Genomic DNA, 288,358 nt, shown 5'->3' with positions numbered 1-288,358 from the left:
TTGTCACAGGCACAAAATATGTGTGACTCATAACTAAAAACAGGAACTGGGCAGGCAAGGTCCTATTCTACTATAGCCTTAAGGTTAGAATTCCATTGGAGATTTTTTTTGTTTTTAAATATGTATTTTTATTTATGTGTATTCGTTTGTGTCTGTGCGTGGGTTTGTGCACATGACTACAGCACCTGTAGAGGCGGAGCTTAGAGGCGGTTGTTAGCAGCCAGACAAGGGAACTGCTGGGAACCGAACTCGCATCTCTCCAGACTTCCCTAACCTGGCTTTTTGATTTTTATTTATTTATTTCTTTTAGGCAGGGTCTCAGCTATATGCCCTGGTGGGCCTGGAACTTACTATGTAGACCAAGCTGGCCTGCAACTCGGACTGACTCTGTTTCCTGTGTGCTGGGATTAAAGGCAAGAGTCACTGCACCTGACATCTCCAATTTCTCTTTAAAGAAAAAAAGTTTTTGAACTGGGCATGGTGGCACATGCTTTTAATTCCAGCAGTCAGGAGGCAGAGGCAGGTGTGTGAGTTAGGAACCAGCCTAACCTATATGGTGAGTTCTAGGCCAGACAAAGGGCTACATAATGAGACCCTGTTTCAAAAAACAAAACTTCTATTTTTATATTTGCCTATTTTGTTGGTGTGTACGTGGGGGGGGGGGCACAATACCTGAAGGTTAGAGGGCAATTTATCGGAGTCCGCACTCTCTTCCCACCATGTAGGTGCCCAGGGACTACACTGTCTTTTTTCAGGCTTGGCAGCAAGCACCTTTACCCACCGATTCATTCTACCAGCCCTCATGGGGGAGTCTAAGAGTTTAGCCAAAGAAGATTATTATTGGCACCTGCTTTGGTGTACAAGGCCTCGCCGAAATATTAACCTCCGACTTTGCCCAAGCACGTCACCGCTGGGCTGGTTCATTGCTATTCAAATTCCAAGCCCAGGGTGTACGCCGGAATCACCTGGTGAGTATTTTACGGATTACAGGTCGCTGCCCCGAAACTCCTGAATCAGAATTCGGAATGATAAATGTACCCTTCCAAGCGGCGCCCCCGCGGCTTTCAGAGTCAGCAAGGTTGGGAGTCCCAGGTCCACAGACCACTCAAAGAGCAGGCGCGCCACACGGAAAAACTTCTCAGCGTTTTTTGATAAAAAAAAGAGAGAGAGAGAGAGAGAGAGAGAGAGAGAGAGAGAGAGAGAGAGAGAGAGAGAGAGAGAGAGAGAGAGAGAGAGAGGGAGAGAGAGAGAGGGAGAGAGAGAGGGAGAGAGAGGGAGAGAGAGAGAGAGAGAGAGGTAGCGTTCTCAGTAGTGCTTTCTCCGTGGTCTGCGAGGGGATAAACTACTCCAAACAACGGGCGAGAACAGGAGCAGCCCGCACCAGCCTTCCCGCCTGCCCTTTGCTTCCTGCAGTATTTTCCCAGGTCCTACTGCGACAATTTAAATGCTAATATGGAGTTAAGCACAGCTATCTGAGAGAATGATGTTTATGTGAGCCTTATTCGTCCTAGCTTTCTCTAGTTTAGCGGGGTCATATGTTTAAATTCTTTGACCTTCCAAACTTAAAAAAAAAATCTCATTTTGTTGTTTTCTCAGCAGATTTTGTAAAAAGGGGAGGAAGGCTCCCACCCCTGAACCTGAAGCCTGCGATTTCGATGTGCTGAGTCAGAGCCCGCTCAGGGTCAGACACTTTCACCCCGGAAGAGCCCTGCGGAGTACCACGGCGGGGGGGGGGGGGGGGGGGGGGGGGGGCGGCAGCGGCTGGTCTGGTGCTATCTGAATATGGATGAGAAGATCCAGAGGAGACAGGGTATATCTATGCGCTAATGTAGTTCTACGTTTAAGCTAGCGTTTAGTGACTTCTAGCTGAGCAGGAATCGGTCGGGTTGGTGAGTGTTGGTCAACAGTGTTCCTTCCTGGGGCTGGAGATGGTTCAGCGCTTAAGAGCACCTGGGTTCAATTCCTAGCACCCACCCAAACTCACAACCGTAGCTCCAGTTCCAGGGGACTGGGCGAAGTCTTCTGGCCTGTGCTGGCGCTAGGCATGCTTGTGGTACACAGACAGACATGCAGGCAAAACGCCCATACATCCCTAGAAAATGAAAATAATATGAATGCCAAAGCACCGGCTTGTGGTGTGTAGAGGGGAGACAATCTCTACTGTTATTTAAAAGATTCAGTTAAGATTCTCAATTTAGTTTAAAAAAGCTAGTAAGAAAAAAAAAACATATAAGGATAAACCAAGCCCTGAATCAGCTCAAGTTTTAGGAAGTCAGTTTTTCTATTTTGAACATGTCCTTGAGTGGACTGGAGACGTTAGGGCTGTATTAATGGAGGAAGTGTTGAATGGACTGGAGACATTACTACTGTATGGGCGCAGGGCAGCAGCAGGGTGGGGGTGGGGAGATAGAGCAGGAAGCTACAGTTTCCTTAGAATCAGGTTCTTAGGAATTGTTGAGAGGTAGAGAGCATAGATAAGAGCGCAGAATTGAGCAATCTGGCTGGGAGGGGAGGCTCATTCCTTTCTTTAATCTTAGCACTTGGAGGTAGAGGCAGGCGGCTCTCTTGAGTTTGAGGCTAGTCTGACCTCCAAAGTGAGTTCCAGGACGTCCAGGACTACACAGAGAACCTGTGTCTCGAGAAGAAACAAACAAACAAAGACTGGGCAATTTATATCTAAAATGGCTGTATTATTTTTATAACAGAAGTGTTTTGTTTTCTCCCTAAGCCTTTGGGGTCCCCCAGGAGGAAGCCAGGGAGCTCAGTTAACACTGTGCCTTCCACAAGTTGGAAGGGCAGCAGCCCTTCCTGAATTCAGCCTGCTTTGAGAGTCTGGGAACGATTGATCTCTCCCTGCACTGCTTACTGAGAACTGTAGTCTTTGGTCCGACCAGTGCCTGTGACCAATGATGGGTGTCTACATCCTGTGTGCCAGCAAACCGCTGGGCGCATTGTGTCCCCTCCATCCTTACTGTGCCCCGTCATGGAGGAACTGTTGTTCTTCAGGATCTCCGAGCAGCTCTTGGAGTTGGCGAAGAGTGGGAATCTGAGTGGGGACGAGCCCCTTGTGACTAAGCGCTCTGGAGGCTGCCTCCACACTCGTAAAAGAGACTAGTCACCGGCAAGTCATGCTAAGTACAGGAAGAGTGTCACTGGCTGAAGTTCTTGCTTACCCTGTGAACAATGAAGGGGAAAGAGTTGGGGTAGGGTGGGAAGAGAGGGCAGAAAAGCTGCGTGCGTGCGTGTGTGCGTGTCTGTCTGGTCTGTCTGTCTGTCTGGCACAGAGAGACTCAGAAAGATTTCAAATAGTTCCCTGTGAGTAATACCTACATATGAAGATGAAAGGACTTAGCCATCCAAGATCCATCATGGTCTTTACCTAGTTATATTGATGGATATCAAAGAGTTGGACTTTTAAAAGAAAACAAAGGCAGGGCCAGTAAGATGGCTCAGCAGGTAGAGGCACCTACTGCCCGGCCTGATTACTCTGTCTGTCCCTGGAGCCCACACAGTGGGAAAAGAGAACTGATTCCTGCTGTCTGCTGATGTCCACACCTTGCTATGAAAACACCCCACATCCCCTTCACTAATAAACAAGTGTAAAAGAAAAAAAAAAAAGAAAAAAGAAAACTAAAGACAAACTCCAGCCCCCTAAACTAACTTCTATTTGTTATTCTACCTGTGACTAGACCTGGAAGGGGCCCCTTGTGCTCAGAAGAGAACAGGGACTTTCCTGAGGCCGGACAGGGATCAGAGCTACCCAGCAGGGAGGCACAGCACACCTGAGCTGTAGTCCTAGCCTGCAGAGTGAATTTTCTGTTTCCACTTCCCAAGAGGCTGAGCAGTGGGGAGACACCATGCAGGGGATGGGGATGCTCTGGGACCTGGGGCCAAAAAGCTGGGGAGAAACCCAGACTTCAGCAGCCCTGGGAAGTGACTGAGGGATGCAGCCCCAGGAAGAGGAGACTAGGAAGATACTGCCTCTGGCAAAGCCTAGGAAGGGCAGAAGTGTTGAGCTGAGTGAGTGAGGTGGAAAGAAGGTGAGGCCCGAGAGGTTGCGGGTCAGGCTGGTTAGTGACTGGTTTCCTGTGCTATGGCCAGAACCAGGAATTATACATGCTGAGCAAGGGCTCTGTCCCTGAACTGCCCCCTGCCCCACTGGTTAGCACCATTTTAGGGACTTGGTATTTTTTAAAAACTTTAATAGCGTTTATGAAGGGCTAGAGAGATGGCTCAGTGGTTAAGGGCATTTGTTGTTCTTGTAGGGCACCTGAGTTCAGCTCCCAGGACCCACAAGGTGGCTCATGACCTCCATAATTCCAGATCCAGGCCATCCAATGGGACAAATAATTGAGGTGTCTATTTAACCTATCAGAGTGGACCTGGCCATCAGGTTCTCCCAGAATCCCTTAATCTCTAACCTTTTACAGGGTATGACTGGCATACACCACCCATCACCAACTCTCCAGCCCAAAGGCTGGGCTGCCCTCATATAATCCAGCCATTTTGGTTATCTTCCCCCGTCCCGTCCTGTACTCCCCTCCCCTGCTTTTTTTTACCTTTTGCTCTCTTGGCTGCTATACCTGGTTCCTGTCTCTCCCCTCTCTCTTCCCCTCCCCTCTCTCTCTCCTCACATGGTTCAGGGTCATGTTTACCCCGAACTCCCCCACCCCACTTCCATGTCCCTATGTCCCTGCCTCTGCCCACGCTTTCCCTTTTACCTACAATAAACCTTCTCCTCTACCATACCTAGGAGCAGCCGTGTTCTTCCCTTTCATTTCCTTTCTTCGTTCAGTTACTGTGAGAAGTAATTGGACCCCAGGCATGCATGAGGTACAAAGGTATATATGCAAGCAAAGCAGCTTTTACCTACATACAATAAATGAATATTTAAAAACCCATGTGTGCGTGGGAGGGGGCGTGCACATCTGTGCCTCCGCATGCTTGTGGACTCAGAGGACCGCCTGCAGGAGTCAGTCCCTTCTGTCCATCTCCCCCGAACACGCTGGGAGGACACAATGTGACAGAGGTCAAACTGGGTGTGGGGACTTGTCTCAGTGGGTAGGAGTGTTTGTCTCATGACATGGGGTCCTGAGTTCAAATCCCTATACACACGTGCAAAGCTGGGCAGAGCTGTGTGTACTGTAACCCCAGTGCTGGGGGACAGAGAGGGGTGAATGGGGGTGGTGGGTGTGCAGGTGCTTGCTGGCCATCTGTTTACAAAATGCCAAGCTTCAGGTTCAGATAGAGACGCCTTCTAAGAGTGCTGGAGGATGTCACCTGATGGCCTCCTATGTTCTCCTCTGGCCTCTGGAGGCACATGCACGGGTAGCCTCGCCCCCACATGCATGCTCTCTCGCACTCTCCCTCTGCTCTGATTACTGTGAGAAGCCAGGCATAGTAGCTCATCCCTAGTATGCGTAAACCCGAGATGCTGAGGCAGGAGGATTGTTAATGAACTCCAGGCCACCCTAGGCTACAGAGTGAAACCCTATTTAATTTTTTAAAAAAAGGTTTATTTATTGTTGTTTTATGTGTGTGAATGATTTGCCTGCATATGTGTCTGTGTGTGCTTAGTTCCCATGGAGGCTAGAGGAGGGTGTCAGATCTCCTAGAATTGGAGTTACGGTCGGTTGTGAGCCACCATCAGGGTGCTGGGAATGGAACCCAGGTCCTCTGAAAGAGCAGCCAGTGCTCTTAACTGCTGAGCCATCTCTCCAGCCACTGAGACCTTATTTAAAACAAACTAAACTGAAACAACCATCCTCCCCCCAACACCGCCACCAAAAGAAAACAAGAAAATGAGACACTGTAGAAATCTAAAAAGGTGCCGGCTTCTGCCAGGGCTCCTGACAACGTAGGGCAGATTCTGGGCCTGAAGTCGGAACTCACAGGTGTGTTATCCTTGGCCGGTGTGGAACTGGGAGGAAAGGAGAAATCAAGACCTGACTCTAGTTCTGGCTTTAAGCATTTGGTTCGGGAAGAACGCCGAGAGTTCAGGCCCACCTGTATCCACTCAGTATCCATGGAGACGAGCGAGTGGAGAGGGAGGCCTGATGTGGTGACTCATGTCGGAAACCACCAGCACGTAAATAATTAGAGCCTGAGACAGAGATGATAGAGGGAGTCCTCACTGAGTGATAAGAGCCGTCAAGGGACCGAGCTCTGAGGCACACCAGTGCGCCATGTTCTAGAAGAGGAGGGGTCGGTAGACCGTCTGGAGGCACGGCATCCGACATCCATTTTGGGGGATTTCACCAGGCTGCTAAACGGTGGGGGAAGAATCTAGGTGACTAAAGGAATGAATGAAAAGATCCAGAGCTAGGGAGGAGAGAGGAGGTGCAGGGAGTTGAGGAGGGGAGAGTAGGGTGTGGCTGGAGGTGACTCTCCCCTGATTGCCTACAGTTTACTGATATCTTCGCTTTGACATTTCCTGGCTAGCTCCTCTGCAAGACGGGCCACATAATGCCGTTCAGTGAGTGTGTGCTGTGCGAAGGAAAGGCTTGCTGAGGTCTTTAACTTACTGCCTGCTCACACTGCGTATATTATCTGTCTTTACACATGATGCTCTAAGAAGTACATGGTTGAGGGGGCTGGGGAGATGGCTCAGCAGGTATAGGGGATGGGGGCCTAGCTCAGCAGGTAGTACGTGTTGTGTCCTGAGGACAGACATAAAGAGGGGCACGTTGGTTCGTAATCCGGGTGTTTAGTGGAGACAGAAGAATCTCTGGAGTAGATCCTCCAAATATTGATGCCGGTATAAGAAGGTGACTGGAGATGAGGGACGCTCAACATGTCTTTTTCCAATTCAGGCAGCTGTTGCTTTCAACCCATTGGGAGGGATGGTGTTGTAGAGCCGTGGGAAGGCTGTGACCTGCGAAGGAATTGAAAGTGCATCTGACATTGTTATAGCTATGATGCTTCCATTCCTTCCTGTGTTCTTTAGGGGAGAGCTCCTCAGTGCTGTCTGTAAGTGAAATTTCTGACACAGTTATACCAAATGGTATTCTAATAATCTCTCCAGAGATGCATCCACTTACCATAAAAAAAATGTGCCGAGTTCAGGTTAGCTCATTAAAGAATGCATTTTGCAGGTGGTGGTGGCACATACCTCACCTTTCATCCCAGCACTTGGGAGGCAGAGGCCTGTGAATCTCCATGAGTTTGAAGCTAACCTGGTCTACAGAGAGAGTTCTAAGACAGCCCAGGCTATGTTTCAACCTGTGACAGCCAGGTTTGGAGAAACCCTGTCTCAAAAAAACCAACAAAGGAAGGAAGGAAGGAAGGAAGGAAGGAAGGAAGGAAGGAAGGAAGGAAGGAAGGAAGGAAGGAAGGAAGGAGAGAAAAGAGAAAGATCGACAGCTAGGGACTGGCTCAGTCTGTGACAGTACTTGCTGTGCAAACCTGGTGACCTGAGTTCAGTCCCCAGAACCTATATAGAGATGGAAGGAAGAACTAACTCTTGAGATTATTCTCTGACCTCCATCCTCCACATGTATGCCAAATCACACAAGCACCCCTCATACGCAACATGCACAAATATACAATAAAAAATAACTTTAAAAAGATTTCTCATTTGGGAGGCAAAAGCAGACAGACCTAAGTTCAAAGCCAGCTTAGTATATAGACCAGATAGTAAGTGAGTTCCGGGAGAGCCAGGGCTACATAGAACCTGTCTCAAACAAACAAAAAAACAAATGAGCATCTCTCAATAAACTTTCATACCTCTTTCTAAACACACACACACACATACACACATACACACACATGTATGTATGTATGTATGTATGTATGTGTGAGTGTGTGGGTGCTTACTTTGATGTCAAGGATGAAACCCAGGGCTTTGTGCATGCTGGGATAGCTTGATAGCTCCGAGTCGTACTCCCAGCAGAATTTGTAATATGTTTTTGAGGCTTTGATCAATTGTGAAAATGCTAATAGTGGGGATTTTACTATCAACCAAACATTTTTCTGTATATTTAGGGTTATGGTTACTAGATTTATTGATTTTATATGTGTATAAACGTTTTGCCCACATTTGCATGTATTGCACCACAGTTGTGCCTGTTTGAACCCCTGGAACGGGGGTTATGGATGGTTGCACGCCACCATGTGGGTGCTGGGAATTGAACCCGTGTCCTCTGCAAGAGCGGCCAGTGTTTAATTACTAAGCCATCTCTCTAGCCCTGAATCCATCTTTTAAATTTAATTTTCATTCTTTAATTTTATGTGTATAGGTGTATGTCTGTGAACCATGTGTGTGCCTGGTGCCCTTGGAGGCCAGAAGAAGGTGACAGATCCCCTGGAACTCAGGAGGTTGTGAGTCACCATGTGGTTGTTGGGAACTTGATTTGTCCTCTGGAAGAGCAGCCAGTGCTCTCAACCGCTGGGCCATCTCTCAGCCCCCATTTCCCTGTGTCTGTCTTTTGACATAGGGTCTTACTCTGCAGCTTAGAGCAGCCTGGAACTCACTAGGTAACCCAGAGTGGCCTTGAACTCATGGTGAGCCTCCCGCTTCAACCTCCTGAGTGCTGGAATTTCTGGAAACAGCTCTGCACCCAGATTTTATTTTAAAATTTAATTCATGTTGGAAGTTGGTAGTTTCAGTTTAGTTACAGTTTTGGTTTTAGCGTCTTGCCATATAGCTCAGGCTGATGGTTAAGTATCTCTCTATCCTCCTGTCCCTATTTCATGAATGCTAAGATGACATGCACCGCCACATCCAACCATGGACAATATCAGTGGAAAGATTAACCATGAAATACCTTTTGTGAAATTTAGATTTTTAATTTATCATTAGTGTGTATGTGTTTGTGAGTGTGAACACACACTTGTCACGACATGGGTGGAAGTCAGAGGACAACTTCAGGAGCTGGTTTTCTTTCTGTCGTACAGAGAGACACAGGGTCCCGCTTGTTTCCGCCGTGCAAACTCCAGGCTAGCAGGACAGTTCTGTCTACTCTGCCATCCCTCCCCAGGAGCACCGAGATGCCTGGTGCATACTAGTACATCTGGCTTGTTTGTTTTGTTTGTTTTTTCTTCAAGACAGGGTTTCTCTGTGTAGCCCTGCCTGTCCTGGAATTCACTCTATAGACCAGGCTGGCATTGAACTCAGAGATCAGCCTGTCCCTGCCTCCGAGTGCTGTAACTGCATGTGTGTGCTACATGGCTGACTGTTATCTATCTGTCTGACTGTCTGTCAATCTGACTTTTGAGACAAAGTCTCCTGTAGCCAAGCTAGCCTGTAATTCACTATGTATCTGAAGGTGACCTTGAATTTCTGAACCTCCTCTCTCCACCCTCATGTACTGGGAATACAGGTGTGCACCACCGTACCTGGTTTATGAGATACTGGGGACTTAATTCAGGGCTTTATGCGTGCTAGACATCCACCTCACTAAGTTATTCCTCCAGCCCCCAACAATATATAGATTAGAGACAGGGTCTCACTAGATAGGCCTGGCTGGCCTGGAACTCACTATGTAGGTTAGGATACCTTTAAACCCAGAAATCCTCCCGCCTGTCTTTGTCTCTTCCTCCTGAGTACCGGATTAAATCCCAATAAAACCAAACCACTCACCCATCTCAGGAACAGGACAAAAAGATCCTGACTGGGGGCCACTGTCTTAAGCAGGTAGAAGGTAAAGAAAAAAAGAGCAGGTAGTTTGGGAACTCCAGGAAGTGGTCTCACGGGAGTCGTTACTACCCCAACCATGGTGTCAACGTGTTTGTAGCTCACAGGTGAAGAAGCCGGTGCAGGGAGCGAAGGTGGAGGGAAAATGCCCATTTCCACAGTGAGCAAAGTGTCTTGTCCAGCTCCGCCTCGGGGAAGCTCAGGGACACCTTTCCCCCTCCTTTCCCACAGAACTTTGGCCTTCTGTTCCGGCAAGCTGGGGATTTTACGCCGCGGTTCTGTAGGAATTTGACAGGAATGTCTCATACAGGCAATGAGCCACTAGTTTCCGACACACAGTTTCCAAAACTGCTTATTTCTACATAGCTCTTTTCTTTTTTTTCTTTCTTTCTTTTTTTTTAATGTTGCAGATGTTTCAACCTCAGACAGGATGGGCTGAGGGTGGGCCAACAACTTGCTCAACATTCTTTTGAGTCTGACTGGCTGGTGCAGTGTGAGCGGGGCTCCTGAATTGCTTGGGAAGGACTGAGGAAGCGCTTTTAAGGTAAAATATTCTTCCCAGGCGTTTATTCTTGAGGATGATGCTGGAAGTCGTGAGCCAATCCGCTTCACATCTGACGTGGGGCAGACAGTGGACGGAGGAGCTGCCTCTTTCTGGCCGCAGCGGAGTGGAGATGGGTCCGAGCATGCGCACAATTGCTGGGTTCAGGCAGAGCCGGTCCAGTGTGCCCTGGAGGGAACTGGCCCTGGAAGGACCTGGGAAAACTGCAGTGAGCAAGGTTCTTTCTCCAGCTTGCTCCGATTTGTGTCTTTATTTTTACAAACTTATGAAATGCTATCGACCAGAACTGAAGCAATGAAAAGAGCAGAAAGGAAGTATTTGGTAATATGGAGAGAGCCCCGTGGCTGGGCTGAAACATCTTGCGTTAGTCGGCGCTGCGGTGGGAAACTGTGAAAAGATAACTTTTTACATTTCTTACGTCTTTAGAGATGTACACCTCCCTTTTCAAGATCCCATTGCACATGGCAAGGGAGTTGTTAGGGAACAGACTCTTTCCTCTGAATGTCCCCAGTGTGTGTATTTCTGGTTACGTTTTTATTTTTTTATTTATTATTATTATTATTATTATTATTATTAGTTTTTCGAGACAGGGTTTCTCTGTAGCTTTGGTGCCTGTCCTGGAACTAGCTCTTGTAGACCAGGCTGGCCTCGAACTCACAGAGATCCGCCTGCCTCTGCCTCCTGAGTGCTGGGATTAAAGGCGTGCGCCACCACCGCCCGGCCTGGTTACGTTTTTATGCTAAAGCTTTGAGGAACTAAGTATGTTATCATTCATGTAGCCAGCGAGGGCTGTGGTTCTAAATAGATATGTTTGAAGATCCACCATCATCAATGAGCCGTTTTCCTAGATCTGTTTTGGTGTGAGTCCTCCAAAGAAGAAAGTCTTTTTCTTTTCTTTTTTTTAGTATTTTGAGACAGGGTTTCTCTGTGTAGTCCTGGCTGTCCTGGAACTCACTCTGCAGACCAGGCTGGCCTCGAACTCACAATGATCCGCCTGCCTCTGCCTCCTAAGTACTGGGATTAAAGGCGTGCGCCACCACGGCTTGGCTATAGTAGGCCTTTCTTACCTGCATATTTCATACTCAGATTCAGCCAACAAGCTTTAAAAATATAGCCAAGCTCACATACTTAGCGTGTAGAGATTTTTCTCCTCTTTATAACACAAATAATAGGGGACAGCTATGTGGAGACCTTTACACTGTATGAGATATTATAAGTAAACTAGATATGACCTCAAGTGTAAAAAGGATGGGTGCCGATTTGAGTAAAATACTGTGTCGTTTTATACAAGGGATTTGAGCTTCCGTTGACTTGGCTTCCTTGGGGTCCTGGACCAGTCCCATACAGATGCCCTGGACCTGTCCCATACAGATGCCCTGAACATCTGCAGTGTTTTAAGTCCTTCCCAGTAAACATAAAGACAAATGGGCCCAGTCCCCATAAACAGCTGCCCCCCTCCAGGTTTCTGCAGAACGTTGTCTTTGGTTGAATGTCTGGGATCCTGTGGACACAGGAAGGAAAAGGTTATATTTTCTTTGACCTCTAACTGCAGCACAATATAAACTTCATTCATGAATGGTGGCGAACCTTAGGGTTATTAGCGATACCCACAACTGCCACCAGGAAAGGGTCAAGCATATTTCCAAATTATATTACAGGAGCTTTATCTGCTCGACCGTCTCCCAGGCCTCCCCTTATTTGTTATAAATAACAAATGTATTTATTATAAAATCATATACTTTGAAAAGGAAAAGCATCAACTCTGCTTTTCGTACTACAAAATGTATAAAAGGTGTGGGGATTTTTTTGTTCGTTTTGTTTTGTTTTTGTTGTTTTTCCCTCTCAAGACGGGGCTACACTGTGTAGCCCTGGCTGTCCTGGAACTAGCTCTGTAGACCAGGCTAGAGAGATCCACCTGCCTCTACCCCTATGCTAGGACTAAAGGCAGGAGCCACCTCCCTCAGCAAGGGGTGAGATTTTTAATGCTTATCAAGGGGAGTAGGAATGACAAATCGCTGAGAAGCGCTGCTCCGCACGTCCCTGGAGTGCTCTCCAGCGCAGCATACTCTTATCGGCAGAGCTAAATTTGAACACAATCGAGAATATTTTGGACCTGGAAGAAGGCTGGGCATCAAAATAACCACTGCAGCTGAGCAAGCCTTTGAAACCACAGACTGCAGGGAAGACGGCCTGGTTATGCATTCCGAAGGCATTCGTGTGTCTTCTGTTTTCCTGACACCGCCGCACTTGGCAGAGAAGGCACAAACGTATTTTCCATGTTGCGAAAATAGGAAATGAGGTGTAAGGAGTCTGGGAGAATTATTACTCAAGATCACAGTGAGTCAGAGGCTTCGGGAGCACCACAGAAGGCCCGACCCTGATCGTGACCCCGGATCGGCTGTGTGCGGGCCTTGCGGTCTCAGAGAAGAATGCGATCGTTTCACTTTCGCTTTCGCACGTGTTCGGGCAATTGTACAATCCTCAGTTTGCATGAATAAGGAAGAGTTCTTTTTTTTTTTCCTCTCACTCTTCTCCCCCCACTCCCGTTCTTTTGAGACAAAGTTTCACTCTGTAGCCCTGGTTAGTCTGGAACTCTCTATATAAACCAGGCTGGACTTGAACTCACAAAAATCCACCTGCCTCTGCCTCATGAATCCTGAGACTAGAGGCGTCTGTCATCATGCCATGTTTTTATCGTTGTTAGTATTTGAGACAGGACCTCCTGCAGCACCAGCTGACCTCTAGCTAGCTGTGTGACCCTGAACTGATCCTCTTGCTCCAGACACTAGTGTGTATGAGTGTGTGTGTTTGTGTGCGTGTGTGGGAGTGTCTGTGAGTGTGTGTGTCTGTGAGTGTGTATGTGTGTGTGAGAAAGAGTGTATGGGAGTGTGTGTGAGTGTCTGTGAGTGTGTGTGAGTGTGTCTGTGAGTGTGTCTGTGAGTGTGTGTGTGTGTGTGTGTAAGAACACTGCCAACTGAGCTCCATTGAAAGAAGTAGTTTTCTTTCTGTTTTTTTTTTCTTTTTAGGAATTTCTTTTGGGGAAGTATTGTTGATGATTCAGTTGAATCTAATTAATGCCGGTTTTGTGCAAGTCTCTTTTCTAGTCACGGAGGAGACACTGAGTTGATTAACCCCAAGGTTACTGTGGAGGATGGGACTAAAGGACCAAACTAAATTAAGTTTTTCAAGCTCACGGGAGTTCGGAGGCCCTGGTAAGTTATTGCCTTTTCTCCAGGAAAGAAAAAAAAAAGAAGTGCTTCTGTAAGTATAACAGGTAGGCGTTTGCAGAGTTGAGCCTGCTTAGGATCCACACCCCCAGTTGAGTTACCAGACCGACCCAGGCAGAGTGTTTTTGGCATGGAATGAAACAGTAATCCTTGAAGGAAACACAAAGCTGCAGCCATTGAGTAGCAAGAGATCGGAGATTAGATCCAAGCAGGTCAGGGGAGCCGGTGTCTGGCTGGTCTGCCAGTGTCCCTAGGCACAGGCCCGGGGAGTTGGCTGAGTATCGATCTCTGGAATGCAGCATCACAGGCAGAGAGAAAAGTCAGGGCAGGGCAGGGGGCACGGCAAACAGGAAAAGGCCACTGAACCTGAGGCCAGTTCCGCTGGACACAGAGTTGAGGAAGAAGGATTATCAGAAACCCCGCTTCCAGAGACAGGGCCTGGCTCTACGGCTACCCAGTGAGGGAGTAGTCTTTAAAAAAATTCTCCCAGAACAGTATTCTGCAAACCAGCCAGGGGTAGTAGCTCACGCCTTTAAGCCCAACACTCAGGAGACAGAGGCAAGCAGACCTCTATGACTTTGAGGCCAGCTTGGTCTACAAATAGAGTTCCAGGACAGCTAGGACTACAGAGAGAAACCCTGTCTTGAACCCTGCTCCCCCAAACATTCTGCAATTCCATTTATTGATTTGCTTTTTAACGGAAGCCTTCAGGTTTGGTTTTATATCATCTGAGACTACAAACACCTGCCGGGGATCAACACCTTTATATCTGTCCCCCAGCTCTGCCTCCCCAACTCCGCTTTTAAATAAATCCCAAGGGTTTGCTGCGATGCCACTAATTTCCCTATGCCCGATTTTTTTTGTTTTGTTTTGTTTTGTTTTGTTTTTCGAGACAGGGTTTCTCTGTGGTTTTGGAGCCTGTCCTGGAACTAGCTCTTGTAGACCAGGCTGGACTTGAACTCACAGAGATTCGCCTGCCTCTGCCTCCCGAGTGCTGGGATTAAAGGCGTGCACCACCAATGCCTGGCCCCTATGCCCGATTTTAACAGTTTTCTTAACTTTTAGAAATTTCTTTCTGGGGTTGGCGAGCTGACTCGGTGGTTAGGAGTGCATACTGCTCTTACAAGGGACCCTAGGTAGATTCCCAGAACCCATATCAAGTGGCTCACAACTGCCTGTAACTTCAGCTCCAGGGGGACCCAAAACCTTGGTCTCCGTCAGCACCCCTGCTCACAGCCGTACCCCACTGCCACATATACACAATTTAAAAAATTAAAATAAATAGTAAATTTTGCTTTTGTTTTTCAAGACAGGGTTTCTCTGTGTAATAACTCTGACTGCCCTGGAACTCACTTTGTAGACCAGGCTGGCCTCGAACTCACAGAGAGCTGCTTTTCTTTGTCTCTACCCAAGTAATGGAATTAAAGACATAGGCTACCACTGCCTGGCAATATTAAGTTTTAAAAAATAGCTTATTTAAATTTATTTTATGGGGCTGGAGAGATGGCTCAGCAGTTAAGAGCATTGCCTGCTCTTCCAAAGGTCCTGAGTTCAATTCCCGGCAACCACATGGTGGCTCACAACCATCTGGAATGAGGTCTGGTGCCCTCTTCTGGCCTGCAGACATACACACAGACAGAATATTGTATACATAATAAATAAATAAATATTTAAAAAAAAATAAATAAATTTATTTTATGGCTAAGGAGTGGTGGCACATGCCTTTAATCTCAGTACTTGGGAGGCAAAGGTAGGAGGATCTCAGTGAGTTCGAGGCCAGGACTGTTACACAGAGAAACTCTGTCTCAAAAAACCAAAAATAAATAAATTTATTTTATGTGCATTGGTATGAAGGTGTCAGACTCCCAGGAACTGAAGTTATAGACACTTGTGAGCTGCCATGTGGGTGCTGGGAATTGAACCTGGGTCCCCTGGAAGAGCAGCCAGTGCTCTTAACCGTTGAGCCATCTCTCCAGCCCCAGTATTAAAACTGTTTAAAGGTTCATTTTCTCAGAGTAGACATATGGAAATGTAGTTATTGGGTCAATGCATATAAATTTAGAAGACAGAATAGTTAGACAGAAGCTGCTTTTGCGGCTGAATTACTTGTGTTGTGTATTATTTTCCTGACATTAGGCCCTGTGGTCTCCTTGGCTTGTTTCTTATGTATAGGAACTCCCCCAATCGACCCTCTTTTGAGCCTTTGCTCAACGAAAATAAAACCGCATGCCCTTGGGAAGCCAACCCAGGAGGTCAGGGCTAGCTTGGACTATATAGCGAGACCCTGTCTCCACCCTTGCCTTACATACAAGGTGCATGTGCCCAGTGCCATGTTTCATGTTATTAAATATCATTTTATGATAACTAGATGTAACATTATGTGACTGCTTGTCACATAATGATTTCCTTCTTCGTTTTACGGATGTGGAAACTCAGGATGTTACTGTCCCAAAGGCACAGCCCAGGAGCTTTTGATGAGTGATTCTAGGGTTATTAACTCTAATTTGTCTTTCTCTCCCATTACCCAGCATATGGTTTTGTGTGAGGTTTCCATGAATGACCTTGTGGTGATTTGAATAGGAATGGTCCCCATAGGCTCATGTGTTTGAATGTTTGGCCCATAGGGAGTGGCACTATTAGAAGTTATGGCCTTGTTGGAGGAAGTGTGCCATTGTGGAGGTGGGCTTTGAGGGCTGATATATACCTAAGCCACACCCGATGTGGCAGTTTTCCTTCTGCTGCCTGCAGTTCAAGATGTAGGCCTCTCAGCTCCTTCTCCTGCACCATGTCTGCCTGCATGCTTCCATGTCTCATAATGATGATAATAGACTAAACCTCTGAACTGTAAGCCAGACCCAATTATATACTTTTCTTTATAAGAGTTGCCATGGTCATGGGGTCTCTTCCCAGCATTGGAAACCATAAGACAGACTTGGTATTTGAAAACTTAGCTGTTGACTGACATCCAAACCGACTCCTTCAGGACTTAGCCTTTGCAACCAACCTTTCACTTACCTCCCCAGCCTCCTACCCAGCTTCATTAACTTATTTCTATTTTGAGACAGGTTCTCGCTGTGTAGCTCTAGCTGACTTGGATTTGTAGTGTAGACCAGACAGGAATCAAACTCACAACGATCTATCTGCCTCTGCTTCCCAAGTGCTGGGATTAAATGCCTGTGTCACACATGCCCAGCCTTCCTTCCCAGCTTTCTATTTTCAGCAAATATCACACAGGACTCTGAAGGTATAAGTCACAAACAATCCCACACCAGTTTGGAATTATGATTAATAGAATGGTTATTTATTTAAAGGGGAAAAATTTACAAATCACCATCCCAGACAACAGCCCACAAAGGTCAGAAGAGGTCATTGGATCCCCAGAACTGGAGTTGCAGGTGGTTGTGAGCCACTCTGTGGATGCTGAGAATCAAACCCAGGTCTTTGCCAGTTTTTACAAATGCCCTTGCCTGTTAAGCTATCTCAGGTTGTTGATTGAGTGGGAAGACCCACCCTGAAGGAGGGCAGCACCATTCCTTAGCCTGGGTCCCGAACTGTGTGTAAATGAGTGAAGGAAACTGAGCTTAGGCAAGCAAGGGTGTGTATATTCTCTTTGTTCTTGATTTTGGATGTGATGGGACTGGTTGCTTGAATTCTTGACTTAATTTCCCCAAAATGATGGACTGTAACCCAGAATGGTAAGCCATATAAACCCTTTCTTCTTTAAGCTGCTTTTGCCAGGGTAGCAACAGGAATGAAACCAGAACAGCTTCCAAGCTAAAATTCAAGTTTCTTGTGTCAGGAAGACGGCTCGGTAGGTAAGGACGCTTGTGGCCCAGCATGACCGTGTGAGCTTGAGCCTTGGGAGTCTTGCACAGTGGAAAGAGAGATTTATTTATTTGTTTGTTTGTTTGTTTATTTATTTATTATGTATACAATATTCTGTCTGTGTGTATGCCTGCATGCCAGAAGAGGGCACCAGACCCCGTTACAGATGGTTGTGAGCCACCATGTGGTTGCTGGGAATTGAACTCAGAACCTTTGGAAGAGCAGGCAATGCTCTTAACCTCTGAGCCAGCTCTCCAGCCCAGGAAAGAAAGATTTAATTCCTGCAGGTCATTCTCTGACTTCCACATGTGTCCTGTGACATGGATGTATGCACACACACCCTCACCACACACACTAAATAAAGAAAATGTAATAAAGTTAGTTCCTTGGTCTGGCCTCTGAGTATATTCTGACTGCGGTCACTCTCTGCTCTTCCCCAAGTGCCCTCAACTTGCTCTTAGGAAGGACTTGACTTTATTCTTCCTTTCTCCTTTACCCTGGTGCCATCTACCCACCTCTCTCTCTCTCTCTCTCTCTCTCTCTCTCTCTCTCTCTCTCTAATTTGGGGTCTCACTGTATGGTCCTGGCTAGCTCTTCTGGAACTCCATTTGTAGAACAGGCTGGTCTTGAATTCACAGAGATCTGCCTTCCTCTGCCTCTTGAGTGATGGCATTAAATGACTGTGCCACTGTGACCGGTCCACCCCCTTCTCTTGACCACCTGCTATTATCTTTCAGGCTTAGCTCCCTTTCCTTCCCTCCAGCATGACCCACTCTGTCGTAAGAGTTATCAGATCCTGTGTCAGTCGGTTCATTACTTCTGTGCTTTTCCCTCTCCCTGACTTGAGGATTTGAAGAGCAGAGCTTCAGCCATTTCACCCACTGTAAGCCTGCAAACTAAGATGGCTCCGGGCTTACAATGCATGCCCAGCCACATGCTGAATGAGCCACAGTGTCTCCCAGGCCCAGGGTACAGTCGTTGCCTTGTCTGTCACAGCCTGAATGAATTGAAGACTCTTGCGGATTAAATCACCAAGAATGTGTTATATTCTTGTTTCCTGGTTGTCTGCATTTATTTTTATTTAGCAAAACCTAACAACTGATCGGTCTGGAAAACTATCCCGCAGTAAAGATGATAGGAAGGGTTTGGAGTTTACATTTTAAAAGTTGCTAAAAGGGGTTGGATCTCACTTTATCACAAAGCCTGGCTTCAGACTCACGAACATCCTGCCTCAGTTTCCCAAATGCTGGGGTTCCAGGTGGGCCATTATACCTGGTTTAAGAATTAACTTCAAGGCCGGGTGGTGGTGGCACGCCTTTAATCCCAGCACTTGGGAGGCAGAGGCAGGCGGATCTCTGTGAGTTCGAGACCAGCCTGGTCTACAAGAGCTAGTTCCAGGACAGGCTCCAAAACCACAGAGAAACCCTGTCTCGAAAAACCAAAAAAAAAAAAAAAAAAAAGAATTAACTTCAACAGGCAGTAGTGGTGTACACCTTTAATCCCAGCATTTGGGACGCAGAGGCAGGTGGATGTCTGTGAGTTTGAGGCCAACCTGGTCTACAGAGTGAGTTCTAGGACAGCCAGGGCTACACAGAAAAACCCTGTCTCAAAAAAGCAAAACGAAACAAAAAAGAAATAACTTCAAGCTAGGTGTGGTGGTTTGCCTCTATTAATCCGAGCACTTGTGAGACAGAGGCAGGAGGATTTCTGTAAATTCAAGGCCAACCTGGTCCACAGAGTGAATTCCAGGCCTGCCAAGGAGAGAACCTGTTTCAAAATGATGATGATGACTTTAAGTAGTATTCCACCTGTAAAGCTAATATCCCATTTTAAAAAGTTTTTCCTGGTAATGATTATTTCTTCTAACCCTAATATTTAATATTTTGTTTATTGTTTATTTGAGATGGGGTCTCATGTAACTAAGGCTGGCCTCAAATAAGTTATACAATTGAAGAGAATCTTGAATTTATGATTTCCCTTCTTCTGCTCCCAGTATTAGGATTCCACATCTGTGCCACCATGTCTGTTTTATGCTGAGGATCAGGTGCAGGACTGTGTAGGTAAGATACTCTACCAACTAGACGGCATCCACGCCTCTACCGCTCCTCCAACTGTGTGTGTGTGTGTGTTCATGTAGTTGGAAATTCCTTTGGGCTGCCAACCAGCTGCCAAATAAAGGAATGGAGACTTTATATGAATTATGAATGCTACCCTTAGCTGGGTGGTGGGCCCTCCAAAGAGCCAAAGAGTAAAAAAAAAAAAAAAAAAAAAAAATCAACCAACTACATTATGTAGCCCTGGCTAGCCTAGAATTTGCTATATAGACTAGGTTGGACGTCTTGCAGCAATTCTCCTCCCTCATTCTCCAGGGTACTAGAACAGCCATTCACTCCCACCCCCAGCTGTAAGAACTTTTCTAGTTCCTTTCTTGGTTAATACTTCTCTGTGCTGCACAGGTGTATGTGCAAGTCCTCGGTTGCTCTGCTGGAATCTGATTGGTAACTCTTTTTTTTTTTTTTTTTTTTTTTTGGTTTTTCGAGACAGGGTTTCTCTGTAGCTTTGGAACCTTTCCTGGAACTAGCTCTGTAGACCAGGCTGGTCTCGAACTCACAGAGATCCGCCTGCCTCTGCCTCCCAAGTGCTGGGATTAAAGGCGTGCGCCACCACCGCCCGGCCTGACTGGTAACTCTTAAAGTAGCTAGAAAACCTTAATTTCCTGGAGATTCCTGCGGTGATTCGAACTTAGCTTTTGCTAGCAGGTTAGATTGGCATTTATGGAGATGCTCAGTCATTTTCCAGTACAAACTCTTTTTTTTTTTTAATATTTATTTATTATTACACAGTGTTCAGTCTGCATGCCAGAAGAGGGAGCCAGATCAAATTACAGATGGTTGTGAGCCACCATGTGGTTGCTGGGAATTGAACTCAGGACCTTTGGAAGAGCAGCCAGTGCTCTTAACCTCTGAGCCATCTCTCCAGCCCCAGCACAAACTCTTCCATCTGCTATCAATATTCCCTATATTGTGTGTTCTTTCTTAGATCACTGTGAAGTTCTCATTGTATGTCATTTGTCAAATGCATATCTTATCTTTAGTGTAACAAACGTTTCTCTTTCCCTACACTTCCTACTCACGTGGTCTTCATCATATAGTAAAAGAGCTTTCGTTCAAAAGTTCTACCCAGATCCATGGCTGGGGTAGAGCTCAGTGGTAGAACGCTTGTCAAGCATACGCAGGGCATTGCCTTTGATTCCTACCGCTAAAAACAAAAACAAAACTCAATAACAACATTTATATTCATTTGACTTATTTTCTCCCTTGCAATTCTGCGTATTTCACGTGGTTACTTTTGAAAACCTAAATACTGCATTCTCTGAAGGCCTCTGTAAATCTGCCCTGCCTTGATTATTTTTCCCCTTTGTGTAACTAAGAACCTACAATACTGGTTATTAATATATAACGGAATGCCAGCATTTGTTTGTTTCTTTGTTTATTTGCAGAGCTAGGGATAGAAGCCAGGGCCTTTTATATACCAGGCAAGTGCTCTACCACTGAGCTATACTCCCAGCCCCTAGGTTCTGGCTTTTAAATTTTAAGCTAAAATTGTAGTAAAAGGCAGCTTGTTCATTTCCCAACCACCAAGACTCCTGAAATAACCACACAAAACTGTATTAATTAAATCATTGCTTGGCCTATTAGCTCTAGCTTCTTATTGGCTAGCTCTTACGTGCTGTAGAAAGTCTTACAGCCAGTGGTATCCCTGGGGCTGGAGTTGTAGGTGGTTGGAGCTGCATGAGGCTGGTGCTGGAATCTGAAATCAGGTCCTCTGCAGGAACAAGTGCCCTTGACAACTGAGCCATCTTTTCAGCCACTCTGAAGTCAGGTCCTCTGCAAGAGCTAGGGTTCATAAGGACAGCTATGTCTCCAGCCACCCCCACACCATATCCAACTGTAAACAAGAATATAGGGACACTGGAATCTAAGATACTTTGTTCTGCTTTTCATTTTCAAATGAAAATCTTATCCCAAGATTATAAGGCAGCACTGTAGACCAGACGGCCGGGCTCAGTGGTGGCTGTTTTGTTTTGTTTGGGGGTCGAGTGGACTCTGCAGCCTCAGTTCCCCTCCAGCAAAGCTCATGTTATGGAATTCAGATTAGCTACACTAGTGATTGAACATGGAAGGGGACCACTGGGCAGGCAGAATGGGGAACCATGCTAACCTCTTACTTTTGTGAGTGCTGACATATTGCAGGTTAAGGACAGGCAAGCAGTATTGTTTCCGCTCACCCACCAAACCTGTGTGTCACAGGGGGAGTTGATAATCTCAGCACTTGCGAAGCTAAGGCAGGAAGACTCTTGTGAATTTGAAGGTGGCCTAAACAGCATGGTGAGACCCTGTCAGAAGAAGAGGAGGAGGTTGGCGAGCCTGGAGTGATGCCTTGTGTCTTTACTTGGGAAGCAGAGGCAGGTGGATCTCTATGGATCTGAGGGCCATCGGGTCTATGTAGTGTGTTCTAGGCCAGTCAGGGCTCTTAGTGAGACCCTGTCTCGAAAATAAAACAAAAATAAGAGGAAGGAGGAGGAGGAAGAGGAAAAAAAGGAAGAAGTCACCTTGTTTTCCATCAAACTGTGTGCTAGACACTTGGGTGAGCACCACAGCCCTTTGGCGACATTCTCCACACAGTTCTGATTATTGTCCTTACTTCCTGTCTGTGAGCCTGAGGCTCTGAGTGGTCGAGCAGAGTGAAGATTCAGACCTGGACTCCTGAATCTTATTTACTTAGTCTCCTTCCCAGCCACCCCACGACCCGGGCTTGGAGACAGAACCTAGATTTCTCCCTTGGCTTCTGCTGTCACAAGCTGTGAGCGGAGATCGTACCCACAGGGTATCTAGTGAGTCAGATGTGGCTGAGGTCACAGAGAAGAGAGCAGAACTCTTGCCTCTGATGCGGCCTCTCTGAGCCTGTCACTTTCCTGTTCATTTTCTCTTTCCAAACAGTCAGTCTCCAGCTATCTTGTTTGTGATCAGTTCTCCTGTTTAGAACTCGAGCTTCCTAAGGGCAGGGCCTGAAGGAGTCTCTTCCTGGCTGTGGCATCAGCGTAGTTCCCAGCACTCAGCAGACGTTCTAGTGACATTTCCTCCTGGGCAAACCTCCTGTCTTTTTCTAAGTAGGGTTTGGCTCAGGGGTCAGAGGTGACTACCACCTATTCTTATAAAGGTTGTGAGCTAAGTATACATTTTATACTTTTCATTGGTTTGACACAAGGTCTCATATTACAGCCCAAGCTGGCCTGGAATTTACATCAGTCCTGCTTGAACTTCCTAAGTGCTGGGCTTACAAATGCAAACCCCCAGGCCCAGTTGGCTCTTAGATAAGAAAGAAAGGAAGAAAGGAAGGAAGAAAGAAAGAAAGAAAAAAAGAAAGAAAAAAAGAAAGAAAAAAGAAAGGAAGAAAGAAAGGAAGGAAGAAAAATATATAATTAGGTTCTTATATTTTTAAATGGTTAGAAAAACCCATATCATATGAGAATCATTCAAACTTGGAATCTCTCTATATATATTATATTATATCATATCTGTATATATATATATTTCTGCATATGTGTGTATATATACAGTTTTACTGGGCTGTAACCATGCCCAATCATTGACATATTCTGTATGGTTGTTTTCATTCTACAGAGCTGGTTAGCCACAGCCGACCGTATGGTCTGTACCTTAGACCTATCCTATCTCTCAGGGTGAGCAGAAATCACTTGAATATTTAGTCCCCAGTGCCTTTTTCATCTCAATTATTCATGGGTGTACTTAATTCTTCATTCACACCTTTATTTATTCAACAAATACTTGCTGAGCATATACCTTTTAAAACAAAAGGTTTAGCCCCATTTGTCTCCATGGCTAGGGAAGTGAGTTCAGTGGCATTAGCTCCCAGCCTTCCATGGCTGTAAGAAGAGACCACATACCTCCTGAGTGGAGAACCCACATCTTCGGGTGCTTAGGACTGACATGGAGACTCTGGAAGGGAGCTTGAGTCCCTAGACTGGATGTGTCTCTTCTTTTGTACACTCAAGAGCTTTGATCTTTGCATCTACCAGTCTGACTTCACTTCACATTGTAAATTACATCCGCAGGCGCCTTCTTCCTCTTCTACCCAAGGTTTCCATTTCCTCTGTCCTCTGTCCCAGCTGTTAGAGCTGTATTAACTAAGGATGGGGGCCAGAGGCATGAGAAATGGCCGCACTTGGTGCTTAGCACGTGGCCTGGAGAGCGTCCCGAGGGCTTCCCCTCCAGGGCCGCTTGATTCTGCTCCTGGAAAGCCTGTCTTTCAAAGGTAGGTACCTTTTATTCTGTCTCAGAAACGAAAAGCGTGAAGCTCGGAGAGGTGAGACAATTTGCCCAAGCTCTGTCGAGCAGAGGACACGGGATTCTGAACCAAGACTGCGACTCCAAAACGCAGAATCCTTGTCCCGTTGGTCAGGTGCCAGGCCAGGGAATCGGCATCTCCTGTAAAGCCCGGGAAAGGTGTGGGCGGGGAGCAAGTCTGACTCACTCCTCCTCTCTGGGAAACTGGGAGAGACAGGCCCAGTGTTTTGCATCACTGTAGACTGAGATTGTTCCTCCAAGGGATATAAATTCTACCAGGTCAGAAACCAGATGAGAGACAAAATCGGGGCTAGCGGTGTAGGTCGGTGACAGAGAAAGCTGAGCACGCCTGAGGCCCAATCCTCTGGATCAAAACAAAAGGCCTTCTTGACTTCTGACTACTCCTGATGTAATCAAAGGATAATTACCCACAATACCTGGGGCTGTGAATTGAGCGGAACTGACCGGACTAGCTAGGCCTGAGGTACAGGTGGAATGTTAATCACAATACCAGAACAAAAAGGAGTGGCGCTAAGTTTGGGGCCTGCTGAGTGAAAGCCAGGTAAGAGCTGGGCCTTAGGGATTCCTGAGGGAGGTTCTGTGCGGTGCACAGCCTGGCCTAGCCCCCTGTCCCTGTTAGCAAGCACCCCCGAGGAGGAATGTTCCTAGGACCTCAGTTTGGGAATGTGGCTTCAGGCCTTGCGTTTCCTCTTTGTTTTAGTGAGTCATACCCAAACTTTTGTGTGAGCGCTGCCTTGTGTCTCTGCCGCTTGTGCCCTGAAGAGGGACGGGGGTCAGCACCACGTCCTGCAAACTCTGTTAGGAAAAGATTCAGAGATTGATAAGACAAGATCATACTGGAGTTTTTTGAGGGCCTGGTTGCTCAACAAGATGGGTCTCAGTAAAAATCCATGTCTGCCGACATCATATCAGCCTTCCTCAGTGACTAAGGGTTCATGTATTTTAGTTTGTCAAATCCTTCCTTAAGTGGTTCAAAACACTGAGAACGCTAACAAAGCTTTCTTCTCAATGACACAGGAGGCACTGGTCTCGGAGCCTGTGGCCCTGGGCTCCAGAGCAAAGTAAGCGTGGGAATGCATGGAATTTATTTGTCGTTTGCAGGAAATAAAGTGTTATTGTTAGAGCAGTTTCCTGTCATAAAAAAAATCTTTAATTTGGTTTTAAAATAGCAGCCTTAGATGTTGTTCTTGACCCAGGAACTTATAGGAAACCCAAAATTATGTGTTTTTCTCTGCCTTTTGAATTTGTGGTGTAAGAATTCGCCGTATTTCTCACAGATAAGATGTGAGATGTTTCTAGTTTCCTGGCGGTGCGTGTGTAGAGGTGCATGGATTTACCACGCTCGAGTGTGTGTAGGTGGCTCTACGTTATAGATAGGGAGGTTCTAGAGAGTTCTATGATGCATTAGAGATGAAAAGCTAGCCTCCTGAGGCGGGGGTGTAGCTCTGTGGCACGGGGCTTATCTAGCATGCACAAGATCCGCTTTCACCCCCAGTACAGAAAGAGCAAAGAAAACATTAATAACACGAGAATCCCCAGTTAGGGAGAAAACAGCAAGCAAACACAAAGGAGGGGGAGATGTAAATGTTTGATTGGAAGTGAGACCCCAGCCCCCTGACACCCTTATATCCAAGGAGTCTGGGATGTTTGGTTGGAAGGGCCACCTCAGCCCCTGGTATCCATTTCAAGCCCCCTCTCCTGAGAGTTGCCTTAGTTTGGACTCCACCTCCTGAAAAGCCCGCCAAGGGTGACCCCTCCCCAGGGAGGATCAGGACCACTCCCACAGGCTATTTAGGCTGCCCCCCCCCACCATGAACACGTGGTCTCTGGGTTTTGCGTGGTCTCCCCTTTCTCCTCCCCTAGCCATGCTTTCCCGGTGTCAACCAGGAACACTGCATCAAACATGGGCATCTTTTATTAGGTCGAATTTGGTCCGATTGGAATTATTTGCTTTGGTGGAGAGGCTCGTCCTAAGAAATATTCCTAACAGTAAATATAGTATTTTTGTATGAAATTCTCAAAAAAAGTTTTAAATTAAAAAGCAGAAAGAAAGCCTGGAGGCAGAGGCAGGAGGATCTCTGTGAGTTCTAGGCCAGCCTGGTCTACAGAGAGAGTTTCAGGACAGCTAGAGCTACACAGAGAAACCCTGTCTCAATAAAAAAACAAAAACAAAACAAGCAAAGAGAAAACAGAAAGCAAAGCAAGGTGGAGATAAAACTGCCTGTGTGGCCACTGTGACTCCGTCCTCTCCTGTCCACTTCTTCTGGCTCATGATTATGGCCTCAAACTCCCTAGTTGCAAAGATGACTTTGATCTCGGATTTTCCTGCCTTCACCTCCCAAACACCAGTCTTAGGGGCCTGCTAAGGATGGATGGAGCCCAGAACTTTGTGTATGCAGGGCGAGCGCCCATCCCAATGAGCTACATTCCTAGCCCCACTCCTGCCTGCTGTTCTGAGCCTGCTGTGGGCGGGTTGTGTGCACATCCAACCATAGAAAGATTTCCTAGAAGACAGGCTCCTGCAGGGCTGAGGACAGACTATGGTGCTGTTGATTCTGCAGAGTAGCTGGTGAGATACGAAGTCTGAGCTGCCCTTTTGTGAGATGGGGCAGCGAAGAAGAAGAAAATCTGGTAGGGAGGGGGCAGGTTGCCAAGCCCAAGCTGGTTTAACTTCACTCTGTAAAGCCAACAAGAAAAAACAAAACAAAAACCAGGCTGCACTCAAGAACATTGGAGCTTATCAACAAAGAGGAAGAGCCAAGACAGAAGAAGATAGGAACGAAAGCGCCAGGGGCCGGAATGCCGGCTCTGGCTCCTCGCTGCAGGAGAGCTGTGGGAAGACTCAAAGGCCCGGCTGTGGAAAGAGGACTGTTTATCCTGAGGTGTGAGTCGGGCAGAGGGGATGGTGATCTACAGCAATCAGCTTCCGGACAGTGTTCCCAGGTATCTGAGCATTTTCAGGGCTGGTTCAGGAGGTGGAGGCTCTTGCTGCCAAGCCTGGCGGTAGAGGAGTGCAATGAAAAGTTGTCCTCTGACCTCCACGCGTGTGCTCCCCGATAAAGTAAATAAATAAATGTAACGATTTTTTTCAAAAGAAAATACAAATTTAAAACCACTTTGCATTTATAAAGTAATAAAAAAAACAAAAAAAGAAAAAAAAACAAAAGCAAAAACCAAAAACCACTTTGCAGATCTAACATGCACATGTTTTTCTCTGGTTAAGTACCTCCCACCAGCTTCTGAACGGATTCTGGTCGCCTTCTTTCCTAGACATCTCTTCTGTTCCCTAACACAGTACACATCTTGTCATCTCCTTGAGACTGCAAAGCTCCTCAGAAATTCTAGAATGAAATTCAGTAGCTCAAGTCATAGAGACAGATAGGCCCTGCCTGTTTTTCTGCCTAGACCATTTTCAATACTTCTTTTTACAGATGCTCATCTGCCCCCAGACCCTTTGTAGCCACCAGGTTGGTTTTGAACTTAGCATCCTGAGTTCTGGGACTATATGATGTGAGTCACCATGCCCGGCTTCTGTAAGCATCATAGATTTTGAATATTTGAAAGTGATTTATTTTCCAGGGAGTCATTTTTGAGTGTAGGTTAGGATCACTGGATTAGACCTTTTCTCGTTTCTTTCTCTCGTTCTCTCTTCTTTCTTTTTTTTCCTTTCTTTTCTTTTGTTGTGTATGTGTTTTATTTTGTTTTGGTTTTTTGATAGAATTCCACCTGTCTCTGCTTCCTGAGTGCTGGGATTAAAAAAAACATGCTCCGGCCGGGCGGTGGTGGCACACGACTTTAATCCCAGCACTTGGGAGGCAGAGGCAGGTGGATCTCTGTGAGTTTGAGACCAGCCTGGTCTACAAGAGCTAGCTCCAGGACAGGCTCTAAAACCACAGAGAAACCCTGTCTCGAAAAACCAAAAAAAAAGGGGCTGGAGAGATGGCTCAGTGGTTAAGAGCATTGCCTGCTCTTCCAAAGGTCCTGAGTTCAATTCCCAGCAACCACATGGTGGCTCACAACCATCTGTAAAGAGGTCTGGCGCCCTCTTCTGGCCTTCAGGCATACAGACAGAATATTGTATACATAATAAATCAATAAATATTAAAAAAAAACTTAAAAAAAAAAAGAAAAACAAAAAAAAAAAAACAAAAACAAAAAACATGCTCCAACACATCAGGCTAAAATGTTATATGTATTTAGTTACTTTTAAATCCATTTTCTTCTAAATTTGGCTATTTTCTTCTAAAATCCACTCTATTGGACCATAAAATGCTGCTTATAGTTAGTTTTCAGTTTTGGGTCATCACTGTATATAGCACCAATTCTAATTGTTCTTAATAAAAACCCAGAGTCAGATATTAAGGGGTGAAAGCCGAGAGATCAGAGAAATAGAATTACCAGTCACTAGAGAGACCTTTTACCTCTACTGAATCCTCAGACCCAAAGGGCAATGCTGTCCTCAGACTGCCTCCTCAGACTGCATCCTTCAGGCTGAAGCCTCAGGCTGCATCTGAGCGCCTGCGTTCTCCCGCCTTATATTCCTCTCTCTGCCCAGCCACATCACTTCTGTCTCCACACTCCCTAGTGCCGGGATTAAAGGTGTGGGCCCCCACTGCCTGGCTCTGTTTCTCTTTTAGACTGGATGGCCTTGAACTCACAGAGTTCCACCCGCCTCTGTCTCCTGAGTGCTGGGATTAAAGGTGCCCACCACTGCCTGGCCTCTATGGCTAACTAGTGTTTAGCTCTGCACTCTGATCTTCAAGCATGTGTTTTTGGTAGTTAAGGGAACTGATTTTCCCCAAAATCTGTATGCAAACAATTTGCTCTCTATGTGGTTCAGGGAAACCCCAGGCTAGAGATGTCAGACATGCCATCTGGAATAGGGACAGTGGTGGACACTTGTTTTTGCCTTCCAGCCCGGATTTCCTACTCTGTAACAACAGCGCTCTGCCCTTGTGTTGGCAGGTGCCTCTGGGTACGGTACAATCTTGAGCACAGAGGTGTCATTTGTGCTAACATCTCACCATTTCTGAGGGTAAGAGTTTGGACGGGTGTAGCTCACAATCGCCGGTGGCCTTTGTCGGAGGTTTGCTGGGGAAATAAATACTTCCCGTCTAATGGTGCTATTGGCAGAACTCAGTTCTTCTCAAGTTGCCTCCTTCTCTTGGCTGTGGTCTGGTGGCTGGCCCCACTTCCTCCACTTGGAGGCCACTCAATTCCTTGCTTTAATATGGCTCCCTGCTTTGTCAAGCCAGTAAGAATGGGATGCCACCAGCTAGCAAACTTGGAAGCCTTGAGACACAGAGTTTCACACCTGGTCACCTCTTTTCAATTTACTGGTGAGGAGCTAGCCACAGGGTAAGTTCCTCCTCAAGGCGAGGATGGCATTTCCCTGTCTGCAGCAATTCAAGTGAAGCGGACTCCTGTGGGCTGAGGGAAGCCAGTAACCACACACTCTTTCCTGGCCACAGTGGTTGGGCATGGGGCAAGCGGGGCCCAGGTGACTTAAGTGCTGGATAAGCAGAGCTGTCTCATAGGACAGGGAGGAGGGTCCTGGGAAGGGGAGCCAATCTGCAAAGAATGGAGTAAAGCCCACTGTGACAAACTCTAATTCTGTGTCATGGAGGCAGACAGGGAAGTTCGAAGGGTTTAGGGCAGCCTGGGCACCATCATAAGACCCCATCTCAGACAACAAAAGCAACAAAAGAAATCATGAAAGTATTAATTATATATATTAGTGGGCCTCATTATCAGATTTTATATGTATTCTATTTATTTATTTTGACAGGTCTCTCTGTCATAGCTCAGGTTGGCCTTGAACTTCCTAAGTGCTGGAATTACAGGCACAGGCTATTGTGCTAGGCCACATTTCATTAAGATGGTTTCATACATGCATACAATGTACTTTGATCATATTTATCTCCCCATTCCCTTTTCTTTTTTAAGATTCCACATTGAGAGAAACAGTCTATACATATTTGGTGTTATATTATATACATATATAGTAAATATATATTACATATATTTATATCTATTTCATGTTTCTCAAGCTGTTCTGTGACTCACTGTGTAGTTGAAGGTGACCTTGAACTTCTGACCCTCCTGCCTCTGCTTCCCCATTGCTGGGATTACAGGCACCACCACACCCCGTTTATGTGCTGGGGATCGAACCCACTACTTTGTGTATATACTACTAGGCGAGCATTCCACCAACTGATCCGCATCTTCTGTTGTTCTTATTTTTTGGGACAGGGTCTCATGTAGCCTGGGTTGATCTTAAATCTACTGATCTGGGATGCTGGCCCCTGACCCTCTGTTCCCTCTACTTTCTAAGGACTGTTATACTGGAGTAGACCACCACACCACCCAGCCCGGAGTCAGGCTTGTGCCTTCTAACGGGCTTAGTATTTCTAGATGCTTGTAACTGGAGGAGGCTTATGCTAATTATAAAAGTTTGAAACCGTGAAAGCGATACTAAGACTGAGCAGCCAGTAAGTAGTGAAAAGTATGGACTTCTTATGGACCAAGAACAGAAGAAATGGAGGCAAACTTGAAAAGCCACCTCTTAACTTTTGGGCTTGGGGGGGATTCGGTGTTAAGAGGAAGGACGGCGGAAAAGGGTGAAGAGCTCGTGGCGACATGCACCTCTTTTCTGGGAATTTCCGTGCAGCCTCCTCTTGTTCCCTTTATAGTCCCTTGCAACCATTGCCACGGCGACTGTCCACTGTCATGGTGCTGGAAGGTAGCCATTTAGCCAGGAGATGGATTACAAGGCAGTTAAACCTTGTCTGGGTGTTGCTCTGGTGGCCATCTTAGATCCAGCCAATTTCGGATAAGTACGTTTTCCTGAAGCTTTCTTGGCTCCAACCATCCTGTCCTCTAAAAGCAACATGATGAGAAAGTCAGCCAGGGAAGCCGGGCTGTGCTTGGGGAGACACAGTACCACCTGTCTTCCTGCCACAGGGTCACAGTAAGTCAAGCCCACCTGAGGTATGCCCTTTCCATTTTGAAAGTCACTGCAGATAAAGCACTACCCCATTAGGTTTTTTTTTTCTAAACAATGCTTGGGATGGAAGCCAGCAAGCTCCTCCTATGTTAAGCGAATGCTCTCCCACCCCACCCCTCCAGGCTGTTAATATCTCCACAGTTGCCACTTTGATGTTGCCTAAGGTGCCTGGGCCACACTCAGATAAAGAGGAAGGTCAAACTAGTAAACTTTAAGGTGTTGTGAGATACTTTTTGTTTTTGTGTTTGAATGAGCTAATTACTGGCTTCAGGCTCAGGGCTGGGCACCGAATGAGAGGGGAAAAGAGAGAAGATAAATCAGTTGCTGGCGGTCCACTCAGTCATGCCATTGCAGCGAAGCTTCCACCACCAGGAAAAGGCCTGGGTTCAGAGAGCCAGGGGATGGCTGTCGCTCAAACCCCTGTCCCAACCACGTACTGTTATCTAGATTTTACAGGAAGCCAGCAAACCTGTTTCCTTACTTGAAGCACTGGCAAAACACAAGGAGGGAGAAATCAACAGTGTAGTGGTTTCAATGAAAATGGCCTCCATAGGTCCAAAGAAAGTGGCACTGTTAGGTGGTGTGGACTTGTTTTATTTTGTTTTTGCTTGTTTGTTTTTCGAGACAGACTTTATGTAGCTTTGGAGCCTGTCCTGGAACTCACCTTGTAGACCAGGTTGGCCTCGAACTCACAGAAATTCACCTGCTTCTGCCTCCTGAATGCTGGATTATAGGTGTGCACCACTACCACCAGTGTATTTTAAAATTTTTATGTGTATGAGTTTTGCTTACAGGTATGTGTACCAGTGCATGTAGAGGCCACAAGAGGGCACTAGATCCCCTGGTTGCGATCTGCCACGTGGGTGCTAGGAACTGAATTTTTTTTTTTTTTTTTTTTTTGGTTTTTCGAGACAGGGTTTCTCTGTGGTTTTGGAGCCTGTTAGGAACTGAATTTGAGTCTTCTGGGAGAGCAGCCAGTGCACTTAGCTGCTCCTTGGTTAAGAGTGCTCGTTGTTCTTGCAGAGGATCTGAATTCAGTTCCCGGCGCTCCCATGGTAATGTGTGTTATTTCATTTGTACTTTAATAAATAAAGCTTGCCTGGAGATCAGAGGGTAAAACAGTCCCACTGGTCAGTTTTACAGACCAGGCAGTGGTGACACACACCTTTAATCCCAGTAGCCACACTAGTTTGCCATAGAAACCAGGCAATAGTGGTGCACGCCTTAATCCCAGCCCTATATATAAGATGGGAGGGGACAGCTCTCCCACACAGTCTCATTCTGAGATTCCTGGAGGTAGGATCGCCATTTCGGACTGAGGTAGAGGTAAGAGCCAACGGCTAGCTGTTTTGTTTTTCCCCAATATGGCATCTTACAACCATCTGTAACTCCAGTTCCAGGGGTCTACCAGCCTCATCTGGCCTCCATGGGGTCTGTACATACATGGTTTACATATGTACAATCAGACACAACACTCATACACATAAAATAAAAATCAAATAAATTAGAAAAATTCTCTAACATGCACAGAAAGACCCTTTCCAATGAAGGGTGTCCACACAACAATAATACTTTTTTTTTTTTTTTTTTTTGGTTTTTCGAGACAGGGTTTCTCTGTGACTTTGGAGCCTGTCCTGGAACTAGCTCTGTAGACCAGGCTGGTCTCGAACTCACAGAGATCCGCCTGCCTCTGCCTCCCAAGTGCTGGGATTAAAGGCGTGCGCCACCACCGCCCGGCTAATAATACTTTTTTTTAAATTAACAGTTATACAGGCTGAGCAGTGGTGGTGCATGCCTTTGATCCCAGCACTCAGGAGGCAGAAGTAGGTGGATCTCTGTGAGTTTGAGGCCAGCCTGGTCTACAAGAGCTAGTTCCAGGATAGCTAGAGCTACACTGAGAAACCCTGTCTTGAAAAACCAAAACAAACAAAATTATGCACTGTTTTGCACAATTTTAATTATAAGTTCAATGCAAATAAATTTAATATCAAAAATTGAAAACATAATAAATCCACTATATTGCTTCTTTAAGTGTATGTTCCCTTTCTTACCCTGGGCAATGTGTTAAGATTTTTTTGTTATTGTTGTTTTTTAGTTTGTTGAGACAGGGTTTCTCTGTGTAACAGCTCTGGCTGAACTGAAACTCACTCTGTAGACCAGGCTGGCCTTGAATTCATAGACACCTGCCTACTTCTGCCTCCCAAATGCTGTAATTAAAGGTGTGTGCCACCACTGCCTGGTGTGTGCCACCACTGCCTGGCGTGTGTTGAGATGTGTTTTAGAGGTCACACTACGTACATGCACACATGTATGTATGTGTATGTGTGTTTACATGTGTGCACAGACCAAGGGTGCTGCTGACATCCAGTGACAAGACAGCAAACAGCAAACAGCGGTCCCAAATGTCCACACTGCTGCAGATGAGAAATGTAGTTGAGATGGATGTAGAGGAATATGAATTTCACAGGGATTTTTTTAATATTTATTTATTTATTAAGTATACAATATTCTGTCTGTGTGTATGCCTACAGGCCAGAAGAGGGCACCAGACCCCATTACAGATGGTTGTGAGCTACCATGTGGTTGCTGGGAATTGAACTCAGGACCTTTGGAAGTGCAGGCAGTGCTCTTAACCTCTGAGCCATCTCTCCAGCCCCAGGGATTTTTTTTTTATTCACCAACATCCATTTAAAAATATTAAATCTTGGGAGCTGGAGAGATGGCTCAGTAGCTAAGAGCACTGGTTGCTCTTTCAGAGGATTTGGGTTCAATTCCCAGCACCCACATGACAGTTCAAAACTGTAACTCCAGTTCCTGGGGCTCTGACACCCTCACATAGACATAGATGCAGGCAAAACACCAGTGCACACAAAATAAAAATAAATAAATTTAAAAATACTCAAAACTCTCCTATATTTTTCCCTTTGGAATTGTGTCTCCATTCTCTTTCCCCCATAGACCTTTATGGTAAGGCAGTATGTCCTGGTTGTCCTCAGACATTTGCTGCTATGCAGCTAGCTACATGAGTATCCTGGACTAACTGGGGGTGGGTGGGGAGGTGGGGGGGTGGGGGAGGCTCTAAAAGCCAACGACTTCCTTCCACATTGAGGTATCATCAGAAACTGACCAGAACATTACAGATTTATTGCCTTTGATAGATGAGTTTTAAGCACAGAAGACTTTTGATTGACGCACCTATTTTGGGGATGGACTGGTGAAGAAAATTTGGGTAAGTGGAGGCTCTCACCCTCAGGGTGGGGTAAGAGTTGGGGTTGGAGGGGGTGTTTCGTTTGAAGTAGGCTCGGGAACATCTGTTGTGATTTGGGGTAGAAAGTGTGGATTAGCATATCTTCTCAGGATGATTAATTTTAGGAAAGAAAACATATGGACACCGAGTATTTTGAAATTGATTTCCTTAAAAGTTCCATGCCCACGTACCCTCTGGAAAGTCCTCATGTTCCCAGAGAGGGATTCTTACATCCACTTGATTTAACTTGGTGCAGCTCCCAGTAACTAAGCAACGCTTTCCTTTTAGTGATTCGGAAAGGATTTTGTACATAGCATGCATGCTAAAGAAGGCAGAGCCGTTGTATTTATACTGTGCAAAGCTTCATATGTCAAGCAAGTGAAATTCCTTCCCGGGGGCAGATGGTGATGGAGGCGGCGTAGCATCAATGTCGACTTCTTCTCCAGTCGCAAACAAAATTTGTTCCCATTTTTGAAGCGAATGATTGTCGGTTCTGATTCAGCCTTGTTACCTTTAATCTGAAATTAAAACAGATTCCTCATTAGGATATGAATTTTGGCAAGGTCACACACATCCAGTCCTTCATACAGTGTTCAACATATATCAAGTGCTCGATAAATAGCAGGTGTTAATTTAGGTATTCCAGCGTTTTACCACCGTGGCGAAGCCAAGATGGCGATGGACTAATGATCTCGGTCCTGTCCGATCTGCTAGCTATCGGAGCACAAGTTGTATCTGACCGCCCTGATTTCATGGACAACTCTGGCTCTTTAACAGTCCGTTGAGTTCTGCAAGGCTCACATCATCACATGCTCTCATTTTCTGGTCCACCTCACAAGGACAACGTGTCAGCTGCGCAAGAACCCTTTCTGGAAGGCTGAGACACTGTATGTTAAAGTGTTACGTTGTTGCACAATGTAGATGAACGGCTTGCTATGGGCTCACTCGCACAAAACATATGTAAAGATATGACTTCCCATCATAATACCAAAGCACCTTAATGGGCAGTCGTCTGATTGGGTTACACAGTTTTAATCCCAGAGGAGTTGTCCCTTGACATTAAACTGTCCAAACAGTATTTATATCTGTGGCTGCCCTGCAAGATCATTTACCCCTGCAGAGCCGTTTAAGAGTAGTTAATGACAGAAGCGACATGACTGGCCCTTATGAATGATCGCAGAAGTTCGACCCAGGCTGTCATAGTTTATGGAGGAAGGCAGTTTGTCCGTACCTGGCGTCCACCACAGCAGGTAATTTGAAATGAAACGAGACAGTTTCTACAAGCAGATTGATTTGGGAATCTTGCCTGTTCTTCCCTTTGACCCTTGACAAGTTGACACTACAAAGATTGTGACTTTAAAAAATGATTGGGTGCAAATACATTTAGGTAGATGATTTACCGTGTGCTGAAGCAAGGACAGGGGCTGGAGTGCTGCTGGGAGGGGAGCGACTGGCAACAGTAACAGCTCAGGCTTTATGTTCCTGAGCCTTATTAATTATCCCACCAGGCAAATCTACCGATAACCCTACAGCAAGCAGTTTATATTCTTGACAAGAGACCAGGGAGCCCATTTCCTGGTGAGAGACTGGGCATCCAGTTTCATGTGGTGTTCAAGCTCACCTTTACTGGTAGTGCAGGTTCTGGTCACCATCTTGGTGAGAACTCACAGCCTGCATATGATGGCGGGGCTGCCATTTTGTCTTGTAAAGTCTGTTTCTCTTATTTGCTTGCTTGCTTGCTTGCTTGCTTCCTTCCTTCCCTCCCTCCTTCCTTCCTTCACTCTTTCCTTCCTCCCTTCCTTCCTCCCTCTCTCTCTTTCTCCTTTTCTTTCTTTCTTCCTCCCTCTTTCTCTTTCTCTCACTTCCTCCTTCCCTTCCTTTCTTCCCTTCCTTCCTTTCTTCCTTCCTTTCTTCCTTCCTTCCTTCCTTCCTTCCTTCCTTCCTTCCTTCCCTTTTTAGCATACAGAGGATGAAATACTAAATAATGATTAAAATAATGGTAAGTTTGATATATATATTTTTGGTAAGTTTTATATATATATATATATATATATATATATATATATATATATATATAAATAAATAAAATTAAGGGCTTACCAGGGAAATCTAAAATAAAATCCCACTCTAACTGGAGAGGCTAAGGGCACTTGCTGTCATCCAAGTGGACCCAAACTTTGTTTTCAGCACCCATGTCACATGACCCACAGCTGTCTGTAACTCCAGCTCCAGGAGAACTGATTCCTCCCACTTGCACTCATGTGCATCTATGTACATGCAGATACACATACCTACATGTGATTAAAAATAATACAAATACATTCTTTTAGAATCCTTTGTAATTGCACGGACATTTCTTTGTCCTCTGTAGTGGTGCGGATGAACCACAGGGCCTTGAGAATTGTGAACAAGCACTTTATGTCTGAGCTGCACCAACCCCACATCTATGTTTTCATACCAGATCTACTCAATAAGTGAATACATATTGTCGATAAAGACTCCAGTCAGTCACTTTTCTTAGAAGCAAAACTTTGTCTTGATCTAGAAACATATATAACATGTATGTATGTATGTATGTATGTATGTATGTATGTATCTATCTATCTATCTATCTATCTATCATCTATCGCTATCTAAATCTATATATCTATATATTTATATATCTATATAGATCTACATAGATAGATAGATAGATAGATAGATAGATAGATAGATAGATATAGACAGATTGATAGATATAGATTGAGATAGGGGCTCTCTATGTAGTTCTGGTTGTACTGGAGTTTGATGTGTAGGCCAGGCTGGCCTCAAACTTACAGAGTTCCTCCTGCCTTTGCTTCCCAAGTGCTGGGTTATGATCTATCAAAGTAATTTAAAAATGAATATTCTCTAAAACAAGCACCAGGAAGAGCCTTTTAAAAATGTTACTGCCTCTCAGGTAGTGATGGTGCACGCCTTTGATTCCAGTACTTGGGAGGAAGAGGCAGACACATCTCTGCGAATTTGAAGTCAGCCTGATCTACAGAGCAAGTTCCAGGACAGCTAGGGCTATACAAAGAAACCCTGTTTCAAAAACACAGAAAACAAAACAAAAATGTTATTGCCATGTGTGGTAGCGCATACCTTTAAATCTTGCAGAGGCAAGGGGTTGTCTGTGAGTTCAAGTCCAGCCTGGTCTACATGGCAAGTTCCAGGCCATCCAGGGCTACATGAGACACCCCCCAAATTATCTTCATCCATGACACCTTTTTTTGTTTGTTTGTTTTTGTTTTTTCGAGACAGGGTTTCTCTGTAGCTTTGGAGCCTGTCCTGGAACTCCCTTTGTAGACCAGGCTGACCTCGAACTCACAGAGATCCTCCACGACACCTTTTATGACTAGATTGTGTTAATTTACTTATATAGAGACAGGGCCTAGTGTAGAGCAGGCTGGCCTTGAGCTCCGGCTGCTTTGTCCTGGGCTCACAGGCTGTGCTACTGTGCTTGCTGGCTGGACTATTCTAAATGAACTTTGTGGTGGAGAATTGCTGATGAGGTTACGTTTAGCTTTGGGCTGAGGCACTGTATGCCTCAACACTCTCTAGGGAAAGTAGCCATCCTGCAAGAATGATGGAACTGGTACTGGTCTCTGTAGCTTTTGTTTCTTTTATCTCTTTCTGTTCTACCCACTCTGTTTGAAACATAATTTGAAGATGCTATTTAAAAAAAAAAAACTGGAACGAGTTTCCCATTGGTCTCCGTTTAAATTATTTACTGCCCCTTTGAGCTGTATCTTCATTGAGCTATGTTAAAAGTATTTTGCTGAAATGTTTCTTTATGTTGTCCATCGGGTTTAATAGACACGCCATTTAATAAGCTCTCTACCTGTAAGGATAGACTATTTGACCTCTATGCCCTGCTACTGCCAGACATAGTATAAGATTGCTTTGTGAAATAAAGCTGTCGGTAACATCAACAAAATAAAAAATGATCGCATTGCAATGCTGTCTGCTGAGCACTGTGACAGCCCTGAAATATGGAATAAAATTGAAAGTAGATTAGTTTTCGGTCTTAACTCATGTTTTGACAAGAAATAAGAGAGGAGAACATATCTTTGAACTTTTAGTTTTAAAGTTTTTAATGAAAATATTTATCATTTTGTAAGGTTCCTTCTTTCTTTATCGCATCTAGGCTGTGTAACCTTAAAACAATCCGTTCTCTGATTGTGAGGGACATAAATACTGCTCTATCTTTATATTAAATATAAAGGAGACACGCACGGGGCACAATGGCTTGACACTTGTAAGTTAAGGAGTGTCATGCTAATAAAAGCGCTTATTGAAGAGGCTGGGAAATCAGTTATTAATAAGCTACATATTTCTAGGGTATGTAAACCATGTAAATACTGCAGACAAGCAGGCTGCTTTTGCTGTATTTTTTAACTCACCTTCTGGAATGGGTTGACTCTGAAGAGGAAGAATAAATATGCCAGAGTGGAGGAAGCCTGGCTGGCGATTGCTTCCAACCTAAAAGGAATTCCAGCATTGCCGAGACATGCAGATTGTGGAAGGTCTTTCGCTTCTTTGGTTACATATTAATCAGATGAGATCACGAGGGGTGAGTGGTGTGGCTGGCTGGCTGGCTGGCTGAGTAGGTACCACTCCCCCACCGCCACCCCACCCCAGGCAGCTGCAAACATCCTGGGCCTCCGAATTCGAGCTTGTGGCTTTCTTGAAGGCACCGCGCCTCCCTCCTCTTCGTTTCCTATGCAGAGGGTTCTCAGAGGCAGCCGGAGCAGCTGTGCACCGCGCTGTGTGCTTTTCTGTCACCCTCTTTCCCACCGATTGCAGGGTGACTCCTGTCTTCTTCATTGTGTCCCCTCAAGGGGAGGCTGGACATGGGCTCCATCAGCTATAGCCCCTCAGATGGAGATCTCTACTGACATTCCCTTCCTAAGGACGAATCACTTGTTAGTATAAGACTAAGATGGGCCAGGCTCCATGACAGACTCTTACTGTTTTTAGTCATGAAAACGGCAATCCTGTGTGTGTGTTTTGATTTTTATTGTTTTATTATTATTTTTATTTTTATGGTTCTTGTGTTTGAGCCCAGATAATTGCTTTACCTCTGAACTCCACCTCTTACTTACTTTACAAGATTAATGTTATTGTTTTTATTCGCGTGTCTGTGTCAGTGTGGGAGTGTGTGCAAGTGAGTGTGGGTGCCCTCAGAGGTCAGAAGGCGTGGAATTCCAGGGAACTTGAGTTACACGGGGTTGTGAGCTGCCCAATGAGAGCGCTGGGAACTGAACTTAGGTCCCCTGTAACAGCAGCAAGCTCTCGCAATTGCTCAGCCATCTCTTCACCTCCTTTATTGATTTATAGGCAGAATCTCACTGTGTAGCCCAGCCTGGCTTTGTAGCTGGGGTTGACAATTGAACTCCTGATCTCTCTGCCTCTACCTTCCAAGCGCCCAGAGAAGAGGCACACACTATCTCACCAGACCTTAGCTGAAGACTTTAAGGAAAAGTGTTTGTAAGGCCTCAAACAACCTCCACTTAGATATTTCGCAGCTGTTTCAAGGAAGAAAATTTAAAAACTGGAGCTCTATATATGAGCGGCAACTATTTCCCAGTAGTTGACGTGTATGCCAACACGTGGGGCCCTGTAAAAGAGCCCTTCATCTGTTCCTTACGTAGTTTTAACCTTGACTTTGCTAAATAGTATTTTTAAACAGGACAGTGAATTACTGTGGTCATTAGGTGGGCGTCATTTGTCACCCTTGATGGCAGCTTGGCTCCTGAATACAGGAGGCTGTCGGGTCACTATATAGTTGTCAGTGATCCGGACCAAATTTACATGCATGTTTTAGTCAAATGTCAGACTCTAGAGGGTCCTGAGCCAATGTAGCGGGAGGGTCAGAGAGTGGGGCAGCGTGTCCAATAAACATGCCCGCGGCCCAAAGACAAGCTGGGAAAGGAGGTCACTGTGGAAGAATAGGAGAAGACAATAAAACTGAGAAGGGAGATAAATTCCACTGTTCTAGAAGATAACAGGGAAGAGACATGTGGGGAGAAAAGAAGCAAGGATTGTAACAGGGACAGAGATTTGGGAACTAGTTCGCAATGAAACAGAGAGGGGTAGGCGACACTCTATCACCCTGGGGCTTCTGTGTGGGACTCGTTGGCTACAGTGGTGGCACCTTCAGCAGACCTGACCTCCTCAGTGCCAGAGGGTGCACTTGTTCAGCCAAACAACCCACGGGAGAGGCTTGACTGAGTGGCTGGGGTGTGGCAGCTGCCTGCTGGCCTGGCTACATCCTTTTCTCTCCCTGCCACTCTGAAACAAGGATACCAACTTTCCTTCAGGTCTGATGACTCTGGTGAGGTTCAGTCCATCCTTGTGAAAGGAGTTTCTAGAAGATTCTTACTGTCATTCGAGTTGCTCTAGTCATGTGTTTGAAGAACCCAGAACCAGAACTTTAATGCCAGTTTGATTTGTTTATTTATTGTTTATTAGGGATCAAGCCCAGGGCCTTGCACGTGCTGGGCCGGAGCTCAGCGTTTAAGAGCAGATCCGGCTCTTATAAAAGACCTGAGTTCAATTCCCAGCATCTATGGTGGGTGGCTTACAACCAGTTAAAAACTCAGCTCCAGGGGAATCAGACTCTCTGGCTTCCAGAGGACCCTCATTCACAGGCACAGACAGACAGGCAGGAACACACATAGTCTAAAAAATAATAAACATATAATTTAAAAATGTCTTTCAGAAGTCTCTTATTCAGAAGTCTGCAAAAGCAAAAGTCTGTACTGATGGCATTAATGATTAATTGCTAACCAGAGCAAAGGTGTGGTTGGACTGTCCTGTGAAATGACATCACAGTGACACATATATGTGGATATCATGTTCCAGGCACTGTCCGGTGTGCCTCTATACACATCAGCTCACTTCAATGTAACTAAGGAGCTGCTGTAAGATACATATTATGGTGACCTTTATCTTACAGCTGAAGAAACTTAAGTACAGACCGTTATAAAATGTGTCTGTGGTCGTTCAAGGAGAACTAGATTCAAACCCAGCAAGTCTCAGCCTAGAGTGGGGGCACATGCCTTTAGTTCTAGCAGGTGGGTCTCTGAGTTTGAGGTCAGCTTGGCCTATATAGCAAGTTCTAGGACAGTTAGGGCTATATAAAGACAGAGTGCCTGTCTCATCCTCCCTAAACAACAACAAATCAAAACCAAAACCCCAAAGCAGTCTGGTGTCAGAGTCTATGATTTTGTGTGTGTGTGTGTGTGTGTGGCTGTTTTTTTTTCAAGACAAGGTTTCTCTGTGTAGCCCTGACTGTTCTAGAACTCACTTTATAGATCAAGCTGGTCTCAAACTCAGAAATCTACCTTCCTCTGCCTCTGGAATGCTAGGATTAAAGGCACGAGCCTCCAAGCCTGGTCTCCCCAATTCTTATAAAACCTGGCACAAAGTTCTGTTTGTGAGTCACCCATTTCTTAAATCACTCACTCAACAACCAACTAATCAATAAGTCAACCAGCAAACCAACTAACTTAGGAGGCAACCAGCAAACCACCTGTCACCAACCCACCTACTCAAGCAGCCAAACAATGTATTTATTTGCAATCTATGGTAGCTACTCTGCCAGAGGAGGGACTAGAAAGAGATGGTGTCTTTGTGCAATTCACAGACAGTTGAAGGAAGCAGGCATTAGTGAAATACTAACATAAGCAGTTATAACATCGCAGTGTAAGACAGAGGCAGCAGGCGCTGTGAGAATAATAAGGAATTTGACCTAGCAAGGGTCCTTGAGAAAATGTTGAGTCAGATCTGAAAGTTGAAGTTCACCACCCAATTTGAGCTGAGCCAGTTCTAAGTTCCTGGGACAGGGAACTAGGTGCTGGGGCACTCAGAGGTCACTGAGGTCAGCCGAAGCCTAATGACAGAGGAGGCCAAGCCACACAGGCAGACCCTTGTGGGCTGTGGAAGGGGGTGGGGTCAGGTTTATCTCAGGATCAGTAGAAAGCCCTGAAGTGTTTGCGGCAGAGAGAGGCCACTGTTTCCTCTTGCTACAGTGACAGGCTGGATTTGAAATGGGTCTGAGGTGGATGTGGGGAGCGCGGCTTGGGGCCACTTCAGGGCTCAGGTAAAATACACGGTAAAACTCAAGCCAGAGTATGGCTGCGGCTGGGATGGTGGCGGTGTGCAAACATTCAGGAGATGTTGGGAGGCAAAACTGACAAGGTATGGATGAATTAAAGACAGGGCAGTTGCTCCACAGTCCCTGAGCTTTCCGAGTTTAATGAAGGTGCTGTCTGCAGTGATGGAGAGGCTGGATAAGAGCAGGGTGGGTCTGCCCTGCACACACGGAGTTTGGGGTTGACATTGCAGTTTAATGTTGCAAAGACAAAATGCAAGTCTCTTTACCTGTACTCTTTACAAGAATTGAACGGTAAGAAGAGTTAGAAGTCGGCATGCGCACTGCCCACCGTCCTCTCGTGAAACTGGCTTTCACAGGAGGGCGCTCATTCGTTCCTCGTCCCCTATCCCCTTCTGTCTAGGAGCAGCGCGCACTTAAAGCCATCGTTCGGAACACCACCTTTACTAAAGAGAGGAGCGCTGGGCCGGCAGTGTAATTGTTTCAACACGGTCTCCACGTAGACGGACTCGTGTAAGCCATCATTAATTCTTCGTATAATTAATGCATAAAACGCAGAGTTTCTATTAATGGAAAAGCAAACTCAAGCATCACTCTGGTAATATTAATAACATGCATTTGTAATTACATACTGTAGATAACTGTGAAAGCTACATTTTATTACATTAATAAAACGTAAAACCTCCTGAAGCAACCCAGAAGTGGGGGGTGGGTGGACTACGCTGCAGAGTCCGCTGCTTCGTCTATGTGTGAGGAGTGTGCAGGTGTTAGCTGGTAGGGACACTCGCAGGGTACAAGGGCATCTCTGTTCCCCTCAAAAGGATGGCATTCATATTCCTTTTTTTAAAACTAGTATGAATAACTCACTGTACAAATTAATGGTCTGCATTGTGACATTTTTATATGTGTATCATCTTCTTTGATTATATTTCATCTCCATTACCCATTATTTTAATTAATTTATTTAGTTGTTATTTATTGTTTTTGGTTTTTCGAGACAGCATTTGTCTGTGTAGATCTGACTGTCCTGGAACTCACTCTGTAGACCAGGCTGGCCTCAGACTCATGGAGATCTGCCTGCCTTTGCCAAGTTCTGGGATTAAAGGTGTGCGCCACCATCGTCCGGTTAATCTCACATTCTTAACCCTACCGTCTATTCCTGGTTCTGCTCTTTCCCCAGCCCTTCTCTCATGTATGTGTACGTGTGTGAATGTAAACACACGTACCGGAGTGAGGTAGAATTTCGATGCAGGATTTTTTAAAAAATCTTGAAAAGTTACATGATTTTTATAGACTTTCTAGATTTTTACCTATGAAAGAAGACAGGTGGAACATGTTGTTGGGAATTCACTTTCTCTCAGCTATCATGATGATCTCTGGTCCCATCCATTTTCCTGCCAATGATACAATGTCACCCTCTGTGGCTGACTAGAGCTCCACTGTGTGGGCCTTGCTTCCTTTATCTGTTCCTTTGTGATGGGCACCTGGGTAACTGTGTAGCTAAGCTATTATGAATACTGTTCCCATAAACACTGTCAGCTGCCTCTGTCTGTGACTTAAATGTCCTCATACACTTGTATAGGCTCCCTGGATCGTGTAGTGTTCCATTTTCTTCCTTTTTTTCACGGAATGCCCATATTGACATCCATAACGGCTGTGCCGAGTTGCATCCCCACCACAGCTGTGAATGTGCCCCTCTTTCCTGGCTGCTCTTTGTTGTGATTTGCTTTCTTGAGGTAGAATCCCAATTTTCTGTTTTCCTTTTTAGATAGGGTCTTGTTCTGTAGTCCTGGCTGGTCGGAACCGGTTCTACAGCCCTGGTAGACCTTGGCCGTGAGACCATTCAGTCTTTGCCGGCTGAGTAGTTGACTACACATCTGTACCACTAACTTTACACAATTTGCCCATTTATTGACTGAAAATTTTCGTGGGTGGTTTACTTTTCTTTACATATTCTGGATATCAATCCCTTGGCCAGTAAATAGCTGGCAATATTTTTCTTCCATTTTGTAGCTTGTCTCCTTACTCAGGTAATTGTTTCCATTGAGATGCATAAACATTTTAATTTTATATAATCCCCTTTGCCATTTCTTTTTATTATTAATTACCTTGGTGATGGGAATCCTATTCAAAAAGTCCATTATCATTTTTTTTTTTCCCGAGGCAGGGTTTCTCTTTGTAGCTTTGGAACCTGTCCTGGTACTTGCTCTGTAGCCCATGCTGGCCTTGAACTCACAGAGATCTGCTTCCCAAGTGCTGGGATCAAAGGTGTGCACCACCACCACCCGGCCCATCATCATTATTATTATTATTTTAAATATTTATTTATTTATTTATTATGTATACAATATTCTGTCTGTGTGTATGCCTGCAGGCCACAAGAGGGCACCAGACCCCATTACAGATGGTTGTGAGCCACCATGTGGTTGCTGGGAATTGAACTCAGGACCTTTGGAAGAGCAGAAAATGCTCTTAACCTCTGAGCCATCTCTCCAGCCCCCCCCATTATTATTATTATTATTATTATTATTATTATTATTATTATTATTATTATTATTTGGTTTTTCGAGACAGGGTTTCTCTGTGGCTGTGGAGCCTGTCCTAGAACTAGCTCTGTAGACCAGGCTGGTCTCGAACTCACAGAGATCCACCTGCCTCTGCCTCCCAAGTGCTGGGATTAAAGGCGTGCGCCACCACCGCCCGGCCTATTATTATTATTTTTTGTTTTGTTTTTCGGGACAGGGTTTCTCTGTAGCTTTGGTGCCCGTCCTGGAACTAGCTCTTGTAGACCAGGCTGGCCTCGAACTCCCAGAGATCTGTCTGCCTCTGCCTCCCGAGTGCTGGGATTAAAGGCGTGCGCCACCACCGCCCGGCCCCATTATTATTTTTAATGAGACTTCTTTTCCATGGTGAACTATTTTATGATGATGGAATAACAAGCTATTGTGAATGCGAGTCATGATAGCAAGAGTAAAGATAAAAACCCAACTAAATAAAGCAAAAGAAGCACTTATCTTGACTGAGAGACCAGCTACTATTACTGCATCTTCTTTCTGAAGTATGCATTGGATCTTAGGGGACTCAGGGAGAATGCTAACTGATTTATTTAAAGATTTGTTCTTACCTTTTCTGTATGTAAGTGTTTGCAAATATATATGTCTATGTACCATGTGTGTGTGCTTGGTGACCATGGAGGCAGAAAAAGGCTTAGATCCTGTAGAACTGAGTTAGGGGTGGTTGTGAGCCACCCACCATGGGCACTGGGAACTGAACCAGGGTCCTCTGGAAGAGCAGACGGAGCTTTTAACTGTGGAGCCGTCTCTCCAACCCTACAGAGTACTAATTCATAAAGGAAGACATGAGATGTGTGTAGGGTCGCGGGTGTTGCCAGGTTAATATCTTGGTCACGCTGACAGCTGAAAGGACAGGTGTGTGGGTTGGACCAGACCAGTCAATCCTCACTCCATGCCTGTCACTCTCTCCATGAAGGAGGACCCAGGAGGGTTATTTTGGGCAGTTTCAGATGCTCTAAGGACTCTGAGCAGGTCTCTCTTCCTAGACAGGACGTGGGGGAAATAGCTTCGTTTTGGGAATGGAATAGGGAAGTCTCCAAATATGGAGATCACCGGAGTACATTCGAAACATCGTAGAGGCTGGAGGTATGGCTGGCGGTGCAATGCTTGCCTAGCGCTTACAAGGAAGGTCCTGGGTTCCATCCCCAGCACCCAGGAAAGCAATGCTAGAGACAGGCGATGGCTCTGTGGAAGCTTCCCTGGGTAAAGTCACAGAAACACAGGAGGTACACACGACTGGTTCTTGTGCACTTGCTCCTGTGTGGTCCATATTCCAGTGGGGACTGTCCAAAGCATCTTGTTTCCCATGGGCACACCACCCAGAAGGCCCACAGAGGCATTCCCACTCAATTACCCCAGAAAAGAAGCTGTTTGTGGCTGTGGGACAAGGTTAAATTTGTCCGTCTGTCTGTAGTTAATACTAGATTTGAAGCAAATATATATATATATATATATATATATAATTTAAGGTAAAAAAAGAAAAAAAATTCCAGAATAATCTTGCATTCAAATTGTTGTTCCAGAATGTCCAATCTATCTGTACTAGTTTTTTTTTTTTTTTTTTTTTTTTTTTTTTTTGCCACAGCACCAAAAATGAGGTTGTTTTGCTTAGGTATATGAATGGTCTTTGGGATGTCCAAATAAATTTGTCTACAGAAATATATTGTAGGGGTTAGAGAGGCAGCTCAGTGGTTAAGAATACCTTGTTCTTGCAGTAGCCCCGAGTCAGAATTCCAGGACCCACATATCCGCCTGACCACCGTTCCTAACTCCAGTTCAAGGGGATCCACAACCCTCTTCTGACCTCTGAGAGCACCAGGGATGCATGTGGTGTGCAGACATTTATGTGAGCAGAACACTCATGGGCATAAACTAAATTAAATAAATCTTTTAAAAGACTTTAATTAAAAATATAAAGTGCGGCCAGGCGGTGGTGGAGCACGCCTTTAATCCCAGCATTCGGGAGGCAGAGGCAGGCGGATCTCTGTGAGTTCGAGACCAGCCTGGTCTACAAGAGCTAGTTCCAGGACAGGCTCCAAAACCACAGAGAAACCCTGTCTCGAAAAACCAAAAAAAAAAAAAAAAAAAAAAAAAAAAAAAAAAAAAAAATGCTTTCTTCCCTCTCTGTGTATTTCCTCATATGGCCAACAGGTGGCAGCATAGACATCAGCCTTCAACACCCCCCTGTCACCTCCTACCCCGCCCCGCTTTTCCTGACCTCATATAAATTTGACCCGTAAAATATAATGTTAGGATCCCATTAGCAACCTGGCTGTGGCGCGGATAGACTGTGGACAAAGTGTCTCACCAACCTCCCCCCCCCCCAAATCTCTGTGGAAGAGTAAAGTGAGATTAAACAGCGGAGAGACAGTATTTGGTATGCTTTTGTTAGTGAGAGAAAAAGCACTGGTTGAATCCAAGTCCACACAGACTGGAAAATCGAATGGAATCTCCGGAGCGGCGGTTAGCGCTTTACTACAGAGTATCTAGTTTAAACGGTGTCTGTAGGGAATGATTTGAACAACTTTCTTATTCAACAGGCAAACCGTTTCTTGGAACCAACAGCCCCAAAAGCTCTTTCACTCCCCAGAGACTGAGGCAGAACAGAAAAAGAGGAAGCTGCCTTGCACTTGTGCCCCTGAGAATTTTTAATTTTGACAATCAAGTATCACTTTCCATTTCCGTGAGCTCACGGGAAACCTAGCGGTGGATGTCTGCTACGAATTCTTAACCGTGTATACATTGGGCATTTCTTTTTTTCTGTAAGCCTAACTAGCTAGTTCAAATGTCAGCATTTTAGGCAGAAGGTTCCGGGTCTTCATATGGCTGATGACAACGACATTTCTCAGAATTAACTTATGTGTTTACAGGTATATACTTTGCGGTGCCCGTAATTCTTAGAGATAGAATTAAGGTTTTGTTTAAGTTTAGCCCAGTCCAAGGTCAAATCTCAACAGGACGAGTAGTTGGTGGGTTTGACGAGGTTCGTTCTGCCCATGACTTCCTTTCCTTTGGAAAGTCGCCATAAAATTCTGTTATTCGGGAACAAGGAGCGAATAGATGGACCCTCAGTGCGGCAGGCTGTCCTGCGTGGGAGAAGATGACGGATGGAGGGGCCTAGTGACGGTTGACAAATGTCAGCAGAAGGGATGCAAATGTCGTGGGTAGAAGAGAATTTGAAAACTGTTTGCCAGCCTGTTTGGGTTCATTTTTCACAGTCTGGTTCAACTGTGAGGCTCCCTTGAAATGTAAAATAACCTCCAGACAAAACCCGGAGCCAGGAATTTGCATCTGAGTTCAGCTTCTCGCAATAATTATTACCGTTAGCAGGACCTCAGTGGATCAATCCGCCACCAATCAATTAGTATTTATGGAAATGTGATTTTTGTCTAGTCTTCCATTAAATGTCGTGAGCACCAGGAGACAAATTGAATTCTAATCCCCCAGTTGTTGTTCCTATTGTCTTCGGAGCCTTGGACCTCGCAGGGTGTGGGCGGGAGAGAAAGGGAGCCACAGGGAGCCATGGGGCAGCAGAGAGTCAAAGGCAATTGTTTGATGATGACTATTTATGTATCAATCAAAGCACTGGGGATTGAACCTAGGGCCTCAGACATACTAGACAAGTATTCTGTCTAGTATGTACTCCCAGTGCGCGCTTATTCCGATTATAAAATCTGAGATGAGGCTTCATCCCCAGCCTGGTCTCAAATTTGGCAATCCTCCTGTCTCAGCATCCACCAGGCCTCGCTGCTTAGAAGTGGTTTTAATGTGAGCCTGTGGCTCAGGTGCAATGCTGTTCCTCCGCCAGGGCTCCTCGGATTAGTCCTGGTGCTCAGCATGGAGCTCCTTTATAAAATGTTTGTAGGGGGTAACAGCTCCAGTTTGAAAGCCCCTAGGGTGTGTGTGTGTGTGTGTGTGTGTGTGTGTGTGTGTGTGTGTGAGCGCGCACGCGCGCTGTGACACAGAGGGCCTGATAGGTCTGGACAGGGTGGGTGGTCTTTTCTCCTGACCACCTCAGGGGACCATTCTAAAAGCTCCAGGTGTGTGAGGGGAAAGGAGAAATTGACTCAGTCAGAGTGGAATGCGTTTGGATTTAGTTTTTCCATGAAGGAGAAGGTTATTTTTGGGTTCTTATTCAGGGTTCTTACTGGTTGGCCCTGTGTGTGGTTACTTAACACACACACACACAAAAAAAAAAAACCCTCCCCCCACTCAGCTCCCTCCCCATCCCCCATGGGATTTATAAGATTCACAAATAGCAATTCAGGTGACCTGCCTTGTCAGGTGTGGGACAGGCCTGCCATCCTAACACTGGGAAGGTTGAGGAAGGTCAATTGTCCCTGGGTCTGAGGCCAGACTGGGCTACTTAGTCAATTCTATCACAGCTTTGCCCATCAACTTCTTTAAAATTTCATTTATACTGCATTTTGTTATTACAGGTTAATTGTTTAAGGCATGATCCCATGGAGCTCAGGCTGGCCAAACTCCTGATCTTCCCTCCTCTTCCTCTGGAGTACTCGGGTCCCAGAAGTGTGCTCCGCTCCTGCTCCTGCCTTGTCTCAATGTTTGCCCCATTTGCTAAGCATGGCTGTAATTCCTCCACCTGTTAGATGGCCAGATCACTGCTTCCCAAAGTATAGTCCTAGCTATCATCTCCACAACATGTCCACATTTTAGAAAGGGTTCCGCATAAAAATGAGTGTGTTCCTCACTAAAGCAACTTTCACAAGTGTGTCTTGTTTTGATACAGGGTCTCACGCAGTTCGGGCTGACCTGTTTTTTTTTTTTTTTTGAGAATGACCTTGACCTTCTGATCTCTGGCCAGCACCACTCAAGTGCAGGGATTATAGACCTGTACCACCGCTCCGGGTTTATGCAGTGCTGGGGATCTCATGGGTGCCGGGATAGGGTGGAGCTGCTCAGTGCTAGGCAGGCACTCCTCCAGCTGAGCCCCAGCCCAGCCCTCAGAAGGCTTCTGAGATCTGAAGCTCAGGAGGGGGGGAATGTGTGTGGCTCTAAAATGCCTTGAGGACTTAGGAGACACCTGCTTATACATTCATTTATAATTAAAAAGACCATCACAAAAGAAGACAGAAACTGCCAGGCAGTGGTGGCGCATGCCTTTGATCCCCGCACTTGGGAGGCAGAGGCAGGTGGATCTCTATGAGTCCAAGGCCAGCCTGGTCTGCAGAGCGAGTTCCTGGAAACAGAGAAGCCCTGTCTTGAAACGCTAAAAATGACAGACAAGAACGTTGAAGGTGAGTTACTGAATGATATGGTATATCATTTTGGAATAAAAAAAAAAAGAATGAATTATTTTATATTTCTTTCTTTTGCTGTAGGGTCTCATGTTGGGGACACTGACCTGAACCCTGATCTTACCTGCCATCACCTCCCAATATGCATATCATCACACGCGACTCCTTTTATTATTATTATTATTATTATTATTATTATTTTTTTTTTTTTTTTTTTTTTTTTTGGTTTTTCGAGACAGGGTTTCTCTGTGGTTTTGGAGCCTGAACTGGAACTAGCTCTTGTAGACCAGGCTGGTCTCGAACTCACAGAGATCCGCCTGCCTCTGCCTCCCGAGTGCTGGGATTAAAGGCGTGTGCCACCACCGCCCGGCTTCCTTTTATTATTTTTAAAATGTGTTTTACACTTATTGATTGATAACAAGGATGTGTGAGTGCACGCAGGCACATGCACCACAGGGCCAGTGCTGGAGGCGGGAGAAAACTAAGGAAATAAACTTAGGTCATCAGGCTTAGCAGGAAGCGCCTTTAGCGGCCGAGCAATCTCACCATTCTGCATTTTAGTTTTTTATGTCACTAAAAAAAGTAATCTAAGACCAAGAAAGGCAGCAGGCAGGTGTAAGACCGTGAATGAGGACATTGTAAGAAAGAGTTTTACCGAATTTTAACAGTACGCTTTAGGACGGCAGGTGCGAAATTATACAGGAGTGTCTCTGATGATACATATTTTGGGGGCACAACTTGAAATACGCATCTTATTAAGATTCATGGTTTGCAATGTCTAAAACAGGCTGGGTACAGCTCGGGCCGTTTATGTATAATTTAAGAATGGAAACCATAACAATATGTAGGTAGGACGAATTTATCTTCTGAATGGAGGAATTAGGTCATGGTCAGGCAGTTTTATCTGCTGGGAATCCCTCTCTGTAGGTACTCACGCGGTGAGCACCAGCGCTGGCCCAGCTCTAGCAGAGCGCTGGAGGCTCAGCAGGATTGCAAAGGAACGCTGCGATGAAAGTTGGGAGCGTTATTTTCAGCGACCATGCGGGGTACACCATTCCCTTCAGTGTCAGTTCTGTGACGGTAAGACTGGCTGCAGCCTGCCTGTCTTTAGTTTGCTGCGCTAGGGCTCCAGCTGCGAGAAAGGGAGGCTAACAAGCTCCCCCCCCCCCCCCAAGTCCACAGAGAGCAACGGCATCAAGGAGACACCGTGTGAATTTTGCCTCTCCAAGGGCTCGGGCCTGTGGTCCCACAGCTCCCTAGGGCACCAGGTGCTGGGAATGACCTTGGCGCCTCTCAGCAAGGCCACCTGAAACGGAAAAGCGAGGTTAGCTTGATGGATTTCCGGAAGAGGGGAACCAGACTTGGACTTTCTATAAAGAGCGGGGAGCCTGAGGAACAGGCTGGGTTACCAAGGACAGCCCTCTGGACTGGTAATAAAAGGCGTCCCAGCGGCGTGCAGATGGATTTGCAGAGCAGACACTATTCTTTGATGCAGGAGCAGGGTTCGCTGCGATTTGTTAGCTGGGGCTGCCCCCGTCCCCCGGGGCTGCTCCCCCCCCCGGGGGGGCTGCCCCCGCCCCGTGGGGAGCCCACTGTATCCAATCCGAACCGCCTGTGTGGTGGCCCGGGATCCCTCCCACAGCGGCCAGGTTCTGTCGAACCGTGGGGCTCAAACCTCTGATGTTTTAGGAGATTTTAGAGGAAGGAAGAGCAAAGGCGCTGAGGCCTCCTCGGATGTCGCTCACCTGGGAAACAGTGCTCTGGATTTTGAGAAAACAATCCAAGATGTTGATTAGCCGCTGGAGCACACAGGGCACTCGTGAATAGGAACTAGAGCTTGGATATAAAGCCTACAGGCTAGGACTTTGTCATTTGCTTAGAAAGCGCATATGCTTTTTGCTTATGAAGGATAATCGTGTCAGCTTTTTAGTATAAAAGAATTCCTTTAGAAAGCTGGAGATTCTTATATTTTTGGTTGTGAGCCTAGCCTTTATCAGCTGAGCTATCTCTCCAAGACACTTAAGGAAATGTTCAACATCCTTAGCCACCAGAGAAGTGCAAATTAAAACAACTCCAAGATTCCATCTTAAACCTGTAAGAATTGCCAAGATAAAAAACACCGATGACAACTTATGCTGGAGAGGATGTGGGATAAAGGGAACACTCCTGCATTGCTGGTGGGAGTGCAAACTGGTACAGTCACTTTGGATATCAGTGTGGAGATTTTTTCAGAAAATTAGGAAACAACCTTCTTCAAGACCCAGCAATACCACTTTTGGGTATATAGCCAAAGGATGCTCAATCGTACCACAAGGACATGTGCTCAACTATGTTCATAGCAGCATTGTTTGTCATCGCCAGAACCTAGAAACAACATACATGCCCCTCAACTGAAGAATAGATAAGGAAAATGTGGTGCATTTACATAATGGAGTACTACACAGCAGAAAAAAACAATGACATCTTGAAATTTGCAGGTAAATGGATGGAGCTAGAAAACATTGAGTGAGGTAACCCAGACCCATAAGACAAATATAATATGTACTCACTCGTGACTTTTAGACATAAAGCAAAGAAAAACCAGGCTACAAACCACAATCCCAGAGAACCTAGACAACAATGAGGACACTAAGAGAGACATACATAGATCTAATCTACATGGGAGGTAGAAAAAGACAAGATCTCCTGAGTAAACTGGAGTGTGGGGGTCATGGGAGAGGGTAGAAGGGGAGGGGAGAGGAAGGAAGGGAAGCAGAGAAAAATATATAGCTCAATAAAAACAACTTTAAAAAATGTTATTATAAGGAAATTTGAAAGAATTTAATGATATTTGATATTTATGCATTAAAACATTTCTGAAGGTAAACAGTAGGTCTAGGGGCAAGGGAATGTGTTGGGGGGACCAAGAGGACTGGAGAGAAGGGAGGCTGTGGTCTGGCTGTATTGCATGAGAGAAGAATAAATAAAGAGAAAAAAAAAACACTTTCAAAAAAGAAAGAAGGAAAGAAAGGAAAGAAAGAAAGAAAGAAAGAAAGAAAGAAAGAAAGAAAGAAAGAAAGAAAGAAAGGCAAGCAAGCCGGAGAAGAACCAGGCGTGGTGGTGCATACCATTAATCCTGAGTTCAAGAACAGCTTGGTCTACAGCGTGAGTTCCAGGACAGTGCGGTGAGGGACACACAGAGAAACCCTGTCTCAAAAAGCAAAAACAAACAAACAGAAAAAAGGTGGGAGAAAGAATGACCAAGAGGAGAAAGGAATCTTTGCTCTATTCCATTTGTTTTTATCCTTTCTATCTATCTGTTTATCTATCAGTATCTCTCTCTATTTCTCTTCCTCCCTCCCTCTCTCCCTCCCTTCCTGTTTTGAGACAAGGTCTCAATTATCTAGCCCTGGCTGTCCAAGAACCCTCTATGATAGACCAGGCTGGCCTTGAACTCACAGAAATCTCCTTGCCTTTGCCTCCCTAGTGCTGGGATTAAAACTGTGTGCCACATGTCCTGCTCCCCAAAGATGTGTACTTCAAAGACAATGATATTTTAAGAAGGAAATAAGGGTAGTCCAGAGGAGGGAGGGTGGTATCATTTAGACTAAAGAGACCAGGATCATCTCCCATAGCCAGCATGGACCTCAGGTGGGTCTTGTTCCGGGGCCTGTTTGCATTAACAGGCGTTTTCACCACCTGGTGAGTAGCTGGCACTGTGTTCCTGGATCCAGGTGAGGCAATGCTTTCCTGTTAGCTAGCTGGCTGCAGAAAGAGTCCTTCTGATCCTCTGCGTGGGTGCTGGGTCTCTCACTTCACGCTGCCAGGGGTAGGGGACGGGGATGGGGCACACACCCGTGAGCCTGCAAGAGCCGGAAGCATCAGCAGCCAGCCTTGGAAAACAGCCTTCCTTCTGGAGCTGCATAACTGACCAGGTATGCAAACCTTAGTCTCTTCCTAAGCCGGCTCTGGAGTCCTCTGTAAGAGGAAAGCGGCTTAGGAAGCCAGGCTGCCGCACCCGTGAGGCTCATGGATGCCCATTGTGAGAACAACAGCCACTCTCTGGAGCTGGTGTCTTAGCCCAAACATCTAGCCGTGTTATCAAACACCTTATCCCAATGAGGAAGGAGGAATCTAGGAAAGAAGCTAGCGGGACTCAAAAACCTTAGGTCTGCCAGCGGGCTGCATGATCCTGGATAAGTCAATCAATGGTGTCTCAGTTTCTTCATGTTTAAAATAGATTATAATAGGGCTGTGTCAGCACAAAGCGTAGCGCTCACCTCAAAGGGAATAACAGATGGTTTATTCTAAATCTAACGGAAAGCCCTCCCCGAGGACATGGATTTAGGTTGCCCCCAATGCCCTGGTCCAAAGTGATGGTAACAGCTTCATGAAGTTTTAAAGTACCAGTTTGCCTCTGTGAAAACACCTGCAAGGTGGGTTACAGCAAAATGGGGGAAATCTCAGTCACAGGCTTCAGATGCTATCTGAGGCTATCTGTATTTTTAACTTCTGAGATGGGGCAAGTTAGCCTGGTGGTCGTTTAATACACCCCAAAAGGCTTCACGCTTAAGGCCTAAGGATGTCAAACACTGAGGTGGGCAATAAACACCTAGTAAAAAGTCTAAAGACAGCTCAGGATCACTTGGTTCTGAAGATCTGCAACATTCCAACTCTTCACAAGTACATGGTTTTAACCAGGCAACCAGTGTTGCAGAACCTCTAACGTGTGTTTTTCTGGGAACGTGAGTTCACAGTTTTGAGGCGCTGATAGGAAGCACTTTCTAGGGACATGTTCTTATTGTAGAGCCATTGCCTGGTGTGGGGTGTGGGGCATTCTGGTAGTCCAGAGGCCAGAGCTGAGGCTGGAGGATCACCTGAGCCCAGGAGTCATGTTGTCCATGGAGATGGACCACCCCTTCTTTTAGTGTTCAGACAGGGTCTCACTTTGCAGCCCAGGCTACCTCTCACTCAGGATGAGTGTGGTCCCCAAGGGCTATTGGGAACGAGCAGCTTCAGTGGGATAACTGGTAAAGGGTGGGAGGCAGAGAGTGGAGGCTGGCTGTTGGGGGTGAATGGGGTGCCTGGCAGAGTCCTTCCCTAACGCTGGGAGCACATTGGGTTTGTGTGATGGGATAGGGAAGGGATGTGGTGGGTGGATGTTAGTGGAGGCTGTGCAATCGTTTCCTGGCCACCAAGACCCGAATAATCTAATCACACAAAACCCATATTAATTAGAACACTGTTTGGTCAATAGCTTAGGTGTATTCCATGTTGGGAGCTGTGAACCCCCCAGATCCTGAATTTCTGGTAACAGCTTGTAATGCTTGCAGCTGCTCTGAGCACGAGACCCTCAGTAGTTCCTGGTGGCAGGGGGAGTGGTTTCTGGTGGGTTTGGCTGGGGTGTGGCTATCAGTTAAGGATCTTTATATAAGCTGTCCCTGGACTCAATTAAGGGGGCATTCTGGCATCAAGGATGACCTGTGTCTCTGTGTGTCTTTCTGTGTTTAAATCTCCAGTCCCTTGCCCCATTCACAAACTGTGTGGTGGTGCATAGAGTGTAGATGCGCGTGGTGTGCTACAATTCCTAGCTAGCTCTTGCATCTTAAATTAACCCATTTCTATTCATCTGTATATCCCTGTGAGGCTGTGGCCTGTGGGTTAGGTTCTGGAGACTTCCTTCAGCAGCTACATGGCATCTCTCTGACTCCACCTACTTTCTTCCTGCATTCAGTTTAGTCTGTCCCATTCCGTCCGTGTCCATCGTCCCCCCCCCGCCCCCCCCAACTCTATTCTACCTTGCCATAGGCCAAAGCAGCTTTTTATTAACCAATGGTAATAAAACATATTCATAGCACACAGAGTGGAATCCCATACAGGTGGAGACGGGAGTTTTCATTTCATGGGATTTTTCTGTGCCCTGGGAACTGAATTTGACCACAGGAACCAACGTAGAAAGTGTGTCCAGGTTCTAATATGGGCTCACAAAGTCTTTTTTTCTTTTTTCTGAGACAAGGTTCCTCTGTAGCTTTGGAACTGGCTCTTGTAGACCAGGCTGGCCTCGAACTCACAGAGATCCATCTGCGCCTGCTTCCTGAGTGCTGGGATTAAAGGCATGCACCACCACCACCCAGCTAGAAAGTCTTTTTAATCCAGCAAGCATATCCTTGTATGGAAAGCCTGTTAGTTTGCAGGGTATCCCAGCATGCCCCGGGGTGATTGACATGCACTGTTGACACTCTTAGCTGTGGGAAAACTCATGGCAGGTTCCCAGTGGTCATCAAGGAACAGGCCAAATGACCAGTGTGGCTGCTGGAACTCTGTTGGGACACGTCTCCCGTTGCCTGGGGAGATTTCCCTGGAGGGTCCCTGCTTTGTTGTCCATGGCCAGCTACCATTTGAGTTGGCAATGTGAAGAGTGATTCCGTTGCCCTGTGCAGCTTGTACTTGATCTCTTTAGTGGTATAGGTGATAAAGACACAGCAAATAGGATTCTTCTAGCGAAGTTACAGCCAGCAGGTCCTGCAAGACTTGATAACATCTGTTGTTAATGTTAACTCTATTTTATTATTGTTACTTTGTCAGCTGGAGGCTGAGTCCAGGGCCTCTGGCAATGCTATGCATACACACTATCTCTGAGTTACATCCTTAGCCCTCACTGGTAATTCTTTCTTTTTTTCTTTCTTTTTTCCTTTTTTTTTTTTTTTGAGATGAGAGGCTTACTGTGTAGACTAGCCAGCCTCAACCACACAGGCATCCACCTTCCTCTGCCTTCTGAGTGCTGGGATTAAAGATGTGTGCCAACACACCTGGCTATTTCAACCTAAAAACAACAACAAAAGCCCTCTTCTGACCGTGTAAAGCGGCCCAAGAGCCCTGTATTCAGGGCTGTGTGGCTGTCACAACTGAATACAAAATGGCAGTGGACTGGGAAGTGACTACAGAGATTCTTTATTATTTTCCTCTTATTGAAAATGGATTTTTCTAGATGGGCATGGTGGTATATACCTTTGGTCCCAGCCCTTGGGAAACAGGTGGATCTCTGAGTTTGAGACCAACCTGGTCTACAGAGGGGATTCCAGGACAGCCTGGGTTATACAGAGAAACTTTGTCTCAGAAAAAATAAAAGTGTTTTTTTTTCCTCACATAATATATTCTGATTATGATTCCCCTCTCTCTACTCCTCCCAGTTCCTACATACTTTCTCATCTGGATGAGGGGTCCTAGTTAAGGTCAGGGCAGGGCAAATGCTCTACTCGATGGGCTTGAGAGCCAGCTCCCTGGTGGTGCATTTTCTTGATTGATGAGTGATGGGGGAGGGCCCATCTCACTGCAGGCGGGGCCATCCCTGGCCAGGTGGTCCTGGGTTCTATAAGAAAGCAGGCTGAACAAACCATGAGGAGCAAGCCAGAAGCAGCTCCCCTCCATGGCCTCTGCATCAGCTCCTGCCTCCAGGTGCCTGCCCTGACTTCTCTAAGTGTGACTTAGAGCTGAAGGTGAACTCCCACCGTCTTCAGGACCTCCTGCTTGCTAGGGAAATGCCCTTTGCTGCATCTCAGTCCTGGCCTTTCATTTCTTCCGTTATTGTGACCACATGTGGCTGCAGTGTCACACCTGATGCTCATCAGTCAGGTCCTTTGTGTTCTTCCTTTGCTAAGGCTTAATCTCTACTCAAGGGGCTGGAGAGATGGAACAGCAACTAAGAAAACTTGCCGCTCTTAGAGAGGGTGTAAGTTCAATTCCTGTGCCCCCGTGGGGCAACTCATAACTGCCTGTAACCCCAGATCCATGGGCTCTGATTTCCTCCTCTGACCTCCCTGGCACTGCACTCATGGAGCCCACACACACTTAAAATCCAAACCAATCTTTAGTTTTTACTCAGCTCCTGAGGAAGGGATAAAATGCCCCCACCCCCACCTGCATTGCTAGGGATTCAACCCAGGGCCTTGCACAAGCTAGGCCAGCTCCCTACCAGGGAGCTACCTCCCCAGCCCTGCTTTTATTTTATAGATGAAAACAAAGAGATTAAAATCAGTGTGACTTCCTTAAAGCCCCACCGTTAGTGAAGTGCAAGCTATATACTGTCTGCCTGTAAGGTATTTGCAATTTACCTATCTTTATTCTAAAAAAAAAAAAAAAATCATTTATTTGTGTGGATGTGCGTGAGAGAAATGTATGGGGTGGGTGTGTCTGCTCTGATATACACTGGAGGTCAGGGGTCAGTTTTGTGGCATCAATTCTCACCTGCCTTTATGGCTTCTGGGAATTGAACTCAGGCTGTCAGACTTATGCATCAAATGCTCCTGGCCAGCCCAGGCCTTACTTTTAGAATTTATTTTGTTTCTAAGAAATGTGTTCTTGAGTTTCAAAATTGAAATGAAAAACAGCATTAAATTGAAGACAAAACTCTCTGACCTTGGAAGTGACTGCCCTGAGGCTGAAATATAACCTGGGAAAGATTGTAACAATCTTTCCATCTTCCAGTCTTTGTGTGTGTGTTTGTGTGTAAATAAACACAAACATGGGCTCAAATTTCCTCTCTTGAAAAAGAAGGTGTTTTTTTTAATATTAGTCAATCCTCTACTCGGGTTTTTTTTTTTTTTTTTTTTTGGCTTGTCACTCTAATTGGGGGCTCTTTAACTGGTGTGTGGAGGTGCCTGGCTATCGGCCTATTTTAAATTTAGGGTTTATTTATTCTTTGAGATCCTAATGCATACATACATATTTCGACCATACTCACCCTCTTCTCCTGGCTTTCTTCTCCCCACCCCCATTCTGTCACTTACACCCTCACCCCCCACCCCACCCCACATGCCCCTGCTTCATGTCCATCCTTCCTTCTTCCTTCTTCCCGCTGAGACCAGTTAGTGCAGCCCCCATCCTTGGTCATACTCTTCTTCCGGAGTAGGTTAAGAACATTATTCATTTTTAGTGGAAACTAGTTGTTTTGCTCCAAAATGTATAAAAAAAAAATATAACCGAGGTTCTGCCTGAGTTTGTATTTGTGACCTAAAATATGGCAAGACTGCTCTTCCAGAGGACCCAGGTTCAATTCCAGTACCCACACAGCAGCTCACAACTGTCTCTAAAGCCACTTCCAGGCAAGCTGGTGCCCTCTTCTGGCTTCTATAGGTGCTGCAGGGCCACAGCACACAGACAGACATGCAGGCAAAACATTCAAACATACAAATTTTTTTTTGAGACAGGCTTTTTGTGTATGTATGGACCCCTGGCTGTCCTGGAACTCACTCTGTGGACCAAGCTGGCCTCAAACTCATAGAGATCTTGCTGCCTCTGCCTCTTGAATGTTGGGAATAAAAGTCAGGACATTCGATGACAGACTCCATTAATCTTCTGCCAGGGGCACTAGGAAGCCAAGAACAGACGATCTTGGAAATGATCAGAGGTGTGTGTGTGTGTGTGTATGTGTGTGTGTGTGTGTGTGTGTAGTGCACTAGTAGAGTAAAGAATAGATTACAGAGGTCCAGAGAACAGAAGCAGGAAGCTGATGGCTTTGAGGGTAAATACAGGCTGCCAAGCCCGACAACCTGAGTTCGGTCCGCAGAGCCCATGCTCCAGAGCTGTATGCAGTGGTGGCGTCTGTCACCTACAGAGAAACAGGAGACAGAGACTGGAGAATTGCCTAGACACTCACAGGTCAGCTAATCTAGAGCATGCAGCGTGGCAGAAGAAGGCGGAGGAACGAGCTCCTAAGAACCGTTCTCTAACCGGCACTTGCACTCTGTGGCACGTGTGAGTGCTCATTTGTGCAAGCCGATAAACTATCATTAAAAAAAGTATCAAGGAAGATAGATAGTAGCTGCTGAAGCCCAGGTGGCATGGGAAGAGGGTGGGCACATTGGCACCAGCAGGATCTTAGATCCAGGACATAACCACTTTTCATTGATTCTGAAATATGGACCAGTTTCGTGTTTCTATCCGATGGTACTTTTCACTATCGAGAGAGACTTTTCATGAATGCTGCGTGTCTCATAGCCAGGAGCCTCCTAGATCAGATGAGGGGTTGCTTAGGAGCTAAAAGCTGTTGAACTTGGTGCCGTGGCCGTGTAGTTCACAGGACTGGGCATGAAGCTCCCGAGCAGCCAAGTGTGGGTTCCAGCAGGGAAGAGGCCCTACAGGAACAGCTGTCTTCTGCAGCCGTGTGGCAAAGTCCAAACTGTGGCACATATTAGTTAATGTGTGCCAGGGACTGGCTACCCATTTTAATGTTGGAGTGGGGCATCTAGTCTCTCTTTCTTTTTAAAAAACAGAGTCTTTTACATAGCCCTGGCTGGCCTGGAATTTTTCTATGTAGACCAGGCTGGTGTTGAAGTCACAGAGTCTGCCTACCTCCATTTCTGCCTTCTGGGATTAAAAGCATGTTCAGCCACATCCAGTGTTTATTATTTCCAAACCAGATGTTACCATGGTGCTCAGGCTACTCCTAATCTAGAGATCTCCCTGGTTTAGAGCTCTGGGATTACAAACATGCATCAATTTCATGATAGCCAAGCTTTAGTTGTATCATTGAACAGTCTTTTAAAATTAATTTTAATAACTGCTGTTTTTATCAGTTATTGATATTCTGATTTTGTTTTTTTTTTTTTTTTGATATTCTGATTTTGTGTAGATGAACCGCTTTCCCGCTTTATCTCTCGGTTCACATGTGTGTAGATCTCCCCATCCACAGGCATGTAGATCTCTTCATCCACGTGTATAGATCTCTGTCCGTACGTGCAGATCTCGTCATCCACACATGTAGATCTCTTTGTCCGCATGTGTAGATCTCTCTGTCTACACACATGTAGATCTCTCTGTCCACACACGTGTAGATCTCTCTGTCCACACACATGTAGATCTCTCTGTCCACACACATGTAGATCTCTCCGTTCATACATGTGTAGATGAGCCCCTTTCCTGCTTGATCACTCGGTCCACACAGCTCTCCCTTTGAGGGAGTATTGGTCACCACCTCTGCTGTGTTCTCTGGTGTTTGAAATTAATAATGTTAGTTTTTGTATGACTGTATCATGATATCAAGTATTATATTGGTATCTTTCTGGCTCAAACATTCTGGAATTTCTTTCTTGTGGAAAGTTCCTGCTATGTCTAAAGGAGGAGGAGTCACATGGGTAAATACTGGTACTGAGATTTGGTTCTTTTATGAAAGCCTTTTTTCTTTTTTTCCCTTCCTTCCTTCCTTCCTTCCTCCCTCCCTCCCTCCCTCCCTCCCTCCCTCCCTCCCTCCCTCCCTCCCTCCCTTCCTTCCTTCCTCTCTCTCTCTCTTTCTCTCTCTCTCTCTTTCTGTCTGTCTGTCTTTCCTTTTTGAGACAGGATCTATATAGCCTTGGGTGTCTTGGAGTTTGCCACGTAGACCAGGCTGGCTTTTAAACTCACAGAGATCCTCGTTCCTCTGCCTCCTGAGTACTGGGATTAAAGGTGTGCACCACCTCAACTGGCTGAGGAAACTTTTGAAGTCAAGAGTTCTGGCTTGTGAACAGTAGTTCTTAGTAACCTGAGTGTGGGGGTCTGGAAACCCTAAAGGCCCTGTCCTAGACTTGCTGTGGCAGGGTGCACTTCTCTGCCACACGCTGAGGGCTGAGTGTTTGTGTCCCCATGGTTTATGTGTGGAAGCTCTAATCCTCACTGAATGGGGCGTTCTGGTCTTTGGTGGTCATTTTGGCATGAGAGTTGTACCTTCATGAAAGACATGATCGTGATGTCCTACGGACAGGATTGAGAAAGCCATTGTCCCTGCATGCTATTCTCTGTGGGAATACAGCAGGAAGTGAACATCCGCAGCCAGGAAGAGGGGCCTCGTCATCCGCCCCACCATGATGGCACCCTGTGTCTTGTCTCCCTTTCTTCCCCTGCTTAGGAGGTGGAGCCTTAGAACAGATTAGAATGAAGGGACCTTGGAGGAAATGGCTCAGTGTGAAGGCTGCACCGTTATGTCACTGGCTGAAGAAGTAGCTGGTCCAGGACTATGGGAGAGACTGTCTGGGGAGCAGAGAGACCAGAAGTGTCTCAGTAATCAGCCTTGGCTGTCCTGGAACTAGCTCCTATGTAGACCAGGCTGGCCTCAAACTCACAGAGATCTGCCTGCCTCTACCTCCCAAGTGCTGGGATTAAAGGCGTGCGCCACCACTGCCTGGCTGATTTTTATTATTATAAGTTTTATTATTAAGTAACAAAACACAAATATTTTATAATAACAAATAAATTGTTTTAATTATTTAGAAGGTGTTTATAGCTTCAGTATGCAAAGATTAATGCTTTGTATGGTGTCCTGGTAAGGGGAAAATAGTCACTAGGAGAGGTGCCAGGGTCCCCCTTTATTCCTATTGGAAGTTTCTTGGTACCTCTTATTAGAATGATGTTGTCATCACCAGTGGCTACCCTTTGGCTCCATTCATCATAACAAAATGGCTAGATACCTTCAGTGGATAAGTGAGGGCTTTGCTAGTATAGAGATGTGGAAGTGAGAAATTCCATGTAAGCCAGACTGGAAAGGGCTGGCTAGGCCTATCCTTCAAACATGGCGCCTTTGAGTGATGGGGCAAAGGCACCATCCCCCTCTGGGTGCACCCCTCTCAGGCACAGGTGTGTTGCACTTGGTGCTGATGAGAATCCCTTCGGGCTGGCCCAGCTCCCTTGAGCCCACCCAGCAAGTACACTGTTGACACTTCTGTGCATTCCAGTGTCGCCGTCTCTGCCCAGTCGTACTTTGAAGCCTTAGCCACACTGGCTTCCAGCTGGACTTTTTCACAGGTATTGTGGCTGCTCACAGTGAGTTGGTGGGGCAGAAGGGCACAAGGGCAGGTGTGCAAGTTTGCCATGAGGCATGCTCATGGCTGCGATGGCCTCTGGTTAAATGGCTTCTCTCACAGCAGGTGGGAATCCAGAAGGAAATTTCCAAACCTCTGTACAGTGCTCAAAACCACAGGGCAGACATTAGTGGTGTCCAATGTTGTTCTAAAGGGGACAGCAAGGTTTAGTGTATGTACTTTAGGTCTTAATTTTGCCTAAATTGCTAAGCTTGGCATTAGATTTTCTCCTTTACATTGGTTTTATTATACTAGCTTCCCCCATGACTCCCTCACTCATTGTTCCATGGTCCCACAAATGTACAACCTAAGCTTGCTTAAAACATCTCTTTACAGCCAGGCAGTGGTGGCGCATACCTTTAATCCCAGCACTCGGGAAGCAGAGACAGGGGATCTCTGAGTTCCAGGCCAGCCTGATCTACAGAACAAATAGTTCCAGGTCAGCCAGAACTGTTACACAGAGAAACCATGTCACAGAACCAAAACCAAACACAATGCAACAAACCCCACATCACTTTATATCCAAACGCTGCAAGCTGTGCCCTGTGTCCGCATCTCGTGTTGTCCGTTCTCCGTGCACAGTGTGCCGCTTCCTTTACCCCTCCAGTCTCTCTGTATCCGCACAGCATCCTGCTCTAATTCTGATGGTGTGTGTCTTATTGTTATGGTCTGATGGTGATGGGGTCTTGCCATGTAGCCCTGGCAGATCTAGAACTTGTTATGTAGACCAGGCTGGTCCAGTGCTTAAGGCAATCCTTCCACCTGTCTTACCACCCCCAGCCCAGTGCTGAAATAACAGACTTGAGCCCCCTGGCCCTGCTTTCTCCAGCCTTGTATGTGGTCCTCTGGTGTCCACAGTGCTGAATTTTTAAATGTAGTTCATTATGATGAATGACTCCACTGGGTTTATTTGTTTAGGGGTTAGATGGGGGTGATTTACTTTTTTGCAGATCTCTGTGAGCTCGAGGCCAGCTTGGTCTATAGTGAGTTCCCCAGGCTCCAAAGTTACAAAGAAACCTTGTCTTGAAAAAAAAAAGGTTTTGAAACAATGTAAAACCATGTGTCCTACCGACAAGAGATTTGTTACTGAACTGCTCTTTCTGTGTTGGTATCAAAGTCCTTATCTTGGACATACAAAGTGAGTGCTCCTCTGTTTTTATGTCAGAGGGTCTGACTGTATTCCTCACGGTGGCCTTGAACTCTTGATTCTTCTGTGCCAGCCTCCACTGTCCTGGGTATGTGCCACCATGCCTGGTAGCTTCAGAAATATCAAAACAAAATTTTCCACTTATTTCTTATGTATTTGTGTGTGTGTGTGTGTGTGTGGTCGTGTCAAGTATGGAAATCAGAGGACGCTCACAGTAAACTCCCACCATACATGTTTCTGGGATTGGACTCGGGTTACCAGGCTTGGTGATAAAGCACCTTCAACACCAAGCCATCTGACTGGCTACAGAAACCTCTAGAAAAATAGCACACAAATGTCCATCGGTGGGTGATTGCAGAGACAAATTGTGAGCCATTATACAATGGACTATTATTTAGCCGTAAGAAGGAATGAAAGATGGATACAAGTTACATGAACCTTGAAAACACACAGAAAGAAGCCAGGCACGAGTAGCCGGACGGTGTGTGATTCCATCATGAAACATCCAGACCACAGAAGAATGCAGGTTGGTGTTACCAGCTAGAGGGGGAGGGGGGTGGAGAGAAATGAAAGGACCACTTAACGAGTTTGGGTTGTTTTTTTTTTTTTTTTTTTCGGGATAATGGAAATGTAACTAGACAGAGCTACATTTTTGTATACAATGTTGTGCATGTTCTAAACACTGTGGCATCATTTACTTTGAGCAATTAATTTGTTGTTTGCATTTTACTGTAATTATAACAAATAAAACACAACCCAATGATGGCTCTTTGTGAAAGGTCACACTTCTCAGCCTGCCAATCTCTGGGAACCTGGCTCCAAGTTCTTTGCAGGTTCCCTGGACCCATCTTGTCTCCACCGGCTCTCCTCCCTCTCTGTTCTGTCGCCCCCTAGTGGCTCTGAGGCAAGTCCTACCACCAAGGCTAAAGCCATCTTCAGAGTCCTTTTTTGGTGGGAATCATCAAGGGATGCAGAACACAGAGAACTAAGGGAAACCTGGAAGTTTGGGAGTGAAAAGTGACTGGATTCAGTTTCCTGATGTTCTACTTAGCTGTGCAATATAGAGCAAGTTAAGTGTTCCACAGCCCTGGAGGCTGAAGGAGGTTCCCCATCATAGACCTGTCTCCTGACCTGCTGGACAGCTGCATAGGTAGGAAGCACAGAGCCGTGAGGTGAGAATGGGATACATTCACACAAAACTGTGACAATACTCTGTAGCACGATAAATAAAAACCCAGAGACAGAAATTGGGGTCACAAGAGCAAAACAGGGGGCTGGAGAGATGGCTCAGAGGTTAAGAGCACTGGCTATTCTTCCAGAGGACCTGAGTTCAATGCCCAGCATCCACATGGTGGTTCACAACCATCTGTAATAAGATCTGGCGCCCTCTTCTGGCCTGTAAGCACACATGCAGACAGAACACTACATAATAAAGCTTTAAAAATACTTAAAAAATATTTTAAAAATATTTTTTTAAAAAGTCAATTTAAAAAAAAACCAGCAGTTTTAAAAAAAAAGAAGAGCAAAACAGCCTCAATTCAAATTGGTGATCCTACCTCCAGGAATCTCAGAATGAGACTGTGTCTGAGAGCTCTCTCCTCCCATTTTATCTTCCTCTCTAGTTCTGAGATGAAAACGTGCACCACTATCATCCGGTTTCTATGGCAAACTAGTGTGGCTACTGGGATTAAAGGTGTGTGCTACCACTGCCTGGTCTGTAAGGCTGGCCAGTGTGGCTGTTTTACTCTCTGATCTTCAGACAAGCTTTATTTATTAAAACACAAATGAAATATCTCTACATTAGTCACACACAACTGTGACAGTACTGGGCATGCAGTAGCTACAGGAAGCAGTGACTCTTGGGAAGCCCTTGGTTTCTGTCTGTCCTTTAGGGTCCCATCAAGTGCTATTTAGAATCAAACTCAATTACCAGTTCCTTGACTTGCTCTTCTGGGGATGAACCTAGGACCTCGTGCATATTAGGAAATGGCTCTGCCTCTGAACCTGGTGTCTCATTCACTTTTGTTGTGAGGTTTCTTGGTGATGGAGAACTTTTTAAGGTGCAGGTTCCCCACCATCTGCGAGATGACCTAAGCTTGCATGCCTCCATCTTTCAAATTCTGTTCCGTCTTTGCTGGGCTGTCCTCCACAGAGCTCAAGCTGGCGTGCATGCCGTATGACAGCGGGGGAAGGTCTGTCAATTCAGGGTTAGGGTGCTTTCTGTGGCTTTGCCGTGTGTGTCACTAGGAAAGGCACAAGCATCTGAGTTGGCACACACACTCAGTTCACTGAGTTTAAAACTTCTGCATGTGGCCAACCTTCTGTTTAGACTTTGGATCCTGGGGGTGAAAATGATACCAATAGTTGGTTCTTGTCCCCTTGCTGCAGTCTCATGGCCTGGTACTCAGTCCTAGATACCAAAATCTGCATCATTATGGTTTTGGGGGTCTTTCCTTATAGCTCTGAGGTCACTGTATAGGCTGTAGTGTGTGTGTGTGTGGTGTGTGTGTGTGTGTGCTCACTATAGTGTATGTGTGGTGTGTGCATGTGTGTATATGTACTGTAGTGTGTGCGCGCTGTAGTGTGTGGTTGTGTGTGCTGTAGTGTATGTATATATGTGCATGTGTTCTGTGTGTGTATTGTGTGTTCATGTATGTGCTATAGTGTGTAAGTGCTGTAGTGTGTATGTGTGGCATGTGTGTGCTGTATGTGGTGTGGTATGCGTGTAGCGTGTGTATATGTATGTGTGTGGTGTGTATGTGTGTGTATAGTATATATGATGTGTATGCAGTGCGTGTATGTGTAGTGTATGTGTATATGTGGTGTGTGTATATATGGGGTGTGTATGTAGTGTATGTGTATGTGGTGGGTATGTGTATAGTATGTGTGATGTGTATGTACATATATGGTGTTTGTGTGTAGTATGTTAAGTGTCCTACTGAACCATATCCCCAGCCCTCTTTTTTGCTTTTTGTTTTGAGATAAAGTTTCACTGAGCTGTGCAAGCTGGCCTTGAACTTGTGATCCTCTTGCCTCAACTTCCTGTGTCCATGAGTTTACAGTCCTGTACCTTCTGGCCTGGCTCATGGGTTTGTGAAGAGAAAGGGCAGTGGCAGGGAAGGAGCCCTGTGCAGTCGAGGATCCCTAGCAGAAATCTGCTCATGTTCTGGAACATTCAGACACACCCTCTCTGTGCCAGGAGTGCCACTGATGATTGCTTCCTGCTTGACAAACCTTCCTGATGCCACCCCCTCTCTCCTCAGGCCTCCCTCTCTCTGAACGGGGTGCACCCAAAATTCAACCCTGAGTCATGTTGTTGCTGGAAACGCTACCACCTTCCACAAAAGCTCTATAAATTTGTTAGACTTTTAGGGCTTCTTGGAGCACTGATTTAAGACTGTTTTTGTTAGGTAGCATATCAACCTTCAGTGTGCTCAGAATCCATCGATGAAACTGTAGATTGAAAGTCCTGTAATGCTTTTGTAACTTTCCTGGTCAGTTCCCATGCTGTGCAGAGAATGTGTCCTTGGGTCCTTAATGTGGGTTAAGTCACAGGAACAGCAGGAAGGGCTCTGCAGCCAGGCAGCCAGGCATGGGTGCAGGACTGAGCAAGACTGGCTGTCCTGCAGTTTCCGGTCAGTGTGGAAGTGTCACCTCCCAGGTTCTCCTTCCTCAGTGACAGGGATGAAACCGGCGACTGCACGTGCTAGGCGACTGATCTGCTGCTTTGTTACATCTCAACCCTGAGCTGTTGTGAGTTTGTTGGCCCTGGGATCACCCTTTCCCTAATATGTTCTAAACTATTTGAAAATGCTGGAATTATTTATTTTCTTTTCTACTGGTGATTTTTCTTTGGTGATTTGTTATTGTTTTCCCTTGGTGGTGGTGGTTGTTGTTGTATTTTGAGACAGTCTTCCTGTATAGCCCTGGCTAGTCTGAAATTCACTATCCAGACCAAGCAGGCATTGAATTTACAGAGATATTCCTACCTCTACCTCTCAAGTGTTGAAATAAAATGTTTGTGCAACTATGTAGAGCTGTTTCTATTTTGAGTCAAGTTCTTGATATGTAGCCCAGGCTACCTCCAAACTTCAGATCCTTCTGCCTCAATCTTTGCCCCAACCCACCCCCCAAATGCTGGGACTGTATTATGAGATCATGCCTGGCCTGGTATTTTATTTTGTTGTATGGGTATGGGTGTTTTCCCTGCATATGTCTGTGAACCACTTGTGTGCCTGGTACCTGCAGAAGCCAGAAACGGGCATCAAATCCCCTGGAACTGGAGTTTCACATGGTTTTGAACCACTCCAATGGGTGTTTGGGATCGAACCCAAGTCCTCTGGAAGAACAGCCAGTACTGAGCCGTCTCTCCAGCTCCTGGTGTTTATTTTTATTTTTTTAAGTTTTTCGAGACAGGGTTTCTCTGTGGTTTTGGAGCCTGTCCTGGAACTAGCTCTTGTAGACCAGGCTGGTCTCGAACTCACAGAGATCCACCTGCCTCTGCCTCCCAAGTGCTGGGATTAAAGGCGTGCGCCACCACCGCCCGGCTCCTGGTGTTTATTTTTAAGTGTGTTAACTTCCCGTCTGGTTTGAAAAGTCCCTGAACAGCATGCTAGTGATGGACACAGTCACCCAGAGCGGAACTGCCCACGTGCCCTGGGTGTCACTGCAGTGCTGGGCAGTGTCTAAACCAGCAGAGTGGGTCTGCCAGCGGTAGCTCCACTGGAAGAGCAATGATGCATCATGGGAAAATGAGGGAAGGCCAAGTGTCTAACACAGTCAAAACACAGGAGCATTCCTGGAGTGCTGTTCTATACGAGTCAGCGCTCCTTAGGGGTTCGCGTTCCTTTACCGCAGCATGTGTGAAGCGGTTAAAGAAGAACCCAAGCACAACTTAGATGCTTGTCGGCGTGCAAACCTTACCTGTTGAAAGGGTGCTTTAGATCTGAACCTCCCATGCTTTTCCTTGAGAGAGAGTCTGAGGGAAAGCCGCAGGGTGTGACTGTCAGTTCCTCATTCTTTGCCTTCTGCAGTGCTCTACCAGGGTACTTTGTTTACCGCCTGCTGGGGATCAGGCCCAGAGCTTCCTGCTTGCTAGGTAAGCATTGTACCAACTGAGATACATCCTCGGGGCCTTGAAAAATGCCCTCCTTCCCTCCTACCCTCCCTCCCACTTCCCTCCTCTCCCCCCCCCTTTTTTTTTTTGCTGTGCTGGGAATCTAACCTAGGGCCTTGTGCATGGTGAGCAAACACTCTGTCGGGCCCTCATTCCCAGCCCCACGACATTCCTTCTCTTACATGAGAAAAGTAAACCCCATAGATGTGGATTGTGAATCCCGCTTCATTAAGCCTAGTCTCTTGCCCATAGAGGGGTTTGTGTACTCTTTTGTTTAATGGATTCAGCCATCCTGGAGATCTGTGTGGAGAGGTCAGTCCCCTATGCCGTAGGTCTCAGACAGTTGCTGGGGGTGCAGAGAGATAAGGACACAAAAGAAAACCAAAGCCGCCGCCACCACCACCAACAAAAAAAACCAACCAAAGACTAAAGCAGACAAGAAAAATTTAACAAAGCCAAAACCTTCATGATAAAAATGTTCACTATAAAACCAGAGCATGGTAATTCTATCACTGATTTTTAGAAAAATGTATAGGCCACAAACATGCAACTAAATAGGGATTGGATTGTAACATGGATTAAAGACATGCCAGACAGGAGATTTTGAGAAAAATATGTATGGGTGGGGAGAGCAATACTCAAGTCAGCAAAATAAACACTAAACACCCTGCAATAGCTATCTATGGGTGGGAATGGAGAACAGACATGGGGAAGGAGATTAAGAAAGAATTTTAAAAATGGCCTGCAGAGTAGCAGGCTCCTCACACCCTTCCATAGGCTGACTCTACATACACACACACACACACACACACACACACGCACACACGCATGCACGCACGCCATTTCCCTGCTCCCTATTCCTGCCTAAACCCTATGATCCCCATCTATTCTGTTGCCCCCTTCTCTCTTTTCTCCTCTTTTGTGGCCCTTTTTAAATGTGCTCATCCACACACAGATGACCACATGGGAAATTGGAAGCTACACAAGGGCCTGTCCTAAGATGGAGCAGCCAGAGAGCTTATGAAGAGCACATCAGCATCTGCCTATGGTACATCTAAGATACATCTCCGGCCTTAGCAGCCACTTCTCCATGGAGCTTAGGACAGTGGTTCTCAACCTGTAGGCCGAGACCCCCTTTGCAAACCTCTGTCTCCCAAACTATTTACCTTATGAGTCATAACAGTAGCAGATTACAGTCATGAAATAGCAACAAAAATAATTGTCTGGTTGGGGGTCACCACAGCACGAGGAACTATATTAAAGGGTCGCAGTGTTAGGAAGGTTGAGAACCAGTGGTGGAGAGGGAGGGCTGATGTGGTGAGTGAGTCCTGGGGAGTCAGTAACAAAGTTCCTGCTAAGGCTGGGTGAGCATCCTTTCTGCTTCAGATCACAGACTTCCCAGCCCTGCCTCAGGCAGCATCGCTGGTGATGGCCAGAGGAAGCAGGAGCCCTTGGGCACCCCTGCTCCTGCAAACCTGGGAGATTACAGCAAGCATTAGCAGTTAGTTAATTAGTTCCCTTAAATAGTGGCTTTGGGCTTTTGGAATGAAAATGAACTGATGGTCTGAAAGAACACTGTGCAGTTTTTATGACATGGCATCTTTCCCCTTGGGGTTCATCTAAATGTCCTTCCGCCCTGTATTTTCCATTAGCTGAGAGCAGAAGCTCTGGTTCTTTGTCACCTACCCACAGATGTGCTGCACTGTCTCAGGGTGCAAACCCGGTCCTGTACATGCAGAGGGTTGGGAATGTAGCAGGACTCACACACAGCCATAGAGCGGTTTTGGTCTTAATGGCAGGACCTGGCCTGTCCGATGCCAACCATCCTTTTCAGGAGCCTTTGGGTGGTGAGAGAATGCTTCGGGCCGTTGCCATCCCTCTGCTGGAAGGATGGGCGTCGTTATAGTTAGCGAGCTGTTAGCATTTCCATTAAGAGATTCTTAAAGGGTTGATAATTTGGAAAAAACAATAACTTGCTTCAGGTGGCAACGCAGTAACAGGTATAGATAGCCAGTCATTGTCTTCATCCTCTCTAATAGGTGGGGGAGCTGGTTCCGCCCTGCGTTTCTGGAATACAAAAGAGAACACATTCTGGAGTTAGAAAGAGTTCTAGTGCCTCTTGTAATCCCCATTGCTAACCACCTTGCTCGGTATAGGATGTTCTAAGATTTTATTTTTATTTATGTGTATGTGCATGTCTGTATGCATGTGTGCAGACATGAGCGCAGTTGCCTGTGAGGCCAGAAGAGGGTGTTTGTTGAATTTGCTGGAGCTGGAGTTATGGGTGATGGTGAACTGTCTGTCATCGGTTCTGGGAACTGGACTCTGGTCCTCCAAGAGGACAGCGAGAGCTCTTAACTGCTGAGCACCTCTCCTGCCCCAGGGTAGTGAAAATTCTTGATGGGCTCAGGAATAAAGGCCTGCACAGTTCAGGGTGAGAGGCTGCTTGCCAGCAGAAGTGACCATGTGACCCTCTGGTGGAAACTTACTGGGTCCCCGCTTATACTCCCCCACCTCCTGATCATCCAGGGTGGGGAAGGGCCCAAAGTTGAGTTGCTCACGAATGTCCAATGGTGTGATCAGTCACCGTCACACAATCACATCTCCACTGACCCCTAAAAGGACAGGGTTTGAGAAGCTTTTGGGATGCCCAACAGGAGACAAAGATTCCAGATGGTGGCACTTGCAGATAGAGTGGGGGAACTCTTACATCCTTCCCATTTTACCTTTCCTGATACATCACTTCACCTGCCGGCTCTCTGTACCCTTTGTACTAGCTACTGTAGTAATTGGGTAAATGTAACCAAGTGTTCTCTGGAATTCTTCTGTCTGAGTAAATTAAACCATGCTAAGGAGGGAGTAGTGAGAACCCTTTGTGTGAAGCTGCAGAATAGCTACAATGTAACTGCTGTGTAACTACAGAAGAGCATTTGACAGCTCGCTGGTTGTGATTGGTGCGTGTGTTAACTTCTCATCATAGTGTCTGAATACTTGAGATGACTTGGATGGAAGAAGATTGACTTTGGCTCTTGGTTCCAGTCGCTCCATGATTGCTTGGCCAATTGCTTTGGACTCGTGGCCAGATTGGATGTCATGCTATCAAGCGAAGCTGCTCACGCCATGGCTGTCAGCAAACGAAGAGAAGGACAGGGAGGGGCTCCCCGTATATATCCTCAAGAGCACTCCCACCACCACGTCATTTTCTTCCACTAGCTCCTAGCTCCTGAGGGTTCCACTGCCTCCCAACAGCGCCATCAGCTGGCGGCCAGGTGTCAACGGGTGGGCTTGAGGGATAGTTAAACTCCGGATCACAGCAGCATCTGAAATGGGGACAGTCCTGTGAGACTGGCCCTTGGCTTACCAGTGCTGCTTTTAATTCCAGATCATTAGTGTTAGAGAGGGAACTGCAGAACTCCCAGTCGGTAGTCTCCAGGGAGTTGTGTGGTGTGTGGGAAAACCCTGTCAGAAGTCAGCTCTTCTGCGTTGAGCCTGTAAGAATAGGGAAAAGAGTTTGATTTAAAATGAAAATAGTTTAAAAGAAAAAACAAGTCTTTTACACAGAATGAGCTTTTGCCTTAGGAGATGTGGAGCATCCTTGTCGGAGTAGGAGCCTGGTTTCAGGCAGCCAGGGAGTGGAGGAACCATTCTGGACGAGACCCATTCTGAAAGTAAGGGCTAATCCTGGATGAAGAAGAGGACCTGAGGGCTCAGTTGTGGACAAGGGCTTTGGAGAGATTGATATGTGGGACCCTGTTCACTTAGTCCTCCTCATCTCTGTTAGTTACTTTCCTTGTTATAGTGACATAGCCTGGGGCAGAGGGACAGAGGGAGGAGAGATTTCATCTCTCAGTCAGGGGATAAAGTCTTTCAATGGCAAAAAAGGCATGGTAGCTGGGGGGGAGGAGGGATTTAGTCCATGGTAGTGGGTGGGAGGGCTAGAGCTGGAAGCAGGTCTCTGCCGAAATCCTCAGAGCTACACTCCCGGTGACTCACCTGACTGGGTGCCACAGCTTCCCAGGGGAGTGCTTCCATCTGGGACCAAATGTTCCAACACATGGAAGACATTTCTCATTCCAAGCTCGGCAGGCAGGCTCCTGGCCATCGAGACAAGCTGCTTCTGAAAACAGTTCTGCAAAGCAGACCTGGAAAACCTCCAACTTGACGAAGAGGTTTTCACTCAGGCATGGTGGTAAGTGCCTGTAAACACGGCACTTGGGCGGCTGGGGCAGGATGACAGACAGTTTGAAGCCAGCCTAGGCTACAGGGCATAACTGTTTTAAAAATAAAAAAATGGGATTGGCAAGATGGCTCAGAGGGTAAAGGTGCTTGCTGACAAGCTGAGCTAAATAGGACCCTTGAGACCCACACAGTGGAAGGAGGGTACCCACTCTTATAAGCTGTCATGTGACCCTCACATGTGTGCTGTGACATGTCTATCCAAACACACACACATAAATAAATGCTGTAACAGAACAAATAGGCTTCAAATTTTAAATCCGAGTCTTCAACGGCTCCGTACATGAAAAGAAGCACCGTGATATAGAAAGAACTGGGCAGGGGCCGTAGCTCAGTAGAATGTTGACTTGCTTAGTATGCCTGTGACCCTGAGTTTGAGGCCCAACACCACCAACCTGCTAAGTGGGAGACATTGAAATAAAATATGAACCAGGCTGTGGTGGCTCCCAGTGTTTGGGAGGCAGAGGCAGACAAATCTCTGTGAGTTCGAGGACAGCCTGGTCTACAGATTAAGTTCTAAGGCGGGCTCCAAAGCTACAGAGAAACCCTGTCTCAAAATAATAAAAAAAACAAAACCCAAAAAACAAAACAACAACAACACCAAAAAAGGAGAAAAAAGAAAAGGAATAAAACATGAAGCGAGAGTGGGGGCCATATGGGTAGCTGGGGATGGGGCTCTTCAGAGACAGACGTGTGTCCAGTTTGTCTACAGGTCAGCCAGGAGGTCAGTGTGGCTGGAATGGAGTGAGGGAAGATTCTGTGGAAAGGTACAAAGTCAAAGCAGTTGTGGGAAGGGAATTTTTGGATCCTGGGACCTGTTGGCCGTGGAAGGGTTCTGAGTGAAGCTCAGAGAAATGTCACGGTGTGTTCTACCATGGGGAAGGCTACCATGTGCTGAGGTTTGGGTGGCTGGGGTTGCAAAGAGTAGGAGGTTGCTGCAAGAATCCAGTTGAGAGGCCATGTGGATTGGGTCAGATGATTAATTAGGTCATAGGGTCACAGGACCACAGGGCCAGAGGAGCAAAGGGGTCTCTGATGCTGAAATTCTGACTCCGTAATCCTACTTACTTCCAAAGTCGTGGTACTGCTGGAAGGCAGAGCGGCTCTCACAGGACTCAACATCACAGCACATCCATTCCAAAGAGGAAAATTGTTTACTATTGATCAGGGAAGCATCCTGATAGCCGACACTTGGGTTCTTACCATTGAGGGCTTCTGTAGCCAGCAGCCTAGTCTTGACAGGTCTTGATGGCTTTAGATTACAGGTGTGACTGCCCTGTGCCTTCAGACAAGAGGGGCAAGTGAGTGTCGTCACTTGTCAGTTTGGTAGCACAAGTTAGGAGCTGCTTCACGGGAGGCGGGGGTGTTGCTCATAAGTCATGAGATTTATAATTTAACTTTTGTTAAATATGTTGCTTATTTAAGCTGACGTTCTTAGAGACTCCTGACTCGGTGGCACTGGGAGAGACTCATCCTAAGACTCAACTGTGATTTTCTATACTGTAGATGTATTATACTGTTCGTGAGGTCCAGAAACTGTTTCTTTAGATCCCCAGTTATAGATGTGCCAACATCATGTTCTTGCTAATGTTAATTTTTTTTTGTTTTGTTTTGTTTTTTGAGACAGGGTTTCTCAGTGTAGCTTTGGAGCCTGTCCTTGTACAAGGAGACTGCTTGTTTATTTCCAGACTGCTCAGATCCAAATAATCACACAGAAACTATATTAATTACAACACTGCTTGGCCAATGACTTAAGCATATTTTTAGCTAGCTCTTACATCTTAAATTAACCCATTTCTATTAGTCTATTAATCTGTGTATTGCCAGGAGGTTGTGGCTTACCAGTAAAGGTTCTGGCGGCATCTGTCTCCTTAGGCAGCTACATGGCATCTCCCTGACTCCACCTACTCTCCCTGTTTCCTCTTTCATCCTGGCTATATTCTGCCCTGCCATAGGCCAAAGCTGCTTTATTCATCAACCAATAAAAGCAACACCTATAGAGAAGGACATCCCACATCATGCCCTAGAACTAGTTTTTGTAGGCTGGCCTCGAACTCACAGAGATCCCCCTGCCTCTGCCTCTCGAGTGCTGGGATTAAAGGCGTGTGTCACCACTGTTTGGCTTGCTATTATCAAATTTATTGAGTTTTGTATATGTGACTAATAGCTCATCCTTCCTTTTTAAATATTTGCTTACTTTGGGCACCAAAGCTGTTTCAGACTTTCAAAATCAGTTAGTGCTGGGGATCAGAAAAGGGGTATGTGTCAACATTCCCAGCATCTGGGAGGCTTAGGCAGGAGGATTTGAAATTCAAGGCTAGATCCTATCTTAAAATGAACAAGGAGCCTGAGGAGAAAAAATTAAACCAGTAAGTATCTGTACAAACCACAGAATGAAATGTTCCCCTTGCTTATAAAGGGTTTGGTTCACCCTCAAGTGTTAAATCCCATTTGAGGTTATTTGCGACACGCAAGGGTTCATGCTATGTGTGCATTTCGTTTTGAGAGCTTCATTTCAGTGGCATGTCTGACAGTAAATTATGCACGAGTTGGTTACCAAAATTAAAGGTAGAAAGTGGTGATTGCAATGGCTAAGATGGAAGGTGAGTCTTCCAGATTCATCAAGTCTCTTTGCCTGTTTAACATCCGTGCGCATTCCTTCCGGCTTCCTATTGGGAAGACAGAACACCCACTCCTTGCCCACCCTCCCTTCTCTGAAGCTTGCAGAGGAAATGATATTTATGGGGAATTGCCTGAAGTATTTGTTGTCCATCCATTTTTTAGATAAGTCATCACCAACCTGTTGTCTCACGAACCCCGCAGGAGAACATGGAGTTATGGCAAGGTTAGCCGAGCACCCTCTATTGAAGGTGTTATCATTTCTGTCATAGGTATCTCTAAGGGCACAGTGACGGCATTGCCTAGTTTAAAGAAACACATCTTTTTACATCCATGCCTTTACTTAAAAGAAGAAAATCATTTGATAAGTGTAATCCATGTTGGGAGGCAGAGCTGCCATCTTCAGGCTTGGAACTTATCTTTTCAGTTCCTCTTTAGCACCATAGAGTCATGGAAGCTTTGTGTTGGCCTTGGGGACTTCAGTTTGTCAGCTGAGATGTTATCAGTACTGTGGGCATGATGTACTTAGTACTGTACTCTGTGAGCACTACCCAATGTTAGCATGGTGTACTGTGAGCATGGTATACTGTGAGGCTGGTGCACTGTGAGCACTGTACACTGTGAGCACTGTACACTGTGAGCACTGTACGCTGTGAGCACTGTACACTGCGAGCACTGTACGCTGTGAGCATTGTACGCTGTGAGCACTGTACGCTGTGAGCACTGTACGCTGTGAGCACTGTACATTGTGAGCACTGTACGCTGTGAGCACTGTACACTGTGAGCACTGTACGCTGTGAGCATTGTACACTGTGAGGCTGGTGCACTGTGAGCACTGTACGCCGTGAGCACTGTACACCGTGAGCACTATACATTCTGAGCATTGTATGGTGTGAGTGCTATACACTGTGAGCACTGTACACTGTGAGCACTGTACACTGTGAGCACTGTATGCTGTGAGCACTGTATGCTGTGAGCACTGTACACTGTGAGCATTGTATGGTGTGAGTGCTGTACACTGTGAGCACTGTACACTGTGAGCCTGGTGCACTGTGAGCACTGTATGCTATGAGCACTGTACACTGTGAGCCTGGTGTACTGTGAGCACTGTATGCTATGAGCACTGTACACTGTGAGCCTGGTGCACTGTGAGCACTGTATGCTATGAGCACTGTACACTGTGAGCCTGGTGTACTGTGAGCACTGTATGCTATGAGCACTGTACACTGTGAGCCTGGTGTACTGTGAGCCTGGTGCACTGTGAGCACTGTATGCTATGAACACTGTACACTGTGAGCCTGGTGCACTGTGAGCACTGTACGTTGTGAGCGCTGTACGCTGTGAGTGCTGTACACTGTGAGCACTGTATGCTGTGAACAGTACAGTTGGTCTTGGGAGAGTTAGGCGTTCACCACCTGGATTGTACATTTTCTCTGATGGTCAGGTTTCTGTTTTGATTAAGAACATTCAAGTTCCAAAACCATCTACTCTGTTTATTTATTGTTTACTGTTACATTTGTATGGGTTTGTGTGTGTACATGTGGTATGTGTGCATGTATTTATGCATGTGTGTCTCTGTGTATGGCTAGAGAAGAACCCGTATAAGTAAATTCCTCCCTGCTATCACCCAAGTCCTGGGTTTGAACTCATGTCTTCAGGCTTGGCAGCAAGCACCTTTACCTGCTGAGCTGTCTCACCGGTCCCACCTCTGCGTTAAGGATCTATTCTGACAATGCTGTAATGGAAGCATTTTATAAAAATTTCCTTCTTTTAAACAGAACTGTGAGAGTAGCAGCTTCAAAGCATTTTCTCAGTGACTGAGTGTTCAGGGGAGCCCATTCCTGACTCTAACCCCAGAGCTGGAGTGTGCAGGGGTTCATGTGGTCACATGCCGCTGCATTTGTGTGCCCAATGGGACTGGGCACGGAAGGAGGGGAGCTGAAGGAGCAGTTTGGGAAAAGGGCATAAAAATGGCAGTGATTGTGCCTCTTCCCTCCAGATCCTCCTCGTCAAGCCTGCGAGCTGCGCTCATCTGATCTGAATTCTGATGTGGCCACACCGCCTCTGCTTCTAGCAAAGCCGGTGGTCAAAAGAGGCAAGAGTGTGGTGATCATAGCCAATCCACCTCTTCATTTGCGGAGAATTAGAGCTATTCACTTGGGCAATGCAGACGTGCTTGCAAGTCTAACGTGAAGCTGCTCCTTAAAACCTTGTTAGTTAGGGCTGACAGGATGACTCTGGACAAAGGCACCGCTGCCAAGCCTGATGATCTGAGTGTCTTCTTCATCTGACCTCGTCAAGTAGTAGCTGTGTGACCTTAAGCATTTTGCTTAATTTCTCTGTGCCTCAGCTTTTCTATAAAGGGATGACAATGATGATTGTTAAATTTAGGCGCCGTACCTGAAACATGAGCTATGTTCATAGTCACCTTCAAATCTCATAGATGCCTGTGGATGTGCATGTGGTGTTTGTGCCATCCTGGTCTGCGGATAGGAACACGGGAATGCCAGTGCTTGTGTTGATTTGAGGGTTGGCCATAAACTGGAACCAAAAGGACTGTGGCAAAGGTCATGCATCTTACTTGCTACTTACACCCGGCCTGACACCCCCCCCCCACCCCCGCAGCTCTGTGCACCATAATAGTTTGCTTGCAAGATAATGGCTAGTGGCACAATGGGGTATGTGTGTGTAACAACCAGGGTGAGTGATGACCAGTGTGAACAGTGATCAGGGTGAGCGATGACCAGTGCAAACACTGACCAGTGTGAGCGATGACCAGTGTGTATAAGCACCGGTGTGAGTAGAAGAGGGCTTCCGGGTTGTATGGAAGTGCTGATGGATTTTAGAGGCCGTCCTGGAAGCGGCGATGGCAATGCTGCAATTTGAACAATGAGAAAACCAGAAGTAAGGTGTCTGCTACCAGTGTGTGATATGCTGAATTTCACTGTTTTCAGAAAAAGTGCAAGCACATGCATGAGAGAGAGAGAGAGAGAGAGAGAGAGAGAGAGAGAGAGAGAGAGAGAGAGAGAGATTTCTTTTGTAGAAATAGTCTTAGAATTAGCAGCCTTTGAGAACTATAAGGCAAAAGATTTGGACAAAAACGGCAGGAACTATGGCTTCTGAACATGCTCTGATTTTAAAATTAACATGTTAAAAATGAGCCCATATAGTGTAAATGTATTTGCATACAGTAAACAGGAAGAAGTCATCCGGCATTAGTGGGTACTTTTAGATGCCTTTCAACCTTGAGTTTCATTCAGCAGCCATTCTGGGACACCTCCAGTGTACTAGGGGACTGAGGACAAAACGGTGAGTGGGCCAGACACAGGCCTGGCCTTCGTGTGCGGGTGGGAATTTGCTGAGGACTCCAGACAGTGGAGGCTCAGCTCCGATGTCCCTGGAACTGGTTAGTAAAGAATAGCCAGAGAAGGGAAATGTTTCTGGGGCATGTGTAAAATCCTGAAGATGGCCAGGCAGTGATGGCGCTTGCCTTTAATCCCAGCACTCGGGAGGCAGAGGCAGAGGCAGAGGCTAGATCTCTGAATTTGAGGTAAGCCCGATCACAGGGCAATTTCTCTCTCTCTCTCTCTCTCTCTCTCTCTCTCTCTCTCTCTCCCTCCCTCCCTCCCTCCCTCCCTCCTTCCTTCCTTCCTTCATTTTTTTTTTGTTGTTGTTTTTTTTTTCTTTTTTTCTTTTTTTTTTTTGAGTCAGGGTTTCTCTGTGTAACAGCCCTTGCTGTCTAGAAACTTGCTCTGTAGACCAGGCTGGCCTTAAACTCACAGATCTCCCTGCCTCTGCCTCCTGAGTGCTAGAATTAAAGGCATGTGCCACCGCCACCCAGAAACCACATCTCAATCAATCAACAACAAAAGGATAAGTTCAAACCATGTTGATAAAAATTTTCCCTTAAGTCTCTTTCTTAAGATGCATTCACAGCTCTTTTCTCTTTTTTCTGCATCCTTCCCCCTGCCAGCCTGCTTCCTTCTGCGCTGTCTCCAGGCATTCTAGAAGGCCTCTTTCACATGCATTTCCACGGCAAATAAATCCCAGCTGTTCCTCACCGCTGTGCCTGCTGCAGGGTTGCTGCAGTGAGCAGCATCTCAATTATAAACCAATTTCAGGGGTGGCTCTTATTTGTGACTTTGAATTCTGGGATTACATAGGATACCGTTGTTTGTTTTCTCTATTCTCAATGACTTCATAATTGTAGCGTGTCTCGCGAGGCTGGCAGTTGGCTCTGGCTCCTCATTTTACCTTTGACGCAATCGCTCTGGGGCGTGACTGGCTGTGATAGCTGAGATTACTCTTCAGCAAACATTTCCCCCTTGCCCTTTCCACTCTAGGCCTTGAGACTTCTTTGTCCCTAAACCCATTTTTTTTCTTTGTCTTTTTTTTCTTTTTTTAAGACAGGGTAGTCTTGGCTGAACTCAAACTCACAAAGATTAGCCTGCCTCTGCCTCCCAAATGCTAGGATTAAAAGCATGCACCACCACACCCAACTGAACCCCAGTTTCTTAAACTGTGCCATAACCCACAGGAGTCACTTAACTGTAAGTGGCGGTTGTAAAAACTTGGCAAGAATGAAAAGTTTCTAAATGTACAATAACCGAAATAAATCTGTGATGTTCTGATGGCTCTTGCCCGTGTTGCATTGTGGGACTTCACCGCAGCCTTGAGGCTGAACATACTGCATGTTTGCTTTCCACTGTGCATGTAATAATGTCGGCTAACACTGCCTGAGATACCTCAGCAGATCTTAGGCTATCGTGTGTTACAAAATAATAGTGTTTTTTTTTTTCTGTACATACAAAGTTCTCTGCTATTATAGGAACATGTATAGGTTTAATTAGGAAAGCAAAAGACTTCATTTTTTTTTTTATTTTGTATTTTATGTCTGCCTGCAGGCCAGAAGAGGGCACCAGATCTCATTATAAATGGTTGTGAGCCGCCATGTGGTTGCTGGGAATTGAACTCAGGATCTTTGTAAGAGCAGTCAGTGCTCTTAACCTCTGAGCCATCTCTCCAGCCCTAAACTTTTTTTTTTTTAAATTATTATTCCCCTGCATGCATAAAATTAGGATTTGTGTTGCATTTAAATATTAGATTTTTTTAAAAAATAAGATTTCATTTTATTTTATGGGTCCATGTGTAAGATGTATGTATATAGATTGTATGCATGCACATTTGTGTGTGTGAGCGCAGGTTCACAGATGGCACAGTGCTCATGTGTGGTCAGAGGACATCCTCAAGGGTTGGTCTTCATCCTTTACCTTGTTTGAGATGGGTCTCTGATGTCTGCCCTGTGTGTGCCAGACTAGACAGCCCATGAGCTTCCAGGGAGTTCACAGAACGCATGGTACTGCACCCAGCTCTCATCAGGGCTCTCTTACTTGTCTATCTTTTGAAAGAGGGTCTCTCTATGTAACCCTAGCTGTTCTGGCACTCACTAGACCAGGCTAGCCTCAAAACCACAGAGATCTTCCTGCCTCTGCCTCCTGAGCTGTTTTTTCATCTGTTTGCTTTTTAATTTTAAGTTTATTTACTATGCATGTGTTTCACATGTCTGCCTGTGCATTACATCATTACATGCACACCTGGTACCCTTAGAGGCCAGAAGAGAACACAGGTCCTTTGCAGGAGCAATAAGTGTTCTTACCTAGTAAGCCATCTCTCTAGTTTCAGTTTTATTTTTGTCTATGTCTGTGTGAGTGTGGTGAGTCTGTGCCGTGTGTGTGTGTGTGTGTGTGTGTGTGTGTGTGTAGGGGTGCTCGCAGAGGCCAGCTGGAGTCACAGGCAGTTGTGGCCTACCTGATGTGGGTGTTGGGAACGAAACTTATCTTTTCTGAAGAGCAGCAAGCTGCCAAAAGTGTGGTCATCTCTCGGGTGCTTCGTGTGGGTTCTAAGGGTTAGATCTCAGGTTTTGACACTTGCATGGCAAGTGCTTTGCCCACTGACCCACCTCTGCAACCCTAGAATGTTGGATTCTAACAATTGTTGTCTAGGGCTGAAAGACAGTTCCGTGGTTAAGAGCACTGGCTGCTCTCAGTACCCACGGGGCTGCTCACCATTGTCTGGAACTCCAGCCCCAAGAGACCCAGTGCCCTCTTCTGGCCTCCTAAGACATCAGTGTTGCTACACAGACAGATACTCAGACATAGTATCCATATGAAAATAAACAAATATATAAATAAAAAATTTAAATATAGTTTATAAGGCTTACTTGAGCAGGGAATGGCACATACACCTTTAATCCCAGTACTTGGAGAGGCAGAGGCACAGACCTCTATAAATTTGAGGCATACATAGTGAATTCCAGGCAATCCAGGGCTAGATAGTGAGATCCTGTCTCAAAACCAAAACCCAAACCCAACCCAAATAAACCAAAAAATCCAATAAGATCTTTACTTATATATTTTTTTAAAAAAATTAAATGTATTTTGGCTTGGGTTTAGAACAAGAATGCCCAACAGTTTCTGAAATGACTTAAATATAGCTTTGTTTAGTATCACGTATTTATGTGACGCTGTTCTCAGCACCCACGATCATAAAATAAAAATGCCAAACCAGCTCTTCAAAGTGATAAAGATGCTCCTCATCCTATATTATCCAGCATTCAGCCAGCATTTAATTTTTAATATATAGGAAAGCATATCATTTTATTAGTAGACCAATTTGCTTTCATCTTTAAAGTAAATGATACAATTATATGTGTTCGCTAAAGAATTAAGAACTTTATTGTTTCTTATCAATATTTGATTTGTATTCCTATTTTATGTACCTTTATATATGGGTCACATAAACATGTCTAGGGCAAAAAGGTTAAGAGTAGAAAAGCTTAAGACACACTATCCTAGACTATGCCTGGGAGGAAGTGTGGCACGAGCTGGGCTCTTGGGATTGCCGCACACAAGACAGTGGTCTTTGACTCTAGGAAACTACGCAGAGCTGTGAGTGTCCCGGGCAGCCATTGGTCTGGTGCGGAGCAGAGATGCGTGGAGCAGGCGTCTCTCTAGTTCATATCTTAGCCAGGTCGTGGTCACCTAATGCCCCAGGCAGCCATTGGTCTGGTGAGGAGCAGAGATGCGTGGAGCAGGCGTCTCTCTAGTTCATATCTTAGCCAGGTCGTGGTCACCTAGTGCCCCAGGCAGCCATTGGTCTGGTGAGGAGCAGAGATGCGTGGAGCAGGCGTCTCTCTAGTTCATATCTTAGCCAGGTCGTGGTCACCTAGTGCCCCAGGCAGCCATTGGTCTGGTGCGGAGCAGAGATACGTGGAGCAGGCGTCTCTCTAGTTCATATCTTAGCCAGGTCGTGGTCACCTGCAATAAAGCAACACAGGGTGTAGCCTCAGACTCGGCCAGTGTTTGCACAGAATGCTGAGTTGGGCAGTTTGTTGTGCTGTTCATTGTATAAATGCCAACTCAATCTACCTAAGCTCCTGGGCTCCCTTAAGTGAACTTTGGATGTGGCATAAAAGTACATAGCAGAGCCGGGAGGTGGTGGCGCATGCCTTTAATCCCAGCACTTGGGAGGCAGAGGCAGGCGGATCTCTGTGAGTTCGAGACCAGCCTGGTCTACAGAGCTAGTTCCAGGACAGGCTCCAAAGCCACAGAGAAACCCTGTCTCGAAAAACCAAAAAAAAAAAAAAAAAAGTACATAGCAATGTCACATATGAAAGTAGCCTAGCCATTTTATAAATTATTGTCATATTTACCATTTAGGCCTGTCATCAAGGGTACAAAAGTGGTGGATATTATTAGCTCTTGATCTTGTGGCTAATGTGCACAAGTGTATGGTTACAAACCGAGGTAAAATTCCTTGTACGGAGCCCCATGAGTCTGTTAACAAGGGAGTCTGAGGATTTGCTATGGAAATGTACAGGTCTGGGTTCAGTACTCAAACATGTAAGTGTGTTAAGGCCAATGATAATGACAATCATAAATGTTTTCATTCAATTCCATGCCAGATGTTGCTTGAGAGATTGAAAATTCCGGACTTTTAATTAGGTATAGAAGCACATGCTTGTAATTCCAGCAATTGGGAGACAGAGGCAGGAGGATTGAGAATTCAAGGCCAGTTTGTATGGAGGAGAAGAGGAAAGGGGCGGGAGAGAGACGGAGAAGAGAAAGAGAGAAGAGAGAGAACCAACTGGGAGTGGCATAGGCTTTTAAAACCGCAAAAGCCCACCCTTAGTGACACACTTCCTCCAACGAGAGGCCACACCTCCCAATCCTTCCCAAACAGTTCTACAAACTGGGCACCAAGCATTCAAATATATGAGCCCATGAAGACCATTCTTACTGAGACCACTGAGGGTATTTTACAGCATTTATTTATTTCTGGACACCACATGCTTGTAGTGCCCATGGACGCCACAAGAGGGAATCAGAGGACCTGGACATGGTTTTACAGACAGGTGTGAGCTGACACACGTGTGCTGAGAATCAAATCTGGGTTCTCTGTAAAAGCAGCAAATGCTCTTAACCGCTGAGACGTCTCTCCAGTCCCTGATTATTATTATTTTATATCCAGCTTCTACCTCTTATTTTAAAACGAGCAGTACATAGCTCTTAGCTCATGCATCAGCTGCCAAGTCATCCATTAGTCCATTATGTTATCACAAATGTTTTGAGTGAGAGGCAGGTTAGCTCAGGCTCAGCTCTAGTTCTGGGGATTCAGCAGTGAGCACGGAAGGTGAGGTCCCTGCTAGATAGACAATGATGGAATGTATGATGCCATCTTATGGCAAGGGTGGTGAAGAGACTGGCGTGAGGTACTAGTGACGAGAGACTGCGGTGGGGTCTGGAAAGACTCACTGAGAGCTTCACAGTTTTGGAGTATTCAAAGGGGCCAGGATGCGGCTATGGGGAGGGTGTTAGTGTATTAGCTGTTTTTCGTTAGCCACAGTGAATTAACTGAGCCGAGGGACCTCATAAGAAAGAGAAGTTTATTCTACTCACCGTTCTGGAGTTTCCAGGCTATAAATCTGGCACCCATCTCAGTGAGGAGTCCATGGTGGGTTATCAGACATCGCAATGCCAAATGATGCCTCATGGCTCACTCAGCCTGTTTTCTTACACAACCAAAGACCCCTGCCCAAAGGGTGGCACTGCCCACAATGGACTGACCTCTCCCCGATCAGTCATTAATCAAGAAAATGCTCCACCCACTTGCCTACCCCCCCCCCCCCCCCCGCCTCCTTTGCTATCTTGGCTGAGTAGAATGATGCTCCAGGAGCCCCCTCCATAGACGGCTCTGGGCAGACTGAGGGCAGACCTAGAGAAGGAAGAAAGCAGGACAGAGTGTAGCAAGTCCTGAGTCCCTAGCCCTCAATTCTACCCTGAGACACGGCCTCACAAGCAGACCATTGGTGACGCCACAGAAGCTGTCTCTGTGATGATTCTAATAGCTGAGAGTTCCATGTGGAGAGAGAGCCACACAAAACACTGGCTTGGTTGTCAGACCAAAGACATCCCAAAGTCCCAAAGAGGATGGAAGCTGCTCACGGTCTCCAACCTGCTACGTGTTCCCCTATCGCTTCCCTAGTTCCTCAGATCTCAAAATCACAGGAGGCCCCTGGGTGCTTAGGCTGCAGCTCTTGTGACTACAAAACTGGATTTAAATTTAACTCAGAGCATTGCCTGCCTCGGTCTTCCAAGTGCTGGATTAAATGCGTGTGCTGCCCCCACATCTTCTGGTCAAATTTTAAATTTTAATGAATTTAAATTTACATAAAGTAATGAATAACTTTGGTTGGAGAGCTGGCTCAGCTGTTAAGAGCGCTTGCTGCTTTTTCAGAGGACCTGTTCAGGTCCCAGACCCCACACCACTCCTTACAGCAGGCTGGTGCCCTCTTTTGGCCTCCACAGGTACTGCATACACATGGTGTGCCTACATACACTGAGGCACATACATTAGCAAATAATTCCTTAAAACAAGCCCTGATAATTATTATAAGACTTTTACGTCTGGTTTGAAAAAACTTGAGTTTGTGGATTTACATTTTCAAATTTATTTTATTTATTTATTTATTTTTTTGAGACAGGGTTTCTCTGTAGCTTTGGAGCCTATCCTGGAACTAGCTCTTGTAGATCAGGATGGCCTCGAACTCAGAGATCTGCCTGCCTCTGCCTCCCTAGTGCTTGGATTAAAGGTGTGCACCACCATTGCCTGGCTACATTTTCAAATTTAAATGATACACCTCTCTCTCTCTCTCTCTCTCTCTCTCTCTCTCTCTCTCTCTCTCTCTTCCTCCCTCCCTCCCTCCCTCCCTCCCTCCCTCCTCCCTCCCTCCCTCTCCCTCTCTTTTTGGCAGTGTCTTATGATGTATCCAGTCGGTTTTAAAGTGCTGATCTTCCTGCCTTAGCACCTGAATCCTAGGGTTATAGGTATGTGCTGCCACAATCAACTACTTCTGATGGAAATTATAGTTCAAATTGAGATGGGCCAAGAGTGTAAAATAAATACTACATTTAAAACATAGAATTTATTATTAATACTTTTATATATACTCCCATTTTCCCCAGACAGGGTTTCTCTGTGTATCCCTGGCTGTCTTGGAACCCTCTCTGTAGACCAGGCTGCCTTCAAACTCAGAGCTCCTCCTGCCTCTTCCTCCTGAGTCCTGGGATTAGAGGCATGTACCACCACCGTTCAGCTACATATGTTTAATATTTTTAATTGAAATAGAATTATATCACTTCCCCCTCCCTTTTCTTCCTCCAGCCCCTCCCAATTTCCTATTCTCAAACCCCTCCCATGCCTCCCCCTCAAGCTGATGGCCTCTTTTTCTTTGATTATATTTGTTATATATAAATATATAGAAACAGAACTGGCTGGGTATGTTTTTGTTGTTTGTGTGTACATGGTTTCAAGGCTGACCTCTGCACTGGACAGCCAATAAGGGCATTTATCCTTGGGAGAGGCCAATTCTTTTTCAGGTAGTCATTCATGCTTTTTTGTTTTTGTTTTTCAAGGCAGGGTTTCTTTGTGTAGTTCTGACTGTCCTGGAACTTGCTCTGCAGACCAGGCTGGCCTTGAACTCACAGAAATTCACCTGCCTCTGCCTCCCAAGTGCTGGGATTAAAGGTGCACTACCACCACCCAGCCCATACATTTTTTTTTTTTTTGAGACAGGCTTTCTCTGTGGTTTTGGAGCCTGTCCTGGAACTAGCTCTTGTAGATCAGGCTGGTCTCGAACTCACAGAGATCCGCCTGCCTCTGCCTCCCAAGTGCTGGGATTAAAGGCATGCGCCACCACCGCCCGGCCATACATATTTTTTTTTATTCAATAAATCACAACAGATTTACACTGTTAACATCATTGTAAGAAAATTCAAACCACAGTTGTGTTCAGTATTACACAACATGACTCTGGAATTCAAGACACCATCTTGAGAAGAGGGCTGTTTGTCTTTCTGACTCACATCTGAGAAATGAGACTGTAATGAATCTGACACTTCCTGAAGATTCTGGAACTATTGAGCTTACAGGTGGTCGGTGGGAGGAGCTGAGCAGTAGGGGTGGGGAATAATAGGGATGGGGACAAATGGCCGTGGGGCCTGCTCTCGTGTGGGACATTCTGGCATGCTCAGTGGGTTAGTGGTCAATGATCAGGAAAGCAGGGCCCTGATGGCCTAAGTCACAGAAAATAAATACAAGCCAAAGTGGCATGTACCGGAAGGGGTTCCAGCACGTGAGCATAGTCGGTGCTGTCTGACATCATTCACCACCCTTCTTAGCCTCCCTGGGACTCATCTCATAAAGTAAGAACTGTGAGCGGAGGGGAACCGGCTGTCAGGGCTGAGGGAGAAGCTGTCTACGGTGAGTATTTCTTTATGGAAAGTGCTTTACCTACAATTTAAAACTTTCTTCAGAGAGGATTTCAAGTGAACACCAACCCCCTTGTCCACACACTGCAGCCTTTTGTGCGCCTTCCTTCCTTCTCCGGTGTCTTGTGATAGCAGAGGCGTCCGAGAAAGAGACTGCAGGATTGTACTGACGTGCTAAAGCCATGTCCTTCCCAGAGACGTGACATCTGTGCCAATCCTAGGCTCTCAGAAGAGTTTCAGGTGACCGGAGAGACGGCTCAGGGGTTAAGAGCACTGATTGCTCTTCTAGAGAACCTGGTGTCGTTTCTCAGCACCCACATGGCAGCCCACAACTGTCTGCAGCTCCAGCTCCGGGGGTTCTGGCACTCTTGCACAGACAAACATGCAGGTGAAGCATTAATGCACACAAAAATACTCAATAATTTAAAAAAAGAAGAAAGTTTCAGGCAGGCATAAGATGTAAACTGCACAGCGGATGCTTCTCTATTCATTAATGAACCAGGTATCAATGGAATTCCCTCCTTCTCCCTGTTCCTACTGCTCCCATCCCAGCATGTCCAGCTGCCCTTTGCAGCCTTATTCTAGACCAGCCACTAATAGTTTTCAGAATTGAATGTGTGCTCTGTGGGCATACAAAAGGAACATGCTAGAATTCTGTGTCGTTTTGATTCCTTTTATTTTTTTAAGGATGGTTTAGTGTCCTACAACAGCTGAGCTTACATTTAGACAAAGCTCCGAAAGCTAGTTGTCTGGTAATTCATTTGCTCCCTCAGCCTGCACTCACCCGAGTAGATGTGTGGCCATTAATGACCTTTAATTAAACCAGCAAGTATGAATAAATGCAGTAATCCTTGGTGTCTCTAGATATCATAAAGCATCTCGCTGTGTGCGGCTGGCTCGGCTCTCCCTCCAGGCTGTGCGAGTACTGGGGTGTTGCAGAAATCTGAAAAGTCGAAGGTACATTTGACTCTGAGCATTGGATAAGTGTTGTCCTCGAAGATAATTTGCATAGAAGTAAAGTTGTCGAAGGTGCAGGCCCAGAAGTGTGCTATTGTTTGTTTTTTTTCTGTTGATAAGGTCAAGTAATGAGACTCTCAGCTCACTGGACCAACCTGTGGTGACCAAGAGTAATCTCAGCAGGACCAGAGGTTTCTCTTGTCAGACAGGTCTGGCCGGGCAGCATGTGCAATGATTTCTTGGTGCCTATTGGGTAGCCACCTTTGGTGAAGACAGGCGTGAGCTGTAGACCTATAAATGGAAACCACGAAGGGCTGATTTTTCTTCATCTGAAAAGCCCTGCTAGAACCTGACCAGACATCTCTTAGGATGGGAACTCACCATTTCATTCTACAAGTTGGTATTTTTCTAGCTATATAAAACACTGTGACTGGCTGGGCAGGAGTGGCGCACACCTTTAATCCCAGCACTCGGGAGGCAGAGGTAGGTGGATCTCTGTGAGTTCAAAGTCAGCCTGGTCTACAATTGAGTTCCATCCAGGACAGCCAGGTCTGTTATATAGAGAAACACTTTCTCATTAAAAAAACAAAACAAGAAAAGCCCCAAAAAACTCCCCCCAAACCAAAAAAGCACTGTAACTGTGTTTTTGGCAATTGATTGAAGCACTTATTCAAATTTTGGATGAGACAGAGCATACGCATAGCCACCTGCAAATTGAGACTCAGGTAGCGGTGTCCATGTTTCTAAGACATGATGCAACTGTAAACCCTAGCAAAAGGGACCGAATAATTCAGAATCACCAAGTAGATGGCAGGGCATCTCCCAGCGCTGGCACACATCTCCAGCCGCCTTTAGTTGGCTTTCTCAGGTTTCCTTCTGACTCGTCACAATGTTGACCTTCAAAGGTGCAGTTCTGAAGCGGTTTTCCTAGCCCTTCCACTTGTTTTTCCACTTAGGATGTGAAGGCACAGGAGCCCGAGTCCCCTCTGCTATGGCACTTGGGCATTGCTGTGCCATTTTTGCCACACTGGCAGAATGCCCGGGGCAGCATTGACTCTAGGGTTTTTTTTCTGTCGACTCTGGGGACAATGAGTGTCACTGTGACTCCAGTAAGTAATACCAGTGGTACAGGTAGATGGATCTGACAAGCGTGAGGACTAACAGCATTGCATCCGCCTCCCGCCAATGAAGGCTATCCATCAGAGCCCAGAATCTGTTGGAGCCTGCGAGGGCGACAAGGGACTAACATCCCTTTCTCCTCCATCGACAGGGGTAATAACTCCTCAGTCCCTAGGGACAGATTGTAAAAGCCAATAGCCGGGGGCTCTGAAGCAGGGAGGGTGGAAGGATTGAAAATTAAAGAGGGAGTGGAAATTTTGCGTAAGGCGATACTAAGATGGAATAAACCATCAAACGCCGGTCTTTTAATTGCCTTGTAGTTGATGTGGGTTTGAAAACATTCATTTTGACTGCCTAATTATTTTAAGGTGATTGTTAAAAGTCACGTGCATTAGATACTTGGGGGCTTATGTTTCCTTTTTCTTTTTCTTTTTCCCTTTTTTCTGTTTTTTCTTTTCTCTGAGGACCCTGGACCACGCTGCTAGTAACTTGTCAGGAAGATACACCACAGGTGTTAGCCAGCTTACCCTGTTTAATCTGATGTCTTTATTGCGACTTGCATGCTTTTGTGTTTCTGTGGCCCAACGCGGAGGGATAGAGTTTATACCTATCACAGACAGTATTTTTTAGTGGTTAGTTGGAATTTCTATTTTCAAGTGACCTTCAAAATGACTTAAGTACCCCATCTTCTTCAGGCTTCTAATGGCCACCAGTAATAAACACATAGCTCTCCAAGTCTGCCGTATTAATGAGCGCTTCACGCTGTCCGTGGCGCCACATCAATAAGCGAGTTTTGGGGCCTCGGTGTTGCTCTGAATTAAACGTTGTGCGAAGATTTAACTTTGTAGACAATCGCGCCGTTTGGAAACAGATGCCCGAGGCCACCGCCCGCTTTATAGGAAACACACTTAGGTAGTTTTTAAATTGGAACCGCTGCTTAGTTAGATCTCCGGACTCAGCTCACTGAAGGTGACAGAAGCCCTCACTCGAGCTCGATATGAGAAGTAGAGGCGACAGTAAATTTTTCACGCTGCGACAGGAGCTCTTGTTATAGGAGTCAGAACGGGGGTCAGGGCAGAGCCTGTTGATGATTGAGGAAAAGAGAAGTAAATTCATTCTGCCTCAGGCTCTTTGTCAAGTGCCAGTAGCTTTACCATTGAGAACTAGTCACCCGTTCTAGGCTTACGGCCCTAGAGGTCACTCGTTTGAAATAAATCATGGCACCGCGGAGGCGCCGCAACCTATTGCCACTCGGGATGAAATAAAAAAGAGGGATGCTGCTTGCGGAATGGAAATGACTGCGAATATCCCACCACATGTTGCTGTTTAATGCAATATGCGGGGAGATATTGATCTCCAGAATCAAGTCATTAAAATGTGCAGTTTTTGTTTATTGGAATGAAGCAATTAAATGGCTCAGTTATGCTAGCCTTTACCTTTTCTGATGAAAACTATTGATTTCTTGCCACAGCTTTATAAGCGACAATGTTTTTGATTACTCTTGACAAACCTCCTTGGAGTGTTAATTAAAACGGTACCAGATGAGCAGGTGTGGGAGATCATTAGATGGCCCGATCGCACATCCTCACTTCGTACTCTGCAGCCTTGCATAATGAATAGGGCGCAAGAGGGGGGAAACAATATCTTCATCAGCAGAATTAGCATCTTCACTTTGTAAAAAACTAGATGACACTTCATGGTAGGGCTCGGATGTTGGGGCTCACTGGCTTGCTCCCGTGACTCCGTGACTCCGTTTGACCCAAATTTCCCCTGGATGTTTTGTTTCAGTTGCCTGAGAAGCATGTGGGCTGATGGTTTTGCGTTTCAGATAGCCGATATTTAAGTACACGTTTATACAGGAAATTGAGGCGTCAGATAGGGCATTTCCCAATGTTATGCAGATAAAGTCATGAATATTAATATGATTCCATTTAATACTTAAAACAAATCCTCCTTAGTAGCATTAAAAAAAAAGTCCCTCTAAGTAATATCTCTTCAATGTTATTAAAAAATTTTACTATCTATTTTTGGAACCCAAATAAAATATGATCATTTAGTAATATGCTCTCTTGGAGACTGTTCTCTTGATTTATAATTACACATTTTCTCAGGACTCTTCAAAGATGCCTGCATTTGAAAAATTAGAAATACTCAGTAGTAATTTGTAAACCCAGAGGCAAATAGCATTCAAATTTTTGCAAAAGTGGTAATCTTTACACAGATAGTATTATGAAATATTATTGAATTAGAACTTCATTAATACAGGCATCAAAGCAGGCCCTTTCATTTTTGTATCAAGCATGGAATTTAAATAAATGAAACGAGATGTTTGAGTCCTCTGTGATCTGGTGTCTGCCAGTAGCGGGGCAGCCTGCATTCTACAGATTCACAGACCCTGGAAGAACTTTAAGGGGTCATCTAATCCAGTCCCCTGCTGCCAAAGTAGCTGTTTAAAAATGCACTATTTTTCATTAGCCTGGAATTTTAAAAAGGATTAATGAATTTATAAATGTATTATTTACAATGTTCCGAGCATGTCTCTAACCGAAGCTAACTGCTAGACTTTGAAATGATAAGTTTGTGCGTCCGCATTAGAACCCGAACTTCTCTTAGGGTGATTGACAAGTCACAAACTGTTTTTCCATTTGCAGTCTTTCATTTGATCAATAACTGCGTTTTATGTCCTGGGACATGTCTTATAATTTTAAAAAATAAATCTCTGGCTGAGTTTACTCGGTTGGTATCATTATATTAGTAGGGCTAATGTTTTGAAGTCACATTGTCATCTTACAGAATCTTCATTGTATCTAGCTTCTAGAAACCGAAATTGTTCATTGTTTTTGTAGATGACAGCAGAGCCTCCACCATGTGTTTTAGAGCTGAAATCACCTATAACTTGTAAGTGCTACAAGTAGCAGCTGTGCCTACGAACCATTTAAGATTATTAGCATACACAGTCCCTCGAAGACTGCTGAAACTAATGTTAGAAACTCTATCTGCTATCTACTCTGCAAAACTATGGTCTATAATAAATGCCTGGTGATTTTTCAGTTTGATTAGGGCTCGTCTCTGTCCCATGTGGCATCACCGGGAGCGAAGGATGAACACTGAAAGACCGGTGTGCAGGGTGGACACTCCGATGGTTGGCGACTTTATACAGTGTGATTAGGAACTCCAGCAGAGCTATGAACCTTGTGCCGTCCATATGAAACCTCACACAGGCAGCATGGGTCACCCGCAGGCTGATGGCTGGGCTCTCACGGGAAACACGCTGCATGAGGGAGCAGACGTACACGGCATGAACACCTCTAGCCTCGAAAGTCATATTGATACTGCACCGTTGGCAGAAGCGGTGTAAGCAGTGTGGGTTCAAGGGAAAGAGCCATGTACCTAGTCTCCTGAATGGAGAATCACCAAGCTTGAAGGATGGAAGATGCTGTGGTTGTCTTTGGGTACAACATACCATACACAAGACTTGCTCAAACCCATCATACGACATATATTATTTGGCTACAGCTTAGTTTGATAGAGGTGGGAGTAAATGGAAAAATACAATTCTAGGAATTCATTACAGTTATTCCTTCAGACAATATGCTTTAAATTGTGTTTTAGAAAGTGGAGAAAGATGGGCTATTTTAATGAAATAATGAATATAAAAGCACATATGCCCTCATCTATCATGTAAGGTACAATGAGAACTGAGGATGATGGATTAAACAATAGAAACCAGTTGCCAGTGCCCTGGCTCGGTGGGTAAAGCTGCTTGCTGCCAAGCCTGATGACCTGAATTTGATCCCTGGGACCCACCTGGTAAAAGGAGAGATCAGAGAACTGAGCGTTAGCTTCTGACCTCTGCAGAGGAGTACAGAGTGGTGTGTGTGTGTGTGTGTGTGTGTGAGCGCGTGTGCGTGTGCGCATGCCCCGCCCTCCTGATACATAAATAAATGACAAAAGGCTTTAAACAGCAATGATTTAGTCCAATTTACTTCAGCGTCCTCTGAAATCTGTTAAGTTCTGATGAAAGGGATCCTCATTAAAAAAACAAAACAGCAGCAACCACTGTCTGCTGTCTGTTGTTTATTGCTTGGTTGGACTCAGGTGTAATTTCTGGGACAATTGTATTTGATGCTTTCTGAGATTCAGAATTACAGTCATGGAGTTCTCTGCCTGGGATCCTTTAAGAGGTCATTTATCCATTCAGAGAAGATTTACTGTTGTTTCTGTGAAGGGCCAACTGCTGTTCTGTTCTGGGCACTTTAGTGGTCATCTCAGAACAGTTCCTTCAGGTACACGGTGATGCACATAGAGTTCATTCAATATCAGATACAAGAAAGAACGCGTTTCTAGTGATTTCCTTTGCATTTTTGTCTTTTGAACTGTGAATGGGGTTTCTTTAATTCTGTAGCCATAAAAAAATGAAGCAATGAAGGCACATGGTAGAAGCTGTTGGGAAGTTTATTTTGCTTTCACGTTAACTAAGCCACATTGCACTTAGACTCTCTGGTAGAATTTGTTCAATAGAGCATACAGATTTCTCTTCTAAAGTAAATCCCCCCCCCCGCCCCCGCACTGAATCTGGGACCTCAAGCATGCTAGGCAAGTACTTGGTCACTGAAATTTACCCCCAGCCAAATTATCGTGTTTTAAAACTATACTGTTGTAAGTTCTTATTTGCTAGTAAGTATAACAGGCTCAAGTGATGAGGATTTCAGTTACAGCTCGCAGCCGGCACGTGTTGACCTATGAATAGGCTGGACCAGTCACTTCTCCGGAGAAGTCTAAGAGGATTGTAGCTCCACCTCTGAGGTGAGCATCTTTCTCCCCTGGCTTGGTCTCTGCTGTAGGCTCTTCTTTACCTGTCTCATGCATACAGACAGAAGGAAAGTGAGGGCACAGGGGAGGTGCTGGTGCCCAGTGTTACAGAGATTTCCCTTACGCAGGATTTCTGCCTTTTGCTTCTGCTGTCCATGGAGATTTGGCAGGGCTCCAGATATGGAGGGCTCGTTATGCCTCCGCTTGGAGCACCAAGCTAAGATCAAGTTGTTTCACGTTCATTAGCTAGTTGTTACATCTTCTGTAGGAAAGTGAAATTCTGTTTACTCAACCATTTTTAAAATGACGTCACAAAACACAGAAACAAAACACCAGGGCTGTGTTTGCATCTCCAGCACCCCTTGCTCTCTGACGGCCTTTCTGCGGGAAGACTCACCCATAGCCAGGCAGCAGCGACACTCGTGGGCGGGAGGAGCCCAGAAGCACATTGTTAAGCAGGCCACAGATGTTCCAGCAACAGCCAAACCAGCTGTGGAGAGCCCCTGGGCAGATTTCTAAGCCCTTTCATTCCGTGTAGGGTACCAACTCGGCTTGGGTAATCTTTCTACATAGGAGCTTTCATCTAGTTGGCGCTCTCTTTTTGTAGCGGCGTTTCGAGTAAGTCTGAGGCATGCCCCGTCAGGATGAGCAGCGAGGCCACTTTGCATGAGAAAGCGGACGGGGCATGTGCACAGGGCACCGTGCAGTGGCCGCGCAGGTGAGGGTGCATCGTCAGGACTAATCTTTTCTGAGAACCAGCTGCCTCCTGCTTGTGGCGAGGCTTTCTGCAGTGGTGTTTTAACGGCTTGTTTGTCAGTCACGCTGCCCGTTAAACAAGCACAGCCTGAATCCTCCTAGGATCCTAGGAGTTCTTTATTCATTCCTCCATATTGAAACTCATTCCTGTCAGCTGGAGCTCTGCAGGCTGCCTGGAAGAACTTTGGCATAGTTTCCCTAACCTTTCAAACACTCAAAGCAAAACTCTCCTTTGATAAAGGAAAAAAAAAAGGCCAGAGGACTTTGGCGCGCAGCCATTAAGGATGCAGGCGACTCGGCGATCTGACAGAATATTCCACAAAACACTGAAAAGTTCCCTTTAAGGTCCCCAGAGTGGACCGAGGCACTTTGCTTGTACTTAACATATATCAACTGTCACCCGGCGGCACTGAGTGTTGACTGAACACAATGGGACATCCAGATGGCCTAAACAAAGGGGACAAATGTTCGCTGCTATTAAAAGCTGTTTACATCAGCTTCCAGGATTTCATGGAGCGAAGTTTATATTGTGTCACCGCTGAGGTGCTCGACTCTCCCCCTAGCCAAGACCGGCCCTTTATAAACTCCTGTTGCACGGGACTCAGGCACTTAGCACTGGAGGAAAACGGAGACCAAGAAGTCAGGAAAGTGATGAAGGGTGTTGACCAGTTTCGCAGCTCGCCATGTGTTAAGCGCCTTGCTCACGTTCTGTCTTATTGACCGTTTGCTCCACACCCAATAAACCCAAAGCAGACCCTCTTCCCTGATGGGGGTGTGCCATGGATGAACGGATGGGACCCGCTATCTCCTTGTGCAGACAGAGCCTCCGAGTCTCCTTGGCTCCTCTCTGGGGATGTTTATGTGGTCGTGGTTTTGTTTTCTTCCTCCGAGGCACCGGGATATCAGGTCCTGTCTATTCAGGATTAATAGACATAAGTGAGAACCCTACACTTTGCCACCTTCTTCCTTTGTCCTCACTATGGCTTGACCTTATACATTCCAGATGCCCAGAGCGTATTGTTAAGGGGTTGTTTTTGCCACTGATAACAGTACTAAGATGAAGGGTCTCCATACTCCAGCGAACCAAAGAAGAATCTAGAAACCTGTCCTGGGATTCACTTGTTGCTTACTACACTTTCTTCTACCTGAACAAATCAGATATTAATAGCATACTACTTATTAATTTATCTTAAAATTCATGGTCTGGTAAAAACATAGCGGATTCTCCCAAGTGCAAGTCTAACAATTATTTTCTGTGTAAGTACATTATTGAGACACCATTTTATGTCACATTAGGCTTAATTTTATGCTTTTAAAGTAATTATTCAGCATTTGTTGTGCCATTATGAAATTACCGTACTTCAGGTTTTTAATAAAGCTTTTGGGGAAAAAAGTTATCTAGTAATGACTAAATTCAAACGCTTAAGAAAACATGATCTGTTGACCTTGTTTTCTGCAGAAATAGCCTTTGTTTCGGGGTGAGACTGTGATGGGACTGAGCGACGTCATATGGCATGACACAGAGCTGAGTTCTCTGACGTGTACCGTCCTCAGTGAGAGATTAGCGTGAGCATGTCACTCCAGACTCCTCGCTACTGCCCTGGGAAATATTTTATCATCACAATAGATCTGAAAAATGGGGCCACTTTGATAAACTTGTTAAGAGCAGCTTCTGACTTCCTGTGTTTTACAGAGATATTGATTGACCTTCCTTGTGTTAACATATGAGATTCAAAGTTTTTGCTCCCGTATTTAAGTTTAAAGAAAAATACATTGTCCTAGAAAGGTGGTGTGGACCCCTGCAAACAGCAATGCTCTACACAAGGCCCGCGACAGCCTTCCCTGGAACAAACTATCCTGTTAAGAGTTTTGCCTTGACAACGATTCTTTTTTTTTTTTTTAATGCCACCCAGGAGGCAGAATGCAAGCAGCAAGAATATCATTTACACTTCTGTTATTTGGACTAAGAAGTTAATTTTGTGGATTTTTTTGTGTATGGTATTTTTTCATAGTTGTCTCAGAGGGCTTTAGATTTTGAGGACAGGGATGGCCCAGATGTGAAAATAAAATGTAACAAACATGAGCTCCTGCCTCTGCCAAGGGTTAAACAGGGTGCCCACTTCAGAGGAGCCATTTCAAGCCCGTCTGTCAGTTCCCGCGCAAGCTGCTGGGTTTCCTGTTTATGCCTGCGCAGAGCCCCACATCCTGCGAGCTTGCTTCAGCCACAGGTTTTTCCGCACACCCCGGGAGATCTCTTCCTCAAGCTGGCTCACTATTTATCATTTTAGTAAGCGATTGGAATTTTGTTAATTCCTGTTTGACTTTGAGAATGCAACTTGCTATCACCATCAGAGGGAAGATAATGTCACTTATATATGCGTCTTGGAGTCCAGTTAAACAGCCTGCGTGAAACAAACCGGTCACCCAGACGGGTGGATGACAACTTCATTGCCGTACAGGGTCTGGGGTATAAAAACTCAGATCAAGCCGGGCGGTGGTGGCGCACGCCTTTAATCTCAGCACTCGGGAGGCAGAGGCAGGCGGATCTCTGTGAGTTCGAGACCAGCCTGGTCTACAAGAGCTAGTTCCAGGACAGGCTCCAAAACCACAGAGAAACCCTGTCTTGAAAAAGCAAAACAAAACAAAACAAAACAAAAACTCAGATCAACCACCATTTCTAACCTGAATACTTATTCAAAGAAATTGTAATGCTTTTTTTTTCCTAAATAGCTCAGAATATAGGAATTGACTTGGTTGTGGGCAAATATGGAATTAGTGATGGTTGAGTGGCATCCTTGGCTATCGTTTTATATTCTGCTACTTCATCGGCCTGTGGGGCTTTCATAATTTCTCTGCCCCTTATAACACTTTCTGAGATTACAAGCTTGTTCATCACTGAATATGAACCACACATTACTACATGGCCATTTTACCTAGGACTGTTTGTGTATTGAGATAACAGCATATGCTGAGAAAAAAAGGTTCTGAACTGAAAGCTTTGGTTTTCTGGACAGAAGTTTCTGGGAGCAAGCAGAATTTTCTGGAAGCACCTGTGATCATGTCAGCGAAAAGGCGGGTTCCTTGGAGCCAGACCTGAATGGTCTTGTTTGTGTGCTCAATAGTTGATGTGGTCCCTTCTATCAAAACATCAAATCTAGATGTTTTAAGTCAGACTCTGCAGTGGGAATCTGGTTCTATTCTGTCTCAGCAGAAGGGTGTCTAGTTTTCCCCTTCTTCTAATTATGCCAAAAAACCCACAACCAAACAAAAACTAATCTTTTCAACCAATTTGAAATTATGTGAGATCATTTTTGTGAACCCTGAATTTTCTTTTAGATTCTCTTGATGCCTTTGGGTAAAAAAAACCCAAAAAACGCCTCTTAACAAAAAAGAATATAAGCTTCCATCTCAGTTTCTCACTTCCTCCCTCCCTCCTGGGAGCTGGCTGTGTCCTGGGCACCACGTGCCACTCACATGTTTGGATGGCAAACGTATAGATTATATAAAACGAATTCTTGCAGGCTGATTTGAAAACACAGACAGAAGTGAATAGCCTGATTGAAGATGGTTGCTTCTGAGTAATTTTGATTCTATAGTTTTGATTTCACGCTTTTAAATGCTCATTTGCGGGTTATGTTGTAATTATCACTCTTGGGCGATGTTTGTGCCTCATGGGGAGGGGAGAGAGTCTCTTTCAGCACATTGCATTCTGATTTATAAAAGAGCCCAAGATTAAAGCTGGGAAGATTGTATTAATCTGACACTAGGTCTCCTGTAACATACTTGATATATGGTGTGATCACAGTAACATGTAATAAAAAGTCAAGGAGTAAAGTACATCCGATATAAATGGGGGGGAACCCAAAGACTCAGTGACTCTGGACATGTGCAGTGTAACTCCTGCCTGTTTGATTAGGACAGAAAGCACCTTTGCTAACACGAGCCCTGTCACACTTCGCCATTGTTTTCCCAGGAAGAAATGTATTTAGGATCAAAATTTTAGATTTGTAAAACGTATCTGTTAGTTCTAACATTGGAGGATTCGGCTGCGTTCCCAGCGTGTTTCCTCTCCAGTTTTGGATGTCTACACAGCTCTTTCCTCATTATTGCAAGTTTTCCCCCTTATCAGCAGCTCGGAACTATTTATGTTTAGAGAACTAGAGAACTTTATTCTTCCTACGTCTCTCTCCTGAGTGGGGCTCTTCGTGAGTCGTTCTGATTCTGTGCTCTATGAGTAACTGATTATAAAGTAGTGAAAACCCCGTATCTCTGCAAGTACTCCCCAATCAGCCATATTTATAAACAGAGCTTCATCAGAAAGGGAATGATTCTGTGCTGGCCGCAGAAGGACTAAACACTTAAACCCGTGGAGAATCGCGCTCACATTGTGTGACGCATCGGTACACATGTTTTATCTATCATCAAGGAAAGCATCCCATTTAAGGCTTTTCCCCATGACAATCAAGGTCAAAGGCAGAGAAAAATTGTATTCCCTTCAGGGGGCACATCAAGATAAGCTGAGCGGTCTGAGAAGAGCGGCCTACTGGGCCAGTTCCTTTCTAGGATAATAATGCTGTAACTAAATTTGACTTTCCCAATTCACTGCCAAGACATTTGTTGACTCTTTTCTTGAGAAAGCCTTGACTTCTAGTAACTCTTGTCTAGGAGAGTGGGCTTGCTGCCTCTTCTCAGTGTACTTTATCTTTCTCCCAATCTCTTATCTTAAAGATCATGATTAGGGTTTACCAGGTTTGCTGATCACAGACTCAGGAGATTTCTTTATTTTAGCAATTTTAAAATAATTTTATTATTTTTGTTTGTTTTTCGAGACAGGGTTTCTCTGTGTAGTCCTGGCTGTCCTGGAACTCACTCTGTAGACCAGACTGGCCTCAAACTCACAGAGATCTGCCTGTCTCTGCCTTCTGAGTGTTAGGATTAAAGGCACGTGCCGCCACCACCGCCCAGCTCGTTTTATTAACTTTGTACATGTTTGAAGCTGTAAGTAGCTTCTAGTATTCCCAGGTCAATCCTTAGGTATAATCAGCTCTAACTTTTAGTGCCTGGGAAGATCTAGGGATGAGGCAACGCTTGGCTGAGTCTTAGAGTAGACAGACAGGCAAATGTGCCAAAGGTAGGGTAAGAACTGCGGAAGGAGGGCAGGGTTTGTGCAGGAAGAGGCGGGGTTTAGGGTACTGTCCTGTTCAGAGGAAGGGAGGGGCGAGTCAGCAAGTAAGGTGAGGCTTGTGAAGCCTCTGTGGGCAAAATGAGAGCGCCCTTGGGGAATTTTTAAAAGGCAAAGGATATTTATGATCTGAAGAGAAGCCAGAGGTGATTAGAAGGGCAATTTGATAGTTGAGGATAGTGTCATGCGGCTTCAGATCCTGTTTCTGGCTCTTACCTAAATTCTTCCATTTTTCTGTTGCCATATTTAGAAAACTCCAGCCATATATATAGTAAGCCATTTCTCCAGCCCCTTCTTGTTTCTTCTTAATGCTCTGATCCTCAGCCAGGCATAGAATGTTTAAGTTGATCAACTCTGTTGGGCTTTTCAGCTTTTCTGTTTCACCATCAGGAAGGTCACCACCTAAGGTCAAAGGGGAGGCAGACACTATTGACCAAAAAAAAAAAAAAAAAAGAAAAGAAAAGAAAAAAGAAAAAGAAAAGAAAAGAAAGAAAGAATGGGCTGTGGACTTCAAAATCTGTCTTAAAAAATAATGTTTGTTTTTTTTTATTTTTAAATTATGTGAATGTGAAGGGGGGCATGTGCATGGCATCTGCAGGGGACACAGACGCTGGCTCTCGCTGGAGTTACAAGCTGTGGTGAGCTGCATGACATAGGTTCTGAGTGTGAGTGAGGAGAACCAAACTCTAGTCCCTGAAAGAGCAATGAGAGGACCTTACTGCTAAGCCGTCTCTTCAGCCCTCTGTCTTTGAAAAGCATATTTTAAAAAGAACAAATTCAGGTTGTCAGACCTTAATTCAAGAGAGTTTGTTGTTGTTGCTGTTTTTAAAGAATCTTTGACTCAACTCCTTTTGTTGGGCACACATGACCTAGCTCGCACAGAGTGCTTTGGAAATGGTAATAGGCTGAAGAACAGAAGAGGGTTTGGTTCCTCATCTTAGTCCACTTTTCTGTTGTTGTAGCTCAATACCTGTTGTCGGGTGATTTAGGAAGAATAGAAGCTCATTGGCTCACAGTTCTAGATGCTGGAAAACCAGAAGCATGGAGCCAGCATCTGGTAAGAGGCATCTTGCTCTGTCCTATCCCAGTGGAAGGAATGTGATGAGGAAGACCAAGTGTGTGAGCTTAGGGCTCGTCTCTTACAAAGCCATCAGCGTTGCTGTGGAGACCCTATTCCCATGACCTCATCTCATTGCATGGACCATGCCCCCAGATCCCCACCCTGAAATAGCATTGTATATGAACTTGGAGATTACATCACAGAAGAGCTGGGCTCTGCCTTGCAGGTAGAGGACCCTGATGGAGTCACAGAAGGACCTTAGAGAAATAGAGTCAGCATTCTTTCTGGGCAGAACATTATGGTGTGGACATTGATCATATACATCCGTGAAGGCTGCCAGGACAGTTAGGAAGCTACTTGTGGTTGTCCAGAAGAGGTGTTGAAGGCTCTGAAGGTGAGCTGGACTCATGAGAAGGTGAGAGTGTTCTAGTTAGGCTCTCAGATTTCTGGCCCAAGATACCTGGAGAATAACAATACATGTCACTGAGCTGTCTACAGGGTAAGAAGCAGGGGAGGTGGCCACAAGGTCAAGTTTGTGAAAACTAGGATTTGAAGGGTCCACAGTCAAGTGGAGGTGTCCAGATCTAGAACTCAGGGTGGAGAGGAAGACAGTGCTGGACGTTGTGACTTCAGGCTGGCTAAGGAGCCTTTTCAGTGTTTTTTTCTCTCTCTCTTTCCTCTCCCTCCCTCCCTCCCTCCCTCCCTCCCTCCCTCCCTCCCTCCCTCCCTCCCTCCCTCCTCCCCTCCCTCCCTCCCTCCCTCCCTCCTCCTTCTCTCCCTCCTCCCTCTCTCTTCTCTCTCTGACGTCAGTGTTGGATACTGAACTAGGGCCTTCGCCATACTAGATAAATGTAGTCTCCTCAGTTCTTGAGTTGACTTGAAAATTTCCTTTTAAAGCTTCCTGGACCAAAATCTGTGGACTCTCCTACCTCATGGGCAGGAAGCAGAGAAGGAACCGCAGTGCTGGTCATGACAGAGTCATTTACCATTCCTTTGAAAATGTGAAGCTCCAACAAAGCCCTGGGTAGGAAGGAGTGGGCGAGCAATTTTGGGATGCCAGCCTCTGAGAGGTCTGGGCTCTAGAGTGTGGTGCGTCCCCTGGGCACCAGTACTGTTCCCCTTCTCTCCAGGCACAACTCCTTAGACCTGTCTCCTCAGAGATCAGCTAATCTTCCACAACAGCTTCCTGGGTTTGCCCTGAGAACAGGGGAAAGACAGGCTATGCAAACTTTACTCTGTTGTTTTCCTTCTTAGTTTATTGGTATAATGTTTCAAGTCTTGAAAAGATTTACTAATTAATTCATTGAGACAGGATTTCATTTAGCCCAGGCTGGACTTGAACTTGGTCTTGTTGCCTAGTAAGGTTTTGAATGCCTGGACCTTCCACTTCCAACACCTAGCACTGAGATTCCAGTCATGTGCCATGCACAGCAAAATGCCACATGTTAAAAAAACAAAAACAAAAACAAAGAAACTCCTATGCATTGGACCCCAGCTTAGAAAATGAAGAGAGGACCCTAGCTTGGATTCCCTTAGATTTGGGGATAGAAAGAGTCTCCCTTCTCCCTGACAAGTCAGTGAGGAGCAGCCCTCCCAGACGATGGAATACCACTGATTTTTCATAAGGTTTACTAAGATAACCCAGGTCAGAGACTTTACCAAGTTTGCTGTAATTGTAGTGAGGAGCTGAGCGAGGTGTAACTGGATGGAAATGCAAATGAAGCTTCGAGTGGTGTGGAGGAGTTGGCAGCAATAATGAGAGCAAGGCCCCTCGTCGCCATCTCCATGAAATTTTCCTGAGGAGGTGGCCGAGCCTCCAGCGCCAGTGGCCTTGGGCTCCAGGCATCCGTTATCACTGACGAGGTAGGATGTGGCTTTTTTAAAGATGTGGCTTGAACAGGACAAACCGTTTGCTCTGCGCCCAACTCAGCATTAGGGTTGGCTGTTATGCTGCTTAGAGGCTTATTAATGGGTTGTGTAAATTGCATATTTCTAAGCAACTACTGCTCAGTCCTCATGTGATAGTGCCTAGCTGTAAATTGTCTACATAAATGCAAACACATACTTCTGTGTATGATGTGATTCTTTCTGAAAATATCTGCTTTTTATTTTTCAGAAAGTATCCAAATTTAACATTTAAAAAAATTTCCTTCCTTCCTTCCTTCCTTCCTTCCTTCCTTCCTTCCTTCCTTCCTTCCTTCCTTCCTTCCTTCCTTCCTTCTTCCATCTTTGTGTTGGGGATTGAACCCAGGGCCTTCCACATGCCAGGCAAATGGTCTTCTCCTGAGGAAACCTTCTGCCCCTAAAACCTCTATTTTCTTACATTTGCACTGAAAGTGAAACCAACCCCAGAATCGAGCTCAGTGCAGAATGCTCACTTTGTATGCTTACAACCTGGGGTTCCATCCTGAGCGGCACACACACACACACACGCACACACACACACACACCAAAGCTGGCCCCTTAAAAGACCCTTAGATTGTATCTGTCAATGAGCTAAGAATTTTCATCCTCAATAGTTCATGTCATGCTAATCAATCTTATAATTATTTTAATGTCATAGAGCCTTGTATACAAAGTCATACTTTTTAAAGAAAGTTTTAATTGAAAATATATTCTTTTCTCATACAATACAAATTTCTCTTCCCCTCCACTCCTCCCAGCACCCCCTCATCTCCCCTCTCCTCCAATCCACTTCCTATTCATCTATTTTCCTTTAGAAAAGAGCAGGCCTTCAAGAGATAAAAACCAAACACAACAAAATAAGATACAATAAGACAAGACAAAACCCCTCATATCGAGGCTGGACAAGGCAACTCAACAGGAGGAAAAGAGTTCCAAGAGCAGGCAAAGAGTCAGATACCCCTGCCCTCACTGTTAGGAGACCCACAAAAACACCAAACTAACAACTACACACATATGCAGAAGACCTGGCACAGGCCCTTGCAGGCCCAGTGCTTGCTGCTTCAGTCTCTGTGAGCCCATGTGAGCCCTGCTTATTGATTCAGTAGGGAATCTTCTCCCGAGTCCTCCAGCCCCTCTTACTCCTACAGTCTTTTCTCCGTTCTTCCTCGCAGTCCCTGAGGGGAGGGACCTGATGGAGACCTCTACAGACAGTCCTCTACAGTTTAGACTTTCTCTCCATTATTATTATTATTTCTTCTTCTTCTTCTTCTTCTTCTTCTTCTTCTTCTTCTTCTTCTTCTTCTTCTTCTTCTTCTTCTTCTTCTTCTTCTTCTTCTTCTTCTTCTTCTTCTTCTTCTTCTCCTCCTCCTCCTCCTCCTCCTCCTCCTCCTCCTCCTCCTCCTCCTCCTCCTTCTCCTTCTTCCTCCTTCTTCCTCCTTCTTCCTCTTCCTTCTCCTTCTCCTTTTTTTTTTTCTCTGTAGCTTTGGAGCCTGTCCTGGAACTAGCTCTTGTAGACCAGGCTGGCCTCTAACACACAGAGATCTGCCTGCCTCTGCCTCCTGAGTGTTGTGATTAAAGGTGTGCACCACCACCACCTGACTCCATCATACTTCTTGCCACTGTTTCTGAGGAGGTGCAGAAATCAATTCAGCTTGAGTTTGCTTTATCTCATTGTCAACTGCTACAAAACCTTCCTGTGTGTGTGAAATCTAGGCTATAGTGAGATGATCTTAAAACCTATTCTCTGATAGGCTAAAGAGCAGTGAATCTGTGTTCTAGTTCAACAATCCGGGCTTCAATGGGACTCAGAGGAAAAATAACACAGGCAAAAACATTTTCAAAAACACAGCCTTATAATTTGGTGTGCCAGTAAGTTACAAGGAAATTGTGCAACTGCTATTTAATGGACATTACCTAATTATAGCCCAAGAGTGGAGAGCCTCATCCTGCGGATACGTAATATGATTCCGCTTAGAGAAGTACTGCCATGCTCTTAATAAAATGCCTTCTCAGCTTATCCATCCACCCGTAACTGCTAAACAGTGTCTCAGAGGGAACCAGAGGACCAGAATGCAACCACATGAGCTTGGGACTTTGGACAAAGCTCTTTGAGAAATGGGTTCATGTAACCGAACATTTAGAGCCACCATTCTCTCGTCAGCAAGATTAGAAAACTGCAGCAGCCTCTTTAACCCACTGAGGGGGACAACAGTTTTAATCGCCACGATTTATTGACCCTTTCCTCTTGGCGAAACGCTTCATACCCTTAGCGAATTTAGTCAGTTCACCTCTTGGAGCCCTGGCAATCATGTTGAGATGGTATCATTTCTCTTCTCTCTCTCTATATGTGTGATGCATACGCACGTGTAGGTATGAGGACAGAGGAGTGTGTCCTGTTGTACCGGCCTCCATCTTAGTCCCTCAACACAGGGTCTTTACTGAACCTGGAGCTAAGCTTGGTGGCCAGCAAGGCTGAGTGATCCTCCCATCTCTGTCCCCACCCTATAGACTGGGGCACCTGCCTGTAGCCGTGCCCTGTTTTTGTTTCTGCTTTTTGATATGGCTGTTGGAGATTTGAATTTAGGTCCTTGTCAGGAGCCATGTCCCCCCTAAAATTATTATAGGGATCATTGCCCTGAGAAGTTTGCAGAGGGCTCCACTTCCCAATTGTATTAAGAATTGTTTTATTGACAAAGCCTATCCCACACCCAAATTGTCTGTTAATAGAGAGTTATCTGTTAGCGGAACCCGCCTCACACTCTATCTAGAGAACTAGGTGTGCCAACTTGTGAACTCCTGGCAGAGGAATTGTGACCTGACCGATCGTAACCTCTTGGCCTACATGACCGGCGTGGACCATGTGGCAAGATCCGTGCCCCAGCCCCACAAGCTCCTCATCCAGGGGCTATATAAGCTGTAACCATGACTCTAATAAATGGAGGCTTCGACAAATCTGCCTAGCCTCCTTTCTCTCACCAGCCCATGTCTTTCAGGTGGTACCTCTCCGTGACCCTGGAATAACTGACCAGCCAGGCGGGTTATAGACCCTAGACAGAGTAACTCGCCAAGGCGGTCAACAGGTCCTCATGGTTTTACCCGCTGAGTGTTCTCACCCACTGAGTCATCTCCCTAGCCCTGATTCTTTCATGATAGATCTTAAAAAATAGTACGTAAGGTAGTTGTCTCAGATGACACCGTTGGTGAGCGGAGGAGCCCAGACTCAGAGTCATCTCAGCTGGGATGTCTCACTCAGCTTGGCCTGGGGTGGTTAACTGAGCCATTGTCAGTTCTGAGGCCCAGTGCGACACTTGCTCTCCAGACTAAATCTCTCCGGAAGCAGGAAGGCAGGCTGCCCTGTGAAGGCATAAGGATGATATTTGTTAGCTTGATTAAAGACCTTCCTGGGATGGACAGAGGTTTCCGGTGTGTCTCATGGGTGCTGCTGCAGGTCTTGGAACCAGCATGGGCTCCGAGAAGCCCCGAGGTCTCCTCAGTGGGTGGTACATTTATCCAGAGGCTTGTCTTCCAGAAAGTGCCCAGAGGTACAAGTTTCTGAACTCACTGACTGGTGTAAAATATTCTGATAAAACTTACCTCCATGGCTCTTCTCGTTGAGAACCTTATACTAATCTCCTTCTGAGGTTCCTTTGTGCTCACTTGGGCACACTGAGGGTCTGCATATACTCAGGTATAGACTGAATGTGCCTTCCCCGTGGAGTGACCTCCCCTTTCAACCAGGTCCACACCTCAACCATGAGCTATATAACGTACTCAAGGTCCTTCCAGGTGCCACAGTCCTGCTGTCACCCAGAGAGACTGAGGAGTGTAAAGAGTTTTCTGCTGCCGTGTTAACTGCCACAGCCAGGGATCTTACCGTCCTGTTGCTGTGAAGGACACCAGGGCCAAGGCAACTGCTATGAGAAGGCAGCATTTAACTGATGGCTGGCTGACAGTTCCAGAGGTTTCGTTCATCATCATCATGGTGGGAAGCACAGCGGTGCACAGGCAGACACAGGGCTGGAGAAGTAGTAGCTGAGAGTTCTGCATCTGAACTAACAGGCAGCAGGGAGAAAGAGACACTGGGAGTGGATCGGACTTGGGCTTTTGAAACCCCAAAGCCCACCCCCAGTGACACACTTCCTTCAACAAAGCCACGCCTACTTCAGAAAGGCCATACCTCCTAATCCCTTTCAAGTAATGCCACTCCCTGAGGACCAAGCATTCAAATATATGAGCCCTATGGAGGCCATTCTCATTTAAACCACCCACCAAACAACTTATAGAAGGAAGAGTTTATTTGGTCTTACAGTTACAGAGGGACAGGTGTCTGTCATGGCAGGGAAGCATGGTAACCAGTGACAGGCACGGTGGCTGGAACAAGAAGCTGAGGGGTTCCACCTTGAACATAAGCACAGAGCAGAAAGAGTGACCTGGAAGGGGCAGGAAGTTGTTAATATCCAGGCACACCTCCAGTGACAATATCCTCCAGGAAGGCTGCCGCACCTAAGCATCTGCAGACAGCACCACCAGCTGGTACTGTGTTCCAATACCCGAGACCATGGGCGACCGTTCTCCTCTGAGACACTGCAAGCCCAAAGTGAATAACTGTGCCCTCACTGCACCTTGTCCCCCCAGAGATTCCCTGATCTGATCTTGAAGCATTCTTGAATAATTTCATGATAAATTTTGATCCAAATTTTTCTTTTCTTTTTCTTTCTTTCTTTCTTTTTTTTTTTTTTTAAATATTTATCTATTATGTATTCAGTGTTCTACCTGCGTGTATGCCTGCAGGCCAGAAGAGGGCACCAGATCTCATTACAGAAGGTTGTGAGCCACCATGTGGCTGCTGGGAATTGAACTCAGGACCTTTGGGAGAACAGCCAGTGCTCTTAACCTGTGAGCCATCTCTCTAGCCCTTATTTTTTCCTTTTACTAATAATAGATTTTTTTCTCCCTCACATAATATATATTGATTATGGTTTCCCCTTCCTCTACTCCTCCCAGTTCCTCCCTGCCTCTCCTCTCATCTGAATCCATATACTTCTGTCTCTCATTAGAAAACAGTCTTATAAGGAATAACAACAAAATAAAATAAAACAAAGCAAAAACTGACAGATTGGAATAAGACTAAACAATCAAAAGGAAAAGAGCCTAAGAAAAGGCACAAGAAACAGATTTAGACACAGAGAGCCTTTCATTTGCACGCTCAGGAGTATCATAGTCCCAGAAGGGCAAAAAGAGAGAAAAATGAATAAATAAAAACATAAAATAAAAATAATGGGCTAGAGAGCTTGCTCAGTGGTTTAGAGAGTTGGCTGTTCTTTCAAAGACCCAGGTTCAATTTTCCACCACCCACATAGAAGCTCACAACTCTCTGTGACTCTAGTTCCAGGGGATCTGACACCCTCACACAGACATATATGCAGGCATTGCCATGTAAAATAAAAATAAATTAAAACTAAAAATAAAAAAGATTTTTAAAAAAGCTCTGACATGACATGAGACAAGGAACCACCAAAGGTGTCACTGAGTTCACTTTCTGTTGGCCATCTATGTAGCCTACAGAGTAGTTTGTTTGCCCGTGAGACTCCCTTGGAGAAAACTACATTTTCATTAGCAAGTGGTTATCAATTGGAGATAGCGTCTGTCTTAGGGACGGAGGCATATGCTGCTTCTCCTTTCAGCTCTAGGACCCCATCTGGTGCAGACCCACACAGGCCCTGTGCCCGCTGCCTCAGTCTCTGTGTGTACACATGTAGTTTGATCTTGTTAACTGAGAGGGCTTTGTTCTCCCGGTGTCCTCCATCCCCTATGGGTCTTAGGCTCTTTCTGCCTTCCCTTCTGCAGGGTTCTCTAAGCTTTGCGGGGAGGGATTTGATGGAGACATCCTGTTTAGGGTAGAGTGTTCCAAGGTCTCTCAATTCCTGCATATTGTCCAGCAGTTGACCCAGAGTTTTCTATATCATCCATGCCTTTATTCCATTCCGCACCTACTCAGTGCCACTAAAGCCGCCATCTCTGGGGACACAGCTGATATCCTCATCATCTCCGTCCTTCATTGAAATTCTGAGAGGGAGCACAAGATCCGATGGTAACGTGAGCTGTACACAGAAATCGCGTGCTCAGGTAGTTCCCGAGGCCCCTCTGGGTGACTCTGAGGGCGACACTCAAGACCTGAACCACTGGCAGCATTTGGTCCCCTGAAGACCCAGAGAATGAAATCTTAAGCGGGAAAGAACTGAGACTGTTCAAAGACTAGAGGGAACACGTGGCTGAAGGGAAGCAGGTGAGTGGGCATTGAGCTGTTGTGGTAGGATTAAGTCCTAACTGTTCTCCGTACCTTCTCAGAATGTTTACATTCTGGGGTCACATTCAGCTACTGCATGGAGGTGCACTGAGTGTGTTGTCTTTGTCTAGCACTGTTAGGTGCAGAACGCATCCCCAAATAACCTCACTCTTAGGAGGAAGTTAGAGAAGGAAGCGGCCATTTTCACATCCAGGTGATAAATGTTCTGCTAAGGGGCAGTGCCCTGGACTGCGGGGGGGGGGGGGGGGGGGGGGGGAGGGACAGACGGACAGGACACAGAGGAAAAACATTAACCCTGGTAAAGCTGTGGGCGTTGGGGGCGGGGGCTTCCTGGAGGAAGTGTAGCTTGGTTTGAAACTTGGTTACAAATAGCCCACTCCCCTGCCTGGCCAAAGTGGAGGGAGACTGTTCCAGGGGAGGAGCAAGGGTCAGGACTCTAAGGATGACTGAGCTGTGCAGAGATGGCCTCATGCATTGTGAGCAGGGCACATGGTAAGTGCCCTGGGTTTTGACGAGATGCGCTGATGGTGCTTAGAAAAGTAATATGTGGATGCATTGTTTTCCATAATCATTATGGGAGATTACACACCATCGAGAGATATTAAATTCAAAACATCTGTAGTTTGCACAATACAACCGTTACTCTAGAGAAATTCTTCAATCCAAGGAACAATTTTGTAAGTTCCGATTTTCTCACTAGAACCCGAGGCTGAGCACAGCTTCTTCCTTGTGTTTGCTCCTGGCTCGCACCCCAGGTGAAGCCTGGGCCACTTGTTTTCAGTAACTGAGCTGCGAGTTTGTAAACAAGCTATCTTGGTAACAAAGGCTGTGGCACAGGCAGGAAGGAAGGGCAAGAGGAGACTAGAGCTACCAGGGAAGCTATAAGGGCCGGCTGCATCTTTCTTTTCCTGGGGAGAAGTATTTGGCCTCTGAAGAATGTCACGTGGACATCACTTTGTTCCACCTGATGAATGCACCAGCCGTGAAATTTCGGAAGTGTAGAGTCCCGCTGCTTCTCTCCATGGCACACCGCCGTTGGAAAGTAGAAAAGGAATCTGGTCACTGGATGCGAAGTCAAAATGCTGCATCCTGACCTTGACAGGAAGGGGAGTTTTCATGCGTGTTTTTCCTGTCAAGCGTTCCTGTGTAGTTTTCAATTAGTCAGGGGAGGAAGGCGTGCATTCCATGCGGGGTTTAGAAAAGCTGACTTATTGCGTGAGCGTGCTAGACTGCAAACTCCACATTGCAGCCACTGGCTCACTGGCAGATGGCTTTGCAAGGATGCCATGCAGGAAGGGTGCAGTTTTCAAAGCTTAAAGATGAGTGATTTGGCAGGGAAGGGACTTTTTCTAATATCGTAGAAATTTGATCCTCTCTAAGCTAATGCCTGGTTTGTAGAAATAAGGCAGAATCTTTTTTTTTCCACATGTGAATTTTGGTTTACTGACAGTGATTGTGAATTGGTGTGGACAGAAAGACGCGTGTCCTCAGGAGACTGGCCAGTCATCACGCCTCCTAAAGAAAACTTTAGTGACCTGTCAGCTCCTAACTCCCCTTTGAAACTCAGACTGAAGTTACCAGTTTGTAGTGTGTGTGCTTTAGAGCTAACTATAGATTGCGTGTTCTAGCTGGCTAGTGTTAACTATATTTCTCTATAATGATGCATTAAAATGACACAACAAATTTAAGTTCAGGAAAAAATTACTTAGGTATGGATGAGAAAAGAGGCCAGAAGTTGGGAGATAAACGGACTTGTAAAATAAAATATTTAAAGAACAAGGGCCAGAGCTTCACCTGATGCCACTTCCTTTATCTTTGCCTATACTGACCCAGCCAGTTTGTCCATACAGCTCAGACCCATATAAATCTACACGATGGTGTGGGAACGTCCTCAGTCTTTACGGTGAGTATGGCAATAAAGTCTCTTCTGACTTTGTGGACCCCTTTTATAAAGCAGCTACTTTAGAAAAGGTGCTTCTGCAAGAGCAGCGTGTATGTGTTATGGGCTTTATCTTCTGGCCTAAAGGCTAATCCTCTCACCCCTCCTACTTCTCATCTCGCCCAGAGAAGGCACTTGTGTCCCCATAGGGTGTGTGTATGCGTGTGTGTGTGCAGGTGTGTGCAATGTGGAAACCAGAGGTCAGCTTTCCATGTCATCCCTCAGAAGCTGCCTATCTTCTTTCTTTGAGACAGGGTTTCTTTCTGGTACCAGGGACTCATAATGAGGCTAGACTGACTGGCAGCGAGTCCCATAGACCTGCCATTTTCTGCTTGCTCAGTGCATACCATTATGTTGTGTGTGTGTGTGTGTGTGTGTGTGTGTGCATGCACGTGCATGTGTACTGAAGATGAACTCAGGACATCATGTTTGCATGGAAAGCACTTGACTATCTGACAATCTACCCCAGCCCTCCAAAGTTCTTGAAGTTGAAGCTATTGGATGTAATATAGGAAGGCAATAATAATAAATAATTATAAATTACTAAACATTATGTATTTAAATATTAAAAATTATAAATAATAAAGAGTAAAATAAGTGAAGGGACCGTCAGCTGCAAGGGATCCGAAGTAGAGGAATTAGACCCAGGCTCGGGGAAGGTAAGAAAGCTTCCTGGAGGAGGAGAGGTTTAGCCTGTGGTTTTAAAGAAGCATCATTGGGACCCAGAGCAGAAGATGGGGAGAGTGGCTGCTTTCCATGAAATGACCACCAAGCCCAATAATGAGTTCCTCTGAATGTGTTGCTGAGCTTTTGGGGGCCACTCAGTAATTCCTAGGCCTCTGGGACCTTCGGCACCTTGGGGTTCATTGTGGTGTATAAGCGACCACTCTCTCTCTTTACCTCCAAGATCAAACTGCGAACATCTTTGGCACCTTATTTTCCTCTGGTCCAACCGTATTGGAGCGTCATATTCCCAGTGAGGGTCTTTGCTGTTCTCTGTCTTCGGGGGGAATCTCCCGGACTCTCCCCAGCCCTTTTCTCTCTGTGTGCTGACTGGAGACTAAGCCGATCCTCGATCTTGGGCGCAGGGCGGCCCGGAAGCCGTGTGTGCTGAATCCTGGCTCCTCCCTGCATCTGTTCTCCCGCAACTGGCGCCCTCACAGCCGTCCCTCACCTGATGAAGAGACAGAAAGAATCCAATTCCCAAATCAGGTTGTGGGATGAGAAAAGACTTTCAGGCCCTGAGATGGACCTCAGACGGCCTGACCCCACAGAGTGGGGTAAGAGAGATACAGTGACCATCAAAGTGGGGGTGCTGGGTGGCAGCTCTGCCGCGAGGATGCTGAGCTCTGCAGTTGAACCCACCCTGAGAGACAAGGCATCTCTCAGAGACTCCAGGAACATGCCTGGAAATGGATTACTTTTCTCTAAATGACTGATTCTACACTTATTTTTATTGTATTTATTTATATGCAATATTGGACTGGAACCCTAGGGCTAGACAAGCCCTGTACCACTGAGCTCTATCCCCAGCCCTTGGTTTCCTGAGCCCAGGTTTCTGTGTGTAGTTCAAGCTGCCCTTGGGTTTGGGATTCTCCTGCTTCAGCTTCTGGGGTGCTGATATCATAACTGTAATCAGCACACCCCATTCTTTCTTTGTTTGAAATGGTATCAGGACCCAGGTTGGCCTTGAACTCATGGTCAAGTGCTGTGGAATATTATTTTAAGTAGGCAAAAATGTGTTGTATTTGTTTAAGCTACAGAATGTTACTTTAACTGTGTAAAGGTGTGTTACTTTGGTATATACTGCATTTGTTTAACAAGGTAAGGATGTGTATTAAGTTATGTAAAGACATGTTGCATCTGGTTCACCATACTTGCCTCAGGCATCTGATTGGTCTAATAAGAAGCTAAACAGCCAATAACTAGGCAGGAGAGGGATGGGAGGGGCTGCCAGGAAGAGAATAAATAGGAGAAATCTAGGCTTGGGGAGGAAGAAGGAGAAAAGGAGGAGGGGAGGACAGGGTACCTGCTTAGGGCAAGAAGCCAGGCAGTCATCAGCAAGACAGACATAGAGACAGCAAAAAGGTAAAAAGCCCCAAGGCAAAAGGCAGATAAAGAGAAACAGGTTAATTTAAGTTAAAAGAGCCAGTCAGAAATGAGCCCAAGGTAGGCAGAACATTGAAACTAATAATAAGTCTCTGTGTTATGATTTGGGAGCTGGTTGGTGTCCTAAAAGAAAAACCTCATGATCAATCTGATCAAGACCCTCTTGACTCAGTCTCCCAAGTATGCAGTCACACCTCTCCTCTCTTCTTTGGCAAGGTTTCAGGTACCCCAGGATCTTGACATGAACCTGCTATTCCTATCTCACCTTCTCTGAGATTACAGATTCACATCAGTATACCTGGCTCTGAGTTGTCTTAAGAATCAACTTTTAAAAGTTTAATTCAAAGAGCTGTGGTTATTAGAATCTCAAGGTCTTCATTAAGGAGGCTTGCTTGGGTTAGCTGCTTGACCCCAGTGTCTGGTTTTCTGGGCACACATACATGTACTCATGCATGTACGTGTGTATATTTCTATACTACATACGTGTTTGCTGTTCATACCATTTCTTAGTAGAACCTCACTCTAGTTAAACACTTGAGATTTACCATGAAATATGCTTTAAATTTTTTTATTCATATTAATACTCTATTTATCTGCTGCAGTGCATTCAGTTCTACTACTCTTGTTTCTTGGCCAATTTTTATTGTGCCCAAACTAATGAAAGATCAAGGCTACTAGTTAGAAGAGATCTCTATCTATCTATCTATCTATCTATCTATCTATCTATCTATCTATCTATCTATCTATCTGCTGTGCACCATGCCCCCCCCCCCGCGCTCTATATGCTAGAATCCAGTTCGTGAGCTTTGAGCAAGGGGCTGGAGGTTGAGGAAACACACACAGAGACAGACAGACACACAGACCTCCAATAACTGGTACAAAGCCCCTCTTCTATAGCACCATGGAGGCTTAAATACCCAGCAGTCAATGGCCAACATGTGAAAATCCCATCCTCTGATCCTCTAGGCAAGACACAGCTTTTAGTAACTCCAATTAGAAGGCTCTAGACAGGGAAGAGCAGGTGAAGGCCAGGACTCCAATTGGTCCCAACATAAATACATCTATCTATCTATCTATCTATCTATCTATCTATCTATCTATCTATCTATCTATCTATCTATCATCTATCTATCTATCTATCTATCTATCTATCTATCTATCTATCTATCTATCTCTATCATCTATCTATCTATCTATCTATCTATCTATCTATCTATCTATCTATCTATCTATCTATCTCTTTCTATCCCTTCTATCCATCCATTCATCCACCCACCCACCTACTTATATAAATGAAGACTGCTTGTTTGTTTTCTGGTCACCTAGGCCCAAAAAATCAACCAAAAACTATATTAATTACAACACTGTTTGGCCAATAGCTTAGTCATATTCCTCGCTAGCTCTTACATCTTAAATTAACCCATTTCTATTAATCTGTGTATCACCATGAGGCTGTGGCCTAGAGGCAAGGTTCTAGTGTCTTTCTCCTTCGCCAGCTACATGGTATCTCTCTGACTTTGCCGTCCTTCAACTATCTCTGCTTGGATTTCCTGCCTTGCTATACCCTGCCCTGCCATATGCCAAAGCAGTTTATTTATTAACCAATGGTATTAAAACCTATTCACAGCATACAGAGGGGAATCCCACATCACACCTATCTATTATTTATCCTCTATCTATGCACTTATTGTCTGTCTGTCTGTCTGTCTATCTATCTATCTATCTATCTATCTATCTATCTATGCTTTCCCCTCCTTCTGCATGTGTATGTCCTCACACTTGTATGATCATTGGGAGGAAAATGTAGAGATACTCGCAGATCAGGAAGGTTTTTGCTTTCGTTTTTTTCTGGAACAAGGTCTCACTTTGTTGCTTAGGCAGTAATCCTCCTGCCTCAGCCTTTCAAGTCCTGGGGTTATAGGTGTGAGCAACCATGTCTAGCTTATAAAGTACTGTTGTATAAAAGCAAAACACTGCTAACAGTTTACTGAGGGATACCACCATTTAGGCGGTTTAGGATCCTGTTGAAAGTGTGTTAGAAAAGGCATGGGTACTCAGCAGAAGAGGAAGCCCTTATAGACGTGTAATTGTAGAACTCTGGCAATCTTACCAAATTCTTTGTTCAATAAGGATGTTGTTTTTGTGAGACTGAATGTGCATTTTTCTTTTGTTTATTAACTTAAAGATTTTATTTTTATTTTATATGGATATTTGCTTGTGTGTATGTATGTGGATGCCAGAAGAGGGTGTTGAATTCCCTAGAACTGAAGTATACATGGTTGGTCATCACAGGGGTGCTGGGAACCAAACCTGCAAGGGCAGAAAGTGCTCTTAACTGCTGAGCCATCTCTCCAGCTCATGTTTATTTATTTATTTTTTGATAAAGGGTTTCCCTAAATAGCCCAGGCTACCCTTGATATCATAACAATCTTCCTGCCTCAGACTCTCAAATTCTGAAGTTAGAGACGTGAGTCACCATGCCTGGCTAGATAAGATAGTTTTAAATACATTTTCAAATAGGTATAGATTTGGGTGTTGAGTGAGTAAACAGTGCAGAAGGTCAGCCAAGGAAACAGCCCAGTTCTGCTTATCACCGGGAGCCATGGTCTCAGATTTCCTTTGAACACATACTTTACTGTGGAAACTTAAGAAAAAAAAATCATATTTACTGAGAATAAGTTTAAAAATACAAAACTTATCTTGATCTTTCTAGCTGTTGCTATGGTTTTGAGTAATCCATCATTAAAGCTACGGCACTCCAATGATGTATTAAAGTAATATATCATAACAATGCCATGGCTTTGATGATATATTAATGTAATACATCGTTAAGGCGCCATTGGCCTCATGATGTATTACTCAAAACACTACCAATTGGTTAGATCAACACACAGAGACTTGTGTGTTAGGGACAGGAAAATGGCAAATGATTTCAGACTCAAGCACAATTGAACTTCTCAGAGATGTCTCGCTCGGAAAAGCAGTTCTGGAAGATTGGATGGGCTTCAAAGGTTCACCCAGGCATGGTGGGGTTGAGCTGCATGTGAAGGGCAACGAAGACATCTGCTCTGACTGCCCTGAAACTCGTGCCTGGACCAGGTTTTCATGCGGGAAGGGCATGCCAATGCTGCGCCTACCAGCAAACTATGTGTGATGCCTGTGGGCTTTCTTTTAGTTTCTACAGATGCACAGCCTGGCACCCAGTGAGACTTCAGGAAGCAGGGTGGTGGTGGTGGTGGTGGCGGCGGCAGCAAGCTTGTTGGCCTGACTCTGGAGCTGGGCCAGGCTGATGCATCTGATTTTGTGATCTCTGTTGAGGGAAGCCATGTTTCTTCAGCTATAAAGGGAAAAATTAACAACGACAACAACAAAAACTGGCTTTCTGGATTCCCCTTTATGTTTTCCTCATCCTCCCTTCCCGTTTGTCCAACACCCAGAGGTGACATTTGGGAGATCAGGTCTAGAAAAACATTGGAAGTTTTCTTGTTATTTTAGGGTGCTGCCAAAGGCCAGGACTGTGACAAGGAATATGGCCCTGGAAGGGTGGCTCTGTTGGTGACTAAAAGCTCAACTCAGTCTAAATTCCCCATCAGCATGGGGTCTTCTTCCTAACATCCACTTTCACTATCAGTACAAATAAATCCACATTCTTCCCCATGACCACATGCTGCCTCCACCCTTCCAAAGGCTTCCTTTGTTGTTGTTGTTGTTGTTTTGACAGGGTTTCTCTATAGCTTTGGAGCCTGTCCTGGAACTAGCTCTTGTAGACCAGGCTGGCCTCGAACTCACAGACATTTGCCTGCTTCTGCCTCCCGAGTGCTGGGATTAAAGGCGTGCGCCACCACCACCCGGCTTTCCAAAGGCTTCTTACTGCACTAGGAAGGAAATGCAGTCTCTCTGGCTGGAAGCTCTGACTACAAGGACTGCATGGGTCATTCATCACCTTCTACCATAGATTTTGGCTTCTGTACCAGTTTGATGACTTTGCACAAATCAATGACTTTGGCCATCTCTGGACAGTTGGTTCTTTCTTGTCTCTGTAGTCTCATCTTAAGCGCTGTTCACACCAGCTGCTCACAGGGGCTGCTCACACCTGCTGCTCACACTTGCTGCCGCAGGTCACCCAGTCATTCGTAACCACAGTTCTCCCTAATAGTTGGTTTGTTCTCTACAGAACTCAGGTGGAAAGCCTGGGTCCGATGTCTCTGATGTTCCCTGCCTCATCTGCATGGCCTAGCACAGCTCAGCATATAGGCTGTGCACAATATGATAGCGAAAACCTAAGCCTCAGTGTTTACTGGCTCGCTGTAGTGAAGACAGCCACAGAAGATTCCAAGATGAGGTGGTACTGAACTAAAGAGCAGCACACAGCAACTTAATAGCTTAAAAACAAGACAGTGGACTCCCCAGTAGGAACCAGAAAGCCATCTCTGCGGGAATCAGAGGAGAGTGGACAAGCTGGACTGGAATCCGGGGAGTGCAGGTATACTTGGCCATGCTGAGCCTGTGGAGCCAGGATGTCTATGTCATGTGGTGTTACATGGTCACGTGATCATATCTGTGCAAAACATGGCAAGGCCAGAACCTGTGACCATGTCACTCTTGCCCTTCCACTCACGTGGATGATTATTGAAGCAGCTGGGGTTTGTTCTTGTAACGATCACGAGGGTTGAATGTGAACACAATCATACATGGAGAAACAATAACACCCTCTGACTTGTATTAATGTGTGGACCCCTCAACCTAGAGACTCCCGGTTAAAAGTATGTTTGGAAAAAATAGAATGAGAGAAAGGGCCATGCTTGCACCTTGCTGTCTTGGAAGATTTTATGGTAGAAAAATTCACTTTCAAATAATTTCATTTGCAGTGGAAGAAGAATGATGTTTCAGGGGAGATCTGAGAGTCATCTGACAGTTGATGGAACTGTCTTCCCCTTTAAAACCCACTTCTCTTTTGAGCTCTTGTAAAGCAATGGGCCTTTAATTGTGATGAAATGAATTCATGCAGACTCCATTCATTTGGCGTAGTGCCCTCTCCACGGGCACTTGTAGTTACAGGAGTACTCAGTGACGATGCTGGACTACAGAAAACTTGAGATGTGAAAGATGATTCTTAGGCTCCTTTAGAATATCCCCAAATCAAGGAAGGCTCTGGCTGAACTGACCTTCAGTCAATAAATGAGAAAATTAAGTGACTAGTTTGTTCAACATCTTCCACATGCAGTTGTGGGGGCTGCATTGGTGATCCAGATGAGGTGACCCATTCCACCCCACTAACCAAAGAACGAAAAGATGGGCGATGTAGACTTGATGTGTGTTGTGTGGTTTGGAAGGCAGAGCCCAGGATGAATCTTATTGGCCGCTGACATCAGCCAAGTTTCCTTTTGTGCAGGACACAAGCACAGCCTGGGTGACTCTGTTCACAGGTGGGTGTGAGACACACTTGAATTAAATAATTACTCAGTCAAAACTAGAAGCGAGCAGAGGGTTCCAATAAGCCGGCGACTAGAAGTCTATCCTATGTGAAGGCATCAATAAAGGGTTTCTTCAACAACATTCTCCAACACAGAGCTTAAGGATGAGGATGGAGTTTGGAGAGAGGATGTGGGGTGTGGGATGTGGGGGGGGGCGGGCACTGGAGAGGTGAACCAGCTTGTAGGGCTCGTCTGTGCAAAGGCTCAGAATTGGGATGAGATGAGGCAAGCTCAGATAAGGCAACTTAGTTTGAAGAAAGCTACTAGAACATGAAGGTTCAGGGAGGACATAGAGATTGCTATGGGTTCAGGGAGGACATAGAGATTGCTATGGGTTCAGGCTGGAGGATGGAGGCAGGACCAAAGTGTGAGGCCCTAAGGCTCTGCTTGAGGCCTCGCTTTGGTTTGCTTCCATTGAGAACAAGGGAAGATTTTTGAATCAATGGTAGACATGAACATTAAAAAGGTGTATTATGCTGGACATGGTACGCACCTTTAACCCCAGCATTTAGGAGGCAGTTGCAGGCAGATCCCTGTGACTTCAAGGCCAGCGTAGTCTACATAACTGGTTCCAGGACAGCCAGAGCCACATAGAGATGTCCTGTGTCAAAAACTAAACAAGACAACATTGGCTTCTGTCAGAACATACTGGGACAGAGAGATCATGAGGACACTAATTGGGGCTCAGTGTGCGCTGGGTGAGAGGTGACACTGGCTTGGACTAGATGCTGACACAGACAATCCCTTTAGCTTGCTTTCGCCATATGCCACAAGAGTCACACAGATATTGTGATCTCCAAACAAATCAGCAAGACCTAAAACAATGGTGCCTTTGATATTGTTTTCTTCTCAGGGATTGAGGTTTAGAATATTTTCCCTAGATTGTACAAATGAGGTCACTTAGTCAAGTTTACTGTTGGCAATTTACTGAGACCCTTCTTCCATAGAGCGGCTTACTTTTACACCGTGCTCCCAACTGTCTAGTTGGTCACAGAAACAACATATTCTTTACATAAGTAATAATTTCCTTTTGTTCCCCAGATGGAACCCAGGGCCTTGCAGAAACGCTCTGCCAAGATACGTCTTTCAGGCAGCAAACCTCCATGTGAAGATAGAACCATTATGAAATGACACACAACAGACCATCCCCAAATTCAGTTTCAACAACACTGAAGCCTTTTGACATCAGAGAGCTCCACGCTACTTTCTTGGTGGTGCTGGGGAATAGCTCCTCAACCTCTTGCCTGCTTGCCAAGCACTGTAGCACGGAGCTTCACCCCCAGCTTGTGACAAGGGAGAGTCTTTGGCTCAGGAGCACGGTGGAGGCTGAGGTAAGTTGCCGTTGTGTGCAGTCCTCTGAAAGTTTGACTGGGGGCGGCTCACTCACATGACGCGCTGTGGGCAAGTGGCCTTAGTTCCTTGTCACTTGGTTTGAGTTGTCCTTTGAGTGCCCTCCTAGTGTGACAGCTGAGCATCCTTTGGAATGAATGGGTGAGGAGGAACCAAGGAGCTGCAATGCTGTTATTCTCCAGGTAGCCTTGGGGTTCCGCCCCTTCATCTGTGCCATAGGCTAGTGGTGGTTTAGGTCAGCATGTCCAATATGGGAAGACACTGGGGACTTCCTGGAGTATGAGTGAGGCAAGGGAGAGGGATGGCTATGTTAAAGGCTGGCCCCTGTAACGTGAGAGCCACATTCAGGAAAGATAAATTAGACAAGCTACCTTAAACATTTCCATTAACAATTTGTATCATCTATCTATATCTACCTATCTATCTATTTGAAGCAGTGTCTCTCTACATAGCCCCTGGCTGTCCCAGAACTCTCTATGTAGACCAGGCTGGCCTTGAACTCACAGCAATTTGTTTGTAGAATCTGTTTCCATATCCTAAAAACTTACATCTCTAGTTAAAAAATGAATATAAATTTCTTACAATTCATTATTATATACAATTTGAATTTACTCAGGCAGATTAAATGCATAAGGCAATAGAGACTTATTTTAGGTTATAGATATTGAGGTAAGGAAGAAAATCCCATGGTCCCTAAAAGAAAAAGTCTAAAGTCATGAAAAATAGAAACAGCAGTGCAAGAAATGAAGCAAGTCTACCATGCTGTAAATCATAATGTCCTCCATGGGTTCATGTTTGAACACTGGGTCCCCAGATGGAGGTGCTGTCTGGGGAGGTTATAGAACTTTCTAGACACAATATCTACCTAACAGACATAGGGCCATAGTGGGTAGACTTCTAGAAGGCCTCTGCAGACATAGGGAAGCTGGTTGGATGATATGGATAACAGATCCGATCTCAGTGCTCTCACTGCCGGCAGCCCCTCATGTTAGCACTCACCCTTTGGAAGTAAATACCAAGATTGTTTGACCCCATTTCTCTGTATCCAGAGAGCACATGCCTAGGTAGAGGTGGTGGTGTGTAGGGTGGATTGAAATTGGAAGATCAAACGGGAGAGGGAAGGGGTACAATGTTGCCAGTGGAGCCTGGAGCCGGGGCTTCAGGAGAATGTATTCAGTGCAGAAGAGCTGGAAAAGCAGTCCTCATTAGCCTGATCCTGACTGTAGGCTGAAGGCTTACTTGCCAGTGACTCTTCCTCCAGCTCACCGCTGTCAGTGCCGTGGCTTGCCTTTGCCGGCTGTGTGGGCTTTGGGGTATTGTGCACAGCTGCAAATCCACTGGGCTTTCAGCAAAGCCGGAGAAGGCCTTGTGTCAGTGCCATGCTTGAATGTATCTTCTCCAAGTGCGTACAGAGATGGAACGCTGGGAGGTAGTTATAGGGAGTCGAGCCACACGACCGGGACCAGAGACCTGCTGGAAGAAAGTACAGACTGGGAATAAGGTTTGGTGGCAGTGTTTGCTGAGCATGTGTGAAGCAAGGCCTTGTCTTCCAGCCCAACCACTGCAGGAAGAGAAGGGAGGAAGGAAGAAAGATAGAAAGGAAGGGCAAGAGAAGGGGAGAAGAGGAGATAGGAAGGAAGGAAAGAGAGGGAAGAAGGAAGAAAGATAGAAAGGAAGGGCAAGAGAAGGGGGAGAAGAGAAGATAGGAAGGAAGGAAAGAGAGGGAGGAAGGAAGAGGGAGAGGGAGGAAAGGAAAGGGGAAGGAAGGAAGAAGAGAAAGAGAGGGAGGGAAAGAAGGAGAGGAAGGCAGAGCATTTCCAGTCCTCTTACTTAACCCATGAGGGTGTCAGTCTGAACTCTCACAACCTCACTATATCGGCTTCCACTGCTGTGTCTCATCACCCATGCCCATCATGCTTGCCTATTATCTTTTGAGAAAATACTGAGACCGAATCCAGGTCTTCCTGGTTGCAGCCTTGTATTCAGATGAGTGGCCCAGGCTGTGTGTTTGTTGTGACACCCTGAGTCCACACAGATGTGGAGCTGGAGGAGCAGCTAAGTGTCACACACCAGAGGCCTCTTCTGTTTGGGTTTTGCCTCGCCTCTATTTTGTGGCCTGCCTTTGAGATCGTTGAGACCCCAAAAGTCTAACACTGAAATGCCTCTGCGGGCCCCAGAGTCCCGCCAAACTTGACAGCCAGACACAGGGGCACTGCGCAGAGCCATAGCTGCCACGGGTCACTGCCAGCCTGTCACTCTGTGGAGAAGTGACAGGAGGCATGTTCACAACTAACAGATGGCGTTTCCCTGTGCCCTTTGATCTGGGCAGACCAGCTTGTAAGGTGTCTCGTTATGACTGTCACTTTCCGTGTCGGGCTTGTTGAGCAGGTTTGGGTCTGTGGTAGGTGCGGCAAGGGAGTGAGGCTTCCTCCCAGGGCAGGTGATCCTAAGATTGCCAGATGGCTGGAGGAGCTGGCAATGAATGTGAGGTGCAGAGGGTGGGGTGAAGATGCCGAGGTAGCGACTCCATCCTGAGCTTGCTGAGCTAACAGGGTCCTGACCATTACCAGGCAGGTGGTAGTGACAGGAGAAACATGGCTGCCTCCAAACAGCTTCTGTCTCCTCCTGCCTGCCATGTTCCTGGGTTGGTAGCGTCTGCAAATGAGCGAGAGATTAACTTAAAAAGTAAAAGAAATTTACTTCTGCACTGAGAGTAGAGACTATGGAGCCATGAATGCAGCGGAGTTATGTGCACCTTCGTCACGTGACTTCTGTGGTGTGCTCAGCAGATCACTGAGACTGGTTACTCCATGCCCACCCCTGAAGGAACATTGGAATTTAGAGATCTGGTACTGTGACTGTTTTATATCTATAAGATGCCTATATTATAACTTAGATAAGATACCTATATCATAGCTACTAAAACTAAGACTACATGGGATGAGTGTGTGTGTGTGTGTGTGTGTGTGTGTATGTTTGTGGTGTGCACATGTGTAAGTCTATGCACGTGGACATGTTACCATCTTCCTCAGTTCTCTATCTTAGTTTTTTTTGGGGGGGTGATAGTTTTCACTGAACCTGAAGTCCATCAGTTCCATAGATGTGCAGGCCAATGAGTTCCAGAGATTCATCTGTCTCCGCCCTCTCATGGCTAGGGTTCCCGCACATGTCACTGTACCTGGCTTTTACATGGGTCCCAAGGATACAAAATCAGGTCCTCTTCGTGCAGAGCAGGGAGCTTAAATTTGCCATCTCTTCAGTCCCTACCCCAGTCACCTTTAAGACACTGACACCATACAAAAATACTTACACACTGAGAATCAGAGTAGTAAGTATGGAGTCCCATGTGGTGTTCTACAAGGGTGTCACTGAGGTTCTGTTCTTTCTCGTTCCCTCTGCTGAGCTGGGTGGGAGGGTGAGGATGTGTGGGATTGAAGAACAGAAAGCATTGGGGTAAATGCTGCCGGAGGGTACTGTGGGCATCGCCAGCTGTGGAACAAATTCCCAAGGTGCTCGTGTCTGCTGAGATTCTGTGAGGAAACTGAGAGGGACCCAGCTCCCAGCAGCTCAGGAAAGAGTGAGGATTACAGGCTCATAAAATGGAAGAGTCTTCCACGGACTGCCTGCAGGTGTTCAATGTCCGCCGGACCCTGTCTTTCATCACACAGTCTGCCTCCCTGGGTTTTGCTACATTTTCAGACTACCTAGGCATTGGTGACAATGGACCCATTGGTTCCAGACATTTGCTGGGGCAGCCATGCTCTCAGAGGAGAGTATCTCCGTTGTCCGCAAGCTGCAGCAGATGTTCTGTGGGTGGTGCTCTTCCGCCATCTCTGGGCAGTCTCTCTCTTGGAAACCATCATGACCGTTCTTCAGGGACGATGCTCACTCTCGGAACTGGAGGTCATGGGTGGAGGGAAAGTAGTTACTGAAAGGAGAGCATGACTTCTTGCCAAAAGAAAGGGAAAGGGATGCTTTAAAGGCGAAAAGAGCAGATGAACCACAAAAGGGCTTATGTCTACAGAGCCCTGTACTGTTTCATCCTCAATTCCCATGAAGCCATGGGCCACGCTGGCCTCAAGATTCAGCATATCCTTACATCCAGCCACCTATGGCCATTCTATGACCAAGCCACTCTGTCACTTTTCAAGGCTATTTGTTCCTTTAAAAGTTTTTTTTGCTCTTAAATTTAAGTGACCATAGTACAGAATTTCAGATCAGTTCTAGTCTCCAGTCCCTCACACGGCAGAAGCATAGAGCTGTAGAAAATGGCTCTCTTAACATATACTTCCTCCATCAGATAATATTTTCCTTTTTTACAAATTAATTGTATCATATTATTTATATTATTCTACAGTGTGATTTTCACTTTGTAAGTCTTTGATATTTTTTCCATGCCAACATGCAAAAATGTTTTCTAGAAACCACTTAATAGCTCCTTAAGATGGATGCACCATAATGTGTTAAGTCATTTTCCTGCTCATGGCTCTTTGAACCAGTTTTGTCATGGACAGGCCTGTACACACAACTCAATATCTCTTTGTAAGCATAGCTATTAACTAAATTCCTTGAGGTTCAATATGTTCGTGTTGTAAGAGGAGCGGCGGGCTGCGTCCTGCCCGGCTCCCAGTCACCCAGCTGGCTTAACCCCCGAAATAACCACATGGACATTGTATTCATTTAAAACACTGCCTGGCCCATTATCTCTAGCCTCTTCTTGGCTAACTCTCATATTTTAATTAACCCATTTCTATTAAATCTGTGTATCACCACGTGACTGTGGTTTACCGGAAAGGATCCTAACCTACGTCCGTCTCAGGCCAGAGATTCATGGCATATGCCACACTGCCTTCTTCCTCCTAGAATTCCATTCTCTACCACGCCCATCTAAGGGCTGCCCTATCAAAAGGCCAAAGCGGTTTTCTTTATTCAACCAATGAAAGCAACACATAAAAAGAAGACCTTCCTACATCATGTTCGAGGTTACAGATGGGCATGGTGGCCCATGCCTTTAATCCTAGCAGTGGGGATTAAAGGCAGGTGGATCTCTGTGAATCTGAAGACAGCCTGGTCTGCGGGGTGAGTTCTAGGACAGTTAGGGCTATATTGAGAGACCTTATCTCAAGAAAAATATGCTCAAGATCATATGGATTTTAAGTTTGGAATCCCAGAAGACTGTCAATATCATCTCATTTTCCAAAGCATTTGTGTGTGTGTATGTACATGTTTGTGTTCATGTGTGTATAGACAGGTACTCACATGTGTAGGCATACATACATGTGTATGTGTGTATCTGTGTATATGTGAAGAGGACAACACTGTGGTTTTTTTTTCCCTCAGGCATTATTTACCTTTGAAAAACTGAGACAAGATCACTCACTGGCCTAGAACTCACCAGGTAGGCCCGCCTGACCAGCATGGCCCAGGGGTTCTCCTGTCTCCACCTCCTGGTACCTGTGTCACCACAATTGGCTTTTTTTTCCTTTTAACATGGGTTCCGGCCATTTAACTTAGATCCTTGTGTTTGCAAGGTTGGTGCTTTACAGCTGAGCCATCATCTCCCCAACCCTTCTGCTGATAGCTGGCGTATTTGCACACCTAACCAGCTTTGCACCCAAGCCATCTCTCCAGCCCCTCCGCTGACAGCTGACAGCTGGTTTATTTGCACACCTAACTAGCACTGGGTGTGGCCTGAGCATATATAAAACCTCAAAACCCACCCCCACAGTGACACATTTCTTCTAACAAGGCCACACCTGTAGTAGGAGCTGTAGGCCGCTTCCCGCTACCCAGCTCCCAAGCCACCAGCTAGCTTTACCCAAAATAATTACACAGAAACTGTATTCTTTTAAACACTGCTTGGCCCATTAGCTTCAGCCTCTTACTGGCTAACTCTCACATCTTGATGAACTCATTTCTAGTAATGTGTGTAGCACCACGAGGTGGTGGCTTACCGGAAAGATCCTAACCTGCATCCATCTCGGAGAGGAGAGCTGTGGCGACTGACCTCACTGCCTTCTTCCCAGCATCCTGTTCTGTTTACTCCGCCTACCTAATTTTCTGTCCTATTAAAGGGCCAAGGCAGTTTCTTTATTTAACTAATGAAATCAACACAAAACAGAATACTCTCCCATATCACACACCTACTCCAAGAAAGCCACACCTCCTAATAGTGCCACTCCCTATGAGCTTATGGGGGAGGACAATAACACTCCAACTACCCCAACTCCCTTATTCGCATTTTAAATTCAGACATGATAGATGTAGGAGTATTGCTCAGTGTCAGAGCATGTAGCTAAGGCCTGAAGTTTACTGCCAGTTCTGCTCAAAATAAAGGAAGAAAAGGAGAAAAAGGGAATCGCCCACTAGGTTCAGTGGCTTCCCCTTCACAAGGTCACCTGGAGTTTGAGGCCAGAGTGAGACCCTGTCTCAAAGCAACAAAAACCAAGGATAAAAAATGAAGCTGGGGATTTGTAAATATGTTTAGTTATTTCTATATCATCTCTGTGGATCTGAAACCTCCTCTTTCTTCCTACATTAAAATGTTAGCGGTTGGATAGTTGGATTGTTTTTCTCTCACAGAGTTCACCAATCTATTCAGGCAATACACTTATAGATTTAGCATGTATACAGCATCAGACGCTTAAATCTGGATGGACTTGTGCCACCCTGAGATACATGGTCATTTCTCAGGTGGACAAACTGAGGCCTAAGGAAGCACACTTAATTGACCAAGGTCATACGTAGTGACTAGTCTCATATCAGAGTGCAATTTTCTTGTTTGTTTTATGTGTGGGAGTGTTTTGTCTACATGTATGTTTGTATACCATATACATAACTGGTATTCTTGAAGGCTAGAAGAAGGGGTTAGTTCCCCTGGACCTGGATTTACAGACAGTAGTGAGCTGTCATGTGGGTGCCTGGGAATTGAACCTGGGTCCTCTGAAAGAGCAGCCAGTGCTCTTAACCATTGAGCCATGACTGCTGCCCAGTAGTGTGGCTTATGTCACCTGTGCCATAGAAAAGTGTGAGCCCGTGAGTGCAGCTTGGGCAAGAGCTGCTGCTGGGCCAGCCCTTGCCCCGCCCTGTGGAGAACCGGGAGCTTCCTGCCCACTTAATACCAACTCGGAATAAATGAAGAAAGAAAGTCCAGTAGCCTCTGCAGCCCCTAACGCCATCCCATGTCATTACTTAGATTGTTAAAACAGCATGAAAGAGATACAGGAGCAACAGTTATGGGCTTCGCTATTATCTCTAACCTCCAGTGAACTATGCAAATCCCCATGAAATTAGAGCCCTTTCATTTTGATCTGGTAGTTAGACTTTTATCTTCCTTCTTCTCCTCAAGGAGCTCTTAAATAATTACTACAACCAAGTTTTCGTCATTAGGGGAATTTAAAGATGAGGATTGTCTGTTACACATTAACCCAGGGGATTCTAAGCACTGTCCAAATGCCACAGTTCCTGCTGGTTCATGCTGGCGTTTCCTCCTGGTGCAAAGAGCTCTTTTTAAAAACTCATCCTTTGCCATGCGATTTAGACACACCTCGATCTTCCTGTCCTGTAGCTGACTCTGGAACTGGAAAGCCATTCGATAGCTTTTCCAGGGTGCTCTTGGCATAAGCCCCTGGGAAGCTGAGGCAGGAGGACTGAGTTCAAGATCAGCCTGAGCTACAGAGACAGATTCTGTCCAAAACCATCTTTTCCCCCTCCAGTTGATGAAAAAAGACATAACTTTGAGGAAAAGAATTGAAACAAAAAGGAATGGTAATTAAATGGTTAACCTACGTGTAATTTATATTAAGAAGCAAAAGAAGTAAAGATGAAAAAAAAAGATGGTGAGGTTATAATAAAAACAACCCAGGCATATGCATCTTCTAAACACTGCACTGGACATTGCTTTGTACAGCCGCACAGTTTCCTCGTCTCAGTCAAATATATGCAGCTTTCCACAGTTCAGCTGGGGGCTGGGCTAAGGGCCTGGCTGTGCTGTTTTTTTTCCAAGAGAGAGAGAGTTCTTTTATGTCTCCCCCTTTACATTTCTTAATTATTGGAATGCAGCACATTCTGTCCTGATACAAGAAAGTTCCTGACTTTGTGTCTGCAGAGGACAGCATAATGGATACAGGAAAATTCTCCTAGCCCCATTGGATGGGCCTCTTCAAGTACATCAGTAGGAAACTGTGTTAGAATCAATCAAATTGTACCCTTGATTTCAGCTAAAGGCAATCTGGAAACTGGCTTATTAGGTACTAATATGTGTTCTTGCTTTTAGACATCAGCTTGCTGTGGAACTAATGGAGAGTGTGGGGTAATTTAAATAGAGACCGGGGTGGAGGAGGCCAGGGCTACAGCAGTGCTGGTCCAGGATGTGCCAACCGACCTCTAGCACAGCCTGGAAGGCAAACGACACAGCCTGAAAGGCTGACCTGTCAAACCTTAGGCTGCAGACTAAAGAGTGTGGATTTAACCATTTACCTGCAAGGTTCGTCTGGAGTAGCACACTAGATGCAGGTGAGGTTGTCAGAGGGCTGAGAGCGCCTTAGAGGGTCGTTTGAGGAGAGGAATTAGAAACAGAAACAACTGGGCACATTGGGACGACAGAAGCAGCTGCATAGAAGTGCAAGAAACAATAGGGTAAGGGAGGGTTTGCTTGGATGGTGGGGAAGGGAAACCCACAGATGACTGAGGGCGGGGTGTGCTGACTGTAGTCCTGGGAAGCGGGGAGGAATTGTTGGCCTGGGAGACAGAGAGTAAGTTGATGACTCTGAGAATTCAGGGAGGTATAGAGAGTGAAGTTTCCCCCAGTTAACACAAATGCCAGGCCGTGGTGAATTGATGTGCCTCTTCATTGTCAATAGAAAGTCAAAGATGGACAACATAGCAAATATGTCTAATCCAGCTCTTGAAATATTTGTATATTCCGTATATATGTGTGTATATATACACATACATATGTAGGCAGATGTTTCTTGTCCTGCAGCTGCTCTCAAATAATCACTAAGATGCTTAATATTAATTACAAATGCTCAGACGATAGCTCGGGCTTATTACTAACTAGTTTTTACAGCTTAAGCTAACCCATTTCTACTAATCTATGTAAGCCACATGGCTTGTGGCTTTACCTGTCCTCTAGTGTGTCTTGCTCCCTCTAAATCTTCTAGTGACTTTCTCTCTGACTCCACCCTTCTTCTTCCCATCATTCTCAGTTTGGCTTTTCTGCCTAACTTTATCCTTTTCAGCTATTGACCAGTCAGCTTCTTTATTAAACCAATCACAGTGACAAATCTTCAACGTACAAAAGCATTATTCCACAGCATGCATGCATACATACATACATAATATATACATAATACATACATACACACATATATATTTACCAAGTATTTATACATATGCATATATGTCTACACACACCAAGTATTTGAATCTAGGCAGTCATATATGCTAGGTTAGTGCTCTAATGATGAGCTATATCTCCAGCCCCCTTTAAGACTTTTATTTTGAAATAGTTTACTAAGTTTCCCAGGCTATCCTTGAACTTGTGTTCAAGCATCAGCCTCCTAAGTAGTTGGTGTTACAGAGCCACTAGATATCTGATTTTTGTCATGTTTTCTAGGTCTGCCTGTTATAGTGTGTGTGTGTGTGTGTGTGCCCCAGTGCCATGCAGTTTTGCTGATGCTGGTAGATCTAGTAGCTGAACATATTTAACTAAACTGCATATGATATGTGGCTCTGGACGGTGAATTCATTTCAAATTCCCTTTATTAAAGCAATTGTATCAAATTTGTTCTGCTTAAAAATCAGAAGGTGACTAAATTCCAATCATTAGGCTAATCAAGAAACAACTTTTTGAGGCAGAGTGTAACCCTTGCTGTCCTGGAATTCACTCTGTAGAACAGGATGGCCTTGGACTCAGAGATCCACCAGTCTCTCCCTCCCGAGTGCTAGAATCAAAGGTGTGTGCAACGCCCAAGAAGAAGTGATTTGTATAGTTTTACAGGATGGGACCTATATTGAACTTGGGATCTCTTTATCTGTTTCTTTGGTTTTTGTTTTTTGTTTTTTCCCCCTATTATGTATGGATGTTTTGCCTTCATGTATGTCTTTGTTCTGCTTTTAACCTGGTGCCAATAGAGGTCAGAAAAGAGTGTCAGAACTCTTGGAAATGGAGTTACAAATAGTTATGAGCTGCCAGATGAGTTCTGGGAGTAGAACCCAGGTCGTCTGGCAGAGCTCTTAACCACTGAGACATCTCTCCAGACCCCTGTTGGTTTTTTTTTTGTTTGTTTGTTTGTTTTGTTTGAGACCGAGTCTCACTGAATCTTGAGCTCTCCAGTATTCTAGGGCAGCTGGCCAGCAAACCCAGTGGCTCTGTCTGTCTTTGGCCACTACCCCACCACTGGCATCAAGTTCTCGGTCTGCAACTATTCTTCATGGCCACTCTTCCATTGCTATGCACCGCCTGGGGAGAGATCGACGTGCATTTGCCCCCGATGCTACTCCCTTGCTCATCCCTTCTTCCCCAAGACTCAAAGTCCTCTGCCATGTCTTTCTTTTCCTTGCAGAGGTCTCACTGCCTGGGGTTGTGTGTCAAAGCGGAAGGAGTTTTGTTTGTTTTATTTTGTTTGTCATTAGTATCTTTTTCTCTTAGCTTTTTGACTGCTAGGGTAAGGCCCACTTGCTCATTTTATATAAAGTCAAATTACTGTGGCTGTTTCCCACATCTGCCAAATACCTTCCCAGAAACACTCAGACCAGCATTTCAGTAACTGGGTGCTGACATGAAAGCCCAACTAACACAGTAGGGTCACTGGGGTTGAGGGGAGCTCTGAGACTTGGGGTTTCAGTGGAAGGAGGTGGGGTCAAGTTAATATCCAAGGATTCAAAGACTGTGGCCCTGGAGTGAGGGCCACAGAACCCTAGGAGGAGGACTCCCAAGCTCAGTGAAAACTGAGAGTCTCTGTGGCTGTAGAGAAACAGGTGCCCCCCAGGCTTCCCTCTCTACCCCCACCCCAGGGTTCGCCCTCCACCCTCACCCCAAGCATGTCCAGCTTCACTACTCTGAGATGGGGCTGTCTCCAGGGATCTTCTCTGGCGACAGAGCCTGGTGCCAGGTCATGCTCCCTGTTCTCCTGTAGCTTCCATTGTCCCGGGCCCTCCGAATCGGTTTGTTTCCTCGGAGAGAAGGCTGTGTTTTTATCTGGTTTTCTAAGTCGCTTGTCATCTGTTGCCAGCTGTGGCATGTGACTGAAAGAGGAAATGGCTTTCAGGAGTGTGGGAGCAATGGCTGTGAGCAGGGACTGCCCACCTGTGGGAAAACAAGTTAAAACTCGCCAGCTTTCTGTGGTGGCAGAAATGTATTTATACTTTGGAGAGCACAAACTTGCTTGGAAGGAGCAAAGAGTGGCCCTGTAATTAAAAGCAAAGCGAAGCTATCACACGTAGCTACCAGTAGAGAATTAGAAAGTTGACTCTCCCTGTGGTTTGGAGCCAGTTTCCTGTCTTTTGGCTTCAGGTTTCTCCGCTGTAAAGTGGGGTAAGGCCCCTCCAGCTTGGATCATTCCTGTTTAACACGAGGTGAAATTAACTGGCCAACTAATCAGTTGGAGGAAGATGACCTGCTAGACAAATGGGAGTTGTTATGGCTTACAGTAGTTTTAGTATTGTTATTATTTACACATAATCGGAATGTAATTTCCAAGTCTAATACGGCATTAACAAGCGAGACCAGTACACTCGGGGCAGTTCCAGGTCTGTTCACCCTGAAGGTTGCTAATCGTTGAGTTGAATGTCTGCTTTGCTGATCAGATGGCTTATTTAGACTTCTTTGGATAGCCATTTTTGGATCCATGGATTAAAGTTCAGGTTAGCCCAGCTTTTGCCCTGAGGATCACACTGGTTTCTGACTGAGCCTGGGCCTCGCTGTCCCAGGGTGCTCCTGTCTGCTGCAGGTTGTCTGAGGCATCTTAGCCACTTGCTTACAGTTCATTTTCTTCTCACCTTTGCTTAGTAGTGGCTCTCCAATACTGGGGTCACCCACTGGCTTCTAAGCTAATTTCTAAACATTTTCTTTCTAAAACCATAGTGTGCTAATGTTAGGAGTAGTTTTTAATGAGAAAAATACATTCACATCTGTTAAGTATGGACGCTCATCAAATTTGCATTTGATATTGTTGTAGACACAGGGCATTTCTGCTTATACAAGGGTCATGGGTATACACACCAGCAAATTATGAACAAGGAGTCACTGGGACAGTGAAAATATGGAGCAAAGGACACTCTCTCCATTATCTATTCAATACAGTACTTGAAGTTCTAGCTAGAGCAATAAGACAACAAAAGGAGATCAAGGGGATAAAGTAAAAAAAAAAAAAACAGTAAAACTCTCACTATTTGCTGATGATATGATAGTATATATAAGTACCCCAAAAATTCTACCAAGGAACTCCTAGAACTCATAATCACCTTCAGTAATGTAGCAGAATATAAGATTAACTAAAAAAAAATCAGTAACCCTCCTTTATACGGATGATAAACGGGCTGAGAAAGAAATCAAAGGAATATTGTAATGGTCTGTCCTGTCTCTTTAAGAGACAAACCCCTCCCACTCTCTCGCCCATCCCCTGAGGCAAGCAGATCTTCCTTCTGCTTCCAGCCTGAGCCCTTCCCTTTCCATCTCTCTCCCGAAAAGGCATCTTCTGCCTCTCCCTTCTCCACTTCCCCCACCTCTCTGGTTTTCTTTCTCTCTTTTTGCTCTTCCCCCTTCTCCCCTTTCCTCCTTTCCTTTTCCCACTCCATAACCCACTAAATAAATACCCACTTTCTCTTCATGGCATGCCTAATAGGTCTGTATCTCTCATCCACTGCAGCTCCTTGTGGGACTGGATACCCTGCCAAGGTCTCTCACCCCACAAGGCTCCCTGCCTGGGATCTGCGGGCCCCTTGGGGAATGGTGGTGCCATTTTATTTTTACTATAACATTGGTGCTTGTGACTTGGCAAGGCTCTCCATGTTCCCTCCTGCCCACGAACGGGCCAGCTGAGGACATGTGGAACCCTGGGCTCAGGAACCAGGTTTAGTTACAACAGCTCTACATTGTATCTGCCTAAACGCCTACCTCTGTGCACACCAATAATTTTCCCCTTATAGCCCCCAACCACAGCCTTCATGGGTACTCAAAGGAATGAGATCTGGCAGATGGATATATTCTACTTTACAGAATTTGGAAAATTAAAATATGTACACCACACAATTGACACTTATTCAGGTTTTCAATGAGCAACTGCCTTGAGCTCAGAAAAGGTTGATTCAGCAATCACACATTTTTTTAAATTTTATTATTATTATTATTTTTTTGTTTTGTTTTTCGAGACAGGGTTTCTCTGTGGTTTTGGAGCCTGTCCTGGAACTAGCTCTTGTAGACCAGGCTGGTCTCAAACTCACAGAGATCCGCCTGCCTCTGCCTCCCGAGTGCTGGGATTAAAGGCATGTGCCACCACCGCCCAGCTTAGCAATCACACATTTATTAGAAGTTATGGTCATCATGGGTATAGCTGCACAAATAAAGACAGACAATGGTTCAGCATATGTGTCTAAGAAAATGAAATAGTTTTTTTGATTATCATAATATAAAGCATATTAGAGGTATATCAAACAATCATACAGGTCAGGCACTTATAGAAAGATAAAATCAAACTATAAAGAATATGCTAAATAAACAGAAAGGGATGGAAAATACCCCCCAGAAATAGATTGCTTTATTAACCTTGAATTTTCTTTTTTTTTTTTTTAATTTATTTATTTATTATGTGTACAACATTCTGCTTCCCTCACACCAGAAGAGGGCACCAGATCTCATTACAGATGGTTGTGAGCCATCATGTGGTTGCTGGGAATTGAACTCAGGACCTCTGGAAGAGCAGTCAGTGTTCTTAACCTCTGAGCCATCTCTCCAGCCCCAACCTTGAATTTTCTTATACTGCTAATGAGAAAGGAACAACAGCAGCAGAAAGACATTGGATAATAGAATATTTTTCTTTTAACAACATGCTTGGATTTAGAGAAGGATAGCCATTGTCCAACTTCAAAGTCAGCTCTTATTTTTAAGTAGAGATGTATATGTATCCAAATAATCAAATTTTACCGTGCAGATAATACAACATCATAAGACGGATTTCTCTTTGCTTATTGATTCTTTCTGGATAGCTATCTTTTCATCTTTAGGCATTTAGATGTCCACGGTCTTTCCACTCTTTGAAGATGAATATTTTCCTACAAAGAACAGAACCCTGACCCATTCCTTGTGAGTTTTTTTTTCCACCTGTATGATTGTCACCTCTGTGCATGAGCCATCATTTCTCTTTCTCAAGAGGTTTCTCTTTTTCAAACCGAATCTTTATTGAGTTTGATAGTATCCATAGCTTTTCTTCTCCTGTGGAGACAAGAGAGTAACCCCTTCCCCAATGTAGCACATCTCCTGGTTTTCATTGTAAGGTTAGCACATCCTTGAAATATAATGGCATTCAGTTTCTCCTTGTAGAATTCAATGCCGAACTTGCTAATACCGCAGCCCTGTGAGATTAACTGACCCTTCTTTCCTTGCCCATGCCTGTGTGACTCCAAAGAACTGCCAACCAGCACACAAAGGCTTTAATGAGTGGTGTGGCCCTCCTTCTACTATATTAGTGCTCTTTGCCCGCCCATTTTCGCTTTTAGAGAGATTGTGCTACTTTGAACGGATAAAATACATTCTAAGTTGAAGGCTATTTAAGTCACCAGCCCAAATCCCAAACTTGTAGCTAAAGCCAAACATCAGCCAAACTGTTTCTGCGAAAACTAGCTAGAAGACGGTCTTTACATCAGCACTGGTCTTTTGACGGTGGGCATGGATGAAGCTCCAAGGTTAGTGTGAAGTGTGTCACGAACATTACCAAAACTTTACAAACCAGGAATTTGGAATATGTGCTATAGTTGTCAATGCCTACTCTCAACCAAACCAGCTCTTCCTAGATCAGGAGCCTCTGAGGACAAGAAACTAGCACATTTGTTGCGTACAGAGGCCTATCTGTGGAATATGAAATATAGATACACTTCCTGTCAACTACAGAAACCCAGACACACCTGGGAAGGGGGCATCTCGGGGGAGAGACTACATCTATCAGATTAGCCTGTGGCGTGTTTTCTTAATTACTAACCGATCCAACCTGAACGCTGTGGGTGGATCTATCCCTGAACAGGTGGGCCCGGGCATTTGAGAAAGGTAGCCGAGTAAGCCCGGAACGGAACAGCCTGTAAGCCGTGTTTCTCCACCATTTCTGCCGTGGCTTTCCCGGACGACGGGCTGTGGAAGGTAAGAGGGAATAAACCCTTTCCTCACCCAGTTGCTTTGCGTCATGGTGTTTATCACACCCACAGAAGGCCAGTTAGAGCACACACTGAGGTGAATCCATAAGCAATTTCTTTCTTTGGCGCGGGGGGGGGGCGGGGGGGAGGGATATTCAAGACAGAATTTCCCTGTGTAGCCTTGGCTGTCCTCAGATTTAATCTGTAGACCAGGCTGGTGTTGAACTCACCAAGATCCGCCTGCCTCTGCCTCCCAAGTACTGGGATTAAAGGTGTTCACCGGGCACAATTCTTTATTAAATGTTGTTAATCATGGGTGAAATACTTGGGACAATATGCCTGCCATGGCCCAAGGTTTCAGGGCTCTGGAAAATGAACGTGAAGACCCGTGACCGCGAAGGCGGCACTTTGGCCGCAAAGACTGGTGTATTTTGATTTTAGTCGCTCTCAAGTAAAATCCATTTGCAATGCTACCAAGAAGCACGGTTTTCTGTGATGAAACACAAAGTGATACCCCAAATATTGCTATGTCCCCTCTGCCCAAGACAGACTGTGAGAACCAGAGTTGGGGAGGATGGGGGAGGGGACCATTGCCCTCATGAAGTCAGCCAACCTTTAAGTACCAGGGACGAGGAGCTTGTGAGCCTCCGCCTCTAGCTGAGGAGCTATTGCTGACTGGTGGCTTCTGAGGAAGGGGCAGTCAGTTTTCCTTAAGGAGTGACCCCCCAGTAGGTTAACCATGCTGAGGCTTCCATACGAAGGAAGTCAGGACAGAAACACAAGTAGGGCAGGAATCTGGAGGCAGTAGCTGATACACAGGCCATGGAGGAGTGCTGGTTTGCTCTCTATGGCCTGCTCAGCCTGCTTTCTTTCCTTTTTTTTTTTTTAAATCTTTTTTTTTCTTTATTTTACATTCCAACTACAGTTCTTCCTCCCCTTCTCCTGCCCCCATCTCCTTCCCTCCAGCCCACCCCCACCCACTCCTCCCAATGGGTAAGGACTCCCATGGGGAATCAGCAAAGTCTGGTATACTAAGTTGGGTCAGAACCAAACCCTCCCGCTGAATTATGGCTGAGCATGGCATCCCATAATAGGGAATGGGCTCCAACAAGCTAGCTCATGCACCAGGGGTAGATCCTGCTCCTACTGGGTCCCCTCAGATAGTTCAAGCTTCACCACTGTCTCCCACATATGGAGGGCCTACTTCAGTCCCACAGAGACTCGACAGCTGTTGGTCATGAGTTTCCACGAGCTTGGTTCAGCTGTCACTGTAGATTTCCCCATCATGATCTTGACCTTCCTTGCTCATGTATTCCCTCCTCCCTCTCTTCAATTGGATTCCCGGAGCTCAGCCTGATGCTTAATTGTGGATCTCTGCATCTGGTTCCATCATTTACTGGATAAGGGCTCTATGATGATAGTTGGGGTATTCACCCATCTGTGGAAGGCCAGTTCAGGCAGGGATGATACCACCCACAATGGGCTGGCCCCTCCCACATCAATCACTAAGAAGATGCCGTACAGGCTTTTGTACACCTCAATCGTACAGCATTTTCTTAATTGAGGTTCCCTCCTTTCATATGACTTTAGCTTATGTCAAGTTGACATAATACTATCCAGCATTATATATATATGTGTGTGTGCGTGTGTGTGTATGTATATATGTAGTTATAGGTGCTTGTTAGCTATCTGACATAAGTGCCAAGAACTGAACCCAGGTCCTTGGGAAGAGCAGTAAGCACTCTTAATTGCTGAGTCAGCTTATTAAATTATATATATATATATATATATATATATTATATATATATATATGTGTGTGTGTGTGTGTGTGTGTGTTCAGTCTGCATGCAGGTTTGCATGTGTGGGTGCTGCAGGTTCAAAGATGACATGGTATATATTTATTGATCATTCTGCACTTTATTTATTGAGGCTGGGTCTTTAGCTAAGGATGGAGCTCACTAATTTTAACTAGTCTAGTTAGCCAACTTTCCCCAGGGACCCCCTATGTCTTCCTCCCTCATATTAGATTAATAGATTTTAACATGGTTCTGTGACTCTAAATTTCCATCCACACAGCAAGTGCTCCACTGATTGTGGGATATGAGTTAAAGATGTGATACATTCCTTCATGCTGTGGAATATCTGTTTAACGATGCAAAGATGTGTTGCCTTTTTTATGTTGCATTTATTTAACTCTGTGAAACTGTGTTACTTTGCCTGCCTAAAACACCTATTGGTCTAATACAGAGCTGAATGGCCAATAGCTAAGCAGTAGAAAAGATAGACAGGGCTGGCAGGCAGAGAGAATAAATAGAAGTAGAAAAAGGAGAGAAGGGAAGAAAGGAGAGGATAATATTAGGTTCTAGTCACCCGGCTACACTACCAGCAATGACGTAAGAAAGGAAGGAAGGTATACAGAATAGAGAAAGATAAAAGCCCACAGGAAGATAGGATAATTTAAGAAAAGCTGGCTAGAAACAAGCCAAGCTAAGGCTGGTCATTCACAAGAAAGTCTCCATGTATTTATTTAGGAGCTGGGTATAGGCCCCCAAAGAGCAAAAAGTAAGAGTTAAAAAAGATCTCCCCAGACACACATTACTTCTTTTTAAAAGCATGATCCATCACTAAACCTGGAGCTCACCCCGTTGGCAAGGTTGCTGAGCCAGCGAGCTTCAGGGACCTGTTTAACCTCTGTCCTCCAGTGCCGGAGGCCCATGCTGACACGCCTGGCTTTTAAGTGGTTGCTGGGAGTCCCAGCTCAGGTCCTCGTGGATGGATAGCATTGTTTTCACTGAGCTAGCTCCCTTGTTCTTCCTGAAAGCACAGCAGGTCATATGCTCGCGCGAGTTAGTGGGCCGTGGGGAGGGAAGGAAAGATTGCCACCCCTGGTCAGCAGGGCCAGGACTAGAACCACCGCTGCCTTTACTCTCACCACAGAAAGGCAAAACACCACTTTCTTGTGCCCAAGAGGAGATACAGTCTGAAGCTGCCCAAGCACAGACATCAAGGAGAATCCGCAACCTGGGAACTGCCAAGATGGCAGCTGGTTTGCCGACACAGACACCTGACTTGAGCACTTACCATCACCGCCCATCCTTGTGAGCTTCCCGTGTCTCTGGGTGTGTTAGAAGATACACAGCTGATGGATGTGCCCCTGTGTTGGCAAACTCCCTGCCACTCTTCTTCCCCACCCATGCCAGTGACGTCACGGACCACCCCCGCCCCCAGCACTGATGGGGTGACTAGAGCCATTTTCCATTTGCAGCTATTGAGAAATACCTAGTGGAGAGATAAGGCCTTTCTTTTGTTCTGAGAGTCCAGGAGCAAACAGATGACTTACTTACAGGGAGTGTTTTCTGATTAGAAAATAAACAGGCTTTGGGGCTTCTCGTTCTCACGCATTTGTGTTCAGGCATGAGCATGTGTTAAATATGTACAGTCCCGCCTTTCCTTGAGTACGCCGCAGCTCTCGTGCCAGGTTCCCTCCGGTATCTTTGTGTCTGTGATGAGGCTTTGCCGCATAGCAGACTATATTTGGGGAGGTTTTCTGCAGCGCTGGGAAAACAGGAAATTGCCATCTTTGGGGACCGTGAATCAAAGTGGAGATGGAAAACCCCTTCTTGGGACACTTACAGGACCACTCACCCGAGTTCCTGTTGCACCTGGCAAGAGCAAGCATGGTCGGTCTGTCTGGGAGGCTTCAGTGGGTATACACACATGTGTGCCTACATAGGCATGCTTTAATACACACCTAGGGAGTACACTGTGGGAATGTTGCAAAATGTTCTTATATACATCAAGATGGTTACAGCCTACGCCTCTACGTGATGCAGTCTTATGGGACCACCATTGTAAATTGTCTCATCTCTCAGCAGCTGTTAGCCAGACTTTTCTGCCTGTGGAAATGTTATCCATATTTAAATACTGCCCCTTCTATGAAATCTTTTTTGAATGGTAACAGTTTTGACACAAACCTGCATTCCAGTGTTTGAACCAACCAGCTCCTTTCTTGAGTTCCCTTTACATTAGAGTGTGGTGGTGGTTACTGTTGATCTCAGTACTTGGGGCGGCCCAAGGCAGGCATGTCACTTTGAGTTAGAGGCTAGCCTGGTCTACATAGCAAGTTCCAGAATAGTCAAGGATATATAGTGAGACCTTGTCTTAGAAACAACCCACGCACCCCAGAACACAAACAAAAGCCAACGCAAAACATCAAAGGGAAATCAGCAGACACTGGTGTGTGTAGGGAAACACACAAGGGGGTGTGTATGTGTAGCAAAACACAGGGGTGCCTGTAGGGAAACACACAAGGGCGTGTATGTGTAGCAAAACACAGGGGTGCCTGTAGGGAAACACACAAGGGTGTGCCTGTGTGTGTGTGTAGTAAAACACACAGGGGTGCATATAGGGAAACACACAGGGCTGCGTGTAGTGAGACGCACATGGTGTGCGTGTTTCACACACAGTGAAGCGTACCTAAAGTAATTAATGTTTTCTGCCCTTTGCTTCTGGCATGTCCCAGCTGAGGTTGATTAAGTGGAGACTGGTCCCCAGGTGTCAGGTGATGCGAAAGGAGAGGGAGAAGTTATTGCCTCTGTCATGTATTGTTTCCTTTATTCTGCGTTAACCCAGAATGAAGGGTGTGACTCCCGGCTAGAAGCCTGGGCTGTGTGTTCTGATGAGGTCTGTTTGTCTCCCACCCTGCGCACCCCACCCAGTGTGTGGCCAACTGTGTGACCCTTACTGTGGAAGGCAGTTCCTAATACACACCAGGGGAATGTGTTGTTGGGTCTGTGCTGTGGCTAGAATTGCGCTCACCTTGGAGCGGTGAGAATTACACAGGTGATGGGATGAAAAGAGGGCCCAGTCCTTGTTAATCACCCACACTGCTTTGTTTCTGAGTGGCAACAGGTATGGATGGGGCAGGCGCCGACCCTGTGTTGAGCTTCTGATAAAGTACTGGGTAGCCTCCTCCACCCCCCAACTTTAAGATGTCTTTGAGTGAGATGGAGCAAAGAAGTGAGCATTGATTGTACACTTCATAGGAAGCCTGGCGGGAATCCAGGCCACACAATGGCCACAGAGATATCTGATACTCAATATAAGACCACAATGTGGGAACAGAGGGGAAATAAAACCCGCTATGGCAACACTTGGAGGCACCGCACGTGTTCCCACCTTATTTATAGAAGCTCTTTCCCCTATGTGGCACACATTTCCTCATTGGCCTAACGTATTTTGTGGGTAAAAGCTTTGGAACAGAAACTTTTAACAGGGAGTGCTTTGCTGACTGCCAGTGGCGGAGGGAGGTGAGCCGCGATGACATGTATGTAACCTGTGTTCTCTTCATATGCACTGCTTCTCATCTGCATGTTCCCCAATACTTCATGCGTAGAGGACATTCTCAAAGGAGTCTGTAGGCAAATAAATGGGAAGCCACGATCAAAGTGAGGTAGGAGACAGTTGGTGTTGCTCTTAAATAACCAGGACTCATGTTTGGAGAAAAGATGACCATTTCCTACTGACGTGGTACAAAGGTTCCTGGCTCTGTACCTCATTGTGTAAGACTCAAAGGCTGTGTTGCACACATTCTCAAACCTCTGGGCAACACACTCTGGTTTTATATTTTATCTTGTAACTTTGGGGATCGAACACAGGGCTTTGCACAGATGAGCCAAGTGCTCTGCCACTGAGCGAGAACCCCTGTATAAGGCTGTTTCAGACAGCTATAAGGTTAGAACACTGCCCATTGGAGTTCTTGTTGAAAAATGTTTTGTTTTGATTTTGATGGCATGAATTTTTAAAAAGCCTACCTGTCACCATTGCTTCTTTCCAGCCCTAAAGAAAACTCTCATGAGTGATGGTGGCACAAATCTTTAATCCCAACATTTAGGAGGCAGAAGCAGGCAGATCTCTGTGAGTTTGAGGTCAGCCTGGTTTATGTCCAGGATAGCCAGGGCTACACAGAAAAATCCTGTCTTGAACCAATCCCCACTCCCCTCTGCCCACAAAAAGCCTTTCAGTTGCAGGAGGACAGCAGCTTTCAGAGGGTCTGGTGTGTGCTTTAGGGAAGGCTCTGCCTAGTTAGTGCCCCCACCCGCTCTGCAGTCACAGAGCCCTGGTGCTCCAAGCAGCCTCAGAGCTTAGGCAAATTGCTTAGGCAAAGTGGCCTAAATCATAAGGTTGTGCTAGTGCATACTTGTAATTCCAGCACTTGTGAGGCAGGAGGGGTTGTTTTCAGTCAAGCCAGAGGAACATAGGAAGTTAAAGGATAGCCTGGGCTGAGTGGTAGGTCTGTCTTAAAATATAGAAGATTGCATGCATGTGTATTAGGGCAGTGCATTCATGTGTGTCTGTGTATATGAGGGGGTGCATACATGCATGCTTGTATGTCTGTGGTGTTTGCATGCATGTGTGTGTACATGTATGTATGAGGGAGGTACATGCATGCACATGGGTTGACATATCTTTTTAATTTTTCACCGTATCTCTTGAGGCTGAATCTCTTCACTGAACCTGAAGCTTGTCATTGCAGCTGGATAGGTTGGCTGGTTAGCCTTCAGGATCCACTTATCCCGTGCCCATCGGTGCAGGGGCTCTAGGTGCACATTACCATGCCCAGCTTTCATGTGGGTATGGGGGGGGTCCAAACTCAGCTCTTCATGCTTGAGTAGACATTTTTGACCCTCTCAGACTGGGTGTGAGGAGAGGACCATAAGTATGTGTAGCGGCTGCACTACGGGACAGTATGTAAGCCAGGAACTAAACTGGAGACTTAAAAAACCACAGACAGACAGAACACACGGAGACATGGGTCGTCCTTGATACAAGAGCGCCAAGTTTATTGTGCTCCAGGAAAGCTTATATAGGGATCTTTAACTGATAGCCATGCCCCAGATCTCGGGATCTTTCAGCTGCAGGCCTCACCAGAACCCACTCCCCTGCCATCAAGGTCTCAAGCTCAGAGCAGCTGCAGGCACAGGTATTTTGCTCAGTCCACTCCAGTAGGCAAAGGGTCTGAGGCAGGCAAAGAAAGTCAAGGGGCCAGGGATCTGAAGCCCCCAACAATCTCTCACTACACAGCAGAAATCGGGAAAGTGGGTTTTGCTTACGGTGCTGGGGATCCAACCGAGGGTATCATATGTACCAGGCAAGTCCTCCATCACTGGGCGCCATCTCTAACTCCATGGAGAAGGGTTTTGAAAGCTTAAGTACTTTTCAATGAGTAGACACATTGTCTTTTCCAGCATGCTAATCGTTGCCTGTATGTGGGGTTGAATCAATCTGACCTGTCTCATAGGCATTTGTGGGGTTGAATCGATCTGACCTGTCTCATAGGCATTTGTGGGGTTGAATCGGTCTGACATGTCTCATAGGCTGTGATTTCTCTCCTACATCATAAGTATTGAAATAAGCGTCGCGAATTCATGAGCTAGTTCTCAACTCTCAGGGTAACACCATTCTAGCAAACTTGAAAAGCTCAAGCAGATTGTCCCTGGAATGTGGGTGGGGGGAGAGGGTTCTTCTGAAAGTTTTGGCTAAGCTATTTGTCTGGCCTTATTGGGCACTGTCGGATTTGGAGAGTCAAGTGTTGGCTCAACACAGAGTCACATCCTCTGCGCTGTTACCCAGCCTGGCCTTGAGCGGAGCAGTTTCTGGAAGATTTCGGCTTCCAGCACAGGTGGCCTAAGTCTTGGACCACTTTGATTATTAGCATTTTTTTTTTGTTTTCATCTTTGCATTGTGATATGATCTTTCAAGACAGGTTTCTCCTCTCTGGGGCCACACAGGATAATTCTAGTCCCTCTCATGATTCCTTCTTCAAGTGGCAGGCTCCTTTGTGTAAACAGAATGCCATTTGCACTGCCTAGTTCCTTGGAATAGTGTGCAGGCATGTGTTGGTTAGTGTTTGTGAATTTTCTTTTTTTTTTCCCCAAGACAGGGATTCTCTGTGTAACAGCTGTCCTGGAACTAGCTCTTGTAGACCAGGCCGGCCTCGAACTCACAAAGATCCGCCTCCCTCTGTCCCCCACCCCCGAGTGCTGGGATTAGAGGCATGTGCCACCCCTGCCCAGCCATGATGGCTAGTTTTAATTGTCAGTTTGACACAATCTAGAATCTCTGGGAAGAGAGTTTCAGTGAGGGATGGCTGAGCAAGGTCGACCTGTGGGCATGCCTGTGGAGGTTTGTCACGACTGTCTTCATCGATGGGGGGAAGCCTGCTCTGAAAATGGCCAGCGATATTCCCTGGGCTTTGGCCCTTGCCTAAGTAAGAGTATTCGGCTAAGTGACATGCGTGCATGCATGCATTTGTTTCTCAGCTCTCGACTGTAGATGGAATGTAGTGGGGTCAGCAGCTTCAAGTCCTTGACTCCCCTGCGTGATGGTTTCTCCCATAAGTCGTGTTTTCATTATCACAGCAACAAAAATGGAACTGGGACATGGTTGTATCTCCTACATTGAAATAATTCTCAGCTGGTACCTTTAATCCCAGCACTAGGGAGGTGGAGGCAGGTGGATCTCTGTGAGTTCAAGGCCAGCCTGGTCTACAAGAGCTAGTTCCAGGACAGGCTCCAAAGCTACAGAGAAACCCTGTCTCGAAAAACCAAAAAAAAAGAAAAGAAAAAAGAACTAATTCTCTCTTGGAGAGAGGGAGGAAGGCAGTTTGAAACTTACAAACTTAGAGGACATAAGTTCAGAAAATGACAAACCCTCCTTCCCAATGCAGCTTGGTAGAGCTGACTGCTAATTAGCCAGGGAGCTCCAAGGGTGCAGTTTTTAGAGTGGATTATCTCACAAACTAAAATGGACTTACAAGTGATGTCACTACCTGTGAACCGCCCGTGCTCCTGTAACCCCAGTGAGCCCACTCGTCCACCACTAAGGCAGAACTGTTTCTTTGGTTTGTTTACTCATATCTTCCCAGGAAAAGCCATGCCATTAGGTTAACATCAGTTAACAACAGGAGTGAATTGCCTTTGTGATACTAGGTTTGGGGCATGTGAGCATCTTGGATGGGCACCAGTATTGTTCTACCCTGAGATGCGCACGGTCCTATGTGAAGCCGATGAAGACTGCTGAAGTTGGAATCTTGGATGTCTCCTAAAGATCTACAAGCTAAAATCTTGATCCTTGGGGTAATGGGAATTTTAGGAAGTGGGGCCTTGTGGGAGCTTCCCAGGTAACAGAAGAGAACTATGAGCCCCCGGCTTCTTCCTATCTTGGTTATGCTTCTTGGCCTCGATGGAACAGTTGCCTCATCAAGTGCTTCTGCCATGGGGTGCCATCTCTCCACAGGTGAGAAACAATGGGCTCATTCATCACAGGCTGGAATCTATAAAAGTCTGAGCCACCCACTCCCCTAGTGGAAAACCACGCCTATTTTTTTGTTGTTGTTGTTTTTGTTTTTGTTTTTTGAGACAGGATTTCTGTGTAGCTTTAGTGCCTGTCCTGGAACTAGCTCTCGTAGACCAGGCTGGCCTCAAACTCAGTGATTCGCCTACCTCTGCCTCCCGAGTGCTGGGATTAAAGATATTAAAGATGTGCACCACCACCCGGCCTTTTCTTGTTAGTTATTGCTGGTATTTTAAGTTTTAGAAAACTAGCCCAAGGATTAATGTGGTCTGCAGGTCAGGGAGCTTTCAGTTTTTGTGTGTGAAAATTATAGGATGGATCTATCAATGTCTGCACTGAGCCAGAGGCAATAACAAGTCACTGCGCTTGCCCTGATGGTCCTGTTTACATTTTACTTTTTCGGCGAGGGCAGGGGTCAGATAAGGGAAACAAGCGTGAGACTAGGACCTGTTTCACAGAAGTGTGTGTCTTGGGTAAGTTGCAACGAATGGGGGCAGGGGTCTGTGTCTGGTTGCATTTCACCAGCCTTGGTGAACAGCATACCAGGGAACAGAAGCAGGAAAGGGCAGCCTGCACAAGTAGGGACTGGGGCTGGGGTGAGGCTGGAAAGTCTAGACTCAGAGGCAGGGAGTGGTAAGGGAAGGTTGTATTGGAATGAACCTCTAGGGCTGACTACTGTATGGAGTGAGGTTGGAACTGGATGGACAAACAGCAGGCATCTAGCCGGGAATCTTCTGAATAATTTCGGGCCAGAAATACCAAGGGTCTGATCTGCTGTCAGGGAGGCCAGATGTGGACCGATCTGAGGGAAGCAGGGAAAGGAATGGGTGGGTGGGTTTTAGATATTGAGGCCTTGTGGGAACAAGGGCACTGAAGGAGCACAGGGGATTGTGGGGGAGAAACCTGGCAGGACTTCAGCCCCTGAAGTTGTAGTCTGGCCATAGCTAATTGAGCTGGTCTTAAACCTCAGAGGGATGTCCCAGACCAAAGAGGATGGGGGGGATGGCACTGGCTTATCCTCCAGTGATTGTCTCTCAAGTTGACGTGCTAAGACAACTAAGTAGCTGTCTATACCTTGTTTAGCAATGCAGCCTTTGTTATTTTCAACTAATAGGATCTTAGAACCTGAAACATGACCTGCTGTATGTAGCTGGGAGCTCAACCTGGGAGTGGCCAAAGCTCCTGATGCAGCCTCAGATCTGAGGATGGGGACAGGTAGAGCCCAGTTCTCTGCATCCTACTGGGTTCGCAATAGTTAAGCTTCAAACCCAGCATTTTAGTTCTGATCCTAACGCCCCCTCTGGCACCTTCCCTTTCTTAGCAACTAACATGGAAGGCGCTTCTTCAAACAAAACCACAAGCATAGCCCGACACCACTCACCACGTTATTAATTCCCAACTTAACAGAAAACAAATGGTTACGTGGACCAGTTAGACCTCTCCGAGAGTATTTATTCTGAGTGACTAAACTAGACACTTCCTGTTCAGCGGTGAGGAAAATTGCTCTGTGTTATCCCAGGGAAATGTCAAGATCACTAAGTATTGGCGCTTTCTGACCCGGGTTCTGGGGAACAAAGTCTCCACATGGTTCTCATAAAAATATACATCAGAAATGGCTTCAAACTGAACGTCAAACTTAGTTAAAGGTACAAACCCTCTCAAAGTTAGTTTGAATGTCCAACAGAACAACCAAATGCACATCAGCACAAGGATTTTCCACCCCTTCGGGTGCACTGGGCTGCAGTGGACTTAGCAACTTGGGGTGTGTTATTCTAAGGATGGAAGTCGGGCCCCCTTGGCTCTGTCAGAATGACCTGCCAGCTGCCAATAGACTCTGGAGAAACTCTCCTGCTTTGAAAAAAGAAAAAAATAACATTTAAAACACCCGATGTTCTCACCTCAGCTGATCTGGGTTATAACCCGGCTACACATGTAAAAATGGTGTAAGTCAGTTCAATTAAACGTGAAGATATGTTTGCATTTTTTTGTGACATGCCAAGAATCATTTAGTCCCCCCCCCCCGGGGGGGGGAGTTGACAGAAGAGATGGGATTTGTAGAGCAGTTTAGTTACTTTAAATCTCAGTTCCATGATGTCTATACACACATGTGTATGCATCCCACTGGTAATTTTCTGCGCATCCTATAAAGTCAGAATGCCTGGTGCAGGACCAAGGCATCCTTCTGGCCTCAGCGGGTGGAGGATACAAAGGGAATGGTGGAAAAGGGAGGCTGGCCTTTGATGTTTTATAATGAAGTGGTTCGTGACTCTTGTAGTACTTTATATAAAGTGCATGCTTTATTTCCAAAATGAACTTTTGTAGTTGTTTGAGTTGGCTTTGAATCTCCAAAAGCTGGGTAGTACTGAAGGAGGCCTATTTCTTTAACATCTTTTTTAGACATTTTTAAACTGAGGGAATAAAAGCTCTTAGGGTTCTGAGCTGAGGGTAATGGTCTGTTTACATGTATATGTGATGTGCATGCCTATGTGTTTGCATATGAAGGCCTGAGGTCACCTTGGGAGTTGTCTTTCAGTTTAGCTAGCCATCCTGGCTTGTGAACCCTATCTCCACCCCGCTAGCTGGGGTTACAGATTGGGTGCTTCATCTGCCTTTAACTGGGTTCTGGGTCTTGAACTTTGGTCCTCATATTTGTACAAGTACTTTAGCATAGAGCTATGCCTCTAGCCCCGGTTCTGAGTTGATACATAAGGATGCCATATTTTCTCTATTACTTTTGCCTTTTGATGCCTAGTATCTTTGCTAAGAGAGACATTGGAAAAGCTGTCCGCGTGCTCCTTGAGTCTGATCACCTCTATTCAGCCTGCTCCTACTGGACGGGAGTATTCTGCCGAAGTCCTGACTTCCTTAAGGAAGCCATGGATTCCAGCACTGCTAACTACAAAATGAAACACCATCTTGCTTCTAGTCCTTCTCTGGCCAATATATTGGTTTGTTCAAGGGGCTTTGAAATGAAGCTGTTCTGAGGATCTGAATTGTAAAGGCACTTAGGAGAGTTATTAGGACCCTGTCTGGTAGACAAAGTTAGATTCAGCATTTTGTGCCAACAGTCTCATTTCATGCTGGAACTATGATGCACGGATTGAATGTTCTGTGTCATCTGCAGACATCCGAAGCCTTACACACAAAGTATTCTTGTGAAAGACTTTGGATTCCATTCTTGGACACGTTAACTAGTAGATGTTTTCATATCCAACACAAGGACCACATAAAGGATTTTTAAAAGTTACCAGTTGGGCATATCAATATTTATTGAAATACTAAAAACAAAATCCATATTGAGAAATTCCTGGCAAGAACTGACATGACAATATGTATTTCACTGATACAGGAAGCACACGGCAACGAGAAACCAACTTCACACTCTGAGCACAGCATGAGCTCAAGTCCAAGGCAGCTGCGGGAGAGCCCTAATCCAAAGATTCAGACATTACAGACTTGTCTGCCGAGACCAACGATGGGAAACCCAGCTCAGCTGAAAACCTTCCCAGGTGAGTCCGTCTTTAGTAAGACTGATAAGGCAGTTGGCTACCTTACAAACTGGCTACCAACTGACATCAGACCACTGGCCAGCTCTGAAAGGGCCACTAATACTGGGCAGCATCACCTGCTTAACTGCTTCTGCCCTCAGCATGGACGTGGCCGTTGTGGCCTTTTAACCACTCTCAGGGTAAAAGCTACTAGAGCGGCATTTGACAACTTTAGACTTAATGTTCAGTGGGGAGTACAATGCATTTAAAATAAGGACACATGGATTTTTTTTTTCAATGTTACAAACCCTCCAAATAACCATCCTTCTAGCCTCTGCCCACATAGAGACAGGCTAGAGCTCTCTCCTCAACCACTGACATCACTATTCCTTCCCCGTGTGCCTTTTTAGTTGGGAGGCACAGCCATGCTTGTCTTGGATTTCATGCTTTGGATCTGAGCTCTGATGAATGATTCCATTCTTCTTTGAACCATGAAGATAACACTGAGAGTCAATGCCCAGCACAGCTAATGTGCATCCCTCATGGATATTTAGAGGATTAATAAGTGTAATAAAATAATCTTTGTACACACGGAAGTAATGACTAATATCTTTGGTATACAACTTACAATGTTTGGAAAGGAAAACCAGGTAAGACTCTGTCTTGATAAAATGACTTCAAAATAAGAAAAAGCTACAAGTCATGAGATTTACAATGGCTATTAAATAAACTACAGAAAGATTATGGGAATTTCCAGACATGTGATCAAGTGGATGGTTTTATCATTAAGACCCTTCTATACCACTGAACTGTGGTCCACTAACTTGAAGACATGCTATAGTAAACACATATTTGGTTTCTTCAGTCTTGGCTCTATCTTATACAAAGGGGAACCCAAGGAACAATAAATTAGCATAATTTTCTACAGTTGAAACTATGATATACAATATAAATAAACTGTTCCAAAGCCAGAAACATTTGTGAAAAAAAAATTAAGAACAGGGAGATACTCTTTTTTTAATAGTTTCTACAAGTGATTGTGCTGCTGATCTCGACAAATTAAAGACAAAATGAGAGTCCCATTCTTGATTTTAGTGTCTCACGACATACAGTAATTAAGTCCTGTGAAAAATAACTACTAACCAGAGAAATAACACTAAAGAAATGACCGCTTTTGCTTTCTTGTAATAGCAGAGTCACCCCAACTCCCCCCAGGACCTAAAGAATGTAAACACTTTATTTCTTTTGACTTTAAAGTATTAATACTTTATTTTCAACACATGTTCATCCCCATCTGCAGAGCTCCCTTTTGGGACCAGGAAGTAAGGCAAGGCTTCCATACCGTGGCCATCGTGTGTTAATACTGACAGCATTGGTTCATTGGTTGGACAGAGTTTGCCACTCTGCCCTCCAGCATTTTTTGTTCAACAGCAGACTTTGCTCTATGACTTAGGCCGGTACCGCGTTCTTCCATTGCCTTCGCAGGAGATGTGAATGACTTCACTGTCTTTCCAGGCCGTGAGAATCACTGCTTTTGCACCCCAAGTTTGGGGGTGCTTTACCAACCAACCTTGAGTCAGCTGCCTTCGCAGCTCAATCTACTTTCATTTGGAATTGCTTAACGTGCTTGACTTTTCGGTTCCTTAGACTGTGGCTATTTGACATCCCAGCCAAGGATGTTTAGTGTTTTATTTTTTTAAGTGAACTACAAGCCCTGATGACTACACAGACGGATGTGTACTAACAAGCCTCTTGGCCAAAACCTTATGAAACCCAACCATGCCAAAGCTGTATTTCAGCAAAAATAGCAGAAATAAGATCTAGCTTGCTTGTTGGGAGTATTTGCTTAAATTTGTTTGATTTCCTTTAATATTAAACTAATGCTTATATAGAAGAGGGATACTGCCTGCTTTAGTTAAATTACGAACACACGACAAAACAACTTCAGAACATTTAAAATGGCAAGCTGACATATTTATACATTGCTCTTATTAGTTGCTGTCAGGTCTAAGACAGACATTCAGAACTCATGATTTAGTGGAGCTACTACTGGGTGTGGCTGAACGAAGTCCTTAGGATAGCTTCAGAGCTCACAGGTCAGAAGGTGTGGGGCCTTCTGGGAGGAGGGGGGCTGCCAAGGCACAGCCCGTGTATTCTTTGAGAGTTGTTCGGCTTCACCATGGAGGAATTCTGGACACGTCCAATTAATAACACCGACCAACTGCTGAATTTCTTAACAGATCAGTTTAAATATACAAGGAATGTTCTGTCCGTTTCTATTGTGATGTGGTATTGGACTCTGTGAGTTCAATCCACCCCATAACACCACCCCGTGACAATGTCTTTCATATGCATCCTCGGGGGACGGGAAGCCTTTCATTCACAGTTTGCAGTACAAATACCCTGATAGATTATTTCTTTGCTATTAAGTATTTGATTATTAAGCTTTTTAAATCTCAGTGTCTTTAAACCAAGTTTGTAATTTGCATTGCTTGGAGCAGTTCAGAGTATTATGCTTTCTTCTTCCTCCTCCTCCTCTCCCTCCAGTCTCTGTGTTCCAAGAGCAAACTTCCAGGGGTGGTGACTTAGGCTCTTTTTGCATGCAGCATCTCAATGAGCAGGTTATTGTAGGGGACATCCCCGTTCAGGTGCTTGTAGTAGAGGTACTCTTCAGCCTGCATGCTGATTGCCCGGATTTCTGGCAGCCGAAGAAGTAGCTGTCCGAATTTCTCCGTCTGCTGTGGGTAGTTGCAAATTGTGTAGTCTAGCAGGGCAGCATTCACCTGTTCCTGGACACTTTCCACGAGCTGGAAGTTCTCGAGATTCTTGACGTCTGCGTTTAAAAAACAGAGACAAGATTTCAATGACATGTTTTTGTGTTTTTTCCTTTTAGATTCCCATTTACTAAAGCAATGTTTGGTTCATGGTTGCCTTGTTCTCTTGCTGTAAAGTATGCTTTCCACAATGCTGAGCAGGAAGCCCCGCTCAGCACACTTTCTGGGCAAGGGATCGCAAGAGAACTTTGCAAGCTGGTCTGGTTGAAATTCCGCATATACCTCAAATCAATTAGACACCAATGGATTTTGAGCAAGGTCAACTCTTCTCATATCTTACAAAAGGAAAGACTCGAGGATTCTTAAAGTAGAGGGATCATAATATATTGCCAGCAAATGAGTCCCGAGAGAAAGACCTATCTTAAACCAGTATATTACACAATTCATATAATTCTGTATTAATTTTTCTGACCCAAGGTGAAATCTGTGTCCAGGGTGTGATGCAGTTAATTCTAATAAAAAGTGACAGGGTTCTTGTTTCTGTTTGACATTTTCTAAATGATTCTGAAAGCCTTTGACTTGTCTAGCCTATGCTAATGAACCATCTGGTCCGCTCCAGTGACTGCCAACTGGAGATTCGCTACTGGGAACTCTCTCAAATATATATCTCAGTGACTGATGATCTTTATCAAATGAAAGCCTTGTCCTGCAGGCAGAATACAAGCCAGGACGCCTGGTGCCCTTTAACCCGAATGCAGTTTCATAAGACCGAATCTTTTCATTTTTTCTCCCGGTCCTGGGTCACAGGTATGAAGAAGCTGGACACAGGCAATTCATCCTGCCCAACTCTGGGTGGATCATCCATTTTTAAAACATCTGCCCTGGAGGTCCTTCCATATATTGTGTAAGGAAGAGACACAGTATCACATACAAATGCACACAGATGATGGACGCAGGAAAGATGGAATGTCGGCATTTCACTTCTAGAGTTTATTTATGTTCCCTGGATAACTTTTTTTACGAAGTGTGTATAGAAGCTGCTGGAAAAAAATATACAGATGTGCATGTGTTTACTCTGTGTGAGGAACATGTATAAACAGACACAGCCATCCTTGCCCTTTTTTTCTCTAATTGGAGAAAAATAAACAAGATTCTGAAGTAAACCAAATACTATGTATGAGCAAAATGAGTAAAAGGTTAAATGTGCTAGATGAAAGGTCACTGTTACCATAGTAACTCACAACCAATATGTTAAGCATCGTTAAATGAGCCTGTGCTATGCCCATGTTCCTCTTATCCGTCTCTCGATGAGTCTGCAATAAGGTCACCTTACGAGTGCCACTGCACTGTATTCGGGAGGATCTGCGTGTTTATATTTGAACCGCGGACTCTGTACCAACTAGCAGCTTCTCTATCACCAAGTCTCTGGTCCACATTCAGACCAGCGAGAAATCCGACAAGAAGTAGATACATAATATGGAGCTGGTGACCAAATCCTAGCTCAAAGTGAGAGAGATGGGGGGTACAAAAATACTCACCTGAGTGGGACAACCAGGCACACGCTACACTGAAGCTTTGTACCATTTGTGGTGCCTGGCGCTTGGCACATACGGCAGTTTACAGCCAACCAAATACTTCCAACTTAAAGTGAAATATTTTAAAACTGGGTTCAAATTACTTAGAAATATAGCTATGATCTAGAGTTATGTGTGGTTCAAAAATTACCAAGTATAAACGATCAGAAATCCCTTCAACATGTTCTACTTCAGTAGGAAAGAACTCCACGTGAAGCTACGTTAGGGTGATTTAAAACGAACTACGGATCAACTCACATGCCGGTGAAAGATGCGCAGAGGCAGGAAGGCCAGAACCGTCGGGGACCAGCAGGAGGATGGAGGAATTTGAGCACTATGCATATAAAATAGAAGGTGAGAGGAGTTTTTTTTTTTGGGGGGGGGGGAAGTTGTCTTATGAAACAGATTATTTGTATACCACTATTCTAAACTGAGCACTGAAAAATTTCAGATTATCATTTATTGCTAACTTCTGAGAATACTGGTCCAAATTGGTACTTTCTCCAAAAAGTTCAGAACATTTCCAGCTTTCCATATAGGAGGAAAGCACATAGGTTTCACAAATTTTGACACCCCCCCCCCATTATCAGGGTTGAACACACATGACTAAATTATCTCCGTAAGCTACTTCAATGATTTTAGCATTAACTATATAATAAAATATATGCTATTGTCCCAAAGACTTCTGTCTATGCAGGGGGCAGAGATCCTTATACTTAAACTGTAAGATTTTTTTTTTTTTAAAAAGAAAAGCCAGGCATGGTGGCATACACATGTAATCTCAGCACAGAAGCAGCAGTAGCAGGAGGCCTGAATTCCATGCCAGCCTGGAGCACATAGCCAGAACCCGAGAGGGAGAGAAAGGGAACATGGAGGCAATGCTGATGAGCTGGCTCCTGTTTGCTGGCAAGCAGTGGCTGGATCGCTGTGCTCGTCTGCTTCTAAGCTGTCTCCGTCTAATAAACTGCCCATCTCTCTCCAGAGACTACAAGCTGTTGGGGAGAGGACCACGCATTGGTCGAGGGAGCCTCAGAAAATACACTAATTACTGTTCCTTGACATTGCTGGTGTATTTTCATGATGAGTAACTGGAATTGTGAAATGACCTTTTCCATGATCATGTGAGACAGTCTGCTTTCCTTTTCAACTAGAAACTAATTTTTTGGAAAAAAATTTATATATACAATACGTTTTTCTTTTAAAACTGCAGTAAAGTATTTTAAAGGTCATAGTATTCACAAGTCAAATCACACTGTGGTTAAGCTTGTGGTCCACATAGCAAGACTTGCTCTACGTGCTTTCCCAATGAGAGTTTCAATTCCCTGGTTGAATTCATGCCTGCAGTCCCATGGAAATTGCAGCTTCTCCCTGGGGTTCTGTTTAATCTCTGGAACTGACAGATAAACCTTGGTTTTTTCACCCAATCTGAATGGTCCATAGACAAGAGCTCACAAGAACCTAAACACAAGAGATGGTAAATACCAAAATATTGGTGAAAACACCTCCTCCCAGGAAACTTGGAATTTTCTGATATGGTTTGTGTATATTTCCTCTTTAGGAAAAGTTCAAAAACTTGAGTGCACCCCTCCAATAACCACTGAATTAGTTTTGTAAGTCCATTTCCTTTCATGAACATTTAGAAGTGCAATCAATTTAAATCGGCAAGTGCTGAGACGGGCAGTTCAGTGCCCTCAGTATCCAGTTGTGACACATCTGGAATCCAGCAGCCCCAGCTAGAGTGACGCCCGCCAGAACTACCATCAGCTCTGGGGCGTTTCACACCTGATCTCAGACAGCTTGCGTTTGGCACTCTGCACTCCTTGGAATTTCCCTAACCTTCATTCTCAGACAATCTAAAACCCACTAGTTGTTGATTGCGGATTCAGTGTTGGAGACTGTATGCAGACGGGCGGAGGCACCTCAACCCCTTGTTACAGCCTTTAACGTGTGATGACTGGCCGGAGCATTCGGAGATTCCCTCAAGTATCCATCGCTTCTCTGTTCTGCTTTATGCACTCAGGGACTAATTAACAACTTTTCTATGAAGCACACTATGATAAGCCCACAGTGGGGTGCTCAGGTTTTCTTTCCCATCCTTATTGAGAAGTAAACCCTTAGGCCTTCTGGAATATATTACTGTGCTGACTTCTCTGTCATGTGAAGGATTTGGCTCTCTGAAGATGAACCTTGGCCTCCCTGGTCACTGTCACGGGAGAGCCAGCAACCTTGCTGTTGCACACACTTTCAGAGATGGGCCTTTTGCTGAGCAAGGGGCCTGGTGGGGACCAGGACTAAGAGTTTTTTTTTTTTTCCTGAGACACAGTCCTTTATAAAACAGAACCAAGATTTCCTTGAATCTTTTGGAAAGAATGACGGGATATAAATATATAGGCACTGTCATGTGGTTTACCTGCAGAAGGCCTTTTTCTTTGATATGGAGAAAAGAACTTTCTATGGGGAGTTTAAAAGTATTTTAAGTGGATATATTTGAATAATTTGTATAAATTTATAAAGATTTGGAAGTTGGAGAGAAAGCTAATTCTTGTATTAACAAAATTTACTCAGGGAAAGAAGGGCTGGGGTGATGGCCAGAAATACAAAGGCGGACTAGATCCAGTGGAGAGGCTGGGCTGATGGTCTAGAACCTTGACAGGGGACGTGGAGCTGAAAGTGCTGGTGTCAGTGCGAAGGTTTGGAAAGGCTCTGCTGAGCGACCACTTACCAAGAATTACTTATGAATAGATGAGATACACACGATGGCAACCAGACTTGGAGATATTCAGTGGGGTTTCCAAGATGTCAGGAAGACAGGTTAACACTGATCAATGTGCCTAGTTATTTCCTTAAAAAATAAATCTCATGGAGAGGATATCCACATTCCCATTGACATGTGTGTATACATGAAGTGGAAAGGGCCATGGGCCAAACTCCATGCTCAGAGGTCAGAGGACAACTTTGTGAAGTTGATTCTTTCCTTCCACTTTTATATGGGTTCTGTGGATCAAATTCCTGTCGCCGGGCAAGTGTCTTTACTTGCTAAGCCATCTTACCAGCCAATACTTTCATTTTCAAAACAAAAAGCTCAAGGCTCAGTGATCCAGTCAGGAAAGCAGATTCCCCATTTATGAGCAGGTAGGGCTCACCCCATCAGCCCTCGAGTCCACACCACAGGACTTCCCTTCAGCAGGGCCAGGACCTCAGTCTTGCAAGTTTCTAATCTGCAGACAGGGACATCCTGGCTCAGCAGGTAGTTGAGCTTTGAAAGTGTTGAAGAATGCTCCTCACGGACTGTTAGCATCCATGCAGCTATGGCTCCTGATGACTCAGAATTTACCATCTTAAACGCCACAGATCATTGTGAATGGAACCACAGTTGTGAATGACGACAGTCTAGCATTGAGGGTGCCTTCAGAGACACAGGACATCTCTGAGCAAGGCCTACCTCACCCTTTCCCTCTGGGCTGTGAGGGTGCCAAGAACTTTCTGCGTCCTTGACTTTTTCATGCAGGTTTCAGGGGAAAAAAAGTCTCAATGACCAAGAAAGTTTTTAAGACCATTTGATCCCATGGTCCAAATTGAGTTCAACAAAAACCAATGACAATGGTGGTGTAATGTCATCTTCATAACCGGCCCCATTAACAAGCACTCAACTCCTCAGAGCCAGCTTGCTCACATGCAAAACAGAGTAACTCCCCTGTTTTCAAAGGTCACTTCCAAAGTTAAACAGTCCTTCCTAACTTCCTAAGTGAGTATTGCTTTCCTATCCAGATGACATGTCTTTAGGCTTTCTCAGCATCAGTAAACCTGGCCATTTTTCCTATGGGGAATCTCTGATGGTTCATTTTCTGTAATTACTTAAGGAGTATTTGAAGCTTCATTCCATTCTCAATAAAAATATCATATGGACTGAAGAGATGATTCAGAAGTTAAGAGCATTGGGTGCTGCTCTTCCAGGGGTCCTGAGTTCAATTCCCAGCAACCGCATGGCCTCTCACAACTGTATCTTGGGATCCGATGGCTCTTTTTTGTTGTGCAGGCATACATGCAGGCAAAGTATCCATATGCACAAAATACGGAAATAAATCTTAGTTTTCAGGTAACTACTTTCATTCCCCTGTCCCTTTAGGTCCGAGTCTCAGTGGCCACAAACGTACATGGTGTTTTACATTCTATGTGACATGCTAGGACACAGCGCAAGGAGCACTGACGCATGGAGAATGTCACCTGCAAACATGTTTTCCCTCTGTCTGTTTTACAGCAAAAAATTATACCGTTGGTGAGGTGGCTCAGAGGGTAAAGGGCCTGTTACTTGGGGTGGCTTGAATGAGAAGCGTCTCTCACAGGCTCAGGGATGTGAATACTTACTTGGCTCCCAGTTGGTGGTACTGTTTGGGGAAGTACAGACAAGGCGCAGCTTTGCTGGAGGAAGTATATCACTAGGGGTGGGCTTTGAGAGTTTATAAAATCAATCCATTCTAGTTCACTTTTTCTGCTTTCAATGTTTGGGGTTGGAATGTGACCTCTCTGTTTCCTGCTCGTGCTGCCCCCCCCCCATGATGATATATCCCCCCCATACGCCTAAAGAAACCCTTTCTTCCCGAGTCTATTTGGGTCATGGTGTTTATTTCAGCAGCAAAAAGTAACTAGTACACTTTGGAAAGCCTGATAGCCTGAGTATTCGTCCTGAAGCGGACACACACTGACCGCACAGGCTGTTCTCTGATCATCTCCCAGGGCCTACATATACACGTCACACACACACACACACACAACAATAATAACCTTGATAAAAGAAGCACCCCATTCCCAAGAGGCAGCTGTGCCCCACTGGGAAGGGGGGTTCCTGACTGGCCATGTGTCTTAATTTCTAGTCTTGGGACCTGTCTCTGGAGACATGGACACGCCACTAGGTTGGACCAGAGCTTCTGCATTTGTGAACACTGAGATTTGAACTTAAAAGATCTCCATGGTTACCCACGCCCCTAATATTCTGCTTGATAACGAAAGTAAGACTTGAGGAGCACACACTGACTTCTTGTTTTTGACAACTAAGTATGAGCATAGATCCACATTAGGCCACAGCTCATCGCTTGATTTGTACCTAATATCTGAACATTTCTTCAAATTTCCACAGTAAGTTTTGGTCCAAAGTATGAATTACTAATTTCAGACACTAGTATATAGTTGTGATCTGACGTAACATACCATTCGAAAATGGGAACCAAAGTAATTTGCATTGAAGTCACCTCTTGAGGGAAGAAGGTAGCTTTTCTGGGGATACATTTTGAACTGGCACAAGTTTCTGAACTAGCTCCCTTGTGCACGACAGGCCAGGCTTCTCCTCTGTGAGCAGTGTACAGAACCCTTAGTCCACTATCCCACACAGTTATGAAACCCAAGAGTTCATCTGCCCCAGTCAGCGACCCACATTTTGTCTCTACACACAGCCTGCGTCTGCCCCAGGACTTTTCATCCCTGGTCCTCTCAGCCAGATGACCCTCCCTCTCCCATGCAAGAGTGGCTTCCTCAGTTCATTTGTTAAGGTCATCTCAAAAGAAGACTTTTGGAAGCAATCTTTACAAAGATTTGCATTCTTTAAAACACCCTGCTTCCTCATTTCCCCTTTAAATTATAGCAAAGTAAATTTTATTCAACCGTTATTCATAGCAGCCAAAAGGTGTAGAGGCAACTCAAGTGTATATCCATCAACAGAGGAGAGGAACCAGGGAAAGTAGGGGAAGCCTTTTAAAGAGGGGGCCTTCTGAATGAATGTGTCCAGAGGACTTATGCTGAAAGGCAAAGCTACAGACAAAAAGACGGACTACCTATGAGGCAGCGAGGTGTGTTGACTTAGGAAAAAATGATGTTTTGAAAGCACTGTTTAAAGGATCTAGAATTTTAGTGTTGCAAAATGAAAAGAGTTTTGTGGGCTGGCTGTATAGCAATGAACTTACCACTAGGAAACTTATATTTAATAATAGTTGAAAATGAAGTCAGGTGCTGCGGTCCATGCCTGTAACCCCGGCGCTTCAGGTCTGAGGCAGGAAAAGCATGAGATTGAGGCCAGACTAGTCCACACAGTGAGACCTGTCTCAAAACAACATCTAAACTAAACTGAACAAACAAAAGGAGTGGCTAAATTGAAATTTTATGTCCTGACTTTATATCACACATGGATATTTATAGCTTCTTGGCCCATAATTGTCTGAAGTTAGAAGCAGTCAAGTTGTCTGCTAGTAGGTGATTGGATAAATGAATTCACATAGTTAGAGATCTACTGTCAAAAACCAATGATCCATGGAGTCCCCCAAAAGACACAGGTGACCCCAACTCTGAATTTTAACAAAAGGAGCCAATTGAAAATACAAAATACTCTAAGACATTGACTGACATTCTGGGAAGAAGAGAGCTGTGTGGATGACGAAAGATTGGTGGTTGCCAGGTAGAAGACAAGAGTGAACAGGAGGAGCACATAGGGTTCCCAGGGCTGTGGAGAGATGCTACCAGGCACACTATGGGAACTTGTATTGCTCTCTGTTGGTCTAAACTCAGACTGTTCTCCAGTAGGAGTGAACTCAATGTGAGTTCGGCTTGAGTGCCAACTAGGAGATGCCAATAACAAATGTACCACTCCGGTGGAGGATGCTGGGGATGGGGGAAGCAAGGGACAGGAAAACAAGAAGTCTGCACTTGTCTCAATTTTGCTATGAACCCAAAACTTCTCAAAGAAAAGTACCCCAAATCCTCATAGATAAAGAAAATAACACTTGCATAAAGTTTAAAATATACAGAGAAAATTAAGATAAATTCTATGTATACTTTGCCTTAACTAAAACTTTGTTGGATTGAGGAGATAAACCAGTGGCTGAAGCACTTGCCAAATAAGCATGAGGACCAGAGTCTGAACCCCTCAAACCTATATAAATGCTGGGTGGGAGGCTAGGTTGGTGGTACACAAAGCACTTGGGAGGCTGAGGCAGGTGGATCTCTGTGACTTTGAGGCCATTCTCTTGGTCTATGTAGTGAGTTCTGGGACATCCAGGGATGTGTACAGAGAGTTAATCTCAACAAATAAAACACAAAACAAAGGGAAAAACAAAACAAAAGAGTAAGAATGGTGTCCAGCTTATACTTCCAGCCTCCTAGGGTGGAGATGGCATTCCCAGAGCAAGCTGGTAAGGAAGACTGGCCTTAGGGGTTGACTGAGACCTGCAGCAATGAATGAGGAAGAATAATGACCAACGAAGATCCCCAACATTGACTCTGGACTGACTGAGACCCTGCTGCAATGAATGAGGCAGAGGAATTCCCAACACTGACTCTGGACCTTCACATGCATTAATGTGTGCAGCACTTGTGTGCACACACTCACACATAAGACACATGTGGGGAGGGGGAGTGAGAGAAATGGGAAAAGGAAAAGATGTGGCTGGGACTAGGGCTACGATAGAGTTTGCCTCGCGTCTATGTGACCTGCTTCCATCTCCAGCACTGTGGAAAGTAAGAGGAATTGAATGCAGTGCATAAGCTCTAATAAGCACAGTTCACTGCTTGGGTGAGATGCAGCCCTTGGGTGGTCTGTGTGTTCTTCCCATCAACATCACTGGGGACAGAGAGACAGAGGGACTGCCCAGAATTCGATGCCTGCATTGTTCTACTCTCTTTTCACTCTTGCTGGATTTTGATGGGCTTACATTATGCATACATTTTTCTAGGGTTTTGTTTTTTAATTTTTTAATTTTTTTTTTTTGGTTAGTTTGGATTAAGGCTTTTTAGCCATTTTTTTTAATGAGTACCTAAAGTGAAGGGTATTCCTTAGGTTCTTAAAAGTTGTCTTCCTCACCTTCTAGAAAGGTGGCCCTGAGGGAGAGTACATGGTCCTTGCTGTTGGATCCCAGCACGAGGCAGATGACAACCGAAACAGCTTCCTGATTATTCCAAACTAGCATCTCCCCCACCCTCTTTTTCAAAACTTGACCTGCTGCCCTTATTCCACACTGAATTCACAACAGCCTTTAGTTTTGCGTAGAATTATTTCATAACAGCAAGCAACACACACCCCAATTCCATTATGTAATGTGCTGTCTGGGGAAACAGTCAATTGTGAGTCTTGCCAGGTGTCTGGTGTTCCTGTGTCTCTCACATCCTTTGGACCCTGCCATCCATGTGGGATATCCTTCTCTGCTGTGGCTCAGCATCTTCACCAGCTCTGCCAATGCTCATGCTGGAGGCTGCCAAATAAATCTGGCTTTAGGCACAACTATGCTCTCTCTACCCAGATGGCTGGGGTGCTTTTAAGTTCACAATGTTTTACAACTCGGCCCAATCGCCAGTGTTCTACACCTGAACTTCTCCTGTCTTTCCCGGACCAGAATCCATCCAGTTACAGATGTCTGAGTAGACCACAAGCCTCAGATGCAGACACTCTCACTGTTCCTCTCTGCCAGTTCCCACACCACCACGCCCGTTTGGATCTGCTTCCTAATTGTGTCTCAACTCTATCTCCTACTCTGTCACCCTATAACTTGCCTTTATTGCTTCAGCAGCCTCTTTAACTGTTCTCAATTCTTCCAGTGCTGCCTGCCTCCAATCCATTTTCTTCAGGGCAGTCAGAAGGATGGCTTTAAATGGGAATCTGATTGTGCGCTTGAAATTCTCCAATGGCTTGCTACTGCCCTTGGGCTAAAGATTAAAGACATTCATCTGGCATTTACTTTCCAGCCTGACTTCACCCTGTTACAACTGTTCTTAGACGGGCCTGAGCCTGGACCTGTGCTGGCCCCTCTAACTGCGATTTCCTTTCCTTCACCTTCATTCTGCTAACCGGTCTTGATCCGGGGCATACACCTCTCTCTATGAATGACTCGGTGACACATTCCATTTCCCCCATCAGTGCACTGAGTGTTCCGAGGCCACGTGTCTGTCAGTGGCAGGACAGCAACGTGCTTAGCTCCAGCCTAGAAGGATGTCTGGGCCTTTGTCAAATTAAACAATGTGTTTGCGTATTTATTACATACACACAGACCTTGCTTGTGTCTTGAGATCCTTCTAGACACTGTGGTAACATCTTTCTCGGTAAGCTTATGTCCCCTCCTTTTGATCCACTAGTCCTTAGCTTCTTCTTGTCTCTGTTGCTAGGCACAGTCTTTGGGAAAGGGCAGGCTGCAGCCTGTCCCGTGTTTCTTATCTCACACACAGCACACTCTTACTGATACCCAGTGCCTATACTACCGAACATGAACATGATGTATAGAGAAACTAATGGGATGGCAATTTACCGGGCTTTTTATTTTGTTTTTTTAAATGAGACAGCAGTTCCACTACTAAGTTTACTGCCTTGTCAAATTCAGAACTAATTTCAGGTATAGTGGAACACATCTCGTATAATTTATCTCTAGAAAAAGCATAATTTGTTTGAAAATTGTAGGAGTTCCACAGGCAGTCGAAAAGCATTTGTTTGAAACTGGAAAGTGGTTAGGGACACCATCAGGTAACGCAAAACATTTCCTCCTTTTCTTTGAGATAGGGTCCTATCGTTCAGCCAGTGCTGACCTAGAGTTCATCACCCTTGGTCTCAGCCTCTAAGCTGTGTACCATTATACCTAACAACACTGTAACATCTTCATAACGATTTGTGATTTAATGTCCAAAATCCTTAGGGACAAAATCTGCAGAAGGAAGACCGTGTATGGCACTGAGGTTTTAAGGCCAGCAAACAGATCATGTTGCATACAGGCCAGGTGACAATGACAACGACCCCTAACACAGGGAAATAGGACAGAAATAGGTCCCTGCATGGCAACCAACAGAATACTTTGAAGCAAGAGACAGAAGTTAAAGGGGCATACTAAATATTTTCTTGGTGCCCTTAAACTTCAAATAAAAATGTACGTGAATCAGATTTAAAGACAAGACCTAAAGTTTGATAATTAAAAAAAAAAATAGGTGGACGCCATATTTCATGTGTGAGCATCAGAATTGTAGCCGCCTTGGCTGGTCTTGGGAGTCACAATCCCTGTATTTTTTCATAGAGAACGTCTGTCCCCACAGAGTAGGAGATAGGGCAGCCATATAAATGTAATGGTCTGTTCAAGAGACAAGCCACGCCCACTCCCTCCCTCCCCGTTCTGCCAAGGCAAGCAGATCTTCAGCTTTCAGTCTCAGTCTCCTCTTTTCCCTCCCTCTCTCTCCCCCCTCTCAGCTTCTGTCTCTCTTTTCTCTCTACTTCTCTCTGTCTCTCTCTGCTCTTCTCCCCTTCTCACTTTTCCCCTCCATAACCCACTAAATAAATATCCAACCTCACTCTGCATGGTGCACCTGTCTGTCTCTCTTTGTGGGACTGGCTGCCCCATTGGGATCTATCACCCACCATGCAGCTCGCTGCCCCTTGTGGCCCACTGTAGCAACTTGGGGAACTGTGCCATCCTGCTTGGGACTGGCTCTCGGGACCCACTGCCTGCAGCCAATTCAGGGACCTGCAGACTTGCAGAGTGGTCTCAGGACTTGCTGCAGCCACTCAGGAATCTGTAGTACTTAATCCATTACTATACAAACCCAGCCACATCTCCCTTCCCACAGTCATATTCTGAAGCGGTTTTGAGGCACATTTGCATTTGATTTCCATTCAGGAACTTCGGTGTTTTTTTGCAAAGATTCTTATTTTCTTAGAATAAGATATGAGGCTGGGTTTGTTCAGTGGCAAGTCAAGACTATGAATAAACCAACGTTATCATATGAAAGAGAATTAAACAGGCAGATCCAAGTGGGGATAAATTAAGCCAAATTTAAGCTCCAGTTGTGGAGTTTAGCCTGTACTAGATGTCTGGTTTGCCTCGGGATAAATTCGGCTTTCCAGCTAATCGAATGAGGAAAACTGCCTCAGGTATGATAAAATTTACAAGAGACTGCAGCTGAACAGTTCTTGTTAAAAAATATTAGCTTAAAGGCATTCTTATCGTCTTTGGGATGAAGACAGTATTTGCATTTAATTATCTGACTTCAAACTTTTATGAACTTGGATCAAATATTAGCTCAGCCAATTAAAATATTATTTTGGGTACGCGTGCCTATCAGTCCAATTCCGGTTCACCTTGCTTAGCTCTGGTAGTACTTTTCGAGTAGTATTACCTTACAGTGAGATGAAGGCTAAGAAGAAAAAAGGTAACATTTGAGCACACAATATGGACCAGGCATGTTAGGTTATATGTATTCTCAAGGTACTACATTGAAAATAAATAGTTGGTTTGAACATTTCTCTATATTGTAACAAGTCTAGAAAAGAAGAGTCTTCTAGATAATTCTTCCCACACAATCAATACTCCTTCATAATTTAGAGTTTTATAGAAATCCCTTCCTTTGAAATATAAGTCCATCCACAAGATACCCTGCAGTGAAGACTGCCAGGAGCTGCTTGCTGCTTCTGAACTCTGCTACCTACACAAGGCTGCTCAGAGCCTGTTCTGCAGCCAATTGCTCCCAAGAGAGCAAGGGAGACCATTTCAGGAAGGAAAGAAGCCACTGGAAAAGGAGGAAGGCGTCCAGTGAGACCAAAGAGTACCACAATACTTGCAATGGCAATGACGACTGAAGGTATTCACTACTATACAAAATAACCGAGTTGTGTGCAGCTCCTATTATTACCTGGGCCTCACTGCCTGTGCACAAAGGTCAAAGGGAAACTTACTGCTCAGAGGGCAGGGAGACAGCCGGAGACAGAAGCAGTCTCCCCTGACCTGTGTGCCTGCCCAGCAACAGACCCCAGGGTGATGCAGTCCTGTGACCACACCTTGGCAGTGGTTTGTCTTCCAAGGTACCATGGTGGGTATGGTGTCTCTGAGAGTGGGAGAACCACATTCCCATTCCTTCCTTTCATTTCGGTAGAAATGGGAACCCTAGTATAATAATACACTTGCTATTAAAAAGAATAAATACTTATTGCTTCAGAACAGTGGTTCTCAATGGTCCTAATGCTGCAGCCCTTTAATACTGTTCACATTGTGGTGACCCCAGACCATAAATTATTTCATTATTAATTCATAGCTGTAATTTTGCCACGGTTATAAATTATCATATCTGATATGCACGATATCTGATATTTGACCCCCAAAGGGGCCATGACTCACAGGCTGATAACCCTTGCTTTAGAAAAAAAAAATTGTCAAGTTTAAAAACAACAAAAGGAGTTTGTGGTGGTGTCTGCCTTTAATTCTAGCAGGGCTATTCAAGGCCAGCCTGTCTAAACCGATGAGGTGGGGTGGGTGTGGTGGTGTACACCTTTAATCCTGGCACTGGGGTCTGAGTTCACGTTCAGCGTTGAAGGTTAGCCTGGTCTGAGTCACCCGGTGAAAGCCTGTCTCAAAACTCCCCCAAAACAAAACAAAGTAACAAGAAAAGAAAGCTCAAACATCTATGGCGCTTGGCGACTGGTCACCAGTGAAGAGTGAGCAGTCCGAACCTCACACTTGAGATGCTAGATCTGATGTTTGCTTTCTGGTCTGGGTTCTGAAGAGAAATAAACTCATCTTCAACAGCACAAGGGGAAACATAGGGAATCAAGAGTGCCACTGTGTCTGCTTTTGCATCAGCATTTTATAAAATACTGGCTTTCTGTGAATTAAAATCAGTTTTTCACGTTATTGCCAGGGCCCTCCCATCTTTGATCTAGCTCATGAGCAGCTGAAAAGCATTTGTTTCGCCTGTGTGTACGTCTGGGCACCGTGTGCATTTCAGTGCTCAGAGGCCAGAAGAGGGCATCTGAAAACCTGAAACTGGAATTATACGTTATAGTCGCCATTTGGGTGTGGGGGACCAAACCCTGGTCCTCTTGGAAGAGCAACCATTGCCCTTCACCATTGAGCCATCTCTCCATACCCTCTGCTCTCCTTTGAAGTATGCTAATATAATTGCTTCACATTTACATAGCTCTGGTACCCATTACTTGGAGAAAGCACTGGCTTGAGGTTACTAAAATGACCTTTCTTTCTCTTTCTTTCTTTCTTTCTTTCTTTCTTTCTTTCTTTCTTTCTTTCTTTCTTTCTTTCTTTCTTTCAAATATTTATTTATTATGTATACAATATTCTGTGTGTCTGCCTGCAGGCCAGAAGAGGGCATCAGATCTCATTTCGGATGGTTGTGAGCCACCGTGTGGTTGCTGGGAATTGAACTCAGGACCTTTGGAAGAGCAGGCAATGCTCTTAACCTCTGAGTCATCTCTCCAGCCCCTCTTTCTTTCTTTCTTTCTTTCTTTCTTTTTTTTTTTTTTTTTTTTTGGTTTTTCGAGACAGGGTTTCTCTATGGTTTTGGAGCCTGTCCTGGAACTAGCTCTTGTAGACCAGGCTGGTCTCGAACTCACAGAGATCCGCCTGCCTCTGCCTCCCAAGTGCTGGGATTAAAGGCGTGCGCCACCACCGCCCGGCTCTTTCTTTCTTTCTTTCTTTCTTTCTTTCTTTCTTTCTTTCTTTCTTTCTTTCTTTCTTTCTTCCTTCCTTCCTTCCTTCCTTCCTTCCTTCCTTCCTTCCTTCCTTCCTTCCTTCCCTTTCTCTTTCGTTGTTTTTCAAGACAGGGTTTCTCTGTAGCTTTGGAGCCTGTCCTGGAACTAGTTCTTGTAGACCAGGTTGGCCTCAAACTCAGAGATCTGCCTACCTCTGCCTCTTGAGTGCTGGGATTAAAGGCTGTGCCCTTTAATCAAGACTGCCTGGCTTTAGCCTGGCGGTGGTGGCGCACGCCTTTAATCCCAGCACTCGGGAGGCAGAGGCAGGCGGATCTCTGTGAGTTCGAGGCCAGCCTGGTCTACAAGAGCTAGTTCCAGGACAGGCACCAAAGCTACAGAGAAACCCTGTCTCGAAAAACCAAAAAAAAAAAAAAAAAAAAAAAAAAAAAAAAAAAAAAAAAAAAAATGCCTGGCTTGAAATGGCATTTCTTTGTTACACGAACATTTAGCTATTAGTTGCCACGTTGAAAAAGTCCGCAGTAGTGAGGCTTCTACTTGGGATGCTCTATTCCCATTTCCTCTAAAGAGAAGACAATAGACAATCCATACAACTCTGCATGTGGGGGCCTATGAGAACTCTTATTGCACACGCAGACCTAAGCACCCATTAGACTGAAGCTCAAAGCCACCTTTTAAGAGTTAGATGCACGCTTTGCCTGTTATTACATCATTTCCCCTAGCTTATTAAAATTCTGCTCAGTGAAACAGAGGTTGAAAAGGGGGAAATTATTCAGAAAACCATACGTAGCTTGAATTATTTGGCTTGAAAAAATAAGAGAGGGTCTTCAGGGTGGGGCGCTAAAAGAAGAACAACTGGTTACCTAACAAGATCGTTAGAGTCAGATACTTATCTAGGTTTTGGGCATAACTTAAATTAATAATTCATTCAATTGCTCGTGGATTTGTATTTCTCTGTGAAAGACAGAAAATCTATATGGCCAATCTGTTTCGTATTTGTGTAATCACGTGGCAGGGATCTACCAGAGAGATTAGCCTGAGAACTCCAGTCCAGGGGCCTGCCTGTCTTCTGCTAAGGAAGATTTTAAGAGCGTAAACTGTAGATTTTGCTAAGACAGCAATTATAATAAAATTTAAATCTGAATATCTGATTATTCTGGTTTAAGAAACTACTTTTCCATCATCTTAGTTTCCTTGCCTTCAAGATGAATTTAAAAAAATAAAAAGAAAAACCAAAATAGTAATGGCTACAGTACCTGGCTCAAAAGAACAGCATTAGCCATTTCCTCTCCCTGCAGTGTTGACTGCTGTGAACAACTGCCCCATTAGGTGACCCAATCCTTGTCTTGGTAGCTCACATAAGACTTTTTACCCGCCCACCGGCTTCCAGACACCAGCCCCAAGGGAAGAGGAGCTCTTCTGACCTTCACACTGTCCTTCCCTGGGGCGGGTACAGGTCCCCAGATGCTCGCTCAGCTTAGGCTGCCATTGTAGAACCCTGACTGCCTCATGGGATCTTATGCTTAAGGATAAGACAAACCAATATTCTTCCCATGACTCTCCTAGGGAATCAACAATTATAACCATGCCAGAGTCAGGGTAGCCTCCACCAACTCAATTTTCCCGCTGTAGCTGAAAGATGAATTCTTCTCTCCTTCAATGTAGAAGATTTGAAAGACTATGTAAAATCTGATGTTGCGGTTATCTATAGATTGAAGGCTAACAGAAAATTGAAGATAGGTCCAAGACAGTGAACTGCATCACAAGGAGCAAGCTGTAGGCCATCCTGGCTGTGGTCAAAGGCAGGGCTAACTGCAGAAGGATTTACTTCTCTGCAATGCAATTTCAAGAGAAGACTGAGATGTGACTATTTGCCGGTGAAGGAAGTATCTGTTTACTTTTCTCAACACTGCTCTAACACAAATCCCCAATCATCTAACTCATAAGAAACCAAGAATGCAATCTACTCCAGGTCAAGTCTGAACACAAAGCCCTGCTGGCTGGAGAGAGAGAGCCCATTCGGAGGACTTACAGATCACCGAGCAGGAGTGTCTAAACAGTGTTAGTTTGTGTTGAAAGTTTGGCGCTTAGGATCCACGATGTATTAACTAATACTAATTCAGCGATGCGTATTTAAGTATCTGTGTTGGTATTATCTGATTTCATGCTTAAGATTCAAAGGTGTTGATCTCTTCTAACACTGGTTAATAACCAAGCTCCCACTACAGTCTAAGCTCCACCCTCTATGCCCCCATCTCTACCTTGCCCTTTGTCTCTCTTAAAGACTAAGTTTTTTGATGGGCATGGAGATGAGGTACACTTCCTACCACCGAAACCCGGCCACATCTTGGTACCAAGATCCACAGCTGTTGCGGAAGCCTGGTGTACAACCCTCGGGGGTGGGGGTCCCTGGTGTTGGAGTCGCAGACAATAGTGAGCTGCTGAGACGTGCAAACCTACTGGGACAGCAAAATGAAGCATCTTTTAACACCTCTGAAAGAGGCAGAGAAGCGCACACTTTGGTAGTTACCATACCGAACACTGTGTTATAAATACAGTGTTTCATAATCATCTGCCTCTTCTGGTCACTAACAAGAAATTCGCAAATGCTTGGTTGAAACTTCCAGGAGGCCCCTATGGATGAGATTATCCGTCTACCTTCACGTCGTGGGCACCTGGAGGGCACCAGCGAGAAGTGAACCTTTCTCTTTGTTCCGTGGCGGTGAGCGGGGGCTGCCGGATCCATCCAGCTACTGGTCACTCCCCAGACTGCACGAGGGTCTGCCTGTGGCTGGGCAGGACAGAGTCAGGAGAGGGTGCATGCGCAATCCTGTCCCTTGCCCAAGTGTGTCCCAGGTGAGCACAGGTGCCAGCGTGTGGGAAGGCAGGAAACACCACCAGCTGTGGGGCGGGCCAGCCATTCCCACACCGGGACCCTGGGCTGCGGCTGAAGAGGCTCTACACTGAGGATCTGGAAGACACTTCTGGAGATGCAGGCTCCAAGGTCAAAAGTGCGCTTGTGGGGCAGGGAAGACCTGACGGCGCTTCTTAGCTAATTTACTAAAACAACACTAATTGACGAATTCGGTGAGATCACAGAATGATATTTCTGTGAATATGACTAAAAAAGGTTAACATAAGCCTCTTTTATTTTTTGTTAATTGAGAATAAAATTCAAATCTTATGTGGCCCGTGGAAGAAACCGTAACCACGGCTGCCTTTACTTGAGGCACATTTGACCATCTACAAAGCTCCTTTCCTTCCTTCTTTCTCTATAAATCCATACATCCATTTTTGCCTGATTCTTTTTTCCTTTCCCTTTCTTTTTTAGAAGCAAGGTTTCTCTGTGTAACAGCTCTGTCGGTAGACCAGGCTGGCCTTGAACTTACATAGATCCCCCAGCCTCTACCTCCTGTGCACTGGGATTAAAGGTGTGTGCACCACCACCAACCAACTATTGCCTGATTCTTAATATACTCACAGTTTCTGATTGAGACTCTTCCAGAATATCTATCTTTAAAGCCTGCTAAATAACTAATATATGACCAGCAACCCCTCTGGCAAGGAGCCAGGCAGGTGGGTGGGTGGCATGCCTGCTGTCATTCTGGATTTCCCCACTAGTGTGACCCCACGGAGCTCAGAACAGCCAACTTGGAAAGTCCCTGCTGTCTAAAACATCCTGCCCCTTTCCTGCTGGAGTGGGCACCCTCTGACCTCCCCTCCGGCAAGAGCAAGGGGGATAAGCCAGAGCAAACACCCCCCCTGGGTGGCTGTGGAGAGTGCCCTGGAAGGATCTCTCCCTCTACCAAGCTGGGGCCCGAACCCAGAGGCTTAGGCTGAGCTCAGTCCACAGTCTTAGGATTCCCTTTGGAGTACACAAGCATTTGAAAAGACCACTCTTTATTGAGAGCCTAAGTGTTATCTAGGGGAAATATCAGCTGCAATCACAGGGATTCTGTAATCATCCAAATGTTTACACACCTCCTATTATCGTTAGGATAAACTAAACTGAAAGTAGGTTTATTAAGTGTGTGTGTGGGGGGGTGTTGCTGGAGATGGCTCTCTGGTTAAGATCATTTGTGGCTCTTCGGGTGTTCCCAGCACCCACACAAAGTAGCTCAATGCTGTTTGTACCTCTAATTACAGGGAATCTGATACCCTCTTCTGGCCTCCACAGGAAATCCAACCATATAACATGCATACACAGAGCCAGGCGGTGGTGGCGCATACCTTTAATCCCAGCACTCGGGAGGCAGAGGCAGGCAGATCTCTGTGAGTTCGAGGCTAGCCTGGTCTACAAGAGCTAGTGCCAGGACAGGCTCCAAAGCTACAGAGAAACCCTGTCTCGAAAAACTAAAAACACAAAAAACACAACAACAACAAAAAACAAAACAAAACATGCATACACAGAGAAACACAAACATAAATTATACAATTTTTTTTTTACAGTTCTAACTACTAGACTTATAAGTAATAGGCCAGGTGGAGTGGCGTGCTCCTATAATCTACAGGGGGAAGATAGGAGGGTATGTGTGATGTGTGTGTGTGTATGAGAGAGAGAGAGAGAGAGAGAGAGAGAGAGAGAGAGAGAGAGAGAGAGAGAGAGAGAGAGAGAACACTCATAGAAGATATCAATGGATGGTCAAGTGCTTGCCTAATGTAGTGAGGATACAAGTTCCAAGTCCGGCACTGGAAAGAGGAGGGATAATTTAATCTCGTTGATGTCACTATTAGCTAACCAATTTGGGCAATGCAGAGCCTTTCCCAGAATGGGGTACAGAAGAACGGTTGGCGGCCCTGTTGCTCGCTTCCCAAGATGCTCAGCTGTATCCAGCATGGGCTAATGACAATTAATCCTTGCATACATAATCCGGGCAGCCCCCGGAATACCTGGACATGCATTTTAGTCTCCAGCCATCTTGATTTAGCTGGTAGCTAAATATGATCCCAAACATGATACACATATGTGTCGCTTTTAAATCCCACACCCTTTTCTATTTCCAACAGGCACACTCTGAAAGAATGTAGCTTTGGTTGAGGTTCAGGCAACATCCATCAGCCTCTTACTCTCTTAGGCTCGTTGCTTGTCTGGGTGTGGAGCATGTTAATAGCACCACACCATTACTGTGCTTACTCCTGCAGCCTGGGTGACCCGAAGAAGATTACAGAACAGAACACATGGCAAGCAGGATCTTGGCTCATTTTGGAATGGTTGTTTTCCTTTGATAAGGACTGAACTTCTATCCATACCCTTTCCAGAATTCTATGCTTTCATTTAGAAGACAATCACATATATATGACATATATTATATTTATGACAACCATATTTATAAAAATCCGTATGCTTATAGTTCTCTAAGTTGATTTTTCTCGTTCAGCCTGGAAAGACAGTAGTGTGCAGCCCTCTTCCATCAGCGAGTATGTAACAAGGTATGCTCTTGAAGCATGGGGCTCTTGACTTGATGTACACAGTAATGAAAGCTGGCTATTGATTTTTCTGTAGCTGCTTGTAACTATTATAGTTGATACATCAATAGAAAAGGAAAGCACAATGTTTCACGGGAGGCAGAAAATCACAGAATACATGGTGCTCTGACAGTAAATCATGGCATAATCCTAAGAATTGATAGATGGTTCCTGCTAACTTGAAACCCAGGGCTTTCTCTGAAAAGACCGTCCTATTATCGCCCCATACTTCCTACCAGACTGACTGCCCAGCATGGCGCAGAAGGACGCAAGACAATGTTTCATCTCCTGAAGCCTTTCTCTTTTCCTCGGGGGTGGGGGTGGGGTGGGGGTGGGCTGAGTTGGGACCAGCCTGCTGGTGAGCAGCCATGGGGCCATTTTCCTCTCAATTCCCAGAACTGAGACGCTGCCGACTAATCCCTCCAAGAAAGCTCCCAGGTTAATTTCCAAGAAGAGCCAACAATAGAGAACAGGCAAGAAAACAAACAAACAGGGCTCAGGTTCATCACTAATTCTCAAAGCAGGGGGATAAAACAGAACCAGAACAGAAAGGTTGTGCATTCTCGGCGCATCGAGTACTGCAGCTTTTAATGTAATGAGAGACAGGGAAGGGATGCTTGGGGCACGAGGAAGGGACTAAGGCCTCAATCCTTGACCAAGTCTTTTAATAGCTGAGGCCTCCAAACTGTGTGATAGCTTGTGACCCTCTCTCTCCTACCTCTCACCAAGCTCTACACCAACCACACACCCCCCTTTTTTTGGCCATTGATGCACGTGGGCTTAATGTTAAAACATTCAAAGCTACGGGGTAGCTTTAGTGGTTAAGCCATCTTATGAGCATCTTGTAACCAGCCCATTAATTACTGGGGCTCTGAGCATTGCTCGAAGTTTCCCCCATCACATGTATTAATTATTTAACAAGGAGCCATTTTTTAAGTGGTGCTGATGACCATCCGAGTAGTTTGCCTGTGATAGCATGGGGCATTAAATATGGATGATACTCACTGGACTCTTAGACACTTGTCTTTCTTCTAAACCAGTTGATGCCATAAAAACAAGATGGGGATGCTCTCCCCATTAACTGACTGCTTGGACAGACAGTACAATTGTTTGTTTCCTCCGCCAGGCATCCACCAAGGGAGGCAGGAGAGGGTCTGGCCTCGTATCCTTCAACTTGGCTTGGTTGTTTTCTGTCACCCGTCTCAAGATTGAATAAATTGCAGACAGTGGTAAGATGGTTAACACACCTTTCAGACTGCCCATTATGGCTTTCACTTAATCACTGTTCATTCATGCACCTACCCACCCACTCAACCATCTACAGGCTGTGCGAACTCTACTCTGTGCTCGGTTTGAACACTGCAGACTTCAGACAGGTGACAGAAACATTCATACAATCACTTTGATACAGCACTTGCTGCATGGCGCTAAATGGGGGGAGGGTGGGGGAGATGCATCAAGAGAGCCAAGCAGGTACCTGTGATTGTGCTATTGCCCTGCTGAGAGCTGCCAGGGTGCCGCACTCAAGAGCCTCTCTGCCCTCCTCCACTGTACTTTGGTGTGTGTTGAGGATGAACACACAGGTGTGAACAGCTATTGAGTGCTTTCAAGTTGCCACAAGTCAGTGGCTGACAGACACATGTATTGGGTCACAAGTATAATAAAGAGACTCTTACGTATTTTTATTGTGTATTATATACATATATATTACTTATCTATAATATAAGAACTATATCACAGTCAGAAGACCCCAGAAACCAATTCTGAGGCTACAGCTCATCACTGATCTTTGGGACAGCATTGGGTGAGGGTGAACCCCCTGGCAGCCCATCCATGGTTGCATCCCACCTTGTTTCTTCATAAACCCTCCCAATAAGGGCTGGGAACACATGGTACTAAAAAGCACAGCTAGAGACAAGAAGATGAAGGAGGAAAGGACAGAAAATGCCAAGAGGATGCAGACCCTGTCACTGCATGCACAAAGATTTTCATTTTTGTAGGTTATTCTCTAAGCCAGTGGGCTATACAAGGAAAACAACAGGAATGAACTAGAAGTTCAGGTAGACCTTGTTTCGTTTGTTTTTGACCAGAGTTGCACCACATAGTTCAGGGTGACCTGGAGCTCAAAATCCTCCTGCCACAGCACCCTGAGTACTAGCATCCCAGAGCCTGTCTTGTGTTATAAACATTACCGCCCTTTAAGCTTGCAATTCTGGTTTTTATGCCCCCCCCTCCCCCCCGCATCTCCATTTATTCTTTACAGTCTCATTTCACACTCTTGCCTTTGAGTTTCTTTCTTCTTTGACTAATGTGACTATTAACTACTAGCTACCCAGTTTTGGTTTTGGAGCTGATCAAATCCATATTTATTTGTAACTCAGGTACTTGCTCACCATGTAATAGTTGCTTTACTGACTACAGTTTAAAAATGAAAACTCTGTGTTATTTATCCATCATAAGCTTGCTTTGGAACAAGCAATTTTCTTAGAACAATTTTGAGAAACCTTCTATTGCTATCTCTGTCTCTTTCTCACCCCCACCCCCGTGTGTAGGACTGCAAGAATCTTCTGGCTGACATGTAATAAATTAATCATCTGGTATCTTGTGTGTAGTGATTTTTCATATCTAGTAATCATTTTAACTTTTTACATTTTATTTACTTTGTATGTACACACGAGATGTGGGATGTCCTTCTGTATATGTTGCATTTATTGGTTGATGAATAAAGCCTGTTACAGACCAATGGCTTAGCAGAATAAAGCCAGTTGGGAAATCAGAACGGAGACAGAAAAAGAGAAGGCGGAGTCAAAGAGATACCATGGAGACATCCAAGGAGAAAGATGCCAAAACATTACTGCTAAGCCGCAGACTCATGGTGATACATAGATTAATAGAAATGGGTTAAGAGGTAAGAGCTAGCTAGCTGGCAATACGCCCAAGTCATTGGCCAAACAGTGTTGTAATTAATATAGCTTCTGTGTGATCATTTGGGTCCAGGGTGGCCAGGAAATGAAAGCACAGTCTCGTGCTGTGTGCGTGCGTGTATGTATGTGAGATGTGTGGTATGGGCATGTTAAGTGGAGGTCAGAGGAAAATTTATGAGTTGATTCTCTCCATCTTGTGTGTGTTACAGGTTTTGAACCCATGTCATCAGACTTGGCAGCAAGCACCCTTAACCAGCTGAGCCATTTCAGTCACCAATAAATTTGGGGGGGGGCGGGGGGTTCAAGACAGGGTTTCTCTGTAGCTTTGGAGCCTGTCCTGAAACTAGCTCTTGTAGACCAGGCTGGCCTTGAACTCACAGAAATCCACCTGCCTCAGCCTAAGATTAAAGGCGTGTGCCACCACCGCCCTATGAGTCAGTCACCAATAAATTTTTATAAGCCAACATTTTGAAGTATAAAGTTGTGTTAAGGTCTGGTAACAATGAATAATCTATTTAGTATAGTCTATTTAGTGTAATTACTCTATAAATGTGTCTCTTTTGAAGGTGCCTAGTTGTTTCAAAGCAGAGAAGACATTTGTTTGGCATCTGTGACTGCAGTTTTTTTTCCAGTCCCCTTTGCTGTCTGGGCTACCCAAGCGCTTAGAAAGTTACACATTAGGACTTATCGACAGGTGCCCCCTGTTCAGAAGGGCCTCAGGTCCCCATTTTCTAGACTCTTGGCTTATGTGTCAGGGGATAGCACGTTACACATTTGTGTAGTGTAATATAGTTCTCATGTAGAAGAAAGGAGACTGAAAATATAGGCTTTATTATCCCAAACATTCTGGTTTAATTCTGAGCATTATTAACTAACCTTTCACCCTCAATTGAGGAGCCACAAAATTTAGGAGTAGCTGTTCAGACACCGAATGATGGAGAGTTCTTGGTAGGTTATAAAAATTCAGTTTCTCTCAAAAATATTCAGATTCTGAAACTCTAACCATTGACATTTCCATTGAGTAGGTCCAGGCAAAGCCCCAGGAATCTGGGCTTCTGGTGTCGACTGGATAAGGCCTTGGACGACGGTCTGAGAGACTATCCTGACCATTGTTCTAGTTGTGGCAAACAGGAGTATCATGAGTCATGGGGGTATGAAAGGCAAGATAAGATATTTCCAGAAGGCAGCACAGAAAACGACTCCAAGGGTTAAAGACTTGACAGAAACTCCTCAAATCATTAGGCTTGCTAGGGGCGGAGCCCTGAGATGAGAGGACAGTGCCTGGTGAATTTGAAAAGGCAGACTAGAGTCCATTTCACAGGTCAAATAGGAAGACGGCTTGCTTCGCACAGGCCAAACTTTCTCTGCAGGAACGGCAGGGAGCACAAGAAACAAGCGTGTGGAAAACTGCTGACACACACAAACATGCACTCACTGGACGGAACCAATACTCCCTCTCTGACTTATGTCACAAGATGAGGCATTTGGCTAGGGAAAATGGAAGAAAGTAGGTAGGACCTCCTGGGTGAGGGTTTTCTCCCGGACTTCGATCAAATCTGTAATGATTTCAAAACAAAAACTTGAAAAGAGACTAACGGAACAGAGTATAACCACACAGGGTTTCCAGGGAAGCCACCCACCACAGAAGCACAAGAAATCCCACTACATCAGCTAAGGAGTTGAAACGAAACCAGCGCAGAAGGGGCAATGAGAATTTTAAAAAGACACGCCTTTCTTCATGCAGACAAAGGAGAGTTTAGGAGAGGGTAAAAGGGCAAACAGGAAGAATTGGGAATGGAGAACATGGTGAGGTAGAGTTGCAAGAATCGGAGGTGATGGAGTAGGGGATATGATAAAAAACATTGTGTTTGTGTACAAAAATCTCTAAATAAGAAATAATACGTAGGGCTGAAGAGATGGCTCAGCCATCTTATAAGGGATGTGAGTTCGGTTCCCAGCGCTGACATTAGGCAACTTTAACTGCCTATAAGTCCAGCTGTAGGGGATACTATGCCCGTGTCCTCCACAGGTACCCGCATCCCCACCCCCAATGATCAGAATGATGAAGGTGACTAAAACTTGACACTTGACAAATATATTGTATTACATAAGCCAAACTTCCAAAAATTGACTAAATATCACATTACAAAGGAAGTCTCTGTGACATGTAGCTTATAGTTTACACAGCCAAACTCACATTTGTTTTAGAATTTGAAAGCCCATTTCTAGAGAAACCATTGATTTTTAAAACCACAATAGAAGACAAAAGAAATATAAAATATTTAGAGGCGACTATAGAACCACGAAAGAGGGTCACTCTCAGGTTATGTACCACACAAGGCTCTGACATAAACTCTTACGTGAGTGGCGCCCCCTAGAGTTCCCAGGATGATAAGCATGCCCTTCTAGAATCCCTGAAATCTATGGTTGCTATGGCTGTGCCAAGAGGCAACTTTCTAACCCTGATTCTTTCCAGAAAAACATTAACATATTGCTAGAAACAGATGCAGAGAATGTTCAACTCAAGAAGCTAAAATGAGAACAAACTAATAAAGGGGGAATCTACTGAAATAGAAGGCAAAGAAAGAAAAATAAACCTGCGTATCTTCATGGTCAACAACGTCTTTCCTTCTTTCTTTCCTATATAAGCAAAACTTTTCATAGTGAATTTCTGAGACTTTATAACTATCTTATAAGAGACATGATTGTTATCACAGCTCCAAGTCAACATCATCTAGCCAACAAAATAATATAAGCCATATGGGGAAAGACCAAGTCAGGAGAAAACTCCGGAAAAGTCATTTCACTAATAAGGGAACCTGGTGGTTTATGAGACACTTACCCACCTAAAAATACTCAGCATGTGGGTATTAACCAATGAGAAGATGCCAAAGGAAAAGATTGCACTGTAATAACAAACTCTGTAAAGAGGCTAGACAAGCATGAATTACAAGCAAAGTGTATCTGTGGGTAGCTTCCCTAGGGCTATCAGCATAGTCCCACCAACTGGAGAAGACAAAACCACGTTCAGGAATGAGAAGGACTCAGTTCTGGGAAGTAAAAAACTTTCCCCCAATCAATTTCTAAACATGGCTCAGTTCCAACCAAAATCCTACCTTAGTAATAACCCAAACCTACCATTTATATGGAACAGCAAAAGTCTATAAACAAATAAGACTCTTTAAAATGAGACCAATTAACCATTTATCAGGATTCAATAGAGGAGCCGGGCATAGTGGTGCATACCCAGAATAAAGGAGGGAGAGGCAGGTGGATCTCAGTGAGTTTGAGGTCAGTCTAGTCTCCAGAATGGCCAAGGCTATGTAGAGAGACCCTGTCTCATAAAAACAAAAGGAAAGAAGAGATTGTGAAGATTTCCATAGGGCCGGGCGGTGGTGGCGCACGTCTTTAATCCCAGCACTCGGGAGGCAGAGGCAGGCGGATCTCTGTGAGTTCGAGACCAGCCTGGTCTACAAGAGCTAGTTCCAGGACAGGCTCCAAAACCACAGAGAAACCCTGTCTCGGACCCCCCCCCCCCCAAAAAAAATGATTTCCATAGGAAGGATTAAAACACATATTTGGTTTGAAATAACCAAAATGGTCAATGACATAAGATAAAAATTTCACAGAGATACACACACACACACACTTTGAATATATGGAAGACAGACCATTAAGAATGAGAAAGCAGGCTGGGCAGTGGTGGTGCACGCCTTTAATCCCAGCACTTGGGAGGCAGAGGCAGGTGAATCTCTGTGAGTTCAAGACCAGCCTGGTCTACAAGAGCTAGTTCCAGGACAGGCTCTAAAGCCACGGGGAAACCCTGTCTCGAAAAAAAGAATGAGAAAGCAATTTATTCATAACTAGTATTGGGACAATTAACTACTTTCTAAGAAAAATAAAAACTCATGCATTCTATACAAAAACAATAAAGTCTAAGCATTTTGAAGGTCTAAATATCAAGAGTTATGTTAAGTACTATGGTATTCATCACTCCACAGAAGTAAACTATAGAAAATCCATTTCAAATAATAAGGCGATGCTTAGCTATGTGGTTATTAACTAATTAGAAGATATGGAAAAGGATCACATTGTAATAAATAAGTATTCCTTCTCTCTCTCTCTCTCTCTCTCTCTCTCTCTCTCTCTCTCTCTCACACACACACACACACACACATTGTAAAAATTGAGAAGGATTTCCTAAAGGAAACACAAACACCAACATCACAGAGTAAAACACTGATGAGTATACCCACTTCTGTGAAAGAAAAAGAATCACCCATCCATCTACCCATAGAAGGAGGACGGCCCTGGGACTGAGTAAGGAAAGCGGTTTCCCAGTGAGCTAAAGACATGAGCTGACAGTTTAAAGAAATGGGTAGAAGGATGTTCAACGCCACTGATAATCACAAGTACAATCTAAGAATGGTAACCCATTCTAATGAACCATAAAAAATGATGGTGTTGACTATGATATGGAGTACTAGGAACCCTCATTTACTCTGCATCAGAATGTCATTTAGTACAGCCAAATTGCATAGGAGAATGAGCCAGAAATTTCGAGAAACGATAAGAGTAAGATATGAAGAGGAATGATTTTTTAAATTTTTAAAATATCCTTGAATGGGGGAGCAAATCACTAACTCGTGGTGTTTGCCATTTAATGGAATAATGTGAGTGGTGGCAACAGGTGACCCAGGTCTCCCAAAGAGTCTCAACTCAAAACAGATCTGGAAAATATAACCCAGAGCTCAAATAAGATGTTTAAATGCTAAAAGCTGTATTCTTTTCTAAGACAAGAATAAGCTGCAGCCACCTCATGGACAGAGGAATTTCCTTGAAGTTATAATTAGAACTAATACAGTTACAGTATCCCGGGCCTCCAGCTCTGCTGATAGACGCTGCCCTGGACACTTGCCAGCACATGTGGCTATTCCATTTATCTCGGAATTCCTGTGGCCAACAACAACAGGTTATTTTCTCTTAATTTTAGGAGAAATTGTTAATTACTAAAACTCTTTCCTGGCTTTCTTTTATTTTCTGGTTCTTCAGGTTTTTTGATCATGAGCAATGAATGTCTTGACCCTCATTCATTAGGAAAGCCAGAATCTGTTGTGAATTCGGGCTTCGAGCCTGTGACCACTGATCCTTCTGGTCACCACACAGAGTCATCAGGATGGGAGCCTCATTCCTAGACATTTCTTCATACTGAAAAAAACAATCTTTATAGAGGCAGCCGGCCAGCATAAAACATTCAGCGCCTGTGATTTCTAAAGTGCCTCTGGTTTCCCAGTGATCAAACTAGTGACTCCATTTCCCACTGGAAAACAGAGCAAACACTGAAAGCTGCCAGGCTATAGTGGGACATCGGAAAAGGTAAGTTGTTGGGCCTATACTTGGCTTTCACTTTCAAGGAAAGTCGAGAAGGATTTGACTTCGTCCAACCTCCTGACTGGTCTACTGAGAATGAGTTACCACTGTCTTAATGGACAAACGTGCAGGTTGCCTTGCAGCTTCCATTAATCAATTAGTCCGAAAAGGAGTGCAGAAAACCTGGCCTTTGGTAGCTCAAATGTGCCCAGCTCAGTTCTGTCCCTTGCTACCAGGGTGGTTTTTACAGGTTGCTCGACCTCTCTGCCTAAGGATATCATAGGAACTGTGTCTTAACTTGCTGTGCTACTCACAAACAACGCAGGCAAGCCAGGCTGCTCACACACAACAGTGAGATGGGCAGTCATCAATAAACACGCCAACCAAGCGAGCTTTGCTTTCTCCTATGAATGGCATTCCAGGAATGATGCTCCAAGAACGATGCTAGGTGCTTGAAACCCAGAATGAGAACTGAGTGAGTTCTCCAGAGCTGCGGGACGCACGAAACAATTACAACAGAAAATGATCAATGGAGCCCTCTCAAAGAAGCAACACAAAGTCAGAGGAAGAAATGAATGAAGGATGATTCTTACCCCCACATGGCCTACAGCAGAGGTGCCACGGTCTGAAGTTTGATAGTTTAGGAAGCTATCACTCAGGATGACTCCCAGCATCGCAGGTGAGGATAAATAGCCCCACCTCCCTGTATCGCGGCAGCTCTGCTTCTAGGTGGGAGGACCAAGATCTTGGATTTTGAAGTTCATGTCTTTGACATGAACTTATTTAAAATAAATATTTATTTATTTTATTAATTTAAAAATAAATAAAAGCGTGCACAAATTTATGTGTTGTTTGTTGATTTAATGGTTAGCAGTGCCCCATGTACCCCAGATGCTGGCATTACAGAGATGTGCTAATGGGCCTGGCTTACTCTCTACTCCTTACGCTCTGACTCTACTTGGTCCCTTGAATTTGAGGCTAGCAGTAAGTAAAGGGGAAGCTTCTGAGGTTATCACTGGACAGCATTTCACATAGTGCCGATGGGGCACTAGTCTGGCTGTTTATTTTTATTTATTTATTTGTTTGTTTATTTATTTCTCTTGAACTTTGTTCAAGAACAAAGCTAATTTTTCTAACAGGTTTTTAGTCCTCAAATTGTAACTATTAAAAAAAAAAAAAAAAGATAAATTATCCAGGGCTTTATTTCCTAACAACACGGGCTTCCTAAGTGAAGCCTTCACGTTTTATGTGCTTGAGACCACTGGTTTCTATTAAGTCACTAGTCTGAGAGACTATCCACCAGTAGATCTAGAGAACTGTGGCTGTCATAGGCTACTCAAGGGATCTAAAGAGTGTTTCCATTTATTTGTGTGTGGAAAACTGAGGGGCAAAGCTGAGGAACTGCCTGACCCGCTTCTCTGCCAGCATCATTGCTTAGGCTCTGCACCAAGGTGGGAAGAGCCCTAACTCTGCTCTCTGACTCTGGTTTGTGTTGTGGGTGGATGGTAGATGGACTAAAAGGAAATGGCTAGAGTTTGTGTCATCTGACAAATTTCAGAATGTTAGAAGTTAGAATAATATCTCTGAACAGTGGATAGAATCGGTTAAAGTTGGGGCTTGGAATGAAGTTGACAAACCAGCTATACGTTAAGGCAGTGGTGGTATGTAGCTTTAATCCCAGTGCTAGGGAGGCAGAAGCAGATGGATCTCTGAGTTCAAGGCCAGCCTCATCTACAGAGCGAGTTCCAGGACAGCCAGAACTACACAGAAAAGCCCTATCTTGAAAAACCAAAACAACAATAAAAAACAAATAACAGTTACGTTGGCAGAAGAAAGCCCTTCGTCTATATATCTGTACCCCAAAGACTACCTCTAAAACAAGACATTTCCCAATAAACAGCGTTCACTTAGAGACTTTCACTAGTGGGAATACAGATGTTTTTAGAACTATTTAAGGACACAATCTCCAGACCTTTTGCTAAATTCTTCATAACTAGTATTTAATATTCACGATGCTTTATGCATATCTGGACTGTATGGACATTGAGACAGATCCCCCAAACACAGCAGATAAAGAGTTCAAATTCAAGCTTGCAGATCTTACCACCAAGGCTACCCCACCCCTAGTAAGGACTAGTTAAGAATGCTTCCATTGCTTTTTTTTTTTTTTTTTTTTTTTTTTAATTTTTCGAGACAGGGTTTCTCTGTAGCTTTTTGGTTCCTGTCCTGGAACTAGCTCTTGTAGACCAGGCTGGCCTCGAACTCACAGAGATCGGCCTGCCTCTGCCTCCCGAGTGCTGGGATTAAAGGCATGCGCCACCACCGCCCGGCTTGCTTCCATTTCTTACTGCCTCCTTCAGGCACTATTCTTTCAGGGTCTAATCACATGACTTTTCCAGATGTGGGCCAGAGTGAGGAAGTAGGCCTGGTGTGAGTGACCCAGTCAATGTGTTGTCTTTGGCACAGTAGCTATGCACAGTCTATAAAACAAATGTTATGTGATAGGCAAAGCCCAATGTTAAATGTATAGAATACTTCCTAAATAAAGATGAAAAGAATACATACTTAAAATATATAGTTCTTAGTAATACTAGTCTAAGCATTGTTTCTCTTAGGATGCACATTGGAAAGAAAGGATTATTTCAGATGAGCTAATGCACAGCAAACAGAAGTGGCTCCAGGGACTGGAGGGAAGGGGAGATGGGAATTACACCTTTATGAGCCAAAGTTTCAATTTTGGAAGGAGAGGACAGTAGTGATAGACCCTACAACATCTATGTATCTAATTGCATGCTTAAAATAATATAAAATAGTAAGATTGATAAATAGACTTCATTACAAATTAAAAAATAGAAACAAGTCTGCTAGGTTGTGACTTAAGAGACAGACTGTTGGCCTAGTGTACTCTAGGCTCTCAGCTGTGAGGAACACTCAGAACTTGGTGGCAAATGGGCAAGAAGTTTTCTAGTCAGTTCTCTGAGAATTATAGGTCCTTGACCTGTAATTGAGTCATGCCAAAGCCAGAAATGTACCTCCAAAAGCTGTTACGTATGTTGCTCAAATTTCTCTGGTAAAGGCAAGAAGATCAGGACTTTGGGGACATCCTGGGATATATAAGACTTTGCCTTGAAAAAGAGACACTTCCAAAAAGATTAAATTAACATAAAAAGAACCTATGTGTATACAAAGCACAGGCAGAAAGATGGAATACATAAAATATATAATAGCCAGTATATATAATATATAAATATATAATATATATAATAGCCAGTATATATAATATATAATTATTAGTAATGCTAGTATAAGAATTACTTCTCTTAGGATAAATATTGGAAAAGGATTATTGCCAATGAGCTATCAATGCTTCTACTATAAACAACACAAGACAAGGGTTAGATACATGGCTCAGTGGCTAAGAGCACTGGCTGCTCCTCCAGAGGACTCAAGTTCAATTCCCAGCACCCACATGGCAGTTCACAACTGTCTGTAACTCTGTTCCAGGGGTTCTGAGTGACACCCTGACACCAATGCACATAAAATAAAATTAAATAAATTGTTTTAAAAAAACAACACAGGACAAATGACACACAACTGAAATGCAGTCATTCACTCTTAATTAGGCAGAGCCGGTCGGTGGTGGCGCACGCCTTTAATCCCAGCACTTGGGAGGCAGAGGCAGGCGGATCTCTGTGAGTTCGAGGCCAGCCTGGTCTACAAAGGGAGTTCCAGGACAGGCTCCAAAGCTACAGAGAAACCCTGTCTCGAAAAACCAAACCAAACCAAACCAAAGAAAAAAAAAATTAGGCAGAACTGCCCAGATTGGAACTCAAGTCACACTAGCCTGTGTGTGTGTGTGTGTGTGTGTGTGTGTGTGTGTGTGTGTGTGTGTGTATGGCACACAGTTCCTCATAGCCTCTGCAAAACTGGGAAAATCCAAGTGAGATTGAACACAGGAGAACTAATGTCTTCTAAATAACAAGTGCTCAGACTGTACAGAACCCACAACTGATCCTAATGTAACAAACAGTGTTGTGGCATGTATAGGGACATGCACTCTGTCAATGATGACATTTTTAGATAGCGAACTGTGGCACATGCCCAGCTCCCAATAAATAAAGAAAGTGTAATCTAGGCTCTACACAAGAGCAGCATTCCCCTGACTGCGGAAGTCCATTCTATGGGCCTTTCCTGAGGAGATTCTTCCAATCCTGACTCTACAGAGGCGGGCTCAGGTCACGTAACCTGTTAGTCTCAGTGTCCTTGTTCCGATGTGACTGACAGCATCACAGGTTTGTTGTGTTAGAGTTTCTGAGCTCATGTTCTAGAATTCCACCTTTCCAAACCCGAGACAGAAGACGTTCAAAATCTGTGTGGCTCAGGGATTGGTGAGTTCTCAGTTTCCTCAGTGAGAGCTGACAAGAGGCTCATCACAAACATAGTATATGGTAGGGAGGGCCATGCTTTGGTTCAGTGGGAAAAGCTACCAGAAAAGAGACAAAGGCAGATGAGTGAACAGTGGATTTTGAACTATTTGCTTGGTTAACCATGCTGTATTTGGAAGGATGTCCCCAACAGCTGAAGATCAGGTCTACAGCATGTGAGACTTTCCTTAGAAAAGCCATTTGCTGCCACGTCCTTCGCGGCCTAACACAATAGTCTTGCGGTAGCCGGTGTTCAGCAGTGTTTCAAAATGATGAAATCTCTTCTTTCCTATTCATTCTCGCCTCCTGGGTCATATGGGCGGTTTGGAATTTAACCTCTTAGCCAAACACTGTCAGGACACAAGTTTGGACTCATAGGATCTGATCAGTAAACCAAGAAGAAGCTTTGATAGATAAATGGCTCAGAGGTGAGCCACCGATCTGTCCCGTTCTAGACCCAAGGTGCTGGGGTCTGGGGCTCACTGGTGTGCTGATCTAGGATGACCCTGATGCCAGCTCACTACCGCTGGGCAGGACTATGGTCTACATTTCCTCTGAGGTGTGAGCAGAGCAGCTGGCATGATGAAGCAGGAAGAGATGTTGGGAGCAAAGGGCTTTGTCCCTTTATTTGCCTTTCCGGTTAGGCTCAAGCTCCCATGCCAAGTCTCTGAAAACTCAACTCACTAAATAGCAGTAGTTAGCAAAATGACAGTAATGCATTAATAACTAAAATCTACTAAAGATTTGAGAGCATAATCTACTCAGAAATATGCTGAAATGAATGCTGTTTGGACAATTATATTTCTGTGCCAGCAGATAACAAATGATAATCACCGCTTCAGTGGTGGTAAATACGTATTGATTAAGTTCACACTTAGAACTCCAAAATGAATTATATCTGGTCATGGCTAAACTGCTTTGCTCACTGAGAGGGAAAAAACAAACAAACCCACACACAACACCTATTATACTGCATTTAATTAAGGAAAGCATCAGCTTCATGCACCGTTATTTGCCTCCGCCAAATCTCTATGGCATAAATATTGAACCACGGCATCTCCTGAATGCTAATCAATCCGTTCTGAATTTCAAATGATTACATAAATTTTAGGAAGTGCCTATTTGCTGCAGATACCTCAGCAGGGCCATAGTATGAAGATATGCACGGCCAGTTGACAAGTGTCTAGTGAGTGCTTGGCTAAATGAGAAGATCATAGATTAAAAAAAGGTAAAAACTGAGGCCGCATGTTAATTGTGCAGTGAACCTAGGGATGTTTTCTTTGCTTATCTGACTTCACGAGGAACAATTCAACCAGTGCGTGAGGGGCAAGACGGGAGATGAATACACTGCATCGCTGGACACTGGGGGCCAGTCATCAGTGGCAGCTGTGTTTTGGACTGTGTTAATAGGATTTAGAGGGAGAGCTTCACACAGCAAACAGCATGCCAGCCTGCAAAAGGGTGGCAACCTGCTACAGAATGGGAAGCTTTCAGGAAACACAGAGTTTATCTTAATACTCAGTCACAAACTACAGCGCATAAGTAGATTTTACTAGTTTTCAATTCCTTTGAAAACGTGTGTGTGTGTGTGTGTATGTGTGTGTGTGTACGTGTGTGTATGTATGTGGTGTGGTGTGGTGTGGTGTGTGTGTGTGTGTGTGTGTGTGTGAATCGCTTCTCTCATCTCACCGAGTGGGTCCCGGGGAACTGCACTAGGTCATCAGACTTGGTGGCAGATGCCTTTCCTTTACCTGCTGAGCCATCCAGACAGCCACCCCCTGAACATTCTACCTGGTGCTTCTAGAGCAAATCCTCAACGAAGAATGAGAACAGGAATATTCCTGCCCTTTCTGGATCTGCCTTCCAGCAAATGGTCCCCGTGGTATCCCCCTCCTTAGATTAATAAAGAAAAGAAATTATTCCTTTCGCATTAGGACAGAAACACAACTTAATCAATGGGGTCAAATTCCTCGGTTGGATTTGGCAATCTCTTTCACTGACTGGATTTAGTGTTGTAAAAGAGCAAAAGGGGAAATTTGTTCTTTCCTTTGCTGTTGCTGCTTTCTTTAGTTATGATAGGGACACTTTGCCTGATGACAGACAATAGAGAAACAGTTCCTCCAAAACCTAACACAATGTGGGTTTATAAGGTTCATAAGAGAAGTAACCCATTTGGTATTTCCTTCTCCAACAGCATGCTTAAGATGCGTGGAGGCTGATCCTGATGCTGAGGGAGGCACTGAGGCACCAGGACACCCACTACTCTGACCCTACATGTCCCTCCTGGAACTGGCAACTCAGGAAGATCAGGCACAGCCCAGGCCAGAGCAATGCTTCCTCTTCCAACCAGACAACCCAGAGGGGCCGGTCACCAGGGCCATGATGTGGGATGGCCCTCTGTATGCTATGAGTATGTTTTATTACCATTGGTTAGTAAAGAAGCTGCTTTGGCCTATGGCAGGGCAGACTATAGCTAGGCTGTAAATTCAGAAAGATACAGGGAGAAAGAAGGTATAGTTAGAGAGACCCCAGCAGCTGGTGGAGAAGATGTGACATAATGCCACAGCCATGTGGTAAAACATAGATTAAAATGGGTCAATTTAAATCTAAGAGGTATCTAGTAATAAGCCTGAGCCATCGACCAAACTTTCATAATTAATATTAAGCCTCTGAGTGGTTATTCGGGAACTGGCAGTGGTTCCTCGGGTGGAAAAGGAACCTCCAGATTTACACTCCAGTGCCTTGCTGACATCTGAACCTGTGACATTGCAGTGGAAGCCACCAGTGTGGACCTTCCAGTGCTCAAGACAAGCCCTGTCCTAGGAGGAGCCAGCCACTGAGCAGATAGGATGAAGGCATTGTGGGCAGTGACAAGAGCTGCTGCCAGCCACGGAAGTCATTTCATCGTTTCCCTACTGGCACTAAAAGGGAGTCCTGGCAACAGGACTTGCAAAAGGTACCACAGGCAAGCAAAAAGAAGGTCTGCCTGATGGCCCAAGAAATGACAGGAAGGAACCCTTCAGCGCACACTCCTGTCCGGGAAGGTTGTATGGGATTCTTTGACTCTGACTGGCTTGGGCTCAAAGGCCAGTGCCCGCCGACCGCTCGTCGCTGTGATTCACTGTGTGTAAAAAGCTCTAGCGGTACCCTTCACTGGGCCCTGCCGTCAAGAGGATCATGTTTCATAGAGACAAAGGTAAAATGAGCCAAGCACAAGGTCTTTATCAAAGTGGAAGCATCAGAGGCTGAAACTCAAACAGGGAAAACCAAATACCACACACACATCAGAAACTGCAGACTCCTGGCCATTACCCAAAGGCTAAGTCATACGCACTGTTCAGACAGTAAACATGTGTGATTGTATTTACTAATACAATGTTGACAGCATGCTGCATGATCAGATTTACCACCAAGCTCTTTAGGATAGTCAGAGCCTCTCTCTTGAAGACAGAATTCACAGGTTCAGTCTACCTGTAATAGAGTTTGCAAATTTTTCCAAGTAGGTTCTGGCTGGTCTCCAAGAAAAAGTTTCTCTTCTAGACAACATTTTTTGATTAACTGCCCTATTCTTGTTTTGCCCATCTAAATCTCATCATTACATGGAGGCAGTGATGATGGGTTCCAGTACCTCGGAAGAGGCCAAGTGCGCAGAGCCGAGGAGCAAGCATTCATTGACACTGCGGCTACTGGTCCCAGACCTGACCCAACTAAAACACTGAGTAAATCTACTTTTCTTTCTTTATATAGAAAACTGGAGTGAGGCATTCACTTAGGTCCCTTTAGCATATAAAGAGACATTAAATTACATGGATGTGTTTTTAATTTCAGTACTTGGGAGGCAGAGGTCTAAGTTGAGGCCAGAAGGAGTTGCAGGACAGCCAGAGTTACACAGTAACACCCTATCTTAAAAGACCAAAAATCTTTTATCTCAGCCCTCCAGCAGCAGAGGCAGGCAGATCTCTGAGTTTGAGGCCAGCCTGATCTACAGAGTGAGTTCCAGGACAGTCAGGGCTACGCAGAGAAACCCTGTCTGGGGCTGGGGGAAAAGAATGAAGAAAAAAAAAACCCAGTAACAACAACAAAAACAAAACAAAAGACATTAAATTATGGACTCATGTGAAGATATTTACTGTTAACACCACTGAAGGTGAGTGTTAAAAAACTTTCTTGTGGTATTTCATTTTCCTAGTGCTGTAACGCTGACGATGCCATAAAGGAAAAGACTCTCTATAGTCTCTATCATTTTCATTATAATAACTATATTCGTAATGTAAACACATAGCCTTATGTTTCTACAATAAATCATGCCAAATCCTCTAGCTTTTCTCCATCGGCTTGACTTTCTATGCTATCTTTCCCCAAATCCTGTGCTTCTGCTTTTTTAATTATTATTTTTAACTATTATCTCATTTCCTAAAGCAGTTTTTCAAATGTAGAGATTGAGAGGAAAGGCAATAAATATTTCTTAAAATCGCCTATCTGCCAGGTAGTGTACAAGAAGCAAAATACACGACTTTACAGCACACTGACTGGGTAGATAAGAGTCCAAGCCTCACCATACAGCCCCCTTTGTCTGCTCTAGACAGGGTCTGTTTAAAGGAGCCACAGCAGACAAGGTCAAAAAAATGCTCTGGTCTCCTCACAATGCCTTGGGGTTTGTTTTTTCCTTAGCTCCTTCATCATCTCAAGGTTCATTTTGATCAAGTCCTACCTAATTTATTCTCTGATCCTGTAGAGACCGGATCTGGTGAGTACTCCTTCGAGATAAAGGGGTGGGCTCAGAAGCATCAGAAGAGACCAGGGCTGGAGCAAACCACTCTCTAGCAAACACAGTTCTGGCCTTGGGTCCTCTGTAAGTACCTCCCATCCATGCTCCACAGAGAGGACTCTGGGCGCAGACAGGTGAAGGCAGTTAGGGACTGTAGCCTTTCCACTACACATTCCATCTGCATCATTCCCTGAGACAACCAAACCCATCTTGCCTAGGGTTGTTGCCTCTATAGGGATGACTCTTGGGTTGTGTGTGATGTGTAATCGGGTACCATAGTCAACGTTGGAAATTTGGGATGAAGCAAAGAGCTAGAACGGATGAATAAAGACAGGATGTTCTCATCTGTTGTACTAGATGGAAGACTCCACCGGCACCAGGGAGGAACTACAAGAGATTCCTTCCCTACCGTTTCCTAACCTGGCCTGATTAAGTCGCTACTTGAAACATGTCTACATAGTACCAGATTTTAGTCGTTAATATTCCTTTCTGCAATTTAACTGTGCAAAGAGCTGATCAATAACATCTCAAACTTGGAGAATGGAAGCTGATACAACAGAGTTGAAATTCCAAGGTTTCTGTGATATGCAACCTTCTGGCTAAACTATTAATCATTACAATTACTTTGGCAAAGGCTTTGAGTTTAAAAGAAACTGCGTCTATATTTCATGTATTTTCTCAGTAAACATTTTGTAGCTCCCTACTGGACACTTGGTGATGGACTTAAATTCTGTGTGTATAGAAAACATTAAGAGGGATTTTAACATCGGATTCTACTGTGCAGAAGCAACTGAAAAGCAGGCCCATCCCTTCTGTGGGCTACTCTATACTTAACTGAGGCAGCGGCTAGCCACTGCTTAGATCTGTTTATTTCCCCCTCAAGAGAAACAACAGGAGGTAAATAAATGTCACAAGGCCTTCCAGAACTAGCATCTGATCGGAGAAGAGGACAGTGTACAGGAAACGAGAGGTACTCATTTAGGGATATAAAATACAACAGGTGTCCAGATCTTTCTTTTTTCATCAGGGATATTGCGGCATCACACCATCCAGCCTCCAGGCTAAGAATATCTCCAAGCTGAAGCAGCATCTTAGCTGGAACTTTTCGGTGACTTGCTGCACTTAGCGCTTAAGCCACATTAATATCCCTCCTAACATGGATGACATTACTCAGGATTCATAAAAGGCAACCAAGCACTCTCCAGTTCTGCCCTCATTTTCAGATTACAGGCTGTGGCAACCTTACTTATGTGAACTTCGTCCATAACAGTAGAGAAGAAGTTACCTCTATACTTCAACCTCTGTAACACTGGCTTCTGCATTGACAGCTGACAGTAAGTTTAATCAGCCACTCCTTGCAAGAGAGAAGCGGGGGTATAATTCAGTTAAATAAACCCCAAAACAGATGACTCCCGACATCTCTTTTTAATCAATGGTCACAAAGTACATTATTAGGCAACAAAATGTAATTAATTTGGTAATTTAGCAGATATGTATTTTGAGAGTAGGTCTCATGTATCCCAGAGCTGACTTTGATATGTAGTTGAGAATGACCTTGAACAGCTGAACCTGCCTTCCCAGTGTTTGGATCACAGGTGTGTTTTTATCATAACTAGCTTATGTGGAGCTGGGGATCTAACCACAGGGCCTTGTGCACACAACCCCAATTTGGCAGAACTTAAGGAACACATAACAACTAGCCGTGATAGCTCTTTAGGATCTATTGTAGGTCACACACCAAAGAGATATTGAGAGACTTGTTATTTTTCCTTTTTACTTCCTTTCTTGACCAGCTAGACCAGCTATGTCTAACTTTTAGTCAAGTGAACTTCTTCTTTAAGTCCTGTCATTTAGTGGGTGACTAGTGGGAGGGGAGTGGCTATTCCTGGAAGCGGCTTTGACTAAACTTGTCCATTACTGTTCCTACATATCCTCCTGGGTCACTGCTTCCCAACTCTGTCTGCCACAGCTTGGCAGCTCTCCTTGGTTTGTGTCTCCACTCTCCTTCAGACCCCCAGGAAATAGGAAATTCCATGCTGTCACCACAAAGTCACATGAACACTAGCTGGCTAGCCGGCTTTCACACCACAGCCCCATGCTGTGTTTCTCTGGTGACTAAAACGGTGACTCGTGGCACCTCCTTCTAGTCCATTCTATGCCCAACGCAACCTTGGAATTAGCGGACAGACCAAGGCTGGCCCAGTCCTTTGAGGGTCAGGAGATTGCCTACCTTTCCAGCCTGTCTCCTGCTTCACCCTCTCTCCGTTCCTTCAACTCCTCTTGCCTTTGAACTTCAGCACTGGCTGCTCTTGTGGCTCAAGATGCTGTACCTGCTTGAGATCATATCCCATCTTCTCTCCTTGACTATATCGGGGAAGGACAACGTCATCTCTCATGCGAGAATGAGGATGCAACCACCTCTCAACACAGCCTCCGGCCTTCAGCTACTCTACCGCAGCCTTGGGTTTGTCGGGATGATCAGGGGCAATGCTGGGCAGAGCTGGGATGCCAGTGTTATTTGGTTCAGGTGCAGAAGGCTCAAGGTTTGCTGAGGGTTTGTGACACAGCACCTGGCCTAGGAAACGGACTGGGGCTTCAACGTGGCCCCCTCGTACAACTTCCTTCTCAGGTACAGATGAAACAGGTACTTGGGATCTAAAGTTCATTAGCTAAAAACTCAATAGAGTTGAAAAAAGTAATTATCTATTGTTTCCATGGGGAAAATTAATGAAGAAAGTTTTCCACTCGTAAATTGGAAACCACCTGAATTCTACTGCTAATTACGTTTTTACTACTCCTTTAAAAATGAACTCCTGACCTAAACTTATTATACCTGTGATCAAAAGCCCTTATTTCCCTTTCTTCATCAAGCAGTAGGCGGACAAGTTTTCAGCAGCTAACTTAGGCTGGCTCTTTCTCGGTGCCGTGTGCTTCCCGAGCAGCCACTGAACAAGGAAGTGTGTGGTAGAGGCTCTGATAAATACCATTGTTCAGAAGAGCATTTGTAAGGGTCAAAGGCCGAAGGTGGTTAAGGTCCACCTGCCTCCTCATGACTGGCAGAGAATATAGTAATTTAGAGAACAATGAAGGTGAGATGACAGTGATGAACTCTGGGACTGGAGATGTGGCCCAGTGGCTAAGAGAACTTGTTGCTCTTCCAGAGGACTGGGGTTCAATTCCCAGCCCCCATATCAGAAGAGACCATCTAATGATCCCCCTGAGTACCAGGCATGCACCTGTGCACACACATACATGCAGTCAGAACACTTAAACATGTAAGAAAATGAATAAATGTAAGAAAGCTTCTTTACATCAGGAAAACTAAAGATAATTCATGTTTTCGTTTATTTGAGCCACGTTTCTCTATCTAGCCCCTGGCTGCTCTGTAATTCACTGTATAGATCAGGCTGGCCTTAACCTCACAGAGATCCTCCTGCCTCCACCTCCCAAAGTGCTGAGACTAAAGGCATGCACCACAGTTTCACATGTAGCCTCATGCCACTCACTCAAATGCCACTGGGTCAAGAGCTTAGTATTCTGCCAAGAAGTTGTAAATCACTCACATACGCATGCCCAACTTCCCAGCAGCTGAAAGCACCGAGAGCTTGCCATAAGCCAGAGTGATTTCTGGGGTCACAGCAGCAGGCCTGTGTTATCTTCTGCTGGATGACCCACACACTGTTCTCACATAAGAGACAGAGACTTACTTCCTCAGTCAGAACTTTCCTGTTTGCTGTGTTAATAGAGAAACCACATAGGGCCCTGCTCCCACCACTGGAAGCTTTGAACACTCCATCCTAAGGCACAATGTTGTGTTTTTACATTTACACTGACGTTTCTTTTTGCTGTATTCATCACACTTTCCAAGCTACAGAAAAGCTCTTTTTCTTTTCCACGTTGACTGCACGAATTTGGAGGCTTCACGCTCCTCCTTTATCGGCAACAGCCGTGTGGGGCTATCAGGAGGAACTGGGAAACCAAGCGGCTCAATGGTGGACATCTGTTTCGCTTTGCAGTTTGTGTTATTGTTATATTCCTTCGGATATGAATTCACAACTATCTTACAACTGAAGACTAAAGAAAAAACATATGTTGGTAAATCTGATTTCTGTCATTATTTTCGTCCAAGGGAAGTTGCCTCCCTCAGCCTTCAGCCAATGAGGAATGAACAGACTTGGCAAAAAAGTTTATTTAAGTTGGCTTTGTTAAGCCAACAAAAAAATACAGAAATCAAGTAAGGGACAGGCAGAAAAATCTGTTCCTTTGAAGTCAATAAAAATCCATCTCCTTAATCCTTTTTTTATTCCAAGCAGGGGTGATTTTTCTCAACTGGCTCGCTGAGAACCTTGATTTAGCTAATCTATCTTGCTTAGCTATCTTTCTACTCCAAACTCTTGCGAAGGAAGCATCTTTCCCTTTGACAGCCACTATCCTTTATATGTGCAGAGAACGGGGCATTCTGCTAGAAACATTCTCCAGCGAATCCTGAGAGAAATGTAAAAAGTAGGCTTTTGATTACTACCACCACCCTCCAAGGCTAAATGCAGCAGAGGAGCTGGAAGGCAGAACAGACCACAAAAAAAAAAAGGGTAAAATATTCAAATATGAATGGCAGAAAGATGGGTCCAACTTGGGAAAGTGACTTTTTCCTGTCTCCACTGTCCATTGCTATCTGTCCATTGCTCGCCTGCCCAGCAGGGGGAAACTCCAACTGAACAACAATGCCCAACCCATCTGCTGAAGGGCTAAGACTCGTGTAAGAACACACGTGAAGGCATGGTCAAGTCTAAAGATTTCATTGCCCAGAAGGAAATGCATTATATCTGTAATATCAAGACACCCAGCGTTGGGCACTTGAAAATAATGTTTGGTTGAATGGACTAGGAGGGGGAAAAAAAATCTTTGCTCACCTAAGCTGAACAGCACGAGGAACTTGAGACACACAAACTCTCGATGATCAAACTGGAGGGCGCGAAGTCTCAGGACGAGCTCTTGTGCGTGACTCATGAGGTTGGTGAGTGTGGCTCCGGCTTGGGAGGCGATGCTGGAGAAGTCAACCTGTAACACAGAATCACAGCTGGGACAACCAGCAGGACTGGCAACACAGAGCTCCACAGAGATTACTCGGAACCGTGGGAAGAATTGGGTTGACGTAGAGAGCTGTGACCAGAGGCCACAGGCCAATGCCCTGGAGACAGTTCCTCAACTGAGGCTCCATTTCTTACAGGCAACACAAGCTGACAGCAACGAACCAGTACAACTAGGGAAAGTTTTGCTTCTGAAAGCAGGTGGAGAGACCTCCTGTAAAATGTGTCACAATTATTCTGATAAAAATCCAAAGTGGATGATTTCCATAGGGACGAGTTTTTATTGCCTACATTTTACAAGTACCTACACCTGTTTCTCTGCAGCAAAAATATTTCCATGTAAGGTAATTATTTTCAATTCTGAAGTATGAACTCAAAAGACACGCTACCCACAAAATGAGGCACACAATTATTCTACATGTATGCAGAACATTAACCAATTCATGGGGAAAACAATGGAGGAGGTCCAGCTTCACTAGCACTGGGAAAGATCTTAGAGAATTGTGGTGCTCAGCTGCTTGCTGGCAGGTGATTAAGGTACTGACGTGCGGTGACTAAAAGACCCTTTTAGAAAAAAGAGCCTCACAATGTAGCCAAGCTGGCCTCGAACTCATCATCCTCCTGCTTCAGCCTTCCCAGTGCAGCGTCTCCATGCTGGCCTCTGAACCTATTCATTTGCTTTTTACCGCCCTCCTTAGAAGCCAACACGAAAGCTGTTAGTTTGAGATGCTTACATTAGATTCTATCAAACTGATCACCACCACTCCCCCTGACACATGTCCTAATTTTTATGCAGAATAGTTTCTTGATCTGGAAAACAAACCCCAAAAGTCTTATTTCCATTTTCATTTTGAAAGGCGTGCTGAGAGGCGCCCCTCTTTACTATCCATGGGGATATAAGCAGCTTGGTTTATACTAACAAAGGTGAGGATGGCTATCCTCGGAGATCCTGTCTCTGCTCCGGAATTCGCAGTTTGGGAAGACCCACTTGGTAGCTGGCACTCCCAGCCTTGCTTTTCTGGAGAGCTCTTAAGCAACAGACACTCTTTTAGGTGCATTTAATTTTTGCAGGAGCAGCAAATTTGTCTGGGAGGCAAGTCCTCATCTGCCACTCACCCAGAGCAGTCTGTATTAAATTTTTATATTTATTGACATTTCATTACCATAATTGACTGCACTTGCTTCGCCGGAGAAGGCACGGGGCTGCCTCCGACGCAGGAGAACTAGTCCCTTGGGGAGAATTTGCAATTAAAAACAAGGCAGAATGGATTTTTTTTTTATTGTGTAAATATGATGAGTTGAATTTTCAGTTTTAACTAGAGAATACGGGGTGTAAAGAAATATTTTTCAAGAGTAGGAAAATTATGAGTCAGTGGAAAGAAGAACCCCCGCCTCCCCAAAGGTGTCAATCAGCTTACAGGAGAGTCAAGTGCGCATGAAAACGCCACCACTGATGTGCAGTCCAAGGGGCTTCAAGCCCTGTGCCATCCAATTGCTCTGCATAGACCCTGGGCTGGCATCTACCCATGTAACTGAAATGTCGAACACTCTATGAGCTCCTTCAGGTGGTTTGAAGAATGCCTGGAAGGGTCAGTCTGCAGGCAGCTTGAACCCTGGGGCAGGAAATGAGCAGGGGGAACCATACAGAGCACACACAACAGGGGCACTTCAGGCTTGAAAGTGATATCCAGCCAGCATTTTAAAGGGGAATTTTCTACATGAAGGGGTAGATGTGTTAGCACATACACTGGTAACCCCAACACTCATATCCTAGGACAGGGTTCCATCTAGGAGGGAAGCCAAGGCACGAGTGGAAACAGAGACCTTGGAGGAGGACACTGCCACTGACTCACTCAGTCTGCTTCTATAACCCAGGACCATCTGCTTGGGGGTGGCACTGCCTACAGGGAGCTGGGCTTTTCCACATCAGTTGTTAATCAAGAAAATATTCCAGAGACTCGGCCACAGGCCACTCTGAGAGATGGCTCTAGTTTGGGGCACATTGACAAAAACTAACCTGCCATGATGGGGGCGGCAGAGACAGGAAGACGACTACAACATTTGGGGCCAGCCTGAACTATATAGTGAGTTCTAGGCCAACCAGGCCTACTTGATGAGACAGCAATTTCAACCAACAGTCAAACAAAGGTAAATGTCAGGGTTTGCTGCTGGTATAACACAGGCTGACCATCCTAAATACAAAAGCCCTAGCGAGTATTCAAGTCTGGTGGCTCACACCCTTAAACCTCAAGACTCATCTGAAGGCTGAGGCAGAAGAAACCGTAGTAGCTCAAGACCACTCTGGGTTACATGAGACCCTGGCTCAGCAAAACAAAACAAACAAAAAACCTAGAAACAACCCCTGCCACATGAAATACCCTCAGAGCTAAAACTTTCCAATCACCAGCAGGACAACTCCAAGTGACAGATTCTGTGTTACACGCACTCACCGAAAAGAACCAGACAAAATCCTCTCTGGGCTATGTATGTATGTAAGGTGCACACGAAACAACTGACCTGCACATTTAGAACCGGGTCTATCCCTTGTTCTATATTATGTAACTCTCTGGCACTTAAAATCTGAAGCACTCCAGTCCAAACATTTTCAGATAAGGGGAATTCAGTGTGTAAGAAATTCTATGGGGGCAAATGGGCTAGGTGGATAAATGACAGCAGGAAGGGCCAATGAGATGACAATGATGGAAGAAACTGGAGACAGAGACAGATGACAAGGCCTAAATAATGACTCTTACAAACAAAGACAACTGGGAAAGTCAGACACCAACTCCACCCCTTGGTGTCATCGTCATTAAATACAGTAGGGGGGCTAGCAAAGGTGCCCATCACTTCTGTGGCTATGCGGATGCAATCTGAGTAAGAACAATACGAATTTTCCAGCACTGAAGGTGTGCTGAGGTATGGAAGCTAGGTGTCAACTGAATACAGTGTGGATGCTTCTTAATACACACAAGTACCTGGTAAGAAGAGCCACTGGTCAAGCTCTGATTCAGAAGGCTGTGTTAAAATGAAATGTAAACATAGAGTCTATATGAACTTTCAAACAGGTCTATGTAAGTTTGAATAAGAGAATTTCATATTTAAAAACATAACACACCACATTAAAGGGATCTCAGTTGGCTCCAAGCATTATCTGTTTAGTGAGATTCTTTTAGTAAGATATACCTCACAAAATCAATTGGCATCTCCACCTTTATAGCCGTACATTTATTTACATGCTAATTTGAGAGCTCAAACATGCTTATTAAATGGGGGCTCTGACAACATTTCTTCCAAGGATAATTTATCAAATTGCACACCTCTGAAGGGGAACGAGGATTCATTTCTGATAAATCACAGGCCTGCAACTTCCTTACCTTTTATTGCAAACATAATTATATTTTCATTGTTGGATGCAGGGTTTGTGCTCATTTCAGGAGCAGCTGGCCTTGTCTTTTATGTACTTAGTAAAATTAATTGATTGCTCTCTTACATGTAATCTTTATGCCATTAAATTCAACTGAAGAATGTTCTAAGCCGTGTCCCCTCTGGATAAATTCCACTCATTCCGAAGATGCAGAGATAATTTAAGTTAAATTGCTTTTAGTTCTAATGTCCAAAATTTTGATGACTTGGATATTGTAAGGTTCTTGTCATTTTAATACAGTGCACAATGACAGAGGGTATTAAGTTGACAGTAGACCTTTCCCTCAGGATGATGTTACAGTGACTGTTTATTAGGCACAATATGCAAATACTAAAATCTGACCTCATGTCAGAGTATTCTGTTATTTGATATATACACAGGGATACGTGCATGTGTGTGTGTGTGTATAGCTTTAAAATAACGGATAAAAAAAAGAACTGTCATAAATATAAGGTACTAGTCAAATAGTGTGACAGCACTGAATATTAATGATAATTATGCTTTCCTTTTTGTCCCAGAGTTATATAATCTGCATTTATATCAATGGTGGATGAAAATACACAAGTAGCTAAGGATGGTGGAGCACACCTTTATACCAGCACTCATGAGGCAGAGGCAGGTGGATCTCTGTGAATTCCAGATGAGCCTGGTCTACAGAACAAGTACCAGACATGCCAGAGCTACATAGTGAGACCCTGTATTTAAATCAGACAGGAAGGAAGGGAGGGGGGAGGAGGATTGAAGGAAGGTGGGAAGGAAGACACATAAAACATAACTTTAAAAAGCAAAGTCTTTAAGAAGAGCTAATTTTAAACACCCCCTAGTACTAGCAGCTTGGACATGGAAGGCCCCAGCTCTGCCAATGGTGCCTGGGACAGCTGGCTGTCCCCCAGGCTTGAGGTCAAAGCTGTGCTATCTTATCTGTATCCTCTTCAGGCCTCAAGATGGTTCCCTGGGGACACCACACTTCGCAGCTTTGTGACTTTATGTTCCCCTCTTTCCCTCCTTTTCTTTCTCTTTGTGGTGCTAGGGATTGAACTCAGGGCCTCACATACTTTTAGGCCAATACCTGCCTACCAAGCTGCACCCCCAGAGTACACCTCATTTTTACAACTCAGTATAGGTAGTCTTTTCTTCCTCCTCTGCTGGAGCGGTTCCACAGGTTCACTACAGCACTCCACTGGGCCTTGCATCCCTCAGCTGGCCAGAGTTTGGCCAGCACACATGCGTTTCAGGACAACAGGCAATGACTGTCCAGGGTCTTCTTTGGGTCAAGATTTTATTCATCTTAGTTGGGGCTTCTGTTGCTGTCATAAGAATCCCATGGCCAAGAGCAGCTTGGGGAGGCGAGGGCTTGCTTCAGCTCACATGGCCTGATCACACGTTCTCTTCTGAAGTTCCTACAGTGCACCTGACTGTGCTGGGGGGCTTGCCTGTAGAACTGCACAGTGCAAAGCCCCCAAAGAACAGTTGCTGCCATGATCAAGCAGATGGAGGAAGGGCCTTTCTTATCCCTACGCACCGCACTGCAGGGAGGGGTCTGATAGTTCTCCTCTCGCAGCTATGACTTGTGCTCCGTTCATTAGTCTACCAGAAATACCTTTTACCCAAATGAAAAAGCATCTTCCTCACCTATGGGTGAGTGCCAACCATGACACCTTAGGAGAGTTCTGCATGCTTTATTGGTATCATGTAGCTTAATTTCTTCCCAAACCATCAGCATGACCTTGATCCAATGCATAATGGAACCAAACTTCCATCTTGGTGTGAAAGTCTAGACGCTAGACAATTCATGGGAATGGGCCACTATGTCTCCATGTCAGCGCTGTCTCTGAGACTTACTTTTTTACTGTAGTACTACACAACTACTTCCTGTCATTTCTATTGCTGTTTTCTCGTGTGGGTACCACAATGGTTCCTGCCGAAGAGGGAAGGAAACTGACACTTGAAAGGTAGGGTGACTTTCTCAAGATGGTGTACCTAGTAAAGTCTAAAAAGGGTACACAGGCTGTCCCCACATAGTGAGATTCAAATGCACACATATGTACATATACAGAAATACACATAAATATACAGACACATATTTACATGTGTACTCTTACCATTTCCAAACCAAACTTAAGAAGTCTGTACTAAGAGTCAAAATGCAACCTAGCTGGGTGTGTTGGCACATGCTTGAAATCTGAGCAGCAAGGAGATTGAAAGAGGGGGATCATGAATTTAAGGTCAGCCTGGGCTACACAGTCAACTCTGTTTTAAAAAACCATCTGTCCCCATAGGAAAACACATGCTGTCCCTAAAGTTGTCCCTGCCTTTACTATGCTGTAGACAAAATGAGGAAGGAGGACGCTCTGTTTCCCACCGTGTACTTTAATATATTTGTTTTCCCTAGAATATTGCTGACTCTTAGACTCAATAAATCCCTCCTCTTTTCGTCACTGCATCGACGGCCTCCTTAATGTTGGCATACAGGACACATTACATTAGTCATTGTCGCCCTAGCCCTCTTGTCCCGCCTTTGCTATCTGGGGAATATTCATCATTCTAAGAAAAAGTACTTAGGATTTAGAAAGTGGCCTAAGTAGGAGCTTAGTGACTGGCAGGTCATTGTTGCTAGCCCACACTGATAAGAGGAAGCAGAAAGATGAAGAGGGTGTGGACAAGGCTAGCACCTAGAGCACGGCTAGCTTATTTTACTCAGGTTTTAGGCTGGAGATATAATAGTTCTCATGCACAGTCATCTACTTGGCTAATATATTTAATGTTATAGTAGATGCTAGAAGCAGACACATATCAACTTGATTTCTTTTCAAACCTGGGGGGGGTGCTTCATGGCAGAGCATGTGTGAGGCCCTAAGTTATTATAATCTTTCAATGTATACGTACACACACACACACACACACTTTCTCTCTGGGCTTGAGTCTCAGAACCAACACTCCATCTTCCTCTCCAGTGGCTGTCTCACCCCCTCCTGCCTCCTGATCTTTCTCATGCTGTTGAAAAGTTCACGAGCTCCACAAGTCTTCCTGTGGGCTCTTTGCTTGCCTTCTCTGTAACCGCAGGGGCCTGGGCGTATGCTTCTCTTGCTTGCTCTATGATGGACGGTAAAAGCCTTCTCCCATAGTTACCATAAATGAGAATGCTTGGTAACAAGAGCCATCATCAGGCTGTTGCCACGGGGAAGGCGGAAATGTACTGTACTGCAGGAAAGGTATAAGGAAAAGGCCAGGGAGTTCCCTCCTTCCATTGGCACACACTGTCTGGAGTGGCAGTAATTGACAGCAGGGGTTAACACTGTTTACTCTGTGACTGTGTTTGGTATTACGAATCAGAGAGACACTGAGTGGATGGTGTAGGAGCATGCCTTTAACCCCAGCATTTAGAAGGCAGAGTTTGAGGCCAGCCTGGTCTACAAGTGCTAGTTCCAGAACAGGCTCTAAAGTTACAGTGAAACCCTGTCTCAAAATAGAGTCAGAGAGCCGGGCGGAGGTGGCGCACCCCTTTAATCCCAGCACTCGGGAGGCAGAGGCAGAGGCAGAGGCAGGCGGATCTTTGGGAGTTAGAGGCCAGCCTGGTCTATAAGAGCTAGTTCCAGGACAGGCATCAAAGCTACAGAGAAACCCTGTCTCGAAAAACCAAAAAAAAAAAAAAAAAAAAAAAAAAAAAAAAAAAAAAAAAAAAAAAAAAAAAAAAAAAGAGTCAGAGAGACAATAGGTGTACTCTCAAACAGTAATTACTGTTACTTTAGGTGGCACTCGAGGCAAAATAACCTAAGAGTAAGAAATATTTCTCAAGAACTGGGATGAAATGGCACAACCCCATTTCATTAAAATAAAAAATATATATAGAGATTGAATTCATTCATGAGTTGTGTCTTCTGCTTCTAATGCAGCCTCTAGGTGGGCAAGGGTGGGGACAGTCACAGATATATCCTATGACACAACTCAAAAATGGGCAGGTTCCATCCAAAGACTTTGGTCCCAGGAGGAAAACACCAAATAAGGTTCGGAGAACCAGGAAGTCAAATAGACAGTCCCATCTCAAAAGTTCTCCCCAGAGATGCTGAGAGCAAGGACCAGATAGTGATGGAAACGGTCGAGTTGATCCAGTCGGCCAGAGCTCTGAAATGGTGCTTGCTTTTAATTTGATTGGGAAATGTGATTTATTAATAATACGGCAAATGGTGTGAAGACAGCCTTCCATTTTCAAATATGTACTGCTGTGGTTTCACAGCACATAAACATTTATGACTGGACGTAAAAGATCACAGTGCCTGCATGCTGGAGTCGCCCCGGCTGAACGATGCGATGCTGCCCTGCATAGCGATGGCCAAATGGACTTAAGAACTCACGGTGTACCATGAGTTTATACCACCAATCGATCCAGCATTTGCAGGGAGGAGAGTACAAAACCAGGAGAATTTACCCACACCCTAAAATGTCAGCATTAAGTCCATTTTCCTCCCTTTCCTTATATGGTTACACAGCAGTCTCTGCTTCCCCATGTGTTGCTCAAATGCTACCTTCTCAACAAGGACAAACAACTATCCTATTACCTCTGTAATTCTTAGGCCCTGCCTGAAACACAACTCTGTGAATATGTGTGCACTCCTTTTCCTGCTGGGTCCTATTTCTTCAGCTTCCTTTGCTCCAATATACCACAGGTTAGTGTGTTAGGTTGTTATTCTCAAGCCCACGCCCACGCTACAACACTAAGTTCCAAAGTGCCAAGGAGTATTTTCTGTTTTACTTCCCAATACACACCAGTGCCTCAGAGGAGAGACCAGCACACGCCACAGCACCCAGGAAGTATTTATGAATTCGCCAAATATCAATCTAACTAACTTCAAGTCTAACTTCACAGCATCTTTTCCTTCCTTCTTGAAAAAGGGAACTCCTGTCCCTTCTCATGTGCGTGCCTCGAGGCCAGCTGTTTGACTGCATGTGATATTTAATTTTGACTCCTCCACTGACATCATTCCAAAACAGCAAAGATTCGGGGGCTGCGGGGAGAGCTCAACAACAGTGAACACTCGCCCGACGTGCATGAGTTTTCTCTTTAGCACAATCATCACGACCATAACCATCATCATCACCAACAAAACAAGGACGCTCCGGTTTATAAAGGAATTAAACTGGCTAGCTAGCATACAGATGTGGTAAGTTCATGCAGAAATAGAAGGGGAAAAAAACCCCACCATTCAAAATTCCGAGTCTGATTTAGCCGTAGCTCTGACCCTGTGCAGGACTCCCTATCCTGCAGAAGGCAGCAGAAAGCTGTGGATACTGTTCCTCCCCAACATCGTACCAGAGCAGGAACTGCGTGCCAGGAGTCATCATTTCTCGATTATTTGCAGCCAGTCCCTCCCTTTGAAGCCCAAGAGTGCTTCTGACCTAGTTAGACTCCTGCCACTCCAAATGTGCTTAATAATGAGTTTTTTGTTTTTGTTCTGCTTTGTTTGGGTCTGGATACTCACTTGTTGCCCAGTTATCAGTAAGAGCGACCCTTCCTTCCCATGCACCACTTGCCGGTAAATGTGATCAAGAATCAAGAGCTCGCTCCAGCAGTTCTGAAGCAGCTTCATTTGGTCGTCAACCTGCAATGGGAAAACAAGAGCACGTTACTTGCTACCTTTTTGGTTTTGTCTAATTCACCAGGCAAAAAAAATCAACAAGTAAGGAGGTCCCGTCAGTGACCACTCAGACACATGCTTGGCATCTACACGGCTGCTCCTGAAAAACACAATTTTTATTTAGACAAATACTTCAGAGTATAAACTAAGTATAATCAACGGGCTTCCAGGAGACAGCACGCCATTAGATTGTTCTAGCTGGCATTACAAGAGCTTTTGGAGTTAGTTTGGTTATCAGAGGGACTGGAGCCAGGATGGTCTTGAGCAAACCCTGAAAGGAATGATCCCAAGTAGTCCGTGCTCACAGATGTAAAGGTTACACATCATAGCTTGCTGCCAAACAGAAAGAAAATGAACAGGGTAGCCGGAGGGATCTCTGGAGACAGACGAACAGTGGCCATATTGAGTTTTTAGAGATATTCCTTACTTCTAGGTAAGAATTCCAACTGTGTTTTCAAGGATTTGAACCCAGGACCCTAGGCAAATTCTTTACTACTAAACAAGCCCAAGTGGCTATTTTTGAGTGAATTATTTGGTGAGACTAAGTGTGGGTTTCGGGGATAAAAGGATAAACAAGGTAAGCAGATCCCCTACTGCCTTTATGGAAATCATTTGCTTGGCCCAATACCCAGAAGCGTCCGCTTTCTTCTTTAGAAGCTGTGCCAGAATGCTGTGTGGCAGGGTGAGGGGAAGGGAAGGTAGGTGCAGTAGCTAGATACTTTATCCTCTGTCGAGGGTTGACTGCAGGTGAGGCCCTGTGTCCTGATGACCCAGCAACAGGCATGTCATTGCACCCATAGGGGACTGCAGTTCTCTCTCTGTGTCGGATGCAAAGGGTGATTTCAGAGCAAAGTGCAGGCTGTTCCTTGGGGTTTTATTGCGCCCCCATACGCTATCAGTATCTCATCTCAAATTTATCAGTCTACAATAGCAATTTGGCTCCATTCATTTTAAAAACTGTGATATGAGGCTTTGGTTATTTATTTAGCACTCTTTTCTGGGAAGCCAAAAACACTGTACTTTGAGATCATCTTTCCAATAATAACCACACAGGATAGCACTGTACGGAACTTCCAGGAGGTGGGGTCAGGCAGACCTCCAAAGTCCACGCGTGGGCAGAATGGGGATTCTGGCTTAAGAATCTAATTACACAGCAAGAAAATTTATTACAACAGAGCACACCTTTAATCCCTTGGGAGGCAGAGGGGAGTGGATCTGTGAGCTCAAGCCCAGCGTGGTATGACTTCCAGGTCAGCTGGAGCTCCATAGTGAGATCCCGCACTACCTTCCAGGATTCAGAGAAACTATGTCAGGTGATCTTAACTCCTCTGGCCTCTCTGCTCATCTGCATTCATGTCTACACACAGACATACATACATAATTAAAAATGATAAAAATAAATCTTTTAAATAAAGAAAGAGTAAAGGGAAAGCCGGGCAGTGGTGGCTCACACCTTTAATCTCAGCACTCGGGAGGCAGAAGCAGGCGGATCTCTGTGAGTTCGAGACCAGCCTGGTCTACAAGAGCTAGTTCCAGGACAGGCTCCAAAGCTACAGAGAAACCTGTCTCAAAAAATGGGAAAAAAAAAAAAGTAAAAGGGACTGTCATGGTGATGGAGGAGGGTGAGTGGGCATGAAGAAGCATGTTTCCTAGGTCACACACTCTCTTCATTTTCATCTGATGATAACCTGTTTTGCACATATAACATAGGAGACATGGTTACTGTGACACAGTGCACTGTTACATAGTTACACAGTTACTGTAACAGACTGCACAGTGAAACCTTGGCACAGAACTCTAACCTTCCCTAGTCCTTTAGAATGTTGAGGGTGCATGTTCAAATCTGCTCCGTTCTCTCCGGTCCCCACACCCCATCCCATGCCCACCTCTTTGGAAATTGATGGAATACGTGACAAGAGTCTAATTCTACCTCGAGTGTCATTTTGATTTTCCTTTTGTTTTATATGCAGTGTTGATCGTGGCATCATTTGTTCTCTGTAGAGTCTCCTATAACCTGCCTGATTCACAGTGAATCCTAACTGCTTATCTGCCTGCCCTTCTCTAAGAGACACATGATGTTTTTTAAACGAGGGCACACACGCCTGAATCATTTTCATCTCTGTGGTCCTTCACTTTCGCCCTGTGTATTTCAGATACCAGTCCTGTGGGGTAAGCTAGTGTCTCCTTTGGCCCTTGTAAGATAAACAAAAAGTGTTAGATGCAGTGACCATGTGTGGCCGTCCCTTCTCACATGTGTGTGCAGGTCTGCACTTGAAGCTGGCCTTGGGAAGGACTTCCAGACTGGCGATAATTTCAAAAGCCCTCCTGAGCAATTGAGCCTTTGTTTGAACACCCCACGAAGAGGTTTTTACACCAATATTCTGTTGCATTATTTCCATAATTGATTCTGTGCTCGTTTATGACCTCTTGAAATTGGTAAGAATGCAGCTTCATACTCTTCTGGATAATATCACCTTCATACACACAGGAATGAAAGGGGCTGGGAAAAGGCGACATCATCTTATCTATTGCCAGATAACAAGTGCTGACAGTTTGTAATACATACATACACACACACACACACGTACATATGTATGTATTTATCTCTGTGTATAGAAATATACACATATATATGCATATATTTAATTTTTATGTATAAAATGAACTTTGAAGAGATGAGTACCAAGGAGTCAGAAGGAAAAACCAATTTTTTAATAAGAAAATTCTGCTAGCATTAATGCTGTAATATTTCGGGTGGCATCTGGGGAGCCTAGGAGGAGACCAGTTTAGCTATCAGTCCCATTGTAGAGCAAAATGTCTCACCAGTGAATAGCAGCAGCACTCCCTGTAAGCCTGGGTTATCGGCAGCAATAAAAGCAAGGGCTTATCTCAGAAACAAGTTACTCATCAGAGAAACTCTCTACGCTGATATTCTAGATGAGGGTGCAAAGGGACACAGGGCTCACACTGCAATGAAGCACTGCTTCCCACGCCCCGGCCTGGTCATCATTAGAAGTGTGCACATTCCCCTGCCGAGAGAGGGCCTGGCAGTCAACCTGAAGAAGAAAAATGTGCAGCTCTTTCTCAACTCCACCTTCAAGCTGTCAAGTGTTTGTGTCACACACACCCCAACTTTGAACAGGTGAGAAATGATAATTCACTTTCCCTCTCGCAGAGAGTTTGCCTTATTTTGGTTTTTAGATTTGGCCATATCCTTTCTGCTCCCACATCCTTCCTACCTCCCCACCAAATCAAGTTCATGTACCTTTTACCTTCTCTTTAATTAAAAATAATTATGAATAAATGAATAAAAGCACACCCACCACACCAAAAAAGCCAAGATACCATACCTTAACTATAACAACAAAGCACAGAAAACCCAGAGTTCTCTTAGCTTACTACTAATGAACAGGAGCCTGCCTTGGAGTATGGCTGATGTACCCAGTGTCAATCAACCGGAGAAAACGAATTTACCCTCTCCAAGCCGTTATCAATTGGCAGCTTCTTGGTTAGGGGAGGGACTTTTTCTTTTCCCCTTCTCAGTTGCAGAGGTTTTTCATAAACCATGAGTCATTGCAGTTGAGCTTTAAAAACGTAAGGAAGACATTCTAGTGAAATGGAGAGAGGGGGTAAGTAGGCATAATTCTTGTTTCAGACCATCAACTTCCTGCACAGGACCTGTGTTTAAAATGGGGACAGGTGTTGGATGAGGTGAGGAACAGGATGAATAAAACAAAATCTGTGCTTCTGAGAGAGAATTCACACACCAGCAACAGGAGCAGAGTATCAACCAGATGCCCAAAGGCCCATTCTACTGATCCTCCAGGGTCATAGAAATGTGGGCATAGACAGACTCACCTTGTAGAACTCTATCTATCTATCTATCTATCTATCTATCTATCTATCTATCTATCTATCCATCCATCCATCCATCCATCCATCCATCCATCCATCCATCCATCCATCCATCCTTGACTTTTGGTTTGGGGGATGGCTCTCTCTTTGTAGCCCTAGCTATCCTGGAACTCACTGTGTAGACCAGGTTGGACTTGAACTCAAAGATCTACCTATCTCTGCCACCTGAGAAAAGACATATGCCACCATGCCCAGGACTTGTAGAATGTTTTAAATAAGTCTCTACTCCCCTTATTTATTTTGTTAGAATAACTCCTGAATCCAAATACAGTTTTTAAATGAAAGGAAAACACATTTAAAAAAAAAAAAAAAACAGGGCTGATGAAATAGCCCAGTGGGTTGCAGCACTTGCTGTCAAGCCTGATGACCTGAGTTCAATCCCTGGGAGGCATGGGGCAGAAGAAGAGAGCAGAGGCCTGTCAATTGTCCTCTGACCTTTACCCACTAATCATTCCTGCAAAAGAAATAAATAAATGTGAGCACGAGCGCACACACAGGCGCTACTATTCAAACCCTCTTCGGCATCACTACAAACAATGCCCAGGTACTTTTTTTTTCTTCCTAGTGAAAAGCAAGCAAACAAATCAATCTCTGGAGGTGGGTCGCCACTTCATTTTACAACTGTGGTGACATTTATATACATTTATCCAAAAACAGTGAGAAAAATCAAAACCCAAACCATCCAAAAGTCAACTCGACAAATTTCAATAAGAACCTGCCTCAGGCAATGCAGACGCGTGGCCACCTTAATTGTTTAGTGCTTTCTAATAAGTGCAGATGGCTATCTGAAACCCATATTGTAAACTGCTACAAAGTCCAAGAAAAAAAAATGATTTCACATTAACAATAATTAAACAAGCACTAAAAACAAGACTGAAGCAGAGAGAAGCAAGAGCCAGTAAATGCAAGGCTGATGCAATGCTCCAGAGTGCGTTGTGCAGAGTGCATGAGGAGTGCGGCATGCTTCCAACTGCATTGCTGTTGGTCAAGGACCTATCTGAAAACAACATACTGGGATCTAAGCTATCCTGGTCCTTTCTATATGTCTACAATGGGGTGACAAAGGCCCCCCGACAAGCCTTCCATGGAGGTGAACTCTCCAAACCGAGGAGGGGAGCAGAAGGCAGAGGGCTTTAACTATTGTCTGCCTTTTCCTTTCCATTCCCACAAGCCACAGCGGTGGGGGTGGAGGGTGTCTTCCTCCACTCCTCTTCCATTCAGGTCAAGACCAAGAACTCCCCAGATCCTAGGATTCAGAGACTAAATCCATCATAGAGGTGGATATTATAAGCATCCGGTTTGTATTGTTTGTCTGGACTTGAACTTTTCCCAAGTTCCCCAGACCCTCTTTCATGGTGCTTCAGCACACTGGAGTGCGTGGACAGGTGTACACCAGACAGTTATCAGTGTGTGGCCTGATCTCACAGCCAGGATGACCGCAGTAGCCTGCGCCTCACGAGACTTGCCTGTGATCGCAATAATCGGCTCCATTCATGAGGATGTGCCGCCTTGTATGTGGGTCTAATAACAGTAAGAGGGATTTCCGGTAAACCTCCTTCCTATTCCATGTCATTGTAGCGCCATCAGAAGCATCACCTTTGCTTGCTGTCATTTCCCTGGGAGCAAACTGGGCTAGAGCAACCAATAGGAAACAAGGTGCCAAGCTCTCATCTCGGAAGCTTTCCCTACAAAAGGACTTTACGGACCACATTAACACTTTTGGGGGCTTAGATATTGGATTTAGAATCTCATGCATGGTATATAAGCTTTCTATTGATTGAGCTATACTCCTGATCATTTCTGTTGATTGACTGGTGGGTTAGTTCTGACTGCTTGATTTATTGATTGACACAGGCCCTAAGTTTCCCTGGCATTCCGAAACTCACTCTGTGAGCTCTTACGGCTAGTGAATGTAGTAAGATCCCCCTGCCTCAGCCTCCCAGCAAAGCAGGGACTAGACCTGTGTCATGAGGCCCAGCTATGTTTATACATTTAAAAATAAGCAAATAGAACAAAGCTTGCATCCATGAACCCCCTTTAATCCCCACAACACTTGGTAAGGCAGGCTGAACAAAGCTGATCACCGTTTTGCAAGCACCAAAGTTACACAATTTTATCACAGAACTCTGCTAAACTGAAAAGCCAGGATTTGAAATGCTCATGATTTTAGTGGCCAGGAATATTAATAAATCTCTCCCAAGAATGCGCACAAGTCCCTGAGAAGCCATTAAAAGCTGCTCCTCTGAAACCCTCCCCCACCAGCTCCATCCACGTTGGTCAATCATGTACCCTTCCTTCACAACAACTTCACCTATACATGCTGGTTTCTGCCAAAATCTTAAATTGGGGTTCGGAAACATGTTGGTCTATAGACTTGAAAAACTAAAATATGGGCAATAATCCTTCATGAGAACAGAGTCAAAAACCGAAATTCCTCCTCTCCCACCACCCCGCCTCAGCAACACCATAACCTGGAATAAAGGGGCGTGGCTGACTCAGGATGGCTTGTCCTCTCAGGCTGGCCCAAGCCGTGGTGATGAGGGCCCAGAGTGGAGAAGAGAAGCAGCCCTACAGGCAATGGCATTAAAAAAAAAAAAATGTCTGTGGACAAAAAATAATGAACCCCATCCAGAGCCATTCAGTGGGGCCTACCAGTCCTGCATGCACCTCAGGGCCCCCAGAGAAGCACAGTCAATGTCCAACTGTGGACATTCGCAATCGCAAAGATCCCACAGCAAACTCACCAGGCTTCCAGGAAGGAAGCCGGGGGTTAATGTTTCCTTAGTCCTGTGCGTCCGAAGAGTATTCAGACTGTCTGTGGTTGCCTAATGCCTGCTTTCCGGGGACGTTAATGAAGCACTGCTTTCAGTAAAGCCGTGCTCATGCCAGGGAGTAAATGTGAAGTCCGGAGAGACAACTCAGAGTTTGATTGATAAAGCTGCACGGAGTGTATAAATATTGGATATTGCTACTGAGAAACACATATTCAAATCAGTTATGTTTGGTGAATGCCTGTAATTCCAGCTCTCCAGAGGCTCAGCCCCGAGTTCAGCCTGGCATACATGGAGAGCCTTTCTCAACACCTCTGTGTGAGAGCTGAGCAGAAACCTGAGTGGTTAAGAGCTCTGACCTGGGTTCAGTTCCCAGCACCCACGTGGTGGCTCACAACCATCTGTAACTCCAGTTCGAGAGCTTATGGTGCCCTTTGCTGGCCTCCGTGGGCACCAGGCAAGCAAGTGCTGCACAGGTATACATCCAAGCAAAATGCCTAGACACACATGAAGGGCTGGAGACATGGCTTAGCAATTAAGAGCACTCTGCTCTTCCAGAGGGCACAGTTCAAATCCATGAACCCACAGGACAGCTAAAAACTGCCTGGAATTCCAGCTCCAGGGGATATAACACCCTTAACACAGATATACATGCAGGCAAAACACCAATGCACATAAAATTTAAAAAATGAATCATTTAATAATGCATAAAAACCCTCACTTGTGTGTGTACACACTCTCTTAAAACTCCATTTTCTGCCAAGCCCCTGAATGTATGACAGTGATTCTTATTCTTCCTAATGCTGTGACCCTTTAATCAAGTTCCTCAGGCTGTGGTGACCACCTGCCACAAAATAATTTTGATGCTACTTTATAACTGAATTCTGCTACTGTTATAGACCGCAGGGTAAATATCTGATACACACACACCCCCCCGCCCCAGTGGTCACGACCCACAGGTTGAGAACCACTGTTCAATGGACCTGATATTAAGAATTTTTTAAAAATAGGAACTAATGGGGCTGGAGAGATGGCTCCGTGGTTGAGAATACCAACTGCTCTTCCAGAGGTCCAGGGTTCAATTCCCAGTACCCATCAGTAGCTCACAGCTGTCTATAGTTGTGTACGATCCAATTCCTCTTCTGGTATGAAGACATACATGCAGACAAACACATACATATAAATATTTTTAAAAAGATAGGAACTAATTAACCTAAAACCACTATCATGGCAGATTATAAGTACATTCCTAATCAGTAATAAAACTAAGCAGCATATTCTGGGCACCCTGAAGACTTCATAAATACATGACCCAGTTTGGTCTACAGATTTCACCACCGCCACCAAGAGGGTTGGTTAATCTGTGTAGCCCTGGTTGTCCTGGAACTTCATTTATAGACCAGCTCTGTCTCTGCCTCTCATGCGCTGGAATTAAAGGCATGGGCCACCATGCCCAACCTCAGTGATTGGGTTTTCTTTTTCTTTTTTTTCTTTTTGGTTTTCCATGATAGGGTTTCTCTGTAGCTTTTGGAGCCAGCCTATCCTGGAACTAGCTCTATAGATCAGGCTGGCCTCGAATTCATAGAGATCTACCTGTCTCTGCCTCCCAAGTGCTGGAATTAAAGGAGTACACTAACACCACCAGCTTCTGTGACCAGGTTCTTATGTCAAGAATTTACAGCTGGGGGCTGGAGAGATGGCTCAGTGGTTAAGAGCATTGCCTGCTCTTCCAGAGGTCCTGAGTTCAATTCCCAGCAACCACATGGTGGCTCACAACCATCTGTAATGAGGTCTGGTGCCCTCTTCCTGACTGTAGGCATCCACAGACTGAATATTGTATACATAATAAATAAATAAATATTTAAAAAAAAAAAGAATTTACAGCTGGGCGGTGGTGGTGCACAACTTTAATCCCAGCACTCGGGAGTCAAAGGCAGGAGGATCTCTGTGAGTTCGAGGCCAGAGCACAAAATAGCATGACTCCATGGCCAAGGAGCTATGGTCAGGGCTGCGACTTCTGACAAAGAACTCAACAGAGCTGAACTCTAGCCATGCTTTGTCGATGTCTCCCTCAAAAGAGAGGCATGTAAATCAGGGACAAAAACAGCACAGAAACAGGGCCATCTAAGTCAATGACCGAAAGAAAAAGAATTGAGATGCTAAGCGAAAGACAGCGGTCTATAACAGTAGCAGAATTACAGTTATGAAGTAGCATCAAAATTATTTTATGGCTGGTGGTCACCACAGCCTGAGGAACTTGATTAAAGGAAAGAAGTTCAGATGGTGGGTACAGTAGACGGATGTCAAATGCTTTGTAGAGCTTTTTCTTTCTTGGGCACAGTGGTGTTCGCTGGTGGCTACTACCTATTTTCCTATTCTTCAGTTCTGAAATTTCCTATGTCCTCACCTGTTTGATCTGGAAGATGATATGCAAGCAGCAAATCCCCTTGAAGGAGACTTGCTGTTAGGTTTTATGTCAATTTGATACAAGCTAGAGCCCTTTGGGAGAAAAGGAGTCTCAGCTGAAAAAATGTACCTACTAGACTAACCTGTGAGCAAGCCTGTGGTACATTTTCTTGGGAGAGAGCCCAGCTCACTGTGGGCACTACCACCGCTGGCTGGCAGTAAGAAGGCAGGCTGAGAAAGCCATGAGAAGCAGGCGGGTAGGAGCACACCTCCATAGCCTCTGCTTTAGTTCCTGCCTCCAGGGGTGCTGCCTTGAGTTCCTGCCCTGGCTTCCCTACACAATGGACCAAATGCTGAAAGACGATGATGCAGTTTGTGGTTTGTGGATATGGCTTCATGGCTGAGCACTATGTACTGAATAACCAACCCAAGGGCTCATCCCTAGGAGAGGCTAATTCTGCAAGCATCATTAGTGACCTCTAGTTCTTTGTCTAGGTATGGGATCCCTCCTCCATATTAGCAGGTCCGTTTATACTGCCACTGTTCCAAAACAAAACTGAACACAATGCAGAGATCAACAGATCGTAGGGAGCATAGTCCCAGACAAACCAGTATCACCTAGCCTGCATTTATGGCTCAGGGAACATCTTGGAATGAGGGCCAGAAACATGGGTAAGTGCCAGAGTACCAGATATCACCAAGTCTGCTTTGAAACAATCTTCCCTAGAAATGGCTGCATAAACCGAAGTTGCTATTGGCCATGGCGTTATGTCATAGCAACAGAAATTCCAAGAAGACGGTGCATTTGCTGTTGGCTTTCTATGAAGTCAAGAAAGGATTTGTGACTTGGTGACATCTTCATAATCAGGTAGTGAAGTTATATCTGCAGTTCTCCCTTCCAGTCACCGTCTTAACAAGCATGCCACCAGGGATGTGACAAGGCCATCGTTGAGCATCTTGGATTAAGGCATGAATGGCAGAAGGTTCTGGCTGCCCCATTCTTTGTGAAATAGAGAAATGCAATTGAGGCCCTTGAGATGACAGGGTGGGGGAGGAAGAGACAAGCTGGGCGATAGTCTACAGAGCATCCTCTGCGCCCTCTACAGTCACTAACAATTGTCCTTTCTAGAATGCATTTCGGTCTTTTAAAAAAAAAGTGTTTAGAGGCTTATGTGTCCTTGGTCCCTTTTGGCTGGCTGCTTCAATCAGGCAGTTAGCCAAAAAGAAGAGGAAAAAAAAAAAAAAAACCCCACTCCAGTGGCCTAAATATCTCTCGCCAAACAACTAAAATTAGGACAGAAATGAAGCCACAGTCCCTAGGGAAGATTCGGTGGTGGGAATTCTTTGGGCGGGCACAAAAATTCCTAGGAGAATTTTTCTTTTGGGTTCCCTGGGAGTACACAACAGGATGAACTTGTCCCTTCATGTTATTTAAATGCCTCTTTCAGGTCACCACAATGTCAAATGTATGTTTGCTCTGACCAGAGATGGGGGTCGTCAAAAAAGAGCCGGGCATGGGCTGAGAGCTCCAGGTTGGAAGTCTGATCTCAAGGTGCAGAAAGGTCATTTCTAGGTCAACCAAACAATTTTTATTCATTAAAAAACAGTGCATGTCTGGAAAGTTTTATTCCAGTGCTCTAAATATCATGCACTAATGCCAAACAGTCCCCATGAAAATGCCCTATCACTGGTAGTATGAATGACGTTCCCCAACACTTACCACTCAGGTTGAATGTTGTCTCAAAATCTGTGCTGGGTCACACCCTGGTCCTAGTCCTGTGCTTATAGGTTATACTGGTTATACTTAACTAGTATTTACTTGTCAAGGCAGAAATGTCCCGGTAACTACCTTGTTCCCCAGAGATTCCTGGGATAAAGGTCTGGTTCACAGCTGGTGGCGACACTGATTAGTGACAGGACCTTTGCGGGACGAGACCTAACGGAGGGATGCCAATACCCCTTGAATGGGCTGTTCAGATGGGGCCCCATCATCGTGCGTGAACAGATTCCAATAGTTCTATGCACCATCACCTTACCAAAGGTCCAAAAGTCAACAGGCTTGACCACAATTCTAACCTCTGACACTTGAGTCAAAATAAGTGGTTCTTCCTAATAAGCGCATTATATCAAGCATTTTGTCAGTAATAGAAGGCTGACTTCATCCCAAATTACCTCCTGGAGGGAAATATGTTAACAGTGATAAAATTTCTCCATTTCAAATGAAAAGATATTTATGGCGTAGAAAATAAAGACCTTTGGAAAGTTGCAAAAACAGACACCAAATAACAGAACTTTGCAAGCTCTCTGACCTGGGGAAGACCGTGAGGGCAGCTGAGGGTGGAGGGCTGGTGTCTGCTTAATCCCACGGGGTGGGGGGTCTGGCTTTATGCTCTGAAGGAAGAAGGGAGTTTTCCTTGGAACAACAGAAACTGCCAGAGATAAAGGGTCATGCCGTCTGTTGCTGAACATCCCAAACTTCAGTATGGGATTAAGTAACACGAAAGAGTTACTTGGTTCTTGTCTTGATTCTTAGACAAGTAAGAACTTAATTTGACTGTGGTGTGTTTTTACTAGTAGCTTGAGAGACCAGCACAGGAAAGGGCGGCGCTCCACCAGCAACCCATAAGAAGCACCCGGACCTTGTGGGCCTTGATGATCTACCATGTGAAACCACATTTAGCCCTGTCCCATGGCTTCAGCGAGGCTCCTAGCTTCTTGGTCCCTGTGGTGCCTTGAATAAGAAGGACCCTATAAGCTCCTATCAGATGCTTACCACGGAGCGCCGCAGTGCAGCTACTTGGAAGGATTAGAATGGTTAGTAGGTGTGACCTTGTTGGAGAAAGTATTACTGGGGGTGGTGTGTGAAGTTTTTAAAAGTCCATGCCAGGCCCAGGTGCACGCTCATTCTTGCTCTCTGCCCGCCCTTCTCCTTTCCCTTTTTCTTTCTGCTCAGGATCTCACACTCAGCTACTGCTCCAGTGCCATGCATGACCCCGTGCTCCCTCCTAGGATGATGACAGACTAAACCTGAGGTTGTAAGCCAGTCTCCAGTTAAATGCTCTCTTTTATAAGACCCCTTGGCCATGGCGTCTCTTCAGAGCAATAGAACAGAGACTAAGACAGTCCCCTAGGGAGTCTTCACTGTAAGGACCAAACCTCTCAATTGCAATAGACCTATATATGAGTGGACTTCTAGTGGCTACATCCACAGCCAGTGTCCTTTTAGCTGCACATACTCGGCGTAGTGGTGTATAGACCCTAAACCTCCACTAAAGGGCCTAGACCTAAAGCGGGGTCACTATCATCATGAATTCGCCAAATACAAGTCTCAATCAATTTCTTACTTTGCCAGTTAAAGCCAAATCCTGTACATTCAAGGAAGCAACTTTAGAACCATGCCTAGCTCTTCTGTACTTGGGTGTGAAGAAAGAATGCCTAAGAGCACATTTAACATAATCTCTATTTTCATATTGTTTCAATTACATCTAAAGAGAGTGGATCTCATCCTGTGGGTTGCAGCCCCTAGGGGTTGCATATCAGATATCTTATATATCAGATATTTACATTATGATTCCTAAACAGTATAATTTAAAGATTGGGGGTCACTACAGCATGTAGAACTGTAACAAAGGGTCACAGCATTAGAAGATTGAGAACCACTGGGAAAAAGAAGCTGAACCAGGGAATGGATAAAGGAGTGAAAGTACTCAGTGCCAACCCAGATGATGACCTAAGTTCAACCCCCAAACTCACACAGTGGAAGAAGAGGGCCAGTTCCTTCGTGCTGTCCTCTGACCTCCACACAAGAGCTGTGGAAGGTACATGACCCCTCCCCAAACAAGTCAATAAACATGTAAAAAGAATTTAGCAAATAATTTTAAAAAGAATCTGCAATCTCTATGCTGTCTGCTCCCTTCCCAAACACTCATCCAGTACATACCCATCCATGAGACAAGAGGTTACCCATCCATGAGACAGAGGTGTGCCAACTTGGGCATGTCCCCACGAGGCAAAGAAGGATATTGTAGCTTAACCCAAGCCAGTTCCTTTCACTGTTCATATGTCCAGGCATTCTTTACTCACTCTTTAGTAAAAGTCTAAAACTGTGGTGGTGTCCCCAACACTCAGAATGCAGAGGCAGGTGGATCTCTTTGAGTTACAGGCCAGCCTGGTCTGCAGGGTAAGTTCCAGGAGAGACAGGGAGAAATCCTGTCTCAAGAAAAACAAAGATGATAGATAGATAGATAGATAGATAGATAGATAGATAGATAGATAGATAGATAGATAGATAGATAGATCGAGATGATAGAATAAAATCTACAATTACTGTGTTTGTCATTGAATGCAGTGAAGAAAGAGAACCCAGCAAGATCTAATAATTTACGAATAGCAAATACACTGGTCACTGTATGGGTAGCTGAGTAGAGTACAAGGACTCCCACTTATTCCCATGTAAAAAGGAAATACTGATTGCAATAAAAAAACGGCTTTCTCATAGGAATGGTTAGGGATGGAGTCCTTGCTTCATCTCAAAAAAAGAGGATGGAGAGAGAACAGTATCCCTCCCTCTGGGTTTCGTACAGTAGAAATCTGCTTGATGTATGGCTCCACGAAAACAGGTATGCTATTAATAGGAAAAAATTGTTTACGATTTCCATGTCCATACCCAGTTACTGGAGGGCTAGTGTTCTTCAGGGACAGAGCTGTGAGGTCCCCAGGGGCTTCTCAGGCACATGCCTGTTCATCCGTGCTATGCTCTTCAGTAAATCCCAAGAGGGAGCTGGCAGGCTGCTTAGCCGGAATGTGCTGGCTGATTTATGATACACAAGAAGGTAATTCAGTCAAGTCATGAAGCCGAATAACTAACTAGCCAAGGGCTTTTGCACTGGACAGATATACATACACCTATGGGGAAGTCAACTATGTCACAGCCATCGTCATGCAGTTCTGTTTTCACATACCAGGGGCTGGGGATGTCCCTCAGTGCTGTGTCTACTGTGGGCAAAATGCACCTCCCTTGCCTCATCCCAAATTTTCATACAGCTGCTCATAAATTCTCTATTGTCCAAAAGGGCGAAACAGCCTCGTGGAATAGGTAGGGTTTTGAACACTGGAGTAAGAAACACATATCACATGATCAGAATCTCTTAATAGTCATCTGTGAGAGATCATCTTTGTAATGAGGCCACCACATACAATTTAGAAAGCAAAGGGTCTCTAGATCTAGCACGCAGTACTTGCTATTATGGTCAATTGTTACTCTTCATGGCCAAAAAGTATCTTGAAGTCTTAATGATGATTCAAGACCTTTTCCTACATGATATCCAGTAACAATCATGGCTCCATCACAGGAGAGAGTAACCATGCTCCCAGCCCAAGGCCAGCTGCACCAAGACAGCATTTTTCTACACCAGTTGAGCCTGGCCTGTTGGTACATTTTTCAGCAGCAGCCCAAACCTGGCTACTCAGATCAAGGGCCACAGACATCTTCATATCATTCCAGTGGCTCAGAGGAACTTAGGCAGAGTCTGGCTAAAGAACAAACCACGTCCTCCTCGGTGGGACCCTTTGCCTTCCCAGGACTTGACATCTTAAACAGTGATCTGGGTTTAGTATAACCCTTCCTGTCCTTTCCCCAGCCCCACAGCTTCCCTAAATGAGTAACTCAGTACTCTTTTCTCAAAGTTCTGATGACAAAGGACTAAGGTTGCCTTGCATATTTGACACTGGAAGTGGCATTTCATAGGCATTTTTCAGAAATAAGAAATCTGTCCACAGTAGAAAGGCAACCTATTTTCTGCTAAACCCAAGTTCTTTCTGAACAAGGAGAAGATCCTATGCTAGGAGACAGACAGGCTGCCTAAATGAGGGGGAGAGCATCCTTCCTGATAGAATCCTCAGGCGAAGAGCTATCCGTCTCCATTCACACGCCACCCTAGCAGTTCAAGGAGGGGAGTACCAAGGAGCCCTCAGATCAATATGGTGAAGTATGGAGATTGATCTCATCCTGGAGTGAGTGCATTGATGAGCTCTTCCACATGACCTTTGCTCCCGAGTACAAATTAGACTCTCCCACAGACCACAATCTTGCATGGGGACCTTCAGTGTTTGCCTGCTTTTAATAAAGCACACTGCAGACCGACCTCAAAGATGACTACAGAAAATATATCCTGTCTTTACAAATGAGGAGGCCATGAAGAATATGTTTGTAATTATGATGTCATAAACAAAGTTATTTTAAGAGTGTATTTTTTTCATTCTGTTATTACAAGTACTATATATTTCTTGGCAGGAAAAGTCCTGTTTGACTTTATTCTCTCTTAAAACTTTACGATTCTACCCAGAACCTGGAAACAATCTAAATGTCCCTTGACTGAAGAATGGATAATGAAAATGTGGTAAATTTATACAATGGAGTACTACACAGCAGAAAAAAATGATGTCTTGAAATTTGCGGGCAAATGGCTGGATCTAGAAATCATCATTTTGAGTGAAGTAACCCAGATCCAGAAAGACAAATAGCATATGTACTCGTTCATAAGTGGCTTTTAGACACAAAGCTAAGAAAAACCAGTCAACAATTCACAATCCCAGAGATCTTAGACAACAAAGAGGACCCTAAGAGAGACATACATGGATTTAATCTCATGGGAGGTAGAAAAAGACAAGATCTCCTGAGTAAATTGGGATCATAGGGGACCATGGGAAAAAGTAGTAGGGGAGGGGGAAGAAGATGGGAGGGGGCAGAGAAAAATATATAGCTCAATAAAAACAATAAAAAAAAAAACCTTTATGCTTGTTAGTCGGGCAGTGGTAGCACATGCTTTTAGTCCCAGCACTCAGAAGGCAGAGGCAGGCGGATCTCTGAGTTTGAGGCCAAACTGGTCCACAGAGTTCCAAGGCAGCCAGGGTTACACAAAGAAACTTTGCCTTGAAAAACAAACAAACAAACAAACAATCAAACATCTGTTTTCAGAGCCAATACACCTACAGTCCATCTTGAGACCTCAAGGTGACTCAGTAGAACTCTCAGCCCACAGTGCTGGCGGATGCTGCACCACAGTTTGAGTAAGTATCTGTAGGAAGCCTCAACAGACCTAGATGTGATCATGTGAGCATCGTCTAACATGCTGTTGTGTTCTCACGCTGCCATCTGAGGCACAGGAATGCAGATGGAGGTCATTTGCTCCGACAGCGAGGGTGACTATTGTGGGATCAAATAGTGGATACAAACCCAGGCTCCTCGGGGAGCTAAGAGAATCGGGTGAAGCTGGGCAGACAGCACAGGTCAACCAAGTGAGCCTTTGTTTATTCGCACTTCTGGAAAGTTCTAAGCAATACTGATGCACTGCCCCCCACGTTGTTGTGAGGGCTGATTGAACTAATATGCAAAGAACGCTTGAGACAAAACTTGGGCTCAACAAATAACGGCCGCTATTAGAGTCTATTCCAGGCAAGGTTTTTCTGTAGCTTTGGAGCCTGTCCTGGAACTCCCGCTGGCCTGCCTGTCTCTGCCTCCCTAGTGCTGGGATTAAAGGCGAGCACCACCACCGCCTGGTGCAAAATGCCATCTTAAAACAGTAAATGGAAACTGGGTATAAGGTCAGTGCAGGACATCCCAGCTCTACAAAAAAGAAAACCTAAACTGGAAAGAAATTTCTATTGGGGGTTTGTATTCAGTTGGTATCAAACTTTCTCAGACTTCAGCCCACAGGAAAGAGTAGCTATCAAGAGTGACAGGCAATATTTAAGACAGTAGCTTTCTAAATCTGGTCAAAGAGCACGAGAGGTTAAAACTGTTTTCTCAATTATACCAAGATGTCATTTGCCCTCAACTCGCCTGACCCTCCACCTCTCGGGAGTACCTAGAGGCTGCGGATGTAATGACATCATCACAGTGGTGGCAAAAGGAATGTTTGCTTTGGAGATTCTCTGGTTTTAGCTCTTAATACACTAATTTTGATAGTCATAACTGGCACAGCTGTGTGGTGGAGTTTGGTTGTACAGCAAGTACATGGGACATGGGAGACATGATTTCCATCCCTAGACCCACCGAATGGGTGTTTGCAAGAATGCCAAGCACCCTGATATCAAAAGGTTTGAGGATCCCTATTCATTTTAAATCCATCTCGATCATTTTCATATCATCATAAATGAGTTCTAAAGACAGCTAGGTCCAAAACGGTGCTTGGGATGCGGGACAAAAGGCAATGAGCAAGGTTGGGGACACCGATGTGTGAGCTTGGGGAAAAGGAAATGTTGGCAATGTTGGCCTGGCCTAGAGTCTAGGAGGGGGAACAGCTCTGATGCTCCATTTCAGTTGGCCCGAGAGCGTTGGTCTGGGGGAACGAAGGGCTGGAAGACACGGCCGGTGTGTTGCCTAGCTGGGGTGTTTGATGTTTTTCATAACGTTGAGAACGGTATGAACAAACCACAAAAACAGAGCGAATACGTGGAGTACGGGAACACAGAGATGCTGGACAGCTAACGGAGGTCCTAGCCAACAACCGTGAAGCCTACAGCGGGAGATAAGAGACAGACGCCACTCAATAAGGCCCCTCTGGCTACCTCAGAGACTAAAAATTTTCTTTGTTTTTACGTCCCCGATTTTAACCTAGGTCAGGGTTACAGAAAAAAAAATAAAAATAAAAGACTCAAGTTTGCTGAGATGTGACCCTCTTTACGGGACGTCTATTATTGAATCCACTTGCCATATTGTAAGGTAATTAGTGAGCTTTTCAGTTCTAAAAAAGTTTCCGGAACTCATTCTCTCCCCGCCCTCATACCTTTCCATTAATAATAGACTTAATTATTTGGCATAAATAAGACTTGTTTGGCATACTAATAAAAGAAAGGCTAAACAGCTCCTAACAATAAATGAATCCTATTGTGCTCCGGGCGCTTTTTTCTTTTTCTCCCCCACTTCCAAGCAGGGTTTAGTCCGTTCCACCCCCCTCACACACACACACTGCTGGATAGGTAGGTGGATAGCCACACTGCTCCTAAGTAAAAAACTCCTCTCCCTCCGCCACCTCCCTGTCAGAGGTGACTAGCTTACCTTACATCAGACCCAAGAGGAACAGGCCAGTCACCCATGCACAGTGTCTCAGAATTCTGCTAAACTGTGCACACAAACAAATGTCATGTATGGATGGGATTTTGACTTTACACGCATGCAGTTTCCAAACCAGGAGCCCTCTGCTATAGCAGAAGAGAATCAACCATACCCAGTGCCTTGAGCCAACATTAAGCATTCCTTGAGCAGATCAAATGCACCGGGGCCTTTCAGGCTTGGATAACATTGACGTTGCTTGAATACATACTATCTACCAGGAACTTGATTTGCGTTAAGTCATTTAATCCTCAGTAGGATCTCTGGAAAGAGGTTAACAGCATGTTTTACAGCTGAAGAAACAACCTACGAACAGCTGAGTTAATAACCTGCAGTTAGAAAGGGGCCACTCCCACACCCATGGATACCTCTACCTAGGCAGAGGCCTTTCTTATGGACTGGGGACACTATCTGGGGTCCTCCTGGAGACCTCTCTGAAGGAGCCCTCTGATGGAACTTTCGTCAGTATTGATACCAGACATTCAGCCGCATGGCTGTTTCGTGCCAGGAAACCAGGTCCTCCAGTGTAAGCGAACTTGGTTTCTTCTTCTATCTCGCAGCTCCAGTTAGAGCACACTCTGCCCAGAACTGCATGTTTTACACACTGAAGATGTTTATTGCTCTGGGGTTATCAACTAGATTAATTAGAGAGGTTACTACAAAGAAATGCGTGCCCTGTCAATAAACTTGTATAATATAACTTACTATCTGATAAACAATAGACAATTCTGAGGATTACACAAGACAGAGTTGTCTATGAAAGCTTAGGTAATGGGGAAATATTCTTAGAGTCTATCACCTTTAAATGCATTGGGAAGGGGGCTCCGTGCAGTAAGGTGCTTATCCCCAAGGACGACAATACCAAACTCAGAGCATCTTAGTACGTGCACCATGGCGTAAGTGCCCACAGACACGCACACATGCACAATGAAGAAACATAAAAAGAAAAGGGAAAATTAAAACTACTTCCACTGTCTCCTCTCATATTTCTATCATTTTGTCCTAAGTTCCCTTGAAGTTATAAACTGGGTATTCATAGCTGAGCGTGGTGGTGCACACTGTTAGTCTTGGCACTCGCGAGGCAAAGGCAGGTGACGCAGGTGACCTCTGAGTCCAGGATAGCAAAAGCCACACAGAGAAAACCTGTGTGTTCCAAAAAACAAAATAAACGAGGTGTCTATCACTTAAAAAAAAAAAGGGGGGGGGAGGCTAAGTGAAATGGCTCAGTGAATAAAATGATTGCCTTGAAGGTGTGACATCTTGAGTGTGATCCCTACAGCCAGCATTTAAAATAACATTGCAAAGAAAAGGAGCTGGACGCATTGTAGACATCTGCAATCCCAGCATTCTAGAGCAAGATGGACCAGCTAGCTAACAAGAGTAAGCCTGCCTCAACAAGGTAGGAGCAAGCCAACTCTTGGAACCAGTCCTGTCCTTCACATCCACATCACACATGCATGGGCATGTATGTGCACTCGAGGGCACGCACACATGCATACGTGTGTACACCCACACACACACCACACACACACATGTATGCATGTACACACACACAGGCACACACACAGGTGTGCATATGCACAAACGAAAATTTATTTCCCTCTGAAGCATTATTGTTTTCTTTGACTGTGACCTTCAGAAAACAACCCTAACAGCAGGCACAGTGGCACATGTCTGACATTCCAATACTTGGGAGGTTGGGGTAGAAAAACCAGCCTGGGCTACACTGGCAGACCCTGTTTCCAACAAAGAAATAAACAAGCAAACACACCAATCAACCAAACAAGAATAGAACACTAATTAAAAAAAAAAAAACCCAGAGCATAGGCAGGAAAAGCTTCAACTCCTCAAACATCACAGTGCGGCGTCATAAGGGTCAGCAGAGGAAGCAGACACACCCCCTATCTGAACCCCCTGGTTAGCCTGGTTGCTAACTTAGAAAAGGGTTCAACCCATTAGAGCCGTTATCTGAAAGACGTACAGTCACTGATAGAGATTAAAAGTGTTTCTTCTTCTTCTTCTTCTTCTTCTTCTTCTTCTTCTTCTTCTTCTTCTTCTTCTTCTTCTTCTTCTTCTTCTTCTTCTTCTTCTTCCTTCTCCTCCTCCTCCCTTCTCCTCCTCCCCCCCTCTTCTTCTTCTTCTTCTTCTTCTTCTTCTTCTTCTTCTTCTTCTTCTTCTTCTTCTTCTTCTTCTTCTTCTTCTTCTTCTTCTTCTTCTTCTTCTTTTCTTCTTCTTCTTCTTCTTCCTCTTCCTCTTCCTCTTCCTCTAAGTATTGGGTCTAGGCTTTTCATGTGCAATTAGTTTCCAAGCTCAAAAACATTACCTGGATACACCTGATGCTTGATCTTTATTAAATGAAAAATGGGACCCAAAGAATAAATGGCCACACCAGATACAGTTATGCATGGCTGTACCTCCATCATTAGGAAGGTAGATACAGTTATGCATGGCTGTACCTCCATCATTAGGAAGTTAGAAGCCGAAAGATTGGGCAGGCAAGGCCAGTTTTGGATATGTAGCCAGTCTGAGGCCAGCTTGGATTATGAGACCCCAAAACAAAACAGATTAACAACAAACGAAAAACGAGTATCTGCCAATCCTATGGTTATTAGACTATGACACGGAAGGAAATAAGTACTCATTGCTGCTGTGTGTCTCATGCCCTGTCTTTCCCGATCTAGCAACAATTAGATGCCACTGGAATCCTCAAGATGCATGAAGAATTCTTATTTCATCATTTGAATTGGTGGAAAGTCCGTGGACACTCCGATGTTTAATTTATAGATTACTTCAAGGTGGTCGGGAACGTGGGAAACCTCAAATGAACGATGTACTTGGAATTATCCTTTTAATCCCAGCATTTGGAAGGCAGAGGCAGGTGGATCTTTCTCTGATTTGAGGCCAGCCTGGTGTACATAGTGAGCTCGAGGACAGTCAGGGCTGCAGGGAGTTTTTGTATCAAAAGGAGAGTCACCTGGATAACAAGTGAGAACTGCAATTTATTTTTTCAGGATAAAATGAATTGATTTGAATTTCAAAAATAAATTAAGTTGAACTATGTCTTTTTTTTACTTTATCCATACTGTATTTATAGGTAAATCAACAAAAAGGTGCAATTGTTTCCAAAATGGCACAGAGGTTGAAACAAGTTGTTTGTGAATTATTCGAACTCAATATTGGCTCGTATAAACTATTAGAAATCTGAGTTCTAAGCTTTGCACAGTCGCAGTACCATAGCCAAGGAGGCACAATTATTGCTAATTGGAAAAAAAAAGATATCCGAGTTCTAATAAGCTGAATGTACTAACTGGTACAAAAATTGAGAGCTCTTGTCTTAAAGTGAAAATATGTTATTTTAAAAATCAGTATTCCAAAATTCCAAAATCTTCCAGACTAAAATCCTCAGAGGTAAGTGGTATGGGTTTAATCTTTGCAAGAATATGTTAGAAGGGTCATCCCAGTCCAACAATAAATAAAAAATGGCTCTCAGGCAACGTGCCATGTCTTTAAGATTAAAAACTCGCTAAAAGAGCTGAGTGAACGCCTTTAATCCCAGCACTCAGAAGACAGGGGCAGGCAGATCTCTGAGTTCAGGGTTAGCCTGGCCTACAGAGTGAGTTTCAGGATAGCCAAGGCTACACGGAGTCACTCTGTCTTGGAAAAACAAAAACAAAAACATCACTATAGAAATGGTGAGCTAGCTCATTGCATAAAGGTAAGTGTCATTAAACTGACAACCTGAGTGTTATCCCTGGGGCCTACATGGGGAGGGGGTGGTCCTCCGACCTCCAGGTGCCCACCGTAGCATGAGCTTTACCGTACATTTATTAGTACGTGTAAATATATATATATATATATATATATATATATATATATATATATATATAAAAACTATAAATACATATATAAAGAAGTATAATTTCAAAAAAATTAAGGCCAAAAATAAAACTAATCAGTATTGCAGAGAGCTTACCTTACATATATGAAGCCCTAGGTTCAATCACTAGTACTGCAATAATCTAATTTTTAAAAGCAAAACATAATCCATGAATAATTTAAAAAGGGGCCTTTTTAGGCGCGCAGGCAGGGTTTTGAGGGGTTATGTGGAGAAGATGACAACTAATGACAAAAGCCTGGGCGGACTAATCAATTATTCAGATCAACATTAGATGCCTGTTATACCCAGAAACATGGGAATTGTGTGTCCCTGAAGTAACGGGCTAAAGTCATGAGTGTAAAACACTCCCCAGGAAACTGGGAGGCAAGGCAGCTCACTGTGTCAGGCCCTCCAAACAATGACATCACTCGAATGCACGGCAGACTTTTTGTTTTCAATTTGAGTCCTCTCGTTATGTGGGGATAAGATCTGGAGGGAGACACGGTCTCGGGAAACATCGCGGGGTGAGCCATTGAACTTCTGATCCTCTGTCTCCATCCCCCACGTGTGTGGATCTCAGGAGTGTGCCGCCGTTCATAATTCTCTGCAGCGCTGGGGTTTGAACCCAGGACTCTTGCCAACCACTGCACTACACTTCCAGGCATGTCATAGATCCGTTTAAGACAACATGCTGGCACATAGCACCCAATGTGATCCTCCAACCACCACCAAGAGGAGTCTTTGTCTGTTCTTCAGAGAAGTTTCAGAGTCAGAGACTCATACGGGACAATTGTTAGAATGCAAACACCAATCTTTTCAAAAGTCTGTGTCAGCCAGACATGGCAGAGAAAGCCTTTAATCCCATCACATGGCAGGGGGCACAGAGGGCATGCACATCTCTAGGAGTTTAAAGCTACCTGGTCGAAACAAACAAGTTCCAGGTCAGCCAGGAATGCACAGGGAGACCCAGTCTCATAGGAAGAAAAGCGCCTGTTGCGATTTTTCGCCGAATCCAAGGAATTTTTCCAAACAAATGAAAACAAAAATTTCCTTCTACAAACACATGCTTTGGTGCAGCCTGTCATGTGTGTGCTATTCTTTCCCTCCAATGAGAACTCACTGGAGAGAGAGGGGGGAGGGAGGAGGGAGAAAGCCAATTTTTCAATAGAGTAGAGCCATAGGAAAACCAGTAATAGATGGAACCAGACACCTGCTGACAAACAGTGACAAAACCAACTGACACTGCGGTGACCCCCAGTCAGTCAAGATTTAATTAAGGGGCATAATTAAGTCAGTGGAACAGAACACTAATGAGTGTTTTTTTAATATGGGTAATTACGTGTAAAAATACAAAGTGTGATGGAGACCTAAATATATCATTAACTGAACAGTATAGAAAAACAGACAGAGTGTGAAGCATGCCTAGTCTATTGCCATTAGAGACAGGAAGGCTGACTGGGTCTCGGGGTGAATAAAAATCAGACAAGTTTATGTTGGCTTCATGCTGGGTGCATTTGTTATTCTAATTCTGCGGTAATAAGCGGCTATGTGTCTTAAGAACTCATTTTTCAGTGAAGATGCCATGGGCTTTGCCGTCCTTTTGCATTTAGCATTTTGTCCTGACTGCAAATGAGCAATTAAGAGGCTGTTTGCAACAGTTTGTTTCCTGTGGCTCAGTTTATGGAAGTGTCCATCTGAGCGAGGGACTGACAGATGCAGGGACAGTGGCGTTACTAACGCTCCACGGGCTTCCTTTTTAGCCAGCTATGTGGTTTCTTCTGTTTGATCTCTGCCTGATTTGACCTAGTCCACAGGACTGGACGCTACTGGCAGAAAACACCATTTGGGACAGTGAACATGGCTGAAATGAAATCAGTGAACTTTCAAACAAGCAAAAGAAGCCTTTCTGTCATTAGCCAAGTGCAGACCAACATAACCCTAGGGTGTGCTGGCTGGGAAGGCATGGCTGAGTGTCTGGGAACCTCACTCTCTGGGGTGACAATCTTATCTGTGGCACTTTGAGTTGGTGACGGAAGTGCTTAGCAGCCTCTTATGCACGTATCCCAGCAACAAGTAGCAGCATAGACTCTTGTCTACTGGCACCCCTGGTTCAACTCTATGTAATTTAGCACTAGCAATCTTTCATTTAAGATATATTCCATTTTTGCCCTGAGATACTAAACATGCCTCTCCAGCCTTCCTGCTTCTGAGCTAACCTCTACTTGGCAATATTCCAGAGAAAAAGAAAAGAACATCTCCATTACTAAAAGAAGCCAGTAACCAGATGCTGCCTCCTTGGCTAAGAACAGGACCTGAGTTTTTGTTGTTGTTTAGGTTTGTTTTGGGTTTTGTAGTGCTGAGGATGGAGCCAGGGCTAGAATGTGCTGGGCAAGCTTGCGCCCTCTGAGTTACTCCCATAGCCCTGGTCTTGATTATGCAAATAATGACTGTGATAAAGGTTTCTTATAAAAGATTGATAATTCGATACGCAGAAGTCCCACACATTCCAGAATCAATTAATACTGAGACTCAATATCAGACTAAATCACCTCTTGCAGATAAGGACGGAGGGGTCCAGAATGATAATGCAAAGTGGCAAGTTTTTTTTTCCATGTCAAGAATTCGTTTATGACAAAGCTGTGCAGGATAAAAAAATCTTCTCGAATAGAATTTTGATATCGCACACAGTGGTGGTGGTGTGGGAACTCACCAGACATAAGGGCAGTATAAAACGAAAAGAACTGGAAAGAAAAACCAGCTTTTGTTTAGACAGTGAGTTTATGGACCTCATTTTCCCTTAATGCTGGCCATAAAAATAAGCATTATCTCGGGGAAGGCAAGTATAGCGATCATCAAGCGTTATAAAGTCAAAGGCTTTATACGCACACACCCCAAACCAGGTTAATCAGTAATTTCAAAATACTATAAATTGAAGCCTATTAGAATTCCAAATATTTTCATGAATATTAACCCCGTGAATCCCGGGAGGCTGAGACTTTATTATGACTATTATTATTTTAAGCCTTACATTCTTCTGTAACATGGCTTACATGGGTTAATTCAGGCGACTGTCTCTATTCATCGAGTGACCGGCTCCATTTATTTGTGTAGCATTTCAGCTATTAGACAGATTGAAAGAGAACACTGCGTGGTAGTTGGCTTATTAGGAAAATGAATCATCCTTTCCCAACTGTCCCCTCCTCCTTCCAAAGCACCTCGAAGTGTTTTTTGTTTTTTTTGTTTTTTGTTTTTTTTTTTTTGGTTTTTGAAAACATTTTTATTTTATCTTAAAAAGGGTAAAGCATTGGATGAGCGCTTAGGGGAGATGAGGGACAATATAAAGTCACCTTGACTGGTACCCATCACTAAACAAGCAACTTTTAGAATCTAAAAGGCTGAATTTTCCTCAGAGGCCATCTTGTGAGACCTATCCCCATGCTCAGATCTCCCTCTTCGAGGCCGCCCTCGTCAGGTAGTGTATAAAAGAACAGAACGGTCTGTCTTGCACCGGGTGCTTGCCTCACGTCTCCGAGGGAAGCATCTACTAAAGTAACAACAAAATCCCAACACCCCACCAAGGAGCTTTCGCTTGTCTGCTTCTTAAAGGCAAGGAGAGAGGCTGGAGGGCTCAGCAAAATTTTTATGTAGGGGAGCAGGGCCCAAGGAAAACTCACACGCCATAACCAATTGTGGACAGAGGCTCATCTATCAGGAGACAAACGCAGGGACTCCGGAGTGCCTCTCCTCAAATGAAATAATATATCTTTGAAAGCCAATGCCCGTTTTAGGCCCGAGGCCCATATATCAAGCCTGAGAGGCTTGTGGAATCGCTCCAGGGCTATTAACCTTCCACCTGTTTCCCCTTGTCCTTCAGGATGAGCCCCTGCCCTTGGTTTTACTCCCGTCCCCTGTTCATCTTCCGACAGAGTGGAAATGTAAAGGAGTGGGCCTGGGAAATAACTCAAAGGCAATGGACCAGGGGCATGGTTACAAATCTCTGCCAGTGGCACCGTGACTTATGCAGGCAGTTTGTCACACATGAGCCAGGTGACCTCTGTGACATAACAGAGAAAAATATCGCCCAGGATCAAAGATGGGATTCAGAGCGTTCCTAGGAACCACGCGCCCCACACGCTGAGCAGGTTATCTGGTGTCCAAGGATTTCCCCCTGTGCCAACAACATTCTGCTCCCAGTGAAAGAGGAAAGGTGGGCTAAGGGTTCCCTAATTGAAATCATTTCTGTCAAGTAGAACTGGGGCCTTTCCTGCCACGCCAGGATTAGAATCTCTGCCCTCTTGATGGCTCCTGGCTGTAGCTGCAGAAGCTGGCCCTAAGCAACACAAACCTATCCATTCACCCTCAGGGAGCTGAGACAAGGAAAGAACTACACCAATGAGTTCATAAAGACTTCCTTAGCTTGAGTACTTAAATCCAGTTAGCCCTCAACAGAAACTTTTAGCACAGCTTCTATTTTTGTTAGGTCAAAGAACTGGTGTTGGTTATTCTGAGACTCACACTGTTCACTGAAATCAGCCACAAGTCAGGTTGGGGCACACGCCGGCAATCCCATTACAGGAGAACTGTAATTTCTAGGCTATCCTGGGCTACATAACTACCGCTTCGCTTAAAAAATAGAATTACCTATTTTTATATGTAATGTCTACTATATATCGTGTCTAATAGTATTAAAAGCGATAGTAACTAAAGATGTAATGAAAAGTGTGAAGTCACTTTTAAAAGTCTAGACTGCTCTCCAAATGAGATTAAAGTTTAGGAAAATGTAGAATTGCCTAACACTGACTTTTTACAAACCAGAGTGTTTTAGATAGATAGATAGATAGATAGATAGATAGATAGATAGATAGATAGATAGATAGATTTTGTATATATATATGAAGGAAATCACCAGTATAAATCTTAAATATTAATTTCAGTTTGTATGTATTACTCCAAGTATGAGACTCCCCATCATCTGGTACTAAAGTAATAATGCCTTGTTGGGTCCAGAAAACAAAAAAGCCCTTAGAATTGTCCACCCTAAGGCCCCTGGCTCCATTTTCATTTCCTTCCAGATTAAAAATGGTAACAACACCAGTTAGTTAGAGAGACAGTTCCACAGTCCAGAGGTCAAGCTCATACTGGCCACCCCAGCCACCCACACAGAGCAGTTTACACCTACCTATAACTCCAGCCTCTAGGGATTCGAGCCCTCTACTGGCTGCTGTGGGGACCTGCACACACACGGCATTAACCCACACACAAATGCAAAGGCACATGAAGTTAAAAAAAGAAAGACAGAAATTTTGATATAAGAACAGAAACTGATTACAACACAAGATCTCGACATACACAGACACAAAAATCATATGAACGTATGCCCCAGTCTCAGGGCAACCCTCAAATAAATGTGCAATTACTATGCGTCAACTAAGTACTTTAAAATTACACACAAAAGCTTCCTGGTGTTTGCGCACCCCTTTAATCACGGCACTTGGGAGGCAGAGGCAGATTGATCTCTGAGTTCAAATCCGGCCTGGTATACAGAGAGAGTTTCAGGATAGCCAGGGCTATACAGAGAGAACTTGTTTGGAAAAACCAGAAAGAAAAAAAATTACAAATAGCTAGGCAAGATGGCTCAGTGGCTGGTGTTTTCCATGCAAACCTGACAACCTGAATCCAATCCTGGATCCAAAGGGAGAACCATTTCCTGTGGTTCTCTGGTGCATGTGTTTATACACAATTCTCTCTCTCTCTCTCTCTCTCTCTCTCTCTCTCTCTCTCTCTCTCTCTCTCTCTCTCTCTCTCCCTTCCCCTCTCTCTCTTCCCCCCACTTCTATGTCTCTTTCTCTCTTTTTCTCCCTCACTCCCCCCACTCTCGTTTCTCTCCCTCTCTTTTTCTCCCTCCCCCTCCCCCCCACACTCACACAATAATAAACAACCTTAAAATGGAACCAGGGCTGAGGGCATACCTCAGTGGTAGAGTACTTGCAGAGCAAACATGAGATCCAACGTTCGATCCACGGCACTACCAAGAAAAGAAAGTTCTGGAAAAGTTTAGAGAAATTTGAAATGTCTCCTTAAATCTTTACCAAACAGGAAAGACCAGGCTTTAGTCAGCCACGGGATTCTGTCCCTGTACTTAGTGCCGGTTTCCAAGTGACATTCTATAATCGCATGCAAAATTATTGGTATATGCATTTTTCCTGGGAAAATTAACTTCCACCTGGCATTCAGAGGCATTGGTGATTCCAAGGAATATTAACAATTATTTATCCAGAACAGGATCTGAAACCTTAAAAGATCTTTTTTGTGCTCGAGACAGGGTGTTTATTATGTTACCTTGGCTGTCCTAGACCAGGCTAGACTCAAACCCACTTGGATCTGCCTGCCTCTGCCTAAAACCATTCTAAATTATCAAGATATAATAAAAATTTGTGAGAATAAGGAAGAGTATCCAAGGTACACAGTGCAGTGAGATCTGGCAGATGAGGAAAGAGGAACAGCGAAAACTGCAGCTTCTTCTTGTACACGTGGTATAATAGCCAACCCTTTTCTTGAACTTTATGTCCTTTAAAATAATTTTTCTGTGATGCAGAGACCAAACTGTGAGAAATCTATGTTTTTAAAAAGGATATTAAAGCATTTAAACAATTGTAGCCCCAGGCATGTGTATGTGTGAATCAATGCCCAAAGTCCTTTGTCTGTGGATTAAAATTAGTTTCTATAAAATTAATTTTATGACAGACTTGCCTGAAACTCTCATTAGAAACTCTCATTTCTTCCTGAGAAAACTTGTTTTGAGGCACCCTGTGGCAAGGTGTACCTACTTTTGGGGTCTCTTTGTTGTATCTAGTTTATTGCAGGCATATTTTAAACGTCTCTGTGAATATCTAAATTTCACAGATAAACCCATGTTTCTATTAAAATGATCCAGGGGACACTCCTATAGTACTGGAGAGAACCTGCACCTGACCTCATGGTTGACTGTGTTCCTCTCTGTTCTCACTTCATTAGCACAACTGTTAAGACAGCACATTTAGTGGAAACTCTGCGAGATGTAACTTGAAAAGGTCTGATCTAACATACCGAATCTGAGGAAATGTCAAATGTCATCCAAGCTCTCCAGGAAAAGAAAGACATTTAGTATTTTCAGTAAATTTCTTGAAACAGTCTTTCTTTAAAAAAAAAAAAAGGAAGCTACTTTTGTCTAAAGTTATCTAAGACTGTTTTTTAATCCACCAATGTTCTCTGATCTATGATTTAAACAAATATGGTTAGACTCCAGCAAAAAAAAAAAAAAAAAAAGCGCCTGGGCATGAATCACTGCTTACATTCTTTTCCACCCACAAACAATTTCATTTGGGAAAGCTGCCACATAGTATCGACAGTGACAACAAATGGCATTGTCCCATGAACATCTGTTTCCGACTCCCACACTGATACTGTGGCAGGGCACCTCCGAGTTAGTTGGTCTTCACAAATTGCGGAGCCACAAAGGAACTGGAAATCGCTGGTACAACGAGGTTTTATTATTGGAACACAGGAAAACTTTATCATCATGCTGGGAAGTTCTGTATCTTTTGAAATAGTGGAACGGGGGTTACGTTAGCACAGTCAACCATGCGGAAGACTACTTATGAGGAGAAGGGAGAGGAAAATGCTTCTTGTCTGCTATGTCCTTGGATTGAGGTCCCCATTCAATCTTCATATAACTTTCTCACCCAACCTCAACTTAAAATTGGTTTTCTGTTTAAAGATGTTATTGCAGCTAGTTTCTTGCAAAAATTGAGAACGGAATACCAAAGAACTTTTCTAAGCCAACATAATAAATAAACGCTATTGTGTCTTAGCAAAAAAGAAAAAACAAATCAAATAAATGAGTCAAGACCTTTTAAATGCTCTTTCATTATTCTTCCCCCTAAATTTATACTTCCATACTTACATTTTCTGAAAATCTGGCAACATAAGCCTAATAAAGACACCTGGCCAGCAGGCCCTCAGCCCCCACTGAGTCTTCTGCTTTGGCAGCCCTGTCTGTGTTCGGTGGTGACAATGGGCTAGCCTGTCGTTAGCCATGTGCAGGAGGCAGATTGTTACTGCACTTTTAACAGAGACCACACTGGAAACAAAAGTTGTTCCCAATGGACATTCTGAATGAACACATATCTCAACTATGTTGCTCATTCAAAGGTGATCTGCATGTTGCTTCAGTTGGAACTTCATTGGTTAAAATTTTCTTGGTTAAAATTGGGCTCACATCTTAAGGGAAATGTCAAACGGGGTATGTAACCAACGCATGACAACCATATATACTTTTTAATGTTTCGTTCTACAAAGATGTGTTGGAGCAAATTCCATTCTATATTGTTTTCCTCTTTGGCATGCCTCCCTATAGATAATCATTTATTTGTTTGGGCTCAGTGGCTAAAACATTGGATGTGCCCAGCCAGGCATGGTTGAGCGCACCTTTGATCCCAGTAATCAGGAGGCAGAGGCAGGCAGATCCTTGTGAAATTCTAGGCCAGCCGGGTCTACATGGTGAGTCCCAGGACAAGCAAGGCTATGTAGAGAGACCATGTCTCAAAAACAAGAACAAACAATATCCCACTTGCTGAATAAGCTGGAGGATTGGAGTTCAAATCCTCAGAACCCCAGTAAATGTCAAGGGTCATCACAACCCCCTGTAATTTCAGCACCCAGAAGACAGAATCATGGAGGCCTGAACAAGCTGGCTAGAGAGACTACCTAAAAAGTGAGCTCTGGGTTCGATGAAACACCCTGCCTTGCCTTGCATGGTGGTGCATATCTTTAATACAAGCTCACAGGAGGCAGGGGCAGGCAGATCTCAAGAGTTCAAGGCCAGCTTGGTCTATAGAGCAAGTTCCAGGACAGTCGGGGGCTACACAGATAATTCTTTTTTTTTGTTTGTTTGTTTGTTGTTTTTTTTTTTGGTTTTTCAAGACAGGGTTTCTCTGTGGTTTTGGAGCCTGTCCTGGAACTAGCTTCTTGTAGACCAGGCTGGTTTGGAACTCACAGAGATCCGCTTGCCTCTGCCTCCCAAGTGTTGGGATTAAAGGCATGCGCCACCACCGCCCGGCTTCACAGATAAATTCTTAAGAATAAAAAAATGGAGGGGAGGGAGAGGAAGGAGAGAGGGAGGGAGGGAGGGAGGGAGGGAGGGAGGGAGGGAGGGAGGGAGGGAGGGAGGAAGGAAAACCCTGCCTCAAAGAATAATATGGAGAATGATCAAGAAAACTCCCATTGTCAACCTGAGATCTTCCTAAGCATGTGCACACACCAAAAGCCTCACATATGTGCTCTCTCATCTGTGAACATGTGTACATCCATAACACATGGGGATAAAAACATACACTTGCTGATTAGAACTCTAAATGAAATAAAAACTGAACTGACTGACTGCAGATAGTGACAAGTACCTTCTGCTGAGAAGTAACTATCACTTGTTTTATCTAGAAAATGATCCTCACCAGAGTAAATATACTTTATGAGTAAGTGATATCAGTTTCTATAATTACTATAGAATTTCAATGCTTAAAAACCCACCAATATATTCTTGAGAATGATCAGTCTTTCACTGATACTCATGAAAAATGTATTTGGAAGTTTTTATTCATTTATATTTATTTGATTCTGTTTCATACTGATTTTTTCCCAATCAATATATTTGAATTTTTTGTTGTTTTCACTTTTACCTACAGTATGAAGATTGATTATCAAATAATCAGGGTCATAATTAGCTGTCAAAAAAGAAATTAATTTTAAAAATCAGAAACTAGGGGGCCTAGAGAGATGGCTCAGTGGTTAAGAGCACTGATTGTTCTGCCAGAAGTCCTACATGGCAGCTCACAACTATCTATGATTCTAGTTCCAGGGTACTTAACACCCAAGGCAAAATATCAATGTATGTTAAGTAAAAATATTTTTTAAAAAAATTTAAAATATCAGAAATTAGAATTAAATGTTCTCCTATTTGAATCTTTTCACTATATATAATATATAAAATCTTTTCACTATATATATACATATACACTATATATATTATATATATATATAATGTGGTTTTGGAGCCTGTATATATAATATATTATATATATAATGAGATCAAATAGGGGAGGGGCTGGATAATGGCTCAGCTGTTAATAACATGTACTGCTCTTACACAAGACCCAGGAGGTTAGGTTCCTAACATCCATGTCAGATAATAATACAACCACTTGTAGCTCTAGTTCCAAAAGATCCAACACCTCTGGTCTCCCAGGGCAACAGCTTTTACTTACGTGTACCCATACACAGACATACAAACACATATAACTAAAACTTGAAGTCATTTTTTAAGAGGTTTAAAAGTGGTATGTGTGTTACACGGGATAATACCAGCATAAACTTATATTGTTCGTGGTTTCCAACATGTCATTGATCCGCACAAGACCCTTATAAAGTAAGTAATACAGCAGCAACTTCTGAGACATTCTTTACAAGTCTGTTATCCTGGCCCAGCATGGGCTAGGTGTTTTTATATCTATCTTGTATCCTGACAGCTCAGTTCTGTGTATGGCATATCAGGAAAACAAACAAAAAGATGAGCATGCATCCAGGTGTATATATAAGTGTGGTATTTTTTGGAGGCAGGGTCTCACTACATGGCCCTGGCTATCCTGAAACTGGCTACGTGGAGCAGGCTAGCCTCAACGGAGAGCCACCTGGCTCTGCCTCATGGGTACTGGGATGAAAGGTGTGCCCCACAGCACACAGTACCTATGTTTATAAATATTTTAACCAAGGCCAGGGGGGCTCAGTTGAAATAGGAGAACTGGCCAAGCCTGCCTATTATGTGTACTGCTAAACTGCCAACTGCCCAACATCTGATAACAACCAAATAAGCTAACAGAAAAGTGAGCCACCAGAGCCGGTTTTAGTAAGGAAGTAAAGATAAAATTCTTCATCACACCTTGTGTCACCCAAAGGAAACATCAGCCCGCCAATTTTACAAACAGGCCAGGAAAAGAATTTCCTTGGCAAAGAGACAGCATGGAAATGTCCTTTGCAAGGATCAATTAACCCCCTTAATCCACGGGTTTCTGATGCCGAGGACGGCGAGGCTCGGGGAGAGGTGCTTGCCTTGCTATTTTGGGACATCTTCTTTTGTTCATGCTCGCTAAGAATAGTGGCAGAGCTCGGCTGCTATTTATAGCCCCGAACAGCCCAACTCCGAACACTTTATTCATTTATATTTCCCGTGCTTATTGTTCTCTTGCTTTTTTAGTAATTAAAAGTGTCCATCCAAGATTTTATTTAGCAACAAATCGGTTGTAAATAGCTTTCTTTTAATATAAGAGAGCCTATATTTAGATCAATAAAATATTTCACTCCCACTTCCGGATTAACTCAAAACAGTTTCGGCGGGGTGGGGGTGTTTGGCCATTTCGTGTTTTGCTTCAGAGTCCCACGTGAGGCGGTAAATCCTACTTTCTCAAATTACCCCCATTTTGTCTTATCTTAGACTGTCATTGTAGTCGGCTCATTATGTGTTTGTACACTGAAATATATCTGATTGTTATAAAATGTGGTTATTATGTAACAGTAGATTTAATGTTTCCTCAGAATGCTGTCACCCGGGACTCCCTGTGAGGCTGGAGTGATCTTCTGTGGTACAGAGTACTCAGAATCAGCAAAAGACAAATTTCCCAGATACACCTACCTGGTCCACTTACTGGGTTTTGGTGAGTGACACCTTTCCCCTTTGTGAGGACAGTCACATCAATGCCATCTCTTCACCACATCTAAAACTCCAAAAAAAAAAAAAAATGTACATCCCACCAGCCGGAACCAGCACTCCGTGACCACTGTGCCCTGCTCTGCAGTGCGGACTGCCGCCATCACACGGCCCAACTTGAGGCAGGTTGGATGCATTTTCAAATTTGGTCAACTTTTAAGACCTCTAGGGAAAGAAAGGTACTGTGATAGGCCCTGCTGCTTAGCAGGGGGAAGCCTGAAGAGCACAGGTGGTTTTGAAGCCACGGTCCCAATGGAAAAACCTCTGCTTTTCACTACCTCACCATCCACGAGAACGAACACAAAGGGGGCTTTCATGTAAAGCACTCTAGTGGAGTAATAGTCGGCAGGTAATTAGTGCACCCAGTCTCAAAGGCTCTCTTCTAATAACATTTTCAGCTTCTCTGCTCTAATACTGATCAAGCCAAGCGAATGAGTCAAAATGGGAGCAGTTCTGCAATCATTTTTCCCCCAGTTCTCAATACAAGGTAATTTAACGTTGTATTTGCCCTCACTTGAAAATAACAGACGGGGGGTGGGGGGGGGGGCTGTTGTTTTAAGCACCATTTTAGTATGCTTTTGCCTGATGTTTAATTGTAAAAGAAGTTAAAGGGAAACAAATGCTCCTTAGCTCAGAGAGTCTGTGAAACATCACATCTGTGCACCAAGCCCTTTCTGCCCTCAGCTAATTACTGATATTAGGGCTTCTCCACTCTTCCCAATGTGAAGAGGGGGGATCAGACTCAAAGCTGTGGAAAAAACCTACAGCAAAAACTCATGAGATGTTTTGTGGATATTCTCGTCTCTGAAGGTGATCTGTCTGGTGCATTTGATTTACAAATCAGAGAACATTAAACAAAGCAGTTTAAACACAAATTAATTGACTAATCAAGAATTCTCGCTAGTTTACCATCTGGGTAAAGAATTCGTAATAAAGTCAACTGCTCAAAACCAAATTTCACAAAGGGACACGTGTGAGGAAAAGGCGGATTTGGTAATTCAACTATTTACCCAGACCTTCTGATGCTCTGGGAGAGGGTCTTGGTACACAGACTAATCCCCAGCTCTCGTGACTCTCCTGCCTCCGGCTCCAGGGTTCGAACTCTTAAACTGTTCCTTGGTTTGTCAACACATTATGACGTAACTTACAGTCTCTTTCAGAATTCTCCTCTTTATTTAAGAGCCACCCACACAAACCGACACCCTTCTATGTATCCAGGTAGAGATAATCGCATACTCAGACATTCAGTAGATTTCTGAGCAGAGTTTGAATCTGGTGAAGACTCCTGGTGACCATTTGAAAATAATAGGCAGGTTCTGATGACTATCTCAAAATCAAAATCATCAGACCCTTCAAAAAGACTGGCTTAGCTGGGTATGATGGCTCACAGCATTCAGGGAGAAGGCCATGGCAGATCTTTGCGGTTTCAAGGCAAGCCTGGTTTATACAGGAAGTTTCTGACCAGTTAGGGCTACACAGTGAGACCCTATCTCAAAACAAAACATACGCCGGGCGGTGGTGGCGCACGCCTTTAATCCCAGCACTCGGGAGGCAGAGGTAGGCGGATCTCTGTGAGTTCGAGACCAGCCTGGTCTACAAGAGCTAGTTCCAGGACAGGCTCCAAAACCACAGAGAAACCCTGTCTCGAAAAACCAAAAAAAAAAAAAAAAAAAAAAACCATACACATAAGCTCATAGAATTTTTTTAGGCTGTGATCTGTCTTGTATTTATTTGGGGAGAGGTGTTGAGACAGGGTTTCTCTGTGTAACCCTGACCTCACACCCAGAGATCTGCCTGCCTCAGCCTCCTGAGTGCTGGGATTACAGGTGTATGCCAGCACTGCCCGGTAGCTGCTGTCTCTCTTTAAGAGAATGAACTCCTCAAAACCGAAGACCAAAAAAATTCTAAGTCCACAACAAATGCAGGAGACTTCAGCCACGTTGTCTTTCAACTCATGTGTACCCACAGTATATCAAGAACAGGAAAACGTTTCTTGGGATGAGTACTAATTACTCCTTTGGTCACTTCCACACTTACATCAGTCATACATACTGCCTCAGAAACAACAGGAACTTGAACAGCTCACCCCCTCTTTCTAGCAATGTCAGAATCAAATGACTTTTTTTGTTTAGTTTTGTTTTGTTTTTCTAAGACAGGGTTTCTCAGTAGCTTTGGAGTCAGTCCTGGAACTAGCTCTGTAGACCAGGGGGGCCATGAACTCACAGAGATTCTCCTGCCTCTGCTTCCAGAGTTCCGGGATTAAAGGCGTGCGCCACCACCGCCTGGAGATTTTTTTTTTAGATATAGTCTCACACATCCCAGGTAAAACTCAAACTCTTTAAATAGCCAAGAGGGACCCTGACCATCTGACCCTCTGCTAGATAGCTGTGTGCTGCCGTGCCTGGTTATGTGGTGCTGAGGACAGAACCCAGGGCTCCCTGCCTTTATAACTTTGCTGACCTTTAGAGTTCTGAAGACCAAGCGCCTCACTCAGATGTGTTTAGCTCTCAATCTGAAGTCAGCAACAGTCCCTCTCATACGTTCTCATGGCTGCACACATACAATCAGAGGTGTTTTCCAATGCCCTCTTAGTTCAGTCTCTTTACAGTTCCAGTCTTATATGGTGAAACCGGGCAAATAAAACCAAAGTCTGAGATTACTCAATGCTGGTCCAACATCCCTGATTCAGAGCCCTAAAACCTAAAAGCTCCAACTAAATTCACATTTAAACTAAGAGTCCCTCCCCTAAGTATCTCACTATGTATGCGCATGTATGCGCATATATTCCCAAATACAAAAAAAAGGATCGAAAATCTGAAACTCTTTAATATTTAAGCATTTTAGCCAAGCCAACCTACAGTCTACCATGTGATTCTTCTGAAGCACAGAAATCAATTTCTGTACCAGAAACACCCTAAAATGTTTATAACCCGCTTAATAATCTTAGCCCATAGACCTGACACATGATTCCTCCCCTGCATCCCCCTCTCCCCGAGAATCATCCAGGAGTTGCCTTGCTCAGATTAAACCTGGTCTTATTAATTTGGTTGGATTTGGTTTATTTCATCGGTAGAAAAACCCACAACCGGGGATTTTCAAAATACCACTGCTTATCTGCATTAAGAGGATAGGGGAGAAGCTTTCTTCCAACTTAGACAGTCTTCCCCCACTTCCCTAAATGCTTAGAGTTAAGTACCAAGTATTATTCCTATTGGAATACCAGGAGACCTAAGGATTATAAGATATAAAAATACTCATTGCTATTAGCAGGGTTATTGACTTTGGTGTCAACATTTTTATGTTCCTCTATAATTTTGTAGATAATTCTCCGGATTTAATTAACTGATTGCTTTTTCTTTGAGGCAGGGTTTCTCTGTGTAGCCCATGAGACTGGCTTTATAGACCAGACTAGACTCAAACTCAAGACATCAGACTGCCTCTGCCTCCCCGCAAGTGCTGGGATCAAAGGCATGCGCCACCACACCCAACAGATTTCTTTCTGACCAAACACCAGTCTCTGAGAAGCCACAGACTCCTCTATCTGGGATAGCTTGTGTTTGTGGAGGACAGAAAGTAAAAGACTTCTTAAAACGAAACCAAATGGTGAAGGATAACAGGTTAGACCGTTTAGAGTAAGTAGAAATAAGGACAAAAACATAGACCCAAACTGTGGGTCAAATTTCTCTAGAGAACCCACACTGAAGGCGGCTGGAGAGATGGCTCAGCGGTTAAGAGCATTGCCTGCTCTTCTAAAGGTCCTGAGTTCAATTCCCAGCAACCACATGGTGGCTCACAACCATCTGTAATGAGATCTGGTGCCCTCTTCTAGCCTTCAGGCATAAACACACACAGACAGAATATTGTATACATAATAAATAAATAAAATATTTAAAAAAAAAAAAGAACCCACACTGAAGAAATCCATTTTGTGGCTAGCAATGTAGCTCAGTGGTGGAACGTTTGCCCTCATGGGTACTGTCTTAGGGTTTCTATTGCTATGATAATACACCATGATCATAAGCAAGTTGAGGAGGGAAGATTTCCTCTTAGGCTTCCAGTTAACACTCCATCACTGGGGGATGCCAGGGAGGAGTTCAAGTACACTGGGACCCTGGACGCAGGAACGGAAGCAGACTCCATGGAGGAGTGCTGCTTACGGACTTGCTCCTCGAGGCTTACCCAGCCCACACTCTCTTGGCACCCAGGAACATTTGCTCAGCAGATTTGCTTTCTTTTTTTTTTTTTTTTTTTTTTTTTTTTTTTTTTGATTTTTCGAGACAGGGTTTCTCTGTGGTTTTGGAGCCTGTCCTGGAACTAGCTCTGTAGACCAGGCTGGTCTCGAACTCACAGAGATCCGCCTGCCTCTGCCTCCCAAGTGCTGGGATTAAAGGCGTGTGCCACCATCGCCGGGCCAGATTTGCTTTCTTGACTATAGCTTCTGTCAAATTGACAAGAAACTAAGCACTGGGCACGGTGGGGTTAAAAAATAGCCTATCATCATTTTAACACAAGAGGTCAAAGCTTCTTGCTTCCTGGAGCTCAGAAACGATCTGAGAGCCAGGCGAGTCACGTGGCGCAGGTAGAAACTATCCTGTTTCCCTGCTGAATTTGGTGCCTAGTTAAGTCTGTTGACCAGACCAGAGGCCTGATTACTGACAGAAGTTTGGACTCTTGGTGACTGAGTTCGTTTTGTAGGTTTTCCCATAGTTTCAGTTCAACAAGCAATCCTATGCAAGGCAATGACCAAACAATGGGTCCAGTGACAGCCTCCAAGGGATTGACATTGACTGTCGAAGGTAGGACCTGAGTTGCATGTACAACATCTTGAGGGCTCTTGGCCTCTGAAATAGATCAAAGGGTCCGAGCCGAAGAGCCCACCTTTTAGTGGTCTCTGGGAGTAGCTTGAATCCAGAGACACGGGTGAGTTCACTTAGCCACACTAGATTTTCTAGAATGGGAAGAAGGGCAAATCAATGGCTTCTAGAAAGGAGACCCAGGTCTGGGTTTGACTGTTCTGCACGTCTGGGAAATGTTAGGGCTGGCCCCTGGAGATTCTGTTTCCCCAGACAACAATGTCTGCCACGGCCTTAAACCAGAAACTGACTCTTTCCTGTCTCATCCTCTCTCCATACCTCCTGACAGTGTGTGTCAGCTTTACCTCAACCTCTGCCCGGGTCTATGCACCCTCAGGTCTGCTCTCTTTTCCTGGGCTGTATAATCTCCCTGGTGGCCTCTGGGCTTCTTGTCCCCTCTCCAGCATCCATGCAGCGCACTTTGCACCTGGTGTCCGAGTAGTGAGGTTGTTTTTTTTTATATGAGAATCTGCTGACATAACTACATTGCTTAAATTTCATGATTTTTTGTTCCAGACAAATAAAAAGAAAGTCATCCATGAGCCGGACCTCTTCAAATGCCTTCATCTTTTGCCCTCTGTCCTCGATCAGGCATTGCGCTTGGAGCCAGTTCCTATCCCAGGCTTTCTACTCTGCCTGCTCTGTGCCTGGACACCATGTCTTTGTTGATGCTGGTTTGCTCTTGCTGTTCAGAACTTAGCTCAAGGGTCACTTCTTCCCACTGGCCACCTCAGAAGTGGCACTGGCTGCAGGCTCCCGGCCTCCCACCATTTGCTCTGCTCACTTATTTGTCCTGTCAGTTAACATTTCCTCTGTTAGCTTGTCTATCATCGGCTTCCCTCCCCCTGGAACGGGAGCAAGGCAGTGAGTGCCCTTGTTGATCTCCAGTTCTAGGACAGGGCTTGGGGTACTGTGGGAATTTCATTAGCATGTGTTGAATGAATGAGCAATTCATCACGTCTGGGGTCAGACGTGGCAATAAGCATTTCTGATTTTTCAAAGCCAATGTGGTCACTTTAGGTCCACTGGGCTAGACAGCCCCCTCCGTGTGTACCAACACTTGGTAAGCTGACTTGGGATCATTAAATTGACTATGAAATAAATAAAAATCAATACTTCAACTTGAGGGTTGAGAAAAAAATGTTTTCTGGTCAAAAAGAAGGCTGTCTTGAAGAAATGTTAACATGTCACACTCATTTAAATTAAATATGAAACAATGACCAAGCCCTCAAATACCTACATGTCAGCCAATAACCAAAATTTGCCCGGGAGTAATCTGACTCCTGGATAGCATAACAAGAGTAATTTAGCACTTACAAGGTGTCATCTGCATACATACCTTCTGTACAGCAGCAACAAAATCTAAGCAGATCAGAAGGTGCAAATATCAAATGTACTTTCAACTGAACGCTGGCAAGGTGGTCAGCTGGTAGCCCACACCTGTGGCTCAGCACTCTGGGGGCTGAGGCAGGAAGACCGAGAGTTCCAGACCCACCTGAGCTCCATGCTGAGATTCCCCCATCTCAAAAAACGAACCAAGACCCAAAACAAAAACACCACCACCAAAAAAGCCACTGAGATACAACTCCCAAAAAAAGCCCCGAATAAAGAAATGAAATTATATTGAGAAAGTATTTTCTGTCTAGTAGGTATCTTTGTTATATTTTCAGCCCTTCCAGTGTCCCCTGCCTAAATGTCTCTGGTGGCTTTCCTTTCCTTACTTTCAACAAAAATCAGTATTTAGGAACCTTATGTCAGAGCCGAGCCTAGTGGTGCACATCTCTAGTCCCAGCACTTGGGAGGCAACTCTGTGAATTCAAGGGCAGTCCAGTCTACATAGTAAGTTTCAGGACAGTCAGGGCTATGTAGAGAGACTCTGTCTTGCAAATAAACAAAAACAGAGCCGTATGTTAGTGCCCCCGATGAATCTGCCCAGCTTGCCCTTGCTTGTTCTCTGACAGTCCACCTTCCAGTAAGACTAAGCCAGACTCCCCAAAGCCAAGGCATCTGTTTTGTGCCAGCTGTTCTCTGGCAGCCGCACCGCTATGCCTCTGCCTTCCCATCTGGCTCTGGACTCCAACTCTCCTCTCCAGACCTTTTCCCTGACCACTTCTGTCCCTCCTGTGCTGGCTAAGACACTCTTCAAAGGGCTTGTACTACATTCTAGACAAGCCGCCTTCCTTCTGTTTTAATCTTCATTGGCTTGCAGTCTTCGGGAATTACATCGCCTGGTGCCAATGTCACTGCGAACCGTGATGTGAGCACAGGACTGCTCGCATGCCACACAGCCAAGCGTGAGCACAGGACGGCAGGGTCTGAACCTGGTGCCATGCTCAGAGCTGCATCTCTATTGTTAAGGGAGGGTGTTGGTGTTGAGAAACAAATGAACCTTAGGGGACTTGGCAGGTGTTCAGTCAGGACTGCTCTTGCCATTGTCTCCAAAAACTAAGCACAGAGATTAACACACGGTAATTCTATCTGTGTGATGAATGAGGGAACAAATGAGTTAATACACGGATCAAGCCTAGTCACACCTACTCAACTGGAGCCGACTTTCAGGGATGACTTGAGTGTGAACTAACGAAAAAAAGTGCTCCCTCCTACTGAGATGAAGGTATCATATGTGGCTTTAATTTTTAACTTATTGTTTTGCGTGTGTGTGTGAAAATTTTACATTAGCATCCATTTGAATGACATCACTCAGGCTAGTCTGAGCTGATGCCATGCTATAGTGAAGGATGTGTTTTCCTATTTCTAGTCATTTCTCAGCTATAACCAAACGCTAATGTTTTTAAAGGCATGTCATCTCAAATGGGAGCAGGAGTTTCCCATTTGTTTCCATTGCAGATAGCTGCTGTGATCTGAATCTAGTGTCAACAGCTAGATTCAATATTACTGTGCCCCAGCATCTTCCCACCCTTAATTTCCGTGACAAACAGATCCAGACTTTTTCCCTCGGAGCTGGAGTAAGAATCAATTAAAGTCCATAATAACGTGTTAACTAGCTAAAACCGCAGTTACCATTAAGGGGCATTTCAAACCTGGGCATTTTCCGCAGCAGAGCTGTGCTTTCATTCGCTCCCTAAGATCTATAATTGAAAGAATGCCGTGAGAGACATCTTTCATCGGCTCCATGAGTTACATTTCCTGCTTTGATAACGGTACAAGGAGAATCTAAGGCACTTCAAGCTACCCAATTACATTTGATTAGCGAGTCAAAATAATGTAAGAGCTTTTCATCACCCAAAGGAAAACTACTTTTGAAGAATTCTGTTACCGATGCTTCTGCACCAACACTAATCTATATCATTATTTTCTACAAGGGAAATGTAATATTTAGTTAGTTTTTTTTTTTAATTAGGCGGTAAGTTATTCAACACAACTTTTGATCAAACAAGCAAGTCTGTGAAAAGATGCATATGGCAACAAAGCTCAGGTAGATTTCAGAGTCGACAGAATCCAGTGGTCAAACTAAAACGACATGCCTTAGATAGCCAAGTTCAGAGAACACGTCTGAATATGGGATACACATTCAGAAACATTGAAGCAGAATTAGCTGGTACCCCCAAACCTGTGTATGCAATGCCATTGTCCTGGTACCCCAAACCTGTGTACATGCCATCGTCCTGATACCCCCAAACCTGTGTGTACATGCCATCGTCCCGGTACCCCAAACCTGTGTGTACATGCCATTGTCCACTACCAAATTAAGTTGAAGTTATTCAAACCAAAAATGAAATAAGCAGTACTTGTCAAGAAATCATTGAAGATGTGCAGTGGTGGTGCACGCCTTTAATCCCAGCATTCAGGAGGCAAAGACAAGGGGATCTCTGTGAGTTTGAGGCCAGCTTGGTCTACAGAGTGAGTTCTAGGACAACCAAGGCAATTTTAGTGTTTTTTTTTTTTTTTTTGGTTTTTCAAGACAGGGTTTCTCTGTGGCTTTGGAGCCTGTCCTGGAACTAGCTCTTGTAGACCAGGCTGGTCTCGAACTCACAGAGATCCGCCTGCCTCTGCCTCCCAAGTGCTGGGATTAAAGGCGTGCGCCACCACCGCCCGGCTCCAAGGCAATTTTTAAAAGTCTCAAAAAAAAATAATAAAAAGCAAATAATTGAAAGTCATTTTGAGATAGTTTTCCCCCCACTGAGGACAGGATACTTGCTTAATGTTGTCTAATAGTAAAAATAAGGGGTGTAGCTTAATGACACAGTACCTGCCTAGCATTTATGTGACCTCAGGAGGGAGAGACAGACAGACAGGCAGTGGTGGGAGAAGGAGGTAGGACAAGGAGGTGAGAGAGGGAGGAAGGAAGGAGGAGGAGAAAAAGAGCCAGAGACTTTAAGTAGAACAGGAACTTTCTATATACATACAGCAAGCTGGCTTGAAACTAGCCAATGCCCCTGCCTTTGCCTGCTTAAGGCTGGGACTGCAGGCTGTACCACCGACCCGATTCTCCTTAAAAGTTGTGCATACTTAGCCAGCGTGTATCTGCTACTTTGGACATTCCTTTCTAGAAATTTAGCATTTAATCCCAGAACTTGGGAGGCAGACAGCTATCTGGAGTTCCAGGCTAGCCAGGTAGGTATACAGGACAAAATCATTTGCTATACTGCTCTGGGGTAAACTGCAGTTCCTGGTAGGTGGTCTTGCTGTGGGCTTTGAAACCAGCACAAGGCCAGTTTCTACCAAGTTCGTACTGTGACTCTGCTGGCCTCTCCCTCTTCAGCCAAAGGCAGGCTTTAAACCTTAGGAGAATTATTCCTATAAAAGAAAAGCTTCTAACACAATGAGACACCGGATCAAGTTTGGGTGTAAAGTTCACCCTCTGTGTAGTGCGGCCTGAGGGGCATCTCTACATCTCCAGGACAATGTGCTCCCAGGAGACCAGCGGCACCACTCAAGGGCCTGGGGACTTTAGACTTCTGAGGTTTTTCTCCCCAGGTTTATGGCTATTCCTTTAGACTATACCACACAGGAAGAATTGGGGCTGGGAAGTAGCACAGTGTCAGAGTGCATTACTAGCCTGTAGGGGGCCCTGAGCTCAAACACACACCACATTTAAAAAAAAAATCATAGAATTGGTCATGGTAGGTAAACCATATGGCATCTGAATGTGATTCCCAAGGAAGGGAGAAATCAGGAAGTATAGGTGGCCATTATGCTGGACTGGATGGAAACATGGCTAAGAGACGAGCATCGAAACACATGTCAAGCAAAGAAACCAGAAGGCTGCTAAAGACAAAGGGGGAGGGGTTCTTTACTTTCTAAAGGAATATTCCCTTTACCTTTTAAAGTTAGCATATGAAGTGATGGGTTTTCATCCACACATATATACTCTGTTCTCATTTGTCCATGACCTGGACAGGGGAAATTTCAAAGTCACTTTCCTATGAGTGATACAGACCCCGTCTAGAAGCCAGCTTGCTAGGTCTGATGCCCAGTTTTCTCTCACTCTGGCCCGTAAGTGGGAATGCATACAGTAGAGCCACTGCACCCTCTATGAACAGTGACCCAGCAGAAGAATGGAACGGAAGTTCTGGCTGTGGCAGCCAGAGCCTGGCCTAGGGCTGTCTCATCAACTGCTTCTCTTATCTCATCCATGAGCCTCCTGAGTGCCTATGGCCATAGATCTAAGGGCGGGGCTAGACGAATGGTGGTCCACCATCCTACAATGCAGGATAACCAAATCCCAAGGCCCTGGGATCCTAAGGCAGAAACGACAAAGAATAAAGGAAGCTGCGGGGGAAGAGAGAAGACTCTGAACGGCTAAGAGGAGAGTGGAGAGGGTAAGGCAGATGACAGACAGTCCAGACCAGACTCCCAAGCAGCCAACAGGGCTCCCACCCCCTGGCTGTCCAGGTTCGTCTGGGATGAGATGGCCTAGAATCAGGTTTTACTGTCAGACGTCGGAGAAGTGGCCAGATGCTGGAGGAGGTGTCGGACTGTCCGTCCTTGTGTCTGACTGTGGGTGGCATTCTTGGGTTAGAGATGGATGTCTCGAACATCAGGAGTGGTTTAAACGCCCAATTCCCATGCAGCCATTCTGCAAACAGACACTGAGCTCCTGTGTGATCTACTTCCCAAGCTGCAGAAGAACAAGTCAGTGCGAAGCCATTCTTTAGTCATCCTGGGAAATAAAAGAATCTATTTCCCTTCACAGGTTCAGGGGGCAAAGTCCTTCAACAGTGCATGACGGGGTGTCAAACATGAGTCATGTTTGCTGGTTTCACTAGCCTGCTACCCATGGATGCCAGGCGCACACAAGGATCCAGGAACTCAAGCACAGGCAATCTTACCTCCCTATCCCTGAGGAGCTCATACTAGCAGACACACCACCCTCAGATCTGCCAGCAAAGGATGGCACATGCCTCAGAGTAAGCAAAGACACTCACTGCTATAAGCAAGCAGGCATGGAACCACTTCTAAGAGACAAGGTGACGAAACCACTCCTACAAACTATTCTGTAAGGAAATGGCACTGGCCCTGGGAGGCTGGAGAGGGCAGGCAAAGCCCACCCAGGTATTCACGAGTAGGAAGGACCACCACCCTGGTACTGCACACCTGGGGCCCTCTCTCTGTGCCTCCAGGTGTGGGCCAGTTTACACGAATGCTGTTTCCAGAACAGGCCTCTGCTCCCCAACAGACACTTGTCTGTTCTGAAGCAAGTTTAGTGTACGGGTCTATGTTCAATTTCCTACAACGGGCACCCTGAAGTAGAAGAAAATTGTTTTAGAAAGCAATGAATTTCCATATCCCTGAGCCCACTTAGGAAAAGGAACCCTACGCAGTAGGAAGTATCAACGTCCAAGACCTATGTGCATAGGTGTGGGTGGTGGCAATGGTGACAGTTAGGAAGCACTCTACAGCTTACGAAGGACTCCCCTTCTTCCCACACCTCCAAACTCATTCAGTCAGCCATGTTAACTTTAAGAACAAATTTTTTTTAAATATTTATTTATTATATATACAATATTCTGTCTGTGCTCACACCTGCAGGCCAGAAGAGGGCACCAGACCCTATTACAGATGGTTGTGAGCCACCATGTGGTTGCTGGGAATTGAACTCAGGACCTTTGGAAGAGCAGGCAATGCTCTTAACCTCTGAGCCATCTCTCCAGCCCCTTTAAGAACAAATTATGTGATTAAAAGGCCTGACTTATTTTAAAAAAATGAAGAAGTGAACGGTTTTTGGTTCGAGAGGGAATTCATTAGTTAAGACAGGGTTGTCCCCACGAGCCCCAGTTTGTCTATGAACTTGTGATCTTCCTGCCTCAGGCTTCTGGGTGCTGGCTTTGCAAGAAGGTGCCACCATACCCAGCTTGCATTTTTTTTTTTTTTACTAAATAATTAGCTCCTATCACTACAAACTGGAAGTCTCAGAAGTGTGATGAGGAACAGAGATGTCCCTTTGAGAACAAATATCTTGTATGACCCAGAATTTCTCCATTTCTCTTTGAACAAAAAGAGATCATAGGAGCCTGGCGTGGGAGGAACCTGGCGTGGTAGGCCAGGCTGAGATCCCAGCACTTGAGAGGGAGAGACAAGAGGATGGGGGTTTAAGGCTGGCCTAAGCCACACAATGTTCAAGTCTGAGGCCAACCTGAGCTACCTGAGTCCCTGTCTGAAGAAACTAAAACAAAAAGACCTGTATGGTGTGTTGTACTGGCTTCATAGCAGATGAAGGTCTGTCAGCACAGAGCTCAGCTTGCGGTACAAACCCAATAAAAACCACTGCTCTTCACCACCTGACCCCGGGCAAACCTTACTGTTCCCATCAGCTGCGGGCACACCCCTGACCTGACTTCTTCCTCTTAGATGTCTCAGCTGTGGCGCCGACCCTGATGCTCTCTCCCCAAACTCAACTAGATTACCAACAGACTAAGAATGGGAAGTTTGCTAGCTGTGTAAACCAAGCCAGTGTAAGGTAGGATACTGGCTTTAGAACAAGGGGTTTTTCCTTCTTTTAATTTTTTTTAATGTTTATTTTATTTATTTATTGTGTATATAGTATTCTGTCTACATGTATGCCTGCAAGCCAGAAGATGGCACCAGACCTCATTACAGATGGTTGTGAGCCACCATGTGGTTGCTGGGATTTGAACTCGGAACTTTTGGAAGAGCAGGCAATGCTCTTAACTGCCGAGCCATCACTCCAGCCCCCCTTCTTTTATTTTTTTATGAGCACTGATGTTTGACTTGCATATATCTCTGGGTGAGGGTGTCGGATACCATGGGACTGGAGTTACAGACAGTCATGAGCCACCATGTGGATGCTGGACTTGAACTCCATGTCCTCTGAAAGAGCAGTCGGTGTTCTTAACTGCTGAGCCTGAGGACTCTTTTCTTAAATGCAAAATGCTGGTTTTCCAGGGAGGCTTTGTCTCTGTGGTTATGGCTACGTGTGTTGTACTACGGCGGACATCAAGTTCAACAGGCTAGGAAGGTTAAATGGAGCTTGCAGCTTACAAATATATACTTACTAAACAAAGCAATTTAATCTTTCTGTTTCTGAGGGGATTTTTTGTTTTGTTTTGTTTGAGACAGGGTCTCGCTGTATAGCCCTGCCTGTCCCGGAAGTCACTCTGCAGACCAGACAAACCTTTGAACTCACAGAGATCCACATGTTCCACCACACATCTAACATCTAGCCTTAATTCTATTTTAAAGTCTCAAAGAACCACAAAAAGAAAAAGTAAAAGATAAGGATGAGGTGAAGAGGGGAGTTTACTAACAGGGAGTTAGAGGAATTCTGCAGCCTGATAGAACTGTTCACGTACCTGCATCCTGAGAATAACAAAGCCTAGGGAAGGGCTGGGAAATTATATTTTAATGAAAATGAACTATTAGTGGATGGAAGCTTCAAGGTGCCCCTTTTGTTTTGTTATACTTGTGTGAGACAAGGTCTTGCTATATAGCAAGCTGGCCTAGAACTCACCACACTGCCTCAGTCCCCTTAGTGCTGGGGTTACAGATGTGAACCCTGACAGCCTGTGATGCTTTCACGGAAACCCTGAGGAAGAACGGTGTCGGCTCAGCAAGTAAAAGGCACCTGCCATCAAAACAGACTACCGGTGTAGTCTGGGGACTCACATGGTGGGAGAACTGACTCCCAGAAGCTGTTGACTTCCACATGTGTGTGCCCGCACACGTACATATGCACACACAAATAAAATAATTTGAACTTAGAACCCACATACATAGGTTAATAATATTCCTCCCAAGCCGGGCGATGGTGGCGCACGCCTTTAATCCCAGCACTCGGGAGGCAGAAGCAGGCGGACCTCTGTGAGTTCGAGACCAGCCTGGTCTACAAGAGCTAGTTCCAAGACAGGAACCAAAGCCACAGAGAAACCCTGTCTCCCAGCCGGGTAGTGGTGGCGCACGTCTTTAATCCCAGCACTTGGCAGGCAGAGGCAGGTGGATCTCTGAGTTGGAGGCCAGCCTGGTCTACTACAAGAGCTAGTTCCAGGAAAGGCTCCAAAGCTACAGAGAAACCCTGTCTTGAAAATAATAATAATAATAAAAATAAAAGAATATTCCTCCCTACTGTCAGATGGGCATGTTCAACTACCCACCAATGAACTAACCAGAGCACAAACTACCCACGCAGGCAGCAGTGCCAAGCAGAGCTGATCCACCCAGTCTTCCAGTGAGCCAGTCTCTAGTGAGCCGAGAAGGAAATGCGGATAACAAGTTCTCATATATTCGCAAGTAAGTTTTATATTTACTCCCCCTCCCTCATCATCAGCAAGAGCACAGGATTCAGATCAGCCTGGAAGCTAGATACCAAAAGGGAGCCCAAAGACAGGGTACCAAACAGACTGGCTTATCCATTCTCCAGATTTACAAAGATGGAAGAAAACATTACTATCCACCCCTAGTGGAGGAAACCAGTCTCCCTATCGCCTTATAAATCTATGCGCGATGTATTTCTTTTATTGTGGCTTTTGTTTCATGGGCAACCAGCAGTAGAAGGTTTAATGTGATTTGCTTTGAGAAATTTAGTAGGAATATAAGATTAAAAGTTTCTTTCTTTGCAACCTTATTAATCTCTTTCTCAGATTAACTGTGCTGTACCCAGAGAACTGAAACAAGGGTAAGTGAGGTGTCTGCTGAAGGTTCTGGAAACGGGGTAAGTGAGCCTCAGCAGTGGAACTAACCCAGCCATTCCTGGTTCCAACTGCCAGGCAAAGGCAGAAAGCCAACTGGGCGGGGGATGCTCGACAGGCTCATAGACATCTATTCTCTCTCTCTCTCTCTCTGGGGCGGGGCAGCTCCTTTAAAAAAGGATGAGAGATGGAGAGATGGCTTGCTCCATGATTGAGAGTGCTTCCTGCTCTTTTTTTTTTTTTTTTTTTATATTTGGTTTTTCCAGACAGGGTTTCTCTGTAGCTTTGGAGCCTGTCCTGGAACTAGCTCTAGTAGATCAGGCTGGCTTCAAACTCACTGAGATCTGCCTGCCTCTGCCTCCTAAATGCTGGGATTAAAGGCGTGCGCCACCACCACCCGGTGCTTACTGCTCTTACAGAGGACTCAAGTTCCATTCCTCATTCACAATCACCTGTTATTCCACCTCTAGAGCCTTCTGGGCTGAGAGCAACTGTACTTGAACGCTCACACCCTCACACATACACACATATACACCATGACCATACATGATTAAAAATAAAACGAATCCTTTTTAAAAGTTTTGAAAATTGGGGCAGATGTAATACAAAGTATATTGGTTGGGAAAGATGAACTGTAGTCTGGTGGCATATAGCTTTAATCTCAGCAGAGGGAAATTGGGAATCAGAGACAGGTGAATCTCTGGGGCTGAGGCCAGTCTGGTCTCCATAGAGAATCCCAAGCCAGAGAGGACTACATAATAAGACCCCCATCTCAAAGAAAGAAAGAAGAGAGAAACAGAGAGAGACAGAGAGAGGAGAGAGAGAGAGAGAGAGAGAGAGAGGAAAAAAGAAAAATAATTGTTAATGCTAAAAATAAATGTGACTCTGCTTAGAAATTCTGTAATGGATCAGAGAAAGAGAAATCTTGCTCCCGCCTCTGCTGTTTTGATTTAGAGAAAACCACACTTAAGAGCTGGCTTCAACATGACTGAATTCCTTTGACACAAACTCCCCAAGTCTCTGAGACCTATTTTCCACAGAAATGCTAGTTACGAGTTTCAGTCAGGATTAATTTAGACTTTTTTTATTCCTACATGTATCAGAATCATTCATGGAGGGGAAGGTCTTCTGTATCCATTCCCAGAACCCTCTGAGGACATCTGGTCTCATTAAAAGATCAAATAGATACTCCAGATTCGTTAGTTGTTTAACAAAGTGGGAATCATTTTCTCACTGCACCGACGTTTGTGAGATATTCCAGTCACAGGTGATGCAGAACAGAGGGAAACGGACCCGCCTTCTTCCCTCTCAAGGAGGTCTCTTTCCAGCAGGATGGGGCAGTTAAGTCCATCCTGAACACAGGATGGTGTAAAACAAGTTCAGAGGGCCAGAGGTTTATGTCCCTTACGGCTGGCATTTGACCTGGATTTCAGTCCTGGTTCTCCTTCCGCTCATCTTTTCTGGAAGAAGGAACACACACTGCACATGCCCGTCCCAAGCTGAGAGCACAGGCCTGCATCAGGACTGGCCTTCTGAGAGCACGAGCATGCTCGTGGGACCCGAGTGTCTGGGAGGGAGGGCTTAGTGAGGCTGTGTAAAGCCCAGAAGAAGCACTAGCTGGTAGATCTACATGAAATGGCTCCCCAGTGGCTGAAAAGAATTATTGAGGCTTTCTAAAGTGACTCATTCCCTCTCCGGGGTCATCTGGGCTCAGGGAAAACCTGTCTTGCTGATTATTAGTAATTTAATGGTGGCGGTGATGGACTTCTGATAACCCAGAGATCCGCTTTAGCTTTACTGGCAAAGGTCTGTGGTCTGGGAGTCAAAGGTCAGAGCCTGTGTGTATGTGTCTGTTGTCTGTCTGCTTGTCTCTTTCGGTTTCTGTCCCTGTCTCTGCCTCTTTCTCTCTCTCTCTGCCCCCCCTCCCGTGTGTACTAGGGCCCTAGACACACAGAAAGTCTACTTCTCTGAGCCCGAGTCTCAGTCTTGCCTTTACCAGGGGCAAACAACACTCTCTGGAAAGACAGTCCAGAAGATAAAGTGTTTGCTTCTGACCCCTCCCGAGAACCCAGGTGAAAGAAAGGCTGAGTGGATGAGACGGCCAACCTGCCATCGCTGTGCAGCGGGAGGAGACAAAGTGTGGCACTGGCTGGCAGTGAGACTCCCTGCTTTTGCACTGGACTCCGGGAAAACCCTGCCTGGATACAGAAGCTGCAGAGTGGAGAATGATGGAGGGCGTTGGACCACAAACCCTGCCCACCACATGTGCACGTGGGAACATGCACACGTGCGAACACAAACACACCCATGCACACCCATGCACATATTAGGAGAGACAGAGAGGGACAGTGGGTACCACCTGATTCTCACCAGCGTTGGCTCTGAAAACCTAGGCAAACTCTCTCTAGGCAATGGGGACTGTGGATTCTACTTGGGCTTTTTCAAAAGTGTCAAGGGGCACTAATTTTTCTACTCAGGTGCCACTGTTTAGGATGATGGAGACCAAAGCTGTTTTGTCTGAGAATGAAAACCAGGCCAGCGGAGGCAACCATGTGCCCCCTTGATTCTTCCCCTTCTTTTTCTATTGTGCCCTTCAAGCCCCCCTTTTGTCATGGGTCGATTCCCACATGATGCTTTGTGACTGAGCCCCTTTTCACACATACCTCCCAGATAGGAAGCAAGCTCAAAACTACCCACCGGCCCTTCTGTCCCCCTAAATAAAGTCTGTCTTCTCTCCTTCTGACATGGTAGGAAGTGTAGCTGTGCATGTGATCAAGGGGTGGTTGGCAAAATTGCCTTATTATCCTATTATTTCCAGGAGCTTTCGGGGGGGAGGGGCAGGAGTGTAAGCAATCTGTTCCCTAAGTGTATCACTTGATGGGCCATTTACTGTGATAGTACCAGAAAACAAGCGCCTGGAGGTGACCGTACATTTCCCCAAATGAGACTTAAGTCACAACTTCAGCAGGAAGAAAGAAAGAAAGAAAGAAAGAAAGAAAGAAAGAAAGAAAGAAAGAAAGAAAGAAAGAAGGAAGACTTGGACTACAGGCTTTAGGCGTATCTTCGAGCCCATGCCGGGAAGAAGCCGGTTTGAGATGGCAGTGACAGGTAGGTGACAGCCAGTGGACGGACCGCAAAACCTTCCCTGGAGCAATGCTTCTCTAACTGCGGGTCAAGAGTGATTAGTGGGTCATGAAATCAATTTAGTGGGTCATGACCAGAATAAAAAGCAAAACAAAACATGAAATAAATGAGATGGGAGAAGAACAGAGGGTCCTAGAGTGAGTGTGACATGGAGGGGTCACAGAACAGCACGTGATACCTCGCTTCAGGGATGAGTGTGTACGTGAGTATGTTCAAGGTGTGTTTGGTATTCCATGTTCCAATGTATAGTGTATTTCCTACTGAGGGTCATACTTTAATAGTTTTGAAACTGCACACACACACACACAGACACACACACACAGACACACACACAGACACACACACAGCATTCCCAAGGACCAGCACTGGTTGTTTGTTTTGTTTTGTTTTGGAGATAAGGTGTCTTTGAGTAGCTTTGAAGCATGTCCTAAAGTCACTGTGTAGAGCAGGCTGGCCTTGAACTCACAGAGATCTGCCTGCCTCTGCCTTGGATTAAAGGCGTGTGCCACCACTGCCCAACCTGTTCTGTTTTTGTTTTTGTTTTGACAAAGTAAATTTATACACAAGCAGAAGAAGCCCTCCTCTCCTAATCTTTGATTAAGCCATCCTGAAGTTACGGAGTTCTATTTTTTGTTTTCTGAAAAACACTTAAGCTGAGTGGATCCTGGTTTTCTGTCCCCTGGGGGATTTTCCCAGCCCTCATAGGTACTCTGGTGTTTGTACATTTTTACTTTCCTTTTTCAATTTATTTCCTATGATGACAGCCGGCCAAGCGCATTAAACAACAGTGTAAAGATGTCAATGCCCCATTCCAAACCAAGACATTGATATTTCAGGCACATTGAAGCCCCGTGCCATTGGAAAGAATCAATGGCACTCCAGAATTTAGCTGCGAGGAAGGACATTTGAAAAATGACGACTTTCCCGACATCCCTGAAGGCTAACTGGGGGCTAGCCTCATTCACTTACTAACCTTTTCTTTTGTATATATATTTACACACATAAACATAATTAATACACATAATTATTCTGATGCTGATTGTTAAAACATACATCTCTTCAGCTGTGTTTCTAAAAGAACTTTGCTGTCCTTTCTTGTTTTGAGTTGAGACAGGGTCTCATTCTGTAACCCCAGGTTGACCTTGAACTCACTGCAAGCCTCCTACCTCAACCTTTTGGTTATTGGGATCACAAGAATATGCATTCATACCAGGTTGGGTTGTTTTTCCTTTCAGGAATTCCATACAAATATTATTTACAGAATTGTTAGAAACTTTAGGAAGAGATACCTTTATCTCATCCAACCTCATATTCATCTTATACAACTAACTTGCTATGGGTTGCTTTGGTTATTCATTACAATACAATCATACCATCCAGGAACACTTGATTCACACTGTTTCCCAGTGCCATGTTAATAATGTAAGATTGAATATAAGATTGTTAGACCAAGACTGAGCCTTTTATCAAACAACTATGATAAAGAAAGTACCCCTCACTGTGCCTGCAGTATGGCAGACCTGCAGGGCTCAGCGCCTTTCGCGTGCATTCATGTCCCTCCTTGCAGAACCACCTCAACACAAGCATCGCACGTGTAGTTTTATAGGCGAGAGCACCAAGACTTGGCAAGGCCCAATCCCTGCCCGTGGCAGACACAGCTATAGACCCAGAAGACGTCATTCAGCTCAAGTCCACCTAATTGCTCCTACTCTGCTTTCCTCGTTTATATATGCCACTTCACCTTCCAATTGCAGGCAAAAACACTTTCAGTTTTAAGTAGCTCATCTGTCCTCTTAGGGACATGGTTATGAATATAAAAGCACCCAGAATATGAAAGTGTCTGGTTTTTGCTTTTTAAATAAAGGATGCTCGGTCACAGAGTGCAGAGCACCTGGCCTTATCATGCTTGCTCAGAGCTTTCTGTTTGCTCTCTGCAGCCAGGTCGCTTCACCCTCAGCCACCTTTCTGGGTAGCAATAAAGGGCAGGAGAAAAAGGGCAGGGTGCACTGCCACCGCCGCATGCTGGTGGCGTTTTGTTTCCACTCACATGCGTGCCGGTGCCCCAAGACTTCTACGACAGACATCAGTTCCCCCTAGCACATAGCTTCATGGTTCCCTACCCCTCTGCCTGCACGACCCATTTTAACAGTAAGCCTTTCTGCTGAAAGTCTCCATCACACTGGGTATCAGAATCCACAGACACTGCTCGTCACCTCCCCCACCATGACAGCAGAACCACGACGTTGATTTTTTTTTATAATGAAAAGGCCTGAGAAAATCAAAGGTTAGGATTTTGCTTACGTCGGGAATGGAATGATTAGTAACAAAATGTGGCTTGGTTATCACTCAGATTCCAAACTCCTAAATAACTTTCCTGTATTAATTCAGTTTTAAGTTTCAGGAAATAAAATAATTATGGAGTTAAACAGAGATCCTTATGCAAACAACTGCTGTGTTTACAACGTCCCAATCCATTTGCTGAAACCACAGAGATTTGCAAGGAACCTAGCAGACAAACACTCACCATTGGCTTACTCCCCCACGCAATAGCAGTCAGCATCCTACTGGCATCTGCTCGGAAAACAATGCTTTTACCACCCTAATGTCAAGGCAAACAAACAGTAAATGCCTATTTGATTCTACCAACCAGTGCTATCATTTGTGCTTTGCAGGACCCGAGCAGTGAAATACAGGCATTTTTCTCCTTTGAAAAGAAACCTTCAAGATGACATCATTATAAGATGGTTTGTGACTTGACCATTTTTTTATAAAATGAGTTTAGTAGCTGTTTCATGTTATATTTGGGGGGGGGGGAAACAAACCGTCTCTTTGAGTTAAAAGCGTTGGGTGCATTCTGCTATATGGAAACAAAACTACTTAAATGTCATGTTAAACACCATATCCCAATTGGGAGCTACACAGAACAAAAGCCCTATCGAGTCAAGCTATAGTAACCCTGCAGTAATGGTCACAAAACGCTCTCTTCCTTAAGTCATAAACACAAAAGGAAAACATATTCTAAGCACCGAGAGCATAAGGAACGGTCAGAACGGTCAGAGGAGGGTAGGTCATGACTTGGCATACCTTCAGTTCCCTGAAGAAGATACTACTCCTGGCCCACTCAACGATGGTGAAGAGCGTCTGGTCCGCCATTTTGCACATAAGCCCAAACGTGTTCAGTTTTTCGTGCTTGCCTCGGTTTGCCTGCTCTTGCTGTAAGAAACTCGAGATTTTTACTTGAATTTGAGGCTCCTCTCGTTCACACTTCAAAAGTTCCAGTATCAGGTGTGGGATGCTGGCTGGCGAGCTTGTCTGGTAACCATCCATGTAGGAGTAACCCATCATTGACTCCGGCGAGCTGGTGTAGGGATCTGGGTACTCGGACTTGATGGCCCGGCTAGGAAAGTGACCATATGGTTGGTAACCTTGCAGGCTGCCATGGGGAGGCATTGCCATGCTAATGGGAGATGTGACAAAGGGACTCCTGTCATAGTCTGCGGGAGGCAAGGCAGCATGGTTCAGAGGTAGGCCTTTGGTGGAATGCATGTTTTGGATTGCTGAGGAGATGGTCAGATCTGAGGGCATCGCTTGGATCACCTGAGACATGGCTTCCAGCTTAAGTCCATTGGCTCGAATGAGGGCTTTCTTCTGTTGTTTTAGGGCCCTGTCTCTCTTGTACATTGGCCCAAACTTATTCCTGCCTCCTCGCATGCGGTCAGCTCTTACAGCTATCGACAGAGGAGAAAGGAAGGGTATACAAGAGGGAGTTAGTAGCGTTCTGCAAAATCTCTAGGCATTTCAAAACATTGATAATTCATAGGAAGTGAATTGTACGTGTGTTTTCACTATAAAAACCCGTGTGTGTATGTGTGTGTGTGCGCGCACGCATGCGTGCGCACGTTTGTTTTTTTTGTTTTGTTTTGTTTTCTAGACAGGGTTTCTTTGTAGCTTTGGAGCCTGCCCTGGAACTAGCTCTTGTAGACCAGGCTGGCCGTGAACTCACAAAGATCCGCCTGTCTCTGCCTCTGAATGCTGGGATTAAAGGCGTGTGCCACTACCACCTGGTTAAATTCCAAGATATTCCAAGAAAAAAAAATGTCTCCTGACAAATTCTTTCCTTTAAGTGGGTTTTGTTATCAAAAAACATATTTTGGGTAACCAAGAAAGTATTAGTCCATTGTAGACTAAAAAGTTTCACAACAGATTTTTAATATTCATGGGGGGCAGGTTCTTTTCTGGGTGGGTCAGTTTCTAGTATGCAAGCTATGTCATGGCTTCTCAAGGAAGCCAAATTGTATACCCGCTGTGCATCTGAGTGGGTTTGTGTCCATGGCACAAGGACCATTTTTCTTTTTCTTTGTTTTAAAGAAGAGAATAAGCCCATTCTAGGTTAAGTAGTTTTTCTCCCAGCATCTTCCTTGTGCCTTGTGATTTCTGGATACTTTGTTATAAAAGTTAGTTAGGGAGAGGCTCTTGGAAAACCCCTGTCACCTGGACTTGATGAGACCACCTCAGAAAACCCACCAGCCACACTTTGAATTTAAGTGGGACTGATCAGAAGGATAAACAAAGTCATTCCTGAGGCTCTGCTGAGCTACAGTGGTGTGGCGGTCAGTAGAGCTCTCCAGGTCCACCCCAGTGGCCAGTGGTGACTGGACAGAACCCAGCAACCTTTCACAGTCTGGGGCATGTTGAGATTGCTGGAGGTCAAGTTGAGCCTTTTAACCTTAGGATTAGCATTCACACTAAAAATTTATTGTGAATTCTAAGTACCCACAATTCTACACTGAATCATAAGAGTTCTCCAATGAGATAATTTATCAAACATTCTGCTGTTGTATGGCTAAGATGGGCAACTCACACACAATTAGCGCAGCGAAATATTGAGGCTAAAAACACACAATCTCTTTTCATTCCCTGAAAATCAAGTGACATTGGATGGAATGACATCATTTGAGTTTCAGCATTCCATCTTCTGCTCTTGTAGCTAACATCTGCCACTGTTTGGCAACTAAAGGGACTGATGATAAAATTAATAAGCCTCCATTATTTCCCTTCTCAATCTCCTCCTGAAAGTAGTCCCTGTGCTCACCAAAGTGGCTGCTTCTATTTGAACAAATTTGTTAGCAATTTGGCAGATTTACCCCCAAACACAACTCATTTAATTTTTTTTTCAGGATATCTGCCAAGAGTAAGTTCTAGGTGACAGAAAACCTCCAAATAAAGTAGCTTGTGTCTCCCAGATCAAATGAAGTGCATCCTAGACCAGCGCTGGTCCCCCACCATGTTACGTTATTTGCAGTCTGTTTAATCTGTGGAAGGCCAGAAGGTCAAAGGCTGGAGAATAGCAGCACGCCATAACAGTCATGAAGTCCAAATTATTTACAGCAGTCACATATTAACCCCGCTGCCTGCCAAGCTGAACCCCACAGCATTTTTCAACAGTTTAGTGGGACTTTTTAAGGACCCTTCTCTTGGGCTCAATGCTACTGATTTGGGTCCATTGCCTTGCGTGCTGTCTGCTTCCCGGTTGTTGAATTGTATAGATGCAGTTATTACCTTTTCCTTTAAAAAAGAAATAGATGTATACCTTACTGCTATTAAAAAATAAAAGTCTATATAAGAAATTCCTTTCACAATGTAAAACTAACTTTTCTCAGGAACTGTCAAATGAATAACAAGTATGACAAGCATACCAATTTTCTTTAAAAAAAATACTAGGGCATCTTGATTTAGAAAGAATTAAGTTTTTTTTTCATTTTATTTTTCAATTCTTTACAAATTAATTGCATTTTTTTCTTGGTAGAGTTGCTTCCGTCTTGTTGACTTTTTTGATATCATACTCCAAACTAAAAAGGAGAGCAGAACAACTTCTATAATTCTCTTTTGTTCCCCAGTAGATGTTACCAGATTTAAACGACAGATGAAACAACAACAAAAAAAATATTTCCCATCATTCTCAATAGTGTTAAAAAGCTAGAAAAGGAATGTCCCCATACTACATGTTCTAAAGTCCATGTCCCGGGAGACTTAATTGGCAGTCTTACCTTCTAGCTTCATTCCAACACTTAGACATTTTTGGAATCGACAGTAAGGACAGCGTTTTCTCTGTGTCTTGTCAATTTGGCAGTTCTGGTTTTCTATACATGTGTACCTTTTATTGTTCTGGACTGTTCGCTTAAAAAACCCCTACAAGACAGAGAAAACAGTGAGGCAAAACCTGCTTCTCCTATTATTGTGCTCTAAGGAAATCGCCAGAAAACCCTTTCAATGTGCCCGTGAGCCCTTATGTGGTTGATTCACATTACAGTAAGACCAGCCCTCCACAGCAGTGCCTGGCCTCAGGGAACAGTTTTCTGGCCCCAGGATTATATTCCTGAAGAATTATGTCAATTTCATACCATTTCGTTCCGATATAAGAAAAAAAATACACTCTATATTGACAGATTTTTTTTTAAATCTGGTTTCCTATTAATTAACATTAATGTTCCAAACAGAGGTAAGACACAGAGCCCTGCATTGTTTTTAGGTAATATCAAGCCATTTCGGTCACACACCATTGTAAAATGCCAGTGTTAGAATGAATAGCAAAACACCTCAGATCTTTTACAAATGTCAACACTCGATAGTTAAAAGGAAAAGGACTTCAAGAGCAAAATGGGGAAATGCTCCTAATGCCAATGGAACCCAATCAAGGGTGGGAACTGAGTTTTAAAAATTCAGCTAATAGAAACACTCTGCACACATGCAGGGACACGCACACAGCCCACGGCGCTGAACTGATGCCTGCCTTGCACTCCACGGGACTGATCAGAGATACAGTGTATGGCTTTCATATAGAGTTGACACCTCGTACCCTTGCTTATCTGACTGACCGCAAACGAACAATCTTATTTTGTTGTGGAAAGTGAAGGGGGGGGGGGGTTCCTAGCAGTGGTTTAAATAAAGGCAGTTTTCTACTTCAAAGAGTATGTTGAGAAAAAAATACAGAAAACTGAATTTATGGAACTATAAAAAACCTGACACAACTCTTAAGATCTTGACAAGAGTAGTAATAAAGGACGGTGACCGTACACAAAGTCCCTGCATTTAAATAAGTCACGTGATACACTTAAGAAAACTGTTCAATCAGAAACTAAAAATCTTGTTTCATGGTATCTTAATATAAATTCCAAAAGAAAAAAAAACCTTTAAATTACATTTGGAATCCCATCAGGATGAAACGAAGCAGTTGGGAATTCAGATTTTCATGTCTTCTGGACTAAGAAAAAGATTCCAACTTGAAACAGAGACTACTCTAAAGTTAAAGTGTTCTTGGGATACACTGTCATGTTGCCTTTCAAGAACGATGTTTTAAACATATATAAATCAAGCAGAATCAATATTTAGAACTGTTAGAAATGAAGTCCTCCTATAGATACATCATTGTGCCACAATAAACTAGTTTAAAGCCGCCAGACTGGCAAGTTTTCTAAAGAGCACAGGTATCTTTGCCTTTTGAACTAAGTCAAACATATTTTAAGTTACTGGTCTCCCTTTGGCACCTCTGCCTCCATTTTTTTAGTTGAAAAAAAAAAGGAAACAGCTTAAGTTTAGCTTTGAAGGGTAATCCAGTGGTCTGTTTTCTGGTCTGAACATTCTATTTTGGTAGCAGTAAAAAAAAGCGAACCTTGCAGCTTTCACAGGTAAGGAGACCATAATGGTACCCGGATACTTTATCTCCACACACAGGACATAGCTCTTCGAGATCTTCATCATAGGAGTAATTCACCATTTTAAATTGAGACACTGAAACAAAAAGAGAAATGTGCACACGTGCCCTATTAATTCCCAATATAGGTATTAAAGCTGGAAAAACAAAGGTATTTTGGTGGTTGATGACCAAATATCATCAGGAAAAATAAAAAATTTTAACCAACTGGCATTAAAGAAAACTACTTTTACACAATGAAAGGAAAACACCTCTGGGCATCAGTGAACATGCACGTCATTGTTTTTAAATTTAAAAATAATTCCAACTTTTTTGGTTAACATTTTAAACTGACCACTGTTCAACAAAAGCCAACAACAGATCAGAATAGAAGCATTGAACAATACAAAGCAATAACCTTATATTGTTTTTAAGCCTCTAACATCCCCAAATGTCACCTTTGCCTAAGAGTAAAATCAGGCAGTAAGTGACTGACACACTCTTGAAGGGGTTGGCTCTAAGTATACCTCACTTTGCGAGGCTAGCAATGCTAATTTACACATGCTACTTGGAGAGCAATGAAGCCTCAGAAACCTGCTTCTCTGAAGCAAACGCCCCCCCCCCCACACACACCCCTTTAACAACAGCCTGTGGCTCCCAAGGTTCAAGTCTGTTAGATTAATCAAAACATTCAGTTCCGTATTGACTGTAGTTCTGTTCTGACCACTTTCATCTCCTCACGTTTGAAAATGTCCTGTGAAAATAAAAACAAGGAAGAGGAGAGCACACCCGGAAGGCGCAGAAACAGACGAGGAAAAGAAACACACACGACAGTTTAGCAGAGTTCTAGAGCTTGGTAAGGAAAATCACAAGTTTCCCATAAGTCACTGCAAAGCATAAACACCTTCAAGATTGCCCGGTTGAACAGAAATCAGGCCAGGCATCCTGGCTCACTGTGGGGAGTACTATGGCTAGGGACACTAATCCACAAAGGCCCCAGACACGTGAACATCAGTGGCCAGCAGATCCCAAGGAACCATTAGATGAGACTGAAAAACCACTTCGGTCAAGCCCCCACCCCAACTCCCAAGCGGTTGGCAAACAGAACAGGGGTGGGCCAACATCCAGGCAAGGGGCAGGTCTGGATAACCGGCCAGCACCGGTGCTCTCTGCACCCTCTTTAAACCCTCTGTGCACCGGGCTCTTGGGCTCCTTGCTCAACCCTCCTCTACCCAAAGGCGCACAAACTCCAAAGAGAGTTTGCTTTAAGTTAATCAGTGGCACGGCAAGGGGCGGGACGGGGGAGGGGTACCCACAGCCTGGCAGAGGTTTCCTCAGATTTGTTTACTAAAAAGGAAATGGAGAAATAACCCCTACCCCCACAGCCAAATTACTATGCCTCTTTAATTATCAGGTAATATCCCTATTCTTTTAAAACAGTTTACCCTACACACACACACCCCAGTCTTGATGGAGTATCTGTTCTCCGTAGACTATTACTTAAGTTGGCCTGAGAGAAAGCAACAGTTTGCAAAGACCTCGGGAAGAGGCTCCAGCAAAGGCAGTCACTGGATTCGGGAACTTAGAAACAAGGGTTGCTGAGCGCGCCTCCCAGCAGCATTGCCAGCCTGAATTCCAACTCTCAATGAGAGACAGCGCCACTCTAGGGAACCAGGACCTGGGGGTTTGGGAGAAGCTGCGGGTTGGGGAAATTTATTTACGAGGCTTTGCAAACTCATGACTTGTGTACCAGGTACACTTCTGAGGGGGGGGGCGGTGCTTTACCAGATGTGTGTTCTCTTCTGTCTCCCAACAAAGTAAACTCTAACTTCACATTTAAGAGTATCGTATTAGCAACCACTTATACTCCCCGTGCTCATCTGGGAGATGCCACATGGAAAAAAAATGAGGCCCATCTTCAGGTAAAATCTAGAGTCTGAGTGGGGAGAGGTACATCTGAGAGGCCAGGGCATTGTTTTGGGTTTTGTTTTGTTACTCACAGGATCCTCCGCGACACCTGAATGAAGATTTGAACCAAATCCACCCAGGCAAAGAAACGCCTGGGAGCCCGGAGAGGGAACAACCGAGCCCTGAAAGGCTAGGTACTCTGAGAATTTCCCTTAAATTGCATTCCCCATGCTGCCTGAGAATCTAGTGAGAGATTCTCTTTCTGGGTTCCCAGTCCAAGTAGGGGTGAGCTACCCTGTTGAGTGAAATCTACCAGCGCGTGTGCGCTCAGCTCAGACAGCAAAACACTGCTGAAGCCGCACCAGGCTTTTCCCACGCTGCTTTCAAACCCAGGGCCAAGCAACCTAGGGGTGATCTACTAGCGCCTTGCACAAAGGCAAGCTTGGAAGTTGGAGGCCTGAAGGGCCCTCTCAAATTTAAAAAAAAAAAAAAAAGCTACCAGGGCATCTCTCTCTAGTCGTCCGTACACCCTGTATTTCTTTCTATTGCGCTGTTTTTCCGGCGTCCGCAACCGCCTATCCCGAATGTCTGCTCCGGGGCAGGAAGTAGCAAGAACCGGGTCCTCCTGCCGGGAGGAAATTTAGCAGAGCTGGAGGGCAGGGCGCAGGAAACCGGCCTGAGGCACTTCGGAGGAATTTCCCCAGGTGCACCTCTTTCGGCCAACAAGGTTCTCAGCAGCAGCAGACACAAAAAGTTAGTCTGGGGACTTCGGCCGGGGAATTTCTAAAGCGCTGCTCAGGGACTTAGAGACCCCAAGATCACCCAAGATAACGGCCCACCCACATGCCTGACACCCCTTTATCCTGTGCGGCTAGACAACCCTAGGTTTCCCTACCAGAGCACGCGGGGAAAGGGGGCGGGGGGGAGGCACAGCCTACCCAGCACTATAGAACGCAACAGCCCCGAGCACTGCTCAACGCCTCTGACTGGTTCAAGTTCGCGCAGAAGGGCCGCAGGAAGCTTCGGGGATCACAAGCCGGCTGACCCGAACATCCTGAACTCTGGTAGGAGCGAAGATGGAAGAACCTTTCCTAGCATTGTTCCCAGTCTGGCCCGTAGCTAAGATAAAAGTTCTAAAGAAAATACAGCAGATGAGATTGGATCTTTTTCTAATATCAACCATGAGCAGGGACGCCAACGGGATAGCAGTAGTCACAGCTGGGGTACAGACAAGGCAATGAGCTAATCCTAAGCACAACCTTGCATTTGACACTCTGCTGGGCGGGATGGAGTTGAGGTGTGCTTTTAAGTTATGCCAGCAGTTTTGGAGTTGCCCAAATCCTAAGCAGCTGCTGGATCCGGCTAGGCTTTCGGGGTGCTCACAGATTCTAACATCAACTGCTTTCCTGTGATGTTTTCTTGTATATACTTGGCTCTCCTAGTCAATCTTTTCCCTCTACACGGGAGCATTAAAGTGTGCGACAGTTCGAACAACCTCGAACTGGGGTTCCCAGTGAGAGATTCCGTTCCTCAGAAGATTATCCCATGCTACCTTTAGCGTTAAGCTGTCCCAGCCCCAGTTGGCTCTGAGCTCGAAGTCTCTACTTAATTAGAAGTGGCCAGTTAGATATTGATGAGAAAGCACCGTCCGCCTAAGTTCAAGTGCCATTAACTTTTATGCTTGCTCCTAAGAAGGAGGCCGACGCACCGCCCGGCAGCCTGTAGCAGGCTGAGACCTGCCAGCCGGGCTGTCCTGGTGTCCATGCCGCAGGAGGCTGAAGCCCGCAGGGTCAGTACGAGGGTGGAAAAGCCAGGAGCTGGAACGCCGCACCGCAATTCCTTACCTTGCATGTTTTCCGGCATCTGCCCCTGTTCCCCATGCGATCGGGCCAGTCCTGGGGCTTCCGTCTCCACTTTGGGCAGCATGACAAGGCGGCAGCGGGCGGGAATGGGGTGTCGGTGTCGGTCCGGAAGCCCAGCACCTGGACACGGGCAGCACAGATTCAACTCCGGCAGGCAGAGAGAAGGGGTGACGAGCGTACCCGCTCACCCACCCGGTCGCTGGAGCTGCCAGGCAGGACTTCAGAGTCCTGTCCGGTCTCGCAGCTTCAGAGCTGTTCCTGAGCTGCGTGCGGGAGATCCCCGCTACCAAGCCACACTAAGAAGAGCGCGTCCTGCTGCCGGGATTCTGCTCCGCGAAGGCGGAGGCAGCGACGGCCAGGGCGCTGCTGCCCGGGACAGCGATCTGTGCGCGCGCCGCGCTCCGGAGGGCAGCAGAGGCGGCCGCCAGCTGCTACTGCTGCAGCGGCTGAACGGCTCCAGGACTCCTTCCCCTCCCTGCACTCTCTCCCTGTCTCAGGATCGGCAGGGGGTCTCTCGGTCCCTCTCTCTCTCTCTCTCTCTCTCTCTCTCTCTCTCTCTCTCTCTCTCTCTCTCTCTCTCTCTCTCTCTCTCTCTCTCTCTTCTCTCCCCACCTCTACTGTCCTCTCCTCTCTTCTCCGCCCCTTTCCCCTATCTCCTTTAGCTCTCTGTCTCTCTTGCTCGCTCGCTAACACAAATGTGGAGTTCTGAAGTTCCAACCATCCACTACCCTCCGGTCGAGAGCCACCCTTTCCAGCCCCGAGGGTGACAATGCCGGGAGGAAAGGGGAAGACCCGCTGGAGAAGAGAGGTAAGGGGGTTGGGGGGGGGGGCGGTGAGAGGTGAGACAGTGAATGGGGACGCAGGTTCCGGACTCAGGTCGGACACTAGTGGCTAGCCAATAAGGAAGCTCTGGCCTCGGTGCGTGCCCCAACCTCTTCACCCCGCCTTAATCTACTCCCACCTCACCACAGCCTCGGGCGGGAGGGGTGGGTGGGGGATGTAAATGCTACTAGGTTTCTAGCTGCGGAGAAGCGACCTGTGTCTGAGCAAAGCAGCCAAGGATGTGAAGGCTGAGCGGCCATTTAAAAGAGCTGAGGGGAGGCAAGGAGAAGGTTTGGGGTGTGGGAGTGTCGGTGGTCCTCGCGTGAGTGTGAGGAAGAGGAGACCCGGTAGGAGTGAAGTGCCCACTTAAAGCACCTAGAAAAGAAAAAGTATGTTGAATTTATAAATGGAGGGTGGTTGATCCCGCTATCAAGGTCCTCCTTGCGCACAGAAATCTGAGAGGGCACAGAAATCTGAGAGGCACGCCAGGAGTGGCTGGGCCCTAAAGAACCCAAGGGCTAGGACTCACTTTGGGGACGACTAACTAAAGTCACTGAGATTTCTTTCACTAACTTTGAGTAAATGACAGCCACTCCTGCTTCCCCAGGCTGCTCTCCAGCCCAGCTTCCCCCTTAGAAGAAACACTTCAATTGAGTCAAAGATTATCTTGGTGAAAGACTTCCTGATTTCAGTGAGAGCTGCGTTTCCACGCAGGACGGAGAGATCAGCCCCAGCTTTAAAGTCCCTTTGGTGGGGCTCATCCACCCAACGCCTCCAAAGCAGCATGTTTTAAAGAAAAAGTTTAAAAGAACCATCTGTTATGCAAGCTCTTAAGCCAACAGTCCAGCCACGTCTTCAAAGTTTTCAGATCCCTTCCCAACAAGATGAAAAACATTCTCCCTAGCCTCCAAGACCCGCGCAAAAAGCTCCATATCCAGGGTCTGCCGTGCAACTGGGCAATTATCAGAGTCCACCCACAAAGGGGTGAATTTGAATCTCAAAAGATTTGAATTTATTCTATTTAAATAACATAGAGATAACATCAACTGCCCAGTCTAGTAGTTAATGAATATGAAATTATTCCCATCATCACGTAGTACACTTTTGAGATAGCCATTGTTGGCTAGCAATTCAAATATATTGACTCTCTAAACTGATTTATCTTTTTGCTTATATATATATGTATACATATATATATATTCAGAATCCAAATTGTTTAATTTTCAGTTTTTGCAGCATCTTTAGGGTTCTTAGAAAACCAATGTGGCCCAAGCAAGTCCCTTCTAGCTACAAAGATTGAGGGGGGCTGCCATTTAGTTTGTATGGAGGAGTGGGCTGAATTTGCTTATATTAGTTATCATTAAGCTCAAGTTTTCATGTTAGTATCAAGTCACAATGTCAATACACTTTCACTATTGCCCGTTATTTAAGACATCACTTTGAATTACAGATACATATTCTTACATAGTTCAGAAAGGGAGCAAATCTCCAGGCTCAAATCATTACTCAGCGCCTGCCTTACTTTGGAGTTCAGGCAAAGTTAAGAAACCAGTTTTATTTCAAAGTTTTTAAAACAGCCTCCACTCGCTGCAACTCTCGGAGTTCTCTTAGCCTTTGTTCATTATCTTTCTACCCACAGCCAAGAAAGAATGCAGGGCTCCAGCTTGGTCTGCACCTTGGGGTACGAGAGGGGGCTCCCAGACTTGCAGGAAACTGAAATAAAACTCTGGCAGACCCTTGTGATCTTACTGTGGCAAAAGAAAAAGAAGAGAGAAAAGGCAAGGAAAGAAAGAAAGAGAGAGAGAGAGAGAGAGAGAGAGAGAAGCCAGAACCAGAAGCTGAGGCTGACCCAGTGAGGTGATCTTTGCGGGCACTTCTGGGCCAGGAGGGACTTGCTTAGGCCAAGTTAGTGGCTTCCCCACCTCCAGCTCAATTTGTGGTCCTCCCCCTCCAGGACTTCTTCCAAAGACAGGGTGATGGCTGCCAAAGGTCAAAGGGGGCTTTCATATCTTCCCACTGGTAGACTTTCCAAGAAAAAGCCTCACAAATGGGGGCAGGGGAGGACAGGGAATAAAGTATTGAAGATAAAGTTGAAAAGAATCTGGCCTTGGACATTAAAGTCATGCTTCTGGCCTTCCCTAGGTCTGAGGATCTCCGCTAAGCAGAGCCTCTGACTAGCAGCCAACTAAGTGCTTCTAACGGATAGAGATCTGAAGAATGGAGAAATTGCCTTTCTGCCAGGTGTTATACCTACCTCCCCATCTTTAATCCCAGCACTTGGGAGGCAGAAGCAGGAGGATCTCTGTGAGTTCGGAGTTCAGCCTGGTCTATGGTCTCTATAGTTACTACAGGTCACTTAGAGCTTCATAGTAAGACCCTCTCTCTCTCTCTCTCTCTCTCTCTCTCTCTCTCTCTCTCTCTCTCTCTCTCTCTCTCTCTCACACACACACACACACACACACACACACACTCACATCCGACAGAATTTTCCTAGAAACCAAGGGGACTCTGACCCCCACCACCTCCACAGTAGAACGAGTTACCTAGAATCAGCCTCATTTCAGATTTCCAGGGTCTAAAACCACCGCCGGCGGTTTTCAAGGTGGGGAAATCTACAGGAGCTGGGTTTTGTCAGAAATTCAAAGGCACGCTCACGTTTTCCCCTGAGTCTTTTCTCAAGTTTGGGGGGAGTGGCCGAACCTCATGCTGAAGGAGGGGTGAGGGAATCAAGCTTCCCTGCTCCTTCCCATCCCTCAGAGTGCTACCTCCCAATGCCGGCAACACTACCCCGAGTCCTTCACCCTTCAATTCCGTTAGGTGGTAGCGACCCCGCTGAAGCAGGGAACCAGCTTGTTCCGTGCCTTTGGCCGCCTCCGGCGGTCTCAAAGACTGTTCCCGAAGAAGCGGAGCTCAGGGTGTCCATCTTCCACTACCCGAGATAGTTCAAGATGCCTGTGGCTTCAAATGAGGTTTAAGAGACTAAATGGCTGGGGGAGAGGAGGTAGATGGGATGAAAGAAAGTACATCAAGACCTCTGTGACCAAAATGCGGATGCTAGCTACGGTTAAAATGGTCCCCAGAATGCATCATAACCTGGGCCTCCGCAGGAGCTATCTTTTATCAAATGCCACTTAGCCTCTTTATGGAAGCCCAGGTAGGAATTTACCTCGGCCTTCTTGTGGCAGATACTTAAAGACAAGCTCCCCATAGCTTCCGTGAGCGTTCCGAATTTCTCTGGCACTCCGGGGTCAACTTCTAGCAAACTTCTCCCTCCTCACCCCTCCCCCGCGCCTCCTCCTTTCCAGCAAGGGTAGTCTCCCGGGCTCGCCCTTCCCGGCTTTGACTTTGTCTTCAAGTGTTGATTGACGGTTGCAATTACAAAGGATGATAGCTCGGGGAGGCTCCCGCAGCCTTGATGAGCGCGAGAAGCGCAGGCCTGGCATATTTTATCCAGCCTCGGCGTTCCGGGGCCGTGCGCGCCCCATTCACCCAGCTGGCTGGAGATGAGGAGGTCTCGCACTCCCCACCCACGAGGATGGAGCCGCGGGTTCTCCTCCGGTCCTCTCCTTCCCGAGGTCGCGCCACTCGGTGCAGCGCACACGGAGAACAGCCTGCCCTTGACCTGACCTATGTGCCCGTCCGCCCGGAGCGCCTACCCAACTCCTGGCTGCAGCAGAAAAAAAAGTCAACATTTTCAGGACCAATTCAAATTTCCTGAGCTCTACAGCAGAGTAGCTGACACCGCTTTCCCGAGCACCTGGGAAGACGAATCTTGGAGCGACCCGCCCAATTTAGCAACAAACTTGCAAAACTTTATCCCCCGTAAACAAAACTCTAAGGCTTCCTCCCCAGTTCCCACTTTCTCTCCCTCTCTTTCTCTCTCTTTCTCTGGTGTTTTAAAAAGAAACAAGGAAAGTTACCTTTCTTGTGCTACGTATCTACGTATCATTTACTTCTCAAGCGAGGGAAGAATCCTAGGCTTTTGTGTTTTTTAAAAGTCTTCACCTGGCCGCGACAGTCCAAGGAAAAAGAGAAACGAATTTATCAGCTCCTGAAGCTCGAGCTTCCTTATTTTTCCCATTCCACCCGCTTAAAAAGCCCATCGGAAGCTGCAAAAGTCAGTGGAGCAAACACTGCATTTTGCCTGCGGGCTCTAGGGATTGAACTCCCAGGCTCACGCCCTCACCCGGAGCGCTTTGTTTTCAAAAGAACTGAGCTGCGTTTCAGCACAGCTGAAGGCTATGGAGCACCCTACAGTTCGTCGAAACTTTGCAAAACAAAACACAAGTTGGAACTGAGTCGCCTTCAACCCTCCCCCCCCCCCCTTTGAAAAATGTTTTTAAAACTCCCTTTGTGTTGCCTGTACCAAATAAGCAACTCGGGCCGCCCGCTGCGGGGGTGGACATCCCGCCCCCTCCCTGGGGGAGGGGAGGGCAGGTAACCAGTCAGATTTTGGGCAAATCCACTGATTCACAATTCTAATAAATACCCCCTCCCGGCCTTTACGGCGTGGAAAATGCAAACCCAAACAAATGTCAGAGTAATCCCTACTTTCCTACCTCCAACCCTGACGCCCTCCCATCCTCGCCCTGAAAGAAAGGAAGGGCTTTTGGAGATTTTGACCTCCGTTTTCGGAATTTAAGGCTCTTTATATTTAAAATGATGTCACTGGGAACTTTCTTCAACCCGGGTGCCAAGCGCGCCTCGCATCTTCAAAGGAGATCTGGTCTCCAAAGCTTTGGGTTGAGAATAAGACCTGGGCTATGTGGACCAGACCAAACAACACTTGGAATTGACAAGGACAGTCAGTCAGCCGGCCAAGAGGTCCGCGGTGAAATAAACTAGGCAACTGACGTTTCTCTCCTCCCTGCCTTGAGGACTAGAAATTGTCTTTCAGAGCACGAGGCTAAGATACCAATTCGTCTGTATCCGACTAGAGAAGAGATGCCGAGCCAAGAAGGATCCTTGGGGGAGTCCTGCTGCTTTCTCAGATGAGACCCTACTTTGAGACTACCTGGCCGGGCGGTGGCGCACGCCTTTAAGCCCAGCACTCCGGAGGCCAGAGACAGGCGGATCTCTGTGAGTTCTAGGCCAGCCTGGTCTACGGAGCCAGTTCCAGGACAGCTCCATTCAGAGGATCCCTGGCTCAAAACACCAGAGAGACAAGAGAGAGGGAGGGAGGGAAAGAAGAGAGACAGAGAGGCAGCAGGAAGAGAGAGAGACGCTACCTGACTCCAGATAAGACAACCATTGGCATAGTGTACAGGGAATACAGAGAAGAGCAATTTAAACCCTTTGTCTAAAAAAGGCAGTGTGAAAAAATCCAAGACTTATCCTTTGAGCACGGGGCACCCAACTAGGGAAGGATAGTTTTGGAGGTGGGAGGTTAACAAAGGCTTCACAGTTGGAGGTGACCCAGCAGTTAAGAGCACTGCTTTTCCAGAGCACCCACATGGCATCTCACAGCCATCTGTAATTCCAGTCCCAGGGAGGTCAGAGGCCCTCTTTTGGCACCAGGTACACATACACAGGAAGACATATAGGCAAAACACTCATATAAATAGACATTTTTTTTTTTTTTTTTTTGGTTTTTCGAGGCAGGGTTTCTCTGTAGCTTTGGTGCCTGTCCCGGAACTAGCTCTTGTAGACCAGGCTGGCCTCGAACTCAGAGATCCGCCTGCCTCTGCCTCCCAAGTGCTGGGATTAAAGGTGTGCGCCACCACCGCCCGGCTATAAATAGACATTTTATTTATTTATTTATTTTTTTTGGTTTTTCGAGACAGGGTTTCTCTGTGGTTTTGGAGCCTGTCCTGGAACTAACTCTTATAGACCAGGCTGGTCTCGAACTCACAGAGATCCGCCTGCCTCTGCCTCCCGAGTGCTGGGATTAAAGGCGTGCGCCACCACCGCCCGGCATAAATAGACATTTTAAAGGTACACAATTCAAAGACTATTAATGCTCCTCTACACAGAAGGCAATTTTTGTGTGTGTGTGTGATCAAAAGATAATGGGATGGACCTGGGGTGCAGCTTAGTTGTTGTTACAACACCTTCCTATCAATGTGCCATCCTTGAAATCGCAAAAGAAAGACTAAGGGTGTAAGGACCAGGTGTGGCCAGCCAGTAATCCCAAATTTAGGATGCTGAAGAACAAGAATTGTCTAGCTTGAATTGAGGCTAGAATTCATTACCCACTGAGAACCTATCTCAAAACCTAGAGGAACAGAGGTAGAAAGAGTGAACAAGACTTGAGGCAAAATCAGGAATGTCTTTTGCAGAGTTTCTGGTCTAGAAAACCTGGAAGGTTTTAAGAACTAGTAGTGGGTATGGCTGGATGTGGTGGTGCACGCCTTTGATCCTGGCACTTGGGAGGCAGATCTTTGTGAGTTCGAGACCAGCCTGGTCTACAATGTGAGTTCCACTAAGGACAGCCAAGGCTATTACACAGAAAACCCCTGTCTTGAAAAAAAGAAACTAACAGTGGGTTGTTCTGTGTGTCCCTACAGAGGTCCTTTGAAGGGGTGATATTGAGCTGAGAGGGAAAAAGGCACTGTTCAGATTCTGAGCAAGGAATCCAGCATTTCTCCCCACTGGAGTGATAGCTGGATTTATCAAAGGTGTTTAAAAACTAAAACTGTAGGCAGGTGGTGGTGGTGGCCCACACCACCAAAACAAAAACGAAAACAAAAATAAGTAAATAAAAGTGTCATTCATTCTCATTTACTCCTCTCTCTCTCTTTCTCTTTCTCTCTCTCTCTCTCTCTCTCTCTCTCTCTCTCTTGACCAGGCTGGCCTCGAACTCACAGACATCTACCTGCCTCCCGAGTGCTGGGATTAAAGGCGTGTGCCACCACCGCCCAGCCAGATTTTTTCTAAACACAGTCACTCAAGTGACGCGCTATCATCCTCATACTGACCCTGTAACTAGCATAGACACTGTGAATTTTCTTAGCTTATTAGACATGCAGTGACCATGTGCACTGCCACAGTGCGCCATACAATAACCCGAGGTCAAGACCATCAAGACTTCCTTCTCCTCTCCCTTTACCTCCATAGAGGTTATTGCCAATTTCTTCCTCATTTCACCCCTTTGAAGTCTACAGGGATCCAAATCTGATTCCCATTACAGGACGCAAAGGAATACTTAGAAGCATCTTTTGGAATAGTCTGGCCAACTTCAAGTCATAGTCCCTGAATACCAGTGGAAGGAAGGGAGAGAGGGAGCAGATGGGAGATAACCTCGCTGGGGTTCTATTTACAGCCCACTCGGCTGACATTCAGTGAGCTTTTGTAAAGCAAGCAAACTTTCGGAGTCTATAATTTAGTTAGAAAATGGGCTTCATAGAGTAACCGGCGCAGAAGACTGGAGCGCAGCATGCCGTGCGGTGGCTCTCTTTCCCCTAACTTCACCCAAGCTCCTCTAGACCTAGGAGTTGGGATAAAAAGGGACTCACCTTCTAGGACAACTAAAATAGATCCTCTGGGGGAGCAGTGCCAACTAAGTTGTCCATCTTGTAGGGCTTGACACCATCCTTATTGATCATAACATTATCCCTAGACAAAATTGCTTGCCAGACAGCTAAAGTTATTTGTAGTTTTAAAAGTTAGACATCTGCTGGGCGGTGGTGGCGCACGCCTTTAATCCCAGCACTCAGGAGGCAGAGGCAGGCGGATCTCTGGGAGTTCGAGGCCAGCCTGGTCTACAAGAACTGGTTCCAGGACGGGCACCAAAGCTACAGAGAAACCCTGTCTCAAAAAACCAAAAAAAAAAAAAAAACCCATAATAATACCACTTTTGGGTATATATCCAAAGGATGCTCAATCATGCCACGAGGACATGTGCTCAACCATGTTCATAGCAGCTTTGTTTGTCATAACCAGAACCTAAATGCCCCTCGATCGAAGAATGGATAAGGAAAATGTGGTATATTTACACAGTGGAGTACTACACAGCAGAAAAAAATAACGACAGCTTGAATTTTGCAGGAAAATGGATGGAACTAGAAAACATTATTTTGAGTGAGGTAACCCAGACCCAGAAAGACAATTATCACATGTACTCACTCATAGGTGTTTTTAAAACATAAAGCAAAGAAAGCCAGCCTACAAACCACAATTCCAGAGAACTTAGACAACATTGCGGACACTAAGAGAGACTTACATAGATCTAATCTACATGGGAAGTAGAAAGTAGAGAAAGACAAAATCTCCTGAATAAATTGGGAGCATGGGGACCTTGGGGGAGGATTGAAGAGGGAAGGGGAGAGGTAGGGAGGGGAGCAGAGAAAAATGTAGAGCTCAATAAATATCAATTTTAAAAAAGACATAGCATTGATCAACTTGTCTGGTGAGTTCAGATTATCTGAATTTCCTAGGCACAACCTTTAAAGATATTGTTGCTCATATCCCCCACCCCAGCCCACCCCAAGGACCATGTCTCCTAACTCCTGAATTCCCTTGAAGCCAAATGAACCCCTCAGAGAAGTTTTCCTTCCAACAGGGTGAGGATCAATAGAGCATCAGGCAGAGAAATAGGCCCATGTGGGGTTGGGGTGATGGATATTATCTGATGTCTATCTGATACCCAGGGAGTCTGTTCCTGAGGCTTTCTCTATCTCAGCTCAAGTCCAAGACTGAACTCAAGATAACTCCAGCCGATGGGCCAGGTAGAGGGGTCAAATAAAGAATAAAGCATGGCCAAGCCTGTTTCTCCACGAGTCTTTTCTTGCTTTCTGAGTTTGTGTTTCACGTCTCAAAGATGTACAACTGAATTGAGCTTGGCGTTGGAAACCCCACCTAGACTCTACCGTGGGCTGAGTGCCGCTCGCCAACTCCTAGCTACCCAAGCACCCGACACTGCAGCTGCTGCCCGAGGATGGGGGTGGCCGTTCATCTCAGTGGGCCTGCCCTGTGCAGTGAAAAAGATTCGTGGAAAGGTCTAGGCTCCTTCAGGAGTGGGCTCAACCTCTTCAGGTTCCTGCCTCACCGCCCTTTAGACAGCTCCTCGCTGCCAAGACTCCCAGAGTGATCCTTGGTGACTAGATGCGCATTTGGATGCTAAAGCTGCTGGCCCACGGGAAAGCCCTCCAAACCACTGTAATGCCAGGAGAAGTATGCCTAGATGGCTGCAATGACAATGCAGGAAAGATTCTCCCTGACTCCCTCTCTCTTCTCCCTCCCTCTTTTTGTCCTTCCTTTTTTCCTAACCCCCCCCCCGCCCCGCCCCCTGCCCAACTCCTTTGGGAAAATTTAGCGACATTCGTCCTTTTTGTATCTGGCAACCTGAAGGGCTAGGCAAGCCTGGGGTTTGAGTGTAAGCTGGTCCAGGGCGGACAAGGCTCCTCCGGTACTATTCTGGGTAGCTAAGACCCCAGCAGCCCCTCGGAGGTTTTGGTTCCATCGCGCCTCAGTTCCAGCACAGCTTTTGAGCTGCTACTGTTGGTGCTGTGGGTGAAAACCAGCTCCTGTTCGACTGTGTTCTGCTCTCTGCTTGCTGCCTTCTTAAATATCCCTATGGAGTAGGGACCCCGCGGGGGTAGTAAGTGTGTGGTCCCTGAGCCCGCCTTCCCTGTCCCTGACAGCCCTGTGCGACCGAGCCCGGGTAGCCTTGCGCGGGTGCAAGTCTCGGGCGCGCGCCGTCTCGCCAGGGAGTCCGCACACCCGCTGCGTTACCGCGCCGAGTGCACTGCTAGCGGTGGCCTCAAAGTTTGCAAAGCTCTGGTGCCCGGCTTTCCTGACGTCTGAAGAGCCACATGCTCTCTCTGGCACTCGCTTCCCAGTGTTTTCTTTTTCTTAAGTACAGAACGTTTCTTGGTGAACATTTCCTCAATTGATACTTTGGGGCGTAGCTGAACCATAAAAAAAAAAAAAAAAAAAAACCGCAATCACTGCTTTAGGTGGAGTCAGCTGGCTGCCCCCAGGGAAGAGGACAAAACAGCCTGGACTGAGGACGTCTGAGGACTGACCCAGGCTCGGGTCCAGAGGGAGCCAAGGCGGTCAGGTCACAGCCCACTAGAGATCGCTTCCCTTACCTTTAATTTAGGATTAACTGAAGGTAATCTTTGCGGCAAAATTACCAAACTTGGTACTCTACATAAATGTGTGTGTGTGCCCTTTTAAAAATGCGTCAAGCATGGTGGTTCACACCTACAATTCCAGCATTGTGGAGGGAGACAGGGCAGGTTCCTGGACAGCCAAAGCTACTTAATACAACCCTCTCTGTCTAACAAGAAAACAAAACAACAAAACCCCAATCTCCAATCCTCCCACCCACTCCCCAAACAATGGCAAAACCAAAGATCCTTCACTTGTCTAGGTTTGTAGCACAGTGATAGAGGGCTTGCCTTTCTAGGCAAGGCACATGCCTTTAATCCCAGCACTTTGAAGACAGAGGCAGGTGGATCTCTGTGAGTTCGAGGCTGAGGCCAGCCTGGTCTACAGAGCGAGTTCCAGGACAGGTTCCAAAGTTACGCAGAGAAACCCTAACTCAAAAAACAAAACAAAAAAAAAAAATAAGGAAGAAGGAAAGGAAAGAAGGAAGGAAGGAAGGAAGGAAGGAAGGAAGGAAGGAAGGAAGGAAGGAAGGAAGGGAAAAAAGTAAGTAAAAAGCAAGTGCCCGAACTCTAGGTTCCACTTGTTCCCTGAGAGGACATGTGCCGATAAGAGCAAGTCATATTCATAGTGCATCCCCACCTGAAATCCTTTAATAATAGTCTGGCTTTATTTCTCATGACTGACTTTGATTTGCTAGGGGCAACTTTTTTTTCCTACAGTTTCACAGTGAATGAGATGTCTCACTGTCCAGTACCTTGAAATGTCCCCATGCCGAGAAACTTCCTGGTAGATCACTTAATCAATGGTCAATCAATGCCATCTGCTTGTTTCAAACTGTTCAAAATTTCACATAGTATGGTTGATTCTAAATGATCAGAAATTGTTAAGGCTGAAGTAGATGATCAAGAACTTTATTTCCTGCTGGGCAGTGCTGGTGCAAAACCTTTAATCCCAGCGCTTGGGAGACAGAGGCAGGTGGATCTCTGTGAGTTCGAGGCCAACCTGGTCTACAAAACAAGTTCCAGGATAACCAGGGCTACACAGAATAACCCTGTCTTGAAAAACAAAAGCAAGCAAACAAAAATCCCTGTATATTCTAGCAGAGTTGACCTAATATAATGGCATTCCCAAATACCGGGCACAATAAATGATATTCATGTGTTGAAATACTCGTTTGCTTCATTGAACTTCAAGAAAAGTAAATGTACGATATATGTGTGGGCTTATTGTGTGCTTTTAATAATTACCATAGGAAAGGAAGTGCATTAAAACTCAAATCCATTAGTAGTAGCAAAAGCAGCCAGACGATAAAGAGAGTGGCTTCCTACTTACCAATAGCTGTAAATCCATTCTTAAGAAATTCTTGACAATCCCCAGTATCGGAACTAGCAGACATTCTTAGCGAGATTATTGGCAGTCCTTTGGTTTACAGCAGAAATCATGGAGCGTGAGAAAGATTGCAGCTTGTCATATTTTGTGACCTTGGGAAGGAAGCCTCAGACTACAGTAACCTTAGTGAAAGTTAAGAAAAAGGGGGTAAAAATCCAGAATTCAGAAAGGTCTGAGCCCATGTTCCCCTGGACTCTGTACTTTTTCCAGCATTAGTGACCTGCTGTAAACCATGTCTCCAGTTTCATGATGGTTCCTAATCAGAAGAAAGGAAGCTTTCCATAGGCTTTGACTGGTCATGTGACCCTGGGCAGGTCGATAAGAGGACCCTGTTATAAAGCGACAGCAAGAGAGATAAGAACTCTTGGCAGATAACGGCAAAGAAATGATTAACTCAGAAAAGGAGGGGTTCTCTGCAGCCCAGAGAGTGGAAAGTTGTAAATCTGAGGGGTCAGGAGATCACACTTAGTGGGTAAAACTCCCAAACTACCTTAAATTCACTGACTAAACCAGCCTGTCACATGCCCCTTTGATGTCACTGCTTCTCATTGCAGAGGCGGACAGACAGGCCTCTTGTGACCTCTGCAAATACATTTTAGATGATAACATTGGCTGACATTAATTCCTGAAATGATGACTGCAGATATGATTGACACTTTGAAACTCTACAGGTAGCACTTCTAAGCTCATGGGCATTTACTTATGATCTGATCAATTGACTTTAAAAAAAATCCTGTCTATTCATTAGATGAAGAATTAACTATCTTGTTTATATACTAGTCATGGGCTAGGGCAATTTCCTCCCCTCCATAAGGTAAAACTTACACCTTGAGATAATATCTGGGCAAAACGATAAATGCACACTGTATTTTCACAAATAGTTCTGTATATATGAATATGTATGTGTTCATTAGGGAGGGGTTCACTTGTGTGTGAAGAGGGTGGATGGTACACTGTGTATACAAGCTTATGGACCCCAGAATATAACCTTGGGTCTTTTCCTTAGGTAATGTCCTCTTTGTTTTGTTGGGATTTTGTTTTGTTTTGTTTTTCTGAGACAGGGTCTCCCTGATTGACCTGTAACTTGCTGTGTGGATAGTCTGGCCTCAGACTCACAGTGATACACCTACATATCCCTCCAGAACCCTGACATCAAAGGTGTGGGCCACCATGCCTGGCTGTAAACTTCTTTTATGAAAAAAGAAGCACACATTTTAAAAATAAAAACGGTTCTTGTTTTTCCATTGCATTTAGTCAAATTTCAGTCATAAAAGCATGTGAGTTCTGGGACAACAAAAGCTACATAGTTCCAAGGTGAGAGTGTTTCCAACAGAACAAACAACAAACACAAAAAGAAAGGAAAGAAACACAGAGCCGGGCGGTGGTGGCGCACACCTTTAATCCCAGCACTTGGGAGGCAGAGGCAGGCGGATCTCTGTGAGTCCGAGACCAGCCTGGTCTACAAGAGCTAGTTCCAGGACAGGCTCCAAAACCACAGAGAAACCCTGTCTCGAAAAACCAAAAAAAAAAAAAAAAAAAAAAAGAAACACAGTGCGGAGTGAGTCTCTACCCCCCCTTGGGGTAGCATGGCAGTTTTACTGCGTCTCAGATATCCACACTGCCATTAGCAGCAGTAGCAAACTTACAATTATGAAGTAACAAAGAAAACAATGTTATGGTTGGGGCGGCCACAACAGGAGGAACCGTGATAAAGGGTGGTAGCATTAGGAGGGTTGAGAAGCCCTGGGTTAGAGGTCAAGCGATCTGGGGCCGAGGACCCTTCTATATGACCATTTTCTCTTTGCCTGTTACAAAAGGGCCTCTGGAGTTCCCACCGTCACTACTAGGGACAAAGCGGAGAGAAAAGAGAGAAGGGTGGACCTCTACAAGGACACTCCCTCAAGGTGGCGTGCAAGCATGGACTTGTGTGTGTAGAGGCAGGGTGTACACACGCACTAGACATTTAGTTACAAGACAGCCAGGAAGAGGAGCCCGCATTTTAATTTTTTTTTTTTTTTTTTGGTTTTTTGAGACAGGGTTTCTCTGTGGCTTTGGAGCCTGTCCTGGAACTAGCTCTGTAGACCAGGCTGGCCTCGAACTCATAGAGATCCGCCTGCCTCTGCCTCCCAAGTGCTGGGATTAAAGGCGTGCGCCACCATCGCCCGACTTTAATTTCTAATAATAGAGCATCTTTAAAGTTTTTTAGTTTTATGTGTAGAAATGTTTTGCCTGCAGAAACCAAAAGGTGTGTGTCTGGTGCCCAAGGAAATTAGAAAAGGACTTTGGATCCCCTGCAACAAGAGTTACAGATGGTTGTGAGCCACCATGTGGGTGCTAGAAATCCAACCTGAGCCTTCTGGAAGAACATCAGTGGTCTTAACTGCTGAACCATCTTTCCAGTCCCAAAAGCACACATTTTTAAAAAATCTTATAATGTGGAGGCTTGTCAGTTCTTTGTTATTATTTTCTTTGAACAACCAAACAACAGCGTGACACACCAGAAATCTCCTGTGTATATGTTAAAGGACATGGTGCTCTGCGAAGCAGCTGCTTTCTTTCAAAGTATTTAGGAAAGTTGTTGTTGGTGGTGGTAGTGGTAGAGGCACACACCTTTAATCCCAGCACTCAGGAGGCAGAGGCAGGTGGATCTCTGTGAGTTCGAGACCAGCCTGGTCTACAAGAACTAGTTCCAGGACAGGCTCCAAAGCTACAGAGAAACCCTGTCTCGAAGAAAGAAAGAAAGAAAGAAAGAAAGAAAGAAAGAAAGAAAGAAAGAAAGAAAGAAAGAGAGGAAGAGAGGAAGAGAGGAAGAGAGGAAGAGAGGAAGAGAGGAAGAGAGGAAGAGAGGAAGAGAGGAAGAGAGGAAGAGAGGAAGAGAGGAAGAGAGGAAGAGAGGAAGAGAGGAAGAGAGGAAGAGAGGAAGAGAGGAAGAGAGGAAGAAGAGAGGAAGAGAGGAAGAGAGGAAGAGAGGAAGAGAGGAAGAGAGGAAGAGAGGAAGAGAGGAAGAGAGGAAGAGAGAAAGAGAGAAAGAGAGAAAGAGAGAAAGAAAGAAAAGGAAGCATAACTATGGCCAGGGAGGTCTGTGACAGTGCATGACTTTATAAAGAATTTTGGTGTTTTTTTAAAACAGGGTTTCTCTGTAACTTTGGAGCCTGTTCCTGGTACTAGCTCTTTTTGTTGTTGTTGTTGTTGTTGTTGTTGTTGTTGTTGTTGTTGTTTTGTCTCCCCCCCCCCAGTGCTGGGATTAAAGGCGTGCACCACCACTGCCCACGGTGCAGGCCTTTAATCCCAGTTACTGGGAGACAGACACAGGCAGATCTCGAGTTCAGGGCATCCTGGTCTACAGAGTGAGTTCCAGACAGCCAGAACTATACAGGGAAACCAACAACAAAACAAAACAAACAACAAGAAAGAAAACATAACTAATTTTTTCTTGTATTATTTGTTGTATTAGTGGTTTGTGTGTGGTGGGTGTAGCTTAGAGGTAGAAGTCAAAGGACATCTTTTGGGTGTCAGTCCTCTCCTACCATGTGGGTCCCAGGGATCAGACTCTGTAGAAAGAGACTGTACTTTTGTTTCCCAGCCACCTAGATCCAAATAATCACACAGAAACTATTTTAATTACAACACTGTTTGGCAAACAGCTCAGGCATATTCCTAACTTGCTCTTACATCTTAAATTAACTCATTTCTATTCATCTATGTTTCGCCACAAGGCTGTGGATTACCAGTAAGGTTCTGGTATCTTTCTTCTTCGGCAGCTACATGGCATTGCCTGCATTCCACCAATTCTCTCTATATATTTCTGTTCAAATTTCCCATCTGACTTAATTCTGTTACGCCAAAACAGCTTTATTCATTAACCAGTAAAAACAACACATATACAGAAGGGCATCAGGGCTTTAGGTGTGGCATCAGGTGCTTTTACCTGCGGAGCCATCTTGCTGAACCCTAGACAACATAACGGGTCTAGTAGTTTGATGCAACTTAAAAAGACTCGAGATGGGGTGGTGTTGTGGGAGCTTCGGGCTGTGTTCCTGCCGCCCCAGTTCCTGGTCACCTGGCTAGCTTATGCCTCGAAATAACAACACACAAACTGTATTCTTTTAAACACTGCTTGGCCCATTAGCTCTAGCCCTTACTGGCTAATTCTCATATCCCGATCAACCCATCTCTAATAATCTGTGTAGCACCAGTCTTACCGGCAAAGATTCAGCATGTCTGACTGGCGGCTTGCTTCATCGCGTCTGGCTCTGAGAGGAGCTGCCCTGCATCTGAGCTCACTTCCTCTTCCTCCCAGCATTCTGTTCTGTGTACTCCGCCTACCTAAATTCTGCCCTATCAGATGGGCCAAGGCAGTTTCTTTATTGACTAATGAAATCCCACATCAGGGTGGGGAGATTGAAACGACTTCTGCAGTCACTCTTTCCTCCTAGGACACTAGACACCAAGCTCCAGGAGATGTCCTATGGGTGGAAACTTTCCCAAGCTTTCTGAGAATCCAGGCGCTTTCTGGAGTTTACGGAATTCATCAGCACTGGAAGCCAAGATTTTAGCTGCAAAGCTTCCCACCTCTTGTCATGATTGTTTTTCTCCTTCTTTTCATTTTTTAGATTTATTTATATGTTCATTGATGTGTTGCCTGCATGTATGTCTGTGTGATGGTGTCAGAGACTGGAGTTACAGACAGTTGTGAGTTACCATGTGGGTGCTGGGAACTGAACCCAGGTCCTCTGGAAGAGCAGCCAGTGTTCTTAACAACTGCGCCATCTCTCCAGCCCTGTCATGATTATGTTTAACTGTATCTCCTGGAATGGTGACTCACAACTATAATCCTAGAACCTGGGATACAGATGTCAGAGAATTGTCATGAGTTTGAGGCCAGCCTGGGCTACATAATGAATCTCATATCTGCCAGGTATACATAGTAATACCCCATATCAAACAAATAAACAGCAACAGAACGCCCCACTCTCCAAAAAACCCAAGCACCTCCCAACCTTAGGGGTGCCTTGTCAGTTAGTTAGAAGACTGATTGATTTCTGGATAAAGTACCATTCTTTTGTCTTTGAAGCAGTAAACGTTTAAAAAAAAAAAACAAGAATTTAAAAATCCAAGAAGACTTGGAGTTTGTGAGGTTCTAGGCCTAGCAAGAAGTGACAGGTGGAGCTGGGCAGCGGTGGTGGACATCTTTAACTCCCTTTAATTCCAGCACTTGGGAGGCAGAGGCAGGCAGATCTCAGTGAGTTCGAGGTCAGCCTGGTCTATCTACATAGTGAGTTCCAGGAGAGCCAGGACTGTTACATAGAAAAATCCTGTCTTGAAAAACAAACAAAGTGACAGATGGATAAAGTAGTAGACACGGATAGAGCAGTGGGCACGGATAGAGCAGTGGGCACGGATAGAGCAGTGGGCACGGATAGAGCAGTGGGCACATTTCTTTCATTAATGAACACATCAAAACCCAGGTAGCTCTGTTGTTTAAATCAAAATGCCAATAATGCTGAAGCCCCAGTTTTAATTTCTGTGAAGACAAAGGTCTCACAAGGGAAAAATTTACAATATTTCTGAGATCAAGGGACACCATTAGCTCTGGCTGGGAAGAGAGGTCAGTGTTGATGCCTATGGTGTGACCCGTCAACAGGGAAGGGACCTTTTCTAAGATGGTGACGGTACAGTGGCATGCAGTGCATGTAAGCCACTGCCTGGTTCCATGTCAGTTTTTGAAATGTGTTTTGTTCCATCAGGCGTCTGGAAGAGAATCTTTATCTAGGTAACTAAAGCACCTGTATGTATGCTTCCCAGTATTCCTTGCTCTAAGCTATGCACACTACATAGTATGCCTCTTAAACTAGCTTTTATTTTATTTTATTTTATTTTTTTCACCACTATACTAACGAGGATAAACTAGCTTTTAAACGGGTATAAGTGTACATGTAATTTTTGCCTCGGCATATGAACATTTATTTGTTGAGACACAATTTCACACAACAGTTGCTAGAATATTTGTCTCGTATGCATGACGCTGCCAGCACATACCTGGAATCCTAGATCTTAGGAGGCAGAAGGAGACACAGTGAGTTTAAAACAGAAGGAGCTAGGGGGAACCTACCTTCTACACATCACAGGATAGACCCAGCAATTATTGGTCTCAAGGTTTGTATTGTAGAATTTACCATGTTTTCCTCTTTGTTCTTGGTTCTGCCTTCTGTAGTATTTCCACTTCCCACACCTCCTCCACCCCCCTAGTGCCATTTCAGTTGAGATGCTGGAACAGGGTACCCAACATGCTGCACAGAGAGACATCAGGTGGTAGGAAAACAGGGACTGACCCTTCCTTCTGCGCTTTTTCAAGGCAGGCTGTCAGGTTTGGAAGGCTTAGGATCTGGGTGAACTCTGGACAGCGGAATTAGAAGTGGCCATGGCTGTGACTGTGGCTCAGACAGGTGTTGAAGATATCTTGGTTAGGAATGCATGTGATCCTATGAAGGTGACTTTAGCTGTTACCTATGCATGGAAAGTGTCAAACAGGGTAGCTCACATCAGCCAAGAGAACAGTTAGCCCTGGTCAGAGAAGCATCGGGGCAAAGACTGTTTCTCTGAGCTTTAAGTCCTGTATCCCCACAATCAACACATCTCGTGCTGTTTGTGTTAACACTGTGTCAGGTCTCATCTACCTAAGTTTTTATTTAAATATACGGTTTGTATCACCTTTTGTCCAGTCCTGGGGATCAAACCCATGACCATGCACATGCTAGGCAAATGCTCCATCACTGAGCTACACTACAGCCCATAAATAAATGGTGATTTCAAAATACTTGTTTGCATGTGTGTGCACTGCGTCCTAAACCCCATGGACGCCAGGCAAACACTATACTATTCAGCTACAGCCCCAATCTGTCTTTTTTGAAAGACATGTAGCCCAGGTTGTCTCCCAGGTGGATGTGTAGCTAAGGCTAGTTTCGAACTTCTGTTCCCCTTGCTTCCACTCCTCCCGCAAGTGCAGGAATGACTGACTTGTATCACCATGTCTGACCTTAATTTTTATTTTGGAATAGGGCCTTACTAAGTTGTCTAGGATGGGTTTGAACTCACTGTGGAGCCCAGGCCTTGAACTTCTCATCCTCCCGCCTTAGCTTTCAGAGTTGGTGGGATTATGGTATATTGTCTACAAAATAAAACTGTGGTTGAGACCAAATACCCACTACTCTCTGACCTGAGAAGGGCCATCTACTTCTCCAGGCATGTTCACGTGTGTAACACTTTGTTTTGGTTTTTTGGTTTTTTTTTTTTTTTTTTTTGGTTTTTCGAGACAGGGTTTCTCTGTGGCTTTGGAGCCTGTCCTGGAACTAGCTCTTGTAGACCAGGCTGGTCTCGAACTCACAGAGATTCACCTGCTTCTGCCTCCCAAGTGCTGGGATTAAAGGCGTGCGCCACCACTGCCTGGCCGTGTGTAACACTTTGGACCATGGTGTGTTTCCCCCACCCCTGCCCTCACTCTGGAGACTTACACTGGGGTGTAGCATCCAGCCACTGGCCAGCATTGGCTTTCAGGTCCCATCAACATACTGGCTGTGGCTTTAATTCCCTTTCAAGCCATGTGGTTTGGATAGACACATGCAACCCCTCTGAGCATTCCACATGGTGAGACCCTGCTGGCAGAAAGCTGGTCAAGTAGCAGGGTGGTCAACAGCTTGGTATTCAGGCTCAGAAAGAAACCTCTGAACTCTCTGCTCTGCCACTTCCTGGGGCAAAGTAATGCTTGACTTACTGGGTTTTGTTTGTTTTTTGTTTTGTAAGATTTATCTCTTTTTTTGTTTGTTTGTTTGTTTGTTTTTTCAAGACAGGGTTTCTCTGTAGCTTTGGAGCCTGTTCTGGAACTACCTTTTGTAGCCCAGGCTGGTCTCGAACTCACAGAGATCCACCTGCCTCTGCCTCATGAGTGCTGGGATTAAAGGTGTGCACCACCACTGCCTGGCAGATTTATCTATTTTTATTTTATGTGCATTGATGTTTTGCCTGCGAGTATGTCTGTGTGAGGATGCCAGATCCCTTGGAATTGGAATTACAGACAATTGTAAGCCACCATGTGGGTGTTAAGAATTGAACCCAGGTCCTATGGAAGAGCAGCCAGTTCTGTTAACCACTGGACCATCTCTCCAGCTTCAATGCTTGGCCTCATTAAGCCTGAAATTCTTTATAAAGTAAAACGACACACGTGTTTATGTGTAAAGAACACAGCATTTTGTGAGAAAGAGGAGATCAAGGCACATTTAGATGACTTAGCATATATGCAGGTGATCCCCCGTACCCCTCATACGTGTAGAAAGGTCGTCAGAAATACATGTTTCTACCGTGCACTGGAGGCTGAGGCAAGAGGACGAAGCGAGGTTGAGACCAGCCTGTGCTCCACAGTGAGACTCTGTCTCCTGTGAAAAACAAAAGCAGCATGACTTGGCTTCTTAGGCAGAGACGGGTCTTAATGGAATTGTGGAGACTATAGGCTTTGTCTTTGTTCCTGATCGCAACCCTAAGCAGTCACTACTACTTCATATTACTGTGTGCCCTGTAGAAGCTTCGTGGGGTTCGGCAACACCACTGGGTGATTTGTTCTGTGTTTTTCCTTTTTGCTCATGGCTAATAGAACACACAATAGAGAAGAAGTGAGGATCCCTGCTGTGCTGCCCACCTCTGACTAACAGGTGATTTTTGGAAGGGTTTGGAAAAGGCTGACTAATGACAGCATCACTGGAGGGTTGCCTGACAGCTGCCACCAGAACTCTGCTAAATGCACTTCACTCGCTTTCCTATGAAACTTACTGGCATGCTGTGGCAACATATTAATGAGTTACCTCGGTCCTTTGAAGCTTATCTCTCAGGCTAATTTAGTAGAAATAGGAACCGGGTACCTTGTGAGAAAGGAACACATTTTTCTGAGAGACTGAACGATACTTCTGTCGTTCACACGTGGCTCAAGTAACAGGTGCTTAGCATT

The 288,358-nt window shown here is 45.0% G+C and overlaps 1 protein-coding gene across 2 annotated transcripts; it reads right to left on the bottom strand.

Annotated features, from left to right (window-relative positions):
* Positions 1 to 151,316: 151,316 nt before the first annotated feature.
* On the bottom strand, positions 151,317 to 271,994 carry Nr5a2 (nuclear receptor subfamily 5 group A member 2). 2 transcript variants are annotated; one of them, XM_057769778.1, is made up of 8 exons: positions 271,842 to 271,994; positions 267,082 to 267,219; positions 263,309 to 263,427; positions 261,687 to 261,828; positions 258,724 to 259,367; positions 203,506 to 203,625; positions 194,428 to 194,575; positions 151,317 to 151,603 (listed from the first exon to the last, which is right to left on the bottom strand). In XM_057769778.1, exons 2-8 carry the CDS (start codon positions 267,161 to 267,163, stop codon positions 151,356 to 151,358), a joined length of 1,503 nt encoding a protein of 500 aa, XP_057625761.1. In that variant the 5' UTR covers positions 267,164 to 267,219; positions 271,842 to 271,994; the 3' UTR covers positions 151,317 to 151,355. The 2 variants fall into 2 exon arrangements, with proteins under 2 accessions (XP_057625761.1, XP_057625762.1); XM_057769779.1 differs by lacking the exon at positions 271,842 to 271,994 and having other exon boundaries at positions 267,082 to 267,591.
* Between the last annotated feature and the right edge of the window lie 16,364 nt (positions 271,995 to 288,358).

The sequence above is a fragment of the Chionomys nivalis genome, chromosome 5 (assembly GCF_950005125.1).
Source record: "Chionomys nivalis chromosome 5, mChiNiv1.1, whole genome shotgun sequence".
Taxonomy (NCBI): Eukaryota; Metazoa; Chordata; class Mammalia; order Rodentia; family Cricetidae; genus Chionomys; species Chionomys nivalis.
This window is presented reverse-complemented; position numbering and strand designations above follow the sequence as displayed.

What these genes read in the sequence shown, in the direction of transcription:
- Nr5a2 (XM_057769778.1), bottom strand. Translation starts at nt 267,163, where the DNA reads ATGCTGCCCAAAGTGGAGACGGAAGCCCCAGGACTGGCCCGATCGCAT. An exon ending in TGTTGGAATGAAGCTAGAAG is followed by an intron (nt 259,368 to 261,686) that starts GTAAGACTGCCA and finishes CTCTGTCGATAG; the next exon opens with CTGTAAGAGCTGACCGCATG. An exon ending in TCTTCTTCAGGGAACTGAAG is followed by an intron (nt 203,626 to 258,723) that starts GTATGCCAAGTC and finishes TTCCCATTGCAG; the next exon opens with GTTGACGACCAAATGAAGCT.